General features: G+C 36.0%; 2 protein-coding genes, 1 long non-coding RNA gene and 1 pseudogene across 10 annotated transcripts; 1 reads left to right on the top strand and 3 right to left on the bottom strand.

The window, feature by feature from the left end:
* Positions 1-19,941: 19,941 nt before the first annotated feature.
* On the bottom strand, positions 19,942-20,076 carry LOC118609624 (annotated as a pseudogene).
* Positions 20,077-38,770: 18,694 nt separating this feature from the next.
* Positions 38,771-55,091, bottom strand: MTNR1A (melatonin receptor 1A). The gene is made up of 2 exons (XM_016143901.2): positions 54,863-55,091; positions 38,771-39,639 (listed from the first exon to the last, which is right to left on the bottom strand). Exons 1-2 carry the CDS (start codon positions 55,089-55,091, stop codon positions 38,771-38,773), a joined length of 1,098 nt encoding a protein of 365 aa, XP_015999387.2.
* Positions 55,092-75,360: 20,269 nt separating this feature from the next.
* On the bottom strand, positions 75,361-201,242 carry FAT1 (FAT atypical cadherin 1). Of its 8 annotated transcripts, none has more exons than XM_036228652.1 (28): positions 180,473-183,752; positions 143,722-144,036; positions 123,739-123,800; positions 120,573-120,902; positions 120,019-120,229; positions 117,028-117,167; positions 112,660-112,935; positions 112,323-112,533; positions 102,777-106,844; positions 102,057-102,253; positions 99,433-99,586; positions 98,385-98,618; positions 96,985-97,374; positions 95,540-95,754; positions 95,104-95,241; positions 92,714-92,857; positions 91,879-92,076; positions 90,667-91,468; positions 90,404-90,535; positions 88,857-89,014; positions 87,761-88,223; positions 86,052-86,205; positions 85,776-85,886; positions 83,697-84,328; positions 82,858-82,995; positions 80,269-80,328; positions 77,832-77,867; positions 75,361-76,799 (listed from the first exon to the last, which is right to left on the bottom strand). In XM_036228652.1, the coding sequence occupies exons 1-28, from the start codon at positions 183,732-183,734 to the stop codon at positions 76,171-76,173; spliced, it is 13,860 nt and encodes a 4,619-aa protein (XP_036084545.1). In that variant the 5' UTR covers positions 183,735-183,752; the 3' UTR covers positions 75,361-76,170. The 8 variants fall into 8 exon arrangements, with proteins under 8 accessions (XP_036084545.1, XP_036084543.1, XP_015999393.2 ...); XM_016143903.2 differs by lacking the exon at positions 80,269-80,328 and adding an exon at positions 200,904-201,242 and having other exon boundaries at positions 76,171-76,799; XM_016143904.2 differs by lacking the exon at positions 80,269-80,328 and adding an exon at positions 198,224-198,356 and having other exon boundaries at positions 76,171-76,799.
* Positions 201,243-201,373: 131 nt separating this feature from the next.
* On the top strand, positions 201,374-202,605 carry LOC118609356. The gene is made up of 2 exons (XR_004953333.1): positions 201,374-201,598; positions 202,121-202,605. It is a non-coding gene; the product is annotated as an uncharacterized LOC118609356 (long non-coding RNA).
* The last annotated feature ends 85,753 nt before the right edge of the window (positions 202,606-288,358 follow it).

Genomic DNA, 288,358 nt, shown 5'->3' with positions numbered 1-288,358 from the left:
AGATGTTGCAGAAGGAAGATGAGCCTTGGCAGTCCTGACCAGCAGCATCATCATTATCATCATCATCAACAGGAACAACAGCAGCATAAAAGTGACCCAGAACAATACAGCTGCAGTTGTTACTTGCGCAGTATCAAGAGCAGGTGGATCAGAGGCTTCAGAAGCTTCCCCATTGCAACTGTCATATTTAAAATCTCAATAGAGGAATTTACTCCGATCCTTAAGTTATACTATTGTAATCATGTTAATTTCCATTTAAGGTCATATTTCATTTGTACTTATTGTATTTATCTCCATTTAAGGCCATATTTCATTTGCGTAAGTGGAAAATAAAATCTAATAATGCTAAATGAATTTGGTAATCTTAAAGAAGTAATCAGTTCCTTTAAACATGTATTAAATTGGCAGCCTCACACTATCATATTGCTAATCAGATAAGACTTAGAAAAAAGTCGATTGCAAGAGACATTTTCAAAATATCTAATATTTATTGTGTTCCTAGAAGCGAGTTTTTAATTATAAAAAAATCAAACGATATCAGACCTTGACTTTATAAATTGCACTATTGACAAGGTGCTTTTTCCGCTTCATTATTGTGAAAAGAATGAGCGTGCTGAAGACTTTTTCAGATGCATTACTTCTCCTTCGTTTAGATTTATCACTTCCTAGATCACTTCTCTTGCCTTCTTCTTGTGTGCTTTCAAATCCTTGATTGACCACAATAAGCTTTTTCAAGTTAATTCTGTTTTAAAAGACAATTATGAGTGATAAGTTACAGATACAAGCTTCAATAGATGGTTTTAATCTAGAGAGTATTACTAATATGACTATAAGGGCATATAGCTGACATAATTTTAAAAAATTGAGAATCACAACCAAGTACGGCATTGCATGATTTCAATGGCACCCATTATATCCTACAAGGAAAAAAAATAGAATGTACTAATGCAGCTTAATTTTTTAAATTATATTATAACATGCATATAGGGAAGTATATGTATCTTAATTATACAGTAATAATAACTTATCATTCCTCCTTTCCTTCAGCCCCTGATAATCCACTTTCTACATTCTTTCACTATGAATGTGACTACTCTACACATCCCATGTAAGTGGAATGATAATATTTGTGCTTTTGTTTTTGGCTTATTTTACCTACCATGTTTTCACGATTTGTCCATACAGTAGCATGTAACAGAATTTTGCTCCATGTTACAGCCAAGTAATATTTCATTATTTTTTAAGCATGTGCTACATAGAGAATATTCTCTACGTGGATATTATGATGTGATTTGAATGTTAAAAGCTATAGTAATATCACCTATAGCAATATCTGTTCTCTTAAAAATTGAAAACATTATTTATAAGTTTGTTTTAAAAGTTTTCAAATAAAAATCGTTAAGTGGATTTTTAAAAATGTAAAATGCATGAGCTTCCTAATAGTCTGCAAGGACAATTGATAAACACCAAGGAAGATCGAAAGTTTCTAGATGTGGTTCAACTAAAATCTTTTTCCAATTATTGGATAGAATTAAAAAATGAATGTTAGGATTTTGTAAAGACAGCCAGTTTTGATTTCTTCTGGTTAGAGCTCTTCATAAAATATCTCTCTCTGCTCTGAAAGCCATTAAAAGTGAGTAATGGTTTCAGCAAATAAACTGAACTTTGGTTCAATTCTTTGAATTACTGTGCACAGAATATTAAGGCAAGATTTCTAAAAAATAATGAGGTGTTTTCTACCATATCATGCTTAAATTATGAATAATATTTCTTTGAAAGCAAAAAGTGCTACCTATCATTTAATGGTGACATTTTTAAATACTATTTCATCTTCATCTCACACTTTAAATTTTTTAATTTTTTCGCATGCTTTATATAATAAATAGTGCTTTCATAGAGTAATATTGCAAAAATGTTACAAGTAAACAAATGTGAATATATCAAAAGTATAGGCACAAATGTTCTTACTGATTGAAATGCTCTGTCGAAAAGCTTTGGGTAGTGGTATTGACAAGGCTTCCATCCCAGGAGGAATTTAGGGTTGCTTTTTTTAAAAACTGGTAATAAATTGAGATATCTGAACTGAATAGTGGGAAACAAGGTAAATGAGAAAAGACTTTACTAAAGTTAAAAAAAAAGCTTCTGACAAATTATTAAACCCCTGTCTTGCAGGTCTTGAAGCATCGGCCACTGGCCACACTTTTGACCAGCTCTTCTGAAAGGCCGCGCCGCCCCTCTGCCCGCTGTGCGCTCCTGTCTTCAGCTGCCCCCCACAATGTACTCTCCTCTCAGTCAATACATTAATCAGGGTTCTCCAGAGAAATAAAGTCAATATAGGCCTACATTGGGTGATCAATAAACATTTGAATGAATGACATCAGTTTCCTTTATGCATACACTCCTCATGCTGGTGTTTTGTACCATTCACTTCATTTTTTTTTCAATTTTTATTTCCCTGAGTCAAACTTCTTACAACTCTATCAAGATATTAATTATCTATACAAACTTTTCTCCTTTGACATTTATATAATGATTCAACACTGCACATGTCTAAACAGCACACATTACTGAAAAATGCAATTTCCTTAAGAGATGTTTTCTGTAGTTGATTTGATCTATATCTCTCAAGACTGTTTTTACTTACTTAGATTGAGTGGTTATCCCTGACAGATGGTCTTTCTCAATAACAGGAACCGAGTTATTATAAACAAGATCTAATTGCAAAGCCAACTTTTGCTCTTTTATCACATTTTCTTTTATATCTTTTTGTTATCCATTTTTCATAACTCTAGTGGAAAATAATATGGTCCAAGTATCTTATTTTATGTACCCAAGAGATTTAAGGTAAGGAAGAAAATACTTTATGATTCCCATTTTGAGTATGTAGTAGTTATTGGAAACATAGCTTCAGAATGTTTGGGTTTAAATTGCCAATTTAATAAGCTCCTTTCACTTTTTTATTTACATGGTACAGTATTATATTTCTCATACTCAAATCTGCTGTTTCTCTCCTGCTTAAATCCTTCCTGAATTGTCTTCAGAATGACATTCAAACTCCTTGGCATAGCCTCAATATCTTCCTAGTCAGGCCTCCATCTATTTCTATGAGTTTATTCCCCTGACCCTGGCCACACACAGACACCATTATTACCGCTTGTACCAATCACTTGCACTTTCCAACATATTTTTCATGCCTCTCCACCTTTGTGTGTTGTGACTCTACCCAGTGTGTGACACACACCCTGCCCCCCGATCCCCACTACCCTTGCCCCAATTTAAAGCCAAATAATTCTTCTAAAATCCCCTTATGGATAACCTTTTTTTCTGGAAGCTTTGTCTTTTTTTCATTGTCAGTGTAACTTAGAAAAAAGTATATGTGGTAATTACCGAAATTGATTACTATGTCTCTTATAAGTCAGCAACTGGAAATATGTATTTAGAAATATGCTTATTTGAATGATTTCCCTTGTCAATACACAAATCCTAAATTCAGCAGAATACGATAAACTTCATTATTCTCTGTATTCTGTTAGAACTTTATATTCACGGGCTGTAGACCCCAGTTAAAATTTACATTGGATCATTTTTCTAATAAAGGAATTAAAAGTAGTAGTGTTATTTTTACCTGTAGTTTAGTTGTTACTTCCTATTCCTGCCTAAATAGGTCTATATAAAGAGTTGCTTCTCTGAAAGCACTTATAACCCAATGCAAAATTGCACGTATATATAGAAAAAAGTATATAACATACATATATAGATGTATATTTATATATACATTCATATGTGTGTATAATCATGGCATGAATGAAAGAGTGAAGGTAGAGTGTTAAAGAATTATTCTTAGGAGAATATCCTTGTAGGAAATAAAAACTGAAATAGGGTGTTGATGCATTAAGTCAGCAATGTGCTATTAAATAGTTCAGGCAAAAATTTTTTTGTGCTGCATTTGTAATAATTCTGTAAATTTGTGATAGTTTAAAAAGACATGAGAACACTTTCTAATTTTCTTCAAGTATTAAAGTTTTCTTTTACCTGTCCTTAGTCCCAAATAGCAGATATAGAACCTTTAGATATGCAAATTACTAAACTGAGACTGTTTATTGCTTTAGAATACAGAATTCATCAGGCCTTCCATGAGTTTTCATCCAGTGGCAGAGGAATTTTTTCTCATTATGGTTAAAGTTTAACAGAACAGAAGAATAAAGAAATAATAATAAAGCTGAAATTTGAAAACACTATAATTTATGCTTTTTCAATATACTAGTGCAAAAATGCTCATGTATCCCTTCATTTAATATGCATTTAAGTATCGTTCTAGTCCAGAAAATATGCTAATTACTGAAGTTGCAAAGACGAATAATAACCTTGAGTAGGCTGTAGCATATAGAAATACCTACATGTAAAAGATGGTAACAATATTATATGTTGTTAGAGAAATATATTTATATATATTTATATTAAATACCATAAACTTCATTGTTCTCTGTATTCTGTTAGAACCTACTTTATATAATTACTTTATATAAATATATATATATTTAATAAATAAATAAATAAATATATATATACCAAAGTTAGAAGCTAAATGTAGGAGGGAATAATTAACTCTATAGGTAATCAAGAAAGGCTTCATCAAAAAAGGTGACACTTTGAGCTGGGTTTTGTAATTTGAGAAGTTTGCCAGCAAGGCATGATGATGGTGGAGGGAGCATCAATGATGAAAGAGATTTCTGAACTATTGTGCAAAGCCTTAGCTGCTTGAAGGGGCTTTGGATGGGTAGATGGAGAACAGTGATAAGTTAGTTTAGTTCAACTGGAGGGTAGTCTATAATGGACAGAATGAGGATGAGGAAGAAAAAATAGGTAGGGAAAGATTTGATTCTTAAAGATAACTCAATCCAGGTTCCACCCACTTCTTTCCAAGATATTTTATTCTTTTATTACAAAAACAATCCATGTTTTTTAATATAAGTCCCTTTTGTGTCTAGGTGTTTTGTGTTGTGGCAGATCGTTAAGAGTTATTGGTGGTTTATTGAGGATGGAGTTTATTCTTCTTGATTTCAGATAAGACTTCTGGCGTTATGGTTGGGTGTCTTGATGAATTGTCCTTTACTCTGTCAAATCACTTGTTTGAGTAAAAGTTCAGATTATTTATGAATTATTAGTTACTTTATTAAACTCAGATTATAGAATGTCGTATGAGTATTTCTTTTAAAATATATTTGCTCATGTTGTTTAGTTAAATATCCCAGAATAGAAATTTAATTTTCTCTTGAACTATAGCTAAATTGATATATTTTTATAGACATTCAGAATTTCTATCTGACTAAAATTAAAAAAAAAAAACTTTTGTTTTGTCCTTGTTTTGTCTGAGGAGGTTGAATTATCTAGCTGTTTTCATAGTCAAATGCCCACATGCAGACAGAGTATGATAGAAAATGAAAAGCAGGAGTTAATGCTGGACCACAAAAATATGCAGCAGAAAGATTTTTCAACCTAGATTTTTTTCCAATCTTTTTTCCATTCCACTTTCTTGTCATCATAAACATAGCAGCCTAGTGACATAGATAAGAGTTTTAAAATAAGCTGAACATTAGAAACATTATTTAAAATATTAAACATAGTAAAAATGTAGAACTAGAAGTTCGTAGGAGATAACCTTTTCAAATAATTACATAATCATTTTAATACAGGAATTTTAGAAAATTCTTTCTGATATGAAATATTTTAATAATACCAGTGTTTGCACAATAATAATCTTCTAGCACATTTAAATGCTGACATTAAATGAAGCATATTTTGAAAAAAGTTACAGTAACATTAATTAATTTATTTAAACATGTTTATTATTTATTATTGGTTTAATTTGTAGTGCTTTGCTTTTGAGGTAGGATGCTACCTTTGAATAAAGTTCTGCATGTAGATGTAATGGTTGATACATCTGGCAGAACTGCAATGTGATTTTCATGCTTGTGAGGGGCAGATAAAGGTGGTTGAGGGTACTGGACTGGGACCTTTTCAGCTTTTGAAGTACCTGCTATCTGAGTCTTTAGGAAGTCACTTTGTCCAATACAGTCGAGTGTTAGGCTAGAAATGGCTCTAGCCCTAGAGTCACACCTCTCTTTTCAAAACACTTGGCTTCACAGAACCAGGTATAAAAGTGAGTGCTAAAACAGGCCGTTCATTTTCTTCCTTCTCTTCTCTGCAGTTCATTCTCCTTTTCAATGAGACTATACACTGAAAAATTCTTAACTATCTGAAATGGCTCTGCTTAAAAAGACAGAAGAGAGTACCCCAAAAGTCTTTCTCAATGGGCAACAGGACAGATTGAGGAACAGATGTTAGACATTCAACTAATTTTACCAGGTGATAACTCATAATAGAAACTACAAGAAATTGAAAAAGAGAAAGCAATGGGTTTCAAAATTTCCCATGTAAAATGCAATGTTATAATTTGTTCAAAAGAGTGGATATAATTTGTTCAAAAGCCAACTGTCTGTGGGAGATGGGGAAGGGCCTTGGCTTCTAATTTTGTGGTCTCCCTGAAGAATTAATATTTCTTTTGTGTATGTTTTCACTTTGACATAAAAATAAGAGTACTCATATGTCATTGATATTTCAGCATAAACATTTTATAGGAAACATCTGCCCAAGCATCCCCAAACTCTGATGCCATTACAAGTCAGAGAGAAAATGACCAACCCAAGCAGGCAGAATTCAGCCTTCCTCCCATAGGCTGCATGTCTGCAGCCTACCACGTCGGTCCAGAGGGTCAGCTCTTTGGCAGCCAAGTCCTGCCACAGATGGAACTCATTGTCACTCCACCAGGACACATTTGTGAGAGCAGACCCTGAGGCACGATCTCCAAGAAAACTGAAAGGACGGCCAAAAAAGAAAAAAGAAAAGAAGGGAATGGGGAATTTTCTAAATAATATTATTATGATTTTCTCCCCTTGGGATAAGAAAAATTTTAATTTGTGTTACAGTTATATATTATATTATATATAGTATAAGAGATGTTTATCTTTTTCAAGAGATATGAATGGGCCTCCCAAAAAAGAAAATCAGATTTAGTGCTTTCTTTAGCACTAAATCAGCATCAACCAGACTTCCAATGGGTAAAGCTCTGGAGTAATAAACTAATTCAGAATTATCCATACATTGAATTAAGTAACTTTTACAGTTCTAGTCAACCATAGGCTGTTTGTTCTAAAGGGAAATATGGGAGCACAGAACTATGAAAACAGGGGCCTTTACTGTACTCTGGGCCATGGCACTTTGCAGTCTTCTATTTCTGCCTGGGGATCCAGCTTTGTCCCTCTCAATCTAACCATCCTTGACTCTATATGTGAGGATTAATCCAGGGCCCCACACAGAGAAGCTGTACCTCCACAACCACCTGGGATTGCGAATGGGAAAAGACATGGGTTTGTTTTTTCCTATGCCACTTCTTTTATGGAGTTTAATGTCTGGCTGTCATGCATGCTCAACTGGGTTGAGTAGCGTGAAGAGGGAAGGAACATGAGCATTCTCCAATATAGATACAGTATGGGCTTTCTCTGAATCTGGCAAGCAATGTACTAAGAAAGACAAGGCCACGGCTCCAGAGCCTGACTAATAGAAGGTGACAAGGGCAGAGAACTGTATTACCAGTGCTACCAAGCATAACTTGCTAGATGGGCACTAGATCCTGGTAAGACAGGCATACAGAAAATTTTCTGAGTGTGTCAAGGATGGCTCACACTGCTCAAAGATTGTGTAAAACTTACATTTTTGAAACAAGGGTAACCTTTTCATATCTCTAGTTAGGAAACTGAAGTTATAGCATTGGCACTCAGGGCCAATCCTAAATCCAAGACAAGAAGTTATTTTCAATACACATTTTACATCAGGATATGACATAGACCTCAGCAGTCAAGAATGAATCATATACATAATGACAAAGGATAATCCTCCTTCCCTGAATAATTTTATTTTTTCCAGTGGTCTACTGGTTGTTTTTTTCGGTATTGATGGCTGAATATTGTTATAGCATTCCCTGAGAGCAGAAAGATGCAGTTGGAAGCAATAGAAAACAAACAATTAATATTAACAATAATTAATGTTATATTTGTTTGGATGTTCATGTACATAAAATCTAGTTAAGAAACCCAATATGCCACTCTAAAGATGGTGTGAGGCACTTATAGAACATTCATAATTGCATACAATTGAGGAAGTTCTTCTATCATAATTTAGTAGAATAAATGAAAATATGTTTATAAGAGTCTAAATTTTTCTCAACATTTTCCCATGAATTTAGCTCAGTCATATCTTAATACAACCAAATATCAACTTTGTATAATAGTGTTTTCTGAAAGAGTAGAAAAGCATAATGATAAGTGATTGGCATTATAGTCAGTACTTCTCTAAATGCGGTCTAACAATTGCTTGCATGAGAATTGAGGTGCTTTAAAAATTCAGATTTCTGAATTTTTCCCATGCCTCCTGAACCAAAGTGCCTGAAAATAGGACACTGTCATCTGCATTACATAAGTTCTGTAGCTGATTTTTACATACAGTAAAGTTTGAGACCTACCGAGTGATATATTACTGTAGAAAAGGCAAATCAGGTAACTGAACTTAGGTATCATATCCTTTTATTTCCTTTTCCCCATTCTAAAGGAAGATGTTTTTCTTGAGTCTTTTGACCTGCTTGACCCCACACCCCCAATCAATCAGACAACCTGTTATAATCTCCTATTTCAATTCCAGACAATTTAATAGATGAAAATGGCCTTGAAATTAATAGAACAGTTGTCACATAATTTTCTCTAATTTTTTTCTTATGTTTTTATCCAGTTCTAATTACATTTAGTTACACTAAAAAGTCATCATAATAAAGCACACGTGATTCTCTGTCCTGCCGTGAACTCTTTAAACTCATATTCTGGATAAGCATGTCAGTAGTGTAATTAATCCAACATTACTTGTGAAATGCTGAAACAATTAGGTTAATAAGCAAAACAAACAAACAAACAAACAAACAAAACTAAACTTAGTGAAGAAGAAAATTGGATGAACTCTCTGGACATTTGCAGATAAAATCACAGGGGAACTTAATAGACCTTTTTATATATTTTAGAGAGACAAGTGCAGATTGGTCCCAAATTATCAGTCATATTCAAACCACTAAGGTGTCATTTATGATTTAGTATTATTATTTTGTAATTATTGGTCACTTAGGTTCAAAGCAAAGCTGCTGTTCTCTTTGGATTCTTCTGACAAAGAAATGTCAAGTAAATAGACGGTATAGCCAGAAGGACGACGTGTTTTCAAGTATGTTTAAACATTCCAAATGTAATTTACATGAAAACAAATGACACACAAATTATACACTAAATATTCTCTATCTTTAACTATGCAACAAAAGAGATTCTTCCAGGAGGTAAATCCAGTTCTAGTTGTTTTTTTTTTTTTTTTTTTGCATGAGAATTTGGTTTGGGGCTATGGTTGATATATAGTTAAAAGAATGTCCATTTTTACCCATTCCCCAATTTGTTAAACTAAAAAGAACCAGATTTTTGATAATTTACTGGATAATTTGATTGTCAAGAAGCTCAAAGCCAAGTATGATCCTCAATTAAAAACTTTTAACCCTCTTGGTCAGTATATTTCTTCCTCTTTTTTAAAAGCTTCCTTTTTAATGCATTTTATTAACCTTTTATATGTGGGTTTTTTTTGATATATACCTATTGGTCAAGAAAGATTGACCCAATAGCTAATATTGGCCCAAGATTATATGTTTAAAGGCCACAATATAAAATCAGAATAGCTAAAATTCATATAAACTCTAGACACCCTTGTATCATCCCTATATAACTTCTACCAACTCACCACTTATAAAAAGAAGGAAATAAAATATTTCAGCCTGAAAACTACTTCTGGACTACCAGAGATATGAAAAGATAAAATATAGATATCTTGACAATCAGTCATATATGTCAGTTTTGCCATCAGACAGCTGCTTGGAAGGATGGGGTGAAGGACTCTGCCCACAGAACCTCACAGTCTAAGGAGCTCCAGGGGCTTGAAGCAACATCCAAGATATCAGCTTTTGGGCCTCCTAAAGCTTTAGGACACTTTTTCATCGGGACAGTTTTAGAGGTATGAATTACATGTATTAAAAGTAAGAGGCTCCAGTGACTCATTACCTGGTTTTGGAGTTTGTTATAGATGGATTTAGCAGTCCAACATTTTCTAAAAAGGCCACAATTTCTCCAGTAGGAAGCATCAAAATCTCTAGGACAGGAGAACCTCCCGACAACTGACAACAAATTTGTTTTGGAGAGAAGTGCTTGTGATTATCTCACCTGCAGAAGGAGTTAAGACTATTAAATTTTCCATGAACAAGGAAATATTACGCAACATTAAAATGCATAAATATTTTCTATAAAATATCTTTGTCTGCTATTGGAAAAAAATCTCATACCGTTTGAGTTAATCTTAAGGGTTTTTTCCCCCCATTTTACAAAAGTACAAGATATCATTGGGCAAACTGGTCAGTATAACCTGCCAGATACATTTTTTTTTGAAATTTCCAAGATTAATCCAGCTCAGGAACTCTAAATAAAAAATTATAAATAACCAATATTATAGACTTTAAAACTTAGTCCCTCTAATTAGATTTTAGGGACAAATGAGTCAATAAATAATTAAACCTTCCAAGCCAGAATTGGAGCTTATTGAGTACTAAGCTAGAGAGCTTGAACAGAGAGAGATCCAGGTAATGAAAAGATTAAATAACCATGAGTAAAAAATGTAAGACTCACCTCAAGCATCACCTCTTCCAGGAGGATTGCCCTAATTACCACCAACATGCCCCTCAGTACTTAACCTGACACCTCTGACTACTAGACAGTCTTCCATTGTTGCACTTATGACATAGTATGATAATTTATTTTTTCATGTGTCCCTCTCATGCCAAGAGTATGAGCTCTGTGAAAACTTGGATCACATCTTACTTTGTTAAGCGCATTTCGATATGGTCTAATTGCATGTGAAAGAATTACAAAGTCTCAGAAGTATAATTTATATTAAAGTCTATCTCCTTCTACCTGTTCCCATCTAACAAAAAACAGTAAAACTTAAACTAGAACCCAGGATTTCATTGTCTGAGGTCACAGAGATAGCTAGCAGCAAAATTAAGAATAAAACACAGATTCCAATAATCCTAACTCAATAATTCAGTATTATTATTTTTAATTAAACAAGCTAATATTTCTGACATCACACTAATTATATCTATACTGCATGTATTATCTATATTTTTAACTGTGACTTATTCCACTAAGCCTTGCATTTAATAATGCTTTAAATTATGTCACACTATATTAAATATCTGTATACCACAAAAGATTCAATGAATATCTTCTGTACTAATATTATACTTAGAAGTAATGCAAAGTAGAATTGTGCAAGTTTAAATAATTAATGATATTAATACATGGTTCATGGTTTCTTTATGATGATGATATGCCTTCAGATTTTTCATTTTTAACCTTTAATAATTCTCTATAATATACATGTGAAGCAAACACTTCACCCTGTAATTACAAGGGAAAGTTAAGAGTTGATATAATTATTCTGATAACTGGAAACAACTTCAAAGCTAAAAAAAAAAATTTCCTGCTAAATTATTCTTACTTTTATCTCTAGTAGTGAAATTTTCTACATAATTGAAAAAATAAATCCTTTATACAATTGAAGATTTGATCCTTCCATTACTTGCCCATTATAGTTTCTAATAGCTGCCACCACCATTCCTTGGCTGTGGATCTTGTTTAGACCCTGATGCAAACAAACCAGCTGTAAAGCAAATATTATGAGAACTGAGGAAATTTGAACACTAATCAGATATTTGATTATATTAACATTATTATTTATTTTAGGTATGCTAATACTATTGTGTTTGTATTTAAAAAATAGTTCATGTTTTAGAAATGTAAGCTGACATATTTCTTAATGCGAGAATATAATATTTGGAATCTGCTTTATAATAATTTAGAGGGTAGGAGGACGAGCGAGCGGGGAAATAGATGAAAGAAGAGTAAGCAGATGATAACTGTTGAAGATGGATGTGTGGGAGTTTACAAGACAGTCTCTCTTCTGTACTGTTTGAAAATTCCACAATGGAAAGTTTTTGAAAATCTCTCTGTAATTGAAATTAAATTGAAAATTTTACAGTTACAGTGAATTAAATAATTGAAGGTCCACGTAAAAACACAATAGCGTTTTTAGAAACTATGCATTTGAACAAAATTTATAGAAATTTAGAAATTGAACATAAAGTTTAAATTATGATCTTTTCCAAGCTAAGATGCTATTTAGTACAAACCTAAATTATTACCATAAAGGAAATTATTTGAAAAAATTTAGTTCATCTTAATTATATATTGTAAAGAGAATGTAAAAGAAAGTAACAATGTAAATATGCCTGAAGCCAATATGAGCCACTTTAGACAAGCGTTCACATGAGGGGTTTTCAATCTACGTTGTGAGACTTGGTCAGAGTTGTGGAAGATAGTCTTACATTTTTATTCATTTTTGAGGTAAATTTGTTATATAGCATTATAGGTATTGTGAAAATGAAATCTATTCTAGATGCTAAAATGGGTTCTGAGTACTAAAGAAACTCTTCCAGTAATATCAATCCAGCAAAGTACCAGCAATAAGAGCTAACAATTATGGAACACTTTGCAAATATAAGACTAAGGGTTGCTAAGCACAAGACATTAGCAGAGTAGAGATATTAATATCCGTTTCCTCTCAGGCTGAGAAACCTGCAAGTCAAAGGAGTGAACTAATGCACCAGGTCCCAGAAGACCTGTGATGGATTTGAGCTCTGGACTCTGACTCCAGATCTTGTACTTTGATCATCACTCTAAGACTTTTCTTATGATAGAAAATGATTTGGCTTAATCAAACTCTGTATAAAGTCCAAAAATCTGAAATTGCATAGATCTCCAAAGTAATGCATTTGAATTACAGAATAAAATTTTCTTGTAGTATGCTTTTTATTATTGTTTTACTTTCATCCACCAGCAGAGGGAGTATAATTCTTCACTTATAACAATCTAAATCTCAAAAGGAAATTCAGAGAATGAAATAGGATTAAATAGGATTTTAAATTCTGTAATTTTATAAATTAAGAATCTGAGATTGCAGGTACAGGGCTGGCTAATGGTGGGATGAGGTGAACAATTTGAATCTCCTGGCTTCCAAGATGGAGCTAATTTTAATTATCACTAAAGCTGGTGTAATCTACTTACACAATGATCAGCAAAGACAGTGCTACAGAATTTGTTAAAAGTAGATAATGCTTTACCTTTCCTACATTTACAATATACTATTATGCCAATATTTGTGTTTCTGTTTACATGTGCAAATTGAAAGAAAATTATTGTAGAACAAATTCAGATCACCCAGATAATTATTAATGGTAAAACAAACAGGTAGACATTTATTGCAATCATGCACTTTGTTTTGTATTGAGACTTTTTTTTTAGAAATCATGTAAGACTATTTGAAAATGTTTCTCCATTTAAATATTAAATATTAAATTCACTTCATTAGCTTTGTAATGTAATTTGAAATCAGGGAGCATAATACCAGCTTTGTTCTGCTTTCTCAAGATTGCTTTGCCTCAATGCTGGGTATCTTAATCCAGACATTTATTATAGAGAGGTTTGGTAGTTATTAGGTATCGGCTCAGCTGTGAATAAATTATACTTAAATTCTCATTCTGCTAATCTTTCCATAGACATTGTTCTCTTGGTTAGAAAGACAAAGAGAAGCAAGGATAATGTTGAACTGTAAGCCTACAGTGAATCTGAGCTCATGGAACCCAACAGCCCCCACTGGCACCAACAATAGCCACATAATAGCCACATCTAGTTCTAAGAGTCAATAGAGTTGGACCAAATTGAGAATCTCCAAGGTTACCTTTATCCTTTAGTTTGAGACATCAGTTGGGCTCATTCCAGCACCCAGCCTTGTCTCTTTTTGCTTTTCAAGGCCAAAGACTCTTGTCTCCTTTGTCCCTTATTACACCATCCATATGTTATGAAGAGACAAGAAAAAAACTTATCTAGACAAATTCTGTAATTTCTTTGTTTCTACAACTACCACCTCCATTCTCAGGTCTTTTGGTCTTCAGCTATTTTATTTCTTAAGAATGGCACTGGAGAGGGCAGGATACGGGGAGGAGGAAGCAGACCTGAACACTTTTCAGAGAAGATGCTACAACACACACACTCATCTGCACCCATGGCAGACATCTCTCATAGATCGCAGTTCTTGTTCCTGCTATGTTTGGATGTAGCCTCGGGATCTTTCTCGACATAGTACTACAGGCAGCCACCACCAACAAATGAGATTTCACACTCAAGGTAAAACCCATTTACCATCCCTGCCTGTGAAAAAGAACCAGAGCTGGGTACTAGTTATAGTGATAAAGAAAGATTTTTATTTGGAAACTAGTGTAATAGGGGAAAAGAGACTTTAATGAACAACAGAGCTCAATTCTGAGTACAACAAGTAGGAATTTATAACTAAAGAGCAGAGTGAGCAGGTCGATGGATGCAAAGTTAGTAAGAGTAGGAAGATTCTTACTAAACCAACATAACAGGATTCTTCAGCAGGCCATGGTGATCAGATCAGATATCAAGGGCTGGAGATGAGGAATTTGATCAGATATCAAGGGTGATCAAATGTCAAGGGTTGGGGATTCTCTTTAAACCAACTTAACAGAATTCATACTAAAACTGGTCTCTGCAAGGATGGACGTGGATTCTCAAAGTCAAGGTCTAGTTGAGAAGAAGACTCAGGGGAGCCTAATTAAATTTTGGTCAGGGAGAGAGTCTTTGTCAAGCCCTGTTAAGAGTAATAATCCCTTCGCTAGCTGAGAAATTGTAAATAACTATAAAGTAATTCATCTATAGTTCCAAGAAGACAAAATCATATACACAAATAGTTCCTTTTAACACCAGACAATTCTGGGCCCAAGGCTCAACTGGGTATATATATTTTTAAAAATTGAATCACATAGTTCGATTTCAATTTTTCCTGAGACTATAAAGACAAAATTGAAAAAGCATTTTATAACTTGTTCGAGAAGGCAAAAATATCAGTTGCTGAAAACATAGTCATATTGAATGACTTTTATTTGCCAAACTTTAATTTAAACCCTGTAAGAGTCATATCAAAGCAAGCTTTTTCTATTGCTTTTTTTATTAGTTGAATACTATTTTGAAAGTAAACTGTCAGTTATAAGGCTGTAGGTATGGGTTACCAATAACCTATTTTGCTGCTTACATGAAGGATTATGGGTGTTGTATAATAAAGAATTGTTGTTCTCCTTTTCTATGAAATTGAGTCCACCAAAGTAAAGTTAATGGTTTGGTAGGGAGGCTTTTTGAATGTATACTTCTGCTAGCATTCTTCTTTCATTCAGATTTTAATAGAATAAGCCAAATTTTCATATTCAGCCATCAACTCAGGGTTTTAATACAATAGCTATGCTAATTAAGATTGTTTTTTATGGTAGTCCAGGAGAGTGCAGATTATGTATGCAGCTGCTTGACAATTTTCTAGGCCGGCTTCTCCCAGCTTTCCTTCTCAGAAATCTTTACTTCAGATTCTGACTCAGGAGGTCTGGGATGCAAGCTAGAGTATTGGTATTTACCCAGCACTCCAAGTGGCTTTTATAATCAGAGCTTTTGGGAAGCACCACCTTTTTACAGACTTGGCACGCTGGGCAGGAGTGGCTGTAGCTTGGCCTAAAAATGTATTTCCAAAAGGGGTTAAAAGAGTCTCAAAACAAAACCAAAGATTTCTGGCGAGCACACACGAAAGAGTCGCCCTTATGATGAGGGTAAAATACCGAACAGCTGCTTCTTCCTCTGCCATTCCCCAGCTTGTGCTACACTGTTCTTTCACTAGGATTGGCAAAGAAAGGCAAGGGCTTGGGATGGGGACAGGGAGAAGAGCAGAGACATCGTAAGCATCCCCACAGACTCCCTGAGCAGCTTTTCCTTCCCCAGCTGAAGTTGAGCTGAGATATGCTCTCAGGACCAGCTAGGAATACAGTCTGTGCACACTTCTCCTACATTTTGGAGAAAGAGAAGCAGTACCCTGTGTCATGAGATTATAATTATTCCTATTATCACCCTTCTGTCTCCCCACAGTACTATTACTAACACCAGGGATTCTATAAACAATCTTACTGATAACTGACAAAAGCATCCAGCCAGCAAGAACTTTCCCGAAGGGACTCAGGGCAGCAGAGCTGGGAAGAGAGAAATAATCCAATAGGAGAGAGTACCTTGGGAGGCAGTGGACTTTCTTTAAATTTTTTCTCTTTGCAAAATTGTCTCTTCCAGTTCCTGGAGGTACGCGAGCTGAGGAGGCACCTAAGGCAAGCTGACATCACTGTCACTGCCTCTACTTCCCATACTGGTTTTCATGACTTTCCTGCCAGCTCTAAGGCTACCTTAAAGCTCCAGAAAGCATCTAAGGAAGCAACTTGAATTTGGGATTAAAATATCAGTGTTAACCTGTCTGAAAAATCAGCCTTGTTAGAGAGGAGACTAAAGAAAAGAAGGTGACAGAATTGTGGCAACTTTGTCAAGCAGGAAGTCTTGAGGAATGCCAAAGTGGTTTATGGAGCCTATTAGCAAAGCTTTTCTGTGTTGCTCTGTAAGAAACCGCACGCTTCTCCATGTAGGTTGTTATTATTCCTCAAGGCTCCTGGTATCAGAGCTGCTTCTTTGAATGTGATACCATATAGAGACAAGTCACTAGGAGGCTGGCTTTACACAGGAACAAACAGTCACATTTTGAAACCCTCAGCCTTGAAGATCAATGGCTGCCTTTGCAGGTGGTGTGAGCGGCATGACCAGCAGGTGGCCCATTCACGGTGGCCCTTTTGTCCTCTGCACCCCACAGTGGGAAAAGCAAAACTCCAATCCCTGCTCTGGACCTGGGGTTTCTCTCAACCTGGTAAAATGTAGTGAGGGCACAGCATGAATCGAAGTAGCCTGGGACCTAAACACAAAATGGCAGTGGACAGGAGAGCTTTCCATCCTGATGTGGGACGTGAAGAAAGCAGAGGCTCACGTCCTTTTTAGGTAAAAAAGCAAGCAATCAGGAGTTCTTGATTTTCAACCAATTTCGTAAACAGGAGAAAAAAGTTCAGGATTACATTCATTTTGCACCCCCTCCCTGGTTTCAAATTTAAAAAATATATACCAGAAGTAAGAAAACTGTTAAGACATTTTAGCATTTGGGGGAGGTCGGGCCTGACTAGAAAGAAAGTGAATGATGAGCCATAGTGTGTTGTTTTTGCCAAAAGCATAAACAAACTTCCTGTAACTCAGACTAAAGAGAAGTACTATGCCCATCACTGCTTTCCTGCAAGAAAATTTGCTTAAGATAAATTGATTGAAAAGAGCATGGGGTCCGAAATTGATTGAATGTGAGCTTGGTGTCCAGAACAAAAAGAGCATCTTCAGGATTCACAGGTGATGTGTGCACAGGGTCCCCCGAGGAGTGCCAGGGTCTCACTTTTTATTTTCAGCATAAACAAAATTTAAAGAGAAAAAAAAAATTTTTTTAAAGGCCAAGCACAGCTATGCATGTCATTAACAGTGAAGAAAGCAAGAAAAGCTTTTATTAAAAAATGCCATAAAAACAGTGCAAGAAGTGTTAATGCCTCAGGTTTGGATGTCCCCTTCTTCAATGTTTCAGTTTATTGATGTAGAGAACTTGAAAAAATATCACTCCCACACTTACAACAGGAAAAAACCTGGCAAACTGCAAATGAATGACACAGGCTTTTCCTACACAGGGTTGTGGCGGCATGGGTCTGGCAAGCCACGGTGTGGAGGCAAGCTTCCCAATCTTCCCCAGACTGCAGTCCTCACGAGGAACTCAGCCATCGGCCAGGCTTGAGGACTGAGGTCTGGAAGTGCCCCTGCCACTGGGATTTTCAAAACTTCCCAGGAGATCCTGTGGTGCTGTGGGTTTAAGGCACTAGCAGGACTGGGCACTCACTGTCTGCAGTAAATATGTAAAAGCATTGTTGGAGGGAATATCATATACAAAATACAACTTAGAAATACATTCAAGAGGAAACACACAAAAAAGTAAAGAATGATATAGTTAACACATGTTTTGTACCCTGGAAAACAAACATGGAAACAAGTAAACAAAAATCAAAGATAAAATAGATCAAAAAGGAGATTGGAGAGTTCAGAAAACAAATTAATGGCAAAATACCATTAGAAAGCTAACAAATTAGAAACAGTGAAAAACAGAATTCTCACAGCTGCAAAGCAAATTGGTGACAGTGAGAAAGGACTTGAAATACTGCTACAGAGGGAAAAGGCGAAGATTAAAGCAATTGAAGGCAAAAAGTGTGGATGGCAGACATGGTGCCCAGCTCCTACAAGTAAAGTAAAACACGATCTTTTTCTCAAGTTTGAGACCCATGACAGAAAATTTTACAGCAGTACTAAGTACTCCTACAGATGAGAAGGAAGCAAAACTCAACAGAAAGTTGAAAGGCATAAAAATGGCTATCTAGTAGTATGAAGGATTCTGTATAAAGTTAGTGAAATGAGAGCCCGAAAAATGCCTTACTGATTTTCACAGATAATATTGATAAAAATTGAAAAACTTAATAAAATGTAGTATTGATAAGGTATAAAATAAGCATCTTACATGTAACATTGATTAAACTATAATTTTAAGATACAAATACCACTTTATTCTTATAAATCTTCATTATGAGGCATTTATCCTACACATACAGTCACATCTAGGGGAGATATATGTACAAATAAGATTATTACACCATTTTTAGTAATGTAAAAACCAGAAAAAAATCTAAATTTTTGCTTGTAAACTACTGTTTTACAAGTATGGAATATCTACATAAGAAAAAAGGTAGTTATTCTTTAAAAAATAAAATAGTTCTATATATGTTGATAGGGAAAGACCTTTAAGATGAATTAAGTGACAAGCAAGGCATTAAATGATAGTTATACTATGAATTCATATGCTTTTTAATAGGATAGAGCTTAGATGCATATAAAAATAAATTTAAAATCCACGATAAACTGCCAATCGTAATTACAGCTGACTGAGACTGAGCATTTGGGAGTAAAAGAGATATTTTATTTTATATTCTTCTGTTACTTTCCAAATTTTAAATCACATACCTATTATTGCTTCTTTTTTTTTAATGATATAAGTAAGAACTTAGGAGTTTTCCATTAAAAGTGTTGAATTGTTTTTTAAATTAGGGTTTTTTTGTTTTTTTGTTTTGTTTTGTTTTGTTTTGTTTGTTTGTTTGTTTGTTTTTATGGGGGAAAAATCTTACCTAGAAAAACAGACTATCCAGAGAGATTTATTTTCTTGTGGTTTAACATAGCTATGAGTTCATTCTCAAACATGGGCAATTACTCTTACTGGCACTAAGAAAATATACAATTATATTGGAACTAGTACAGATTTATTTTACTTTGTTTACATAAAAAGTATGACTAAAATATATAGTAACTATAATTTAAATCTGAAGTATTATTAAAATTACATGTATAACATTCTTTTTGCTACACTGCTGCAAACAGAATATTTCCTTTTTGTAGAACCTGCAGTCAAGGCCTATGGAGGAGTCCTTCTTTTTATCTTAGACATTAAAGGGACCTAGGATTTTAAATTAATACTAAGAACTGCCAAGTCTCAAATCTGAACTTTCATGGTCAACAAATGTCACTTCTTTTTTTTCTTTTCTTTTTCTTTTTATTTATTTCTTTTTTTTTAGGCAAGGCAACACTTGGTTGACCTTACAGATTGCAAGGAACTTGTCAGCTCACAATCCCTTAGTTTTAATTTTTATGCCTACAGCACCTGGTCTTCTTAGGTGGTCTCCCATCTAAGTACTAACCAGGCCCAACCCTAACCAGGCACAACCTTGCTTAGCTTCTGAGATCAGACAGGACCAGGCTTGTTTAGGGTAGCATGGCTGTAGACCAAATGTCACTTCTTAAAAGCAATACAAACACAGTTTTTTAGTATAGAAATATTGTTTTTCTTTAAGTTATATTTTGTTATGTGAGAGTCCAATTAGTGATTATTCTTAACACAGTATGACTCTCGTTAACATAATCATGAAACAATGTAACCTTAAAAATAAAGCTTTCGGCTGCTCCAAGAGTCTATGTATATTTCTACAGGGCATTGGAAAATTGATATCGATGACCCAGAAGCAAATGAACTATTTGCAATTTATTTACCTATCTTCTCTTCCAACATGGAGACTTAAATGTAAAGCAAATGGAAGTCAGTTGCCATTTACTGTTAGAAGTTTTCTACTTAAGATAAATTAGGAAAGACTAAGATGTCCCCAGATGTCTTTATTGTCAAGTGATGAAAATTGACTATGGTGTGTTTTAGATCCCATCCTACGAATTCTATGATTCACTCCCAAGAAAAGCAGAATGAAAAACCTATGACAGAAAATTCTGTTATGTGCAGGGGAAATTCACCTACTTGTAGCTAACTGCTGTGTTTTTGCAAATCAGATGTCAAGTTTACATAAGTAATTTAAATGCACACACATTACAGTTTACTTTGCAAATTGAAAATCTGGGAAAATCCACAGAACATGATCCCTTTCAGAAAGGAGTGTGTTTGTTCTACATGTTTCCTGTGAATAACCCTAATGGTTTGGGGCACCTCTAAGTGTCCTCTCCATTGTCCTAGGCCTGACCACCTGTGTGACTGACAATGGATGGCTCTCCCCGTATGGAATCTAATGAGGACTTTAAAGTCGCCAGCTTATGAGCTCTTATTTGAAAGAGCTGGTTACTGCCTGCTTTATCTAGTAAAATTAGATCCTCTCAGAGAAACACCAAAATGTTCAGTTGACAAATGAAAGCTGAATTGAACAAGCCATGATTTCTAACTTTCAGATGGTTGGATGTACTAAATGTGAAAACAGTCATCTGTTTTTCTAAGTTTTAGAGTAGTTGTTTTGTTTTGTTTTATAGAGAAATCTGTCATCCAGCCACTGAGATTGATGCAGCCAATTGAGCTAAACTCTGCCCACAAAATCTTGCTCAAGTTTTCTATTTGATAATAAGACTGGTAAACACCTCAGGATGGACAGTGTATCCAACTTATGTGATATGAAACTCCTAAAAGGAGTGTTATACTTAACAAACACTTATAATAAGTCATATTATATTCCAGACACTGTTTTAAGTACTCTACAATTATTAACTCATTTAATCCTCCCAACAAAACTCACTGATAAGTTCTGTTATTCTGATGACTTAAACATAAAGAAGCCTAGATGATCAGTAATTTAACCAACATCACACAGCTAGCCAATGGCAGAGATGGGATCCGAGCTCAGGCACTACGATTTTAGAACCAAGGTTCGTAATGACAGATATGCTGCTCCTATGATTAGGATAAAGCAGATTTCTCAACCTCAGCTCTACTGACATTTGGGGCCAGATAATTATTTGTTGCAGGGGACTGTTTTGTGCACTGCAGTACCCCTGATCTCTGTGTACTAGGTATCTATAGCGTCCTTCCCACTCCCAGTTGTAAAAACCAAAAATGACTTCAGACATTGCCAAATGTCCCCTGTGGGGCAAAATCGTCCCTTGTTCAAAAATCATCCCCTATTTCTATCATGGAAACAGAGTGACTGAAAAGAGAAAATGATAATAAAAAAATATATAAGATTACTAAAAATAATCTTACTATGTTTCCTTACCTTCTGAGATAGACTTACTAGGAAATAGCTCAATATTTTCCTTTATTTGGTTTTTACTAGCTTTTTTCTAAATTCCTGTTTGGCTTACACAGCTAGAAAAAGAGCTCTCTAGTTTTTACCTTAAGCCACTAGTATTCAAGAATATATAATGTGCTCAATATTATTAGATGCAATGGGAACACAGAAACATAACAAGTTACACACATTTCAGCCTAGTTGAAAAGAGCAGAAATAGAGAAATTAGAACTGACAAAGCTGTCAGCATAGGTCTGTGTATTAAATTATGCTGCACGAACCACTTTTACTGTAGGAATTAAGAACAAGAGGTTCAATGAGGGCAGTGGTAAGTTTCACTGAGAAGGGCAGTAGGTGGAATTGGGAGAGAAAGGTTAAAACAGAGACAAACAGATATCCAGGAAGCATGTGATATTCAGAACATAACGAAGGCCCTGGCCCAGCTGGAATGGAAGGAATAAGAAACACAAACAAAAGAAGACAACTGAAGTTTTGTGAACAAGAAAATGAAGGAACTCAGTGGTGTTTCAGGAATATTAACCAGTAGAGATGAATGCGGGATCTAAGGGGGTTCATGCAGAATTAAGAGAGTTGTTAAGTAATCTGTTTATGTGGTAATGAAGAAAGAAGCCAAGGTACTAGCTGTGAAATAGAAAGAGAGGGATTATTAAGGAAGAGATTTTAAATGGAAGAATTGACGGGAATCAATGGCTTATTAAACATTGAAAATAAAAACAAACGTGGTAGGCAGCTCCTAAGACGGCTTCCAAAGATCCTTTTCTCCTGGTAGTCACACTCTTGTGTCTTCTCTACTGCAGTGTGGGCTAGACCTAAGAATCCAATTCCAATGAATAGAGTAGGGCAAAAAGAATGGATGGCACTTTTGAGATGAGATTACAAATAGAGCGTGGCTTCCATCTTGGGCATCCCCTCTCACACGCATTCACAGAGCTCCCGCTCTGGGACAAGCCAGCCGCCCTGTTGTGTGTAGCCCTATTTTGAGACCCACAGAAGGAGGAAATGATGTCCCTGGAGACCAGCCAGTGATGGCCTGAGGCCTGTTAGCAGTTTCACTAGTGTACTTCGAAGCAGTCCTCCTTCTTCACCATCCCGGGCTTGGGATGACTGTAACCCTGTAGCCTCATGAGAGACCTGGGCCACAGCATGATGCTAAGCCACGCCCATGTTCCTGACCCATAGAGACTGTGAATTAATAAGTGTTCGTTGTTTTAAGACATTAAATCTAGGGCTAAACAGTTAAGTAGCAATGGGTAAATAACGCAATTATAATATGAAAAATAACTTTCATCTCTAATATAGGGCACCAATTTATTTATTTTACATATTTAGAAATATAGGTTTTCTCAAAATTTGTCAAAGGAGAGAAAAAAAAAGAAACATCGAACAAGGAAAGAAAGTAAGTTCTCATCTAATAGAGAAAATATATTCTTACACTCTTAAGTACAGAGAGCAAAGATACCTCTTAGGCACATCTTTTCTGTGAGTAATCCCTTTCTCTATGTTAGCCATGTACTTGCTGTCTCCGACATTTTGCAGGGACATGTCACTGAACTACATTCAGAAAAGTAATATATTCAGAGTAAATATCTAGAAACCTTTTCGGCCATTAGAAAGTAAAAGTAGCTTATCTTTTGTCCACAACCCACAGATTTTCCAATAAAACAATTCATTCCGATGACACGATCAGCTGGTCAACTAATAGTGGTTTTTTGGTTTTTGTTTTTGTTTTTGTTTTTTTGTATGCTGAGAACAACTTTTTCAAAGAGGCTAAAATACTAATAAATCATATCACATTTGAAAGAAAGAAAGAAAGAAAGAAAGAAAGAAAGAAAGAAAGAAAGAAAGAAAGAAAGAAAGAAAGAATAGACATCTGTTTTGATGTGTAAAATCACAACAGAAATAAGAATGTAAACTCCATGAAGGCGGGGGCTTGCTTTGTTTTCTGCTGCACTCCCAGTGCCTAACACATGTTAAATGGTCCGTAATTAGTTAAGGAAGTGATACGGTTAATGGTGCAGACAGAATTGGAGCCTACATGCCCAATGTCCTTATATATTGAAAGACAAAGAGAATATAATCTATTTCTGCCCTCAAAATATTATATTAATTAACCCTACTGTAAATTTATAAACTTATTAACCACATCTTGATGAATAATTTTGTTATTCAACCTTTCAAGCACAATGGCAGGAATCAAAGCTGTCAGTGTGTGAGCCGGGGGTCTACGGAGAACCCAGACCAATAAGATGTATGTGATGATTAGTTTTATTTCAACTTGACTGGACCAAGGTGAGCAGATAGCTGGTCTGGATGTTTTTGTGAGGATGTATTTGCAGAAAATTAACATTTATTTTATTTTTTAAATCATTTTTTCAATTACAGTTGGCATACAATATTATATTAGTTTCAGGTGTACAACGTAGTGATTAGACATTTATATAACTTACTAAGTGATTATCTCAATAAGTCTAATACCCATCTGACACTGTACATAGTTATTACAATATTATTGACTATATTTCCTATGCTGTACTTCATATCCCTATGACTATTTTTAAAACTGCTGATTTGTACTTCTTATTCCTTTTTACTTTTTTCAGCCATTCCCCCAACACCCCTCCCATCTGGCAACCATCAATTTATTCTCTATATTTATGAGTTTGTTTTGTTTGTTCATTTAAATCGGTGGACTTTAAATAAAGCTAATTACCCTCATAGTGTGGCTGGGACTCATTCAGTCAGATGAAGACCTTAAGAAGACTGAGGTTTCCTGAAGAAGGAATTCTTCAGCTTTACTGCAAATAGTTTTCACATTTGAACTGCAACATCAGCTCTTCCCTGGTTTCTGCCCTGCAGATTTGGGGTTTGCCAAGCCTCTATAATAACATGAGGCAATTCCTTAAAATAAATGTCTCTCACATATGTGTGTGTGTGTGCATACACACGAAAACAACTGAAAGTGGAGAGCAGTAAGATGTGTAGATACAAATATATAGATGTATAGATATATCTCCTATTGTCTGTTCCTTTGGTGAACTCTATTAATTACAATGAGAGAGAGAGGTGGGGGAGAAAGAGACAGAGAGATAGATTGACTTTAAAGAACTGACCCACGCAATTGTGGGGTCGGCAAGCACAAAATATGAAGGGTAAACTAGTAAACCGGAGACCCAGGGAAGAATTCTTCTGTAGTTCAAGTACAAAGACAGAGTTCTGCTGGCAGAATTCACTCTTCTAGGGGCGGTGGGGTTGGTCACTTTTCTATTAATGGCTTCAACTGATCAGATAAGGCCTACCCACATGATGGAGGGTATCAACTTAATTCAGTCTACTCATTTAAATGTTAGCCTCATTTTTAAAATAGAGAATAATGTTTGACCACATATCTGGGTATAATGATCGACACATAAAATTAAATATCACAGCATAAATTTTTAATCTTTTTGAGCGCAATTATGTCAAAGGCTTAAATCTGCTCCTCATAACATCTCATTCGCCAGCATCATGAAATCACATGGTAGGTCTTACCACTTAGATTCAATTTTTTTCAAAAGAACTCTATTACCACCCCAGTCAGGTACTTTGTCTTCCAAATTGAATAATTCAGTTTTTCAACACTTGCTCATTATTCTTATCTATCACTCTGGATTTTCCTACCCTGCGAATTCTTATCAAGACACTGGAACATCTATCTGTGTGCTCTAAAGATTTAGCACCCAAATACGATAACAATCTTTATTTTCACATTTTATCAATATATCTTCTCATCCTTTTAAATAATTTCAATAAAATCATCACAGATCAAAATCTATAATTGGAATCAGCTGCTTTCTTAATATAGTTCTGGTTCAGAATGGCATTCGGCTAGCAGAAATTATGTTTTTTAACTTTTAACTAAAATGTCAAGAAACTTGATGGGGAGAGGGGAGGTTAAAGGTCACAACACAAAACAGGCAATCTAATCTCAAATTGTCAATATGTTAACAATAATCATAAGAATGATGAGGCTGAATTAAGAAAATTCCAAGCCAGGTACATCATACCTCAGTTCACTCTGTCAGAAACAGACCACCTTGAAAAGCTACAAAATTTGTGTTTTCTGAAACGGAGGTATATATAGCAACTGGTCCAAGTTTCTGGGAAATAGAATTAATAGAAGGAATCAATTAGAAAATTTCTTTAAGAGTCTTACCATTGACTGAATATTTGTGTCCTCCTGGAAATCCCTGTGTTACAATCCTAACCACATGATGTGTTGGTGTTAGGAGGTGGGGCTTTTGGGAGGTAATTAGGTCATGGGTGGAGCCCTCACAGGTGGGATTAGTGATCTTATAAAAAGGGGCCTTTTCTCTCTGCTCTTTGCCATATCAGGGCAGCCATCTGCAAACAAGGAAGCAGGCCTCACCAGGAACTGCCTGCTCTTTGACCCTCAGCTTCCCAGCCTCTAGAACCGTGAGAAACAAATTACTTGTTTCAGCCCCCCGGTCTATGGTGGTTCATTATGGCAGCCCAAACTGAGACAAACTCCACAGTGCAAATATCAGCATCCAGTACCTTATCCAGAAATGAGCAAATTCTATCCAATCCTCAGGGCGTACACAGTTTTTTATTGAGGTAAGATTCACATAACATAAAATTCACTATGTGAACCCCAAAAGTGTACAATTCAGTATTTTTAAATGTATCCACAATGTTAGGCAACTATCACCACTATTTAATCCAGAATATTTTCATCACTTTAAAAGGAAACTCCATGAGCCTGAGCAGATTCTGCCCCTTTCCTTCCTCCAGCCCTTGGAAGCCACCCACGATGGGAAAGGGAAACAGAAACATTCTTGCCTCTCTGGATACTATAGGACAAGGCACAGTGGCTAACAGATAAGACATTAGGGGACTGACAGAAGTATGCTTTGAAGCAGAGGTGCTAACAGGAAAGTCATAGGTTGTATTTTTACACCATATAAATAGTCTTCAAAATTCATGGGCATTACATTTGGCAAGGTGTCCCGGCTGGCAGGGAAATGGCCTTCTTACTGCCTACTGCCTTGGAATTTTGTCTTATCATTATTTGGATTTTGAGAAGAAATGCCACCCCTGAAAACTGGATTACATGTACATGTAAAGAAAAAACAAATAAAACAATCTCCAAAGATTATTAGAACTAAATCAAATAATCTTTTAAAAAGACTTGGAGCATATAAGGAACACAAATGATTAGAAGTGTAGTCATTAATTTTAGTAGCCATTCTTACAATCTCTGAATTATAAAATTATAGAAGTTGTTTTTCTTTTTGCCTACTCTCTAATTCACATAAGGAACAAGTTAGAGTAGGAACATAATAAAAATGCATAAGAATAGGGAAGATAAGACATGGGGTAATTCAAAGGCATGGTGAAACTAGCTCAGATGCCAGAGCACCAGTAACTTCAACATTATTACCCTAAAGTACCTTACCTGTCTCCTCGGCTTCGTGTTTATAGCTCAACAAGAAAAATATATACATACCATTTAAGAAGGTTTCTTTCTTTTTTTTTTTTTAAGCTAACTTTCTTCTTTAAGTTAGATTATTTACAATCAGTATACTCTATTTCATAAAGGGCTCGATGAGTTTATATTTCATAAATGGTGCAGAGGACTGCTTCCTGAAATTTTAGCTATAGAAATAACTGCAGCTGGGTAGTATGATAAAATTATTCTGAAAGCATCTGGTAAGTAAACTTTGTTGATTATTTGTGAGAAATGTACTGTTTGATATATATCCCAGAGAAAGTCAGGCTGACATTGACGTATTGTGTTCTAGAGAATGGCATAAACTGACTTCCACATAAAGAAAGGAAGAATATTTGACTATGAGTTGATACACTTCTAACGTTCCCTTCTGAGAAATACGTGCAGGCCTCTATTAACTTTCAAACCATCCACCTAGTCTTTTTTCCCACCTCCCCTGTGTAAACGATGTCAGGCTTTCTGCTGACTCACTCACCCATCCACACGAAACCTAGATGGTTTTTCCCTCCTGAACTCTCTCCCACTCCAGCTTATTCTGTAAGGACTAGTCCAAGGCACACCTGCTGTGTGAGCTTTTCCTGACCACTCAGGCTTGCAATAATCTCTCTTCCAACATTAAGAATGTTTCTTAACTGGAGCACTCTTTCTTTCGATGCTATGTTCTTTTCCTAGGGCTGCTGTAACAACACAGACTGGATGGCTTACATTCAAGAAACTTATTTTCTCACAAGTCTGGAGGCTGGCATCTCAAGGTCAAAGTGTCAGCAGGGTTGATTTCGGTCTGAGGACTAGCCCCTTGGCTTGCAGATGGCTGCCTCCTCTCTGTGTGTTCATATGTTTTTCTCTGCCTGTGAGTCTCTTTTAATCTGCTCTTCTTAAGGACACTAATTATATTGGATTAGGGCCTCCCTAACAACCTCGTATTAACTTAATTACCTCATTAAAGTCCCTATCTTCGAACAAGCACATTCTGAGGTACTAGGAATTAGGGCTTCAACGAAATGGGACACGATTCAGCCTATAACACAAAACTACACTTTAACATTTCATTTTGCTGTTTCATATGGTTCCTAAGTGTTTATCATCTGTATAACCCTTAAAAAGGTAAAAATCTTAGTCTACAGCCATGCTACCCTGAACATGCCCAATCTCATTTGATCTCAGAAGCTAAGCACTTGGATGGGAGACCATTTAGGAAGACTAGGTGCTATAGGCATAAAAAAAAAAAAAATTAAAGTAAAAATCTTCGAGCATTGGGATCATATATGGTGTTTCTTTTTACTCTTGGAAACATGTAACAGTAAGAAATGGACATCAGTGTTTCTTTCGAATGAATGGTTAATCTCCACTAGCTCCAAATTACTCCTTTAAATCATTGTCCTCTCTGGTGATAACCTCTTCTATATTAATATTGCTCCCTGTCTGGGTTAGAAATCATAGAATGGTGAGTGGGGTGGCTGCTGGAACTTCATCTGGAGAAAGCAGGAATCAAAGAGGAGGATGTACTCATACAGTAATGATGTACACATCAGGATGGATTATTTTGCAATGCAGTAAGACTTACTAGTAATTATTTTCTGGATTTATTTTATGCAATCATGTTCCTAAAAATTTCTAAAGAATGTAACAAACAAAGAAAAAAAAAATCCAGCCATGTTGATCTCTTAAAATGGGATTGCAAGATCTACATGATGTATTTTTTAAGGTAAAGCTTCAAATTATTCTTTTTGTTATTGTCCTAAGAGTTGTATATTTCTATTGAAAATTAAGGCCAGGAGGCTCAAGTAAAGTATTAATAATGTGTTGTTATTTATATGGTAGGGTGTGGGTAATGGGAGGCCTGCTTAGATAGGTGAACGGCTAAGACAACTTTGATCGTAGGTTTTTCCTACCACTACCCTTGGCTCCATTTTTTTTTTATCTGTCAAATTCTTATCCATTCTTTAGTAATTCACAACCTTTAGTTCAAATCTCTATGAATTGTAGTTTATTTAAAATCCTGCACCCCCTAATAAGTGATGAGATTGTAAGGGTAAGAATGGAGTCTTTCTTATTCATGGTCAAATGAATGGAATGATGGGCCATCGAACGTGCTCAACGGGTCAGTAAAGTTATAAGTAATTGATTAAGCTTACTGCAGCGGAGTAACTCTACTTAATTCATTTAATCAGTTATTTAGTTATCATTTAAAATTTAGAAACTTTCCTTTGTTGGACATAGTATTTATAGAATCATCTTACTCAGATCGAAGCTCCGCTATATCCAATAATGCATCTCCCTTTTGACTTCATATTATATTTGCTACTTATACCACTAACTATTTGATCAATTGTCTAAAAGCTCAATGCCCTTATAAGCCACCTTGTCATGTAGGGGTCGTTTTCTCATCAGACATCATAGAATACCTTCCTGAGTATCCTGTGGATTTCAAGAAGAGTCCGAGGCTCTTCTTTCTCTGCAGAATAGAAGAATAAGGCAGGGACTTGGGAGTCTAACTGCTTGGTTTCAATTCCTGCTCCTATAGCATCCTAGTTATGTGACCCTGAGCAAATTGTGTGACCCTGAGCAAGTTACTTAACCTTTCTGGGTCTCAGTTTCCTTACATGTACAGGTTGCTGTGAGAATTAATCAACGGTAGATGTATAAAAGTTACTACTTTATTTATAAGGTGCTTATTAAAAATACCTGGCATTTGACAAGTTGTACTTGTTATTTTGATCAATTGTCTATTTTTGTCATTGACCTTTCACTTGGATGCTAATCTTTGTACATCCCAAAACTTTAGGCTTCAGGCATCAGTTGCTCCTTGTTCCATACCTAAGGAAATTCCTACCCACTTTCTTCCTCAGGATCAGCTTCTAAGACCACAAATGAGGTTAGACACTCACTCTACAAGTTCTTATCTCCTCACTCATCACCTTTGTTTCTAAACCTGCTTCCATTATTTCTTGTTTCCATGGTTGTCTTTTTATGAAGCTTGGGAAGGCTGCTAGGACATTCTAGGAAGAAAGAGGGATGAGGAATGGGCAACAGAGATAGAAGCATAGAAGTACGCCTCAGTGCCAAGGGATGGCCAGTGTCTCTTTAAAGTATTTCGTTTGCCTGTTTAATTAAAGTAATGATCTACTTTTTTAGGAGCAAAGTATCATACAGTGTAAATTCATTCAGATTAAAAAAGTTTTTTTAAGAAATAGTTTCTCTAAATAGAAAAAATTGATATAACATTTCTTAGGAGAAAAGAAAGTTTAAATATTTTTAGTTTGGCAGGGGAAAAAAGCATATTTTAAAAGTTAAAAACAATAATAATGCTCCTTTACATTTGAACCCTTTATAGCTTCAAATGCTTTTTCATACATTACCTGAATTAACACCAACAAGGCAGTCATTACTCTTGACAACTGGCAGATGAGACAACCCTAGTTAAAGTTCACATAGAATTATATCTCAGATCCTCTCACTCCTGATTCAGTATTTTTTCCAGTAAACCTTATTGCAAGTGAGAAGACAAAAATGGAGTAAGATAAATAAGAATCTCAATAAAGATATCACTCCCTTCAAAGGTGCGAATCTAAAATCTCAATATATAAGTACCCTAATGACTCACACAAGAATAGAAGCTCTTGAAAGAAGTGCCTCCAGTTGGAAATTTTCCTCCCAGCACCTTGATTATCCTCAGGCTTTCTTGTGAGAATCATATCAGAAGCATCTATCCTACTCCAAAAGTGTTGATGGAATTTAGAAGATCGTTAAAGAATGTTGTTGCCAGTATGATCAGTGGTTGTTAAAGTTACAAAGTAAGAATGCCTAATGGGCTGTCTGTGTTTCAGGAGAACTTTTTTCTATTGTTTTTATCTCAATTCAGCCTTGTCAGATTATAAAAGAATTTAAAAACCATGTGTGCTCATATTGATTGGATAAAAATAGATGAATAAGCTAACAATAATACAAGATAATAAATGCATTCCTTTCTAAGAATTATCGGCAATAAATATGTGTACGAGCATCTTCATTTTTATGTTAGGAAATGAAAAAAAAAGGCGTGATCTGGTTTAGAAAAAGAAAATTTTATTCTTTGTAAACTTCATTTTTGCAACTAATGGAGTCTATCTGAATATTTTCAGAGATGTATGTACTTGGAACTTTTATATCATTTAATGTTTTTAAGCTGACTTTTAAAAATAAACATAATAATCATATTGAGTTTAAAACCACAAATTAATAAAATCTTAAAATGTTAATTATTTCTAATGAAATTGAGCTAGATAATTCTGTATCTACAGAAGCAACTAAGACATTCTCTTTCTCTTCCTGAAGTTAACAGGAGTTTAGTAAGAGGACAGAAATAGAATAAAAAATTATAATTACAATTTCGTGAGCAACATGAAGCAGACAGGCTACTATGGAAATCAAAGACTCAGAAGGAGTAACGCCTATGCTGAGATCTGATGACCTTTTGGGGAATGATGGCTTTAGTGTGATTACTATTTATCGTAGCCTTTTATTTTCTTTCAGTTGCAACATTTATTGGAAAGAACACTGTGAGCAGAGAGACCAGTTTGGTGATGGCATGCAGATAGTGGAATTTTGTAAAATGAGGATTAAGGTCAAGTATTTTCTCTCCTTGAGAATATGCACTTAGCCTGATTTAAATTTAGAAATACTGAGTTCTTTTTAAATATTGACAGAGGTCCATTGCAGGGGTATTTTGTTGCTACTGTTGTTGTTTATTAGAATTATTCCTCTCTTCATGCATCTTCATAAATCCTTCATAAATACAATCTATAAACAGTTTTGATAACAGTGGGGCAGGGTGCTCAGATCTGGTCTAGTTTCCAAAATAAGACACTTTTCAAAGTTGTAGTGCTAAAAGAGCACTATTAAAACAACGGATTTTGTAACAATTTTATCACCGTGAGATGAGACATAAATAAGTGCAGCCATTAGTCATAAAATTACAATAATAAACAATTCACTAATACATCAGAAACATATTCAAGATTGCTAAATAAATAATTATATTTGGATCTAGAGTCACTTAATCATCTTATTTAATATGAACCCTTGAAAAATCTTGTTGTTTTGAGTTGGGTGGAATACATTAAAACTACTGGAAAATTTTCCTCACTTAACTACTTCTCAGGTAGTAGGGTTTCCGGATACAATTAACAAATCATTAAGTGAGGAATAGATGTAATATACACCCAGGTACTCATAACCACTTTACAAAATAAACAAGTCAGGGTTAATTTTGTTTCCTTTATAAGCCCACGCACCTCCTCACCTCTGCACTCTAAATATTCTAAAGCAAATCCTAGACGTCACACCATTTTGTGTGTAAAGTCTTCATCATGTATCTCTAAAAGATAGCGTTTTTTGCTTGAACATAATCAAAACTCTTATCACACCCTTAAAAAACTAATAATACTTTAATATTATCAATATCGTCAATATAAGTAGTTTTTGCATTTTAACTTTGTATTGTATAAATTTTTAAAATAAGTTTGTCTCAAACAAATCCATTTATTACAAGTGGTTGATATATCTCTTAAGTCTCTTTTAATCTTTAGGTCTACCCCCTCCCTCCCTGCACATCTGTTTTTCTTTCAAATATTTGTTAGAGAAAGCATTTTTTTGTCCTATAGATTTGGGTATAGTTGGAATTTTGTCAAGTGCCTCCAGTGATGTTAGTATGTGTACCTGTTTCCTGTATTCCCTGGTAATTTTTAGTCAAATCAGATTCAGTTTTGAGCTTTTGAAAAGAAAGACTACCTCATAGATGTGTTGTTTACTTTCTTCCAGTTGTCTCTTCTTGTGATGTTAGCAGGTGTGCTGAATTTTTATTATGTGCTAGCTTGCCCTTCCTACAACATGGCAAGCTCTCTGAAGAGCAAACACTGTATCCTCACTTTATCCCTAGTACCTGGCATAGTTTCTAGAAAATAACAGGTGCCCAATGTTTCCTAAATTTTTAGTGAATTCAGGAGCTCGTGGTTCAGTCTCAGCTTTCTCACTAACTCTTCGTTGATCATTGGTGAGACATCATCATCTGTAAAATGAGGAGTTTGACTAGAACATGGTCTCTAAAATTCCTTCAATGATTCTATGAAATGATCATGCAAAGATCCAGAATCTAAGCTGTCTTTCCTACCACTCCATGCCAAGCGGTTACAAGAAGAAATAAAGGGATCCATCCCATACATGTATTCTGACTAATAAATGTTTTTTCTTTTTTCTTTTTCTTTTCTTTTCTTTTTTTTTTTTTTTTACAGAAACATGTTTGTTAAATAGTACAACAAATTTGAATTTGGAATAGAATTTATATTGTTAGCTACATATATCAAATTGGAGCAAAAAATGTTCAATTAAATTCAGTTACCTTTCATGATAGATAAGAATATATAAGTATGTGGTATATGAACACATGAGTAACTGAGTCGTTTAAATTCTACTAAAAAAAAATGCCTAAAAAGGAAAGAGAAGCCTATTTTCCATTAACAGATACATATCTTAAGTAATCATCAAACCACTCTCCATCCTTAACCAATTTTTATTTTATTTAATTCCCTACAAACAACAGGAAAAACAAACTGACCACCTTGAAAGTAATTATAAGAAATATTTATTCTTACATATAGATATATACCTTCATATTTAATATATCATTTATTAGAACTAATATAAACAAAGATTTCATTGAAGTTTATCCTCAACAGTAGCAAGCTATAGACATGAAAAAACCAAAGTAAAAAACATGCAAATATATTACATCATGGGCTGTATTTACAAAAATATAAAAATAAACTGTCTTTTTAAAAAATTCTTCTCAGGTTTTTATTTAAATTTATACCCAAACTGAAGAAAATAGATACAAGTATAAAACAATGTCACAACTCAGGTTACTATCTCATATTTAATGATTTTAAATTGTCTAAACAAAGATTTATTCTCTAGCTTCATGGTTGCAGAGTCATTGAAGATATTATAGTTCTCTAGGCACCCATACTCAAGAGTTCATAGAGATTTATTGAACACATCATAGAAATAGAAGGTACAACTTATTTTTTATTCCAAAAAACCTTATTTTCTCCACTCTATATTGATAAATCAAATATGCTTGCGTCACTCACTGCAAAGTAACAGTACAACCAGAAATTAGATCACCACATTTTACCACAAGAAAAGACAGAGTCAGCATCTAATATCTAAAAGCAATGATAATCAATTGGTTTTGAAATGGACTTGTTAATAATAGACTTCTTGTAATCGGAACACAGAAATGTGTCTTTGTAATAAAGGTGCTGTTTCCTAGGGCAAAGCATTATTTCATTAATACTAATAGCACAGAAGAACATCTAAATACTCTTTTTACTCTTCAAAGCTGTTCCCTGTGATCATCAACAATAAAGATGAAAAAAAAAGGGGCCGACTGGCTAAAACTCTTTGATAGTAAAAAACATTTCTGCTTAATTGCTTTTATTGATTTAAAATGTTTCTGCTCGAGAGATGGTAAATACTACAAAATATGACGAAGGTTTATGATTCTAACATCATTATGTATGCCTTTATGATTGTTGTCCCACTGTTGAATTTGCATTTCCCTTTGCCGCTTTAAAGCAAAGTGATTGTACACTTGACTCCATTGTCCTTCTGGTCTTAGACAAGCGTAAACTGAACCCAACTAGGATAAATCCCAGCATATCAGGAAAGCGGCACAACAGCTTACATCACAGCCTTCTAAACATTACAAACGATCTCCTGGTACATGTTTGTTACTGAATTTTTACCCTGTTCATTATTGTTACATTATATGTACACTAAGATCTTGATTAACTATCTCTCCATTTTGGCTTTTTCCTATATTTTACAAATGACCTTTGCTAAATTCCTCACTTATCGGCAACATAAATATTGAACACAACTGAAATCACTTTCAGTTCTTCTCTATATTTCCACTAACACACAATTTTGGATTTACAAAAGTTGTAATCAATACATTAAAGCTGGTGTTACCATTGTAGAGAATATAGCATTTTTTGTACCATACAAAATAATTTTTTTTTAAATAGAGATTATCTTCAAGTATAAAAGTAGAGAAAAGTAAAAGGAAGGGTGAAAAAGAAATTGTGGGAATGATTTTTTAAAAAAGAAAAGCCTGCTTAAAGAAGATTGTGCTTAGGTAATTCTCAAATATAATAATTTAGTCATTTAAACTGATTTGAAATGTATCTATCATATTTCAACTGTTTTTGCTTATTCACTGTGGATATTTGATGATGCATCAGAAGAGGTCAAAAAAATGGTTAAAATTATTATTCATTTCATAACACTCAGGTTGAATGTGTCTACCCAATAAGTAATTAATTATAAATTTAATATCCAAGATTGGCTATCTCTCATATTAATTCCCATAATATTTAAAATCAAGTAGTTCTACTGCTTTGTCAGAAAAAAAAAATGGCATGTTTATGCATGTAAATGAGTTACACACAAATATATTGGTAATGAAACATGCAATAGATAAACTAAAATTATTAATTTTCCCCTCCCTAATCTATAGTATCTATTAATTCTTTAGTTTTAAACAAAATAATATTTTGTGTGATTTTGAAGCTTATATGAGGTATTAACAATATGTCCCAAATTAATCCATTGCAAAAGGTATAAGAAAAACAATGACATATTTATAAAAGTGGCATTCATTGAGGGCAAAAGAAGAATCCTATGTGATTTAAATTTTCCATAACAATTGAGACAAACCTTCCAGTAATAATATTCAAATGATTTATGAATATTAGAATGGTCAAATTCTTTGGTCTATCCACTCCAAGTGAATATTAGTTTAGGTACTTAAATTATGTAATGCTAACAATTGATTTCAGGAAAGGAAACGATAGATGTTTTACTATTCTTATTCCAGTTCAAATGATCTTATATAGACTTTGCTTGTCCAAAATCTCAGAGGCCAAGTGCTTTAGAAAAAAAGCATCCCCCCCGCCTTACACGAAAGATACTGTTTTCAGCCTCACAAATCTTCCAACCTAAGTAAGCAGTAAAACCTAAGCTATAGACAAGTACAAATATCCATTTAATATGTCAATGTGCCACTTAAAATGTTATTTCTTTTCATCGCCCATCCTCACATCACCATTAATACTTCAAAAGACAGAGGGAAGACTGGCAAAAATTACTATAATGATAAGTAAGTAATTCTGATAAATTGAAGAGGTTTATCTTATAGCTGATCAACATGACTTAGAGGATTCTATTAAAATGTTTGCTTTCTTGACCAGGGCAGCGCATGTCCCGTGATGCTACTCATGTACCAATTTGAACTGTGAAACAGTCATTTGGTGACCAGTAATCTTGAAAGAGTTAATCTTCCAAACAGCCTACAAAGTAATTTGTACCTTGGAAAATCAGGCACGACTGATTTTATATTTGAGTTTTTCAGGAGAATAAAAACATAATTAGCTAAGGACTTTTTCCTTATTAATATACTTACATTACATTACAGTGAAGAAACCAGTGATAATATCTTGAACGCTTGCTAGTCTTCTACAATGAGATCCCATTCGAGGAAATCTAGGTCTTTTACTTTGATCTTTAAGAGTTACTTTTTCACTGTCAATATTCTGATGATAGTGAAAGAAAACATCTCGACTTTAGTTACGTACCTGATTTTCAGGTAAGGTGCTTTATTGGGCAGACAATTTGTAAAGTTCACAGTTTCTATTCATTATTTTTGCTGTTGTATAAATTAAGAAATAAAATTATCTAAAGTACAATCATTCTATATAGTTAGCAACCCAGTAATTCAATCTTAGCATCAAGAAAAAAGTGAAATACATTTCAAAATGTGTTTAGTTAACACAGTTAACTTTGTTTTAAGGTTCAGTTACCTAAAATTTGTAATATTAGATTAAAAATTATCTCTATTGTTTAATGTTGGTTCTGACTAGTACTTTAACACAAAAACGACTTGATGGGGGAAAGTTTTAGAAATAATTTACACCCACACACACAAGCACACACATATCCCATCTCCATCACCACCACAAATCATAACTTAGTGTTTCCCAAATAGATGTTTAATGAAAAGAATTAAAATAATGAATCCCAGAACTTTCCAAGGAGATTCTGATTATTTTTATATATATAGATATTAGGAAATACATCCATATCACTTTTTGTCTTATGCGTAGACTTGCAAATCACCAACTCATTCTAGTATATGATAGTTTGGTTGCAGAACTTTAAAGTACAAGAAAATATGGCTCTAATTTCCTGCAAAGCACTCTATGCAATAAACCTCATAGCAGTTCCAAATAGTTATTTGGGATAAACTAGAGCCACAATTTATAAAACCACAGTTTACCCATGCATTTCTTTCTTCTCCTAGACTTTCAATATTATTAGGACAATCGAATACTAAAATGAATTATTAAAAATATTATACAGAGAGATCTATAATGGAAAAAAACTGTGAGATATTTACTTACCCAAATAAATTATCAATCTAGAACACATTCAACACTATATCTTAGAATCTATAGCCCTTTGTCATGTTTAACTGAACTGATTAGATGACTTAATAAATTAACAGAGATCAATTAAAAACAGCTGCTCGGTGACATAAATAATAATGATATCCAGTGACAAAATAATAAGAAGCCAAATGTCTAATAAAGTTGAACAGAGTTTTATTTATATGTAGCTATTGCTTTAAAATACTATGGTTATTGACAGCTGAAAAGGGGCTCTGTCACATAGTTAGCTTTTCATCTAGTTGAATGTGCAACTTTTAATAGAGTGACAAACATATACGATCATGACCAAAGCTACCCAAAGCTAACAGTGCCAATTGAAAACTTCGTAGTGGTTGTTGCTGCTGCCATTATTCAGTGATTTATTTTCAGCCTTTTACTATGTAATGAGTCACTCATCCTACTTAGCCCATTTGGTTTTATTTACTCATTATAAATAAAACACATCATTTGTTTTCTTACTAGAAATCATTAAGAAGTGGAGGGAAAAATGTAATTACTACATTTGTGATACCTATTTGCAATTTTTAAAAAAGTTTGCTTACTCTTGTTCTACTTGAATACATTCAGCATTTTTATTTAAAATTAGCCTCTTCTGTTCCTGACCCATATTCTTTAACTAACATATAATGTCTCTATGTGTTCTGTATTTCTCTTGATAAGAATAATTATAGACTTGTTCAAAAGGCTGATAGCATATTTGCTCAGAAAGTATAGAGGCAACCTTTTAAGAGCACATGTTTTGTTCCAACCACACTGTTTTTCTAGAAGTCTGTCTAGAGAGAAGCAAACATGAAAATCAGTAAGACTTTAAGCAGTGTGCATATCTTGCCAGCAATACTTTGCTTTTTAAACGGAGTCCACCTTTACTAGGTTATTATTGGTCATTAATTGAGAGGGTTTGCATTTAACCCTATCTGCTACATTATTAGAGCTGTCCACAAAGAACATCTTGGCTGTACACAGAGAGACTATAATTCTTCTGTATTCCTTCCTGAAATTTTGGTTCAGTAGTCCATATATAATTGCATTGAGACAGCTATTGAAATACGCCATATAGTAACTGGCCACAAACAGCCAGTCTGGGATCCTGGGTACCATGCTGGCAGGGTCTGAGGCCACGGCGAGACCAATAAAGTTTAGGGGAGCCCAGCAAATGGCAAAAAGTACAAAAACCACAAACATGGTGACAAAGTTCCTGAAATCCTGTGATTTCAGTTTGGGTTTGGTGTCTGGTTTCACCCTCCGCCTTACCTGAAGAACCAGGATCCATATTCTTAGGTAACAGAAGATGACTATGATCATTGGAACTATGAAATGGAAAACCACCACGGCTATCGTGTAAGCAGAACTGACAGACTGTGTGAATGTACAGGAATAGATCCGTGGGTCATACTGCAGGGTTCCGACACGCAAGTTGGGCATGAGTGCCACAAATGTCAACATCCATATGAGGAACACACAGCAGAGGGAATTCTTGTTACTATACAGCTTATCATACTTGAGACTGTGGCAGATGTAGCAGTAGCGGTTAATGGCAATTCCCGTGATATTGAATATTGAGCCAATGACACTCAGGCCCATCAGGAAACCACTAATTTGGCAGTGTAGATATCCTAGATTCCATCCATTGTTAAATATAGATGTCAGCACCAAGGGGTAGGGGTAAACAGCTACCACCAGGTCCGCGACTGCTAGGCTCACCACGAATATGTTTCCTAAAAGAGAAGGGTTTAGAAAATACAGGTTAGTACCAATTTTTCATAGATTGCCTTGGTTTTCTTTCACAGTTAGTTTTAAAAAAGCTGTTTCTGCAACTTGGATGACCTGACATCGCAACTATTATCATGTTATAAATGAAATAGAGGCTATTTTTACCAGGAAGGGAGCCCATTTGCTGTCCTTGTCAAATCAGTTCTAGTCTTTGCAAATTCCCAAATTGACAGAACAAGGCATTGACATCTTCAAATTGTCATCTTTCAAAATATTTGGTTTCTCTTGTGCTTTAAAAAATCTCAAGTTCAGTGTAATTCACAGCTTTTGTTCTGGAATCTTCTACATTACCTGAGAAACCTCATGTTATGTCATTTCTTAAGCCAGCCATGACTTATTTAGAAGTTTTAGGCCTTCTACTCTTCTCTAGTTCTTCAATTATTTTCAGATGGACCTCTAATTTTTATTTTGGGAAACAATGAATCTTTGTCCATCACATAATAGTTTAGAGAAAAAGGGTTCTGTCATTGTCTGTCTGCATTAGAATATTAGCTTTATCGCTTACTAGCTATTTAACAGGGGCAAGAGACATTATCCCACCAAATTTCAGTTTCCTCTCCTGTAGGATGGAAATAATGATAGTATCTTCTTTGCAGGGGTAAGATAAGGGCCGAATGAAGTAATCTATGTCAAGTACTGAGTAGTATCTCTTACATGATAAGTGCTCAATAAATGTGGCTAGAATTCTACAACTCTCACCTCACTTCAAAGGAAAAGATAGTTATTTATTCTGATTTATAAAGAACTTAGGGTCCAATAATTAAACACTAAATATTTAGATTAAGTGACAAATTTTTATATTAGTATAATAACTATATATTTTAAAGTAGAAAAAAAGGACTCTAGTCAAATTTTATGAGATGTCTGGCAAGTACATTCTTTACTTTAGTGTCTCATTTGCCTTTCTTCTTATTCCTTGTGCCTCGAATGACTCCTTTCCCTAACTTTTAAAATACTACCCATTTTCCCAAATCCACCTTAAATAGAAATTCCTTTTATTTATTTGCCCAACCACATGGAAGAGCTTCCTCATTTGAAGGCTCCTAAATCATTTTATTTATATCATTTTTAATTTGGATTAAATTATAATAAATTTCATTCAATAAAAACTTATGAAATACATATGATAGGTGCTGAGGAAACAGGAATGAATAGACAGGGATCCTATGATCCTTGATATAAAAAATCCAAACAACCAAATTAAAATAAAAAGAAGTACAACAAACGCATGGACAGAGGAGAGACAACAAGGAAGGAAGTGAACTAGACGTAGGTAGGGAGGGACATTCCAGGTGGAGTTACCATATGTTTTGTCTTTTACTATATTTATTTGTAAGATTGTCTTCCTCATGTTTGTATCCTGAATAGCAACTAGCTGAGACTTTTGCTCAAATGCCTGATGAAGTAAATTAAATGGTTATCTCTCAACATCTGAAATAAAATAACTTTTGTATTTGAAGTACCTATCTGATAACTTTTATTTCCTTCCCCACCAAAAGAAACATTGTAAAGCAGTGAAGTCAAATATAGCTGTGACTAAAAAAGCAAGATTTTTGCCATTTAGTTCAGAATTTTGAACAAATTGTCATAAAAACAACTTCTCTAAAAAGTGGTTATACTAGGCTAAATTAAAGCAATAAAAGAAAATTTATTTTTCCTACAGATAAATTTCCATTACCACTGAAATACTTAAATTCCAAAGTGGGTATATTTTAATAAATTTTTAACTCAATATGTTTAATACTTTAAAAATAAGTATATGAATTTCAGCTACAAATTAAGTAGACATCAAAACAGTACATTTTTACCCAGAATGTCATAACAAACTGCCTAATATAAAGTTATTTTTAAAAGAGCTTAAAATTAAGATCACAAATGATATAATAAGTTTCATGGATTTAATCCTCTACTTTACTTATTTTGTAGTAATTATGCTTTTCTGTTCAAGTAATTACATTAATTAAATCATTTGTTTAATTTTCTTTGAACTAATCTCATTTTATGAGTGTTTGGAGGAAAAAAATAGGCCATCGACTACGCAGATATGGCTATCAGGGAGCTTAATTAGAAGCTTTATCACATCTGCTGTGTGTGTGTGTGCGTGTGTGTGTGCGTGCGTGCATGTGTGTGTGTGTGTGTGTGTTGTGTAGGGAGCTTTTTTGTTTGTCTCTTTTCCTCTTCTATTTCCCCTGTCATCTAGGATGTATTAGTAGTCAACCTTACATCTCAGTATTTCAGTTACAGGATATCAAATAAGGAATATAATTCAACTGCAAGAATAATGAAAGTCATGCAAAGTCATGCATTAATTTGCTGCTATATGAATTACATAAAAATCTACCTCCCTACCTAACGTTGTGCAAATTCGGGGCCTTTAAGGTTTTCATCTATGATGTTTCTACATATGATTTGGTAAAAGTCAAATCTGCACAATGATTTAACTTGAGAAGAATTAATTTCCTTCTGTGTAATCTCTTCAAAATGTTGGCTATGGAAACACATTACTATGGCAAGTCTGGTCTCTAGGCTGCTTCTGTACATTCTCTCTGTTTCACAGGCCTTATAGTTGCTGCTGCTAATTCCCTTCCCGGGTCCCATTTGCCAGGTTGGAGCATTTATCTCTGAAATTTGAATAAGTGTTGGGTGAATCCAATTGGTTGCAGCTGCTCCTTCTCTAAAGAATTGCCTTTCTTTGAACAGATAAGAATGACTAACTGACACTGGAGTACAAAAATCATAGCCCTCCTGCCTCAAGTGGTGGCAACTTGTGGGCAGATTTATGCCCAGATGCCTCAGCTTCACAGGTCAGGCCAATTGACTCTCTTCGGCCCTAGGCTATTCCCCTTACTTCCTTCAGGTTCCTCCTGAGAGCTCTTCCTCAATAAAGATACCCAACCTCCAGCCTTGCTCTCAGGTTCCATTTCTAAGCAACCCAAGATAAACCTTCAGCTTTGTGATGAGCTTGGATGGTTTTCTAAAGAGGTCACCAGCTTCTTAGTATTAAAAGAGGAACTGCTTACCATGCTATCTCACAGAAACAAGCAAACAAACCTTACTGGGTAGAAGTTACAGCCTCTAACTATTTCTTCATGTTGCTCTTCAATCTTTTCCTCCTCACTATATGGAGACATGCTTTCAACATCAAACCAACATATGACGCCATACATGAGCCTAGAAGTCTGTCTCCCTCTAAGAGACTGTGAACTACCTGAGCCCCAGGACTGTGAATCTTTAAATTCTCACCGACAGGCACAGTGCCTGGCATATAATAAGTTCTCGGGAGTGGTTTGCTGAATGAACTAATTTACCCTTTGCCTCTAAACTATACCCATAAAAATGTAGAAATTAGTTGCTTTTTTGCTCTTATTTGCCAGAATGTTGGTGTTCTCAATAGGCCAAAATTCATTCCTTCTTTCATCTTAGCCTGGTCTTCAACTGTGTGGGAAGCAAGATTAGAGACCCACTAAATAATCCTTTATAAAGCTTAAAACATAAAACCCTGACTGTGCCTAAACTTTAACTAAAGTGGTAAAGGTCAGTTTAAATAGGAAAAAAGATGTACTTCAGCTACTATTGAAAACATTTTTCATTCGTTTTACACAGTGAATCTAAGCAGATCTAAGAAGCCTAGTTTAATAAAGAATTTATTATAAACCTGGTTACTATGAAAAATTGTACATGCATATTAAATGTTAATGGTATGACAAGGGAATACTGAGATGCTGTAGGTGGCTAAAGGAATATTCTCTGGCAGTATGAGAGAATGTGAGGGATTTTATTTTGTACATCAGAACACACGTCTTACATTCTTAAATTTCAAAGGACTTTCATCTTTAAGCCAAATACAAATTACTGATGTCTGCGCTATTATTTATTTTATAGAATGAAGGGTGAAACTTTAAAAACAAAAACCTAATACTTCAGCCACATCAAAAAACTATTTAGGAGAGTAGTCTTTATTTTCTTAGACACATTTCTCAGTCTTGAAGGACTCAATGAAAACCAGCTTAAATAAACAAATTAATGGCACTTAATAATATCTCTATTTAATTAGAGAAGCGCTCTAAATTGCTAAATTCCAGAAGAGAATTCCTGTCATTATTAAAAATGGTGCAATTATAGTAATGTTCTATTTGTATACTAAATTAAATAAATCAGAGGAGAAATTTAAAAAGGTTAACACAATAAAAAGTATAAAATAAAATTCTCATAAAGGTAATTTATAAAAATTCAAAATTTGACTGTTTTTGATATACTTAGAGAGTATTTAAAAACCTTGAAGTATTAAATATTATCTTCTGACTTAAAAATAAATATATATTCATCTGTCGTAATTGTATGCCAAGTGTACTAAATAATAAATAATTTATTCGGCTTCCCAGAATGTTATAGGTAAAGCACAATAAATTTTAAGTGCAATACAGTAATCCATATAATCCTTATGACTCTAGTATTCTCCTAAATTAACAAGTGAGAAAATTAAACAAGTTAAGTAACTTGCCAAGGTCACACCCATTGGATGGCAGAGCCAGAGCTTTACTCAGGGCATCCTGATTCAAGAGGTCACGTTCTTCAGAGGAAACACAACACACACAAACACACACACAAAGTCTATAATAGGACTCATTTTCCATAGATAAGGAATGTTTCATATATAGAATGACATATACAAAACAACTTTATACATCTAAATTTTCTCTGTATATGATTATATAAAACACGACCTTTAAAAAAAAAACGAATTTGGTAAAAGAATATCATACCTATCTACCTCCCCCAAAATAAGAATATCTGAAAGCGTTCCAAACTCAAATAGAAAAAAAGATATTAATAGTAAGCTAATAGTATAAGTAAAGTAACAAAAGGTACAAATAAATTAAAACCTTTTTTTAATGGAAAACTTTTAAAAGTAAAAATTAAAATTTAAAGCAAATCTTAAAATGAAAATGAATTAATTGAAAAAGTGTTTGTCTTGCCATAAAATTGTGTCCCAAGCTCCAACATTATCCTCTACTACACATAGGAGGCACCCGACAGGTATTTAAATAAAGAAAAAAGCGATGAATACATGAAAGATAAAAGCACATTATTCTCTTCAAGATCACAAAAGAAGAGAGAATTGTATTACTAAACATGTCAAGAAAATTATAAAAGAGCAAATACTAATTATGATTATAATGTTTTAGTATTTGACATTTAATAGCTATGTGACAATTTTTAAAGTTTTATTTAACAGGCTTATTCTCAGCGCTTGTCCAAAAAGTGCTTTTTCGGGCTGGATTACATTCTTCAAAAGACATGAGGCCAATGTTTTATTCTCAAATAGCCACATTTTATCTCTATTACTGACTAATTTCTTCCAAGTTTTTTCATTAATTGTGCTTCATTTGTACAGTAGCTTTCACATTTCCTATTTATTACCTATATTTCTTTCATCCTGAGGTAACATCTAAAAATTCTCATGACTACGTACTTTTGGCTCCAGCTAATATCTAAGAACTAACTTTCAAATTTTTTTGAAAAGTTTTTCAGCTATATAAACATGTTTCTAGTCTGCTATCTTTGTACTATGTGTTTTATTTTTATTTGAAAATTAAAGAATAAAAATTTTAGAAGTGCCATAATAGAAAACACTCTTTGAAAGTAGGAGCCCATCATGTTTTACACAAGCTTGACAGAGTGTCTTGCATTTTGATAGACTGACAAGAATTTGATGTCCTTTTATATTCTGTCTTACACTGTAGGTATGCAATAAACATTTATTTAAATGAATATTTGATTCAATAAGCACCAAAATGCTCAATATCAAAGCAGGTGAGCATCCTTTTAAGTCATAAGCGCAACAATTCAAAAAAAAAAAAAAAAACCCTCAATAGCCTGAATAATATTCAGCACCCAGATTTTTTTCTTTCTTGTCCCTTTTTCTAAGACTAATTTCTTAAATGTGATTGCCAAAAGTTCTGTAGAAAAATAACTCTTAGAGCACCTCAACCAGAAAATCCAGAAGCTTATTCCTCATTTGCAGCATTATGAAATTTCATTAAAATTTCTTGAGCTGTCACAGAGAGCCCTCAGATTTCAAGTCAACTTGATTAGCAAACCTATTTGAGAAGTGAGAACATCTTCATGAAGGGGAGTAGATGATACTGCTGAAATCACACAGAGTTCTGATCCACACAAATGCATCTTTGAAAACATCCCTTAATTGCCTCTTTGGTAACCTAGAATATCCTGACAGCTCGTATATGTCTTTTATAGGAGATAAGGCATTTCTGTCAGCTAGGCAACTTAAAAATACTTAGGGAAAAAAAGGAGGAAAGTCAAGGCACCTTGTAAAGATCTTAATATTCACCTCAATATTCTAGATATTATTCTTAAAAGGTGCTAATAAAGAATGAGAGATTCTATGAAGATTTAAAATGACTTCTAAGGCAGATATATTTTTCAAAGCAGGTATTTTTAAAAAACAGAACCATCGAATGTTAGTAAGAACTAAAAGCAGGAGGTTTAATTTAGGACTATTTTATCTTTGGTTAACTTTCAAAATTACCAAGAGAAAAATGATTCTGAAAGTTAGCAAAACTAAGTTCTATCTTATCCATGATTAATTTAATGCTGAAAATTGCTACTTTCTTAGGAGATGAATAGCTGGAGGTGCCAAAAATTAGACCCAAATTCAATCATGTATTTAGGACTCTGAAGCCACAGTCCTACCATTTCGAGGGTAATTTGGGATTAAATTTGCAAATTTGGAAAAAAAATTGAGCTGCATAATAACATGCTACACAAGCCAGGAAAAAAAAAATCACAAAACTTTAAATAATAGCTAAGCATGCAATTTTTCAAAATTCAATAAATTATCTTAAAAAGTAAAAAAAAAATACTTAGAATCAATAATTTCAAATATGGAGAGCTACAGGAGGAAAATGTAAATAGTGCCAACAAAATACTATCAGATTGGAGATTTTAAGCATTGGCTTTGTTAGCTTGAAATGATTGTCCGAGTCTGTACATACAAGTTAGGTCATAATTTTTTGAATGGTAAAATACTTGTCTGAGAAAGTTACTATTGCTTCCAGAGTCGATTCATTTTAAATTAGAGAACATCTTGGATGTTGAAATACTCTCTCATAGGCTGGATATTAAAACAATTAGAATCTCAGCCTTACTTGCAGTGAGGAGATAGTATTTATTACACAAGAGAAAATTGAGACATCAGAGAATTTGTGTAATTTATATAATATCACAAAACACTTAGATCCTAAATCTTCAATTTCTGACCAGTTTCACTTCTTACCATTCATATTGTCCACTTAGATCCTAAATGTTCGATTTCTGACCAGTTTCACTTCTTACCATTCATATTGTCCACTTACTTTAAAAAATACACTTGGAAAGAAATTAACATTTTTAAGAACAAAAACAACCTAAAAGAACTAATCAAAAAGTGCCTACTAATAATAGCATAATAACACCATTATTTGTATAGTGTTACTTCAAAGTGTTAAGTAGATGGATGGATGGATGGATGGATGGGAAGAATCTAAGTTATCTCCATAGCATCCCTGTGAGACAAGTACACCCATTGGACAGACGGAGAAACTGAAGCTCAGAGAGATTGAGTAACTGGACACAAAACATACAACAAATAAAGGTACTGCAGATGTGTGACTCAGCCTGGATCTTCTGATTCTAATCTCTGTGCTTCTTCCACTGTATCCTATTGGGTTTTGTGCTGGGATAGGAAATACTGATCACTTATTTGTGAATTTTGGATTTCAGTTTTCTTATCTACCTGAGGAGGTTGTTACAAGGACAAATAAAATATGAGAAACTGCTTTGAAACTCTTTATTACTCTGTGTGCAACAGTATAAAGCACTAGACATTCTAAACAAGAAAAGAAGTTATTTTCCTCTTTTGTCCACAGAAATTGATCAAATTAGCTGTGTATAAAAAATGCAATTCTACCAATTTTCTACTTTAATTTTCTCAAGATTGAAAAATGTTTCAAACAAATTAAGAAACACATTTAAAATAATAAAATTGTAAGACTAAAAAACTAGATCTCTTTAATCATTAGGATTGCTTCGATATGGGTGCTCCGATAAAATAAAATATTCATATTTTAAATGGAAATGTTCACCAAAAGATGGCCACCAGTTTTTGCAAAATCAATTATGGACTAGAACAGTAAAAGCAGGCTCAAGTTTTATCACAGTTTAGATTAACAATTAAGACACCAGAACAGATTGCCGAGGAATTCTATCTGTTCCAATCGCCCATATCACAGAAGTCAGATCTTTGTTACAACTCTGTTTACCTAATACCTGATGTCAGTGGATATTAAGTACATCACAGAAAAGTATAATTTATAGTGAGAAAAGAATAGATGATGCAAAATGAATCTATGAAAAAAGAATTCCTGAAAGGATGAAATGTCTCGAAAATATGGTCCAAAATGCATTGTTTTTCTTTTTCTTTTGGGATTTGGGTAATTGGTTCATATACGGATATTTTATTTTATGTTTTGGACTTCAAAGATTCCACAAAGCGGTGGTTTTTAAATCACCAGTAAACCATGTAACTAGCCACATTTATGACCTCAATACAGATATTGTGAGTTGACATTGCAGAAGAGATTGCCTGATTCTTTATTTTAGAAACACAACGTGGTGAAGTGTTTATCTTCCACCTGCCTTTGAACACTTAAGTGAGAGTGATGCTCTCACTCCTGTGAACCCTGCTACTCTTCAGATTTGTGTTGTTGCAGGTTGAATGGCCAGACTGGCCTCCTGTTTAGGTTGTTTCTCCTATGAGCTAAATGCGTGGTAACATTTATAAGGGTCTCTACAGGCCTAGAAGAGCCTATCTCTCCCATGGCCCATCCAGTGGCATAAAAGTTAGCCCACACAGGCTGATTGCTCACTCACATACACTGCTGGCCAGCTCATCATAAGCACACCCAGCTTATCCTACTCAAACTCACGAGAAGCTGCATAAGTCCCAGAGAACCAATTAATTGTTTCTCAACCAGATAGGGGCCCACCAAAAGAAGCTTGAATTATGCTGTGTAGTTGGTTATTTTACTTTCTCCCAAGGAAAGAAGATTATATGAGACATTTCTGAAACTTGTAAATGTTCCTTAGGAAATAAAACAGAAAAAACAGATGTCATTAAGAGATATTTTTTCCTAACAGATACCTGACAAGTAAACCGGACAGTTTAGGACAAGTGAGGCACACTGTAATAAGAACACACTTTTCTAGATCTATGATGTTTACTATCATTAAATACCTACATGTCATTATATCCACAATTCTATTTATTGCTGATTAATTTCATAGCATTATAACCTCCACATTCAGAATGAGTTTAATAATCATGTAATTAATTCAAAAGACACTAAAATTGGAAGGGACTCACAGATCTTTCCAACCCCATCATTTTGCTGATGTGAAAATAGTCCAGAGTAATGATGACTCATATAGAACCACAGATCCATTTAGTAAAGAAGCTCTGGAGTCCAAGTTGTGGATTTATTCTTTGTATAAGCTCCGTCCATACTTGCCCGCAGGATCTGATATGTTTGTCCGCAACACAGGAACACTCGACTAATGAGCCGCTGCATAGACTTGCATTAGTTTCCACCCCATCCCTGATGTTAAATTCACCCTCTATCATCATGTCTTATCCCTGAGTCCTCTCCTGACATTTCTGAATTAATAAGCAAAGCTTCCACTGCTCCCTCCTCCTCTTGCCCATTCTTCTAGGATCCCAAAAGACTCAGTACTCAGAGCAAGCTGGTTGCTTTCAGGGTCTCACTAGTCTCAGATGACCCAAATATTCTGAGTATTATTTCAGTCATGTTGTTGGTTTGAATGATTCTGTGAGATAATGTAGGAGCTAAAATATCATATAAAATATTCTTTTAAGAAATCCATAAGTGAACTTCTAGAATATAACATGCTTATAAGTTTGGGTCTGTCTTTTTTGTTGATGCGCAACAGGCACGATCAGAAAACAGAGCTACAAGTATGACCTCTACTGAGAGACTGAGTAGAAGAATTATGGTGATTGAAGAATATTAGAAGGCAAGGAGTAAGAAACAGACATGGGGGAGAAGAAAAGAGAAGGCAAGAGCAGAGAAGGGAAGAGAAAGAAGGGGAAAGAGAAAATAAAAATCAGGGTTCAGTAAACAGAATGGCGAAGGGCTCAATAAAGATAGTTATGAACACGTTCAATGGGACCTACATTGGAGTATTGATAAACTGATGGTCACTGTGGCCAAGAGTACTAGGAAAGGCAGTGAGCCTCAGCATGCATTACCTGAGCAATGGATACAAGCAAAGAGTCAAGTTCAACGAGGCAACAATCTGCTCGTGGATAGTAAAAGAGAAGAAATTCAGGTTGGTAGTTTTCAGTATTTGGATTTGGCATAAGTTCTCCTTCAAATCGTGATAATATTATGACTTTATAATAACAGCCTTATTTCAAATCATTTCTCAAAAGTGATGATCACGTAAGCATATACATATGTAAAATTACATGTCTGTACACTTATGTTTTATGCACTTTACTGTATGTACATTATGACTCAATTCAAAAATAATATTTTTTAAGTAGGCATGCCTAAGACCTATAAGCATATTAAAAACAAACTCGGTGCATCCAGAATTTAAATTCAGATCTCTGAAACCCAAATTCCATGTTCTCTTCATACTCTGCACAACCCTTCTGAGTGGTAACACAGGATGGATACAGATAATGTGCAATGCAGACCTGGAAGTGCAAGAGTCACGTGACGCAGTGTCAATGGCCCCATCTTAAAGTCATACTGGGGAACATTGTTTTAAAACAACACTGACGGTTTACTTCACTGTGCACCAAATTAAAAAATAATATTAATCCATTTTAGGTAAGTTTTGTTCTAAAATATGATGTCTCTGTCTTCTCTTCTTAAGCAGAACACACTGTGTGAGATTGGATCATTTCTTGGTGGCTCAGCATCATAATTAATAAACACATCATTGTACTGTGTGGTTTTCAGGAGCCATGAATGGTGAAGAGAGTTATTTGCTTCTTTACAACATGCCCACAAAACGTTGTGCTTGTTCAATTTTTCGGACCTGCTTTTAATGAGTCTATTTCAACCCATGCTGACTGGCACCTGTGCTATTTCTTTAACTGTGTCAATCTTCCGCCTAATTTACCACCTGTCATCTATGGGGACCCAGACACTAGCCTCACAGTTTTGTAGAACTCTAAAGCAGAACTAATCAGCTGTGCATGAGAGCCTGTTATTTTTGCTTACTTCCATTTATTGACTATATTCTAGATAAGTTAGGTTGTCAGGTAATTGAGCTTTGAATAGCGGTGGTATTATTGTTCTCTTGCTCTATTTTTTTCAGCAAAAGTTTTGAAGTATAATATATATATAGAAAAGAACACAAATCACAAGTCTACAGTTCAAGTATTTTTAACAATGGAATACACCTTTGTTAGGCGTACCTAGAACGAAAGAATACATAACATGACTTGCTTTATCCTTTTCAAAATATGCATCCATTTTCATAAGCAAACTATGCAAAGTATCCTTTTCCATATGCATCACCTTCATCACTAGGTAATTGCAACAATTGTGTGAGGCTAAAAGATTAGATGTTTTCTGTATTTAACAAATGTCGAAAATGAGCCATGGGTAACTTCACTGATTTCTGAGATCACGAGGTGGATAGCAAGGATATTAATTCTAGTGTTCGAGTGCAGGAGTCCCGCCATCATACTATAAAATTCACTCAGAAGATACAAATACGAATGTGTTGATTCTAGCATCAAATTTTAAACAGCAGAACAGACATCCTGCCAGCTCTTAAGACCCTGATTGTCTGGAGCTTATGCTGCTCTGACCAACCAGTGTCCCTGACTGCGGCTGTTAAACATTTAAATTTCTTCCCTGGGAAGTCAAATGTCAACAATGCTCCCTTGAGGAGAGAAGGGGACATAAATACCCCTGTAATTATACCAGATTTACAAAAGAAAGTACTAGTTCAAAGCTTAGGATGCTTTCGCATTCTTATTATTTAATTTCTTCCATTCTCTTCTTTCTCTTTTCCTCCTTAATAAAATGAATTTGACTGAAATGGAAGGGCTAAACAATCATAGAACTTTTAAAAAGCATCCCAAAACTCATACAGTATTTGAATTAGCTATCTACTGTTTCAAATTACCATCTCTTCAAGCCTCAAATAGTTTGAATTATAAGTGGTACATATGAATAAAAAGTCTCAAATACAAAAATATGGAAGTTCAAAAGTTTTACAAATTAAAGCTCACTACAGGTCTCCCAGTTAACTACAAGAATTAGTATTTTTTAGACTACCATGTCAAAAATTTTCTTAGCACATAAAATAAAAAGTAGTGCAGAAGGAATAATTTTCATTAAAAAAAAGTTTTTTCATAAAACAAGTAGAGTTGTTCAAGCATGTGAAATTTGTTGTTGTTGTTGTTGTTTTCCAAAAGAAGGTTGGCAGGACTTGAACTTCCCAAGTGCTTCAATTACTGATATCAACAAAGAAAGGTGAGCTCTAGGTCTAGGGCCATGCTCTGTAGATTGAACCCTGCTCCAGCACTTCCGGTCTGTCCAACCAATGTGTGTCCTCGGTCCTCCTCTGTAAAGAGAGTCACAGTGGTGGCCCACTCCAGGGCTGCTAGGAGAGAATGAAAGTCTTTTGGGGGCAGGGGTGGAGGTGGGGAAAAATGCACTGGACAGGTCAATGCAAAAGTCCTATTATTGAACCCTAATCCAAGGAAATTAAAATAATCAGTAATGCAATGAAGAGATTGCAAGGCAGATAAATATAGAATCAGATCCAGCACTTCCAGAACCCAGAGATACAGGGGGCAGTGGATATAGTCAGAAAATCAGCCATGGTGAGAAAACAGGCTTCTCCCATAGCTTCATTCCTGGGGATGAGATGGATAATTCTCATAATATGCTCATAGCACTGGGTCTTCTCATTCTCTCTCATTCTCAATTCAATTAATTTAAACTGGGAAAAAAACTCACAAAAATCAGTTCACATATTCCACGCCCCCCTACCCCGCCCCACACATCTGGCAACCACCAATCTGTTCTCTATATCTATGAGCCTGGTATTTATTTATTTGTAGTTTCCACATATAAAAGAGATTGTATGATATTTGTCTTTCCCTATCTGACTGCTTTCACTTTGTATAACATCCTTGAGTTTCATCCATGTAGTCACAAATGGCAAGATTTAGTTCTTTTTTATGGCTGAATAATATTCCATTGTATATATACCATCATTTCTTAATTCATTCATCCATCAATAAACATTTAGGTTACCTGTTTTCATATCTTGGCTCTTTTAAATAATGCTACAATGAACATGGAGGTGCAGATATTTTTTTCAAGTTAGTGTTTTCATTTCCTTTGGATAAGTACCCAGAAGTGAAATTGCTGGGCTGTATAATAGTTCCATATTTAATTTTCTAAGGAATCTTCATACTAGTCCGTAGTGGCTGCACCAATTTACATTACCACCAACAGGGCACAGGATACTCTTTTCTATACATTCTCACCAACACTTGTTATTTCTTGTCTTTTTGGTAATAACCATTCTTAACAGGTGTGAAGCGATATCTCATTGTGGTTTTGACTGATGATTAATGATATTGAACATCTTTTTATGTACCCATTGGCCATCTGTATGTCATCTTTTGGAAAATGTCTATTCAGATCTTCTGCCCATTTTTTAATTGCATTTTTTTTTTTTTGCCATTGAGTTGTATGAATTCTTTATATATATTTGGGTACTAGCCCATTATCAGGTATATAACTTGCAAATATTTTCTCCCATTCGGTTTCCTTTTCATTTGTCAATGATTTCCTTTGCTGTGCAGATGTTTAGTTTGATGTAGTTCCAGTTTATTTTTGCTCTTGTTGCTTTTGCTTTCGGTGTCTGACTTAAAAAAATCATCACCAAGACCTGTGTTAAGGAGCTTAACACCTGTGTTTTCCTATGGGAGCCTCTTCTTGTGGCAGAATTCCTCTCGTTTAAGTCAATCATCTAGGAAGTGAGGTTATTCAATGGACTGACTCAAATTCAATTCATATTTTCAGGTGCCTATTAAACTATGCACTGACACAAGCAATTTAGGAAAAAAGGGGGGGGGGCTTCCAGAAATTAGTGTTGATCAGCTACCTGGTTAGAACAAAAATATTGCTTTTGAGAAATATGTGGGTGCACGGTTGCTTCCTCTCCCCATCCCCACTTTTACAAAGTTTGTCTCAATGAAAGAACTAGGCCTCTAAGGATCATTTAAAGGTCTGAAATTACAGTGTCCTATGGACAAATAGTCCTCAGGCTCCCACTCAGGATAAACCAATTTCAGTCTATTGCCTGGAGGAAAAATCAAGTTTAACTGAAGCACAAAATTAGCTTTAATAGTATATTATATGTCAATACACTCTTTATTACAACAATTTCTATTTTTAAAATGTAAAATTGTTTAACCTAGAGGAATAATAGTCACTCTCCGAAGCATGTTTAGAAGCCTAAGGTCTTTTTTTTTTATTATTTAAATTGTATACTAAAAACTGAAAACTCCAAACTAAAATAAGTGCAGTATCATTTTGGAGCTTATTTATTTTCTCATATTTTAACAAAGTTGAGCAAGTAAATTATATGTAGAACCAAGCAACTGGTAACTTGGCTGATCTGATTTGAAAGGGCTTCTTGAGCAACTTTTTGCAACAAGCATCGTGTCTCTCAATTTAATAAACCTCAGAAATTGAAATCTATACAGTGGGATTTCCCCCTTACATAAAGAGAACCTGACTCTGCCCAAGTTTTCTACCCCTTAGGGACTGAAGAGATCTTATTTATTTATTTGTGGGGAAAAACAAACAAACAAACAAACAAAAATGTCTTTGACGTGCAGGTTGAACATAAGTAAATCGATGGGCTTCAATCTCTATTAGGAAAAATGACACGAAGACCCTGATTTTTAGGAAAAAGAATTGAACTTTTCTTAGGAAAAGCCAATTGACAGCTGAGGATGCTGCGTTCTGGAACGGTGGCCGGAAAGGGGAGAGACTGAGACTGGATGAAAGTTGGGGACTGCCCGGCCCCGGGAGCCCCTACCTGCATTCCTCAGCTTCTTGTTCCGATACACAGACAGGATGACCAGGACGTTGCCCAGGATGTCCACCACGATAGTGAAGATGAGGATGAAGGCGAGCGTGGAGGCCAGCCACGAGGGTCGTGGGCGCGCGTCCCCGCTGCCACCCGACGCCTGCTGAGAGGCGTTGAGCAGCGCGCTGCAGTTGCCTTTCAAGGTCCTGCCCGGCGCGCCCCACGGCCGCCCAGCCATGGCGCGACCCGGCAGGCGACTCCGGCCCGGCCGTCCCTGCGAGTAGCCACTTGTCTGGCTCCCCGCGACCCTCTCGCGTCTACTCCCCATCCCTTGTGCTCCTTCGCAGCCGCCCTGCTGGCTCCACTGCCACCCAGCGGCCGGACTCTGCATCTGCAGCCCCAACCTAGAGACACCTGGAATCCGCCTCCAGCCTCTTTGGATTGCGAGGCTCGAGGCCCAAACCCCGCAGCATGTGCCGACAGCGCCCCCGTGCGGTTATCTCGGCCCAGACCCTGCCCCCTAGGGGGGCAATGAGCCCAGAGAAACATTCGTAGAGAGGGTGACGCTCCGGTTCATCGTGTTTCTTTGGAACATCTCACCAATCAAGGTTGCATGGGTTCCAACCCTCGGACTGAGGCTCATCAGTTAGCCACCATGTGCCCCAGTGTCCTTATCTGCGAATCGGGAGGTCAAAGAGTATCTAATTTATTTACCTCATAAATAGTAAGAGGTGAAAAAAATAAAATAAAATCACGGCACCTTCTCATCGGGTATCACACCATTCATGAAACAGCTTTCCCCACCTCCACCCCACACATTGCAAAGATCTTCCATAATTTTGATCATCTTTCTCAACAGCTACTTTTATTTTGAGATTTCTTGACTGCTGTCTTTAAAATTCCAAGTTCTTGTCCATAACTTCTGTATAACCTTTGCTGGCTTCCCCAGGTAATCAGAACGAGAATGGAAGATGCCGTCTTGAAATGACAGAAGATTGCACTGGGACTGCCAACTCAGAGCGACTATAAACTTTTCATGTTCTTTTCAAATGCCAGGGACTGAATAGTTTCAAAGTTGCCACAGGCTTGCTTCTACAGCCACAATCAGGCAGTTTTTTCGCAGAGCAGTACACATCCTTAACACCTTCTGCCAGCGAATGTACCAGAATCTCCCTGCAGACACCCGAGCCAATGTTTGTCCCATATTCACCCTATAACTTTTAAAAATATTTTTACTTGATCTTTTAAAGTGTCCACGAATTCTGCTGGTAATGTGCAACTACCATCCACCAGGCTTTAGCAGTCATTTCAAAAGAGTTTGCTATGTAGCAAGGCTGGCCTGGAATTTTTCAACAAATCAGCCAAAGAATGGTATTTTTCAAGAAAAATAAATAAATCCACCTATGTCCCAGACGACTAGTTTCCACCTTCTTTTGTATAGCTTTCCTGTGTCCATTCCTTAAAGCTAAAGTCCTAGATTAAAATGAATTTTTATTGATGTAGTTCTTCAGTAAATATTTTACATATTTGGCACTATCCTCCAAACAGTCCTTACCTTGAGAAAGGGGCATATACTGTGGATGTATAGAAGAGATACAGAGGTCAAAAGGGACAGTCCACAAAGAATGGAAGCATTGAGGAAAGAAATCATAGATACATTAAATGAGTTGAATAATAGAGTTTTTTAGTTAATAAGTTTTTACAGCATTTTTAAGCTCACAGAAAAAGAAGGAAAGTACAGAGATTTCCCACATGCACAGCCTCCCCCACTACCTACATTTCACACCACAGTGGTACCTTTATTGAAATCTACAAACTTACATGGAGACATCATTATCATCCAAAGTCATAGTTTACATTAGGATTCACTCCTGGTGTTGTACTTTCAATGATTCGAACAATTATATAATGATATATATATATGTATCATTACACTATCATGCATAATATTTTCATAGCCTTAAAAATTCTTTGCATTCTGCTCATTAACCCCTCTTTCTCCTCAATCCTTGGCAACTACTGATCTTTTTAGTCTGCATAGTTTTGTCTTTTCCAGATTGTCATCGGTTGGAATCATATAGTGTGTAGCCTTCCAGATTGTCTTCTTTCATTTAGTAATTTGCTTCTAAGTTTTCTCTATGCCTTTTCATGGCTTGATAAAGCACTTTTTTTTTTTTTTTTTTTTTTTTTTTTAGCACTGAATAATGTTATTGTCTAGATGCACCACAGTTTAGTTATCCATTCACCTACTGAAGAGCATCTTTGTTGCTTCCAAGTTGGGGGGATTATGAATAAAGCTGCTGTAAACACTCATGTGCAGTTTTTTATGAGGACATAAGTTTTCAAATCCTTTGAGTAAATACCAGGGAGAATGATTGCTGGAGTGTGTGTAAGAGTTTATTTAGTTTTATAAGAAACCACCAAACTGTCTTTCGAAGTGGCTGCATAACTTTGCATCCCCAACATCAATGAATGAGAATTCCTGTTGCTCCACATCATTGGCAGCTAAAAGCCAAAGATAAAAAATGCTAAAATAAAAACAATATTTAACATACTAGGGGACAATTAATCCAACTAACAGCTGAATTCTCATCAGAAACTATACTAGCTTTGTATTGCTGTCATAACAAATTACTTTAGTTATATAGTTCAAAGTCCAGGTAAAGAGTGGCTCAGCTGGGCCCTCTGTTAGAACCTTACAAGGACAAAATCAAGTGGTCTGTAAGGCTGTATTCCTTTCTGAAGGTTCTGGTGATAAATCTGCTGCCAAGCTTACTCAAGCTATTGGCACAATCCAGTTCCTTGTGGTTGTAGGACTAAGGTTATCCTAAACTCCTAGAAGTTGGTTGCATTCCCTGACTCAGGGTCCCTTCTATTCATCTTCAAAGCCAGCAATGGTGGGTCAAGTCCCACTCATGTTGCATATCTCTTTAACTTTAACTTTTGCCTTATTTCCCATCTCCAGTTTGAAGAACCTCTTTTGCTATGTAATGTAATATTTTCACAGGTTTGAGGGATTAGAGCATTGCATATTTGGAGGGTCAATTATTCTAAATAATACTGAAATAATGATAGATAAAAGAAAGTTGGAACAACATCTTTAAAGTGCTAAATGACCTGTTAAACTGAAAGGTAAATGAGCTAAACTCTCTAGTTAAAAGACATTCAGATTAAATAAAAATTAAGAAGCTTTATGCAATTTAATGTGAGACTCACTAAAACATGAGGAACAGAATATTTGAGAATAAAAATGATGAAAGGTATGTATCAGATGAATATAAAGGAAAGCGAAGACTGATGTAGCCTATATTGACATCTGACAAAACAGACATTGCTATAGATGAAATGCTGGTGTCCCTGTCAGATTCATATGTTGAAACCTAATCCCCAATGTGATAATATTTGGAGGGATGAGGATGAGGGCCTTTGGGAGGTGATGAGATCACAAGGGTGGTACTCTCAAAAATGGGATTAGTATCCTTATAAAAGAGGTCCCACAGAATTCCTTCACCCTTTCTACTATGTGAGGACACAGCAAGAAAATGACCATCCATGAACCGGGAAGTAGGCCCTCACCAGAAACCAAATCTGCCAGAGCCTCAATGTTGGGCTTCTTGTCTCTAGAACTGTGAGAAATTCATATCTGTTGTTCATAAGCCATCAGTTTATGGCATTTTTGTTATAGCAGCCCAAATGACTAAGACAGACTTTAATACAAGAAGTCTTATTAAGAATAAAGAGGGATGCTACAAAATGATATGAGTTTAAAATTACCAGAAGACTTTTACCTCATAAAATGGTCTTAGGTTATGTAAAACACATCACCTTATTAGAACAAAAGACAGTCTTATTACCCAGGAAATTACAAGGTTTTTAGGAGCTCTGTGCCAGTAACCGGGATAGAGGCCAATATATACATTTTCTAATATCTCATACCCTTTGGTGTTCTTCTTCATCTTTTTCCTGTTTTTATTTTCTCCTTCCCAGTTTCAGAAGCTATTTTCATTGGTTTTCAGTTTGTTCTTCAAAATTTTAACAAGCATCTTTGAAATAACAATTCTTCCTCCTTCCAAACTATCTAAGGATCTGAGAATGTTTTGACAATAATTATCCTTCTCTCATCTTACTTGTTATTATTGTTCACAACATTCTCATTCCCTCAGTTAGTCATTACTATTTTTTATGTTAGGGCTTGCTTACTGATATCTTAATTTACTATTTCTCTGTATGTTTAATTTTTTCTTTCTACCTAAAGCATCAGCAGTGAAAGGACTAGTAAAACTATTTTAGTTTCTTTTGGAATGGATATATTTTTACTTCCTCACTTTTGAATGACAGTTTAGCTAAGTATAGAATTTTAGGACAACGGTAACCAATTTTTTCAGCATTTATTTCTTAGAAATTTTATTATTTATTTTTCAGATAGTATTCTAGTACTTTCTTCTGGTTTCTACTGTTATATGGAGAGCCAGCTGTCAATGTAATTGCCATGCCTTCAAAGATAATCTGATTTTCTCTCTTACTACTTGCAAGATTTTTTTTCTTAATCTTTAGTGTTGTATTGTTTGATGATACTCTGGGTATAGATTTTGTATTTTATTTACATATTTCTTGAATCAGCTTCTATTAAACATCTCACAGTATCACCTGATAGGGACCATTTTTTATTGACTTGGTGGTTCCCCAATGTGCAAATAATGGAAATGTCAAACTCAGATCACTCAGAAATTCAGAGAAGACATTTCTGAGTTTTTGTATTGACTCAATTCATGACTGAGACAAGTTTTCTTATAGTGTCTCTATGCCTTTAGCGAATACTTTTTTTTTAATTAATTAATTTATTTATTTTTAATTTTTTTTTTTTACTGTGTGCATGGTTATTTGAGAGTATTGGGTTTATATATGTGACAGAGAGAGAGGACTTAGTTCAAAATGCCTCTTTCACTGCAGACTAATATTCCATCTCATGGTATCACATAGGTACAACAACTCAAGTCCCTTGGTTTCTTTGACTGACAAAGCTTTTGGGTCTATCATAGTCTCAGCATATGGATTTCAATTTGGCCTGTATTTTAGACTTCTGGAAAATATTTTCACTTTCTTGTGTACTCAGGTACCCATTCCTTAAATTCTACTCAGTATTTCTAACAATGCTATAAGAAGAGGATTTGGGGTTTAGATGATCCAAAGATATTCTATAAATAGAACTGAAATGATTTTTAAATTTGTTTTGATAATTTATGGGAAGATTATAAAATCTAACTTTCAATTCTAAAGCTGTATAATCATAAACATTTTCTAATTTATTATAAACTCACTACTCCTTAAGTACCTATTTTTACATATAAAGTTTGAAGTTTTGATGATCATATTGTCTAATCTGCAATAATCTAAAAGTATAAATTTTTATTCAATAATACAACACTATTTTTTCAAATTCTTTTCTATCATTACATAGATTCCCTCTCTCTAAATTTTGTTAATGAGTCTATAACTATTAATACATTACCGATGTTTATTTAGAAAATGCATGCACCAAAGTAGAAAATTAACAATATATTATACTATTACATTAGCCTCCTGGCATTTCTTTAAAATATTTTATTTTCCTATTTATGATTTGAGGTGAAAGTAAAATGACACAAACATTATTTCTACCCTTGCTCTTCAATGATGGCATCATCCTAACCAGCATTTGCTAAAACTCTTTAGTTTATGTGACTAGGGTCTCCAATCTAAGTTCTAGTCAAGTATTTATCAATCGTTTAGGCTGTAGAATGTTAATTAATGGATACATTTATATAAATTACCATCATAGTGTCCTAATTAATCCCTCTGGTCCTATCTTATTCCCTTTCAATGTATTCAAAAGTCAAGAATTTTTTTTCTCAACTTAACTATAAAACTCCTTTGTATTAAAAGAAAATAAACAAATATATATACACATGCATACAACCCTTCCTTGAAATCAAGCCAAATTTATAAGTTTTTCAAGGCCTTCCATAACTTGGCCTTTCCAGCCTTGACCTTCCTAACCATTCTTTCCCTCACCCAAGGCACCTGCTCTATTGTCCAACCTCATGAACTTTCTCTAGTTCCTCTAACATCGTATTGTACCTTCCTCTAAGTTTTCAACATGTTCCTTCTGTGTGAAACATGCCTTCCCATCTGCTTCTCCGGAATTGCTCTGATCTCACCATGAGTTTATTCCAAAAATCATAGTTATGCTTTCCTTTCTCATGCTCCTCCAATTCACTGTATTCTTTATCCTAATACCTACCAATCTCATACTGTACCTCTTCATTTTCTTGTTGGAGTCCCACTACAAGACTGTGAAGCACTCCAGTATTGAGTATACAACAGACATCATTGTGTCTGGTATACAGTAGACCCCAACAATTATTTATTGAATAGAATGAGAGAATAAGGAAATCCATTATTGTCTGGTGGCTTTAAGATAACATAATTTCTGTGAAATTATGTCTTTTATCATCTTTAGAAACTTGTAATTCATCAGAAAAATGCTATTTGTCAGACTATTGAATTTTTAATGCATCTGCCATCCTTAAGACAATGAGACTTTTTTTTCTATATTTATTTCTCTAGTTAATAGCGAAAAAAGTAAATTTATTTTTCATTCATAGAATTTTTATATAGCATTATTAGGTTAGTTAATATGTATTTTATTTATTTGTATGCTGTTAGAAGACACTACATAACTCCAGAAGACGTAAAAAATGCAATTCAAAAATTTAAAGTTTATTTATAGTGTATGTATTTTTAATAAATATTTACAGATCCTTATTTCAAGAGCTAAATATACTATAAAATAAATAATATTTTACTATTCTTTAATGTTGTTCATGAGGTTTCAAGTAAAATATTGCTTCCAAAGAAAATAGTTCAAGGAATATAAAGAATAGTTAAAATTTCTTGTTGATATACATGAAAATACTTGTGAAAGCAGTTTTGTGGAGGTTATAAAATAAATGTATCCCATGATTCCACTGGAAATCAGGGGAATAGAGGGAAAGGTAGGCCCTTGTATAAAAACAGACTACCTGGATTGGATTTGGCAAGTGAGGAGCTGGTTTGACCAGGAAATCCTGAGTTTTGTCTTCTGAATCAGAGCGACCTCCCCAGCTGACCCCCAGAGGATAGCTACAGTTCAAGGCACCATGTTATATTTATGTCACTTGGGGGTCTTTGGGAGGCAAGTTGAAGACAGAAAAAAAAAATGCCAGTGAATTCATGATTAAGTTCTAAAGTATGAATTATAATATTTTTAATAGCAAGGATGAAGTGAAAAAGCTATATAAAACTGAAAAAAAACTGAGGAAACTTTCTTCAAATTGTAGGAATATATAAAGATTTGGATAAACAGAAAAGATAGATGTGGGGTCATTTTAAAAAAAGGGAAATGCCATTATCAAAAGTACAAGGAAAGGAAGGTTGACACAGAATGAAAGGGAGTTTGACTCTCTGTGCAGAGAGGTAGAGAGGGATTAGTTTTGCAAACAAAGGTGAGAAATTGCCTCATTTCTTTATAAATTAACTTGCTGCTCCTCAAAAAAAATTACCAAACACGAGAGCTAAATACATTAAAATACGTGTTATATATTTTTGTCATCTAGGAGATAAGATGCTACAATCAAGGAAATAAATTTGTGGATTCTTGTTCAAGATGGTGTAGTAGATAGATGCTATGTTCACCTCCTCTCATGACCACATCAAAATTACAACTAAATTACAGAACAACCATCATAGGGAACTGCCTGAGGTTGGGTTGAACAGAAGTCCTACAAGTGGGGACATACATAAGAGGCTACCTTGAGATTGTCAAGAAGGTCAGAGACATGAAATAGGCTGGTCTACAACCACATGCGGCAGTTGAGAATCAGGAGAAATGTCTCAGCTGCAGAGGCCCCTCCAGAGGAGCGAGGGTTCCGGCCTCACACTGGGCTCCCTAGCCCAGGGTACCAGTGCCATTAAGAGAAGTCCCACAACTTCTGGCTGTGAAAACCAGTGGAGATTGTGGCTAAGTGAGACAGACAACTGTAGGAATCGCAGACTTTTGTCTTAAAGGGCCTGTGTATGGACTTACTCACTGATGGATTCACTTACTCTGAGCTCCAGCACTGGGGCAGCTGTTTAAAAAGCATTAGGAACATATAAGGAGGAACTGAGTTCTCTTGCTTCAGGGCGGGAGCTGGAGGGTCAGCTTTCTCCCAGATATAAGTGCCAGCAGAATTCATTGTCTTTTTGTTGAGCTCTCCTCACTCCTAGCAAGGAGATACAGGAATTTCTGAGCTCCATCAGCCTGGCTAACACAGGTCGCTCAGTTCAGGTGATTCCCTGAGGTAAAGAAACATGTCCCTCATGAAAGAACAGAGCAAAGCTCCAGAAAAATCTAAACAGAATAGAGACAAGCAGTCTACCAGATGCAGAGTTCAGAACACCGATTATAAAGAAGCTCAATGAACTTACAGGAAGAGTAGGTGAACTCAGTGAGAACTTTAACAAAGAGATAAAAACAAAAGTAATAAAATGGCAAAAACCATATATCTATAAACAATTACTTCAAAATGTAAAAGGATTAAATGCTTCAATCAAAAGATAGGGTACCTGAATGGATAAGAAAACAAAACCTTTACATATTCTACCTTCAAGAGACTTGCTTCAGATCAAAAGACACACACAGACTAAAAGTAAAAGGATGATATTTCGTGAAAATTAAATTAAAAAAAAAATCTGGGGTAGCAATACCTATACCAGACAAAATAGACATAACAAAAGCTATAAGAAGAGAAAAGAAGGACCCAGTAATCCCAGTTCTGGGTATTTATTTAAAGAAATCCAGAATACTACTTTGAAGAGACATGTACATCCAGATGTCCACTGCAGCATTATTTACAATAGCTAAGATATGGAGGCAGCCTTGGTGTCCATCAGCGGATGAGTGGATAAAGAAGAGGTGATACATATATTCAATGGAATATTCAGCCATAAAAAATAATCTTTTTTAAAGGTAAAATCTTGTCATCTGCAACAACATAGATGGACCTAGAGGGTATTATGCTGATTAGAGTAAGTCGGACACAGACGAATGCCATACTGTTGGGTGAGGGGACTGACAAACGAAATGCATGCAGTCAGGCTCCCTCCCAGCAAGCCGTGCGGTTTTGGGCAGCCTTAGCTACAGCGTCCCAGGTGATCTTAGATACAGCATCCTATACACCCTGTAGATTGTGACTGATTATAGTATCTGGCCTTAAGCCACTGTTATGCACCTTGTTACAAGAATGGCCCCGCCTGTGCAGGCTGCGGGGAGCTGGAACTGTGCCCGTGCCTTGCTGTGCCCTGCTACGCCTGAATAAAGCTTTGCCGCATCTGCCCACGGCCCTCGCATAGTCTTCCAGCTGCCAGAACCGTGCAACCCAAGCTTCGGTACCCCGAGCCTGTAGAACACATGTGATTTCACTTACATGTAGAATCTGAAAACCAAAATAAACAAAGCAGAAACAAACTCATAGACAGAGGGAACATTTCGAGGGTTACTAGATGGCAGGGGGTTTAGGAGTGAGTGAAAAAGGGAAGAGATTAAGAAGTACAAATTGGTAGTTACAAAATAGTCATGAGGATGTAAAGTGTAGCTTAAGGAATACAGTCAATGATATTTTAATAACTATGTATGGTGTCAAAAGGGTACTAGACTTATTGGGGTGATCACTTCATAAGTTACATAAATTTCTAATCATTATGTTGTATACCTGAAACATTATAATATTATATGCCAACTGTAACTGAAAAATAAAAAAATATTTAAAAAATAAAATAAATTTTAATATTGCCTACTATACTCAAATAAAATGGTGATAATGTGGAGTGCAAACAAATACACACACGAGTAAAAATCCCCAGTCATTACAAATTTTTCTACTGTCAGGGATTTGATCAGCGTGGTTCTTCCTCAGTGTAAAACTGAATATGAGCCAGGAGTTCCTTTCTGACTGAGCTAAGCCTCATCATAAACCCTCAGTGAGGGACTTCAGTCCACTTGATCTAGACAGGAATCAGATCGTTCCTGGGGACCTCCAGCAGTTTGTATCAGGGCCCGGGCCTGCATTCCATGAGCGATTGCATAGCAAATATTCACTGAGCACTTCTGAGAAACTTCAGTAAGTCAGAACAGGGGTAACCCAGAAAGTATGATTGTGTAAATGAGAGGTCTTAACACACACAGGCATCAAAATGGCAGTGTGTGTGTGTGCGCATGCATGTCTGTGTGTATGCTCACTTGCACCTGAGCACACGAGCACTGGGAAGGACACTTGTTAAATGGAGCTCACCAAATGCCAATGATTTAATGGTTGCAGATGATTAACATGACACAGGCAGAGTTCCTGAAGTTAGTCATTTCCCTTTCCACCTCTTTGACTGCGTCAATGGAGGACACATCTACTGCCTCCATTCATTTTATGTGTTGACTGGGAGATAAGAGATTTCACTCTGTGTTCCTATTTTCTTTTGTGAAGGGATGAAAGTATCAGCAATCCACAAAGGGAGAGTTGTGTTTGTTATTACGTCTTTAACTGTAAATTACTTACAAATAATCCCCTTCCCCCCAATTATTGTCACTCTTGAGGTTCTACAGATACACAGGACTGAATCAGAATACACTGCTTTAGTTTTGAGTTAACTCATAAGTAATTAGAAGAACTTACTGATTTTGATTTATTCTCTGTTACTCCAAACATGTAACTGTTTTGTTGTTGTTGTTGTTGTTGTTGTTGTTTTGTTTTGTTTTGTTTTGTTTGCAGTAACACACACTAGAGCTTTTTAGGGGCTGGGAGAAAAGAATGCTAAATAAACATCATGGTTCAGTTTTTATCAAATGTATTCCTTCATAGTATATAACCCTTGATCATATTGATAAATCTTCTCTCAAAGGCCATGACTGCTCATAAGCAAGTTTTATTTACTTTTATGTGCACAGGGTGTAGCAAATAGTAGAAACGATACAAATATTTGTTAATGCAACCAACAATATAAATTGAACTGAATGACGAAAGAAAGAAAGAAAGAAAGAAAGAAAGAAAGAAAGAAAGAAAGAAAGAAAGAAAGAAAGAAAGAAAGAAAGAGAGGAAGGGTGGGGACGGAGGGAGAGAGAGGAAAAAAGGAAGGAAGGAAGGAAGGAAGGAAGGAAGGAAGGAAGGAAGGAAGGAAGGAAGGAAGGGAGGGAGGGAGGAAGGAAGGGAGGAAGAGAAAGAATGAATATATGAATGATCTGAGGGGCATCTGAGCCTAGGAGCACGTACTTGGAGCCAAGGTGAAATTGAGAATACTGTTTTTATTTTGTTAAATGAAGCAGGGTGGGAGAATGAGAGGGCATGAGCTGTGAACTTGACCTTGGGTGCTCTCATGTTATCCTTCCTGAAGAGTAGGGACTTGATCTTCATCCTTTACCTAATGGCAAACAAAATGCTTCTGGCATTTGCTGACTACAATAGATACTCAGAAATAATTTTTGGATAAGTGAACAGCAAAAGTAGCAACTTCAGACTTCATTGTGCCCACAGCACGTAAAATCTCCAGTGTTAAATGTACTGAATAGGTAGAAAACGAGAAGAATTAAACAATCAAAACCCCTCTGGATTAGAGTCAATTTGTTAAATGATCTAAACTAGTAGTATAGGAAACTTCCATGAATTATAGCATGTTCTATAGGGGCACTTAGAAAACTAAACGTTCTTAGGCTACATTTTTTAAATAATAGACTACTAAAATGCATACTTGAACATTGGGATGGGAAGAAGGAAGAAAACTGCAACTACCACAAAGCATCAGTTGAACTATTTTGTGCCCAAACTGTTGTTTTGATCTGTAGGGAGAAGCTCTGAGGGAGGAGCCAGGGCTTTGAATTTCAGTCTCAGCGTTGATCTTCGGTGTGACCTTCAGAAAGTTATGTTCTCCGTGCCTCAGTCTCCTGTTCTGGAAAATGGGGATAACAATGGGGGTGCTGGATAGATGCCGAACGCTTGGAGTGAATGAGCTCTCAGTAAGAGCCGCCCTCATTCAGGTTGTTTGCATTGATTCCTTGCAACTTCTGCAGGGGACAAGTTCACCTCCTTTCCAGCTGAGGAAACCAAGGCGAGGAGGAGACGTTAAAGAGTTGGCTCAATAGTATATAGCTAATAAGCGACACAATTTTGAACTCAGGCCTGTGACTCAAAAGCCACAGCCTTTACTTGCCAGTGAGGCCTGGCTTGGGAGTTTGAGAGTACACCCTGAGGGTCCCAGATTTTAAAAAGCAGCCCTCCTGCCGACAATTAGAATGGACTGACCTTCGATCCATGAAACCAGCTAACCCTGAAGGCTGCAGTTACCAAAGCAGGGGGTGGACTCCTGTCAGTCGAGGCACAGATTGTCCACGTGAGTGAAGCGGGGCTTCTTCCAGGTGCAGGAGAGGGTTGGGTGCAGAGAGTGGGCTCTGACGTCAGACCCTAAGGTGGAATGGGCCTTCACCACTTGCCAGCTTTGTCGTCACGGACACGTGTCTCAGTTTCCCTTATATAAAATGGGAATGGTGATGATAATAGATACTCCCCACAGGATGATTGTCAGGATCATGCAGTCGAAGCTCCTAGAATACAGCATCGTACACAGACTCAACAAGGTCGTTGTAGTTCCAATGAAGAACAAGCCTGGCTTTGCCACTCAGTGCAAGGACAGCTCCAGAAGCACGATACGATGCCAGACCATGGCACGGAAATGAAATGTAAGAACCACAGTTGTCAATGACCCAAAGATATATTTAAATTGTGTGAAATTTCCCCTTAGAAGTAAAAACTCAGCATTTTAGAGATTTTGTTATCATTTAAAACAATCCAATAAGAACTTTTAGTTGGAGAAACTTTTTGCATTTTGAACATTCAATTAATTAGAGGAATCTGTGTTTTCAATAAGGTTTATGCATAAAATTTCATTTTGTCCTTTCTATATTAATATATTTAAAGTATAATTGCTTTTAAAAGAAGAGAAAAAATATTCATTTAAGGTAAAAATTTAAAAACACGAACTACAGGAGCATCATTCAAAAATGTCTGTTTGTAATCCTAATTTGCAGGTGGGCTTACACTGCAAATCTGGCAAAATTGAACTATGTTTCAGTCTTTGAGACAAGTATGAGGGGCTTGACACACTCTCTGGATAGATTTTTCTTATTCTTTCCTTACCCTAAAACTGTTAGGTAGTGTCCATAAAGATTAAAATGAATTGAAGCAATAGTCATCAGGCATTTTGAGAATTTCATTCTATCCCTCGAGATGATTGTGTAACGGCTCTGATCTAGAATCACTGAGCTCATATTTATCATCCTTCCATGTAGACGTTGCATGAGTGCTCTTTACAAGATATATTTGGTCCAATGACATTTTCATTCAAATGCGTAACACATTTTCTTTCTCCTCTAGGTCTAATGTAATTTGAAAATGTAGCCGCTTATATGGCCACACTCTTTAACAGCCCAATGACAAGTGCATTAATTACCTAAGTATTCACACAAGCAGAGATTTTTCTTGGAAAAAGAAATACTTGTAATTCTTTTCAAGTGGCTCATTCTGTTTGCAGTAGAGGCAATAACTGCTAGCGAGGAAATTAAATTCTGACAAACAACTCTCTCTCTCTCAGCTGCCACACTAATTGAAACTGAACCTAACGCCTCGATGAAGAGCAATCAGAAAGTACACAGAAAGCCAGTCTGCAAAAGAGAAAAAGCAGCCGACACTGACCTTCAAAAGTTACTGGCCAGATTCAGTAGGCTGGGGAAAGAAAGTGGACTTGTGCTAAAAGGGAACCATCAACAAAAAAAGACTGGGGGCGATGGATGGAGGGATGGGATAGTTTTCTGGGTCTGATAGATTATCAACTTAACTGTTACATTTACATGAAGTCACTGAAAACTGAACCAAAATTAAACCTAATTTTACGAAGATGATCCAGGTCTTGTCTAGACTTTATTTTTCATAGAATAAATTCATAGGAAGAGAGTAGGCTATCCAGCAATCTCTATACCAGAGCTGCCCAGCACAGAAGTGTAGACTCTCCAGCTCTCTGGGCAGTTGGGAGGAGCCCGTGGCATCAAGCTGGACCTCTGGTTTAAAGCAGCTGTGTCCCTTCATGTCACTGTGCCATAAAAACATTATCGTTCTCTACATATGCTGTGACATGGGAAACGCAAGGGAAAAACATTGTCGTAGAAACATCACAGCAGTACACCAACCACATCGGTGTTAAGGAAGTATAAGCACAATTCCATCTTTTATGTTGTTGCAGTTTTAGAATTTTGTTAAATTATATGCAATATTCAAAAACAAATAATCCACATATCTAGAAATCTGTGCTGAAGAGGAATAAAAACAAATATCTGAAGATATGAATGCTGGGATTGCTGTGAAAAATTAAAAACATCTTAAAAGTAGCAAAATAGATCAATAATTGTTATTAATCCATACTATGAAATATTATGTAGCTCTTGAAAAAGGCATTTTCTAAGAAGGATCACTTATACTGTTAAGTGGAGAAAGCAGGGTACAAAATTGGATGTAAGATACCTAGTTTGTGAACCAAACTTAGTAGTAAAATCAGATTATACACACAAAATAATACTGTGTGTGTTTCAAGGTGATGTAATTATAATCTTAAACTTCCAAAAACTTCTACTTTTTTAAACCAAATAAAAAATGTAATTTATAAAATAGCAATTTTAAACTGTTGGCTTGATTGTGTTCCAGAAATCGTAAGAAAACGTGTCTGATTAGTTTCTACTCTGTATGCCTGTAAATTACATGTTTGAGAATGCAGTATAGATGTTTTTGTTTTACTTTTTTTAATTAAAATATGTAAAACATGTAAAAAGCCTTCTTCTTATGCAAACGAATGGCAAAATAAAGAGACTAACTGCGTTCCAACATCTTCTGGCGATGATTTGAGCAGAAATAAACCTTTAACAACTGGGAGCATCATCCCGAGAACTCTAAAAGGGCCCCATCCTGAATATATATGTTGTTTGGATGGAGTGCTCCTTGTGTTGGTTCTGCCTCACCCCCTCGAAGCAGAGAAACTCAAAGGCTGCCATGGAGGGAAGCAGGTGTTTTCCCTCTCTCTTGGAGTTTATTAATCATTAAGTGCAACAAGCACATTTCAAACCTCTTATGATGCTCATAGTCGGGTGTTTTAAATCATTAAAAATGTTTAGACTATTCTGCTTAATAAGGGAATTATCCTAGCACTATTAGAGAAAACCAAGAAGTAAAATATCGGAGAGTGTCTTTAGAGCCTGGCAGTGTTTGACACGTAGGAAATATGCCTTTTGGTGTATTTTTGTCTTAGTTTGCTGCCAATTTTAACAAGCAGCTCTGCATTCTAACAATAATGTTTCGGGCTTCAAGCTGCTCATGTTCAACACTTGAACTAGGGGCTCTCTGTGCTGTGGACAGAAAAAAAGGCCACACACTAAACCTGACGAGCTCAGGAGAGGCTAGTGTGGCGGACCCTACAAACTCAGAGACCGAAAGTATCCATATTTGAACATAAAAATTCCTAACCGAAAGTGTGTCATGGTGGGTAGTCATGTCCTGGGCCTGCAGCTTCCTTGACAAAGATCAATCTTATACCTTAAGTGAGCCTGTCTCTTGTCTTTTTGCATCTAAGATAATACACCTTTGGTACGTGAGAGAAATCCCCTTTTCCAGACCCCTCAGGACACGTCCGACCACTCCAGAGCATAAGACCACATAACCTCTCTTTGGTATCTTATTCCCCAAGTACCATCTCTTTGTGCTGTAAACATTATTAACCATCCTGTGCTCACCATTGTAAAAGTGTGTGTCCCTCGATTTCACTTTTCATCCAATCCCAGAGATTTCTCCTCTTTGTTTTCTCCCACCCCCTTAATCTACCACCAGTGGGTTCCACATAACCCTCCTTTGGTCTCCTCCCTTGATTCTAATATATAAAATAAGCTACGAAACTGCCATTCTCTGGAACATTTTCTCAACCCATTGAGATTTTGCTTCCTGGTAATTGTTGCCCGTTTGGCTCAAATAAACTCATTGAAATTCTGTACAGGTCTGGATGTTTATTGGGATGATGGTACCAGCAGACAGCCTCCGCTGGGTGCCCATCTCGGCCCCTGACCCTGTCATCCTCCTCCTCAGGGCCATGTTTCCATACGCTCTCAGCCGTCACCAGGAAAGGAACCTGGCTACCAAGTACCAGTAAATAAGAGTAGGCAAAATTCTATGACAGGTCATTTTAGCAATTTGAAGCACTGTTTTCCTACAACTTCACACATTTTTAGAATTCATCTATTTCCTAGGATAATGATTAGTTTCTTTGGGAAGGTACTTGAAAACGCGGCCAATTTCTTGCTTTCATAAATTAAAAGCCACTACAAAAAGATAACGCAGCTTCTTGAAAGGCACCTGCTGTCTTTGGACACTAGAAAAGCATCTCCCTCAGTTTTCAGCAGATGAGCATGATAGTTCTGCACATTCTGATAAGAATGAATAAATGTACTCTTTCCATCGCACATACATGCACACAAATCTAAATTTTAGAGCTAGAATTAAGAAAAATGAATTAAGCCAAAAATCGAAATTTAAAAGTTTATATATTTCTTTTTTTTTTTAAATACCCGACTATTTTTTTAAATTAAGTTTAGTGGGGTAACATTGGTCAATACAATTATATAATTTTCAGGTGTACATTATCATTTGACATCTGTATATTCTATCGTTTACCACCCGAAGTAGTTTCCTTCAGCTACCATATATTTGATCCCCTTTACCCACTTTGCCCTACCCCTAACCCCCTATATTTGACTCCCTTTACTCTGTCTACCTCCCCGCTCCTCCCCCACTCCCTCCCCTCTGGTAACCACTAGCCTATAGTTCATGTCCATGAGTCTGTTTGTCCTGTTCATTTGTCGCTTTTAGGTTTATATCCCACATATAAGTGATACCATGTGATTTTCAACTTTTTCTGTCTGGAGTATCTTGGGGTCCACCCATTTTGTCACAAATGGCAGTATTTCATCTCTTCTTATAGCTGAGTAATATAATATTCCATCATATATATGTACGACAGCTTCTTTATCTAATCATGTATCGTAGGACACTTTGGTTGCTTCCATGTCCTGGCCACTGTGAATAATGCTGCTATGAACATTGGTGTGCAAATATCTTTTCAAATATGGGTTTTCAAGTTAAAAGTTTATGTATTTCTTACGAGCATTTTTTCCCCTGAGGGATAATTAACCTGTAAATCTCTTTCCTTTTAAATGGAACCATAATATTCAAGAGTAGAAGATAGAAAATGTGACAAGTAACAAGTAGACTTTGAATCAAATATACTACCAAAAAAGTATAAAATACAGAAACCAGGTGAAAATGACATTTAGCAGTGTCCAAAAATACTGAAGAAGCACTGGAATTTTCTAAGGCTCCTGAGTTTCCTAAGAGAATTTTAACTGGGTGACAAACAGTCAAAATGAAATCCTAGTTAGGGGAAATGAACAGATCCTGACTTCTTCCTGTGAAGAAGAGATATGAAGATTAAAAGATTTTTTTTTTTTTTTTTTTAGGAGGTTGGGGGAGTGTTGGGAAACCTGACAAGCATACACTAGTCCTATGTGGTTGCTTGTGTTCAGCACTAATTCCTATGGCTTGGCTTATGTCAAAGGAATCATTTTCGTTGGAGACTTCAGGTAAACTGTTTGTTTACTCAGTTCTAAATTAGGTCATGATGATGGTATATTTCCAAAACATAAAATGCAAATAGTCTTCAGTTTAAAATGTGATCTGCATAATTTAGGTCAAATTATTATGAAAAGAGAGCACCTTATAGTACCAATGATGGTAGGTGGGCTTCTAAGATGCCCAAGAACCCACCCAGGGATACATGGTATAATACCTACCTTAGTGTGAACAGGACTCGTGAATATAATGGGAATTCCCATGATTAACTTCCTGAAGATTTAACTTTTAAACAAAAGAGTTTTTATCCCGGGTTGGCGTGGCCTAATCAGTGAGCCCTTAAATGAGAGACTGACTGGGTCCTTCTTGAGGTCAGAAATTGGAAGCAAAAAGGAAATTCTTCCTCTGGCTTTGAAGCTGTCAGCTACTGTGTTGTGAGAGGGTCATGCAGTTCGAATATGAGTCAGAAGCTGTCAAGAATGCAGGCACAGCCGGTGAGAAAGCAGGAACCTGTCATACGGCTTGCAAGAAAACAGGGACCTCAATTCGATAACCCCAAACAACTGACTCCTGCCAACAGTCACGTGAGCCTGGACGAAGTCCCCGAGTTTCAGATAAAACCACAGCACAGCTGACTTGATTTTGACCTAGTGAGACTGAGCACAGCTGCGCCATGCCTGGACTTCTGACCTACAGAACTGGAGCTAATGGAGGTTATTCTAAGCCACGACATTTATGGTAATTTGCTATGGAGCAATAGAAAACTAATATGCCAATGTTCTCCCAAGCCCTGAAAAATCGATGGTTAAGGGCATATTCCAGACTTCCAGTACAAGAGGACAGAGTATTATGTTTCTACCCAATTTCTTCTTTTGAAAATCCAGAACAGGGAAAGGGGGAGAATGTTAAAAAGCAACTCCATGTTCAGCACAAGAGGTATCGTTCACCCTAAAGCACCACACTACAAACGGCATCTGAGGATGGACGGCAGGTGGTCAATGATGTGGTAAAACACACAGCAGCAGAGAAGGAATCAGAGCTCAGGGCCTGGAGAGGGCAATAGCAGCAATTTGTGGTGCACTCTGGCAAGCGAGTGACAGATGGGGTGAACACCAGGCCTGCTGCCTGTTTCAGTTGTATGTAAGTTGTCAGCCCCCCCAGACTCAGCTCTGTCCGGGGCAGACTCAGTGAACAAGAGGCAAGGAAGGGGGAGCAGAAACATCCCCATAACCAAGAGCTAGAGGACCAAGTATACGATAAAATGGCTGGTCTTCTCATCTAGCCAACTTTAAAATAAGAGCAACAATATTCCCAAGTAAGAAGTGGGTCTGTCCTCTGGAGAAACCAAGATTCTTCAGAGGAAAGACAAAGATATCAGCAAAGATTTTCTATTGGTTTGACCATACGCTGAGAGGCATTTTACAAATCCATGAGAGGCCACACTTGTTTCCTCACTTTTTGACTTTCCAATCTTGGGGACTTTCTAGCAATTATTCTTCCCGTAAGGCTCATTTTGCACGTAGTCATACAGTAGTCTCTTTTATCAAAAATTCAACCTCCCATTCCCTGCCAATCACACACATTTCTTCCCAAATATCACATTTTCTCTTTAGCAGTCATCACTCCATACATCTTTTATTTATTAGACATCTGCTCCTACCATGTAAAATCCAAGGTAGGGAATTTGTCTGTACATGTACTGATTTATAGTACGTGAGAAAATTTTTTAAAAAATATATCAATGTAAGAGTCACAAGTTTCAAAAATAAGTAGAAAACTTAAGGCAATTGTTTAAGAAAAAAGGAAAGGGTGCAAAGTAAATTAAATAAACATCACATGCTACTTGGAGCTCACCAGTGAATATTTACATCATCAAAATGAGGAAAACATTAATCAAGAAGTTATGTTATAACTAATGGGAAGATAACAAGAGTAATGGAGGTCTGTGAGGTTATGGGGTCTTCCTCCAACATTGCATGAAGAGGCAATTCCTAAAATTAGTGGCTCAAGAAATAAACAATAGATATCCTTAAAAATATAAAAGGAAAAATGAAAAAAACTGAAGAGCTGTGATAATAGCAGTGCATGAATTTGCTGTTTTTCGTTACATGTATTTTATCTCTCTTTGATGTTTAAATTGTGTGTAAGTGTATTAAAATAAAGAAGGTATCTTTTTAAAGGGGAAAAGTATCTTTCCAAAGTTCTAAGGCTTGATTCGTTGTGATTTATATCACAGTGGCTGGCACACAGTAGATAATGAATAAATATTTGATAGATGAATGGATGGATTTGACTATATAAATACCCATGGAAAATAGCTTCTGGATTTCACATTAAGTCATATAAAAGCAGGATGTGTTCTTTGACAACAAAAAGATAAAATACTTTTTCATAAAGACTGTGTTTTTGATATAAATCATGGGTGAAAACCATAAAAGCATTTAAATTATGGCCAATAAGTGGTAATAAAATAAAAAATATATAAAAGAAAACTTCCTTGACTTTTTAGTTAGAAAATATTTATTATGTGTTTACCTTTATACCTGGAGTTCTGAGTGGTATCATGTGGCCATATACTGCCACCTAGTGGCTACATCTGTAAGTATCACCTGGCTTTGGTAACTAAAAAGAGACTTCACATTTAAACCACAATAAGCTGTTTCTATATTTACCCTTCCATTCATCCATCCACCCTTCTTCTCAATTAATTAACTGAATCCAGAATAGGAGTATAAATAGGAAAGAGAAATAGGCAGTAAACTTAAAATGTTTTATTAATAATTTATTGTCAGTAAGAAAAACTGGCTAATGGTAGTTTTCAGTAAAAACCTTTACAAGACCATTGCATCACAAATATACAGACACTATAAAAACTGTGTCATGATGGTTTTGGTTCTAAACAAGTATGCATAAGGTCCCCATTACACTTTCCAATAATGAAAAATGTTTATAATTCTAAAATACAGCAACCCATTTAAGACATGTCATGGATCAGATCTTTCTTCATCCTATGTACAGCTAGAAATGAATGACTACATTGAAATGTATTAATGAAATGTCAAACTTCAGTGAAAAAGGTCATATAATGAAACCCTGGTTATAGCAAAAGATCAGGGTGCTAGGTAATGACACTAACACCACCAAAATTCGGTCAAAAACAAATGCACAAAATATCTTGAAAATTGAGTTAAAACTATGAAAAATCAAATCTGTACATAAAATTTACAAAAAAAAAGGGACAAGAAATTTAAAATAATCAAATCTATATAAATACATGAATCATGCTAACAAGATGGTAGGACTGATTTTCGTTTCATTATTTTAGCACAGACAAATGTAAATACAAAAAAATGTTCAGAAATGGCACAGCCAATGTAAATCCTGTTCCAATTACAGTAGGACACTGGAAATGGCTAACATGTCAAGAGGTGAAGGATTCAGTGCGGCCATGCCCAGGAATCCAGAAAAAAGCGCTTAAGCACTGCTGCAAAGAACAATGCAGATCATTTATATAATCTCTAGGTTCATTAAGGTCCAGGCACTTTGGGGGGAGTTTGAGTGTCAGACTTCCGTGTGCTGTTGCGGATCTAGCGGAGGAATTGTCACCTCTTCAAAGTGGCTGTCGTCTCCACTCTCATAGTCACTCATCATGACCTCAGACTCCACTTCACAGCATGCTGACACATCAGAGCAGGAAGCTGCGGACGTGTACACAGACAGGGGCATGTTTTCTACAGAGGGGGTGTCAAAGTTTCTGGGATACCCTGGTGGGTAAGGAGCATAGGGTTCTCTACAAGTGATGTTCTCACCAGTGCCTGTTTTCTGAGGTTCAGACATATCGACAGGATAGAAATTGGGCAGATACTGATTCAAGTTGAACCTCTGCCGGTTTCTTGATGAAGAACCCAAACTACCTGCAGCAGGCATGTCTCTAGGAGGGTGTATGGATTCAAACTGATCACTGAATTCTGGAGGCAATGGTGGGAGCTCGTCAGGTGGCGGGAAGTCTTCTGGTGGTGGTGGAAAATCACTTTCGATGTCGTAACCTCCAGGATAGTAGTCTGTATCGATGGAATTTGGATCTGCTGAATACAGGGGTGTCTGCTCATCAATAACCTCATAATTGGGGAATTCCTGTATATCTGGCAGAGGAACACTTGGCATCCAATCTGATGTATCCCAGTGGTACCCTGGGCAGAAGAGAAGGCAACAGATTTTAATGTGTTTACTCCCAAGCATCTGTGACGTGGAGAGAGAAAGAGCTCAGTGCGTTAAACACACAAAGGTGCAAAGGATTCACGACATGTGTAGGTTCGCCGTTTAGAAACTCCTGGTCTTTGCTCTGAAGACATCCTCCAACTCAATTTTGAGAACCTCTATGAACTAGGCTCAATTTCTGAAATGTAGATTTCTTATATTTTTATGTAAGTACCGAACGTTCGAGGAAACGAAAGTTTTAACAGAAGCAGCAGCTAGCATTTAAATTACATGCACTTTTCTCTAAATTATTCCAATCATCCTTTCATCTTTCCTTCTGTCAATTAGAACCCATTGCTCCATATAAAGAAGAGTATCAGCTCAGTCTTAGGACGAGTTCTCTCCTTTCAGGAAGACGTCTCTATACAGTAAAATATCAAATATCACTTGATCTGCACTACTTGTCATAAAAAAGTACTAAATTAATGCAACTCTTTAAAACAGTAAAAGTAATCCTTAACATGTTAAAATTTAAACACTACCTTTCCTTCATAATAATGTTGCAAGCTTAATATTAAAACTTATACTATTTTTCATGAATCCTAAGAAAAACAATGAACTACGTTAATACAGGTGTGTATCAAAGCATGCCTCAAATCAAGCAAAATGCAATCAAACACTGAAAAACACAACACGCTTTTGATAGACTACATCAATCAATTTTTGTAACTTTTAAAAGGACTGCAGATCATTTTAGACAATATGAAAGTGTAATTATTTAAAAAAAAAAAAAAACCTCCCAATTTAGGGATAGTTTTTTTTTTTCTCCCTTAGGATTTCTGAAATCCTTTGACAGACAGAAAAAGGTGAGGCAATCCACGTTTAGAATGCAGTGCACAGACAGGGATACGCTTGGTTACTGAGGCATCCACTGAGCAAACAAGTGAAGCAAGTCAGCGCTGGGGTCAAATCTTTACCAAATATTTTTAGTGAATATCAATGAACAACTGGCATGCATAAGTCACCTCTTGATTTGCTGAGGTCAGGAGCAGCCAAAGACTCTTTTGGTGGCGAAGTAAAGAGAAAAGAAAACATTTATAATTAAAACAGAAAGATGGCTGAAAAGGCAATTAAGATAAGTACGTAATACAATGCAAACTGTTTATAAAGGCCTAATCAGCCATGTACCTTGCCTTTAAGCCATTAGCTATGAAAATTCCAAATGGCTGAGAAATTTATGTAGCACAAATACAATGGGACATTAAAGTGGAGGATAAAGGTGACTGATAATCAACTAGAGACTCAACTGGAAAACGCAGACATTATTTTACTTTCTTTTCCTTGTTTTCAGCAATTTAAACCTGAAAACACAGATTGTTGTTAGGAATAATTAAAACAAAATAAAAAAGCCCTAAAAAATGTAAGTTGATAAGAAATTTAAATTACACCTTCATGTTACTGAGAAACATTCTGCAATCATTTTTTTCTAAGACTCAGCAGCATTAGGTCACTTAGGTGATAATCCAAATACATCTAAAGCTACATCATACATACGCACTTTACAGCACATTATATGCCCTTCAGATGTATATTAAACTCATAGACATTCGTGAGTGAACTCAGATACTTTTAGTAAACAACTAAAAGAAAATCTCTCTTAAACATTGCCCATTTTGCATATGATTTGGTGTTTACACTGTTCACCTTTCTTCGGAGAGACTACTAGCTGCATTTATTCCTTGACCCATCCCAACTCTGTACCTATGCAGGTCTATTCAGAACTCTCATTTTACACACAGAACCCCAGCATGGAGTGAGAGAAAGGACATTTCAATGACACAGCCCTGGGCAGGTTGCTTCCTCTGGCTAAGCTTCTGGTTCTTACCTTTGAAATGGAGGCAGAAATCCCTTCAAGTTATTATGAGTATTAAGTCAGATAATGTAGGTTAAGCTCTGTTACCTATCATCATGACTCTTATTACTGCAAAAGTTATAATCATGCACATGTATGGCTACTTTAGTGGTTTTCCAAGATGCTTTCTATGTATTCTACAATGTTCCTGGAAACCCATGTAATAAGGTAATTTGGAACAAATCAGATTTGACTGATATCTTCTTCTGGGAATTTAAATTAAAAACTGAAAAGACTGTGGTGGCTCTAAAAAATGAATAAGCCAGGATTTAGGTAACATGTATATGTAGAATTCTTTTTTTAAAAAAGTCTACTGAAAATACAGTAATTCTTTTTTAAAAAGAGGACTGACAATTTCTGTTACCAAATAGGCACTCAATAATTCTTAGCTTTCAAAATGAATTCGAATTTTTTAATGTGCAAAAAAATATTTTTTCAATGAAGGAGATTGCAAAAAAAGAACCATTTGAATTCTGCTTCTTTAAACTCCATCAGTATTTAAATTATTAGAAACTAGAATTCACTGGACAAAATAAACATTACTTTCTGATTCAGCAAACAGAACATGGAACTTCTCAGGGAAATAGTGTCAGTCTCATCAGTAACTGTGATCAGTAACACTGAAACCTCACCCCTGTGCCACCCTATCAAATGTGGCAGGAAACCATCCTTCTCACCTCAATTCTAACGGACATGTATGTCCCAGTAAAGGGGTCCCCTAAGCTTTCTGTGTGCTTAATGGCCAATGCCCCTGGTTCTCAAAGTATGATCCCTAGACCAGTAACATCAGAATTAACTGGGACCTTGTTAGAAATGGAAATTCTCAGGGCCCAACCCAGACCTACTAAATCCGAGACTCTGGTGCTGGGACCTAGCTATTAGGCTGACTTTTAACAAGTCTTCCTGGCAATTAGATTGATGTAGTTTAAAAAACACCAGTCTGTGCAATTTGCAGGTGACTACTCAAACTCCAGTACACTAATAAAGGGCTAATTTAATTGAAAATAATTTAAGGAAGGTGGCCAAATGCCCTTATAATTTTGAACAGATACATAAAACTTCAAATGATTTCACTGAACCAAATATAAAAATCTACCCTCTGTCATGTTCTACCATTTTCCTTGATCATACATGGGAAAAATCTAAAAGTGAAGAGTCAGCTACAGGCAATTATAAAAGCTGTGTTATTTAGTCTTATTCATATTCATATGAAGAGGATTATTATATAAGACCTTTTTTTTTTTAGGTAATCAGAATTACTTCTAAACTTCCTAATACCATGCTACGCAAAGGCAAGTTGTCAGGATCCTATGGGTTACTTCCGATGTCTGCGTAAATTCCCTATGAATGGCGACAAGTAACAAAAAGACATAATAACATAAAAATATTTTTGCAATGGATCTGGATTACGAACGTACATACCTTCACAGAATAAAAGTACTCATGCCCTCGAAAACCACACACGACTGTTTATAACACTACAATGGGCAAAAGCACACTAGTGACAGTCACTGTAACACAAACACAAAGCGTACACATTGCGACTATACCTTCATTAGTCACCGTGTCAACTACAGCATTGACAAGGTGTATTACGGTCACTATGGAAGCTTGTAAAAAGGTACAAAAGGAGTAAATTAGGAAAATCTTCAGTTAGAACATAGTGCATTAAGTATGATTTTATATAATTTCTACCTCATAATTTAAAAATGTGAAGTGAATATTTACACAATAAAATAATGCATGACTCCTGCACTCTTTCAATTAGATTTTTCTAATTGAGTTATATATTTGTTATTGTTAGTTAAAGGAACAGAGTAACCATATTATATTGTAATTTAGGGGAAAAAATTTTAACTACAAATTTTGTCACAATTGCAATTATAGATCAAATTATGACAAAACAATCCTTATTTTAATGTCTCATGGGCAAAACACTTCACATTCAAAGAGTAAAAACTGCTAAGATAATTTTCTCGGTCCATTTAATAAACTCATACATTGTTCCAGGAAAAAGAAATTTAGGGAGCTACACAATAAGGTAAAATATGCAACATAAATCCAAAAAATTGGCTTTGTCTCTGCTCTATGTACTCCCAAATTTCTTGTCTTTTTGTAGATGAGTTAACAGCTGGTAAGCTAACATACGAAGCAGAAAAATGCAGACTGTCTGCCTGGCTGTTTCCTGTGTAAATTCCCTCATCATTTGTATATCAGATTGTTTAAAGCTTTTATGCCAAGATAAATAAGTATGCATGTGGTAGGCGGAAGAGTGGTTCTCAAAGACTTCCACATCCTGATCCTGGGAACCTGTGAATCCGTTACCATTCCTGGCAAAATAGACTCTGCTGAGGTGATCATATTAAAGACCTTGAGATAGGGAGATTTTCCTGAATTATCTGTGTGGGCCCAATGTAATCACCAGGGTCCTTAAGAGGGGAGAACCTTTCCCAGCTGTGGTTGGTGGGAGCTGTGAATGGCCAGTGAGATGTAATGTTGCTTTTTTTGAAAGAAGGAAGAAGCAGCCATGAGCCAAGAATTCGGGCAGCCTCAGGAAGCTCGAAATGGTAAGGAAACCAATTCTCCCCTAGAGTTTCCAGACAGGAAACTGCCCCACTGACACCTTAATTCCAGCCCACTGATACAAGTGTTGGATTTCCAAACCTCAGAACAATAAAATAATCAATTTATCTTGTTTTAAAGCCAGAGTGTTTGCGACAATCTGTTACAATGGCCTTAGAAAACTAAAAATCTAGTTTAAATACAGACTCTTAATACAGACTTTAATTTTACAATTGATAATGATAAATATTATGATAAAGATTAAAATACAAACTCCTGGATAAATGTTTTTTCTCATGTTGTATTATCAAGTGATTAATTTTCATAACTAATTTGGACATAATTTATTAAAAGTATTTAGGAACATTAAAAAGAATATTTCAAGGAAAAGAACTAGAAAAAAATTATGAACGAAATTCTGAAATGTATTTATAAAGAGTACTTAGAGACCAAAATATAAATTATTACATAAATGGACAATAACATTTTAGAATTAAACCTAAAGAAAAAAATAATTCTATTTTGTTAGCTTAATAAGCACAGTTATGTTCACATATTCCATCACTAAATAATACACACAGGTATACTCTGATGTCATACATAATAGCATGCGTGAAATCGGAAATTAATGGAACATACTTATGGCCATCCTTAGTCTGGAAAAGAACTCTGCAATATATTATGAGCTACATTACTCCAGATTTAGAAACAATTATTAGCAGGTTGTTTCTTGCCAATAAAATATTCAAAACATTTAAACAGTATGTCTTTATGTAAAAATAAAAAATTACCATCAACCTTACTAAGTCTGAGATTTGAAACTTTCCACCCAAAACTCACTCTATTGTGTTACTGAATATTGCCATTTTCTCTATGGGTATGCGTTATCATAGCTAAGCAAGTTATCAATGTAGTTTACCCTAGTAAATCAGATAAACATAACCAGCATCAAAGATTCCACTGTTAAACTTTCTTCGTTAGAAAGATAATCAAACTTACTGGGAATCTCTTAAACTGTGCTCTCAGTCAGTATGCTCTGATCCAAATGGGAGCTGAGGCCGCAGGGGAGTGGGAGAAGAAACAAATGAAACCTTGTAATACCACAGGCACTACTGAACTTGAACACTGCAGACAACTGTGTCTCCTCTCAGGAGTGTGTGAGAGTGAGAGAGAGAGTGTTGTGTTTTGCATGGTCAAGAAAGTTGTTATAAGGGTTTTTTTTTTTTTAAACCCATAGAACTTCTATAATGCTTTCTGTTGTGGAAAAAAAAGTCAATACAAGATTAGCCAATAAGGTAAAATTTACCTATCAATTAATTATATTTCCTTCCCTATTCCTGGTAAGTTGCTACGGTACAAGCATCTATCCATCAGAAACATTTTAAATATTTTCCCCAGCAGGTATTCATGCAAGTATGTACAGGGCATTGTACAACAGTGGGCCAAAATGAAATATGGAAACATTCTGAGATTTCACGGGGGCACTGGGCGCATCCATGCTATTATAAAACATCACATGACCAGTGTTATGCGCAATAAGCAAGTGACCACGGCATTTCACAATTCTGTTTACTCACCATTGTCATCACAGGACTCAGACTGAAAGGAGCTCAGGGACTGTACTTCAGACAGGCTTTCCCGGGCACTGTGAGGATGAGAGGTCTTTTCCTCCAGAGGTTTCTTGGACAGACAGGGATCGAGATCAACGACTTTAGCTAAAAGGAAGAGAGGACAAACAGTAAGCTCTGCACGGCCAAGGCCTCTGTTTTGTTCACTGCTGCTGTGTCCCAACACAAAGCAAGTATTGAAGACTGAGATTTAATAAAAAATTGAAAGAAAAAGAACAACATCTGAAAAACAAAACAAAAACCTCAACAAAAAACCTACAAAATATTCTTGCAGACTCACAGAATAGAAATTTTCAAAAAACCTGCCCATAGATATTAGACAATATGGGGAATAAAAATTTTGTTTCAAAATGGTACATAGCTTTTTAAAGCATCAAATATATGTTAGGCCACTAATATTAAACACTGTCACTTCTTCTGGCCATGTTTTTTTTTTAAATGCTATCATACAAATGCCGCCCCAGTTTTTTTCTTTTAATCATAAAAGCCCCCAAAATTATAGTTGAGAACCCACAAAAAAAAAACAAAAATAAAATGATTCTTCCAGATTAATTGGAACGTTGACCATACTCAATTCCTTAATTAAAATAACATATCATCCACAATGCTCGGCCAGGGCCAAGGCACTGGAAAAGTATTTTAAACCAGACCATGTCTTTGAAGTCTGAGCATGTTTATCCCTAACAGAGATTTCACATTTTGACTCGACACCAGAAGCTCTGGCAGAACTTGTAATCTCACTGTTCATCTCAATGACATTTAATTGAGGTGAAAAGAGTGGTTCTTACTATCATAGTCGAAGTCCCAGTTAGGCTTCTGGATTGAGTCGCTGTCAGAAGGGGAGTTGGAAGGAGGTGGGGGAGGCAAGTTTGGGGCTACGCTGCAGACAGCCACTGCTTTCCGGTGTCCGTGCACAGACTCAGGGTTAAAGGTGCTGAACTCAGGATGCTCTGGGATAGCAGATCCTTCAAAGGAATTTCGGTCCAGATTGTTTCTAGAGTCACTTGGAATGCTTGGAGTGTAGGAAATAGGACGGACAGGCACCTGGGGTGGTATGTCTGAGTAAATGTTCTTATTGAGTTTTGAGTCGAAATACGGTCTTTGCAAAAAAGCTGTGGTTGGTCCCAAATGCTTGTCCTCAGGCTGGGCCTGGTGTTTCTTTTTCCGATTAATCATCTTGCGGCAGAGGACGAACACCACCACTAGTAAGAATATCCCTATGATGAAAACGACAATTCCTATTCCTTCGGCCAACCCGATATTCCAAGGAGTTGACACGTATTGATTGGGAACGGCATCCTCACAGTGTCTTCCTCTGTACTCATGGCTGCAGTTACAGTGATAGGAGCCATGTGTGTTCTCACAAAGGGCCCCGTTCCGGCAGGGGTTTCCAGTACATTCGTCGATGTCGCTCTGACACCTGCCAACAAAGCCAAGAATGAGGAGATACCACTGCAGTACAAGTCAGCAGATGTCAGGCCTGTCATTCTTTGAGGTAAAAGACTAATGTCTCCTTAATAACATGTTCAAAACAAAACCAAATAGATAAAAACCAAAAACATACCATCAACAATGATAACTACAACAAAAAACCTTTTGTGGAGGAATTAATCATTTCATTCCATACTTTGGACATTTGGGAGATAAACATGATTGTCAAGCCAATATTTAACCATTTGTCTAGCATTCAACAGATTACTAAATTAAACTCATAGTTTAAACATCAGTTTGTTTCTAATTCTGATCTAGAAATACAATGTACATTTTGATAAATGGTATTATACTGTAAACTATTTTAATAGGCTAGAGTAAATTTCTAAGAAAATCTTCCTATTTGGGAATATGACAGCTCCATGAAACATGTGAAAGGCTAGAAAACTGTTTTCCATTTAAAAATGTTTCTCCCTGGTGAAAACCTCCCACAGGGGCTCATCCTCACAGAACAGTTCCCATACAAGTCCCCCCCCCCCCTCTGTCTTTCCAAATGGGCATATTATGCACCTGTGAAGATCGACCTGGCACTTTTCAAACCCTTCCTCCTTTAATAAAATGTATCTACTTACTATCCTCCATACTTACCTGGCATTTAAAATTCAATTACTGAGACATTTTTTTATTCATTAAGTATCAATTGACTAGAATTAGGAAAAAATCAATTTATGAACCAAGACCATGTGACTGATGGCAAAATTCAAGACTATAACCATTACTTGGGCAAAACCACCTGTAAGCAGGTCACGCTTAAGGCCTCCGAACAAGATGAATGGTGAAGGCTCATCCAAATGTATAGCACTAGGCACTCACGAATAATATGCATGGAATAATTTTTAAAACTGAATTGGTGAAGTCTAAGAACTAAACTCTACCCCTTTCGAAGTATACAACAGGTGCCTCTGTGCTTCTTTTACCTCCCCTGAAAAATAATGATCACCTTAGGATTATGGTAAGAATGATAAAAGATAATGAGAAAGCTGAAAGAGGTTTCTAGATGCTATTAAATGTTATTTACATATATTAAGAAAAAAACTATCATCGGTCTCAAAGATAGGTGACAACTCCATAGGTATTTACTTTAAAAAATATAATCTCATTCTACAAACATTTACTTCCTACAAGAACCCATACAGTCTTTGTTTATAAATAGTATCTCTAAAGTATGGAAGGTAAGGTTTTTCAAGCATTATTATATTCGTCAGCTCCTTAATTTTTTTTTAAGGGTGAAAAGATAAACTACATAGGGAGCTATTATGAGGATTATTGAATTCTGAAGCAAAGTAGTCTAAATTAATGAAGTTTTTTGTTGTATCTGTTAATCCACGTGACACTATAGAGAGGTGCAAATATGAATCTTGAAAGAAGCTGGTTACCTTTCTCCCCTAAAACCTGAATCACACTGACAGACAGCACCATCCAAACTGTCAAAACATGTTCCACCATTTTTACAGGGCTCATCTTTGCAGTATGGACTAAGCTGGCACCTGAAGAATAAGGAAAAAATATGCATAAACCTAAAACTTCTACTGCAGATAAATACAGCAGAGCAGAAAACATTTAGCAAATGAATGTAGCTGTTTTACATACATGACGACCTTTAAAAGTTTAATACTATAATTAATTGTGAAAATTAAGAAAAGCCTACATACCTCTGACCAGTATATAATCCTCTACACTGGCAAACGAAGTCTCCATTGTCCACAATGCATGTACCACCATACAGGCAGGGGTTGGAGGAACACGGATTGACGCTCACCTCACAGTATGTCCCTATGTATAAGGCATTGCATTTGCAGTAATAACCTAAATTAGCGAAAGGGAGAAAAAAAGTCCTACCATTCAATAACTCAAAAAATAAGTCTTAGTATATTGGTTTTTACATTTAAGTGAAGATGTAGTTCTCCAAAATCTGTAAAAGCCAGTGACCATTCCCATTTCCTCTGGGTAAAAAATCACCTGTATCAACGAGCTAATGCTGGTATAACTAAAACACAAGAACTGAAAATAGAACTCATAATTAGCTTTAGTTAATCATAATTTATGTAAGATTATTAGGCCGAGAATACAGAGCAGGGAAAAAGCAGTCCTTTATTTGAGTGACCATTATTAGACTGAGGACACTTATTACTTAAAATCTCAATGTTTGTAGCTCACAAGCTTTTGTTAAATGAGATAATAAATGGAAAAGCACTTTGAAAACGAAAAACTACCATTTTAAGAAAGGTGATCTTCAAATCTGTATAAAGGAACAAAAAGAACATCAGGTGCTTTATTTTGTGGAGACTGTGCCAGGTGCTGTGGAGACTATGACAGGTATTGCAGGTATTGTGGAGACTCTTTCTAACGATCTGTCTTTGGAGAAGATGGTAAGACTGCACTTCCCCACCTCTGAAGCTGGTCATGGCTGTGGAATGTGCTTTGGTCAACGTGGCACTTTGGGTTAGGAGCCTTAAGAGCCCGTGTGGAATCGCCAGGTTCCCTTCCTCCTGCTGCTATGGTGATCATGGCAGCACATGTCAAGAAAATGTCTCTCTTGGTGTCATCCATGACAACACAATGTGGACACCCTCCTTCCTGACCGATTTGGACATGGAATAGGAGCACCATAAAAGCTTTTGTTCAGAGTATTACTGTGGGGATAACCTTGCCTACTCTTTGCATATAGAATGCACAGACCCGTTTCAAAGAAAACAAAAGAAAACCAAGTCTTTTGAAATCCCACTTAATTAAAAGGTTATTTTGACTTTTGCTCTATTTATTACATAAAGTCTATTTGTCAGGCATGGTGCCATTTTCATAACTGTGATCTATTATTGATAAGTGTACAAATGGGCTGAGGCTACAGAAGCCATAGGGCATTCCATTGTGCTAGGGCATCAAGACAGGTATGGTAACACTCCAAGAGAGGTTGAAGGTCTTCTGAAAAATCAGTGTTCCCATCTAACAAGTAGCAATCCCTCTGTACTGGGTCATCGGATAGAAGGGGGCACTCAGGAAGAACTAAGTGGTACCAATTCTAAATCCCTCTGGGTCAACATCTATGTAATTGGAAGAAGAGTTCAGAATTAGCTGTGGTTTGCCTGTGGTGACTGGTGCAGAATGAGACGTGTCCAGAAATACAATCAAGGGGACGAAGGAGGCTCAGCAGGGAGAGAAACTGTTCCCTTCAGCCCAGCTGCTGGGGAAAATTCTAAGCCCTACTCTGCTCTCATGTAACACATACCACTCAGTTCCGACACCGACACGGTATCCGACAATATTATTTGAATAAAAAGAAGAAAAACAAAAATACATGGGCCACTTCCCCTCAGGTGCATTCATGTGTAACACTGAAATATGATAACATTATGAAGCTTACCTCCAGTAGGTGACAGATTGCAAATGCCTCCATTCTGGCAAGGGTTACTTGCGCAGTCTTCTGTAGCTGTTAGTAAGCACCCAGGAGACACATCTACGGATTCTTCGATGTGGGCATAGCTTCTTGGTTTGTTATTTAAAGGGAGTTCCTGGCCATTTAAATAAATGGAGTCCATACAACCCCTGAACCCATTGCCAACTTGGGGGCTTCTCCCATGCCTTGTGCCTTGTTGACGGATGTGGCCACCAAAAAATACGTGGTTATCCAGGTTAAGGGTTTTCAGAGTCCCTGGGGCTGTGCCTGATGCGGTGTGGACTTGGTCTAGAACCAATCTAGCGTAGTTGCCATTAACTTCAAGGGACACTGCATGCCACAGCCCGTCATTGACTTGAATGCTTTGAACAGAGACAATTCCAGGGCCACTTCCACAGTCAAATTTGTACTGTAGTCTTCCATTATGAATCTATAATAAAAACAGACACTGTTCTCATTACTCTCAGAGAATCTTCAATTAGTCTCTAATAAAATCTAAAGGATAGGTATGTTTGGTGATTGCTGTAATAAGGCCTTCCATTTAAGTACTATAGAACACATGCTCATTTATTCACTGTACAAGGAATAAAAATGGACCTCTTGTGATTATAAAGTTCTACTGCCAAATGCACATCCAAAAAGCATCACGGGAATGACTAATAATTAACCGTTAACTGAAAAACCACCAAAAATAGCATTGAGTAATATCAAAAATCAAAAGTTAGTCATACTTAAAAAAAAAAAAAAAAAGGATAGGCCAGAGATCCTTCAAGCATATGTAGGATCGCTCTAAAAATGTAATAAGACGTAATATCACTTAGAGTTTAAATGTTAAGTATCACAGGTACCTAAAAACATTCGTAAAAAACAGAAGTAAATCTCTAAGTTACTGCAGAGCAAAAAGAGCTTTTCACCTCACAGTCTAAAGCTTCTCTAAGTATCAATGAACTATTTAAAAGTGGAATTCAACCATTTTGCTTACTTTTTCAAAAATGGACAATCTGAACCTAAAATGGGATTAATATTTTTAAAGTCTTCCATAATCTAAGGTACAAACACGTACCTCCAAGATGCTATAGTCAGTTCCTCGAGCGTACATTACAACGGCATGAGCCGAATACGTTCTGAGCCTCATGGTCAGTTTCATCTCTAATTTGTTTTCATTTTCCTTCAGACGATATTTCACAAAGCTGTTTCCAGTAAATGTTACAGATGAACCCCCTGTGAATCACGAAGAGGAAAAAATAAATCAGAACCAAGTTAAGCATATTTTTAAAAGTGTAATTTTATTCCCCCAGAGACTGACCCAAGTTTTTATTTAAGATTCATTTCAACGGGAAATGTCTACTTGCTTAATAAACAGCACAGCATAACTGAATCTCTTTTTGGAAGAGAATAAACTAGACTACTGCATCACAAAAAAATGAATTCTAAAATAATGAAAAAAACTAAATATAAAAATGTTCGATATGAAATTATTAGATGATGATTTAGGAAAGTATTTAGATATCCTTGAGGTGGTTTGGGAAACCTTCTCAAATAAGCTGTAAAACAATCTCAATTCTCCAAAAATAATGAAAATAATATCAGTCTCCAGAGATGGAAATTGTTATGTAAAATATATGCAACTGCCAATATAAAAATTAAATTTCAAAATGACAAAAGATACTATTAAGCAAATAAAAAAATCAATAATGTACAGACAATGGAATGCAGAAAATATTAAAACTCATAATACATAAAGAGCTCTACACAAGAAAATAAGACAAATAACTCAGATAATCAAGCAGAGAATATAAACAAGCCAATCACAGAAGAAATGCTAATAGGCAACAAACAAGTTAAAAGACACCTTTCACAAGTAGCCAGAGAAGTGCAAAGTAAAATAATTAGATATTATTTCATGCCCATTAGATGGGAGGATTTATTGTTTTAATTTAAAACCTTCAATATTAGCAAGACAATGGGGAATGAGACCTTCACACATGACTGGAAGAAACAGAAACTGGTTTAACTTTTGGGGAAACTATCGTAATGGTATATTTAAAAGTTGAAAATGTAGTTATCTTTGCTAGTAAACCGTAGTTTTAGAAATGTAAGCACCAATACATAAGGACACATATATAAGGATTCTTCATCAGAAAGAAAGATTTTAACAACCTGAATCTCTATACACAGGGCAATGTTGAATAAATGGTACAGCTATGATAGAAAATACTATACAGCGATGAAAAAGCATTAGGTTCACATGTATTAACTGGGAAAGATGCCCATAACATACTGTTAAGAAGAGAAAAAAGCAAGCAGTAGAGGGTTGTGTGATATAACTTCTTAGTTTCTTTTCTAAAGCGAGAGAGGATGTGCTAGAAAAAGGACAATAAATCTGTACATATGGGGATATATGTTTAATGAGCACTGATGATAAAGAAGAAAGCAAATTAAACTATTAACTCAAGGGTGAGTTGTTATATGACCGGAAGGGAAAATTACTACTCTTATGCTTTACTCATCTCTGTGTTTGACTTGTTATAAAGAAGAAAATGATACAAACAAACAAACGAACAAACAAAACAACGAAAATAAAAATATGCTTATTCATTGAACTCTCACCTGGGCACTGACCAAAGTCACCACCTGGACAGACACAGGTATACTTCTCCTCTCTGGGATCAGTGATACATTCTGATCCTTCAGGGCATGCATTGTCTTCGCATCCATGATGAATAAGTGGGCATTTCCCCTCTTTGTTTAAAAAAAAAAGAGGGAAAGCTAATTAATAGGAATTACAAGAAAATGATCTTTAATGTGTAGGCTTCAAAGGCTATTACTGAAATCATCTGTATCCCCCGTTTTCATATACTTATGGATGTTACCTTTGCAGAGACACACGGCTGTTCTATGGTGGCGGGGAGTCACAAAACTCAGTCTGGCTGTGCTGTGTGTTGACATAACATTTTCGTCCACAGTCACCTTTTCATCACAGAATTTCCACGGGCAATCCAGTCCTGCACAGAGCTTCTGGAACACATCCAAAACCCTAACGCCAATGATTTCCTCCACATCAGTCACGGAAGAATTAATCTTCTGCAGAAGCTGTTTTGTTGACACCTGGGCACTACCTGATTTCTCTACAAAGAGTAAGACATCCAGATGGGGGTGCGGTTCCGAGGGCTGCAAGCTAACAATCTGTATGTCGTTTCTCCTCACACCCAAGATGTTCCGTAATGCTCGCTGGAAGTTGCGCCAGTAGTCGCCAACGAATTCTTCCGGCGTGAGATTGGCAAAGCGGAGAGTGATGGTGTGGTTCAACATCTCCTGAGTTACCTGTCTGATGTGCACTGTGATGTCGGCAACCGTTGTGAATTTTCCATCTGTTACGCTGACATTGAGAAGGTATTGCCCTATATCTAGCTTTTTGTGTGCTATCAGCTTACCCCCTGTGCTGGAAACAGAGAAGAGATTGTCCATTTGGGGATCAAGACTGTAGGTTAAAGTGTCATACACGTCTTGGTCTGTTGCATGAATCTTCCCAATGACACCACCTGAGTATTCCTCTCCAAAAGCAGTGATGAAAATCTCTAATGGCAAAATTGCAGGAGGATAGATGCTCTCTTCGATAACCCTGATGTCAATATAGGTCAAAGATGACAACTGAGGCTTTCCGTTATCGGCCACCTAGGAGAAAAAAAAAAAAAATTACCATTGTTTGTGTTGTTGTTCACAACTTCTTAATAAAAATACGTTTACATTATTCAAACTCTTAAAGATTACCAGTTATTAGATACCTATTTCTCTACATGAAAAGCGTTTCAAGGAAAATGATATATACTCCTCTACAGCCCTTTCACTAATTCATATTGAAGTTTAGCTCCATCATTGTCTGCGATAAAGTAACCAAAGGAATCAATGAGCCCCCTGAAAGTGCAGTGCAATGAAAATGAAGACATGGAGAAAAAAAAACCAAAAATACAATTCTATACAGTGTTTTGTTTTCTCATGAAACGCAAGCTGTTTAAATACAAGAAGATAACCACCAAAGTGGCTCAATGAATTCGCAATAAAATCACAAGGAAAGACTTTAATACCTTAACATGCAGTAAGTAGTGATCCTTCACTTTCCTCCTTACGGCAGCTGACGTCAGGAGGACTCCTTGCTGATTAACTTCAAACGCGTTGTCATCATTTCCATTTACAATAGCAAAGAAGAAGGGTGGACCATTATGAGAAGAATCCTTGTCTGTTACTACCAGCTGTAACACACTGAAACCCACAGGCTTATTTTCCTGCACAGAATAAAATAAAATAACAACTTTCAACAAAAGCAAATCTTTATGATAGATACATGCAAGTTTTCTTATAACACAAAGAATATGGAAAATAAAGCCTTGTTGCTGCTCTACTTGAAAGAAAGAGAGAGAAGAGAAGTGGGCAGGAGAAGGGTTTTGATGAGGAGGAGGTAAGGAAGAAGGGGACAGGGGAAAGGAGGAAGGAGGGGCCGGAGGGAAGGGGCATGAGTGAGAAGAAGGGAAGTGTGAGGAAAGGGGTGGGAGAAGGGAGGGATGAAGACGTGCAGCAGAGGAGGAGAGGGGACGGAAGTGGTGTTTGGAGGAGACGAGGGAGGGAGGAGAAAGGTCAGGATGGGGAAGGAGCGAGGCAAGGAGGAAAAGAAGACAAGATGAAGACTCAAGCTAGTGAGAGTATCTTAAAAACCAAAGCATGACATGAAGAGAGGTAAAAGCTTGGTTGCATCTGGAAAATGCCCACCTTTTGGTATTGATGGACACCCCTCTAATTTTACTCTTCTCATTTTTCTAAAACGTAGTCTTTGGAAAAAATATTTCAAATGGACAGCTGAGGCCAATGAAAGAGCTCACCCCAAAGGGACTGTGTTCAGTGAATCCATCCATATCCCAAGATTACCTGGATAATTACGCTGTAATTTCCTCTGGAGAAGACTGGAGCATTGTCGTTGACATCAGACACATCGATGTTTACCGTAGTTGTGTTGACTCTGGGTGGACTGCCGTTATCAGACGCCTGAACAGTGAGCGTGTAACCTGAAATCTTTTTGGGGACAAGACAAAGAGATGGCATGTCCACTTTCACAAGGCCAAAGGACAGGATCTAGTCAGGAGCATACTCCTGACAACTTGGAAGGGCGGATTTGAATACCTGTCATCATTTGCTGCGGCTTGTATGTGCGCAATTTCCCTAACCTATAACAAGTACATGGCCAATGATGTATCTACAATATGGACCGTATTCACTCAACAGAGAAAGTTATCCATAATCTAATCCAGAATCTAATTAGATTCTCTGATGCCTCTCAAACATGCATTCATTTCATTAAAGCATTCTGACTTTAAAAACTTACAGATTTATTAATGGAAAATGAGACAGGACAGTAATACCAATGATGAGAAAAAATGTTAACATATCACAAAGCCTGTTGCTTTAGCAATAACAGGAAAGGCAACCTAAAGCTCAAATGTTACTCTCAGCCAGGAACAGCTTTTAGGCCATTTCCCACCTTGAGTGCTTACTGATTTTCAGTACTTAAGGACATTCCAGAGCACCTTCTCCCATTAATTTTACACTTGGATTATAGTCGACTGTCTAAATCTCCCAAGGTTATCTCTTCATGACTTCCTACAAAAAAAATGGGGTGCTTCTTTTCCAGAACAGTTCCTTGCTAAGCCATCTCTTCCAGAATGAGTGGAAGCAGCAGCCGAAACACTAGTTAAATCTCAGAGTATGTTCTGTAGAGTATGAACCCAGCGATATATGCCAACAAAGATGGTTGTGATGACAAACTAATTTGGGAATCGCCACCAGCCATCTCCTCTGCTACCTCACAGTGGATATTAATATATTAAAGGACCTCAAAAGTTCTTCAGTGAAAAATACTAAATTTTGTTCTGCCCAGTAGTCTGTAATCCTAAACATAACAACGACGCTTCCTAAACTCTTAGAAAGTCCCTGCTCAAAAAAATCAGGTCAGAAAAGGACCTAAAGAATTGAGACTTTAATGAGATATCTCATCACTATTGCCCCCAATTTCTCTAATCTTAGATTTATCTGTATTTCTCCAAAATTACATTCTTTATTATCACCATTGTCTTTCTAACTCTCAAAACCATGGTTTCCTTCACTTCTCCTTCACTTCTTCACCTCTCTGAGGTAGCTTCTTACCTGTCAGCTTTCATTCCCGGGGATGAGAGGGACAAATGGACAGACAGATAAAGAGATAGATAAATAAATGTTCAGCCTAGCTTGCCTCTCCTCATTTGCTCACATTTATCTCAACACCTAAGATCACTTCTATAAATAATCTCCAGAGGCATCTGTATTTTCAGCTCTCAAGTCTCAAGTTTGACAAAAATCTCCAAACACTGTCTAATTTTACTTGACTATGCCATTTTCTTCTCAAAATTAGTGTATCACAAACTGCCTTCAACAACCTCTCCCTGTTCTTCTTTAATAGCAGTACCCAGTCATGGCAAGACACAAAAAAGTCATCTGACACCACTGCATTCTATGGAGCGCCATGTCTAAGGTCCACAGACTCTAATTCTCTCTTTACAAAGTTTCTGCATTTGTCTTTTCACTCAATTGTCAGTGCTACTTTCCAGTTCAGGCTCTTGTGGCCTTACCACTGTCACTGGTCTTCCTACCTCCTTGTCTCTAAATAACACTTGGACCTACTGTAGAACTCATCTGCACATTATGTCTCCTTGTAATATTATACTGGGGCTCACAAATATTCAGTTACTCCCTCATGCTCAAAGCATCGAGTCTGAACCTTTGATCTTGGTTTTGTATGTGGACCATAATCCGTTTCTAAAACAAACCTTTCTATTTTATCTACCTCATTTTCTTGTATTCTACTCCAAAACAAGTGAATAAAATGATCTAAATGTATCTCGCATCTTCCTTTCTCCATGCCTTTGTTCATGTAATTCCTTATGAGTAATTCCCTCAACACCTGTGTTTTTCCAAGTATCTGCTATTACTTAAAACCTAGCTTCCAGCTCCATGAAGTATCTCAAAGCACGAGTCAACAGTAATTTCTTCCTGATTAAAAACTGTTATCCAAACTTCCTATTACTATGAAACATATCCATTATATTCTTGAGAATTTCATACTGCAATTGCTTTTCAAGTATTTATACCATGCTTGTCAGTTCCTGAAAACAAGGCTGGTTCTACCCTTTGGTACTTCCATCATGTCCAGCCGATACGAATATAAGGTACTACTATTTGCTGATCCGGTGATCTGTAAATAATTTAAGCCAAACTTTTTTACTTACTGTTTCCCGGTCTAGAAGTTTGGTCACTCTCACTTCTCCCCTGGCCGGGTCGATTGTGAATGGACTCCCTTGATTGCCATCTATAATTGAATAGTGAATGTGGCTGTTTGAAGGTCCATCAGCATCATCGGCCATAACCTAGAAAACATCATGCTCTTGTTGAGGAGACAGCTAAGGAAGGAACAGATGTCTTCAAGCAAATTTCTGCTATTTATAGTAAACTGCTGTGAGGCAATTACTTATAATGGAGTCAGTAACTGACTGGAATAACTAAAGACATTTTCATATCGTCAAACTGTGTTCAAGTAAGTCCACTACAAAAACTGGATCAATCTTACACAAACAAACAAACAAACAAACAAACAAACCGACCAAAAACCCAAACTCTTACAGAGATCCAGAAAAAAAAAAAAAACCATAAGGGAAAAATACACACCGTAATGACAGACTGCTCGAGTACAGCATCCTCACTGACCACCGCCGTGTAGGTGTCCTGGCTGAACACCGGGGTGTTGTCGTTGATATCGGTTACATTGATGTTCACAGCTGCAACATCGCTTAATGAAGGTGTACCTCCATCAGTGGCTTCGACAGTCAGGTAATATTCATGAGAGCTTTCGTAATCCAAATTCTCAATGATAAATATGGCCCCTGCATGGAAAATCAAAATTACTTCCAGTACTTTAAAATGTCACCACTCTCTCCTACTATGACTGATACACTTCAAAGGTTTACTTACTATTTATGCATATTTTTAAATTTCTTAACAATTACAATGTCTGAATTTGCCCATACCTGGATTTTTATTTCTCTTATTTTCCTAATATTCTTTGTGATATTTAAATTGCTTTCCCAATCAGTACTACCTACATACACATTATGAAATGGTTGTATTTCTTATCTCTTCTAAACCAGTTTAATACAGACTTCACTTTCATTTAATAAAAAGAAAATATAAAACATGAATAATTCTCTTCTTTGGCTTTTAATTTCCTTTTCCTTCTCATACTTTATAGAAATGTGCATCTTTTAAAAAAAAATAAACTCTTGATTAACTCTTGATTTATATTCTATCATTAAAAAATATCTTAACAACTCTTTCAACATCTTTCTTTTCCACTTTCTATTGTCCATACTACTTAGAGCCCTAAAAATAAGTTTTGTGGTATGTGTTAAAAATACGTTTTAAAATTGCAACTTCATACACCTACTCTTCATCAGAAATAGTCAAACACAATTAAATACAGTTCGAATGAAGCAACTTCTCACAATGTCCTAAGACTTACAGCTATTTTCGTCCAAAGGTTAACAAGACTGCAAAAGTATTTATACAGCACAAACCTAAACTCCTCTGACTTTTGACCTTATTAACAGTCATTCAGTGTGATTCAAAGTACTGTGACCTTTGTATATAACTAGCATAATAAAGATGTCAACCTTACAAATTATCAGATGCCCCCACAGAAACTAAGATCAAAGAGGTCGAAACTGCCATTCCACCTGGGAAGCCACTTCACATGAAGGCCATACGGGGGATAAAAAGGAGCATTACGTAAGATCCTCTACTGTCTTCCACTCTTTATTAACTTACTGCATCTCATATCTCTACTAAATTACTAGTGTGATGCTTTAATTTCTATCTCAGTTAATTTGCTTACAGTTACAACGGATATATCAGAAACATATTATATAGAACTAGAAAGTCTTCAAGACCACTTTGAATCCCACTTAAAATAACAACACAAAGAAAACTTGAGTTTTTTCTTTTTAGAGTATCTACCAACGATTTGTGATCTGTCACGTTGTATCAGATCGAGTGCTGGGTAATCCAGCCTTTTCTGGCAGAAAAAAGGGCTTCTTCTCATTTGAATGGTAGGTTACCTGTTTTGGAATCTATGCTGAATTTTCCATGTTCATTTCCACTTATTATTGAGTAGGTGATTTCTGCATTTGCTTCTATGTCCCGACTTGCTGCATACACTTGAAGAATTTCTGTTCCAGTAAGAATGTCCTCAGACACTGTGGTACCATATTCCCGGTATTCGAACACAGGTGGGTTGTCATTTATATCCAAAACTGACACGATAACAGTGCCAGTAGCTGTCAATCTCCTTGGCAAACCATGATCCACGGCCTTCAGAGTAAGGGTGTATACTGCCTGTAGTTCTCTATCCAAAGGCTTTTCCAACTGAATGATTCCAGATAATTCATTAATGGAGAACTGCCCATCAGCAGAATTGATCAGTGAGTAGGATATCTTTCGATTCAATCCTGTCAAGACATGACATCATGTTAGAATGTTTTATTTCAAGAAGTTTAATCAAATTACTTTAAAACAAAATATAGCATACATATTAAAAAATAAAAATGCTAACAGGCAATTATTTAAAAATTCTATGACTATGACCTTAAAAAAGTAAACTTTTAGATTAGCAATTTACTGAGTTAAAGTAAAATTTCATAGTTATCTGGCTTTTTAAGATTACATTCTAAACAAACTCCTGCTATAAACACTCAGCAGATCTTTTAAAGTCTATTATTTAACTTTAGTGACAAAGATTTGAAAAGTAACATTGTTGCTATTCTTCTAATTCTTCAGTATTAGAATGACTGAAGTTATTTTTATTCTCTGCTAGCAAAATGCTATAAATGAATATCCTAGAGTTTTATTTTCTGCATAAAAAACTTTAAAAGTTTGTAAACCTTTAACATAGCATTTGCTTCTGTTACCTTCCTATAATACTAAAGACTCTTTATGTCACTAATGGCTTATTTATGAAACAACACATCACAAATTAATTCAATGGCATATGAAGATCAGCTAATCTAGTCACTAAACAGAATATTTAAGGGATACCACAGATACCTTACAACATTGAGTTCACTGGGCACAATTGTGAGACTTCAAATATTCATTAAAAATGAATTATCCTAAAAATTTCATTCCCTTCTGAATGCTAAAGAATTCCATAACAAAACGATGAACTAGTCAACATGCATGAGGTAAGGTAAGTTAAACAGACTGATTTTAGGGTGTGTTTTAAAACAGAAGTTCCTAGAATCTTAGTACACAGTGGTCCCAAACTTTTTGGCACCAGGGACCAGGGACTGAGGTGGAGCTGGGGCGGTGAAGCTAGCGCTGGGGAGCAGCTGCACATACAGATGAAGCTTTGCTGGCTCACCCACCGCTCACCTCCTGCTGTGTAGCCCAGGTCCTAAAGGACCACAGACTGGTACTGGTCCGCAGCCGGGAAGTTGGGGACCCCTGATCTAAACAATACCTGCATCTGCATCTGTGGCCTGCACTCTTGTCAACGGTGTTCCAGGCTCTGTGTTTTCAAACACAGTAATGGTGTAAGGATCAGCAGAGAATTCGGGGGCATTATCATTTACATCTTCTAATGTAAGCACAATGCTAGCTTGGCAGAATCTTCCCCCTCCGTCTGTGGCCTTGACTAGAAGGTTATAAATTGCTTGGTCCTCTCGATCAAGGGGGGCTAATGTTTTCAGTTCACCTAAAAACAAACAAACAAAAGTAAATGAACTCACTTGAAATTTAAGATGTGAACTGCAATAGCACATCTTATTTCTTCCCCTTTCCTTTTACAATTACAAAACCGGATTAACAGCCTTCCTTTGGAGAATAGCTCTATCAATAACAGAGTCAGCAGCTGTGCGAGTACTGTTGAGTTCCATGTTTCCAAACTGTGCCAGGTGCTAGCTCTTTAAGTCATAAATAACTTGAGGCTAGGGACCTCTTGCATTATGTCACAAAAGCAAAACAAGTCCCTGATTTGCCAAATTAAAAAATTTTTTCAACTGACTAACAATATTAGATTCATATGTACAGAATAGTTCTGGGGTGGGAAGTGGAGTGAGCATAACAGAATACTATTATTTGACCCCAACTTTAAGACAATACAAATTATAAGAGGAAAAAATCCTAGCAACTTAAAGATAAATAAAATACCAAAAATTACTTTAATGAATATGCTAAATCATAAATTTCTAGTCATGAATTCATGAAAATGAGCTATATATAAAATGGATAAAGCAGAAAGTTTGAAGTATACTTTAACTTCTTAGTTTTTTATAAAGGTGACATAAACAATTTTAAATCCTTGGTTTAAGCAGGTGGTATTATTGCTGTTCTTTTTTTTAAATCTCACCCCAAATTTTATACATTAAATTGCTGTTTAGATTTCTAAAAGATGCCAATTTTGTATCATCAGAGTACATTTTACAAGAATAAAATGTAATTTCAGATTTTGTGTGTGATCTAAAACCACCCACATATATGAGTAATTTTGCCCCAAACTCCATCATTACCTGTGTCTGGATTTAGTTTGAATTTTTCTGCACCTGGACCAGATAATGTATAAGTAATTTCAGCGTTGGAACGGATATCTGCATCTGTAGCAGAGATCTGCATGATCAATTTCCCAGGAAATGAATCTTCTGGAATTGTGTCTGAATATAAGGTCTATAAAGGTTTTAAACAATATTGTTAACATAAACATTGAAAGTCAACATGGCTGCCAAGGGAATAACGGAAAATAAATCATTTAACTTCCACAGAAAATTCAGAAAATAACTAGTTACAAATTCAAGGAGCTTTCAAAACTATTTTTCTTATAAAACAATATAAAAAGAGGAACTCTAACAGTTAACAACTTCATATTGCTAAAAAGGTCTGGCCTGACATTTTACCTACAGAGTTCTGATTACAGTGCTTTATGTCTTTGAGTAGGTTTCATATTTAGTTTAAAATTTTATGAGAAAACATAAGTGGTGCTCCTTCTTTACCTAAGATTGGAAAGAACAGATGTCTGTGGCATCCTATCTACTAATTTCCAATACACAAATACACTGTTTGCAATCGTTCTTAACACATAACCAAATAACTGCAGTTGAGAAAGAAGTGGTCCTCACGTCATGGGAGAAAACAAGATCCCCCAAGGCCACACTGCGGGCTAAGGGATGATCCGGCCCGGGCTCTTCATATCTGACTGAATTCTCCAATATAATGCATGGCTGTTTCTAGTTCCAACTATTTAAAAATCCATGCAATAAACCAAAACATAAGACAGATAAGATTTTGTTGGATTTATTTTCTTAAGCTCAATTTTCAGTGAACTACATTTTTATATGACTCATGAAACAGAGTATCTTGCAATACTGATGACTTCAAATGATCTAATGTCCTAATTTTATTATTACCAAAGATGACAAGGTATTGCATTGAAATAATATAAAAATGTCAAAAACAAAATACACATTTAGTTTCTATAAGATGTGTGTGTGTGTGTGTGTGTGTGTGTGTGTGTGTGTGTATGTAAAAATAAAATCCTCCTCCCCAGAAAATATTATCACCAAAAAGCACAAACGGACTAGAACGAATACCTCATCCCTCAGAAGTTCCACTTCCTCTCCAGACTGAATTACAGGGAAGTATCCATTCCCCTGAGAACAGTTCTCTGTTCCTTTCCACAACACATCTCATGCTTACTGCAGCATTCTCCAATTCACTTTCCCCTCCACCCAGGCTTCCCTCAACACGCCACACTTTTCTTCCTTTGACTTTCAACTTTCCAAATCTATTTCCTCATTAGTGCACACTCCTCTATCTCCATCAATCTGGCATCCATCTCAGAGCCAGTCATAGAATCTAAATGGTCTGTTTCAATCTCAATCACACCTTTGCTCGCCAACCCACCTCCTAAAAATGCTCTCTTATTTGGCTCTCAGTAATACTATCCTGATATCTGCATTTTCTTCCTTCCTTCTCCCTTAAGAAATACATTATCTCTGCTCTTTTTCCCTTTTTGTTATTATCCTCTCAAATGAATTCAATTACCAGTTATCCACAGAAACTGACGAATTTACATATCCTTGCCTAACATCCACCCTCAATCTCACCATCTCCAAATGTCTAAAAAGACACATTCAACTCAATGTCCCATTACCTACACAACATGCTTCCTCTAAAAGCAATTTCCACTCCAGGCTTATCTTTAGTCTTTCTCCCCATCACTCCCGTAGGAAATATTAAAGTCTATCTTGACTTGCCATGCTTCCATGCTGCCACAACCAGGCGGGACCAAGAGCTACCAGTTTTTCCTTTGGGGTATCTCTCTCTTGTCCTTTCATTCCTTCTGCCACCTCTACCTACTCTCTACTATTTCCTTGCTGTCAGCCTTCTTCATATGAATGAACACGACACTACTAAACGCATCCTCTTTAGGAAACTCTTGGTTCAAAGAACAAAGAATTCAAAGAGCCCTGTTTTCTCTAGGATCAAATCCCAATTCTGTGAAGGACCTTCACGGCCTCTATAATCTAATTCGTCCTTAACCCCACTGCCTTGCCACTTCCACTGTTACCTAATCACTAAAACCCGAAGGCTGAGCTCCCCTCACCCTCTGGCACCACTGATCACTCCTGTTCAGGCCCTCGCCCTGCACCTTCAGGGGCAGCTCTTCTTTGACATATTTGTTCTCACAAGAAACGGTGGCTCCACAGGTGCAGGAGCCACATCATTAACCTCGCAGTTTTTCTAGTGTGTCAAAACCAAGTGCTCCCAAAACAGTCTGTTAAAGCAAAACAGGGTTCTGTACAAAGCACTGCTGGCCAGGTACTTCCCCCAAATCGCCTCATCCCCAAATGAAGCGAATCCTTTCATGAAAATTTTACGGAGTGTTTTCAGAGTTAAACACAACTGTAATCCTGTCCATAATTTACAGTATTTTTAGACAAGGCTTTTAAGCTATTTAACATTCCCTAGAATAGTTCTGATGTGAATCCAATTCTTGCCCCATTAATGCTCACCTTTGCTTAAACAGCAAGAGATTGTAATATTAAACACAACTGAATGACACCACAGCACATGACGGTCTTACTGAAAAGTTTAATCTGAATTCATAATCTATAAATTAAAAAAAAGAGCAGCCTACCTTTTCACAGACTGGACTGTTGTCATTTGCATCAAGAACTTTCACTTCAACTATAGCTTTTGATGAGAAGGTCCCATCAGTTGCTGTGATAGTCAGAAGATAATTGTCTCTTTTTTCCCTATCTAGAGGTTTCTTCACATAGACCTTCCATTCATTCTGTATATTTTCAATAGCAAACTGCCCTAAGGGATCCCCTCCTGTTAAATCAATAAAGATGACAGTCAAATTATTGAAATAAGAAAAGTAATAACAGAATAAATTACACAATGGATATATAATGCTTTGTTTTGAAAGGATCACGATTTTTAAAGTAAAAAATCCCATGTAAACTTGATACATTAGCTTTCCCGTTTACCAAAAAAAAAAAAAAGCAGCATTAAAATGTGTATTTAAGCACAGCAATAAGCCAAATAAAATATAAAGACTAATAAGTAATATTTAGTCTGAAATCAGTTATTTCTTTTTTAATTACAATATATTTATTGTATGCTAAGTATCAAGTTCAACAGAATGAGTCATAAAAATCAAAAACGGTCTAATGAAACAACAATTAACTTTGCTCAGAGAACTTGAAATATAGCTTAAAAGATGCCATTTCTACTTATTTTAGATATAATTGACTAAAATCATTTCTTTACCTTCCAATTTCCATAAAATACATATCTCAGAGTTATATTTCCAATATATTTAATTTTACATTAAACCGTTTACTTTTTTTACCTGTTATGTAATATGTAACTTGTCTGTTAATTTCTTCAGAATCAGCATCTGTGGTACTTAGGATGGCAATTACACCACCGGGTGGATCATCTTCACTCACGGTCCCTTTATAGATCTCTGCTGTGAATCGTGGGGGACTATCATTGACATCGGTGACGGTAACAGCCACGATGGCCGTGGAGGACAGCTGAACCTTCTCGCCATGATCTGATGCAACCACTTTGATCTGGTAATTGTCTCTTCTTTCATGGTCAAGCTCCTTTAGAGTTGTAATCCAGCCTGTTTCCATGTTAATGGCAAAAGATTCGATGACTTCCACACTTTGCGACTGATCTAGACTATACATAACTTGGCCATTGGTTCCTGAATCTAGATCAGATGCCCTGATCTGGATGACTCTACTTCCCCCTGGCTGGTTTTCAACAATAAATGCTTCATAGGGGTTAGACTCCAAGACAGGGCTATTATCATTTGCATCTTTCACTTGGATACTAACATCTACAGAAGCCACCACCTCATAGTCATCGTGAGTGCACCTGGCAAGTATGGAAAACTGGTACCACTTAGTTGTCTCATGATCCAGGCTCTTCTCCAGTTTCAATCTCCCACTCTGTTTGTCAATCACAAAGAACTCATCCCTGTTACTTTCGGGAGTATTCCCTTTGACGAGGCTGTAAAGGACAGTCCCACTATGTTCTGCTCGGATGAGATCTATTTCTGTTCCAATAGGCATGTCTTCCGAAACGGTATAGGTATAAAATGGTTCTGAAAATTTTGGAAGCTGCATTTCTGATGGAAGTATTTTAACATAGACAGGAACAACAGACTCTTTTGATGGAGATCCGTTATCCACAGCTCTAACAAAGAAAGTGAAGAACTCATTTTCTAAGCCAATTAAGCTTTCCTTTGTAGTAATTATGCCAGACAGTTTGTTAATTTCCAAATTCTCTTTAACACTTTCAGAATCTGCTTCAATGGCATAGGTGACATCAGCATTGGATCCCTCATCAGCATCACTTGCAAGAACTTTAATGACGGATGTCCCTTTGGGAGCACTGGATCCGATGTTCACTTCATACTTGGTTGCTCGAAACTGTGGTGCATTATCATTGTCATCGGTAAGGATGACATTAATGGTGCAGAAAGCAACTTTTCCTCCAGCATCTTTGGCCATTAAACGAACTGCGATTACTTTTTCCGCTGGGGTTTCTCGATCAAGTTTTTCCAAAGTAAATATCTGTCCTTTCTCATTTGTGTAAAATCTGTCTTTGGCAAAGTCATTTACAATATGGTAAGTAATGTGGCCATAAATACCAGAATCCCCATCAGTGGCTTTAACCTCGATCACCAGGGTGTGCAAGGGAGCATTTTCAGCGAGCTCCGCTTCATATTCATTCTGAAGAAAAACAGGACTGTGCAAATTGCCTCCAATTACAGTTACATGAACCTGAGCTGAACTTCTGAAAACTCCATCAGAAACAGAAATGTTAAGACTGTACAATGGCTTCAAGGTGTGCCGGCGGAGGTTTGAGAGTGTGATAATCCCAGTTTCACTGTCAATGGCAAAATTCTTATGATCATTGCCAGACAGAATGGAATATTCCAACTTGTCTATGTCTGAACTGTCTGCATCATGGGCTTTTACACAGGTCACAAAATGCCCATGAGTGGCATGCTCGCTGATCTTAGCCTCATAGAGCTGTTGGTCAAATAGTGGTGGATTGTCATTGAGGTCAGTGACGTCCACGGTGACAATCACATCACTGCTCAGTGGCGGCATGCCACCATCAACGGCCCTCACGAAAATCCTGTGCTGCTGGAACTGCTCATAGTCCAAAGTTCTGACTAGTGAAATGACGCCCGTGCTGCCATCTATGTGGAAATGATCATGACTCTTGCTGTGATTCTCAAACATATGGTATGAAATTCCTCTATTTGGTTCTGAATCCGAATCTGTTGCTCTAACCTGAACAACAGACGTCCCGATCACAGATGCCTCAGACAGCGTTGCAACATAAGACTGCTGAACAAACACAGGAGGGTTATCATTGACGTCTTCTACTATTATGTCGACAAATACTTCAGCGTGAGCACCAGTCAAGGAGTCAGTTGCTCGTACGCTCAGTTTATATGCCGGGTGGGACTCAAAATCCAGAGGAGCTATGACACTTATAACTCCAGTGTTGAAGTTAATGGAAAACTGGCTAAAAGGATCTCCATCTGGGATGCTGTAGAGCACTTTCAACCCTTCTGGGCTGTTGGCCTGCACGTGGACAACTGGACTGTGCATCTGGATATTCTCTGGAATCTCTGCACTGTAGAAAGGTTTTTCAAACACAGGCATGGCTCTATTCATGACAGTCACTGGAACTATAACTTCAGCTGAAAAAGCTGGGTTTCCTCCATCTTTTGCAACCACTGTGACAAGATATTCTTTATTTAAGGTGTCAGGTTCAAATTGCTTTTTCAGTGAAAGTTCACCCGAGGGTCCGATTTGAAAGTGTTCATGATGTTCCTTAAGGTAGTAATGCACTTCCCCGTTTCTGCCACTATCTCTGTCCACAGCAGTAACGTAGCGAATAGTATGGCCCACGGCAGTATCCACCTTAACAACGGCATAGTAGGGAAGGTTGACAAACACTGGCGCGTTGTCATTTTGGTCTTCTATGGTGACCTTCACGACGACATGGGCCACTGCTGAAGGCTTATGTTCTTGTGTCACTTCCACTACCACATCAAACGCTTCTTGCTGTTCACGATCGAATGGTATACCAGTGGTTGATAGAACTCCCGAAGTGCGACTTATTTTAAACCTGTGATCTGGGTTGAGAATATGATAAAACAGAGGCTCATTGATTGGATTCCCAATAGCTGTGATGACAGCTAATGTTCTGGCTTCGGTAGAATTCTCTTTTACTACTGCAGAGTAGAAATCTTGGGTAAACTTTAGTTGACTTTCTTTGCTTTCTTTCACATTAATTTTCACAGAGGAAAAGCTTGCAAATCTGCCATCAGAAGCCCTAATGGTTAACTCATAGCGGCTTCTTAACTGAGTTGTGTTTTGCACAGTTATAGAACCAGTCTTGTAGTCCATAAAAAACTTTTCCCCAATGTTGCCTTCGGTAATGGAATACATTAACTGTGAGAATGCGCTTGAATCGGCATCTGTAGCATTTACTGTGATAACTTTTACTCCTTTGTATGTTGGCAATAGAAGGGACGTTTCATATAATGATTTGGAGAACACGGGAGGGCAGTCATTAATGTCAATTACATGTATAGTCACATTAGCTGCATATTCAGCAAATAAGCGTGGTGTTCCCATGTCATGCACTTGCACAGTAAAGTGAAAAGTACTTGTTTCTTCATAGTCCAAACTTAGTACTGTATGAATAGCACCAGTGCTAGAATCAATAGCAAAATATTTGTGTATAGATGGTTCGACAATGTGATAAACAAGCAAAGCATTTGATTCTTTATCAGCATCAGCTGCTCGAATCACTAATGGGACATTCTTGTCTGTTAGGACCACGCTGTTAATTGAAGCTGATTCGCTGATGAGTCCGGTATATTCTGCCTGCATAAAAATTGGCAAGTTGTCATTTTCATCCTGCAGATGCACTAGAACAGTTGTATTAGTAGACAAACCAGCCATGTTAGTTCCTTGTATTGTCAATGTATAAATGGGCAAAGTCTCAAAATCGAGGGCCTTCTGAGTGATGATACTTCCAGAATGTGGATTAATATCAAAAGCATCAGCTATATTTCCATCTTTTATTTCATATACCACTGATGATTGACTATAGGCTGTCACCATTCCAACAAAACTCCCAGGTCTGACAGTTTCACTAATTTCAAAAGAATATTCTTTAGATGTAAACTTAGGAGAGGCATTGTCAGCAATTGTGACAAAGATATGGACAGAAGTCATTTCACTCATTGGTGGATTGCCTTTATCTGTAGCTTTCACCATTAAATCATATTCCACTTGGTTACTTCGATCTAATTCTTTGGCAGTTTTTATAGAGCCCAAAATGGGGTCAATTGTAAAAGAATTTCCAATATTTCCTGGGAGGGGAAAAAAAAAGCATGTTAGAGAAAACATAGGGATCAACGGAAGTAGTAGTTGAAAATACAGAAATAAAGAGGTAGCTTTAAAAATTATATTATGAAATTAAGCAGAAACTTGGGGGTTATCAACATCTGAATAGAACTTGTTTCATTTTTACCCACCTAAAATAAAGCAGATTTTTCAGATTGTCCATAAGTTATAAAAAGCAAGAAAGAGAAGACAAATCACTGTACCAAACACCAAACGTTGCTCTGTTGGTTGAAATGGGAATGTGCTGCAGAAGGGTGTGGTTATCTTTCCAAAAGGTAATTAAGTTCATAATTTTCCAAGAGTCCCTCAAAAGCCTATTGGAATGTATTTTTATTTTTGGGATTTATCACTTGAAAATGCTCAAGATTCTTATTCCTTACAAAAGGGAAGACTTTGATTTACTAAGAAAATTGAATAAACTTCAAGAGAATAGTCCCTTATTTTAAATATTCAGGGAATTGTGAGCAAGCTTGTGGAGAACCTGCCCCACTTTACAGGTTTTGAAGATTTCAGTAATAGTCTCTTCCTAATTTTTTCAGGTTAATTTATTCCCTATGTCAGTGGTTCTCATCTGGGGGTTATTCTGCCCAGAAAGAGACATTCAACAATATCTGGAGACATTTTTGGCCGTCATTACATGTGGGGAGAGGGTACTACTGGCATCTAGTGGGTAGAGACCAGGGATGCTGCTAAACATTCTGCAATACACAGGACGGCCCCCACGACATAGGATCTTTTGGTTCAAGATAGCGGTAGTGTCGAGTCTGAGAAACTCCTGTAAGATAGACTGTTTTATTTGCTTTTCTTTGAACCCTTTTCAGCTATATTATATACACATACTTAGCTGCAAATGCAACTCCACAATATTCTATTGTTTCGTATCATCAGCTGAAATCTTTCTGAAGAGGCCAGCAGCTTGCTACAGTTTGATGGTGTACTATCTCTTCAGATAGATCAAGACACTGTGAGGGTACTTGGATTTGACCCATCCACGAACCCTTCATTACCTTTCCGTTTTATAAAGGAGAGACCAGATGCATTATCCTAGTCATAGAACTGAACTTATTTTCCCCAAATGAACTATTACACTTAACTAAAACAAAGCTGACTTGCCACACGTAACTGCTTTCTCAAATTCTGTTTTCCTCTAGGTTTGCAATGGAGTGTGGCACTTCAGAGAACAGAATTACTTAGCGTGATTTGCAAACCAGGGGGATTAATCAAGCACTTCTTTCTCCACATCATTACTAGTAAACACTTCCCCTATAGCCTTCATTTCCTTCTTTTAATACATTTTCCAAAAAACCATGATACCTATTTCTGAGGCCAGACTCAGTCTGGTTTTCATTAAGTTTGCCTGGCTCTGCATCCAGGCCCCACAGCTGTCCCTCAGTCAGCACCAGGGCAGAGACCCAGGCTTTCTCCAGGCCCTGCAGCTCTGAGCTACACCCTGGCCAATGAATGGGGTCATGCTGCCTCTGCAGGCCTTGTAGGCCTTACAGGCACTAACTTCCGGTCTGTCTGTACCTATAAGTCAAGGATTTCCAATGCTCTCTCACTGTGTTTTAGTCAGTCATCAGAATCTCAAGGTCCTTTCTCATCCTACCTGTGTATCACTCTACATTCCAAAGCTGTGACTGGCTGCCTGGACTCAGAGGAGACTGTGCAAACTTTTGGATGACTGTCTTCATCCCCACCCCTTGGACTTTCCTCTGTCCGTGCTAAAAAAAGCAGCTGAATTACCATATTTTATATACATTCATCAATACGCATTTCTCTCTTACCTTATATAGTGATATCTTACTGCTTTGAATATTTCGAAATACGCAAGGCCTCACATGAAGGAATGAATAGATTTTATCTATATTAAAGCAGTCTGGTGCTTCTGCACAACTTACTCCCTGCCCTCCAGCCACACTTGCCTCCTCTTTGCTCCTCAATCAGGCAAGGACATGCTCATCTCACTGCTTGCTTGCTTGCTTGCTTCCTTCCTTCCTTCCTTTCCTCCCTCCCTCCCTTCCTTCCTTCATGTTTTATGCAAATACCTATGCTTACAGAGTATAATGGCAAAGCCTTCCTTGACCTGTCCATTCAGGAGACTGTTCCTGTCCTCTTACCCTGTTTTTTATAGAACTTATTGCAACCATGTTCTTATCTGTTCTTCCACTAGAACAGTAAACTCCCGTTTAAGCCTGACTCGTTTTATTCATTATTTTATCACCTGTGCCTAGAAAATGCCTGACACATTAGAGACACTCAGTAAATATTTATTGAGTGAAACAACTTTTACACACATATGGAAAGACAACAAATTAAATACCAAGCAGCATGACCAGCAGCCTGAAAAAAATTAATACATTCATTAAAGTACTCTATTTGTACTCTTATTAGGTTTTGTTTTCCTGACTTTATACTTCTATCACTACCAACAACCATTTATTAGATTAAGTACTTCATTTTAAAGTATGAGGAAAAGAACATGTATTTATTAATTAGGAATTCTTGATAAAAATTTCCTATCAGCCATGAGAAATTCAGGAACATTCTTTATTACTTAGAGCATCCTGACTTTGATAAAGACAGCCTGGAGCCTGTCTCTGATAACAAGGAGATTAAACAGAAACCCAGCAAGTCAATGAATATGTGGATCTCACCAACCATACACTATGGCAGAAATCATCAGATTTACATATGGGAGAGTAACATCACGTTTATGTAGAAAAACACTGAAGGTTGCTGACTGGTGGGAACATGCCCCTGTCTGATCTGTAATAAGCACACTCACTAATATTGAAATACTCGTATGGCCTTTGTGAATAAATTCATCGGGCAGTGGCAGAAGTCTGTACAAGGTTGGGGGCTTGGTGATTCACTTTAGCTGGACATACTGGTGATTTCTCAATAGCTTTACATTGTTTTCTCTATTGGAACAATTATCTAGACAAACTTGCACGTCTGTGCTCATTAGCTACGACTGTATTACACATAGACCCCACAGGGCATATCAGAGAGCTGTGCCCAGGAGTCTGTGCTGTCTTACTGTGGACACGCTGTGGATGCTGACTTCCTCACAGCATGGCAATCTCAACGAAGCTTCAATTGCAATAATACTTAACCTAAGTTTAGGGAAGAAAACCAACTCTAGTCAATAAGTATATTTACTGAGTGCCTTCTATTTCCAGGTGTTGCAATAGTTTCGAAGTTACAATAATCTACTTTAAAAAATAAAGAGAAGAAAACAGCACACAGCCCAGAGTATGGTGCTGATGTATCTCAAAGCACATAACTAAATTGTTACTGAAAATATCCTTTAATTAATTCCTTTTCCCCTAAAGACTCCCTATCAGACCAAACCGTTTGCTCAATAAACACTACTAATTAAACATGCAGTGTTATAGCCCGAATTTATAACTAGTCTTTTGAACTTTATTAAATGTAATCTGACAGGAATTAGAAGTAGGTAATTATGAATAAACTGTTAAATGAAAGGCTGTATGACCATTTTATGGTTTTTGCTATTCCACCAGATTCTCACACACACACACACACACACACACACACACACATACAATTCTATAGCATTTAAAGGTAGTCATTTCCTATAAAGTAATTGTTTAGCACAATTTTTATATTACCAAATCTAAAAACATATCTTCTTAAAAGTCCAAATTCTATATCAGAATAGGCCCTTGGTATTATCTAGTGTCATTCTTGGAATACCAAATCACTAATTCCATCAGTCATTACAAGCATTTAAAGAATGCACATGCCCTTAGTCAGACACCAAGAATCATATTTTAACCACCCAGTTGTTGAAAATTATGTGAAAGCTAAGGGAAAGTTTAACATTTTCTCCTACACAAACCCAGCCAGTTTGTCCTTGAGAAAATTATTTTACTGCAGTGCTCAGGCATGCACAAATGGAATGTACTGTTTTTTTAATGGCTAAATTTCTGAACCAGTGGAAAAACTTCCATCGTTATGCAAGGCACTAACTGCACTATAATACATTTTAACACTGCAACCATGGTCAGTATATGAGGTCTTATTTGTGAGTAATGGACTAAATTTGGTCATTTTCAGGGAAATAAATGAAACTTCAAATATATTAAGGAATAAAAATAGTTCAACCACATAAAATACACCAACTAAGTGTTGTTTTTAAAATTACTCCCCATTTGCTCAACTTTTGATTATATGATCTACAGTTAATTTATACCTCTTCCAATTCTAATGCCCAATTAAGACAAAATTTCTAAATATTCAGAAGTACGGGCTTACCAAAAAAGTCAAGTTAAGTGGATGATCTCAATACTCTAAAATCATTATAAAGACAGAAGAATGAAAGAGACTTTGTACTAACAATGACGCTGAGAAAAATGGAAAAATGAAAGAAAGCTGCCTTCTTGACGTTTAATCACTTACTCAAATTATTTGGCATGAGTAGGAAAAGTCCCCAAGCCAGGTCATTTCTGACTGTCTAAGTCATATGCTCTAAAGCAGACTCTGTTTCAATCAGGGGCAGAATTCTTTTGCAAGAACATATATCTGTGGACCAGTGGTAAGCCCTCTATGTGCCAAGCACAAGTATGAATGAGCTTAATTAGTCCATAAGATGAATAAATGAATGACTGAATAGCAGCATAAAATAGAACAGACAACAAAAACATTTCTCTTTGCCCATTGCTTCTGGGGATCCTCCTTCTGTAATCACCAGTGAGTCTTTGACCTCTTGCCTTATCATTCCTAGAAGAACCGTCTGTACTTCCAGTTGGTCTTCCTTGCCCTTGATGCTTCTTGTCCAACTCTGGCCCCTTTGACTTTTAACATTTCCTTAAGCCCAAATCCCAGCCCTGGGGTCTACTGGAACAACCCATGAATGAAGTGCAACTGTTAGTGCTGCATGGGAATGAAAGTAGTAGCAAAACTAAAATGAGAAAGGGTAGCAGGGGCATAATACCGTCTTCGTAAGATCTGACTCAGTAAGAAGTGGATGAGTCAGCACTTATTCATGAAATTTCCTACTCTGCCCAAGAGAACACACTCTCTGACGAAAAGTAAAACATTTTAATAACAGATCAGAATTTTCCTCAGTGTTTCACAGTTTATGAAGGAAAATGACTGTGTGGTTAAAATAATTTTAGAAATATTGGATTGCTCAAATAAAGTTTTCTTTACTGCAGGATGTCTTTGCCCTGAATTACACTAATATCATGAATCTCCAAGAATTTACCCAAACTTAGGACTATCTTAGCTTTTTAGTTAAAAGCTAAAAAAAAATAATAATAATAATAATTTTTCCCTACATGTAAAATGGTAGCCAAAGATCAATTTTTACAGTGATACACAGAAATGTTTAACATCCAGAACTAATTTTAAAAGAGGAAAAATATACTTTGTAACAAGTGCAAAGCTATAAGCCTACTGAATGCTCCAAAAAATACCTGATTCGATGGAGTACACCACCTCAGCGTTTTTCCCTCTGTCCTTGTCCAGAGCTGTAACCTGCAGCACAACTGAGCCGACAGCTGCCGATTCATAAACCCGTCCTTCATAGGAGGAACTCGTGAACCAGGGGGCGTGGTCATTCGTGTCACTGACGTTGACAATGATCCTTGCAAAGTTGCGCTTTACAGGAACATCTTGATCTCGTACCTAAAAGAATCAACACATTATCAATTGTGTTGAGGTTTTTCTTATAACTGATTAAAAATCACTCTCAAACACGTAGAACCTTTTGGAGAACCAAATGGTGGCAGAAGAATGAACAGGAAGCCATACCATGACGGTAAGAACGTGCTGGTGAATGGCTTCATGATCGAGTGTTTCAGAAGTGTAGAGAGAGCCAGTTGCAGGGTCAAGACGAAATTTCTTGAGACTCAATGGATCGATACTACTCTGCAGAGTGTAGATTAGTTTGTTCTTCTCATCCTTATCCACGGCACTAATTTGCAAAATTTCTGTTTCTGGCACTGTGTCTTCAGGAATGATGACTTCATATTTTGATGTAGAAAATTGAGGTCGATGGTCATTTGTGTCTATTACTTTGATGAATACCTATAATAACAAAATGATTCACATAATATTCCTAATTATGATATTTTAATATTTAAAGAATCAGGGAAAAATCAGATGCACATTGAAAAAAACCTGATTTTTTCACAGCAAAATGAAATACAAATATGAGAAAAGCACCAAAATCTAGAATCAAAAAGTCTTTAAAAATTTTCGTTGAAATATTACCTTGTATAAATATGAGTAAGACAATGAATTCTTGAGACTAACTTTGGAGAGAAAATGTAATGCCTTTCACATATTTTTCTGAAATGCAGACTTCTCTTAAGTTTTCACAGAAGAAATATTTCTAGATTACTCATGTAGAAGTAACAAAGAATTTACTTTACTAGGATTTAAAGAAGACTAATTTCCTGTATCAGATTTGAATCTGTAACTATCAAGCTACTAGGGTGAGTAAATTTCTTGTTCTACTGAGACTTCAAATTCCTACCAATAGATTTTTTTATATACATATAAAGAGAAATTAGAAATGTACTTTAAAAATTCTTATATTTTTGTGATCATTAAACCTACATATAATTAGTAAACACGTTTATTTCCTAAAAGCAATATAAGTATTTGAAAAGATAAATGCTCTTAAATATGTCAATATAGATGAAAAACCTTAGAGAGGAAAAAAAACCAGATGTTTAAAAACTTAGTTCCAAGTAAACTTTTTTACTCGACAATAAGAGGATTAAGTCTCAGATTGAAAAGACGTATGTGGGTAAGGCATAGTGGAAATCACTACTGAGTATAAATGATGGTTTACAATTATGAACAAGAAATCTGAGCTCCATTGGTGCATATGGAACTTCGTTCGCTCGCTAGTTCAAATGGCACAGGAGGCCAAAGTCCCAGGAATGCATAGGTAAAGCTATTAACCACACTGGTGAAGGCAGATGAATTAAAAGCCCTTCCGTGAAGACTATACCAGTGTTCTCAGAGAACACCAAGATATCAGTGATGGAGTGTGACATTAAACTTTATATGAATATGAATGCACCAAACAACAGAAAGGTTTTATGTGAAAGTTATATAAGTACTTAAAACTAAAGATACCTCACTCTTAAATGTCAATGATGATCCAAAAGACACAGCTATAAAGGTAATTGCTATAAATTCAATCATTATATATTTATTTCCATTATAAATTTAAAATTTTTTTTCTCATTAAGTGTTGGACAGTTTAATCCTCTCCAAGTACAATTAATCACAAGTAAATAGGACCAGCTAAAGTAAAAACAGCCGTAATTCAACTGAAATGTATTTACTGGGCACTCACACACTCAGCACCTGACCCCGTTTACCAAGGGTGTAGAACAAGTGTGTGACAGCCCCTGCCCTCATGAAGCTTTTAAGCTCATGGGCGACACTCTGCACATGCAAAGACTAAGGAGGTTTCCTACACTGTCAAGTAAGTCTTTTAGGAGCCCCGAGATGGCCATGGGACATTCAGAAAGCTTTAAGGAAGTGGTACGGCTTTGCTTGTGTAGGTCTTGGGTTTGTAGATGAAGGTGTGTTGGGGTGGACGAGCTTGGTCACAGACATGAAGGCAAGAGGTGGAAGGGACCATGCTGTCTCTTAGAGACTAGAGAGAAAGACTCGAAACTGGGGCTAACACGGTGAAGGGGTAAGGAGAAGGTGGGATCGAAGATGCAGAGCCCGACTCCTGAGCAGAGGCTGGGGAATTACATATCCTGTGTGCTCTGAACGTTCTGATGAGACAAAATTTACCTTTGGTGTTCCTCCCAGTCAGGCAGACCATTCTGGTAGCAGGTAGTACAGGATGAATTGTAGGGACAGAGAATAGTGACAGAAGTTGATTCAAGTGTCAAGGGAGGGGACAAGAGCCCATACCAGCGTTATCTTGTGTTACCTCACTTAACCCTCTCAAACGTCCTATGAGGGTGAAATCACTATGCCCATTTTTCAGATAAGAAAATGAAGTAGAGAGATGGTTAAAGCCAACGGCCCAAGAGGTAGGGCCAAGATTCAAACCAAATGGCCTGCTCCAGAGTACACAATGCTGATGCTCGAGAGAAACTGAAAGAAAACATGAAAGCAAAGCCGTTTCAAAGAAAGAATAAAACAACGTTAACTGAATTTGATAAGTTACCTTGAGGTATCAGATAAAGCAAACTGACTTGAATTAAGTCAGCATCCTAAGCAGAAAACAGTAGGATAGAAAAGCAGGAAGAGCTGTTACAGCAGAGCACTGGTGGTTACACTCTGACCCGCCCACAACTCACTTCTGCTGACAGCACCTTGGCTTAAGCAAGACAGTGCTCTCCAAACCTCCAATCTGACATCTGCTGCTACTGACTTGATACAGCAAACCTACTCTATTGTTCTTGAGTTGTACCTACAAACCGGAATCTACATTGCTGCGTTCCAGTGCCTTATTAATCCATTCCCATCTCTGTGTCTCTTTTCAGATGGTATGTGCTACTCTGCTCTCTGATTTCTAACTCTCTGTTTTCAGCCCCAGACTGGACAGCCAAACCCATTTACTGACTGTTCCCACTGCTCTCTACACCTTAACGGTTCAGCCTGGGCTCTGTAACCATCCTCTAATATTCTGACCACCTCTCCCTGCCAGAAATTCATTAGAATAGAGCCGAGACCCTCTAAAAATCACTCAAAATCAGATACGGAAATATAAATGAAGCACTGAATTTAAGATATTCTCTATCCTTGAGTTATGGGTTTTATAGAAATTTTTGTCAATCTACACGATATTTCATACTGAACTTTTAACTGTACTAAAACTACAATTATTGGGAAAGGAGGCATTGCTTACATTACATTACACTTATGTAATAAATGATAAATGTTACAGGTAGATACACCATCTTTAGTAATAAGAATGGTTGGCACAGAGGGTCATTTCTACTGCTTATTTGGTTCCCTTTGCTGGATTTCTGATTATCAATTGTTGAATTAGTCAAGATATAGTTAAAGTCTTTAAACCTTTCAGAATTATCCTGTTAAATTTATTATAATTCTTGATGGTTTGTTCTCATTTTCATGCTCTAAAGTCTAACTTCTACGATTGGAACAATTACCAACAAAATTGAATTTTTAATACTGTACTAGAACTTTTACATGACAATTTCAAAATGACCCCAAAGCACGGTACATGTATCAATTTTAAATACACTAAAAATCACAAGGGTTTGGAAAAAGGAATAAAATCTTTTTACAACTGGCTTTAAGTTATCTATTATTTTTTAACTGAAAAAACATCATTGACCATAATTTTTATTCTTCAATGCAATTAAATGACTTAGCAGATGATGTAAGATTTAAAATAGTATATATAATCTAAGCTAGAAAGATGGAATTCAGAAGCATTTTATACTCTAACAATTGAACTTCCTCTGCTTTTCAGATACAGATTACATACAAGCCTTTAGTTTCTACTATCCTAATGCAAGCTCTAAGAAGACACAATTTTGTTTCCCACTATTCAGCTTCTAGAACACCACCGGGCACGCAGCAGGTGTTCAATAAATTCCCCCAAATAGCCCACACTGAAAATCAAAGAGAATTAAAAAGAAAGAAGATAATTTTAATTTAGCAGGTTTTAACATTTAAATTTGAAAATTCAGTATCTGGCCATCTCTTAATCATCAAGAAAAAAGAAAGAGGTTAAAAGAATTATTAGAACAATGTTATCAATCATTTTACACAGCCCTAGTCAGAGCAGCCAAGGCTTTAATCAGATTTAATGAAAATGACTTGGATAATTCATCCTTGACAGTGATATACTTTATACTGATATAGTTCGAAGGGAGTATAAAATGACAAGATTTGATGACATAACAACGGATGTGGATTTTTTTTTAAGTCTTTTTTCAAAATTTTCAAAACTGATTATGTGCAAAACCTTAATCAGGATTCGCAGTTAATTTCTTTCTCTAAATAAAAATCCCTGATGTGCATATGCATTAACTATATCAAAGTGGGTAACTTCTGATTTGAGAATCTGAGTGGGCAGAATCAACTGTTTATATTGCCTGTGGGCCCTGAAATCAGAATGTTGCTTCAGTCCTCCTCTGATGAACACATCAGCGGTGATTCACTCACCTGAGTAAGTATAGTGCTGGTTCCATCCGTAGCCTCCACTGTGAGGTTATAGTTTGATTTCTGTTCCGCATCAAGAGGTTTGGCAACAATGATGGTTCCGGTGCCCTTGTCCACATCAAAGTGACTGTCATAGTTGCCACCTAGTTTAAGTTGGGACAAACAGAAGAGTAAAAATAGGTCATAGGATGAAAATCCATCATTTATTTTGTGGCTTTCTAATTCTTAATGACAGTTTAAAAAAAAAACAAAACCTGATATATTGATCAAGGTGATTCTGAGAAGCTTTCATTTGAAAAGATAAGGGCCAATAAGAAAGACAAGTGCCCCCCTTTTTTCGTGGGGCGGGTTGTTGGTAATTTTGAAGGTTTAACATGGCCAGAAGCTATTGTGGCTGACACTTCTCATAATCGACAACAAAAAAGGATAGAAAATATCCCTACTGACATAATTACCTGTAATATACTTCTCTTGGGGCTTTTAAATATGAACCATTAAAATAGGATAATCTTTCAAGGACCAAAACTTGAATCACTGCAAAAGGAACCTAGATTGCTGTCACTTTCTTTTCTTTTGGGTGGTGGGGCTTGATGTAGATTTTTCTCTATGTACAGAATTTAATGTTGAATATATTAAAATAAATCTGGCATGGTTTGGGGAGGTTAGATTTCCTAGAAGTATATTCATACTGTGAATTATGCTCTGACAGGTTAACAAAATGACAAGACTGTCCAGCATTCGATATTAACTATGGGTGTAGAAAATCTTTTCAGATGGATAAAATGCATGTGGTATAAATGTAAAGTTTACTATGCAAAAAATTATGTACAACTCTTATACAATATCGATTCTCATCTGGCATATTCTAATCAGGTATAGGTCAATAAAGTTTTTGGATTATTTCATCAGTGCAATCCAAACCTGTGTAATCCATGGCAAAAAAAAAAAAAAAAAAGACTGCTTAGTAGCACAAAGTTGAGATTTAATTATCAAGGAAGCAACTAAGTGAAAGGAGGCAGGAAAGCGACTCCGAAAACAGAATAGCCTTGCTAACACTGCCAGTGAACTGCCTCAACTTGCTTCTTCGGGGTTCTCAATAGCTCTCTAATTTATATCTCAGTAGCTATATAAGAAATCATTTAGTAACCAAGGTTGGCAATTTAAAAGTTTAATTGATTAAAAAAAAAAAAAAACTGCGACATTTTGGGCATACTGCCCTAATACAATACCTATTAAAAACAAGTGTTAACTTGGAAAAAAACAGCGGCAGTTAACAACAGTTAGTCCTGACTCTTAAAAATTATTTGAAAATTTTTCCCATTGTTGTCAAGCACAAAGCTTATTCATGAAGCAAAAGTTTCTGTGCTACTTACATTATCCAAAGGCAGTTCCAATTATATTCTAGATAAAACTCTCTTTTCAAATCCACTGAGCATGATATACTTATACCAATGAAATGAAATAGAATGAAAACAAAGTCTTAATGTAATAATGAAGTTCTATTATTAAATTTTGCCAAAAAGCAAAACAACACACACACAAAATGAAGTCTTCAGTCAAACCTAAAACCTGAGGATGGATGAGAAATCATTACATTTGCCATTGGAATGGGTGACCATGTACACACTATGAAAAGAAAATGCAATGAAAGATAATCACCGGAAATAAACTTTAAAAATTGATGCTTTTATTTTAGATCTCATAATCTGAGGCAAATTATGTGATCTCAGCAGATACCTTCTGCTGTACAGTTCGGGTCACAAGTCATCTGAAAGATGTAAAACACTTCTCTAGCAAGTGTGTCTCCTGGCACAGCCAAAAAGAAGCAAGCAAGCATGGAAGGAAGCACAGAACAAGGAAGAGCCATCAATCAGACCAGTTCCAAAAGCAGCCGGTCATAAACAGTGAAGTTAGATGCCACACGGCAGCGGCCTGCTTGTGCCGAAATGTGACAGGAGTTAGCAGACAACAAACAATTCTGGTTATAGTTAATTATTAAAATAATCTTTTTTTTTCTTTAAAACTAATCTATTATGGTTTCACAGGTGTTGATGACATCCACAATTTTATACATTGACCAAAATTATGAAAATAGCCTGTCTAGTATGAAAGTTCAAGAGGAAAAGCCTGTTCTGCATAAACCGCCTGCACCCTATAGTCCCTGCAGCTGATGTCCTATCAGAGTCAACCTGCTGAGACAGCATTTGGGGGGAGGGAGGTTAAGGGGTGAACAATAGAAAAGGGATATGAAGTTCCAACTAGACGTGAATCGCAATACATAACATTTGATCTTCAATATCCTTACAAGTAATGTAAATAAATAGAATCGAAAAAAAAACCTAAAATGTCAAAGTCTAATGTGAATTTTTTAAAGTATATTGGAATATGGTATTACTTTTTATGTCTAAGCCAAATTAAATGATTTAAAAAACTGGCTTAGGCATGTAATTTTTATCACAGAGTGATTTAATCTAGTGAACCCTGCTTCTTACTGAAAATGAGGCAAATAAAACTTTAAAAGCCATGGCTGGCACTATCATTTTTAAGTTAGAAAATTAAAATTTATAAACTTATTTATTCCCTTTAAAATACTGATGTGTGACAATCACATAGGTATAGTTATTTTAAACATTCAATTCATACTCACTAACAATAGTAAGGTGCCATACGTTATGTAACAAAAAGGCAAAATTAAGAAGCTGTACTTTTGTACCAAAATGTTTAGAATTCTCTATAACTCCCTAGTGTACTTTTAAAACCATTACTTTTAAATTAATGAGAAGGTACATATAAAGTACCTATTTTAAACAAGTGTAATATATATTGGATAATGTGATAAATTTTGCAATCAAACTACTGCAATTTAAAACAAATTCTCCACTTATAGGTCTTACTCCCAATTTTAAATTCTGAGATGTGCACGAACATCATAACCACAAACAGGTCATCAGTGCGACATATACAAGGCCAATGAAAACTACGAGCCACACTTACCAATGATATCAAACCAAAGAAGTGTGCCAGGAGGCTCAACAGATATCACACCAATCATGTGAGCAACTGGATCACTTTCCATGACAGTAAAGGTAAAAAATGATTCTTCAAAGGCAATTGGCTCCAGGGATGGTTTGGGTTTGGAGATCCATTCAATATGGAGTCGAGTGGTTGATGACTTTTGGGGACGACCATTATCAACTGCCTTAATCTATAAAACATGGGCAGAGAGGAGAAGACGGAAAATTATAAGTTACATCCCATAACTGAAGCATGGACTGGTTTGGTCCTAAATTGAGGCAATTTAAAACATTTAACATCTATATTTGTATATTCCATGTGTTTAATGCTTGATAAAAAGAGCAACCGCCTCATGCTATACTCAGCGTAAATGACTGAAGTGACAGGTGAAAAGAGAAAAATAAACCTATACTCCCCCGCTGTTGGGTCACGAGGCCATTTACTGAAAAGAGATGAAGTTATAAGAGAAGAGAGATCAGAATACAATAATCATCAAAGTATATAAGAAATTCAAAGATTAGATCTTAACTCACTGAAAGAATATCATATTCTCCAGCTCCAGAAAACTTCTTGGATGAAACCAGTCCCGTTTTTGGCTCAATAAAAAATTTGCCATGCTCATTTCCATCTTCAATGCTGTAGGAGATTTCTGCGTTAGGACCTTCATCTTTGTCTGTAGCTATAACCCGATATATAGGTTCACGCTTGACATTTCTTTCTCGTTCTGGTTTTTCTCGCTCCGGAAGTCTGATTTTGTAGAACTTTTGCAGAAACTGAGGTTTGTTGTCATTTTCATCAAGGATGTTAACAATTATTCTCGCAACAGTTGATTTGGGAGGACTACCATTGTCTGTAACGGTAACCTGTTTTTAAAAGATAACAGATCAACAAATGTTTTTTAAATGTGAAATAGAAAAAGTGAATGCCTTCTTCCTAATCTCTTCAGTTCTCACGGCACCATGACACATACCATCTCTTCCCCCCTGAACAGCCCTGTGAAGAGGCAAGACAACCTCTCCGATTTTCAGACAGAAACTCAGGGAGAGGACAAGGGCTAAGACAGAACTGACTGTGAGCCCCTGATCACTCCTTACCAGGATCTCTCTTCCTCTCATTACTATTACTGTAATGGGAATGTCACCAAAGCATTAAGCTATAAAAAACTTAATGTTTTTAAGCCAAGAAAGAGATACATGAAAATTTAAATATCTGGAGTCCTCTTAAAAGTCATATACACTACACATACTTAAAAATAAAAACTCCACCTAATACACTAGAAAACTCAATTTTAAGCTTTATCAATAAAATAAACTAAATCATCAATTTAAAATATACATTAAGTAGCATGTCTTTTAATACTAGTAATCATTTTATTTTGTTTGGCTCTTACGCAGATGTAGACACTGACATTTAAGACTAATTTATGAAATAATATTTTCAGTAAAAGAAATGTAAAATAACTGTTATTCCAAGTAAATTATTCATGTAATCAGTTGAGAAATAAAAATCAGGGATATTTGAGGATGCGCTGGTGCACGATTCTATTCTAATGCATAGGAAACAGTTTTACCCTCCATTAAATCAAATGTTAATTTTACTTCAGTGTGTACATTAAAAGTAACGACCTTAGAAACTGTTATTCTCCCTCACCCACATCCTCTTAAATTAATTACTGAACCACTAAAAACTAAAGTAGATTGAAGTTTTCCATGAAACTATTTTCTTTTCGAAGCTTGCCAGCGTGAATGTATCCTGATGGCACCTGTACAGAGTATTTAAGTAAAGTAGCTGCTTTACTTAAAGCACATGATTTACCTTCCCAAACTCTCAAAATGAAACAAAATAAAAATTACTATTTTAATTCTAACCTCTCGAAGTTAAAATCTTTTGATCAGTTTTCATATATTTGGAAAAAAAGAAAAATTAAAGAGAAATACCACCAAGTTCTATATGCTTTATAGTGTTCACCTTCATGTTTAAGCTTGGATTCAATAAGCAGTAGCCAGTAACAGAGTTTTAATATGTGATTTAACAAAACTATTTTTTAAAGGTAGACAAATCAATGCTGGCGACTGGCCCTCAAAATACACCACATCACTAAAAGATTACAAAAAAAGTATATGATATATAAACAAACTTGTTATGATATCTTATGTCTCACCTCTTAATATTATCTTCAAGGTATCTCATACCTGCTCCCAACTAGCATTGGACATTTATTGAGAAAGGCGGGCTCTGAAGTGGCACACAATTAATTGGGTGTATGTGCAATTCTAACTAGAAAGAGGAGTCTGAAGCAAGACGCCAGTGTGCAATCTGTCGCTCTGGATACTTTGCCATCTGTTTATTTTTTTCAGGAACCATATTCTCCCTTCTGTCAATCACAGTAGTGATTGAAGGAAAATTGAAAACTCTGCTCCATGATAAAAAAATTAAATTCAAGGGAATTCTATCACCAATGACAAAACAGATGTAACACATGAAGAAATGACTAATTGTAATTGTGGCTATGAAACCCCCTTTCTAGACAGAGTATTTGTGTCTGTGCATGTATATAGCTATAAAAACAAAATACTGACAAAGTTAGAAAATTTTAACTAAGGTGAAATGAAATTAAGCAGGCACCATTATGAACAGCAAAAATATGAGAAGACTTTAACAAAAATCACGGTTTATTGAAAAACCCTTAAAAGAGCAGTGCAGAACGATTTAAATAAAAACCCCTGTCTTCCACTGGGGGGTTGAGGGGTGGGGGGTGGGAAATCGCAGTTTGAATTTTTTCAAATACCCATACTGAAGAGTTTGGAAGAATTATACGGATTAATTTGCAATTAAAGAAAAGTACCTGGTCTTTTCCAAGTCCAGCTAATACTCAACACTGGCTTTTAATGTGTGACAGAGAAACATCAGCTTTTCCTGCTTAGTTCCCTTCTCCTTCTCTTCCGGCTGCTTCCTCGTATGCAGGCAATGAATGGTACCAGCAATCTGTCAGGCCCGAAGCCCACGTTACACTCTGCCTTCCTCACCCAAGTTACTCCTATCCCTTTCCTTCCTTGAGGCAAGCAGTAAACAATGGCCGTGTTTCTTCTGTCAAGAGCTAGAAGGCACCTTACCTACATTGTGATTGTGAGACCCCTTATCAAAAGAGAAGAGTGCATCAGACTTCAATCTCCTTTTATTTTAGAAATTTTTATAAAGCACAAACTTTATTTAATTCAGTTTAAAATGCATACACAATACAACTGGTTTAAGAGCAAAAAAAACTAGAGACGAGCTAACTATAGTGTGAAAGCTGAATTAGATTTATTAACATAAATATATCTCAAAAATACAATACTGAGGAAAAATAGGTATAAGGCATAAAGAAAAACATTACTTCTGCAAATGAAAATGAAATTCAAATAACTGTTTTCAGTTTCGTTTGCTTATGTGTGTGTGTGCACGTATAAAGTACAAAAATCAAAATGGAACTTAAGGCAGGGGTCTTGTATTCTAGAGATAAAAAGGGGTGTAAAGAGACACAAAGTATACTCGGAATGTTTCCTTTATTTTCCTTTTTATTAATGACCAAAAGCTAATATAAGAAAATAGTAACAGCTATGAATACTGGTTAATGTGAACGAGATTGCTATTTCTCTCTAATTATAATATTTATAATTATATTATTTTTAAAATAATTAAAAATAAAGAAATGCTTACCTCTAATATGTGTTCGTCTTGTTGCTCTCGGTCAAGTTTCCTTGATGTAGTTGTGATAAGACCTATAAAATGATAACAATTTGTTAATTCTCACAACATAAACCATAACCTCACATTACCACACTGAGTATAAAAGTCTAAGCAAATCTCTAATTTATTCCCAAGGAAAAATAAATGATTAATATAAGGACAGTTAATTATTTTATTTACAAACAATATACTTTATACTTTCTTATTTTAATAATTCTTAAACACATTAGATAAATGACAGAAGTATTAAGAAAGTGAAAAACTCAAATCAGTTACAATTTTTGTTTAATAGTTTCTCCATTTTGTCAGAAAAAATATTTCGAAAGTGAAGTTATTCACAATTTCAATCTCATCCATATCTCCTTTAACTACTGCAGAGATGATTAAAAATTGATGTAAATAACTTCTATAACTATTAAAAAGGACTATTGGAAAATATAATGTTAACTATGCTTTATTACCTTTGAATCATCTACTCTTAAAAATTAAGAATTGTTACAAGTAATGTAATTTTCCAGGTACTGCTGATCAAATAACAATCATTTAATTTTCAATAAAAGAAAAAAATAAATGATCCTCAAAGAAGTCCCTTATTTCTTTGATTTTTCTATCAAACTAGAATATCTAGTTTCTATCTCTAGAACTTTAATAACTGTCTGCTAAAATATTAACATATGCTGGAACCTAGAAGACCATTAAAATATATTAAATATATGCTTGTACTTTACAAAAAATACACCAACCACTAAAATATATTCTACGACCTGTGTTAATAACAGACAGGTGCATGCTGAGTGGCTCAGGTAAAGCCTCACGTGGCAAGACCTTCCTCTTGCCTGGCTCTCTGTGGTTTTTCAACAGAGAAATGCTTCAGAAAATTTATATTTAGGAAAAGCTTTTATCAGTCAGTCTGATGGATTTTCTCTTATTCTCCTAACCAATTTCACACAACTACCAATTAAAGGCTATCCAAAATGTTTCTCTAAATTTGTAAATGAAAGGTTTGTTCTCATTTAATTTGAAGTGTTTTTCTTAGTCATTAAGAATTTAAATCAACATTATCTTCCCCACACTTTAATGCAACGATGCTCTCTTTAATAACAACAACAAAAGACTATTATTGTAAGCTGTAATCTACGGTTTTTACCAAACCATACTTATATATTAAAAGAGGTAAAAGGAAAATGCTTCACAATGTTTAATAGTGAGAAAATGTTGCTTTAGCACACGAGCTCAATTTTCATTACTTAAGAACCTTTTTAAAGTTAATTTATTTTTTTCCTATCAAAAGTTTACCATGCCCTTCTGATTATGGTTTTACGTAGTTCAAGAATGACAGAAAATCACTGTGTTTAGGCCCATCTAATTGTCCTAATGTGCCCATCGAAAAGTTGTTATCAACGGTAACTTCACAAGGGACAACAGCTTGCCATGTTCACAGCAAACTAGTATTCTGCTTCTGTAGAGCATAATCATTCACTGCAAAAACATCCATTAGCAAATAACTTTCCATAACAAATACACAAATATCCATGAGCAATGAAAGTTCCCCACTTCGCAATTTACTTACAGCACGCCAGACTTCCAATCCAGATGTACCCACATCCATGCTACCAATTCAATACGAAGACAGCAGTCCTGACCTCTCCTTGGAATTACTTGCATTTTCCATACGTTCCAAATTAATTCTCCTCTGTTAACTCAAATGGAAGCTTAATTCCATTCAAATGCAGTGAATTCTAATACTCCTTTCTTATTCATTCTAGCCTAGCTACTCCTGTCCACTCTTTCACCTCTCAATGCAAACATCACTACTAAAGTCTTCCCTGACAGGCCTGCCTGGGGTCCCACAGATGGGTTCTCCAAGCTCTTCTATTTCCTCCATCCTAACATCACCCAGTGGTACTACGGTCGGTCACTCGTTCACTCACTCACTTACTCATTTATATATATATTACGGTCACTCATTTAAAAGTCTTCTTTTGTATACTGCAAGGCCTATGAGGACAGAGACTTTGTCTTTCATGTATCTCTTAGATACACTGCTATGCCTCTCAAAAACCACTTGTATGAACACATGAATTTCTTAAAAATATAAAGAGCAAAATTTAAAATATGTATTCAATTAGAGACACGCATAAAGTACACTAAACTTAGAAATAACGAGAGAAATTTATAGCATTTGAGCTAGGTGATGGTGGTGTCCAGCAGATACACAGAGGCGCAGATGGGCAGTGCAGGGAAGTCGTCTGAGGCAGACAGATTTGAGTTATACCACAAGCATAGAAGAGAACAGGAAGAACAAAAAGAATGGTGGGCCAACAAAAAAATAAAGAAAATGGTGGGCCAATCTTATTAAAGTAAGGGACATGAATGTTTAGAAAGCCATGAAGCAGCTTATGAAAGCAACAGCTGGAAGAGAATCGTGTATCCCGGAAGCCAGGGGCAGAGATGTTAAAGAGGAAGTCCCTCCTCCAAGCACTGCAGAAAAGTGGGAGCCAGGGAGGCGGGAAGTAGACTAGGAAAGGTATATCTTTTGTGAAGAGGAGACTGGGTAGCATGCTAACATAACAAAGAGCAGATATAATGAGTGACCGTATACACAAGGGAAGACAAAGATCTAGACCTGAGCTCACCCATATAGCAGCCATCAGCCTCATGTAGCTACTGACAGTTAAATCACATGTAAGATACTTCATAAACATGTAAGATATTTCAGACTGACGAAGAGCCCTTTCTTTCTCTCGATTCACGGCACTCCTACTTAACGGAATCCTATCAGTGTCACAGTGCTTGCCTTTCCCTAAGGCCATCACCTGGGAGAGGCTGTGCGTGTGCGTCCTCTGGGGGGAGACAAACTAAAAGAAGGGAGAAGTTAGTGCTTCTGGTGGAATTTTTATACCAAATGAACCCTGCAAACAAAATTTCCGAATGAAGCAGGAAAATACTAGGCAAACTGTGGGTGTTCTTTGGGGGTACACTTTACTTTACAGCTATCAATCACAATGGAAGCTCAACATCATGGAAACGCTATTTGAATCTCCCACACTCTAGCCACACCAATTTAGCTGTAGAATTCATTATGCATTTCACATTTATTTTCAACTGTTATCCTACTAATCCTCCACTCTTATCTATGGTATAAAACACCTATTTCAAAATTGAATCCAGAGTATGCCTTTTCTATATATCTGATACATGTCATTAACTTTGTAGATATTAAATATCCATTTAAACACTGTGCCCATATGTAACGTTTATTAATGAATCTGAGAAGGATATACATTTAATAGGAACAGTACAATATTTCCAAACTGGGGAGGAAGATGCTCAGGTATCTGAGCCAAAGAAAAGTTCAATTGTTCCAAGGCTACCAGTCAGTCATCACCAGAGCCAGGATTAGAATTGAGTTTTCCTACAGCCCAAAAGAGAGCTTCTCTATTACTTATTTTCCCCTCCCTATCATACCATATTACATAATTTATTGCATTATGGCATTTAAATGCTCCATAAATTCTGAACTGTGACTTATATAAAATTCAAAGAAAAAAAATGAGCAATAGTTAATCATTATTCATTTAACAGGTCCAAAAAAGCAATTTAGAAAATTAGAGTGGGTGAAAGCAAGAAAATGCATACTAAGTACTGCCTTTTGTAACTGTGTGTTTTATCTTTCTGCAGCGCACCATTAAATTACAAATAGAAATAAAAGACAAAACTTTCTTTACTTGGCCTAGAAAATACCCTATTCTGTAGACCAATACTATTATAAATGTAAGTGCTCTGAGAGAGCAGATACCGTATCTTCTCACCAATGAGCAGTCCAAATTTACCACATAAATGTATATAAAACTAAGAAACAAAACTTTCCTGTGTTTTATATCATTAAAAAAAACTATTCAGCTTTTCTATGCCACTTTAGACATTTAGAGAAGAGTTCACTTAAGAGAGAATGGCAGATTAACTATAATGATTCAATAGAAAATTTTACTCTGACATTTTTCATAAGCAACACTAAAAACCAACTCCAAACTTCTCAAAATTCAAGGGATCAAACAGATTTCAAAGAGTAGAATGCACATAAAAGTGAGTATTAGAGTATTAGTAGGCAAAGATAATAGTAAGATAGTCCGCATAGGTAGAGCTACCTTTATGTATTTATTCAACTATTTTGTGCTGTCCACTCAATGTAGAGATGATTAAGACTGAGACTTGATTTTAGAGTCTTTAAAAGGGAAGGATGAAGGGTAGAAAGCAAAGACTACATTCAAGAAAGACAGAGTATAGGGTACATACAGAATACAGAGGGAAAGCAAGTGCTGTTGCTGAGGGCTTTACATTCCAAGCAAGTTAGAACTTGGTAGACACAAGTAGTCCAGTCAACCCTGTTATTCCAGCAGTCAGCCAACCAACCACCCAATATGCAAATGAAGCCGTCCAGGACCAGCCAGCCTCAAGCCCACCAGCCAAGGGACCACCACTGCATGAGAGATCAGGAAAGCCTGGACAAGACTAGAACTACTCAGCAAAATCCCTAAATAAGTTATGGTGGTTGTTTTAAACCACTGAGTTTTGGAATGGTTTGCTACAAAGCAAAAGCTAACTAATAAATCAAATAACTTCATCTCTAATGGTCACTGGCTTGCTAAATGCCAAGTTCTTATGCTATGAGCTTTGAATACATTATCTCACTTAATCCATATGTATATATAGGACAATATCTATACCATAAGAAATTAATTAATATTTTTTAAGGCTCAGAGAGATTAAGTTGCTTACTCAACATCATTTAGCAAGGTTGTGAGCTGAGAGTTCAATAAACCTAGAGCATCACAGTCTGAAGGCCACGTAATGAATAACAGAAGCTGGGAAGGACCGAAGGTTTGGGTCTGTAAAAATGGGTCTGAAACACCAGCATTGCAGACGCAACTAGATGACAGCTAGAGAAGGGGGGTGGGGAAAAAAGAATTTTTGAATTTGATGAAATTCCAACTACAGTCAGAGAAGTACCTGTGATCGATAGTAGGAGTTTTCTAAGAACCAAACTGAAAAGGAAAAAGTCCTGGTTCTAGAAGAAAAACACTGATGGTCATACATTCATTTTGCTTGGCAGGAAATTTACTTTGAACTATTTTCCAATTATCCTACTTGAGAATAAGTAGAGGAAGGTGCCAAAATCCTCTAACCTCTACAACTACTTTGGCTCTTTTATCCTTTTGCTTATTTGTGATAATGCGTGAACCACAGCAACATGTGTTCTAAACAAGCGCCATTCGGCAGACCTTTCTGTGATGATGGAAATGATCTACAGTCGCGCTGTCCAATATGACGGTCCCCAGCATGTGGTCACTAAGCACTTAAAATGTGGCATGTGTGACTAAAGACTGGATTTTTAAAATTCAAAACTTTAGTCACAAATCATCTGTGCTCCTTTGTGGTCTCCACTTTCAAATGACTCATATCAAAGAACTTGAACATTTACAATATTCAAAATCTTTTTCTGTGGTTAAAATTTGAAGAGGTAATGTCAAATTTATTTATCAAAATCCAATATCTGTACATGTCTTAAATCTAAATAGTGAAAAAAGAAAAAAGTTCTTGGATCTTGACCGTGCTGACACTGCTCCATTAGGTTCCCTCTTTCTTGCCTCTGCCTCACCAGGCTCACCTGGCGATAAAGAAATTTGGTTTGTTGTTAGCTTACAGCTTCATCTGAACACCTAGAAATCAAAGTCTTTGTGTTTATGACTTTTGAAAAATATTATCTACCAATTTATATTTTTTGCCTCTGATGATCTCTTGCTAATGCCGAAAAATTAACTGATGAAATGTATAGTTCGTAAGGAGTAATGATGTGATAAGCTTACTATCTCAAAGTTGCCCACTTTGTTCAGTCTGTATTATTCAACTTATCTTCAGATTATCTCCCCCAAATAGTTCAATCCGAGCCACACATATAAAAGCCTAAGTAAGACAAGGCCCTTGTCCTCAAAGATATACAATTTATTTAAGGAAACAGCCCTTATACCAAAAAGCAAGAGATGAGTATTAAACTACTCTCTCATAGTTCACTTTTTAGGCAACACTAATTGTGTGCTTCCAAAGACCTGGCTCTGGGCTAAGCATTTTATGTCCACCATTCTCAATGAATAACCACAGCAACGTCAAATTGCAGCTACTAATATACTAACTTCATTTTAAATATATTTGAGGCTTTGAGAGGTCACAATTCCAGGAAATGGCAAAGTTGAGATCTGACCCTAAGTCTGTCTGATCCCAGAGAACTCACATAAATAACTATAAATGTATAGATCATAGTTATATATTTAATATGTACAATTACGCAACAGAATTGTTTGGTGAGTTATGAACTTCTCACATTACTTTGGGACTAGAATGTTCTCTCCATCAATCATGATTTCTTTTGCAGGTGTCGCCTCAGGACTCTCCATCTTTTTCATGATGTTTTATTAATCACAGCACTATTCTGCCTAACCCTTGACTACAGGTATGTACTCTTGCTATACTATTTTCTATTTTCAACTGTTTTCCCCACTGATTTTTTGGGAACACTTTAATATATTCTGCTCTTTGTTGAGTAGAAGAACATTAATTTTAGCCCATTTAGTGACAAGAAATATTTATAATCTCAGACATCTTCAGAGTGGACAGGGAAATTTCTTCAGTGTTATTACTACCATGATCTGGAAATTTGATTTCTACTTTTCTACTGTCAACTCCTACTTTAGCAGGTGGTGCTACTAGGACATTTAATATGCTTTAAGAACCAGCAACAATTACAATAAAACAACTGTAATATCCCAGTAAGGAGATTGTAAAATTTAACACTGCTCAAGTGACTTTTACACAAAGAGTTATTATAAAAACCAAAATGGCAACATATATGTAGAATGTGCTCACACTTTCATAAATGGCTAAACCCCAAATTATTAGCCATGTCTACTCTTGGAAAATGGGGCAAAGGATGAAGGTAAGAGAGAAGAGGGCACTTTTACGTTTTACTTTATACATACCTTTATTGTAGTAATGTTTTACTTTTGACAAGTATATTATTTAAAGAAATTTCAACATTAAAATATTTTAAAGGTCAGAGTAAAAGGATATAGGAACATTTATTGGTTGGAAACTAATCTCAGGTTGGAAAGTCTCAAACGAATGATTCTTTAAACCCTCAAATATTTGGCCACGTATATGAATAGTTAAAATTTCTTAAAAATATTACAGTGGCATATCTTTTACATTTTTTTCTGCTTCTGAAGCAAAATTTGAATGAAATGTATCATACCTTCTAAAATGTCCTCTTACTATAAAAACTAAGTTTGCTAGAGCCAGAGAGTCTTTTAAAATCTTCTTGCCCAAATCCTGCACTTTAAGAACAAGTAAATGAGATTCAGGAATATTAAATTAATTCCTCAATGTCAGAGTTAGCAGTAAAGTTAGAATGATAGTTGTGTTCTTCCCAAAGAAAATGTTTATAAGTCTCGTTTTTGCTCTAGCCCATTGCAACCAAAAGTATACATAGAAGCATAAGAAATGATGGGCCGATCCCACTTCTTTTCCTCCCCTAAATCAGAATTTCCATTCGTGAGGTCCCACCTTATACAGTCTCATAGAGTTGGTGATCCATGCTAACCACCTTGGGCCAATAAATTTGGAAGAAAAAAAAAAAATCCATGCCCTCTTATTCAAATAGTTTCCTAAACACAGAATTCTTTTTAGTCACTGTAATTATCATTACTGGTCATATTTAGGAGCAAAGTATCTCCAAATAACATAATATAATAGGACTATGGACTTAAGAGATAAGCAGTGTTTAAGGAACATAACTAACTCTGCAGAAATTACTTTAAAGAAATGGCCAGATAGCCTACGTCAAAATTCCAACTGCTCTTATGTTACTTATTAAAGCCTAAAACGGCTTCTAGAATCTTCCTGACAAATCTGCAACTACTGACCCAAGTGATTAGATCCTGTTAAAATATAAGTTAAATGAAACATAGTCTTTTCAACATAAAAAGAAATAACCATTTAAATGGCCGTATTGATTTATAACTTAACAGCATATTTTCCTTTTGGGAAATATCTTTTGTACTATGCTTAATGTGGTCTCACCCCAAAAGATTGGTCCAACCTAAAACCTGTTGACTATGATATTATTTAGAAAAAACTGTCTTAAAAGATGTAATTAACTATTGCAGGTTGAATTTACAGTGAGTCCTAAATTCAGTGAGTGTCCGATTATGAGAATAGCAGGAAAAGATTTGAAATACACAGATACAGGAAAGAGGGCCAAGTGAAGATGGGGAAAGAGACAGGAGTGATGCTGCCACAGTCAGAAAATGCCACGAGCGACCAGGAGCTGGAAGAGGCCAGGGAGGATCCTCCCCTGGAGACTTCAGAGGGAACCTGGCCCTGCCAACACCTTGATTTCAGATTTCTGGACTCTAGAAGTATGAAAGAATAAATTTCTGTTGTTTTAAGCCACCTGGTTTATGGCAGTTTGTTACTGTAGCCTTAGAAATTTAATATACCTTTTTATTTGAATATCAAACAAAAGTACTAAAAGACTACAAAAAAAAATTAGGTAAGAATGGCAAACAATTCCATAATCCAAAGATAATCACTTATATTGTTTTCTATATTTTATTACTGTCTTCATTTGAAATGTTTTATGACTTTAAAGGGTATCATTCTATACAGAATTAGAAGGCAGAAGATTTTTAAAAAAGCCTCAGGCACAAAGATAATTTTAGGTAAGAAAGTACCAAATGCTCCAAATAATTCAAATTAATTGTATAATTTAACTCAAAAGGAAGGTGAAGCAGGCTGCCTCAGTTTTGGGGGGACTACCTGAACACCCCTGATGAGAATCACAAATGAGCTGTCTTATTCTTTTTTTTTAATTAATATATAAATTATGCCACAAATTGTACATCAATTATATCATTGAATATGTTATGTCATACAGTCTTTAATCCTCCATAATAATGAAATAAGAATTGCCTAAATATTTTTCAGTAACCTCGTTAACAATAATTATAAATACTAGCTTAATACCCATAAAATACAAAGCCCCCATTACAAAGTGGTTTAATTAAGGACCAAGCTAGAAAAGGCCCTTTTATTCTGAATAAACCAAAACCATTTCTGTTTTTTAAAGAGTTCATTTAACAAGCAACACAGGCCTCAGGATACGATGAGATTAAAAAAAAAAAAAAAAAAAAAAAGTTTAAGAAAATACTTTACCCCCCAAAAAAAAATTTTTAGCCAAAAAAACTTTACCTGTGCTTGCCTTACATTTGCTAAACTAAACTATCCTTTCTATTTGGTCATAATGCCCCCTCATTCCTCTTATAGATAGGCTAAGAAAGAAAAGTAAAATACGCCTACTATCAGAAAAAATTACCATAAACTCTACAAAATAAGTGTAAAAGATATGAGGGGTTAAAAGTTAAGTGTTTTAGAATTTATGAGATATGTATTTTAAACCTTTAGTGCCTGAATTTTTTTTTTTCATTTCCATGGTACATAACTGAAATATAGCACGCTTTTAGTTAAGCTAACAAAAACTACAGAGATTAAACAAATCTGTGGAAAATAAAGGAAACAATACAATTGGTAATCATTCTATGTTTTAAAATAAAATATTAAAGCATGCAAAGCACAGCGAGATGGGGAAGCAGGAGACAGTAACTGTAGAATTCCACGCAGCACAGGATTGTCACTCTGTCAACACGTTTCCATGGGATGCTCTGGTCTACAGGATCTGTACGCAACCAGCTTTAATAACAAGTGAAAATGTTCTCAGAACAAGGCTGTTTGCTGCAATTTACAGAGATCACAGCTAAAGTCCTGAGGGCTATACAATGGGTGGATAGAGGACATGGCAGGTAGGAAGAGGGACAGAAACTAAACCAGGGATGGCTTTTTCCTGTTCCAACTTTCTAAATCTTCTGTTACAAACAGGTGAAATGGAAATTGTATCAATTTCACTTATTTTTAAAATGTGTATCAGTTAACCAGAAAGTGAGTACTGAGCAGCAACTACATACTCAGGATGGTGCTTGGTTGTATGGTGGCTACAATAAATGAATGTGGGGTGGTCCCGGCCCTCAAGAACCTGAGCCAGGGCTGGATCCCCACCCCAACATAGGCAAGACCAGCACCCACCCACACTGAAACAGCAAAGCAGACTTGCAAAGATAGGTAGGGAAGCTGGGCACTGCTACCTCCAGGGCCTCGTTCTAAAAACACAGGCTGCTTTATAAACCAAGTGCAAACGTTCAATTTTTCCTACAGTTATCACTCGACATCCACTCCCTTGGAGCTTTAGGTCATGAGCTCAGAGATACTCGGCAACATGGCAATATTGCGCTGCCTTTATTTAGGTGCAGTTCTAAGACTGCATTTAACTACAGCCTGTCTAGAGCTCTTCTGGCAGCTGTGGCCATCTGAGCAGCTATTGTTTGTCACTGAAATGCTGGTGCCGGCAGGATTAGGCTTGGAGCCAAAAATGGAATTCTATTCATAGAGTGTCTAGGCTGGAAAAGAGCTCAGAGCTCATTTAGTTCATACTTTCAGAGTCCCACAGAAAACCCTAATAAAATGGATCAAATGACGAGTCTAAAGTCACACAAGTAGTGGCTGAGCAGGGACTTGCGCCCTGAAATCTCTAGTCTTCGCTTCTGGTTTTAATTCTACCTTACGGTTTCTTGTTGAAAACTGATGGTATTAAAACTGAAGATAAACACAAGATCAAAAGCCAAATGCAATCTATCGGGAATTGCCTTTATCATTCCTATAAATGTCAGATACGGCAGAGACAGAGATGGGAAGAGACTCAACCTGTTTTGTAAGATTAACATCATGCTGACAAAAAAAGGCTAATCGCACTTAGGCACTCAGATGCAAAATCTTTAAATACTGGCCCTTAAAATAACTTTAGCAAATTATATTCAACAACATGTTAATAAAATAGAATACCTCTAAAAAATTATCAAAAGGACTCAGGGAAGATTTTAGGAAGAAAGCATATCATCATTTTGACATTCATAGAAAAGGCACTGAACAAAATCTGACTTCTTTCAGACTTTTAGGATAACATACTTCACTATAAAGTGAAAAATAAGCAGGAGAAACAGGTAAGAAAAATATATACATTCTTCCTAATAATGGATTTGCATATCTTTGGGAAAAAAAAGACTACAAATAGGTAAACTTATTTTTTTTTTTTAAATGAATTCCTGCCATTGTAAAGTGACTGGCCCTTCATTTCCTTCCTCTGCAGCTATCAAATGTTACCGGAAACCCTTGGAAGTTGTTTGCAGCTGTAGCTATTTCCTATTGCACTTTGTTCAGCCTCCGTTCCAGCCACAATAAAATGGCATTTACTTTGATTGAGAAAGAAATAATTGTAATGTGATACTGGACAAGAGCATGGGTGAGTATCCAGTATACTTATTAGCTATAGCATTTTATAGCTTTACTATGCTTTAGGAATTACTACATATAAACATTACTACATATAGACATAGATATCATCAACTCTATCTGTAATCAAATAACATTTCCTACATTGAACATAAAATAATTCTGTATTAAATATTCTGCCCTACATATAAACAAATGAAAAACAGGCCACTGTATAAAGTTGTCCTCTACAAAGCCTAAGAAGCTAAAACTTAGTAATTTCAGCATTACTATCTCAACTCAGAATGAGAATGAAAAACATGAGAAAATGGTGAAGATTTGATAAGTACACATATAGCCAACTGTAAGAGATGGAATTTCAAGCTCCGAAATATTTTCAATCGCATACATGAGCACGAAGAAGTGTGAAAATCTCAAAACTTGGAAATAGTTTAACTTCTTACAAGAAATAATTATTTCTCAAAGTTGAAGAGATCTAATAGTTTATCATCAACTTGCTAAATCTTCTGAGATTTTAACCTTGATAACTAATATTCTAACTACACTTTTTTTAAGGAATAATTTTAATAACCTGAAGAAGCAAAATCCAGATCATTTTTTCTAAGTATTCACTGCTAAGAACAATGAAAAAAATTTCAATGTTTGCTTCAGGAATATCAAATAGGCTATCCCCTCAGAAATCAATCAACGATTTAGTCCAAATAGTAACTATATGAGCTTATCAGGGATCAGGAAACTACTCCCAACCTGTTTTGTATGGCTTGCAAGCTAAGAATGGCTTTTACATTCTTAAATGATTGGAAAAAAACAAAAGAAAAATAAAATATTGTGACACATGAAAAGGACGTGAAATTTAAATTTAAATGTTCATAAATAAAGTTTTATTGGAACATAGCTATGCTCATTCATTTCCATATTGTCAACGACTGCTATAGGAACAGAGCAGAGTGGCTATGACAAAGGCTGTATGACCTGCGAAACCTAAAATATTTATTATCTGGCCTTTTACAGAAAGAGTTCAATGATCTTTGCAGTACATGGTTAATAAAACTAAAACATCTAGTGTGATTTAGATGTTTCGTGCTTTTTGGTCTGAAAATATCATAAAAATAAGATTAGCTTAAAAAGCAACTATTATATAATTCAGGAATTCCTTAATACAAAGAACAGAAGAATGGCTCCCAAACCACATTTACATCCCAAACCCAGAGGCACAGAGAGTGAATGAGGGACAAGGCCCCCAGAAGCAGCAGCTAGGAAATTCATGTCTTTCCGGCACCATCTCCAGGTGGTCTTGACCTCTCTGAAGTCATGTTATTATTTGTAAAACGGAAAATACACAAATGGGAAGATAGCACACTCTTGCTATTTGTAACCTCTACGCATCTCACAGAGTTTCTTGTAACGATTAAGTATGTGAGGTTGCTTGTCACGTAAAACACAATAGATAGCTATACCTGTCGCTGCCCTTCTGACTCCTAATGAAAGTTTTGCTCCAACCTGATCTAAAAGTTAGGTCAAGAGATGGTAGAAGGGTGCTAGAGTGGTATAGGAAAGATCAGAGAATAAGACAGAAGGGTAGCAAACGAAGGAAAGCCAAGGTCTGCTGGTTTCTCCTTGGCACTTTCCTTCAAACTAACTCTGAAAGGTAACTGGCAAGAGACAGCTGGATGGAAATCAGCCCACAAGAAAGCTGGGAGGACTTGCGAGATTTGAAATGCCACGTGCTGCAGATACAATAATGATCTGTAGCACAGCATCTAATACTGTTAAGGAAAAAACCCGGGATGCGCATCATTGTTTATATTATGCTACCACCTATGTAAAAATGATGAGGAAAAAAATACAGTTTTACTTACTTATACATGAGTGGAAGAAACTGTAAATACTAGTTGCTTCAAAGTGTTTTAAAATGTAGGTTTTATTATTATTCAGCTATGGAGAGGCCAACATATCAGGAGACAAGTGTCACTGAAAAGACAGTTTGTTACTCACGGTTCCTGAGGAGAGGCATGCCATGTCATACCACACAGGGCCATGTGAGGCTGCACCAGGGTCAGTCAGGAGGCAGAGAAGGCAAAGAGAAAGCGTGGGCAAGAGCCTTTGCTGTGGTGTCTACAGAAGGCCAAGGCGAAGCAGCACAGCAGGCTTAGCACCAGCCAGAAATATTTCCGTGGGCTCTGGTACACAGGGGCTGGGCTGTCTCTAGTTTTCCTACACCTGGCCCTGAGATGGTTAGGGCAGGGGGCAGTGGCCTAATTAAGGGCATGGTTCCAAGTATGAGGTCTAGACCGGCCAGTGTTCATACAAAAGGTGAGTCATTTGTTATCTCTAAGAATCACCTAGCTCTGAGTGGGGTAATCTCTGCTCAGTTAGGGAGGCCCCAGCCCCAGAGCAGCAAGAAAACAGAAAATAAAATATAGTTAATACATTAAGGAAGAAAGCTGAATGTCTAGGGAACTAACTGAACAGGATCAAAATTTTCACCGGCTATCTTCTTGTAACCGTTGAATTGTGTACTGTTAATGCATTACCATACACGTGCACATGCGCACATGCACGTGCGCACGCGCACACACACACACACACACACACAGGCTCACATGCACACATCTACTTTCCAGTCTTGATAATGGTGTTCTGAGGAAGGAGGACCAGCCAGAACTTGATCCTCATTCTGGGCTTTATGTACAATAAAGTGACACAATTTTGCAGATAAAAGAATATGATGGTCTATATACTCTAGAAACATACCCAGGTCGGTGCTAAACTTCTGTTTAAAATATCTAGAAATTAATTTTTACTCCTTAAAAAACACAAAAAAAGAAGATTCATGCTATATATTAAATGAGGTCTTAATAGTATATATATATATATATTTATGGAAGTTCTAAAGTTACATAAGCATTTTTTTTTTTCAGCTTAAAAAGCAATAATTTAACTTCTATTTCTAGTGAGGGGGTCAGATTCACCCTCCAACATGAAATGAACAAAAAACCCAGACAAAATAAATAATAAATAAAATAATGGTTTATGGGACACTAGATACCAAGCAAGGGAAGATGGTGATCACTGAGAGGAGAGAAACAAAGCAGGTAAGACCTACTGCCTTGAGATAGTTTCCAGTTACTCATTCCTAGGTAAAATCCAAGAGAAATGGAAGTTTATGTCTACAGAAACTTATTCTCAAATGTTCATACATTCTCAAATGGAAGTTTATGTCTACAGAAACTTATTCTCAATGAAACAGCCAAAAGTGGCCAGAACACAAATGTCCATCAACAGGTATTTGGATAAACACATTGTAGTGTATCTGTACAAGGGATATACAACAAGGAAAAGAAAAAGAAAAAGGAATGCACTAGTATTACCACTCACTACAACATGCACGAATCTCAGAAGTAAATAAGCTAAGTGTAAGGAGCTTTACCAAAAGAAGAGTACACACCCTGTGTGTCCATTTATCTAAGATTTCAGAAAATGCAAACTAATGGATGCGGACTGACAGATGAATGGCCGCCTGGGGATGGGGGCAGAGAGGAACGAGAGGGATGGCATACAGAGAAGGAAGGGGAAATTTTGAGAATATTAGGTATGTTCACTGCTTCCTTGTGGTGATGGTTTCACAGTTGTGTAGCTATGCTGAAACTTATGAAACGGTAGAATTTAAATGTGCAATTTACTGTATGCAATTATATTTCAATAAAACTTTAAAAATAAGCAATACTTGCTTTGTGCCCCAAACATGGAAAGTACCAAGCATACAGATAAGGAAATAAAACTGTGGTCTTTTCTAAAGCATGCACATACCTAAAAAGTAACACTTCAAAATTATTTGCCTATTATAAGTTGCATATCACCCCTCAAAAGCTCAAACTGATAACCTTAACTAAAAAAAACCACTTCGCTAAGGTTTCAGTTTCCTGAGGTTACTCGTGGATAATGAAATCTGTGAAGCACACACTGGTCCCCATTGTTTGTGACTCCTCTTCTTCTCTGTCCTTGACATACCACAAACCAAGATGTGACGCATTTGACTGCAGGGGCTGGAGCTGTCAAGGTTCAGACAATCTAACATTCTATACTCTTATCTGTCTCCCACCTTGAACAACTGCATCGTTTATGTTAAAAGAAGCAGATTTATCCTAACCGATATTGGACATAAACAAAAAATATTTTATAAAAAATTCTTGTGTCCACAAAAGTGTACCAGAAAAGAAAAAGAGATCAAGTCTCTTTTTGCCCATATACTCTGAAAAAGGAAAACACTCCATCACTCTACTTATAAACTTAAGAACCATTTAAGATGCAAAAGACAGTTCCTGGCACCTTAATCAAGCACAAAAACTTTGACTAGAAGATAAAAAAAACATTCAAAAATGTTCATATAAACTTGTCATTTGATACCCAAAATTCAGATCATCAAACTCAGTCCTAGGAAGGTTTTGTTTTATTTTTTAACTATTTTGGCATACTATGATAAAAGAAGAAAGAACTACTGTGAAGATGTTTTCCTACTCTCCAAAATGGCTTAGTGAGGTCATCTGATTTATGTGTACACAAAATGGTCCAAGGGATTGCATGGAGACTTGAAAATAGATCATTATTTATAAAAATTGCATAAATATTATCCTTTAACCCTTATTCTGGTATTTAACGTTTTCCATCAAGTGTGGCCATTCTCCCATACACTCATCTAACTTTATCTCTCGGCCACTAACTCACCATTCCTTCAAAATGTCCTCCAAAATCTCTGACCTCTTCTCCATCCCTTCCCTTTTACTACCTTCAAAATCAGCCCAGTCGCTTTTCTAAGACCTCATCCTCCTCATTACACCCATCACACATCAGTCTGTTGCTCACTTCCTCTGGGGTTGTGTATTACAGCCTGTCCTATACTATCGCGTACCCACCCGTTTCTCTTTCCTCTTTCACTCATGTAGACTACAAACTTCCGAAGCACCTCTTAACGTACTGTATACAGTACAGAAGTTCAGTAAATACTTGATGCATAAACAAATGATCTGAATGGCAATGAATTCAGGTTTTCTCCAGCCTGTTGGACATTTTGATAATCATCAGGGTCCTTAGTTTTTCTCCACCACTAAGGAGCAAGTTAGCCTCACTTTACTTCATCTAATTTGTTTATCCAAGAGAGATGCACACATCAATTAATCTCCTAAAACCCTAAATATCTTCTGTATAGTTTATAGAACAAATGTCACATATACAATTGGAAAAGGCTGTGACATCTTTCCCATAAATGACTTTCCCTTAATAGGAGTGCAAAAACATCACTAATAACAAAAACGTAAGGACCTAGAAGTCCGTTTTCTCCAAGATCACAGAGATAAAGCCTCAGTATTGCCCAGATATCTTCATTTCCAGCACAGTGATTTTCTCACTCAGCCATTAATTACCAAGTAACATGATTTAGGGTCTCCAGGTAGTATTATGGGTCAGCAAATCACGGGAACTTTCTTTTACCAGACTGCCTTTCATCAGCTTTCACAATCTGGCCTCCAATAATACTGACCTACCTATTAAAAATAAGTCTGCTTTAAAGGTTTTGAGGAAGATGTAAACTTTGAAGTGTTATACTCTGGACACTGAGGATCATGCCCAAATTTTGAAATTTTGTGCTGAGTTGGGGGAAAGGAATTGTCTAGAGATAGACCTTGTAAAGATGTATTTACTATATTCTTTAATACTGCCCATGCTAAAATATGGTTATTTCTTGATCGTAACCAAGAAATATGGTTATTTCTTGACTCATAGCGTGATCAGACTTCTTTACTAATCATAATCTATAATATACTTCGCAATACATATGCCTGTGTATTAATTGTAGCTATTCTCCACTGTTATCTGTCTTCTACTCATAAGAAAATAAAACTTCTTTATACATCCTTATGCATTTTCTTCTGCTGTTCTGTCAGCAGGATGCATGTGCTTCCCACGCTAGGGTTTGGGAGCTGGCTGTGGACTACTGGGGGGAATTTATTCTCTCAGATGATAAGGAAGTCTCTGCAGATGTTGCTTCCTAAGAGTTGTCAGAATAGGGAGATGTAAAGGGAGTGGCAATGCCACATTAATCATGTTCCCACAAAATATAACAACATGGCAGGAATATGATTTCAGAGGCCCCAGAGACAGTGTAGGTTCCAAGGCTCCCCACAATAGCTCTAACGTACATAATTTTCTAAGTCTCTTTCTCCTCCTCTTTGACTTTATGTCTAGTAGTATTTGTTCAGATATTCGAAAGGCCATTTATTGCTTGCTTACCTGTCTCTTTACAGAGGACTTAACATAATTTAAAAGAGAGTCGACATAAGAAAAATGAAAATATTTTAAAGTCTAATTGATCAAACAATTTTTAAAAGGGGGGTTAGTTATGTTCTTGAATTACCACCTCAAGGCTTTAATTTCTAGGTGTTTCTCAAGGTCTGTGACACTGGTCCCCTGCCCCACTTTCATGCAAATAGTTACCTGACTCTGAAATCTTCCTTTGAAATTTTAATAAACTTCTAATCTTTCTTCTTTTATATTTGATGGTGTCTAACTTTTTAGCTCTTGCTTTTCTCTTCATTTTATTTCACAATAAAGAAGGCTGAATTTCATTAATATTTGTGCAATAAAGAGTACACTACTATACTGCTTGAATAAGGGTTTTCTTAATCATTTATAGATGCTGCTTCAAGTCTTCAAGTTCTTGTATAATTTCTTAATTCCAGCCCTTTTTCATAGGCCAGGGTCCTATATCCTGCCCCCAGTGCTTCCAAAAGAAAAAAAAAAAAAAAACGCACAGATACTGTTTCTCTCCTATATAATTAAACTGTTATTGGCTCAATCATTCTTAATAATCAATTGCTGGTTTTCTAAGACTTCAAAGGAGCATATCAGTTTTGGCCAAAGAGCTAGAGCATAATTATCTCAAAGCAAAAGAAAATCCTAATACATTCAAAATCAATCTTGAACTTACATTTACTTTTAAATATCAAGACAGATAGACTCTCTGTGAATGTCAGGTTGAAATATACTGACAAGAAGTTTAAAACTAACATTTTAACATGCTTTCTAAGAGACAAAGTATTATACCCACCCATGATCTCTATCAGGTATCTTTCTACAGGCGTTATGGTACACAAATACTGAACTCAAGCCTCTTCCCACCTTAAGAATTGCTGCATTTTAAGTTTAACAAAGGAAATTAGGAAATAAACATAGTATAAAAAAGGGTTAACAAAGAATGATAGGGAAGTGGAGAATGCCACCTTAATTTTGATTTTTGTATATTATTTCCTTGACATATATCAAATAGACAACCCAGTAACTAAACAGGCAAGCTCCCCTAGACCAAGGAAAGACATAATAAGCAAAGACATGATAGGGGTATGTAAACTATAGTAAATCTCCCTCTTCAGAATTCATAATTAGATTCTACAGAAAAGTATTGAATCATGGAAATGCCTGGATTCAAAGACCAATGATCTATTTGATGAGAAGTTTTATCTTCATATAAATAAACTGTCTTCTCAATGTTATAAGGTGATTCTTTGTTTTAACTCCAATCAAGAAACTGAAGAGCAAAACAATTCACATAGGAAGTTTTCAGTGCATAAATGATAGCTAACTTTTCACTACTGATAGTGAATAGCTCAACTGAACCTCTTTTTTTTTGTGAAATAATTAGAAAACAAACCAAGGATTAAGAAAAAGTAATAAAAAATAAAAAACAAAAACAAAACCAAAACAAAAACAGTAAAAATAAGGAAAGAAAGAAAAAAAAAAGAAAAAAGAAAAAAAAGCAAAAGGAAAAAAAAGCAAAAGAAGAAAGTAGATGCATCATCCAATGTAAAGGAACAAAGATTAGGAGAGGTTTATAAGGATTCCAGAGGAGGACTTTGGAGCCAAGAAGCTAACTGCTTAGAAACAGGGGATCAGAGATGGAGAGGTGAAAACAGTTAAAAGGGAAACTTAAGTTATCAGTTCAAGAAAATAACTGCTCTGAATCTGAAAACTGTTTACTCTTGATCCCCTACTGCCTGCAGACACAGCATTGCTCTATGGAAAAATTCTAAACAACATTAAAAAAATAATAATAAACTACTATGAATTGTAAAATAAATTCTTTTGCTATTCTTCATAAAAAGTAGCTAAGAAAATTGGAGTACTTAGCAGCAGTAGAATCTGCAGCAAGTTTAAGATATATCACTAATTTAGTAGCTATTACTGAAACAACGATTTGCTTTTTAACCTGCAAGTGGAATTCTACTAATGAGCAAAATCATAAAATAGCTTTATAAAAGCAAATTCAAAGAGAAAAAAACGTTTGGTTTAAATTTTCATCTGGTAATAAAGGCTTATTTTGAATAACTCAAAAAGAAACAATTTATTAAAAACTAAAGAAAAGCAGCAAATGATGAAAATTAATTCTTAAATTTCTCTGTATCTGGAGAGTATATAAACAACAACATTTCTGAGAGCAGTACAAATACATACCGGTTTTAGGATGTATTGAAAAGAATCCTTGCGGATTTCCACTTGTGATTTTGTATGTAAGCTTGTCATTCGAGCTAGAGTCTGGATCAAATGCCTCAATCTGGACCACAGATACATCCTTGGGAGAATTTTCCATTACTTCCGGATAATAAACGGGCTCTGATGTCTGTGGTGCGTTGTCATTGACATCCTCAACCTCAATGTAGATCTCTGTAAATGAGGACAGAGGGACAACACCCTGGTCGGTGGCATAGACTGTTAGCCAGTAATGGGAGGTTGACTCGCGGTCCAGTCGATCTGAAGTCTCTATGACACCTAGAGAGAAAGAAGAAAAACATGAAGTAGCATGGTGACAGCAGCAACAACAACAAAATGCCACTTTGAGACGGTGTTAACCTAAATAACTGATTGAGGGCTTATGTGTCACTTAGAGCTACATGATCTTGAGAAAGTTATCTAATCTGTCTCAGTTTTCTTTCCTATAAAATGAAGAGAACGACCGTATGTTCCTCATAGGTTGATTAAATGAACTACACACGCAATGATTAGAACAGGTCTAGGTACATGATATTGGCTATTAAAGTATCTATGATGATTAGTGTTAGGAGCCAGGTACTATGTGAAGCCCTTTGCAAATATTATCTCATTTAAATCTCAAAGTAACTCAATGAGATATATAGGAACTAAGAGATTATCTAATGGCCCCATGCTGTGTTTCTCCAAAGATGAAATTTATGGTAGGTTGAGATTTGTTGACTTCCCTAGATGTCAATCAGGGAACCAGGGACGAATAGGAGCTACGGTCCAGCTCTGAGTCCCCCCAGTCTAGCACCCCCTGCCTCCCACAATGCATTCATCTGACCCCTGCTATGGTTCAGACAAAGGGGTCTGGACGACATTCCTCTGACATCTTAGTTTCGCATACACACCCCTTACAGTGGCTATGAAACACAGAGTACAGCCTTTCAAAGTCCACAATAAAAGACTGCTTGGGTCTCTTGTGTACTGAACTTTCAGTTTCTTTCAACCACCTTAAGGAAACAGCAATACAACCAGTGTGCTAAAAATACGAATTCTCTCTTATACTACAAGTTCCATAAGGGCATATCCTTCTTGAATATCAGTGTGCCCAGCACTTTACCCAAAGCCTAATAATTAATAAGTGAATAAACAAAAATGAATAGATATCTTAACTAGGGGTTGGTACAGAAGAGTCCTCAATTGGGACTCAAAGTAGGACACATTTCTTCTTATGTCAACTAATAAAAGATGGAGTTATATAATTACGAAAAAGAGGGTTAGAGTGTAACATTTTGACCCTACCATTGAAATCGGTCGAACTTTACTTACTCCCAGGATTAGCCTCTTCCCAGGATGAACAGTGGAAATGGCTGTTTCTTTTAGGCAAACCCCACCATTTTATTCAGAGGTTTAATCTTGTTCTTTGGCTTTCCCAAAATATAAATTATAAATTAATCATTCCAAACAAGTGCTATTTTTAGGGTTCAACATCATGGTCCAGGTTGAATTCTGGAAATCCTACAACTCTTGAATCACCGAAGTTTCCCATTTAATACAATTCTATTTTGAAGAATTGCTAAGAATTAATGAAGCAACAGTAAATAATTACAATGCTTCTGAATAGCCACATTCATTTTATAATAATCTATTTCACATTTTAATATTTAGTTAAGTTTCCTGTTTATAAGTCGTAAACCTTTTTGGGAGTCTTAGATAATTATCTAACATTCCAAACAAATGAGATTTTCTCATATTAACTACCTTAAGTACGCAAAGATTTAAAATCATAAATGGGTTCATAATACTACTCATAGAAATACAGAATATAGCCTTAGACCTCATAAATAAAAAGGAGCTAACTGATCTTTCTATGCAGCAGAGACAACTCAGATAAACTCAAACATGTTTTCCTTTTTTTCCCCAGTCCAAACACAGGCTATGCCCTCAATCTATCCACTAAATTAGTAAAATAATACATTTTTAGCCTGAAAGAAGAGACTTTACTAACCAAGGGAAAATAACCTTTCCAGTTTCTCTTTTTCATCAATCGCATTAACTAATAGATACAAAGGCAGTGAGGAAATACGGAATGTTCTCTCTCCTAGGATTACATATTAACAAATGAATGTACATATTCTCCTCTTGTGTTCTGCCATTTCATTAAAATGTAACATAATTCAACTGACAGGTAAAGTATTATTAGAAAATGTCAAGAAGACAGGTACATGGTACTTGTCTTCACCTCTTTTGAGTTCTAATCCTCAAACACTTCATGCTGCTATTCACTTTTTAAAATTATGTCCCCCTCACTGTGATTTGTAGGCATTTAATGACAACAGTAATTACGAAAAACAAATTTGTTCAGTTTACTGCATGCCAGGCACTATAAGAACTGTCTGTCTTACATTCATTACCTAATTTAATCTTTTTATCCAACCTGTCTACATCTGATTATTATACCTATATCACGGATACAAAACTCAGATTAAGAGACAAGAAACTTCCCCAGGTTCACAGTAAGGGGCAGAGTTGGAGTTCAGACATCAAGAATCCTGTGACTTCAGTGTCAGCAAAGTCCTGTCAGTCTTATTGTTAGTATGACAAAAGTGAAGCATACAAAATTTAATGTGGAAACTCAAAAGCCAAGTAAAACCTCGTATTATGTCCATATTTTTACCTTAGTATTCGGGAGTGTATTAAATGTTCATTCATACATAATAGCTTTTTCTAGTGTCACGGTAGAAGGGAAAAATATAAAATACAAATATATTACAAGGTTTAAGTCATAGACAAAACAGCTATTTATTTCCCATCGAGCTCCACTTCGAGCCTGGTATGTAGGTGTCTGGAATGCAGTGTACGGGATGCCTTCTGCTGGAAACTGCCTGTTTCTCCCTGTCAACCTGGCGGCTGGGGAACAGCCACAGCCTTCTTTGCATGACCCTCCCCGCCCCCTGCCCCCTGAGGCATGTTCGGAGGAGAAGTTCCTGAATCTCAGGTAATCTCCGGATATTAATAAAGGTTAAAAGTGAAACAGCAAAGTGGCTCTACTCAAATATAGAAGAAAATGAAGACTGTATTAATTATCAATTTAAATATTAAATATTTATAAGTGAGATGCTCAGATGTTCATATTTCATTTCACTCATGGACTATATATTTATATCACATAGTGATTGCTAAGGTGTTTGTTTTGATGTATTTTAATTGTTATACCCTTGTAAAAAAAACAAACAAAATTATTTAATATAGCTTTTATAAAATAAAGTGAATTTATAAGGAGAGCCAAAGGGGAAGGAGGGCATACTGAATAACCTCTTCTAACTCGAATGCTCAAATTTATATTAATACAAGTAAATTTACAATATTTATATCATATTTACTAATACAAGTATTTACTGTATGGCAAGGGCTTCACTTAGTGCTTTATAAGCATTAAACCATTTAAAGAACACGGAACTGTTTGATTTTCATCCATCTTCACAAATGAGGAAGCAGAAACTCAGAGAAAGTAATCAACTTGCCCAAGCTTTAGTGATTAAGAAACAAAGCCACAGGGTCCACAGTTACTTGATGGAATTGGGATCTGAGTCAAACAGTCTGATTCCAGAACTCAGGCTCTTCACCATCAGGCTAAACTGTCATCATTAGCCACAGCATCACTGTCACATCGAGGATGCTGGGGACATGGGGGGGGGGCGGGCAGAGGGCTTACTGCCCTGATGAGAGGCTACAAGGAGTTTTCAACTGCTGAAATAGGGATACTCTCCACACTTAAAGGACAATAAAGGAGAGAAGATCTAAGGTTTCTGCTTGGTAACAGAGGTTCAGGGGCTGGTGACTGAGCACTATTCTGACTGCAATTCTAATTCTAAGCACCATTCTAAAAGCATAAAGTAGGTAAGGAGAGAACATACATATGAAGGTTGTTTTTTAATCTGTCTGCTTTATCACAGGATACATCCTCCCATGGTTCCCAGGCATAAAGCACTACACTGAGCTTCCATCTGGAACCTAGGAAGAGCAGAAAAGTCCGGGAAAGGATAGAAATCATCTAAATAATCTGTGAAGAAAGACCCGTAGACCTAGCCTTAGCATCTCAATCAAGCATTGCAGACTGGCAATCCCTTAGACGTCCTCAACTGCAACTCTCTCGTTCTTAAAGAAAGTTGAAATGATTCACCTAACTCAGGAAGTGAAAGCAGCAGAGTTTAGACTCCAGCGTGAGGCACCTCTTTAACCCAAACTCATCAGAATCCCAATCATGCTTTACAGGGATTCTGGTTTCTGAGACGACCAATATACCAACTATCTACACGTCTGACCAGAATCTGTCACGACAAGTCCTCATTCCCACACTTGGTTGGCCTTCTGTTCCTAATCCTTCATAAAGCCACAACTAGTGTTTATAGATAGATTTCTTCTGTAACTTCAGCAGTGACCGTAATTCATAGAAGAAAAAAGTCTTCAAAATTTCATTATGAAGACTTCTAATCAGTATCTTTAAATACAGGAAAACAATAACTAAGCTCCAAGCCATTACTGAAAGTAAATCAACCTACTGTGTTCATTCTCAGAACTCTACCTCATCCTATTTTCTCAATCCATGATCATCTACCAATCAACTTTCAGTAACTACTTTTTTGTACATCAGGTTATTAATTCACTTTTCCTAAAACAATTCTCAAAGAACTCAAACTATAAATATTTAAGCTTTAAAGATATTTCTCTTTAATAAACACCCATACCACCACATCTTTTTCAGCACGCATACACACACACACACACACACACACACACACACACCCAACAAACTCTCTGTGGTCTCTCTCCTGTCTTCAAATATCTTCCCTTCTCTCAGTTCCCTTCTTTCTTTGTCACCTAATTTTTTTATTTCCACTTTCACTTTCTGAAACAATAGGATGCAACCAGATGGCATGTAAGCTCAGGCTATGAAAGAAAGAGAAGTGGCAGCCCAGGCCGTCCAGAGAGTGCTCTCAAGTCAAACGAGAAGAGCACCAATGCTCTAAAAGGAAAAGCCAGCGAGAAGGAGAACGTGGACACGACACCTTTCTTATCACAAGTTTGCTATGCACAAGCAGTAGACAAGATAGGGAGGCTGCTGCGTGAACTGTAGATTATATATTTTGAGCACAGAAGTGTACACGAGCTTGTTATGTGCACTCCTCAGCAATGTTATAAGAAATCATGTCTTTGCTTTGAGGAAACATTACAGAAGAAAATGTCTAGCCTACTAATCTCAAGAATACAATGAAGACATTCTCAGGAAAAGTTAATAAGACGAAAAATTTGAAAGAAGCTGGAAATTCGAAGCTATTAAGTAAAAAATATTTATCATTCCAAACATACTCTCCAGGATTCCAAAACCACCACCAGATGTCACTATGGAAACTGATTTTAAATGTGAATACAGTGGAAAAACTAAAGGGAAAAAAAAAAGAACAAAAAAAAAACAATGTAATTGTTAAAAGAGCTTGGCCAATGTAGCTGAAAATACAGCTCACAATAAAATTTCTTTCTAGAAGGATTCATTAATGTTCATATATTTAAACAGGTATTGATGTTGTCTTCTTGTAGCTGGATTATTCCAACATTACAGGGTACAGCACTCGGTGCTCAAGTAAATGGTCCAAAAGTAAATAAAGGTTTCAACGAATAATTTCTACTTCCCATCACTGATGGCTGACGGTGCTGTTAACTCTAACTGTCCTTGAATAGGAAGAGTCAGCATTATCTCCACTGACACTTGGTGGAGCAAGATGCTTTCAACATACTAATTTTTAGGACAAAAATAAAGTTGTACATAGCCATTTCACTGCCAAAAATAATTTAACCGACTCGAATTTCCATGGCCACAGAACACCTTTCTTCCTGGAATTTTCCTATTTTCTTTGTTTAAAAGGCCTTGGCCCCATATCAACTCCTAGTGCCAAAGAGTTCAACACAATGTTGCTATTTCAGAGCTGCTCTAATTCAAAAATACTATGTCAGCAACGACCTAGCAACATAAATTTGCCATAAACCTTACCCTCCTTTTAATATACCATCTTATGTACAATTTTTGTTTTTCATTTTTTTGGAACCAAGCTTATGTCAGCAATTATATCAAAAGCTTCTTTGGTCTATCACAACATAAACTTAACCATGAAATATAATTTTCAATACTTTCTCTGCAGGCAACGAGGGACTGATTACTCTTTTCTCCAATTTCATACCATCATCATAAACAGAGTAACTCTTTTGGAAATAAGTGTTTTCCCAAATATAAAAAGAATGAGTATTCTTTTTAGTTATCTCCTATATACTAGAGATATATCTACGTTTCTGCAATTAACCCATAAATGGTTACTCAATTTTTTTGATAATTATGAGTCCCACAACTGTTATGTTAAATATTAATCTACCACAAGATATTCTTTCTTCCTTAAAATTAAATTTAAAAAATAGACTATAAGCTCCCTACTAAAATGCAAACCCTGTGAGGGAATGGATTTGCTGTGTTTTGACCAGGGCCTGGTAAATAACAGGTGCTTATTACGTATGTGCTGAAAAAAGGATGTCCATCAAAAAATAAGGTAAGTATAAGAAGCATGACAACTAAGTGGAACACAGAATCGTGGATGGGATCCTGGACCAGAAAAAGTACATTATGTAAAATCTAAGGAATATGAGTTCACTAAGGGCCTTAGTTAATAAGAATGTATCAATATTGGTTCATTAATTTTAACACAGACATTAATGCAAGATGTTAATAAAAGGAGAAACCGTATGTGGGAGTGGGAGTTATATAGGAATGCTGTACTAGCTGCACAATTTTTCTGTAAATCTACTTAAATTTTTGTTTCAAAAAAGATGTCCTCCAGAGCTCATATGCAGATTAATCTGTGTCCATCTTTAAGTGATTAAACTTCTTCAAATTTTTTATCTCGTTTTCATTAAATGTTAGATTTGACAGTGCTGTTAATATTTCAACATCTTGAATATACCCTGAGAGATCCTAATATGTACACAGAAAATTTTAAATGTTAGGATGAAAGATTTAAATTGTAATTGTATATATGTTTATATTTAAACTTCTAAATTTACTGTAAATTTAAAAAAGGTTCTTATTTGTTTTGCCTTGATAATGTGTGGAAAGTAGTAAAAACAAGTTTCTTGGTTTAAGTTCCTTGATATAAAAAGTGAGATTTCTGAAATTTAACCACTCTTTAAAATGACTATACCAATTTGACATGTAATATCTAATAAAGCAAAACCCTTCAATAATAGAGCAAGTATAAATATATACTTAATATTCTTGCCTGTTTCTGCCATTAGTTGGAAAAATAATGTTATATTGACTAAAATAGAGGAACAAATAGATAATAAGAGTCTGTTAAGCTGAAGGCATTTAAGATTCTAAAATGGCTATTCAGTCTACTTAGGAAAATGACACAAAAACAACACTTTTGGTACTCAAATAAAATTTTATACTTCCTTTCACCTCAAATATACAAGGCTGTATTATTTCCATTACTGGTGTTGGTAACCATAAAACGTAAAGAAAATGTAAAGAGTCATGTTTAATGGTTTATCCTGCAGAGAAAATGTTTCTGCAAAAAAAATTCTAGTACTTTCAAAAACAGAATGCTATATTCAATTAATTTTTAAATGCCTGATATATACTTTTTACATGTTTGAGACCATGAATGAGGTAAATAAATATCCTATGCTTTTGATAATTTTTAAAAAGGTCAAAATAAGTAAAATTAAGTCAACTAAGACGCATCCTTCATGAGCCTAACACTGCACAGTTCAACAGGCACCTCCCTATCCTCTTATAGCTAAAAACTGAATACATTGTATTATAAAATCATCTCTCCAGTTTACCAAAGACATAGTACCGATTATTACCAAGAGCCAATCTTTCAAAACCAGTGACTTGCCATGAGTGTCATTTTGTGAGAAGAATTTGTGATCAGGAACACAGCGTATTTAGCAAAATGATGGTGATGGTGATGCTAATATAAAACAGCACATACATATATGGAGTTCATGACCTGGCTGACATTATTTTAAGTACCTGACACATATTAATTAACTCATTAATCTTGACAGAAACTCTAAGTGAGCAATATGATCATCCCTGTTTCACAGGTGGGAAACAGTGTCAGCAACTTGCCCACAATCACATAGTTCATTCGTGGTGGAACTGGGATTCAATCCAAAGAGACGGCTCCAGATAAACATGCTGTAGCACCTCTCAGTCTCCGGCTGTGTCCTGTAACTGGAGTGAAGCATGAGAGCAAATGAACACAACATGCAGTTTCTGAGAAAAAAAATCCCGGCTTCAGTGGAATGTAAAAATGTAGGTGACCACACAGAAAAAACTAGTTTTGCTGTGTCCCCAATATTTGAGTATCTGGGTAAAGTATGCAATGCTGCAAACACCTTGTTGTTCAGTGCCATTAAGACACTAAGCACATCCCATAGTATAGGGACAAAAAGGAACTAGCTTAACGTATATGGTATATATGACACAGCTTTTAAAAAAAGATATGTATATTAATTACATGGAAGAATGTCAGTGATATACAAATTGAATGAAAAATATAAATCTTTATAAAAGTGCATAAAGTATGACCTTGGTTCTGTTTAGTTCTGTTTCAAAAATAAAAACCACTCTCTCTCTCTCACACACACACACACACACACACACACAATTATACTTGCTGGAAAAAAAAGTCTAAAATAATCAAGGTGATGAAGGGACAATAAAAAAAAAAATCAACCCAAGGAACTAAAAACTTTTTTAATCTGTATATTTCTATAACTATGACGTTTAAACCATATTTAAAATGTATACAATAAAAAGCCAAATACAACATAAGTATTAGCAGTCCTTCAAAAGTTTTGTTAGCATAACCTTCCTGTTTTATTTTCCCTTTACGCCTCAGATACACTTTCATTTCCAAGTATTTGTTTCATTTAATCTGAGTAGATGTATAACAATAGATATTCTGACAGCTTTGACAATTTAATATTCCACAAATATTTATATACAAAACTACTTATAAAGTTTTAGGTCTAGGAGGAAATGCTATAATCGCGCTGCCCAGTTAGGTCATAAATTAATGATTAAAAGGAGAACTTTTTATATAGCAACTGTCAATCTGTTTTTTTCATTTAGACTGCCCATTTAAATCATTTTAATTAAAATGTAGACCTGTCAATTCTTTCAATTAGAATTGTTGCAATAACTTGAAAATTAGCTGAGGAAGTTTTCTGACTTACAAACTTGCTAGAACTTATTAAGTTCATAATCAGATTTTAAGCATCATATTTCAAGTCCAGGGATTTCTTTAGTTTTGCAAAGAGTCATTCCCATGGCAAACTCTGCTAAACCATGTTTTTCATGCTTTGTTGAGAAATGATTTTAAGTTCTGATTTCCATGTCAGAATCATTAATATTGTTAATGAGGGCTTTCACAGATAAGCTCTTTTAAAGAGGATCATCATTGGGTATCAAAAGTATCATTTGAACACTTATTAACTGGATAAAACTGCAAAAACAAGACAGCCTTTAGAGACATTAAAATTCAAAGGACACATTTAACATGCCAATGGCTATGCCTCTAGCAGTTTGTTTCATATTTTAGAAACTATAAAATTTCAACGCTAATTACTTTTCCTACCTTCTATTTACTGGATGTACACTCAGCAAATGCTTTATAGATGCCATATTGTTTAATCCTCCCTCATGATTATCCTGTAAGCTTGGTGGTCTTTCCCCATTTTCCATATAAGAATACTGAGGTTTAGAGCTGAAAAGTCACTGTCTAAAGTCATTAACTCTTAATTATAATAACAATAAGTTAATCAGTGAATTAATGAATTCTATTACTATTTAGCCATCTAAGTGTTTTACATTTAACAATTCATTTAAGACTCAAGAATTACACAAGTTCCCTTAAGATACTCAACCAGTTACCGAGAAGAAAGAATCCAAAATCTATCTGACTAGCTCCACAGACCAAACTCATAACGACCAGCCCAGCGTGCTCTCTTCTGCTTTTCCTGTTCTATGGGGTGGCAGGGCTATAATTCAACAAGTCCTGTCTGTCTATCAAGCCCTGGCTCTTTCCTTGTAAGCCGAAGTAGGCGATCTTCAAAAATCCACCACTGTTAATGGAAAAAACACACCAACACAAATTTACCAATACTTTCCCATGGTGGGAGGAATAACATGACTTAAAAGTATAAACCCGACTTTATGTATGCCAAAAGGACCCCTGAAAAAAAGGTCCAAGAATCTAGGTGATTAATCCATTTTAAGATAAAAAAGGGAAAAGGATATCGAGTCAAAAAAGAATCCAGCACTGTTCTATATTTAGGAAGTTAGTGTATTTATCATACCATATCATTATGTGAAAATGCAGACTAAATTTACGTTCAATGAAACATAATAGGTTTGCAGCATGAGAAAATACTGAAATCACTGTGAGATTATCATAACTGGGTAGTGATACAAGTATTGTTAATAATTTTCAAATACTGAGTGTGTGTGTCAGGTCCAGAGTTCTAAATCTTAAGCCGGTTGTAAAAGTTTTGTGTCATATAAAAACTGATGTTTTAAGGAATACCCATCTTTGGAAAAGAAATCTTGGTGATTTTTTTAATCTAGTTCCCAATACTTAAAAGATTTTTCAAAACTGTACACTATAAGACCCTTTTCATCAAAAGGGATTTAATGTTGTATATAATGGCCCAGATCTTGCTAAAAATTAATCTGGAACCTGGCATTATTGACTTGTACCTTTCTGTAATTCATTCAACACATACATGGTTTCACTACCTGCCAGGCATGGTACAAGGTGCTAAAGAATCCAAGCAAAGTGAAAAAGGTCTTATGAGAAAAACTGTTAAAGTACACATGATTGAGAAGGGCAACAGAGTAATTTTACACCCAGTTACTTTAATACTTATTTTTCATTATTTTATGAATGTCTTGCACACAAAAGTCAAATAAATCCTTTCTTAGGTTATCGATCCCTGCCTGAATTGTATAATGCCAACAATTTTGTGATTTGAAAAATAAATTATAATTCTATTTTGTAAGAAAAGACAGTGAGATGTTTATGTACACTAAAAAATGGTTAGTTATAGAGATGCATGAGTGTTTTCTTCCTTGTATCAATATTTTCTATTTTTCTAAAAGAAATATATATGCATTGCATTAAATATTTTTAAAACCATGTGTATAAGGATTAATCCAAAGTGTATCAACAGAACTTGAGAAATTTCAGAAATGCAAAAGCCATCTTTGAAGGTTAAGGGTGACTTACAGGTTTCCATAAGCTGGGTAACAACTGCCTGAAACATTTGTATTGCAAAGTATATTCTAGCATGAAGACAAGGCACTATTCAATGATTAAAATGTCAGTTGAAATGACTAAGCCTCATGCCAAACTCCTTAAAACACTCCCTTGCTAAAGAAGGAATGGAATGAGATTCCTCCTGCTACAGTCAAGTATTACACTGGTTACTGTATAAACACAGCTTTTTCCATAAGAGACAGTCGTCTCCAGAGTCCTAGAACGCACAAGCCTGGTAGAAAAGCAAGTTTTCCTTTTTCTACGGCTTGTTTAGGCTTCTATGAAACAGATTCTAAATACAGAAGACTGCAACTAGTAGTTATTTTTCTTAAAATAACACCTAAGGCTCACATGCAGTTCAGTTATGCAAAAGGGGGGATTTTACATGAACTGAATACCAGTTGAAGCAAATAAAAATCCCATTTACTTTTTTGGCTTCTGTGGTAATGAAACTGTATAAATCCCCCTTTTCCTTTCCTATCCACTCCCCAGTGGCATTTTTCTTTACTTCTGATCAAAAGAAAAAACAAACAAACAAACCTGTTTCTCTATTAAATTCTATTTTAACCATAAAGCAGTTTTTAAATTTTAAAAATCCAAATTATCTCACAAATTAAAAAGGTATAATTTAGAGGCAATATTCAGTTACTTTAAAAGCCAATTTGCTGCCAAACCTGCTGAGAACTCAGAAACTTAAGTTAGGTGAAGCTAACATAATTATAAATTGATTCACTAACACTGATAAACTAGGAGAAAATTCCGGTATACCATGTTTTATGCTAACAAACATTTCAAGTATATAATGATCTAAATATATAATGATCTAAATGCATCGCAAGGTTTGATTATGCAAACTTTACTAGGAATCTTTGTTAAAGCGAAATACCGATTTGTAAATACATATAATCCCTTAATTTACCTGTTTTCTAAATTCAAATTTTTTTTAATGAAGAAATAAGTGTGAGTGACAAATTTTAATGTATCAGAAGTTTTCTAATTTGATATATTTTTTAAATCACAAAAAATAGGCACACCTCTATTTATCAGTGGATTCTAAAAATTGAGGGAAACCATCGAGACAACAAATTTAGAATATACAGTACACACTCACATACAGAACAATTATAACCAAGATTTCTCAGTGTAACAGTGATGCGCACATAGGAATTATATAATCTGCATTATTTTAACCAAACAAGAAGCACAGTTCATGGAGCCCACACTTTGAAACACTGAGTTAAGGCACATGAAGAAAGGTTCTTGGCTAATTCATCATCTTAGAGATTATGGAGACATAATTCTTACTTGAGAAAATAGGACGCTATGTAAGAACAAATTAGTGGATCTAAACTGTCATGTGTCTACGTTAAAAAGATAAAAAAAGAACTTAATTTGGAAAAAAATTTAAGATACAGAATAACTACAGTAATTCTTATATAAATTATTCCCTCTATTGAGACCAAAGTTGTTCTTTATTGATAAAATTGTTCTTTAACAATAAATATTTCATTAAAAAGTGAAATATTTTCTTCTCTAATACTAACCAATAGTAGAATGTGGTGATAATAGAAGATATACAATATGAAAATAAACACAGGGACATCATATACCCTAACCTATTAGAAAAATGTATATAATCAAGTTATCCATTAGAAGAAATATATTCAAAAGTATGCAACAGTTAATTACAGCATATTAGTTGTAATTAACTAGTAAAAGTTACTAAAATGTATCAGAAATAATATAAAAATATAAATAAAACCTTTTTGATTAAAGGTATAATTGGTTGAGTATAAAACACTAAAAACATATCTCCTTTATTAATAGTTTATATCTCCTTTATTAATAGTAAATGGCAATTTAATAAAATGGAAGTACCTCACAATTTGTATAGAAAATCATCTGCATTTTCCAAATTCTTTTTCCAAAAACCCAAAATGCAAAAAAACAGAACAAAACAAAATATGGTATTTAATATTTAACATTACTGGCATTTCAAAAATGTTCAAATATTTCTAGCTCATGAAAGGATATTAGATATATAGGTTCAAAGGAAAGCCAGATGTTCTGTTATCAAGTTTGACTGTCATTTTTAAAATGACTTTTAAAAAAAATGATTCGATCCTGAACTCCTTGATAGATCTGCCTCTCCATCCAACCATTTAATGAAAGGTGTAGTAAAGCAAACATATTTTTTTCTAGTTATTTTACTACTTTGGTTTGCTGTAACAGGCTATTTGTCAAGATCTAAAACAAACAAAAAGTGTCATTCAAATGATCACTTTATAATTTAGTAAATTCTCAATCAACCATGACTCAACAGATCCAGTATACTTATCCATCTGGTGCTAATTTCACCCATTAACAGAAAAAAACACATAAATATTTCCCAAATGATCTCAGGACATAATTTTTTTTAATTATATTTATAAATTTAGTCTGAATTTAGTCAAATATTGAAGAAACTTTAAAAGTGTTCACTTTATCAGCATATTTTGAAATAATTTTGGTATATCCATGGCTTTAATTACTGTCTTTAAAAATAAATACAACAGAGTAATCTAATCCAAAGTACAGAGCTACTTTTATAAAACACTATCAAGAAACTTGCAGGTGATCAGTAGTAATAACAGGCAAAGTAAGAACGGAAGTTAATTTATAATTTATACTCCTAATGTTCTTTTCTTTACTCGCCCCTCTGGAAGAAAATGGAACTGGATTCATACTCCCAAATACCTTTACAAAGGCTTATGCAGGCAGCTGACCTCCTATGGAAACAGCATTTTATTAAGTAACAAAAGCAAGAAAAATTCTAAAGTATCTAGTTGTCTTAAAAAAATCAAATCTTAAAGCAGATAAAATTAATAATTAAGAGAGAGCAATAACAATTATCCGTTCCTACCCTCTAATTTTACAGATGAGGAAGCAAAGGTCTAGACAGTAAACGACTTGTCATTAAGCTTCAGAGCATGAATCAAAGCCAGAACTGGAACCCCAGTCTCCTGAAACTCCAACCTACCTTCAAGATTCAAGAGTGGCACCTAGTAGAGAAGTGAGATGCTGCCTTAATCCAAATTCCAGTAGGAGTGAAATACGGTTTCCAATTTGTGAGAGAAATGGCTGACAGCAGGAAGAGCGAGCTTCAGTGATGCAATCTCAGAGTGACGTGCAACAAAATTCTAAGAAAGCTTAAAAAGTACTCCTGGCCCTACCTCCCTGTGGTATTGATGACTTTGACTTAATCACACATACTAATCACACAACCCAAGAGTATTTCAGAAATGGAGAGGGAAACAGAATTCTCAGGGAATGTAGGTTTTGTTCTCCAAGTATGTTACTTAAAAGTACTAGTCTTTGAGCAATATAATCAATTATTCCTACAGCATTCTTGTTAATTGTGCCAACTCTGCATTTTAATAAATGTGTGACCTTTAGCAATTTATTACTGTCTGTATCTCAGTTTCCTCACATACAAAACGGGTGGGGAGAAATTGATGTTAGTATAAGGATTAAATTATTAGTATAAAAATAAAGGTACTTACTACTACTAAGTCTATTTTGATGCTTGAGACATTAAAACAAAGCCAAGATTTAGAAAATCAATTTAAAGAGGTATGATATCTTAATCCCCAAACTCTGTACTTAAAAAGATGTTACTATTGCTTCAGAGAGAAAACTGGCTAACAGAATACACATTATTATAAAAGTGTTTGAAACAGAACTATTGGAATTGCTTAAAGATCAGGTGACTAAAATACTCCTAGTGCTCTGAATTGAATATTGCAAAGCAAAAGGAATGTATATTGCTGTGGTAACATTTTCAATGGAGACATACAAATAAGTTATTTCAATTGACAGTATAAAATGTTAAAATGTGCACAGCATGCATCAATACTGTTAAAGTGGCCTCTGAGGTATGTCATAAACTCTCCCCTAAGCCCTAGTAAAGTACAGAGCTACTTTTATAAAACACTATCAAGTCTCATGCCAAATATAACACGATAATCAAAACTAGGAAGAATCAAATTAAGGATTCAAAGATTATATCCATCTTTGCCCCAATTGCTATCTCTGTCACCTGTTATTTTCATCAAATCTCCAGAAGTTGTCAGTTTTACAAGTTAAAACTAACCAAGTTCAATAGAAGGCATTCCTAGAATAAACCATTACCAAAATAATTTAAAGCATAAACTTTATACCTGTGTAATCGTTAATCCTTAGTCACCAAATGTGCAGAATTATTATATAGAGGTAAGAAGCATTCAAGGACCTCCTTATCTAAGACCTAGGAAGAAAACCTAGGACCTCCATCAAGGTGCAAAAATATGAATTATACATCTCCTGTGATTCTTCTCAACATTAACTTACCTTCTTTTAAACTGCTAAAAACTATACATGCCTCTAACTCGAGATTTTTCATGACATATATGCATAAAGACTTTTGAAATTAAAAAAGAAATGCTTCTGAGAGAACTTGCTTTTAATGATTTTTTAAAAAACTAGTTAAAACAGTCATCTTATGCTTATGGCCATGCCACTCTGAACACGCTCAATCTCTTCTGATCTCAGAAGCTAAGAAGGGTCAGGCCTGATTAGTACTTGAATGAGAGACCACGTAGGAAGCCTAGGTGCTGTAGGCCTTAAAAAGGAAAACAAAACAAAACAAAACAAAAACAAAAAAACAAAAAACAAAAAACAACCATCTTATTTCAAGGGGTTTTATTCAAAAGAAAATCTATTACCAAAGAGAAACACTGCTTTGGCAGACCATCAAAATTGAAAGGAGTAGGCAGATGAATAGAGGAGCATTTTCCTTCTCTTCTCCTTGTCACCAGTGATTACCAGCTATCGCAGAGGTCCCCAAGGAACCAGACGTAAAGCTTAGACTGGATAAAAATCACAAGAGGACTTCCAGGACAATAAGACAGTAGCTGGAAAAAAGAAGCACCTGTCACAAAACTGGGAGGGCAGACAAGCTGCTAGTCCTCTCTGGGTAAGGACAGGGCTGCTCCCTTCTCCGGGGCTGAGTGCCCTATATTCTCACCACCCACCTTCAGTCACAGACTACAAGTCTCCATACGACCTGGCCCCCGCCTTTCTCACTCCCTCATTGCTGACTTCCAGCCATGACAGCTTGCTTGTATTTTGGGGCTCTGATTCCCTTTGATCAAAAATTGTCTTCAAATGGCTGCCTCTCTATTCTTGTCATTCAAGTTCCAGTTCACATTTCCTCCCTAAAAGTCACTCAATCTAAAGAAGGCCCTGCAGACAACCACTACCACAGTGCCCTGTTTATCTTCTCCACAGCACTTGTAAGCTGAAAGCAGGGTTTTCATCTTCTTGTGGATTTGCATTAGCTGTCTCCTCTCTCCAGAAAGAGAGCTCCATGAAGATGACAGCATTGTATACCTTATACGATGCAGAATCCTTGGCATCTAGAACAGGTTCTGACATGTAGGAGGCAGTCAATAAACAGTAATTAGTGAATGAGTGAATGAATGAATGAACTCTTCGAGGCCTTTTTTCGTCCCCTCAAATCTTGCCTCAGTGAAATCCTCCTCAAGCTTCACTTTCAAAGGTGATTTCTCCAAAGTCCTCTTCTTTCAGGGACCCAAGCAGTTGGTTCAGATTCTGGCCACCTAAACTTTCCCACATTCTCATTCCCCCACAACCTCCTCCCAGGGTTCTAAGACGGTCTAATAAACTGGTTCTTCTCCCTAAAGTCAGATCCATCAAGGATCATGAGGGCTTATTGTATGGTTCTTCATACTTTCTATAGTCATCTTCTGGAGTCATTAATCCTTTCAGGGATCAGAGATCCCACAGTAACCCCCAAAATCTTCACAGAAAATTAAAAACAAAAATCACAAGACATTTCACATAAAATTTAATAAAACTGAATTTTCCAGTTGTTTTCAAGAGTTAATGGTACAGTAAGATAGCTATTTAATTCCAATAAGCCAACACAGATAGGGATTATATAATTCACTTACACAAATATTTGAATAAGCAAATTAATACTTTAGATAGAAGTGCAGATATATGCTTATCTATTTAAGAAAATAAGCTAGAATTTATCCTGTTTGTTCTATTTAAGAATGAATTAAGTTTATTAAAAATTGTTTACTTCATAGGAGCCTTATCCACCCACCCGATTAGGTCATTCGAAACTATGCATTTTTGACAATAATAAACCACATTATCTTCCTTTTTTTTTTTAAAAAAAAACAAGTTTTTAAAGATCTATTTTCAATAGTCTAGTGGTTATCAGAGGGTGGGGAGGAGTGGAGAGGAGGGAGGTATATGGGGCAAAAGGGGTCAAATACGTGGTGACATTAAAGAATTAGAAATAAATTTTTAAAAATAAATAAATTACACAGTTATTTTTAAGTGCGTGATCTAGACTGACCCTCCCCTCCAATTACACGGCACCCAATCCCAGACCAGCGGTTCTGCTGCACTTACGTGCTTCGACACTATGGAATGATTGCTTTAGAAAGGCCAGGCCTATAGCTATTTAGAGGGAGAAAGTGCTTTCGTAAATTCCCTGCTGGCTCTCACACAAGACTCACTCGCTACTGTTAACCATGCTTCCAGCCGAGAATGTGCCCGCCTTGCACACCTGAACATTCCAATGCACTGAAAAGGAAACTGACATTTGGCCCATTTTCAACACCACAAAATAACTAGCAAACTTCTTCAGGAAACTTTAAATAATTACCATGTATTTTCCAAAGCAATCAACATTCCTTTCACAAGTGAATAACCACATGTTGATCATTAACTTTGGGGGCAAAAGAAAAAAAAAATCACACATCACTTTACCCCACCAGTATTAAAGGCAGCACAGTGAAACATTTTTAGACAAATAACTTGAACAGGGTAACACAACTAAATAAAAATTTAAGAAATCCAAACAAAAAGAGTAACCTTTGAATAGGGTAACATATTAAACAAAAGAAGTATAGTTTTCATCTACTATTCTGTGTTCAGTTTCAACTAACAAAAAATGTCAAACTCTTATTATTTTTGGCAACTTCTTTTATGTCCCAAATCAAGTCATGAATTTCAGGAATTCAGCAGGCAAGTCCCATTTGTACATGAAACACTGTATCTAAAAGGAAGTCAACCAATGCCCTATACCCTTAGGCAAAAAAAAAAAAAAAAAAAAAAAAAAAAGAAAGAAAAAGGTAAAATATATAGAGAGAGCCATAGTCTCAAAGCCAAAAATGATAGAGAAGTAACCAAGACGTGCATTCCTGTCTTATCTGGCATGACTGATTCACCTCACCTTTCTTTTGTTACAGGAAGGGGACTCCAAGGGCATTACCCTTAGATCAAACAAAGCATTCCAAAAAGGCAGAGGCATTCACATGAATTTCTTCTCACAGTGAGAAAGAGAACAAGCCTTACATTTCATGAATGGATAAGCTGTAATGAAGCATTTCTGTCTATGTCTTTAAATAAAATTTCAAATAGTTGATAGTATATGAGACTGCACTCAGAGCATTAAATGACTACAATGAGAAAGTTAATAGGGTTACAGACTTCTTTAGTTTTTGCTAAGAACATAAATTACACGAAGGCTTAAATATTCCGACTTCAAATGAAAAATCTTAAGATTTTCTTAAAATCACAGCAGATTTTACAACCAATAGTAGCCTGGGATTGCTTTAGTGCTTCTAGTTATTCCTCATATAAGGATGTATTCAACTTTTTTTTTTTTACTCCAAGTTAACTTTTCCTTTGAATACATCTCAGAGGTTCCTTTCTTTAACTTTCTGAAGCATTTAGCCAGTAATTTTCTACCTGTATAATACTTTCTATATATGGAAGGCTGCAATTAAAACAGAGCTCTGCTTTCTATAAAGCCAGCATACATTTGGTTACTGTAAAAAGCAGTAAAGATTTTTTGTTAACTTCTACAACAGACTATTTTATTTCCTTCGACATAGGTAAGAAGCATAATTCTACTAAAAAGAAAACACTGGCAGACCCTGCATTCTCTGCTCTATTTGGTAGGCTGCACCTTAACACATCAAAGTTTTGCTTGTGTATTTTGTAGTCAATTTCTAAGCACCCACGAGGTGGGAACCTGCTATAGGAAATCTACTTCCTTAATTAGTTAAACAGTCTGACTGCAATGCCACAAAAACTACTAAAATAATCAAGCTCAGATCGCTACTCTAAATTCTTTGACTCTCTGACTCACTTCTAACAATCTCTAAAGCTAGAATTCAAAAACAGACAGGAAGTAAGCACTGGAAAAAATAAAGCCCCGAAGAACTGTAATCAACCAACTGTTCCAATGAAACAGACAACTACTGTCTGGTTTAGAAAAATAATGGATTTCTTACTTCCACATGATTAAAGATACATCCATTCAGTACTGTGCACTTAGAATTAGTCCCCATGGCATGTAAGGCAAAAGTTTGCTTTTCCATAATTACTTGTGAATTTTCTTCACCCAAATTTATTGGTGAATCAGACTCTAAAATGCAGTTTTTGAGTTACCATGATTAAAGGCATGCAATATGAAGTTAATAAAGATGACAATATTCATCAATTTCTTTATTCCAAGGGTTCAATCAAATCAACTTAGCATATTTAAATCAATGTACTAATCTCCAATGTCTGGGCCTATTCTGCTTAAATGCAGAACTCTGGGTCAATATAAATCTAATTTTAATATTTAATTCTTAGATCTACTGCCTAAGTCATTAACTTAAAACTTTATCATTCTTTTTTTTAAAAAACTGTTCTTTGTTCAATTGTTTTGAACAGAAACCTATGTCTTTTATTTGCTTCAGTCTTTACCAAGTATATAACTAGAGTTAATAGTTGCTAAGGAACTGCTTATTGCCTGATAACAGATCTCTGATAATTTCTTATCAAATTATCCCATGAATAAGATAATTTGTTTTAATTCATTCATACTCTGCTGCTGAGTATATGGACATGGTGAATTAATTTACAAGGACCACTTAGGGAAGAAAGAGAGAAGAACTTGTAGTCTTGGCTTTAACAGTAAAAACATATTCTTTATTTGAAAACCCTCGGAGCATCTAAAATTAGAATTTCAAACCAAACATATGCTTTTATAAAGTAAGCAGTAGCTAATTAAATGAAATAAAAAATAACCCCCCATTTATTTTTTTTTTCCCACGGGCCTTTTATCTGGCACATGACACACTCATTTTTTAAAAAAAAAAATAAAGAAGCAAGCCTTAAGATGCTATTTTTTAAGCTCTAAAAAAGCTGTTAAATCAACGAGTAATATCTCAAAAAAAGTTGGTTTATAAAAATAAGAATTTTTCTAAACACAGAACCAGAACTACAGGCACAAAATTAACAATCACCATTTTGATTATGACAGTTCCCTGAATGGTGTAATTTTTTTTTACTAACAATACTGAAACGTTTTTGTTTTTAAATTTGAATATTCAGTTGCAGCAAAGAATACAAAGGTGGGTACTCTCGAACTGCTGGTGAGCCTCTTTCTGGGTAAAAATGTGGCAATTTGTTTTGTACTAAAAAGCTTTTTAAAGTTTTATTTCCTTTTATCCAGTTATTCCACCTCCTGAAATGTATGCTATGGTGACAGAGGAATACACCAACAAGGAAACAATTTAAATGTTCAAAAATAGAGTTTATTATACTTAACTACAGTTTATCTCTGTTATGGCAGACCATATTACCAACAATCATGTTCTCTGAAAAAAACTTAAGAATCATAAAAGGTTCTGGATATATTATAAGACAGTCGACAAAATATGTGCAATATGTTTATTTATTTTTTTTAACACAGCAACCTAGAGCTGTAGAGGTTGGGTGTGTGCAAGTATGTGGGTGTGTTTGTACACAAATTGGGAAAAAATTTCAATGGTGCTCTAGGTAAGAGAATTTTAAGAAGCTTTTTTCCTTCCTTGTAAGTCTCCATTTACTCAGACTCCTATTATGGTTATATGTTGCTTTTTTCATTGGAAAATAAAGCTCATTTTTAAAACAAGGGTACTTGTTTGCTAATTTTGCCCAAATACAATGAAAAGTCAACTCTTCAAAGAAAAGAATCAACATTATGCAATCATTTTCAAACTCCCCTTCAGGGCCTTAAAGGCCACTTCTAAAGCTAACAGATGCCCCAGCAGGAAATAAATTTGCAACTGAACGGATGCACCCACAGAGATGGGGCAAGATTCATCTTCAGTGGCTTTAGCAACAATTTCCTCTTATTATTCCTTCACTCCTCAGTGCTTTTCAATTCAACCACAAGCCTGAAGAAGTTAATAGGCCCTAAATATGTACTCTGCTACCTGAACCGATTGCCCTTCATAAGGTAATAGTGAGACCCCATGTGGCCCATTCACAGCGCTTTTCCAAAATCCCCTACAGTGAGGTAGCCCCAGGGCAGCTGTTTTCAGCAGACCAGGCTGTGACCTAATCAACTGTGTTCCAAGCAAGACAATCCCTACATTCTACAGTCCCAAGAAATGAAGGGGATGGAGGGGGAGAGTGCAAGCTTTACTGAGGAATGCTATTTACCTGTCACAGTGATGATTTGTCCCGCAGAGGCTTAAAAAAAGTCTCCAGCTGCTTCAGCAGATTCCCAGCCAGCAGCCAGCACAGAACAAACATGTTTTACTAAGGCTTCATTCACAACTTTTGATGTGAAACTGTTGAAGCCCAAATGGAAACAGGTAGATTTGTCTAACAGTGGCAGTACATACACCACGGTAGAATTTAATGGACTGTGTTCATTTAAATGTCATGAAAAGTAGCATGACTAGACTAAACATGACAGAAAAAAAAATCATCCCAGTACAAAAAAAATCCCAATATCTGAAATGTGACCTTTACGTTAACTCTGAAATTAATAAGTAGAACACTGAAACAACACAAAGGACAAGTTTACAGAAAAGAGACTACTTTAAAAAGGGACTACTTTTCAATATCGCCCTTAATTCCAAAGAGATGTATGAAAAATATGGGTTTGAACGAATTACACAGATTAACAACTTTGCAAGCCCCACAGGAACTTGTTTGTTAATTACTGCAAGTTTTGCTTCACTTGGATATGGTGGGCCTAAACAAATCTAATCTTTTCTAAAATTACTCTGTAAAATATTGTCTTAAGACATCACCTACTTTCACATAAAAAAAAAGATTTATGTCTCATAGGTCAAGTTGACTTCTAATCTCTGGATTAGGATTATGCCACCAACCCCAAATATGCCCCCAAAAGCAATGTGAATGGGACAAGTGTAATAATAGATGCTCACCTTGAAAAAAAAAAAAAAAAAAAGACACTTGATTCAATCAGAATTTTATAAAAGCCATCAGTGGACAATATTTAATTGAAAACAAAGTTCTAATTTGAAATTAACTGGCAGGTTCTTTTTGTATATCCATTAATAAAAAGCAAGAGAGCGCCCAAGTTAAATGACTGCAAAATGAGTTTCCATCCAGCTTTGACGCTAGTTAAACATCACCAGAAAACATCACAAGAATAGCTTCAGTGTTGTACTTTAAAAGCCATGCCAGGATCTATGTCATCAGCATCCTTGACATTTGAAATGTTCTGCAACACCAGCCTAATGGGTTTTTATCTTCCTCACTGAATGCCATTACAAGAAGGTATCTGTCTTCCACACAATGCTAAACCCAACATGCACAACTTAACTCTTTCCACTTCCCCTTCCCACAGAGTGGCCAACCAATCATAGAACACTAGACCGTGGGGCGGTCGCCTGAGCCCCGCTTTAAAGAAGTTGAACTTTACACAGATCTCTAAAGCTGCACGGTCATGATGGGCATGTGTGAATAGGGCTAGTCCAATGGCACTAATAATACATTGATTTACATAAATATATATTGATTTAAAGACTTTGAATGAACATAAGGAAGTAAAAGATCTCATTAATACTATTTATATTGATTACATGCTGAAAAAATTTTTTGATATGTTGGATTATATTATTAAAATTAATTTTTAATGTTTACTTTTTTTTACTGTGGCAACTAGAACATTGAAAACTATATTAAGCAGACAGTACTATAGAGCAGTGCTTCCTTAAACTGTTAAGCTAACTCCACCGAAGTTTTGAAAAACAAAAGTAAATACTGGCAGAGTTTACACAATTGTGCTAATATTAACTGTGAAAGCAGCTCACTTTACTCATATGGATATGTGTACCTAAATAATAGAATCTAAACAGAATATTTCTAATAAATTGTTTCACAGTGTATTCTGAGATGTGGATCGTTTTGTTGTGTTTTAGTTTATACAGTGGTGCTGATGGGGTGCCCACGTGCAGGGTCACCTCTAATCCCAAAACAGAGAATTTAAGACTGTTATTCTCTTAGATAAAATAATTTTCTATATACCAAATCGAGACTCACTATATATTAAAATATCAAATTTTAAGTTAGCATCTCTGGGTTAAATTTCTAATGAAACCTAAACTTCAGTTATAGAACCTTAATTTCATCCAGCAAAAGAACTTTATTAGAAACAAGACCATTCATTTTGGTATTTAATGAGCGCTGAACTCTTCTCAAGCAATAAGCGGTGTACATTTATGCTTTACTGAGGTCATTTATTTCATCTCTAATAATGATTATTTTACTTTTTTGTTTTTCCAACCTCTTTGAGGGAAAGAATACTAACTGGATTTTATTTTTCTCATCTCTAAAAATCCCTTTAAAGATTGCCCCAAGTTCCCTTTCCATGTGTATATCAAAGAGTTCAAAGACACTAACTCCCACATTTTCCAGACAGAAACATCAAGATACTACTTAGTGAATGAGCGCAGTTATGAATTTGTTCCAAATCCTGAGATTTCTGTTTCAACTCATCATAGGGCATTTTCCTAATTATTCTGTTGCATATATAGTCCCACAACTCTAATACAAGCTAAATTTAGTGTAATACCAAGTGGTATTAAAATACATCTTTAAGTCATTTTTAATACCTTTGCATCTAGACTGAAACCCAAGCAGAGATCTCAGGGATGTGTATGAACCTAAAGCTATCAAAGCAACACTTCTATATCCGATTTTGGTTTCTATCTTTATGTTCTCCAAATCTTTCACCTACTTCCTATTCCATTTCCCCGAAGTCTTTCATTCTCTAAGGGAAAGCAATATATGAATGAAGAAATTTGTAACACATTTCTTAGCAAGAAAAGTGGTGCTAATGAGCAAAAATAATATCTGTAAGCTAAACTACAGTAAAGAACTCCTTGATGCCTTTTACCACTCAATATCTCTTTCCTTTGGCATTAAAACGCTGTTCAAAAATTTGTATTCTCAAATTCCCTTGAGGGCAGGAAAACAGAAATCTTCATGATAGAAATTGAAATAGAGAAGGAACTATTACTTTGGTATCGTTAGACTTCATGCATACTCCTGGTATCTCTGGTTAAATTCCACCTTAAATAGAAATACATCAAAAATAAAGAAGTACTTTAATACCATGAAATGTTTTAACGGTATTAAAAACCTTAACGTACAGCTGACTACTTAAGATAAAATGTTTTAAAATACCATAGATAGATGTTTTCACAAATGATTTTCGAAAGTCTTTAAATTCTTATGCACATTTAATATCCAAAAGAAATTTTCTCAAAGGGAAAAATCAGATTAAGTATCTCTGTGGTACACTGAAAAATGAACACAAACTTTACAACTCCTCCCATCAAGAGGTGAAACATACTTGTTGAATCACCTTACTCAGCCAAACAGAATGTGGGAAAAGTAACGATGTTATGAGCCTGAGGGCAGGCCTCAAGAGATCTTGCTGCTGCTTTTCTCCAGCTCTGGGGGGGGGGGGGGGGGGGGGGGGAACCTTGGAACTTTGAGACTATCATGAAAGGCCAGCCAAGGCTGCTGGATGATGATGAAAGACATAGGGCCTAGTAGCCCCTGCCCCCAGCCAACTCCCAGAAGCAGAGCCACCAAGCAAATCAGCAACTGACCCCATGACACATGAGTGAAACTAGCAAAGGAAATACCCAGCTGAGTCCAGCCCAAATTGCTAACCCATTGAATTATGACTTAAATCAATGGTGGTTGGTTGAAGCCACTAAGTTGGGGGAAGGGAGGGTTAGTGTCCAACCAAAGGCTAAATAACACAAGTGTCTGTTAATCCCTTCACAGTATTTAATATCAGCCCAAAGATAATAAAAATGTCAATTCAGCTTTGGATGTGTCTGCACTTACTCCGGTGAGACTCCTAATCTCCTTCATGGAACCTAATTTAACCTGGCCATCATCTCATTTCTTACAACTCTTTTAACTGTTCTCAGGCACTAAATGTGCCTCTTGTGAACAGATCTCTACCCAAACCAGAGATAAAAAAAAAAAAAACTTCCATAAAGGTTTTTGCCCTTCTTTTAATCATCCTAAGAAGTTACTTATAATTTAGAAAGATAAAGTTAACTGAACTGCTAACCCATGATTTGGATGTTTGAAAAGTATAGAATCAGATGCCCTAGGGAGCAGGAAAAGTAGACAAAGCATAAGTTTAATATCTTTAATTTAGATGCATATTTTCCTAACTGAGGAAAATATTTTTAAAATAGTCTAGTCATTGAATTTCCCTTAATTCAACTATGCTTTAAAAGAAGGGTTTATTCATAAGTAAAGAGCATCCCATCAAGAGAAATAACCAAGAGACCTACAACACACAACAAATGGTTTTTTAAGAGCACAACTACATGCGCTCAATTTAATCCAGGAAACTGACAATTTAAAAAAAAAATACTCAGTTAAACTCTAGAATTGATTCTTTAAGAAATTCATCAATAATGATACTAGCAAATAGAAATAAACCCTACTAACCTGAAAGTCTTTCAAGAGTTCAAGTTTTTGCCAAAAATGAACAATCTAAATGTATATTCATCTATTATACTTAAAATAGAAGAAATAATTTTTCATCCAGAAGATGATACAGGCAATATCGCCTTTCCCCAGCCCAAGAAAACAACAGCACCTAATCCAGTATATTCACCTGGAATGCCACAAAATTTAGGGTTTCTAATTCTAGACTTTGTTATTCAATATGACAAATGAAGTAGCTTCTATGAAGGCAAAATATAAACAAAAGGAATCTGCACTGCTACTGAAGTTTTTGTTGTGGCCTTTGTTCTACTTTGTTTCTGCCCGTTTCAGAGGCACAGGAAAGAAAGGTTTTAAGTGAAAGAGCAGCTTTACTTGCATTAAAAGAACAGGCAGACCTATGACACACTTGACAGTCTTCTACCCCCAATGAGAGTTTCCTGTGTTCCCAAAAAAACAAATTTAAAAGGTTTTTCCCAATAAGTTACTTGATGTTTCCTTTTATAACTTTGCAATAATCTATTTCAATTTCAAAATGCACTCATCTATCAAGTGCTGGCTGGGCACCTACAGTGTGCCAGGCACAGTTCTAGGCACCAGCAATAGACAGCCATACAAAGCAAAGTCTTCAACTTCATAAAGATTTTATTGTGGTGAAAGTAAAATGAGAAAAGCATATTTTTTAAACTATGTTAGGATAATTCTTAATATGTACTATATATAAAACTCACTTTTGAAATCAGAGGCCTTAAATTATAAAACTGTATATTCATATGGATATGATACTTTGACTTCTTTCTAAAACCAGTATCGAGCTAATTAAAACCAAACATGACTATTCTTCATGTTCATGCTTTCCTAATCAGCTTTCCTCTTCTACATGAGGTTATCACTCTATTTAAAAAAAATATATTTCTTTAAATTTTTTTTTTAGATCTATCTTTTAAAAGTACTGATTTCCATTCTGATGCCTTAACCAAGGGAAAGGTTTGGTGTTTAGATGACAAACTCATTTTTTATTCATTTAAAAATGTAAAAACCTTCAGCTGAGTAACAAATCAAAAGTGATCACGTGACAAACATTACTGGGTTTATCAAAAGATGACTATCACTGAACAAGTACTTGCTAAATACCAACTGTGAACCAAACCCTGGGATAAGAGATATAAAGATGTTTAAGACAACCTGATATTGAGCGGGTTTAAGAGTAAATAGGCAAATAAAAAACTTTAATAAAGAACTGAAAGCAAATAGAGTTTAGACTATCTTTTAAGTAAAAATTTATGGTGGAACGGCTTTAAGGTAATTTTCCGAAAAGCTGTTTTCAACTAATGAAATGTCTTCAACTTGTGAAGAAAACATATCACTGTATAGAAGATTCCAAAATCACTGTATACAAAAAATGACCTCTACAGAGGTCAAAAAAACATATTAAATAGAAGTAATAAGAAATCAATGCTTGGAAATCACAGGTCAGAAAATTCTGCCACACAGTCCATCTTTCACTATAAAGTTTAATGCTCCTTTTACAATGAACAGTAACCTAGAAAAATAGGCATTATTTTACCAACTTTTTCTTTTGTACCAAGTAAGGAGATTATTTAGAATGCTAAAATGTATTAATAAATCCCAAGTGCTCTAATTTTTAAGTCCATTTAAATAAAAATCCGGTCAGTCAAGAAAGTTAACTTCGTTATCAGAAGTCTGAGTTTTTTGACCTATTGCTTTAACTTTACTAGTAGTTGAGCAAAGTAGAGTTTCCATGGTAAGTTGGCAACACTAAAGATCAAATCCTGGCCCAGAGGGCTGCTTAAAAAAAGATATATTGTTTATTATAACTGTTTGTCTTATACACCTAAATGGAAAGATAGGGCTGTCCAATGATATAGGTCTGTAAAGAACTATAGGTTATCTTACTTGAAAACCCTGAATGAGTTTATCTTGAATCATTTTAAACACATGTACAAATATATAGAAAAGTGATTTCTACTTGTTATTTGTATTATCTATCTCACCCATAAAACAGAAATAAAACCCTCTTTATAATAAGCACATATTAGACTAAGTGTCAGATAGTATATGTAGAAAAACTGGCAGGCTATGGAGCATTATACAAACGCTTGTCATTATCACTGTCACCACTGCCATCATTGTCATCACAACCATTCTTCTCACCTCCTGTCCTCCTTTATGAGAACTTGTGAGGACTGGCAGCCCTGGAACCCCCAGAATGGAGGAACTTAAAACTAAGGTCCATGAACAGGTTCGGCATTTCATGAGCCCCTGGTATTGTAATCAAATTACTTTATCACTGAAGACAAAATACACAATTTTCAACAGATTCTCAAAAGTTTATTTGATGCCATAAACATTAAGAATCACTGTTTCAGAGGTCCGGAAATAGGCATCCAGGCTATAGAAGAAAGGCTTTATTCAACCTTCATAATTACCATTAGTATATGTTATAATCGGTTCGTTTCTTGAATAAATGGTGAAGTACTATTGTGTCAGCCACTGTGCTAAGGAGAGGGCAGGAAAATGAGTACGACTGTGCTCTACCCTTGAGTTCTAGGAGACAGATCAATAACCCTGAGTCATACAATAAAGAAAAACATATGGAAAGTACTACTGAAACAAAGAGATGCAAAGACTAAGTACCTGTGTCTCAGGAAAGGCTTCTCAGGAGAGGCAACAAAATACTTACCAAATATTAGGCCAACCTACCAAATATTTATTGAGTGCCTGTTACATGAATCCAGCAGTAAAAGATTTAGGATCTATCTACATAAGGAGCTGACAATTTAGAGAAAATAAACATGTAAATAAACAATTACACTAGTGATGCTTAAAATAAAATAAAATAAAATACATAAAAAGAAGAATTAGGTCCATATGAAACAGAAGAAAGATTTATTAAGTCGAGTTAGAGACAATAAAGGCTGATCAAGGGTCATCAACTTATTCCTCAAAGGCAAGGAGATAAGAAACAATGGGGCCCAGAGTGTCTGAGGCTGTGTGGGGAAGGGAATGCCTCCGTTTGGCTAAGGTGAAGCACAAAGTAAACTAGGAGAGAGAAGTGAGTTTATCGGGGTATCATCAGCTGTGCCAGAGAGCCTGGACACTATGCAGTGGGAAACACTGAAAGGTTTAAGGATTCCATGAGAGAGAGACCAGTGCTGCTCAGGAATCATCTCTGTATTACCGGAATGGCTTCACATGTGTCACAACTTTAAACTACATCAATTTCTATTACATAATTTAAATTTTTTTTCAAAATCAAACAAGGTCATTGTGTATCTTCATGCCCATTGATTGTCATGTCTTTATAATTTAATATAGGTGCTATATGAACAGCTTTAAATAATGCTGGTACACAGTAAGCATTCAATAAATGTTAGCTATAATTATACACTGACCACAAAAAAGATGAAAAGGTTCACAAATGATAAGAAGATAACATGGTTACATTAGCAAAAACTAGAAAGAAGTCTTAAGAAATTACAGAAATAGCTGGGTAACTTATTTTTTTTAAAAAAGTCGATTAGGCTAAAACTAAAAAGATTACATTTGATAGACTTTCCTAGGCATAAAATAAATAGACAAATCTAATGAATCTCTTTCAACAGGTCAGTTCACTCAGCCACTTGAAGACCTAGCAATGAAAGAAATTCAATACAGTGGCAGATATTCTCAGGGGAAACGACATAGTTTAACTGGCAAGGCAAGTTAATTGATAAGACTGGCTCTTAAAGTGTGTATGTGAATAGTTTCCTAGACTAACTTACTATCACTGCTGTTAAACTGGATAAATGCCAATTAGTAAGATTATGTGCCCTTGAATGGCAGTCTTTCTAAGTCCACTTATTCCTGGCAACGAAGACATGAAGGATTGTTCCTCATGGCATTGTCTTGTACGGTGAGCTGCACTATTTATAACCAACATGGTTTGATTTTTTAAAGAAGTGCCATAAATCCAGCTGCAAAGTAACACAAAATGCAAAATACAAACTAATAGATAATAAAAACTTGACAAGTCCAGCCTTATGAACTAAAGTAATCCACAAAGTCAAAAAACAACAGAACTAAATGGTTAAGGGAAAAAAAAAAACCAATATGAACAAACACCTAAGTTTTAAAATCTATTCCACTTTCATATTGTGCAAGGTAGATAATATGTAAAATATATACCAGATATTGAGCATTGTATCTCAGAAATCTACACACAGGCCATATTCATCAATTTATGAACACTCAACTCTCAAAACACTCTTAGAACATAAAAATGGTCCCCTGCCAAGAGGACTGAGGAGAACACTGTTCACTCACTTTCGTGCCACATACCAGATGGCTGAGGAGCAGCACACTGACAAAGCCAAGACATCAAGGAAGACAATGCAAGAGAACAATGACTCCAAGTAACTTGCTTCAAAGAGGAAGTGCAGATTAAGTTAACTTCAGCTCCTCTGTGGGTTAAATTTGTTTTAAAGGTTAGCCAGGACCCTAACAACCATCTAAAAATGTGTATCGATGAAGAAAAGGCTCCAATTAACATCTATACAATTCAGACTCATATTTTAATTTATGAGATCATGCTTTTACAACTGCAAACACAGGTAAGACACCCATTCATTTCATCTAGACAGTGAAGCTCACTACCTATACACTGCGTGATTCACCCCTCACTAAACACTTCTTTGGTGGCAATTGTTTAAATGCCACCACTTCTTAACTCTATAATCCTATTTTCCTAAATGTGCAAAAGAGCAATATGTCATCCAGAGAAAAATGTGATGGCGGAGCGTTCTTAGACTTAATACTCCTTCAAGACCAAATCTCAAATCTAGGATGCAAGTCTCCAGCCCAGCCCAACCCAGTTCAGCCCAGTCCCACACAAATAGTAGCTTTCAAATGGCTTCCTTATTCTTTAAAGAGTGAAAGGCAGTACCAGGTAGTGCTTGCATGCAAGGCTCACTTGTTCTGCCACTTAGTACCCAAGTGTCTTAGGAAAGTTATTTAACCTCTCTGTAAATGTTTCCTTACTAGTAACAGGGATAACAGTATCTCTCTGGTCAGTGTGAGAATTAAATAAGTGGTTAGAACAGCACCTGGTTGTAACACTCAGTGTCTGTGGTTTATTATTACTGATGTCCATTATCATTACTTTCATTAGCATTGAAACCAAGAAGCCAAAGAGCCCAGACTGGAAGCTGTGTTTATTTCTAAGTTCTGGCCTTTATGTATCATTCAGGATTTATATATATAAGGACATTGCACAGCCTCACGACATTCTGCTTCACAACATATTACCACCCCCAATCAGAGTTCACAGAGCTTCATAACCCAACTTCCCCCCAACCCGTATTCTATCAGTACTTAAAGCATCACTTGTTAAATGCAATGCAAAGAACTGAAGAAAAGCTGATCCTCTGTTGTCTCTGAAAACAAAATGGAATTTCCGAAGGATTTCTGATTAGATCCTATTTTCTCACCTTAAAATCCTCCTGCTTCAAAGGAGGATCCTTTCCCTAGAAGAAATTACTACCATGCCCTGCCTCAACTCAGAATCACTCACACACACACAAGAGCAGATTTTTACTCCCAAACACAGCAACAGCATATTATCATAACATAATTTCGGCCAAAGACTAATTTTAAGTCTCAGTGTGGCTAGGAATTTTGTTTCTTTTCTCTCCAACCTTTCTAGAAGAACAAAACTTAAGAACAGGACAGCAGCTGCTGCCACTTAAGGGAGGAGACAGCAATACAAAAGCCCTTTCACCAGCAAATTTCTTCACTCCCTAACCAGGCCTCCCACCAGTATCTATTTAAGCTCCTGCTGCCAGGAATTCTAGACCCAGCTCCAAAAGAGGTAATTGGTCTCACCACAGTAGACGACACTTCTAACGGCCACTCTTAACAAACTTTTCAGTCATGGCACTTGAGCTCATTAATATCCACTATATTCTATTTCCTGTCATGAGAGAACAGGCCCTACAAAAAAAAAACATAAGTCGCTGGTTGTATGCAGAATACCCTACTCTCTGCTGGGAAGGCCTGAGTGAATAATAATTTAGAGTTCTGCAACCAGGCAGAAGTCCCGGAAAAACATTCTCCTCTCATTGAGGTCAACAATACATTAGACTGGATTAGAATTCCCTTTTGTTCCCATTTTACGAATACACTCATTCTATGTCTCTACCTAAGGAAGGCCAGGGGCTGGTCTCCAAATGGGTAAACACCCCCATAATGAGAATGTAGCCAGAGTCTCTTAAGAAAAATGAAGTTCTAATTTCCCCTCCCATAGCTCATGAATGGTTATTTATCTTGTTGCAACAGCTGTACTTCCATATTAATTCATTCCGAGTCTTTTCATCAAAATGTCAATTTTAACCCTGAAAACAGGCTTGGGATTCTAAAAATAGCACAGCACTAATAAGTTTAGAATTTGCTCTTATCTTAATGAAAAACGTGGTCTCCCCAAATAAGTAGTCAGAGGGAGAAACCCTCTTTTTGGGATGCATTATACTAACAGCCAAAAACTGAACCAAAATACTCAGACTAAAGGGAAAACATACTTATGGGCATCCCATTACCATACATACATCAGCGAAACAGACCTCAACTAAGCACTGCCTCAACACAAGTTTCTCCTAACAATTTAAAAATCTTTGGCCAATCATTTTTCTAGACATATCCATAGTTTTAAAAATTAGCAAATAGCTGTTAACTTTTTATTGGTGCCCAACTAATAATTAACTTGGATGGGTACCATCGGCCAAGAACACAAAGTTGAATGGATTCCACAAATCTACAGAGGGATGCTCGGGATTCTATTCTGTGCTCAACTTTGAAGCTTACAACAAAGCAAGATGGAGAATGATGAGAAGTACAGAGTCAGACCAATCAAAACCTAAATGTGAAATTTCTGTTAAATCTACTTTATAATTAATAATAAAAAAAAAAGGAGGTAAATCTTAATGATAGCACTAGAGATGGGCCCTCTAACAAGACTGACTTTCCAAATAATTTTTCACATAACACTACCCCTTTCAAACCTCGCATGGACGAGCAATCATGTGGGCATGATTTGTCAGAACAATTCGCTAACACCCAGAGACCTCTCCAGGAAAAGCATATGATACGGTGAGAGATTATCAAATGAGTCAACTGACTGTCACCCCCACACTGCAATTACAAGTTCCCTCCCTGAAAAGCCAATTAGCAAAATATGTACAAAATTCGGAGCTGACAGGACTGTACATACTTTACATGGTCCATAGAATTTCTACTTCTAAAAAAAAATAAAGTATTTTTTAGGGGACGTTTCAAATGTAAGCAGATTTTTTTTGAAAGAAAAAGAATTTTAAAAATGGTTAAGAACTAAATTCAGATTTCTGAATACATTCTATGGTCTATAAAAAGCATACAAATGATATACATATTTGACGATACTGAAATAGGTATAACACCATAAAAATTTTGTTATATCACTCAACCAACACTATAATTAAGTCAAAGATAAAACGCAGTTTATTGGGCAGGTTTTCGGTCTCCAGGGTCAGATCAGTTAGCCCAGTATTCGATGCATGACTAGAAGAGAAGGCAGGAGCACAGCAATAATGGGCAAGGAGCAGCAACGTTCTAGGAAAGTGCTAATGTCCCGTGGGGGTCCTCACTGGTGTTCGAACTGCCCCTACTTTTCTTCCTCTGACAGGCACCTCTCTACACTTCCAACCTGCCCTAGAAATTAGTCAAACCCCAAATGAAAAATTAGCAGATCTAATTTAGGTATTTCCAGTGCTCCAAACACACTGACTTTTCCTGAAGGAATTCTACATTATGACACCAATTGTCTTGCCAGGAATCTCTAAAATAACTTCGGCTGACAATTCTACTGCCAAAAATATATCTTGTAATATATACCATGCCTGTGTGTAAGTACTATGATATCATTTTCAATTTCAAAAAGCATATAAACAGAAATATGTACATTAGATATTTTCCTCTGTAAAGCAAGTGCTACAGAATAAATGATCTAGAAATTGTAGACTTTGCTCTCACCTTTAAATCTCAATATTTATACAAATGCAGAACAGTTTCATATATACTTACCAACCTCACTGCCCTCCACTAATGGCCTGGCCTCCCACTAAGTACCACTAAGTACCACTAGGAAAGTCTGGCACTGCCATTCAGCTTAAAAACTACTATAGATCTATTTCAGGATGCTGCCTTGTTGGGCAGCGTGCTCCCTTTTTTTCTTTTCTTGGTAGTAAAAATTTCCCAATCTCTTAAGTTTATAGGTAAAAAATACTAGTTTCTAAACGAGTCTTTAAAAAGCAACAAACATGCTCTTCACTTGAAAGAAAAAAAAAACAGAAAGTAGTGCTCATACAATTTAAGTGATCAACAAAATGTAAATTAAGATTTTGGTTCTATTTTCTGTCTGAACTTTAACTTAGAACAGTTCTTTACAGGCTTTCAAAATCCACTTTGGAAAACAAAAATGTAGAAATTCACAAAACACTTCATAGTTTCAGCTTCAGTCTTGGGTATTTTTCTATGTTGACACTGTATGTGAAAATTCTAATTCATGTTGAAGAGTATGACACCCCCACCCCACCCCCTTCCTGCCAAAAAAAAGATCTACTCTACTCCTCTTTAGATGAGTAATTATTAACTTCTGTTGGGTATGCTATTTTCTCTTGAATGGGTATTTTAGATGAGTGGTAAAAATCTACATATGTGTGTAATATACATATACACATGTGTATATATACATACACATATAAAACACATGCTGTTTAACTCATTAGAAAAAGAATCCCTTGAATAAATAAGAGTACATTATAAACATTACAGCATCTAAAATAACTTATTTATAGGACAATAATTATATTTTTCATGTGCTATATGCCTATTAGATGTGGGAGCAAATAAATGGCATAGGTGTTGCCTTAAGAATTTATTTGTGGTATTACTGAATATAAACAAAATTTTAATGTAATAAAAAAATCTGAGAAAGAAGAAACATCGGTGAAATTAATAAACAAATTGAACTCCATCTATTGCTGATTAGTGTTGCAATTATCCAGTTTCCATCTTTTCCCTTTACCATTCTCAGAAGGTAGAATATTTAAAGTCAAAATAATCAATAATTTACTCTTCCATTCTTTGAACATTCAATGAACAGCTTCTACATGCCAGACACTTTTGCTAGATACTGAGGATAAAACATGCATAAGCTAAAAGCCTGCCCTTAAAGGTAGTTTGGCGGTAAATTCATGTGTTGGAAGTCTTAATCCCCAGTACCTCAGAACATGACTGAACTTGGAGACAGGGTCTTAAAAGAGATAAGTAAGTTAAAATGAGATCATTAGGGTGGTCCCTAATCCAATATGACTGGTGCCATAAGACAAGACAGACATACAGAGGGAAAGTCATGTGAAGACACAGGGAGAAGACATCCATCTACAAGCCAAGGAGAGAGGTCTGAGAGGAAATCTACCACGTCAATACCTTGATTTTTAACTTCTGGCCTCCAGAACTGTGAGAAAATAAATTTCTGTTGTTTAAGCCATCCAGTCTTCGTTATGGCACTTTCTTATGGCAGCCCTAGCAAACCAATACAAAGGCTCGCACTCATCACAGGAGAATGACAAATAACTATAGTATCTAGGAAAAGCAGCTAAATTAGATCTACGCACAAAGTGCAAAACAATACATACTCTAGCATAAATGGCTGTCTTGGAAGTTCTGGTTTGGGGACTTTATTCTAGGTAAAAGAATATCATTAACAAAGCATTGCTACCATTTCCAAAAGATATTAATAGCCTCTAATACATGCTAGGAAGCTTCCCCATGTTATTTCAAATCTTACAGTAATTTTGAGTGGCCCTATCTTAGTTGAAGAAAGTCAGTTTTAAGAAGATAAGTAACTTATCCAAAGATCACGCAACTGAAAACTGAAAGAGCCGAGATTCCATGCTAGGTCTTCTCGATTCAACATTCAACTACCCTACATCTGCCTCTCAAACAAAACCTGGAGGAGGTACTAAGAAAAGTAGATCATACAATGGATGTGTCAGTACAGTTTTCTCTGTGTGCACTGCATAATTTTGCGGGCGTGCGATCACCTCTAAATGGCACGCTAGGTGGTGGTAGTAACTATTTGAAGTCTGCACATGTACCATCTTGAAAAGTTTTGGAAGGGCTTCTCAAAGTTACAGCAAAACCACAAGATGCTTCTGATAGAGTACAAACTTAGATTTCAGTTATCAGTGATCATGATTTCAATTTTTCCCTGTTTTTCACTCATTGTATGCCAGTTCACTCAGGTTCCTTTGGTCCCATCTTCAAGGCTTACTACACATGACACCTGCAGCAGGATAAAAAAGCATGCACATGCACTTCAATACTGAGCCTAAACAGAGGCCAGTGGGGAATTGTGAAGGAGATATTTACTTTAGAAAAAAAAATGAGAGGGGAGATCAAAAGAGAAATAAGAACATATTTACCTGTTTCTTCATCTATTTTGAAAACACCAACACCAGAACCATCTCTAATGGAATAGCGGATCTCCCCATCTCTTCCTGTGTCCTCATCATGAGCGGATACTGTCATTACTGATGAACCGATAGGGACATCTTCTTTCACTATACCCTTTTCCACAAAGCTGGAAAACACTGGTGAGTTTAAGTTCTCATTTACATCAATCACCTCAACTTCAACATAGCAAGTGGATGACAGAGAAACCGGCTTCCCTTTGTCTTTGGCCCTCACTGTGAGATTGTATACTTGCTTCTTCTCGAAGTCCAACTGCTGTACAATCCTAACTGCTCCGCTGAGTTTGTCCACATCAAAGCTTCCTTCTCCATGGTCCATGAGACTGTATCTCACTTGACCAGACTGACCAAGGTCGGGATCATAGGCCTCTAACCACATGATTATGGTTCCTTCTGGAAGGTCTTCTCGAACTTTCACACGGTAATTAGGTGGAATGAAGTGAGGGGGGTTGTCATTAACATCCTCTAATGAGACCTTCAAAAGTACAGTGGAAAACAACTGAGGTTCTTCTGTGGCTTGATCCCGGGCTTCGATCTTCAAGTAATGGATGGGCTGCGCTTCAAGATCCAAAGGGTACACAACCCTGACAACACCAGTCTTGCTGTCAATTGCAAATTTATCTGTGTCTGTGAGAATAGAATAAGTCACGTGTCCATTTGATCCGAGATCTTTATCTGTGGCTTCAACCTGGATGATTTCACTATTCACCTCCTTGTCTTCACTCACTTCAACAAAATAGCTCTCCTGTAAAAACTCGGGTGGATTATCATTGGCATCCAGAACTCTGATATCTAGAAGCTGCCAAGTGGCCTTCTGCGGTATTCCAAGGTCAGATACTGTAATATTCAGGGTATATTTGTCTGTTCTTTCACGATCAAGTGGAGATAAAATTTTTAGCATTCCAGTTTCCATGTCAATAATGAAGCAACTATCCTCATTTCCTCTAGAAATCGCGTAGACCAATTTTCCATTGAAGCCAGTATCAAGGTCGGTAGCATTCATGAAAATTATGTTGGAACCCACGGGCCAGTTTTCCTTCAACTCAATACCAGTTGGGAGAGAACTTCTAAACTGTGGTGTGTGAGCATTGACAGAGTGAGAATCAAAGAAAACGTCCTCGACCTCTCCCTGACTGTGCAATCTATTCGCCTGCAGGAGTTTCTCTGCCAGCATTTTGGCAACACCAGTCTCTTCACACTGCAAGTTTACTGGCTTGCGACTGACAGCCACAGTTATGTTGATATACAATGGTGTGGCAAAATTGTCTCCATCTGTAGCTGTAATTCTCAGACTATGAAATGACACCTTTGCACCTAAACCATCCATCAGCGACTGCTTTAATGACAGTACCCCAGAGTTGGGATTTAAGCTAAACAAATCTAGTTCATTTCCAGCTTCAATCTGATAGCGGACCAACTGAAGTTCATCAGCATCAATTGCAGAAACAGTAGTTATTTGCTCTCCCACGCCTAGATCCCTGGGAATTGTTCCTTCACAATTTATTTTCTCAAACAAGGGTGTATTATCATTCAAGTTATTGAGAGTGATTGTAGCAAGGACTTCAACTTCCCGGCGGTATGGCAAGCCCCAGTCTGATGCTCGAATCCTTAGGGTATAAACCCGAGGCATCAGCTCATAGTCCAAGTTTTCTGAAGTACTCACAGCACCAGTGAAATGATTAATCACAAATGGCACAGGATTTAAATTTGCAATACTGTAAGTCACATACCCATTCTCACCCTCATCGGGGTCTACAGCACTCACACTCATGACAGTGGTGCCAATGGGCACATTCTCATCAAAAGATGCTTTGTATGCTGTCTGGGTAAATTCAGGGGGATTGCTATTAGCGCTTACGACTTTAACCACGACCCAGGTTGAGGCTCTTTTGTCACTTGTTGTTACTTCAAGTTCAAAATAGGATGTCTGATGTGTTTTAATTGGTTCTGCAATGGAAATGAGACCAGTGTTGTGATTTAAACTGAATTTAGCTTTTCCAGGTGCACTTTTGAAAACATATCTCAAATGAGAATAACTAGGCATGGCTTTTACAATGACCAGAGGTGTGTTGGCAGGAGCAAATGCACTTATTTCTGCTCTGTAAACATCTTTTTCAAACCTGACTGGCCCAGCTTTAAACTGTGGAGAAGTCACATGAATTACTTTCACAGAAGAGAACTGGGGAGGAGTTCCTTTATCTTTAGCCTGAAGTGTCAGATTGTAGCCAAAAGGAGAACTGACCCAATCGATGTCACCAATTGCTTTGACTTTATATTCTTTACTCCCTGGAGAGGACCTCACTGTTCTAAACTGTTGAAGGAGGTCGCCTGCCACAATGTTTAAAGAAGCTATTTCCCCATTGGCACCCTGATCACAGTCATCTACTGTTATGACTGCATACGTCGGGTCCTTCTCCAGTTCTGACGGTGATAACGTCACTGCTGTTATCACAGGAGCACATTCATTGGCCTGTTCTACATGCACTGTTAGCTTGGCCATGCTGCTGATACCACTGCTACCATACAATTTCATTCCACGGTCCACAGCAAGAATTTCCATCTCATAGATCTGGGTCTCCGCATAATCAAGTCTACCAGTCAAAACTACTGCACCACTGGTTGGGTGAATAGCAAACATGTCTGTTCGGTCCTTAAAACTGTAGTAAAATTCTCCATTGGTTCCTATGTCTGCATCTGTGGCACTGACTCTTGCAATACTGGTCCTTATGGCTGTGTTTTCAGGTAAAGAAACACTGTATGAGGTGGGTGAGAATAACGGTCTCAAGTCATTTGTATCCAGCACTTGTACTCTGACCACTGTCCGCGCTTCAGCATTAGTATTTTTTTCAACTGCTTTGACCACCAACATGTAATGATCTTTCACTTCTCTATTAAGAATAGCTGTATTTCCTCCTTTGGTCCTTATTCTTAGAAAGCAAAAGTCTCCAAGAATGTACTCTTCAGCTTTGAATAGATTTTCATTGTCTCCCGAGACAATTTTGTACCTTAATTCCCACGATGGATCTGTAATGTAAATGCCCATCTTTACAGGATGCCCGACATAGGTTTTAGCTGCAGAGTTTTCATGCACAGTGACATTGTACTGGAACTGTGTAAACTGCACAGGAGTCTGTTCACGTGACTGGCTCCCACCACTGTCTCCAAAATGTTGGAGGAGGAGCAGAAGCAGAAGCACCGCCAAAGGTCTCCCCATCGCTTAACTCTCAGGAACCTAAAATAGGAGAAATAAAAATCATTATTTTGGGGAAATAAAAAAAAAATGCAAATTTATTTCTTACAGCTTGTTTTAGATCTTACATTTTAATAAAGTATTTAAAGTATTTTCTACCAATGTGGACTATGAATAAAAGCAATGGTTGTAGTTTTTTTCTTTTTCCGATATAAGTTTCAATGCTGTTATTTCTCTAGTTATTAAGTTTAAGAACCTTTTTTTCATATTTTAGTGACTCAAAGAATCCTAATGAGCATCAGATGAAAGACTGCCAACTGTAGTGACTAAATTGAATCCTTATATTTAAATCTTCAAGGCAAATATTTAAAAAAAGTTAAAAAGGCAGATAAATACCCTGTTCGTGTTCACTTATATACAATAAATACTCAAAAGCTCACAACAATGCCACCACAGTATCCTGAGCATGAGAAGCTTGGAAAACGACTAATTTAAACAACACAAAACTCTCAACAGTGGTTTTATATGACATTCTGTAATGACAGCTTGTAATCTCAGTTCAAAATTTATCCTGAAATTATTTCTTTATATGAATGATTAAGTTCACTCCCTACATAATGTAAGGGTTTACTGGCTCACTTAGCATGGTATAACTATTTAAGTGTATTAAAATAATTATATCACTCAAGGGTGATGCTGAGGTCATTTCTGAACTATCCCAAGCCTCCTCCCTCCCCCGCCAAAAATGTCCATTTACAAAAGGAAAACCAGGAGCTTGAGGACGAACAGAACTTCTCTCCAAGTCAGCAAAGCACACCTCACCAACCTCATCAATGTTTTATCACCACTGCCATCAACCAGTGCCTACTGTCTCGGGGTAACTGAATAACCTGTCACCCGAGCACAAGGCACACACACACACAAGAGCCAAATCATCTAACCTAACACACGTCAAGGGCCTAATCAATGCAGCAAGGTGGCAGGCACTGTGGGAGAAGCAGAGGGAGAAGAGGAAGGAAAGGACATATGCGAAAGGTTTGCCTTTAACAAGCATGAAGGGAAGCAGTCCACGGGGTTGAGGTCTGGCACAGGAGCAGGACAGTGATGTTCAGACCAACTGTTCCCCTAAATGCCAACAGAATCACCTCATAAATCAATGTATCTTCACAAAATATCGCAGCACCAAGAGTAGAGGACAGCACTGTACCCTTGGCAAAGTGACTCTCAAACGAATATCCGCAAAGTGTGAACGCTACCAAAAGTGAACGAAACAGCAGACTGGAGGGCTGGTTGAACAGCCAGGCTGAAATTAGTACGGCGACATTAATGTAAAGTATCTCGCCTCAACTAGCTACTGCCAACTTTGCCCCATTACTTGTTTCATTAGGGGGAAAAAAAAATGACCTGATATGCTGAAAGCAATTAGAAGGTTAACTGATATTAAATCATGTTCAAGCTGGGCATCCTACTTGTTCTTTAGCTCTCTTGTTTTTTTTTTCAGATCAGCAGAGAAAGTCAAGAAATTAGATAGATTTTTGGCCTCCAGAAGAACAATTAAGAACATAGGAAAATAACATTAAACAAAATAAACAATTTGCCCCAAAAACTATTTCTTGATTTGGTCAATAGTCCTAATATCCAGGGAAATTTGAATATTATGTAATGAGCCAGTAATTTTTAGTAAAACAAGTGAAAACTTCAATTCAATTCCTCCTACAGATATTGAGAAACTGCTATGAAACAAACCATGAAAGGTACATAGAATTAAAAACTATTTTAAAAGACAGAGATCCCCATCTCAAGGCATTTACCAACTAGGAACACACATACAAAGAAATGCTTTAAAGAACACTTAAAAAGATGATGTTAAACAACCATTATCTTTTGTTTTAGGAAACATTATTACTATCATCCAGTTTACAACAAAGTATTATACCAGGATACTACTGCAAGCAACTAAAATATTTTTTGCTTAATTTTACATAAAAAACATTATGCATTAAAAAGAATAAACACTCTATATGTTGATACGTAAAGATGTCCAACATACTAACTGGAAAAACTAAACTGATCCCATTTATGTTTGTAAAAAGCGGGGGAGGGGAGATAAATTGTGCGTAGTGTATATAAAGGTGCTGTAAAAAAAAAAATACAGAAAAATTCTCAAAAGATTAAAAAGAAAATGTTAATAGTGGTAACTTGTGGAGAATAAGTAGCTGGAAGACTGTTTACATTTTCATTTTTCTATGTGAATTTTTTGGCATATGTTAGTTATTCTTATCATTCACTCACTCACTTCATCAATTATCTGATTTGTTTAATGAATATTTAATGAGCACCTACTATGTGTAAGGAACAGTTATAGATGCTGGGGATTCAAAAGTGAACCAAGCAAACTACCAACAAATCCTCATGGTAGATACATTTCCTTGTGACAAACAAGTAAACAAAAAGACACTGATGATTTGGTGCTAAGGAGAAACATAAACAGAGCAGAGAGAATGTGGTCAAGAACCTGAAAGGGAAGAGAGAAACCTCACTTCGAAAAGACCAGGGTTTCTCAGCCTCAGCACTACTGATATTTTGGAATTCTTTTTTTGAGGGTGGGGGTAGAGTAAGAGTTGTCCCAGGCACTGTAAGATGTTTCATATTATTCTTGGTCTCCACCCACTAGAAGCCTGCAGCTACTGATCCAACCCTGCTCCAGCCTCACCCAACTAAAAATCTCTCCAGACATTGCCATATGTCCCCTGAGGCTCAAAATCACCTCCAGGAGAGAAGTCTAATTAGAAAAACAACAAAGGAACCATTGTGGCTGGAGCACACGGGTAAGGGGAGGGCAGTAATGGGTATTTTTTAAAATAAAGTTTTAATTTTAGAATAGTTTCAGATTTACAGAAAAGTTTGGGAGATAGTTTCCTCTATTGTTAACATCTCACATTATTATGGTACATTTGTCACAACTAATGAAGTAATATTGATACACTGTTATTAACTATTTAAGTCCAATACCCTTTTTCTGTTCCTGGATCCCAAACAAGACCACCATATTACACTGAATCATCATTATCTCTGATTCTTCTGGAATGTAAGAGTTTCTCTAATTTTCTTGGTTTTTAATGACCTTGACAGCTTTGAGAAGTACTAGTCAGGTATTTTGTAAAACATCCCTCAATTGGAATCTGCCTGATGTTTTCCTTGTGATTATGTTGGGGCTATGTGTTGGGGGTGGGGCGGGGGAAGGAGGGGAGATCACAGAGGTGAAGTGCCATTTTTATGGCATCACATCACCATGACTTACTGATACTGATGTTGACCTTGTTCACTTAAAGTAGTGCTCAGTTAGGTTTTTCCACAGTAAACTTACGTTTTCCTTCCTTCCTGTACTGTACTCTTTAGAAGGAAGTCACTAGGTGCAGCCCATACTTAAGGGATGGAGAATTATGCTACATGAATTATTTAGAATTCTTCTACAAGAGAGATTTGTCTATTCTCTTCCATTTATGTATTTATATCCAATCATTCCTTTAGATCAATACGGACCCATTGAGGAAGGGTGATTTTTAAGACTGAATTTTACTACAAATAAAATGAGAAACTACTTGGGGATGTCGAACAGGGAGTGGCATGCTCTAACTTAAAGTGAAGAGTGGCTCTGGGATCTGTGTTGAGAAGGAAATGCAGAATGACCAAGGCAAAAGCTGCCACTGCAACAGTAGAGGTGAGAGACTACAGTGGCTTGACCCAAAAATGATTATGGTGAAGGTAGGAAGAGGTGGTCAAATTCTGGATCTATTTCAGGATTTGCTGATGAATTGGATTGAGGGGCTGAGGCAGGATGAGAAAAGAAGAGGTATCAAAGAAGATTCCAAGGATTGTGTGCTGAGCAAGAACTAAGCTGTCAGATACTGAAGAGGGAAGACAGAGAGGAACAGGTTTTCAGGAGTAAGATGAGTTCAGTTTTGGACAAGTTGTAACGATTGAGTGGGCAGTTAGACATGTGGAAGAGGTCCGGCCTGGTGATATAAATTTGAGAGTGGTGAGAATATATAAGATGGCATTTACAACCACAAAACTGAGATTACCAATGGACAGAGCACCAATAGAAGAAAAGACACCAAGGACAGAGCCCTGTTGCTCCCCTAGATTTAGAGGACAGCAGAGAAGAGGAACCAGTGAAGGAGCTACAGCAGCCTTTGAAGAAGGAGAAGCAAGAATAGTTAATGGTGTGATAAAGACATGATAAGCAAATCTTTTTGAACGTTTGAAGCCTAACATTAGAACTTGTAAATAAATGACCCATAAATAACTGGCTGGTGTCACCCTGTCCCTACCAGCACCACTGAAAGGCCCTGGACACCCCCATCACTCCCAGGAAAACATCCAACATGTCAAGTGACTGCAGCTGTTCCTCGGCCATTGCATCTCACTCATGCAGTCCAACCACAGCCTCTGCCACCACCCACTTCCTTCTCACAACTGGAATCCCAAACACGCACCTCCATCACCTTTCACAACTCACCTGCCACGGTGCTCATGGGACACACTGCAGCTGGAATAAACTTTCTGCACCACATACATAACCAAGAACTTTAAAAACCTTAAATGTACTTGTGCAAAGTTGGCTAACAGAATGCCATTATGATTCAAATAAATTATTAAATACAGTTCTTTTGATCAGAAAAAGGGTCTACTTTTTAGGATATTGTTAACCTTATAGTAATGTAACCAAGAACTGTAAACTCAGGTTTCACTACAAAATGCCATGATCAAAAAATAAACATAAATAAACATAAAACTATGGCTGTTATTCTGTACAAAACAAATGATAAAGCTGAAGGGGAAAAAAACAAAAAAAAAATGGTACTAATACCATTTCACCTAAAAAGTATGTTATTACCTAAAGTTCATGCTTATGAAAATTAAGCTCCAAAAACCATTTTAGCCAGAGGCTACACTTTAATATTTAGAAGGTAATCACACTACTTGAACTCACAATAATTTAGTATTTCTTCCACACATTCTCCAAAGTGAAAACAAAGAATATTTACTTAGTTCGGCCTTTAGGGAAAAGGGCCTCAGGTCCAAAGCTTAAATTTCTTTAGTATAGATCTCTAAAAATCCATAAATAAGAGAGAAAAATAATTTTCCTAGTAGGGCTCAGATATTAATATGCTCATATTTCTTCATCAGGGAGGCCTTCATGTAAAGTGTTACAGTCAATTACTATGACTGCATATTCTTCACAAAGCAGAACACAGCCCCTGTGCCGAGAACATGACTGCATAAATTCAAATATTTAGGTCTAAAGTGAAAGACTTGCAAGGGTTTCACATGCTTGGAAACAGGGCATTAGGTGGGCTACAGCATCACACAAAGCATAAATTCTATTCAGTGTTGCATATTAATTATTTAGAGGTCACGATTCCTACACATGTCATTAGTCATTCTAGCCCTCTGTGAAACTGGTAAACAGTATTAAACTTCTCATTCCATATACAATAATAAAATTACACAAAAATATCCAAGAACTTTGCATTCTCCCTCACCATGTTCTTTCATATACTTCCGTTTTACATGGATATCTATGAAAGCATCACTAGAATTTAACTTACTACTGAAATTTAGAACAATGTTCAGTTTGAATAGTGTCACATTTTTAGAGTATTTTTAAAGAAGTCTAGTTTGCAAAGAAAATAATATTGTCAAAGAAAAATGTTATGAAGTTGTCAAAAACAAAATATGAAAATGGTTCATTTTTTAAAAACATTGTATATTTAATAAATGTTTAATGATCTCTAAAATCACTTAATAGGAGTCAAATACAAGCATTGTGTCTTACTAAGAAAGCCTGTACTTAGTTATAACCAATTCACAGCTTCCAGATAACAGTAAAACAAAAAAAAATACATAATTTTCTATTTACATTTTAACAGTCATTGACAATACTTCTAAAAGCTTTTGTTCTTACACTGATAAATTAATGGGTACATCTTCTTTATATTCTGGGTACATACTAAATCTTTTTAAGCCATCTTAATACGTTTTTCAGTAAAACTGGGTGGGCGCCCAGCTATGACTCTAGAATTGAAATAGCAGCCTTAGGCTTAATATGTATCATTTATTACTTCTGGTAACTCTTCTTGTTAGTTTTGATTGGAGCTGCAGTAAGTCTGATTACTCTGGCAATAATTTATTTCAAATGTTGCTTTCAATGATCAACAATTGATTCCAATTTAACTGAAAACAGTCTTCAAACTACTGATACTGACAGTGAGGAATTACAAAATCTCTCTCAACACATTATAACTTTTTCAGAACTTAAAAATGTCCACATTTACATGATTTAGTGAATCCAAAATAATTTTTAAAAAGTTTTCTCGCCCTTAAGAAAGTTAAACAGACTTCCTAATTTTTAAATAGCCTCCATTCAAAATCTACTATGTAATTTACCTACTACATGAACCTATTAAACAGGCCTGGGAGCATTACGAAGATGACTGTTTCTAGCTGTTCTGTGCTTTTGTGACATAAAACATGAGACAGGCAAACAAGAGCTATGTGTACATTTCTGGCTGGGCCAGGCATCCTTTTCTCTCCTTACACACAGAAACATCCACTATTACTCAGCCTCCAACGACTTTCTCCTCATCCACATTCCAGGGCAAACTTTATCCATGGAGAAGCTCAATAAACAAACTGTTTATCTCTTGTGATTTAAGACCATCTCATCTAATGTATTTTTCTCTGCAAAGAGAAATCATTCAAACGATGTTTTGGTAGGGTAGCTGGTGAATAATACTGGCCACTTCTTCCACCCCCGAATTAATAAGACTTTATTACAGGTCAAATTATGATGCTCCTGTGTATTTAGGTACACATATAGGCATTTTGGTAAATAACAGATAAGAAATGTGAATGTCTCATGTACAGTAAGAAAACAAAAGTCATCAGGTAGGAAGTCTGTTCCTCTTCCTTCCCTTCAAAAGTTCCCTTCCTCTCTTCTTCCCACATCTCAAAGGAGATGGGACCCACCCTACCTTCTAATAAAGACACTCCTGATACCATAAAATCCTGCCTCTTCTGCGGCCCTTTCCTAAATTTTCTCTCCCACTCAAATATCACACTCAAAGACCCCTTCTCTACCGCCATCTTTTGCAGTCTACAAATATACATAGGTTCATCCCTACTTAAAAATAAACTTCCTTCAAACCAAACCTTTCTTTCAAACTAACACCCTGTTTCTTTCTAATGCTGCAAAGAGTTCCAAAAAAAGTAGTTTCATAGTGGTACCCTGACTTCCTTAGAAATCCCTCACCTCTAAAAGCATGGTTTCTGCCCTCAACTGCTCTACAAAACCTCAGATCCACTCTGACACTGCAAGCTAGTATCGAATCAAATGTCCTTTTTCTCACTATTCATCCTCCTAAAATTAGTGTCACATATGACACTACTCATCTCTCTTCTCAATACCCTTGTGTCCCTTATATTGCCACAGACTTGCCTAAAATAAAGAGGCAATCCATAACATATAAATAAGAAATAACACAATTTTCCTGATTATCTTCAATACTCTTTTATATTCTATACTGACTCTTTCACCTTGAAGTCTGGCACTGCAAGCTTCTGTCTTCCAACTCTTTGTATAAATGTACATGTTATCACCCTTTAAGATCTTTTCCACTATGCTTTCAAAAGGACCACCGCAGAATCCCACATTCCAACCCTAAACTCCCTCAAGTTCCACACAACACACACTCCTCCTACGATACCATCAGATCTGTTATACAGCCTTTTCACCCACTCTCCATTGCAAAATACAGGCGTAATGAGAAGATATTGTGGGTATGGTTCCAGGACACCTCAATAAAGAGAATGCTTTAATAGAGCAAGTCGCACAAATTTTTTGCTTTCCCCGTGCACATAAAAGTTATATTTACACTATATTGTAGTCCTTTAAACGTATAATAACATTACAGCTAAATAAGCAATGTGTATACCTTAAGTAAAAAATACTTTATTGCTAAAAAATGCTAACCATCATCTGATCCTTCAGCAAATCATAATTTTTGCTGATGGACGGTCTTGTGCCTCAAGACGGTCTTGTCTATAGTTGTTGACTGATGAGGGTGGTGGCTGCAAAAGGTTGGGTGGCTGTGGCTATGACAATTTCTTAAAACAAGACAACGATCAAGTTTGCCACACCGATTGATTCTTCCTTTCACAAACGATTTCTCTGCAGTATGCAATGCTGTTTGATAGCACTTTACCCACAGTAGAATTGCTTTCCAAATTGGTGTCAATCCTCTCAAAACCCTGCCACTGCTTTATGAAATAAGTTTACATAATATTCTAAACCCTCTGTTGTCATTTCAACAATCTTCACAGAATGTCCACCAGGAGTAGATTCCACCTCAAGAAACCACTTTGTGGTCACCCGTAACAAGCAACTCCTCATTTGTTCAAGTTTTATCACAAGATTGAAACGATTCAGTCACATCTTCAGGCTCCACTTCTAATTCTAGTTCTCTTGCTATTTCCACCATATCTACAATTACTTCATCCACTCAATTCTTAAACTACTCACAGTCATCCATGAGCACTGGAATCAACTCCAAACTCTTGTTGATGTTGATATTTTGACCTCTTTTATGAATTATGAATGCACCTGCAATGATGAATTCTTTCCAAAAAATTTTCAACTTACTTTGCCCAGATCTATGGCAGCTATTGCCTTACAAAATGCATTTCTTAAATAATAAGACTTGAAAGTCAAAATACTCCTTGATCCAGGCATAAAAACAACATTAATCTCATTTGTACATCGCCATCAGAGCTCTTGGATGACCAGGTGCACAGTAAGTGAGCAGTAATATCTGGGAAAAAAATCTTTTTTTTCTGAGCTCTAGGTCTCAACAATGGGCTCAAAATACTCAGTAAACCATGTTGTAAATACATGTGGTGTCATCCAGGCTTTGTTGTTTCATTTACAGTGCACAGGCAGAATAGATTTAGCATAATTATTCAAGGGCCCAGAATTTTCAGAATGGTAAATAAGCACTGGCTTCAACTTAAAGCCACCAGCTGTATTAGCCCCTAACAAGAGAGTCAGCCTGTCTTTTGAAGCCAAGCATTTACTTCTCTAGCTGTGAAAGTCTAGATGGCAGCTTCTTCCAACCTAAGGCTGATTTGTCTACATTAAAAATCAGCTGTTTACTGTAGCCACCTTCAATAATTAGCTTGATCTTCTGGATAACTTGCCACAGTTTCTATATCAGCACTTTCATGTTATGGAGACAGCATCTCTTTAAACCCCAAGAACCAATCTCTCTCTGCTAACTTTAAACTTTTCTTCTTCAGCCTTCATAGAACTGAAGAGAGTAGGGGCCTTGTTCTGGATTAAGCTCTGGCTTAAGGGAATGTTGGGGCTGATCTGATCTTCTATTCAGACCATCAAAACTTTCTCCCTATTAGCAATAAGGCTTTCATATCATTCATGTGTTCACTGGAGTAGCATTTTTAATTTCCTTCAAGAACTTTGCCTTTGCATTCATAACTCAGTTAACCTGGCACAAGAGGCCTAGCTTTTGGCTTCTGTTGGCTATTGACATGTCTTCCTCACTAAGCTTAATCATTTCTAGCTTTTGATTTAAAGTGAGAGGCATGCAACCTGTTCTTTCACTCAAACACTTAGAGGTCTTTGTAGGGTTATTAATTGGCCTAATTTCAATATTGTTGTATCTCAAGGAATAAGGAGGCCCGAGGAAGGGAGAAATAGGGGAATGGCTGGTCGATGGAGTAGTCAGAACATACACAATATTTATTTATTTATTAAGTTCACTGTCTTATATGGGCATAGTAACAGCACCCCCAAACAATTACAACAGTAACATCAGAGACCACTGACCACGAATCATCATAACAAATATAATAATGTAAAAGTATAAAATACTATGAGAGTTACCAAAATGTGACAGGGAGAAGTGAACAAATGTCACTGATAGACTTGCTCGATGCAGGGTTGCTGCGACCCTTCAATTTGTAAAAAATGCAGCATCTGCGAAGCGCAATAAAATGAGATATGCCTATAACAGGGATTCCACTGTATTTTCCCATTCCAGTGAAGTTTACCTTCCATATTTGCAATCTAAGAAGTTAAATTTAAAAAGGTGGTGGGGGCAGAGGGGAAGGTTGGGAGACATAAAACTTGTGATCTAGCCTCGAATTTGTCACTGATCAACGGTGTGAATTCAAGAAAGTTGCTTAACCTTTGGATTCCATTTCCTTATTTGAAAAACGAGAGACTGGACTAAAATCTTGAGAGCCTCCTTCCCTCCAGAGATAACGCATTCATATTCTCATTCTCTCCCTTCTGCCCTTCCTCCTGTCTCTGTCTCTCTCCCCCCCCCCCTAAATTCTTACTCCTTCCCTACCTCCATCTCTCAAAATTCAGAATTTCTATGATCTTTTAGTCTTAACTGCCAAATCTTCATATCTACCAAGTTAGGCAGAGTTGACATTTTTTTTTCTCTCTCAATTTCTCAAAATTGTTCCCTTTCCATTCCTCCTGCTGCCACCTAGCTCACATTTGTCTTTGTTCAGGCACAGCATCTGAATAACCTTTCGGTATTCCTGCTTTCTGGTCCTCATACTATTTAACCTATACACTGCAATCGAGTTAACCTCGTTATAACTTCTTTGTAACATCGTTCCCCAGTTTGCAAATATTCGATTTTCTCCTTAGCTTGCTGATTAAAGTATGTTCTTCTTAGCCTTGTATTAAAGACCTTTGATATTCCGACTTCTACCTACTTTCCTAATTCAATCTCCCAATCTTACTTCCTATTTTAAAACAAAAAAAGTATATTTTCCACAGGGTTGAAACGACCCCACTGTCCTGAGCTGATGAAACCTAGTGGTTCGGGCTCTAAACTAACATCTTCCCTCGTTCCCTTTTAAAAGTTAATGCAAACATTACTATTTTATTTTTTCCTGTCCTCCATTCCTCACATACACTTTAGTTATTTTCACCATTTTCTTGGACATTTATTTCCTTCTCTTCTTAACTCTTGTCCCATAAAATTATCCTCCCTGTCTCTGTAAACCAATGTAAGCCTTAGTCATAGTTTATCTATGTTCTCCCCACACAAAGGAAAAAGACAATTCATAATCAAATGAAAACAGAATTAAAGCAATATTGATGATAAACCAACCAATCCTTTTCCTAAAGACAACAGAGCATGCTTAGTTAGATCTCAGGTCTCTTTTCTCACCATCCATCACACCACAATCAAGTCACAACTAAAGCTTAATCCTTAAGACGTGACAAGTAATTAAGGTCTCTACAACTGGCTTTACGCATGTCATTTCCTCTCCTTGAATTAGTCCCTCCTGTTTCACCCTTCCCTCAGCTCTCACCCTATCCTAATATCTACCTACCCCAGATCCCCTGCTCACTAAGGTGCCGTGATGAACTACTCTGACCCTGATGGATCTCTCATCGCACTGGATATAGCTGAATGTTTATTTGTTCTTCTCTTCTACTGCTCTGTGAGCTCCTTGAGGGCAGGAAACGTGATTTGTTCACAGTCAACTGTGTCTGGCCCAGTCAATGTTTGGCGCAGGGGAGATCCGCCATCGCTGGGTTCATAATGAACAGATGGACGAGGATTAAGAATGGTAGGCAGGACTGAAGGAGGGGAGAGAAGAAAAGAAGGGATAATGTGGGATAATAATACATCCATTCCTCCAAAATTAACAGAAAATCCAGGTGCAACCACCAGGCCAGTAACAACACTGCAGATGGCTGCTCTAGAGATGGTTCTAATTTCCAGCAGCTCAGAAAGAGGTCACCACCCATCTCAAAATGCTTCCAAACTGGCTAGAGGCAATGCCAGATCAGTGTCTGTACTGTAGGGCTTATTATGAAACTCTCTGCTTGAATATTCCATCAAGGATGAGGATTAAATAATGACTGATTTTCCTAAGTGGTTTATAAAAGACATTTAATTAAAGATTTATCTCCACGTATATAATAAAGTTTGGAATTAAACAAAAATGTTGGTGATACACTTAAATCTGGGACTTAAAAGATAATTTTAAAATACTTAAAATGTGAAATATACTGTTTATCTGATTAAATATATTTTTGAAATAAAAAGTTCCTCTTAGATATAAGAGAAAATGGCAATTTTCTCATCTTAGTTAAATGAGTTACAAGCATCACTCATTTCAAACACTCCTTTCCAGTGCCTAAGGATAAACTAATACTTGCAAATTCAACAAGTAGGGCAAAAAGATGCAGTTTGGCTTCATCATCTATATAAGTTGGTCAAAAGAGAACTAACCTACTGCAATTTCCCACTCATAAAGATTAAACACACACCTAAGCTTTATGGTTTCCAGCTATTGTATTAGGTCCTTAAGGCCACAAATTAGGCCCCCCAAGACATTTAATGCACAACAATGCACTAATTTGATTCAGTTTCTGACTTTATGAGAAATCAGTCAAACCTGGGTGGAAAAAAAAGTGGCAGTGAACTTGATAAGGGAGATAAAACAGATACTCCGCAAGATCCCTTTTCACCTAGAACATTCAAAGACACAACTGCTCAAAGGTGGCTCAAGAGCAAAGTCTAAACACATACACTAAAAAGGTAGGGATCAAAGGAATGAAAAGTGTTAGTTTGCACAGAATTTTTAGATTCCTCTTTTGGCACCTGCCCATAACATGGATTTAAATGATCTATTAACATGAGGACCCACAGGGGGTACTTTTAATGATTAATTAAAAGATTCAAATGAAAATACAATTGGCCTGCATGATTTTATTTAGTTCTCTAACAATCTCACTTCCTTTCAGAGTGACAAAAAATTTGGCTCATTTAAGATGTTCAGTTTTTCAAGAAATGGGTACACAAATGCACACTTTATTCAAATCAAACTTCAAACTTGTCAAATGTCACATCTGGCATAACAGTTATATCAACTGTTTTTAAAATTATGTTACCTTTTAAGTATTTTCACATCCATTTTAAAGCTTAAATATATAACAAGAAAAAGTGAATAAGAATTATAATTGTGGAACCAGAGCTGTCCTTCTAAGACACAAAGACAAACTCAAATATCGGAATTAACCTATCTAATTGAAGAAACAAATTTTCATGAGTAACTAATAACTGGATGAGCTGAAAAACAATCACAACTCTATGAGTAAGATAGAAAAACATCACCATTACCTAGTTTTAACACGTGCATATATCTAAAACTACTGAAACCTGTCTCTGAATATATGAAGACTTAAGAATCTGATTTTATAAAAATATATAAATAAGATAATTTGCTTTTTAAAACTTCTCCAATTATAACAGTCATTGTAAATATCCATTAAAAAAAAAAATCTACCAAGCACCAGGGAGTTGCTTAACAAAAGCCACTTAATGAAATCATAGCTCAGCCACATGAAAAAAAAAAAAAAACTTTGTATAGAAAATATTTATGAGTTTACTTTCCTAATGCATACAATTGCGTCCTTGTTTTCAAAGCCCTGCAATTCACATCACTGGGAACAAAAAATCTTAGAGACGACGGAGAGTTAGCTTCCTAGAAGAAAGCACTTAGAGTAAGAGCACTGAAGAACTAGAATCTCTTTAAAAACATCTCACGAGTTTCTTTCAGGAAACATAAAAACAAACTGATAAACAGCACATCGTGCAAATATGTAGCCCTGCAATTTATCAATCGCACCTATTCTATCTGCATTCAACCAGTTAGTAATTAAACCTCAGAGCAGCACTCCTTCGGGGCGCAAAACATCTGGGAGAACTCTGCGACTCCATTTCAAAGATGCCATCTCTTGACTACTGGCCTCTTTTCACCTCACCTCCGCTGTGGATACTATTTCATAAATTGGAAGAATTAACCTAGCAGCGAGATCGATTAAAAATCAGTTAAGTCCTTAGCAGGCTCGAGTGTTACCAGAGAGAAGAGCGTGAAGCGAGTTGGGGACGTTTCCCAGGTCCAGCGCGCAGCGGAAGTCCTCGCCCCGGGGCCGCCCGGTAGCCCCGCGCGGCGGCGCCGCTTTGATTTCCAGCAATGGCTCCAAGACCAGACCGGTGCGGCTGGGGCCGCCGCCGTCGCCGCCGCCGCCTGCAGCCTGCAGCCAGCTCGCAGCAGCGCCCAGCTCGCTGATTCCCATTCTGTTCACGTCGCGAATCATCCCCCCTCCCGCCCCTCCGTTCCGCCCCCGCCTCCACGCCAAGCCACCGAATCCAGGGCCAGCACTGAACTTTCCAGTGGGCAGGCGCCACCGCACTGCCACCCTCTAGCCGGGCTCTTTCTTTCAACCCCTTTTCCAGAGCTCTGGAAAGAGCAGGCTATGCAGTTTGGCAGTCTGGGTAAAGCACCCTTGCAGCCCAAAGGCCGCCACCCCGATGCACAAGTTGCATGCCCCCAGGCGCTAGCAACTTCGCCCACCCACCCTCAAGCCCCAACTTCATTTCTATCAAACTTACAGCAAAGTTGGCCTCAAGTGGCGGTGGAGGCACTGCTCTCGAGAGGCGCACACCTTGTCGCCTCAGCGTGCCCCCGAGCAGGGATCGGGTTTGCTGGGGGTCTCACCCGGCTGGCAAGTCCGCATGGTACGGCCAGCACGCTCTGGCCGCCGGCGCGCCCCTCTCCCCGGCAGCAGCTCGCCACCCACGCGCCCGCTCCCAGGCCGGCCGGCGCGGGGTAGATCCCTCCGCCCGCAGCCACGCCCGCGAGCGCCGGCGCTCGTTTCTCCAGTGCGGAAACTCGAGCTGACTTTCCCTGGCGGCGGGACTCTGAGCCCGCGGGTCCGGAGCAGGGACGCCCAGCCACGGGGCAGAGATCCCCTGCTGCGTAAGCAGCCAACTCCCGGCGAAGAGATGAGCAAGTGAATGCCCAGGGTGATCTAGCGACACTCCGAAGACCAGAGTGGGGCTTGCTCGAGTGCCGATATCAGGTTACGGCCAGCACAGATTTGTGCAGAGTATGGAATGTTTCTTGCTAGGAAAAGCGAAACATTAGTTTCGCTCAAAAAAAAAAAAAAAAAAAAAAAAAAAGTCAGCTAAGGCAAATGAAAAGCTTCCCACGCCTACCTTTAGAATCTCTAGAACCTTCAGAGAATTCCTAAATCTGCATTCGAGTGCCTCGCTTCCTGGGCTGTAATAGCTGGTGTGGGGGGAGGGGGGCGCGTTGAGTTTAAAGCTTTCAAAAGGTCTGAAAAGGAATGCAGTTAGAACGGAATCGACTACCTTCTTAAATCTACATTAATATCTTGGGGAAAATGAAAGCGCTCCCTCCGCGACCTCTTTTGCAGAGTTAGTAAGACCCTATAACCTCGCCGACCCTGGTTAGGAACCCCAACGTCGGCCTCCCCCAGCGGACATCCCCGACTGCTACATCTGCGGGACAAAAGGCAGCTGTGCCGCCTCGTGCGCTTTCCCGGCCGGTAAGTCACACCCCGCAAGCTGTGAACTCAGTCTAACCTGAAACTACAAGTTCCCTAGGGAGAGAGGGAAGCCCCAGTGTCCAGATGCCCCCTCCGTGAACTCTCCCAACGCCAGAGCGCGCAGTCCTGCGTTCCCGACTGTGAGCCCATCCTCAGCGCCAGCAAAGCTCCAATAGCGGACTCTGCGCACCCTAGATGCAACCGAAACCTGGAATGCTCCCGGGCTTTGGAAAACAGCCAGGAGAAGAGGGCGGACATGATCTCTGAAAGTTTATGGGGCTCAAACATTTTAACATTGTGAGGACAAAGGGATCTGATTTCCCTGGAACTGGTAGAGGGGGCTGCAGGGAGAACTACCAGGCAGATAGGGGCGAGAATATTTCCTTGGTTCAAAGTTATTGCAGTCTCCTCTTAAAGAAGGTGATGGAAAAAATAAAAGTGTCTAGCAGGTATGGCTGGGAAAGAAAAATAATGCCTGCAGAATGAATGTGCTGATTCCTAGCCCTAAGAGTACGTAGTGTATTCCCTGCGCATTATTGAGAATACACACAAACTCGCACACCCAATAAACACTATCATCCAAACACTTGGCCACAGCCATACTGCGCCAAGTGCTCCTGGAAGCATAGGTCAATTTCATACTTGGAACACCTCGAAAACAGGTGACCCGATCTCCAAGATCAACCAGTTTACACCCCTTGCCGAATTCTGTTAACAAAACACAATCTCACAAGACACAGCAACCGGGAAGGGAGGGAGGGAGTAAAGACACCATCCCGCAACATAAAATCACATGATTTTTTAAACGGCACAAAAGAATTCTTGGAGAAAATTACCATTCATTAACATGTAATGCTTACTCGAGTTAAAACATGTGTTTGGGAATCCCGATTTTCTAGTCTCACTGAGAAACCTAAATTGCTTGGAAGAAGTTGCACTTATTCGCCATAGGAACAGCCGAGAGCCAGAGATGGAGATTTCCTACTATGGTGCTGCCACGTTTTTTACTGATCCTTAAGCCCCAACGAAACGAAATAGAAGTGTATTTTTGCTACCATCGAATTCCTTAACGTGACAGAGAAATGTAGTTCAAGCTCCACGTTTGTCCTTTTAATAGTCAACTCTCCCTAACCGTGTCCCCAAAGGCTCTTGGAAATTAGAGGACTAGGGGACGGTTCCCGAAAACGGCGCTTTCCTTCGGCACCGCCTCTGCATCCAGTCCACTCCAGCGAGTATTTGTAAATTACATACGGAAAGACCCCCTGAGTGTATGGTAAGTGAGGACTGGGGTAGCGGCGACGGAGCTCACGCCCACGTCCCAGGAGCAGGTCCAAGTTCGTGGTCTGCGAGGAACCCGGCAGGGAGCGCGCGCCTTGCCAGGTGTCCTGACTAGAGGGCGCTGTGCCACTGCGAATCACGCGGCCCGGGATGAGCCCTCCCTGGGCACCGTTTCTATAATAAGTTACGTTCAAAATAATGCACAAACAGCATAGCTTTTCAAGTTCTTTTGAACCGTGCTATGTATTTTATGAATTCAAAAACCTGTGCATACCGATCTTTCATTTCTGAGCCATGCACAGCCACATGGGTGTGCAGCTCGCAGAGCGGAGAGCCTGTAGGATGCACACGCTTCACTGCACTAGCTTAGAGCCAAATACCCCACGTAATTTCATTTACTTCAAAACTTAAATACATAAGCTTATACTAAACAAAGAACTCACCAGTCCACCCGAGTCCTCGGTGCTCCGCTTTAAAGTCCTTGGCAGCTCCGTAATCCTCACGCGATTTGGATATTTGTTAAAAGCCGTGCCTGAAGTACCAACTTTGCCTTCCTCCGATCTTCAGCATGTCCCCAACGAGAGTACGATCCGCCTGTGCTGCCCAGACCCAGGTGGCCACATCTCCGAAGGCTTCCGTCCTGGGTGAAACTTGAGCCCCAAAAGAGAGCGAGATTAGAGTGCGCAGGGCTAGAGAGCTAGCCAAAGAGAAGCCAAGTTTGTCAGGACATGCCCAAGCAGCACGCCGCGGAGTTTGGGAGTTGCGGCTGGGAGCGCGGCGGATCACTGCCTCTTTCCCCCCTCCCTCCCTCTTGGAGAAGCTGGGGGAGGGGAGGTGACGTCAGCGCCCCGCCTCGCCCCTCGCCCCGCGGCGCGGAAGGGATTCTCTCGTGGGGTGCGCCTCCGGGACAGTAGCGGCAGCCAGCTGGGAGGCTATAGCAGGCTCTCCTGCATCAGTTGCTGTCCCTCCGGTGCAGCGTCTGCCGTTCTCTGTTCTGCCGCGTCTCCTCCGCACTTCCGAGCGCTGGCGTCCCTCGCACTCTGCACCTGAGCGGCCCCCAAGCCCTGCTGTGCTTCCCTCTCAGGCTTTCTTTCTTTCAAGCCCCCTCCCGCAGCGATTCCCACGCCTCGAACTGCAGGTGATGCTCTTCCTCTTCTGCAGCTGAAATTCGTCGCGACGTGTCGCCTGCCGGGTTTTTGCAGGGCGGAGGCACAGTCTCTGCAGACGGGCCTGGAAGACTTGTACTTTGTAGCCCTCCAACTTCTGGAGATGATATATTTTAAATACTTCTTGTACTCTAGCGCTGTTTGTGGTCTTTGTGTTGAAAATCACAAAACCATATTTTCATTTTCAAATCCTTTCCAAAAGCGCGTACATTTTTAGACCTTACACTGAAGCATAGAAGGTTCCATGGGGTGGGGGAAGAGGTGGAGGAGGAGCCAATTTCCAATGTGCCTTACAAGTCACCCATAGTGATAGGGCCAATACACAAATCAATTGTCTTTTCCTCGTAATGTAAACTAAGATAAATGTAAACACTGTTGAAGTTTAATTTATAAATGAATGTGTTGTTTTTATATAAGCGTCTAGACTCCAGGAAAATATCTGCTGTAGAATTTTTTTAATACTCAAATACCAAAATTAAATCTCTCCTGCACAGCATGAAATTCCCAGGGAGCCATCTGTGAGTTGATTGACACTGTCCCCAGAAAGTCGGCATTAAAATTCGAAGATCTGTGGAAAAGGACGAGGGGACTCTAAGCGGCTTCTATCACCGCATTTGCAGCCGTCAATGTAAGTCTAGTGGTCATTTTAGCCGATCCCTGTCTTCGGAAGGTAAAGGGCAAAACCTGGAGGACACAGGAAACAAGTCAAGGAGTTAAATGGTTACGAAAAAAATAAATAAATATTGGAGTATTTTATGTGCTTAGCCTTCAGGAGGTGTATAACTTCTCTAAATTTCGGTTTCCTCATCTGTGATAAGGGAATAATAATAATGTTCCCCATGGTAAAATGTATTCTTGTATTTATTCATTAAAATATTTATTGAATGCCATTTATTTGTTAGGGAGATAACGTTCATTCACGCAGGCAGCGCTTTTACTGGGTATCATATAAACTGTCTAGCAAGCACATCACAGTTAATACTAGTTTTCTTACCCACCCTCCTTCATTGCAATGTCTCTATTTTCTCATCTCTAAAATTAGGAAGAGTTAAGCAGAGGTAGGTCATCACAAATAATTCAAGTTAGGGAGGGGACAGGCGGAGCGGCTAGAAAAATAGAAAACTATGGGAAAGGACCTTAGAGGCCCCCGCCGACCCAGGGGCAGCTGGAAGGTGCCAGATTCCTGAGGAAGGAGGAGACTATATCAAAAGAAAGACTGTCCTGTAAGGCTAGCCTGTTAGTGCAGAGGACAGACTCCTCATGCTTCACTATTTCAACTACACAGACTCACTCCTTTTATGTCAATAGCTGAAATTAGAAATTGACAATGTATTACAAGGTCCTATAAATGACACACATTAATCCCCCACCCCTCCCCCCCAGACACTGCTGTGCAAGTCAATTTGGTTTGCTATACTAATCTGTGGAGTCATCATAGGTAAATCTAATTATATTTATTAAAAAAAAGAAAGCTACAAGCTGGAGGAACTTATACATAATAATTGATTCATTTAATCAAAATAGCTACTTTTAAAAACAATGAGTGGGTAGAAAACATTTAATAAAACCTCTAGATCTACCCAGACCAATACCATACATAGCCACTAACCACACATGGCTATTTAAATTAAATCAAAATTCAGGTTTTTAGTTTCACTAGCTACATTTCAAGTACTCAATATCCACTTGTGGCCAGTGCCCATATTGTTCTGGGCTGATTAAAGAACATTTTCATCATAATGGAGAGTTCTATTGAACAGCAAGCACTGTTAAAGACTTTGCTATGGATTTTGGAAGGCTGCATCAAGTATAATTTTGATGCATCCAATATTGAGTCACTTCCAAAGTAAAAAAGCAGAAACGAAATAGATACACAGAAGGATTCACTCATTCCACAAATATTTATCAAGTACCAACAATATGTTAAGTGAAATTTGAAAGGACTGAAAATGTAATGAGTCAGGTGTGTTTAGTGATTAAGAAATATTAACGTGGCTTAGCATGGCCTTTTAGTTGTTTTCAATCATTACTGAGTATGAAAGCCAGGAAACACTAAATTTAAAGCAAGAAAGGATTCTAAGGCACTTCTAGGAGAGGTCCTAGGACTAAATAATTATAAATTGGCTGATTGACTTCCTGTGTCCTACCCTTTTTGTTTCTTTTCACAACTTTCTCATCTGCCATCACCCCCTTTCTTCCTACACTTCCTGAAAGTGACATACAATTCAGCCCTCTCCACCTCCCCAGGTTTTGGAATTATTTTACCCTTTTCATTCAAATACAGCTCCCCTCTGGGATCTGTTTGTACTCTTCAAGGGGGACCATCAGAAGAGGCAACTAGTTAATCTCAGAGGAATAGTGGTGGTATGAATATGTTAATATTTCTGGTCCCTTCCAAGTCTGTTAGAACGAAGACTTTCTTAACGCTACACCTTAATGATAAAATTTTATTTTAATAGTGAAATTTCAGATGCCATAGCCAGTCGAGAAAATATTTGGAGGCATTACAATTATGCTACTGGATAGCTAACAAAGTATATCTTCATTTTAGGGATAAATACATAGTGGAAAAGGCTGGTTGTGGACTTACTGTCTCTACAAATGTAAAATCAACATCCCCAAGTGGTTTGAGAACTATTCTTGCTGGATAAATGTAATGCTTATATTGCTTTTCCAGTTCAGTAATTGAAGAATTCCAAATCTACCTTTTTGAACAGTAAATAATGAATCAGGCAGAAACTGTTAAAATTCTTTCTCAATAGAGGTAGTAGAAAGAACATTACCAGTTCGAGTCTTGTTTTTACCATGTAAAATCTAATGTAGTTGGTATTTACTGAGTTTTGGAAGTCTCACTTTCCTCTAAAAGGTGTATCTCTAAAATGATCTTTAAAAATCCTCCTCACTGGTTACAAGAGATACCAGTAAAGATTAAAGATAACAACTACAATGTCATTATTCTCCCCCAGATTTACCCACTATTTCTCACCCTACCACTCCCATCTCAGCTATGAGGCTTTGTAGAACCAATAGCAATAAATAAAATTGATTTAATGCAAATTACGCTTCAGTCTCTGTTCCAACTTCTTTATATGCATTATCTCATGTAATCCTTATAAATCCGGTGAGATATTAGCAATTCATACTCAATTGCCAGGTAACAGAGAAACTGAGGTTAGGTAGATTAGATAACTCATGCTGAGTCACCTTTTGGACCGAAATCCAAGGCTGGCTGTCTCCATGGCCAACACTCTTGTCAATGCAATACACTAGCTGCTTGTACTCCAAACCTCATTTATATCCTTTATGAAGCAAGGCTGTTGTTGTCCACAATGTTGTGGTTTAAGAAGCAACCTAAGAGGATAACAAAAAACTATCAAATGGTAGGTGGAGGAAAGTTCTCCTTTCTAACAACTACACTGAGTATGAATAATAACAATAGTAAATATGTTGAAAAGTGGGTCCTTTAAATCACATAGTGAGATCATCATTCATTGTATTTAGGAATATACAGGTAATACATCCATTATTTGTTTGGCCTATTTGTTTGGCCTAGGTAGATATACATGCTCTTAAACATATTTCTTTTCAATTTAAAATTGTTGTCTGGCTTTTACCTTGTTTAGCAAACAGCAGAAAAATACACACCAATGATTCTCAATGAATTCTGACAAAGATTATCTCATAGGATTTCATGATCAGCATTTCAATCTCTTCTTTCCTTTTTCCTTTCTTGATCTGGAATGACTACTGTTTCTTGATCTCACCAGTTTACTTTTCTCTCTTTCATTTATGCTTTCCCATATGATAATACAGAACATTCCCTTTATCTATACTTTTGGTAGAAATTTTTGTCCCTAAGAGCTAATCTGATATAGAAATTAAGAGGATCCCATTTGGGAAATGAGAATTGTGATAGTGAGAAATTTGCTGGAAGCTTCTGGAAAAAAAATTATCTCCCTCTTAAGGGAGATCCATGAAAGACGTCATGTCTCTCTATGCACATTGTCAAGTTGGGATGCCATGCCTGGGACGATTACAGCCATGTTACTTGCTGAGGATCAGGCCTGAACTTGGGAAGGCAGATAAGAGTTCTCAAAGACTTTGAACCAACTCTCTCTGAAGGCAATCTTAAGACTTCTTCTTCTTCTTCTTTTTTTTTTTTCCTGTGGGAGAGCATAAGTTTTCATCTTATTTAAGCTGGATTGTGTCAGGATTTGAGTTACTTTTACCTGTCATCATCTCCCACATCTAGATAATTTTTTAAAAATTGTACTAGGAATTATTTGAAATAAAAAAAATAAATAGAAGTACCACCTCAACTCATTGGTCAATAGGAATTGAGACTGACTCTACTGACAATGCAGAAGCACCCTTGGAGCTTTCTCTTACCGGCAAGAAGGAAGTTTTTAGATACAAAATGATTCAGTCTTGCACATGGCCCATGTTTCTACCATAATGAAGATAGAAATAAGAAAATGACATTTTATTTGTTCAACTAAGAGATTTTTTTTCATTTCTAGTGTTCTTTTTTCTTGTGTCCAAGCCTTTCTAGTATACTTCCCATTATCTTTGTAAAGACATCCCAGAAATAATTTCTTAGAATCCATAGTGAATATTAACCAACACTGATTTCAAATAATTGCCACAGGGTAAAACAGTCAGCTGGAGTGCTCACTGTCAGTAAATCCATTACATTTTGAGTTTAAATCTATTTGTATCTCTGATTGCCAATATCAAATGACAAGCCAAAAAGTGAAAGCATTTTATATTCATATGGCTCACTTTGTCCACACTTTGCCCTTTATTTGAAATAAAGCATTTAAAGAATGAAAAATTAATATGTGTTATAGTTGAAGATAAGTTAACTTTGTTGTTTTGTATGTTTAGGAAAGAAGATGTTTTGTCCCTGCCCCTTTTCTAGGCAACAATTTATAAAAAGTCACTTCTGTCTGGGTAGGTATATGAGACAAAGAACAAAGTAATCTTCATTTTATCTCTTTCATTCCATTTGATGTTTGTTCTGTAGTGGTGTTAAAAAATCATTTATGACTCTTGTTAACACAATAAGGCAGACTTTATTTGAGACTATCACGATAGATGTAGAGGCTACTGCAGTGGCTTTTGCAGCAGGAAAGAGAGATTTGGCTCAATTCTAAAACAAAGAAAATAAGGATTTAGACCCAAGGAGCAGAGTAAGTGTTGGTGGATAAAAAATTACTAGGAAGAAAACATCAGGGGTTAAGAGGGGATTCTGATATGACCGGATTCTTGCTGATGACAAGCCAGGGTGATCAGGTATTATCTGGGGGATGGCTGGAGAGGAGAAAATATGATTAGCTATCTGGGGTGGGTGACTCTTGCTAAACTGACTTGCTGTGATTGGGTGATACAGGCCCAACAAGGATGAACACCTGTCTAGAGTTTGATCAAGGAGAGTGTTTCCAGTAACACACTCCTTTTCTTTCTATTCTCCTATAATTGCCCCCCCCCCCAGAAAAGCCCAGAAAAGGAGAGCAACTATTGTTATTAATTGTCTGAGATCCTTTGAATCTCAGCTACAATATATCCATGTTAACGTTATTAATTTGCATCATCGTTATACAAAAAAAAAGCCAAATTGTTTAAGGAGATTGAGGGAGCACCTAGGTGAGTGACAGCAAAATGCTGTGGAATAAAGGAGCTGAGAGTCAGAGGGTTTAGGTGACTTCTGCCTCACACATTTACTCTTTGTGTGGGCTTGGCAGGTCACTAAGCTTCTTAAATAACAATGTTATTGGCTGAACTCTAAGATGGGCCCCAATGATTCCCAATTCCTGATAGTTATACCCTTGTGTAATCTCCTCTCATACCTTAACAACCAGGATCCGTATAACAGTAGAATAAGCCAGAAATTTTGGCATATCACGTCTGAGATTAGGTTATAAAAAACAATAATATCTCTTTCTTCCTCTCTCTCTCTCTTTCTCCTTATTTCTGTCATCATTTGCTCTGAGGCAAGTCCAATGCTTACATGGTAAAGTGGATCTTTCAGTCCCAGTCAAGCCTTCAGATGACTATAGCCCAGCAGGTACCTTAATTGCAGCTTTGTGAGGGATCCTCAACCAGATCACCCAGCTAAGCTGCTCCCAGATTCCTGACTCTCAGAAACTACATGAGATAATAAATGTTCATTATTTTCAGCTGCTAAGTTTTAGGAGAATTTGTTACTCAGCAATAAATAAAGAAATTTGGGCTGACGGCTTTCTTCCAATAATATAGTAAGAGCTCAGTAAAAACATGGATGAGAAAACTCTTGGCAAACCATAAAGGATTACATGAATAGAAGCATATGAATAGAGTGAAAGAAAAAGTCTGGAATAGCACTATCCGAAAGAACTTTATATGAAGATGGAAATGTTCTATCTGTGCTGTCCTGTATGGTACAATTAAGTACTTGACATGTGGCTAGTATAAAATGAGAAACGAAATTTTTTTATTTTACTTAACTTTAATTCAGTTAAACTTAAATAGTTGTAGGTAGCTAATGGCTACCATTTTGGACAGGACAAATTTAGAGGTTTCTAAACCAACAAATGACTATTCCAAAACAGAGTCAAAAAAGAACACAGTACTTAAAAAATCGTGAGCATGTTTTCTTCTCTAACTGTGACTTTTTAAAAGGAAGACATGTTATTTATGAAGTTCGGAAGTTATGGATTGAGTTAAGCAATTATTTCCTTCCTTGTATAAAAAAAAAGGCAGTACATTTTGTAAAACTAGGTTTTCTGAGACCTCCAATAGATTTTCTTTGGTGTGTGTGTGTGAAATTTATTGGACATGAAATTATGGATTCAATTGACTGTCAAACAAATGGCTAATTTACATCATTGATTCAAGAGGCACATAATGAACCAACTGTTATCCTAACTACATAGGGCACTGCTGATTCATCTATCTGGTGGGTGAGAAAGAGTTAATAACCTGAATGTTTCTTGGCACAACTTTAGTCAGTGATGTCACTTGGAAAAATGCAACTCCAAATGCAAAAACAACTATTTAAGTTACTTGTGACAATAGTTAAACCTGACTAGAAGTAGACTTCAGTGTATACAAAATTATATCAGTTAAGGCTTGTAGGATGTCATGTCTGTCATGCCCTTAGTAGAGTAGGGACGTCCTCCTGGATTTTCTTATTCTTTCTGAATGAAATATGTTTAACTGTGCTCTGTAATAAAGCTGATTGTCTTAAATGTTGACTGTGTCCCTAAAATAAGTCCCTTTGTCTTAAATGTTGATTGTGTCCCTAAAATAAGTCCCTTCATCATGTCAGATCACACCTTTTATCCTCAAGTTGTGGTCACATTTATTGTGAAATAACTATTGCTGTTTCAGACATTGATCAAGGCAGAAGGGGGTGGTTATCCCCATGTGTGGGGAAAAAAAATGGGTCCTTACCTTATACTATAACAAAATTTTCTATTTATGAATTAAACATATAAAGCTATAAGGCCATTGGTCAAGATTTTTAGGAGAAAATAATTTATTTGGGGCTATGGAAGGATTTACTGTTTAAGACATAAAATGTTCTAACCATGAAAGAAAGATTGACAAATTTAATTACATAAAAATTAAGAACATCTGTTTATTGAAAGACACCATTATGAAAAGTGAAAATGCAAGTCCCAGATTCATAAAATACTCATTTAACTAATATAATTGAGAAATTTAATATCTTTAATAGGAAAAACTCTACCAATCAATAAAAAAAAGATTTAATAGAAAAATAGGAAAGATTCAATAGAAAAATGAGGTAAATCATAAACCTGTATTTTGAAAGAGGAAATATGAAAGATAATTATACACGTAGTGGGCTAAAATTGTGGCCCCCAAAATTATATGTCCATGTTCTAATCCCCAGAACTATGAATATGAGCTTTTGGGGAAAAGGGTCTTTGCAGGTGTAATTAAATTAAGATTATTAACATGAGATCATCCTGGATTATCTGTGTGGGGCCTAAATCCAATGACAAATGTTCTTATGAGAGTCATTCATATGAGAGACACACAGAGCTAAAAGGACCAAAGGAAGGCAAAGGCAGAGATTAGAGTTACGCAGCCACAAGCCAAGGAATGCCTGGCATTGCCGGAAATTGGGAGGTGCAAAGAAAGATGCTGGGAGCTTTTGGAAAGATCATAGCTCTGCCAACACTTTGCATTTGGACTTCTGGTTTCCAGAACCATGAGAGAATACATTTTTGTTGTTTCATGCCACCTAGTGAGTGGTAATTTGTTGCGGCAGCCCTAAGAAATGAATACAATGCATAAGAAGAGATTACTTGTTAATTATTAGAGAAACAGATGTTAAATCCTCAATGTATTACCCTTGAACACATACTGTATTGGCAAAATTAAAATGTTTGGTCATATGAGAGATGGTAAAAAGATGATTCAACAGGAACTCTTACATTGTAGTGGCAAGATTATAAATTGGTGTGACTACTGTGGAGAACAGTTGGGTACTACCTTGTGAAGATGAATTTGCACGTATCCTATAATCTAGCAATTCTGCCACTAGGTTTAGTATACCCAAGAGGAACTCTAAAACATGTGCACCAGAAGATATCCAGAAGAAAATGTATAGCAGCTTTGTTCATAACAAAACACTGGAAAACACACAAATGCCAAGCAACAGGAGAATGAACAAATTGTAGCATCTTTATGCTATGAAATTTACACAAGGAAATGAATGTACTATTGTTACATGTAATAATATGGGTGATTTTTAAAAATACAATGTGAAATGAGAAATAGACATTATAGAAATTTACTCAAAACCCAGCAAAATTAAACAATATGTTGCTTAGGGAAATACATAGAATATTTAGCATATTCATTTTTAAAAAGGATAGCAGTTACTTGAGAGAAGGGTGGTGGATGAGACAGGGAGATAAATTCAGGTACAGGAATATTCTGGTTCTGAGATAGGGAATGGTTTCCTAGTTGATTGCACTTGCGCTTATTAATTTAAAAATATTTTATATAAGTTCTTTTATTTATATATTAGTATTAAAAATATTTAATACTAAGGCAAAAGAACTGTAATAATTAAGGCCATATAGCGATCACCTGTAACCTAAAGTTAATCACTGTGTCCGTTGAATACCCTTTTGACAGGTATTTGAAGAAATGGAGGGTAGCAAGAATGGATATAACCTCAAATATAGAAATGAAAGGGAATAATAACCCTCTGCACATGTGTTGAGGTGAGAATAGCTGTTACAGTAGGTAGTAGAAAAATGAGCCATAGATCAGAAAAAGGGCAATAGAAGTGCCTAGATAAAAGTCTGATCCATCACAAAAAGTTCTCCTAGATACTCAAAATATGAGTCATGATTTGAGTAAAGATGAATTAGTGGGATGAAGTGGGCAAGGAAACTAGGTGCCCTTAGGAAAAAAAAACTTAAAAGTTTCAGAATGTACAGCAAGGATACCTACTTGGGCCTTTTAGCTAGTATACAGATGGATATAACCTGGGAACTTGAGCTTGTGTCAGCTGTTTTAAAGGAGTGCATGTAGAGATGAGCAGAGTTCAATTTTCTACCTGTGTGCTTAGGTCTTGAGCACAAAACTCCAAGGCCTAACAAGATTCGTATATTCACTTGTTGGCTGCAGGGAATTAATCCTATTTGAAGAATGCCATCTGTTTCCAGTTGGGACCCCAACTGGTACAAGCAGGCCTATTAATTACCTCTCAAACCAGCTGTTGCAATCTTGGGCGTGGTTTCTTGACAGCTATTAGCATACTATTTGCCGATAGCCTTGTAAACAAAGGTGTCAGCATAGAGCAGTGATTCTCAAAATGTGGTCTCATACCAGCAGCACCAGCATTTCCTGGGAACTTGTCAGAAATGCAAAGTTTGGGTTTCACCCAAGACCTCCTGAATCCAAAACTCTGTGGATGAGCTGAGCAATCTGCTCTAATAAACCCTCCAGAATATTCTGATATGTGTTAAAGCATGAGAATCATTAGCATAGCAGAATCACAATGGATAGTCCAGCATCTTGAAGCTAATAGCAGCTAAACTTTTTATTTATTTATTTACTTTTTAAAAAACTTTCTCTTTAAGGCATACAACATGATGCTTTGTTATACATATGCACAGTAAAATGATTACTATAGCCAAGCTAATTAATATATCCATCTCCTTACATAATTATGAATATGTGTGCGTGTGTGTGTGTGTGTGTGTGTGTGGTGAGAGCACCTCCTGAGAACTATTCTCTTAGCAAATTTCTAGTATGCAGTACAGTACTAGTAACTGTAGTCAGAGTGGACATCAAATCTTTAGAATGTATTCATCATGCGTAACTGAAACTTTGCACCCTTTGTTAAATACCACTATCTCTCCACCCCTGGTAACTGCTGTTCTATTTTCCGCTTCTATGATTTTGACTTTCCTAGATTCCACATGTAAGTCAGATCATGCAGTACTTTTCTTTCTGTGCCTGGCTTATTTCACTTAAAATAATGTCCTCCAGACTCATCCATGTTGTTACAAATGATAGGCTCTCCTTCTTTTTAAAGGGCAAATAATAGTCCATCAATAAATATACATATATATATATATTCATGTATTTGTGTTGCATATATATGTAAAATATATTTCTAAGGCACAGAGCAAAGTGCAGAAGGGTAGAAGGTAGGGGGCAAGTAAAGGTATTAGGTACCTGCCAATTTATGTCTTTTATTTAGTAGCCTGACTACAAATAAAAGTTGAAGGTGAGGCGATGGTACCAGACAAGTAACACAAATTCTGAGTTCTTGTTCCATTTTCTAAAATCATGTTAGGAAATAGCACAATCTGAGTCTGCATGACTGAGATACATGAAATTCTCTTGTACTGTACAAGTGGATGATAGGGCAGCTTAAAAACTAGGGGGGGGATAGTTTTGTCTAGATGAATTTAATGTGGGGCGAGTCTCAGGGGATCATTATTACCACCATGTTAAGTAAGTGACTCAAGGCTATTTCGACAATGTCCTACATAGATGACTTTGTTGGAGATTAATGAACTGAGGGAGTTTATTAAATAGATTTGTATTAATGGGATTATCATCTAATTCTACAGCCCATACCCTCCCTAAATTTGGTAGTGAGAGAAAAAAATTTCAGCATGTGAATTATTCTAGTTACAGTAACAGGGCAAATGTAAACCAAAGGTCTAGTAGTTCAAGTTCAAGAAAGAACTTGGTAGCTTATTGGGGAGATAAAGTTACTTTGTGGAATGCTGTGACAGTGGAGAGAGATGCTTTTTATCTTCCAGCAGAATATACCATTTGAGGGGATCTTGGGGGTATCTCAGCTACTCCCACCACCTTTCTGTGCTTTGTTGAGAAGTGATGTCAACATTGTAAGTGGATGATATCATTGTGTTTGGAAGAATGTTATAAGAACTCAAGGGACCATTCTCTAAAGTCCTATACGTCTCAAATAATGGCTAAAAACGATCTTTTGAAAAGCTACAGTTTTGTTGCGACCTCAAATTATTTATAGCATAATATTCCAAGATTGCTATCACCATTATCACCTAATCAGCTCCTAAGAATTAAGGTCTTCTTGGGTTTCATATTTAATGTTTACTGTACAGGGCACAGTATCTATGCCAAGAACCCATCAAAACCTCATTGTTTAATCTTTCGTTTAGTGCAAGTTACTATTTCTTCACTTTTACTATTTCTTGTGTTTTTTTTGTTTGTTTTCGTTTTTTGTTTTTTTGTTTTGAAAGCCTCCTTAATCATTTCTTTACCTCTTTGAGGTAAAGTGCGTTCTGATTATATAGTCATCCATACAATGCATTCCCATGTACTTCATTTGGCATTGACTCCCTGATATTATATTGCTTGGATATAAAATGAAAGCGTCTGGAAATGAGCTGAGTACTTTGACTATAGATAACTGGCTTACCTCTGTTTGTTTTTTGGTTTTTCTTTTTTGAACGTGTACATTTGTCATTCTTGGTCTGTTTATTTTCACTGTGAAAAGGCAATGAAGAGATAAGGCTCTCAAGTTTGTCTGAAATTAAGGGGGAATATATAAATATATATATATATATATATATATATATATATATATATATATATATCCATTTTCCCAGAAATGTTCTAGTTCTGAGATGTCCTATTTATGTATAAATATGTATAATTTGCCTTTAGACTGGCATGTGTGTATTTTGAACAGGTTTAGCAATGGGAATATGTTCTAGATTCTCTTTCTGTCCAAATACTTCCTGTTGAATAGTTATTTTGGAATGGCAGTTTTATTTTTGTGCATGTTTTAAATATAGTAAATGATTCTGCTAAGAAGGCTAACATTTTGGTAGACTTTAGTCTAGCAATTCAAGTAAACCCACTTCTGAAAATCTTTAGGAAGCACTAAATTCTTTCTTTGTTAAGTTTAATGTTCTGAAATAGATAAAGAATTAGTTTCTGAACTCTACCTTGTAGGCAACTTCTATTTGGTATTGCATTTTATTTTAAAACTTTATTCTGTAAAACTTGAGCATTTTCACAACTAGTTATGTGGGAAAGTTTCAAAGAGAAGCAAGGGTCTCATTATTAACATCAAGCATTTAGACCAATGAGCATTATTTTTACTTGTGTTGCCTCACGCGGGCTGTGTACATGGGACATGGTGACTCTGATCCTGATGCTTCTTGAGAATGAATAAGGCAGACACAGCATCTGGGAGTGTGGCCACAGAAACTTGATATATTCATTAAGCAGCTTTTTCATAACTAATTGTGACACTGGTTGTTATTATGGCATACTGCACGAACTCATTTTTTTGGACAGGATCATATAGCTGCATGTAGAAAGCTACTTTGAAATATCCACTTTAAAACATGGTGAATGTTCTTATGCCTTCTATAAAATTACCTAAGTATTAACTTTATTTCAGGCTTAGATCTGACCCTTGCTTGGCTAAGTTTATACTGCACTTTCCTGTGCAAAGACTTTTTTTTTTTTTTCTGATGCATTTACCCAGTAACTATTTGTAGAAACTTAATATAGAAAGTCTATTTTGCCTAAGTACACAAATGATACGTGGAAAGCATATGGGGTTTGCAGTCAGACAGACCTACATTAGGGTGGTACTTATGATGTGGGAGAATTTACTTGCCAGCTGTGAGCCTTAATTTTCTTATCTAAAAATGTACATAATATTTACTCAATAAATTATTGAAATAATGTATGTGAGTACCTAACAAAATCTGAAACATAGCAAGTCTTTGAATATAGGTTTCAACTTTCTCCTTTTTAAAAATATATTTGTTATCTAATAACTATTATGAAATCTATACAAATTCTATTTATTCAAGCAATAACCTAAAAGACTTTTATATCTTTAAAAGGCATAGATTAGAAAATTGTTATATAGGAAATTTGATCTCCTAGCATAATACAACTCTTCAAGCTGAACTCTAATAAGCTTTCTTCCAAAGGTTTGGGTCTTTAAACTATCTTTATCCCTGTTATCAGTGTTTCAGATAGGGCCATTTGCATGTAAATTAGCCAGAAAATGAACTTCAGTAGTATTCATTTAGAGACCAATATTGTATGACTATGATCCAAAAAACTGACTCACAAAATGGGATCACACAAAGGTCAGTAGTAATAAAACAAAAACATAAATCAAGTAGAATCTTCCTATAAATCAACAGCAATACGTTCAGTTATTACATCAATCAAGATTATTTACAAATATGTCAGTAGTGTAGCATCTCTTGGTTTCTCTCCGTGTCTTATAGTTTATGCAATTTGCAGATGCTTTATTACCTTTTTCAATATAAAAAGAATTCCATTGTGTAGTAAATACCACTCACCTAAGCACATTAAAGAGCACATGTGTCTTCACTTTCCTTATCTTAAGATATTAAGCACTGTTAATCGTTTATTCTTCTGTGCTGAGGGTTCTCAGACTTATCAGGCATCAGAACCACTAAGAGCTTGCTGGACTCCACCCTCATAGTTTCTGATTCACTAGGTCGGGGTTGTGGCCTGAGAATTTGTATTTCTAAGGAGTTTACCTCCCACCCCATGAAGAGCAGGAAAGGGAATGGATAACGTTCAGAGGGAATATAGAGATCCCCGCCATTGTTTTTCTCTTCCTTTTCTCGGCTCTCCTATACTTCAGTCTTAGAGCTTTACCAAAACCACTGTCCCACTAAAATAAAAAATTAATGTTTTGTGTTGTAAACCTCTGAGATTTGGGGGTTATTTGTTATTCCAACAAAAACTCACTAATGCTTGCTGGTTCATCTTAATGTTGTTTAGTGACATTTGGAAACGATCTAAATATGCCTTAAAAAGAACGAATAAATAAATAAATTGTGGAATATTTATTCACACAGAGTAGAATAAAATATAGTTAAAGTGAGTAAACAAAGGCTATATCTTAAAACCAATGAAGATGTAAATAAAACAAAACCTTACTGCAGAAGGCTACATACAGTATCATACAATTTATATAACACGATTATGTAATATAAGTTTAGAAAATGCCAAATACTATTCTATATTGCTTATGGATATATACATGGTGAAACTATTAATGTGAATAGTATAATAAATTCTAATCTCAAAAGTGGTTAAATCTCAGAGACGAGTGAAAAGAATGAGATCGTTCATGAGTGAAGAACAGAGAGCTCCAGTGCACCTATAACGTTTTGTTTCTTAAACAAATGAATACATGTTGAGATTTGACAAAGCTAGATGATGGGAACATGGATATACTATTCTGTATATTTTGTAGTTATGGTTGTTCATAGCACAATAAAACAAATCTTTTAAAGAAAAGACTTTCTATTAGTAATGTTTTAGTGATAATAGGTCCAGCAGCTTTAGGTGTGTGGCCGATGAGAGAGGCTGAGATTTTTAGATTCTCATACATTAAATAAACAAAACAATAGAAATAAGTGATTGAAATAATTGCAGATTTACCTTCTTTGTGAACCATGGACACAGATATCAAGCCATGTAGTATCGATAATCATGTTGTCCCAGTTATTTTCTTTTTCTTAAATGCCAATTCGCTTACTTGGTTGGAAAATTTGGTTTGATTTGAATTCAAGAGAAATGTTTGCATAGGCTTTAAGAGCTTACACTTGAAGCCAAATTGCCTCTCATTTTTTAAAATTTTAAATGAAGACATAAAAAGAGAATTATGAGGGTGGGTGTGATTATTTCCAAGGTTTACCTACTTCCTTTCCTTACCTTCAAGAGTAAGGCAAGGGTATAACTCACTTTCAAAGCCCTACAGTACATCAGAATAATCTGTGTGTTTTAAAGAAGCGGTATTTATCACTGGTTAGGCTTTCTCTGAGGGTCTTCAACAGCGCTGAGCAAAAAACTGTGGCGAGGCAAATCTAGAGAGGTATATAAACTGAGTCTGCTACACCTAATTGACAGGGCAGGCAACAGAGGACAGGATTCTAGAGCATCTTTGCCAGAAAGGAAGGAGGCTGCCAAACTTGGGTCTTGTCAAAAAGACACAGGTGCCAACTTGGGAACACATCTTGGCCAAAAATATGATAATTTCAGGAACAAAAAAGAGAAGAATGAGTACAAGGGATTGCAACACATTGAATACATTTTTAAAAATTCACGTACTAGTAATGCTACTCCCAAACTTATTGTGGTTTGCAGAGGCAGAGTGGATGGTGGTGGTCGGGGCAGCAGGGGAGGGGGGGCATTAAACGATTGGGTGAAGGTGGTCAAATGGTAAAACTTTCAATAAGTACTGGGGATGTAATATATGATAACTATACTTAACAGTACTGTATGGTATATTTGAAAGTGGATTAGAGAGTAGATCCTAAAAGTTCTTATCATAGGAAAAAGAAATATATATTTTTGTTACTATATGAGGTAATGAATGTTAACTAAACTTATGTGGTAATCATTTTGCAATATACATATGTCATTATTATATTGTATGTTTTAAACTTATACAGTGTTGGATGTCAATTGCATCTCAAAAAAATGCAGAAGGAATGCTAGAATATGAGACTGTTTATGTTGCAAGTTTTAATAAAATAATGAATCTAGACGGTAATAAACAAAAGTTCTTGAAACCATTAGGTGAAAGGTTAAGAGGAAACTTTGTAAGGGAAGAACAGCCTGGTAACACCTGAACCACTGATCCATCTTATCAGTAAAAGTAGAACAAACAACCAGACATTAAGTCTGTCCTATGCAATATTCGTGCCTTGAAAATTGAATCTGAATCAAAGCATCTTGTTTGCCCAGTTTATAAAAGATATGAGGGAAAGAAGAACATATCGATTGATATGTTCAGGATGCAATCTGCCAAATTCAGAATAAGGGAAGTCCTAAAAGACAAAATAACCCATTTTTCAACAACAACAAAAAATTGGCATAGAAAAAATGAGAGTGGGCAGAGGAAAACAGTAAATATTTAATGAAACTTAGAAAACATGTCAACCAAATATATTTTAGGATCTTGTTTGGATTTTGATTCAAATAAACCAACTTCAAAATACATTTTAAAGAAAATCAAACTCAGTCTGGGTGTTAGATGATGTTAAAGGTTTGTTGCTAATTTCGTCAGGTGTGATAACATTGAGATGATTTTTTTAAACGCTCTTATCTATTAGATAGAAATACTGAAGTATCTATGGACGAAGTGATATGATGACTAAAATTTGCTTTTTAAAAGCCAGAAGAAGGTAATAAAAAAAGAGGGGGAGAGGAGTAGATCAGAAAATATGAAGAAAATGTTGCTAGCTCGTCGAAGCTGGTTGGGAACATATGTCATGCATTATGCCATTTTCTCTACTTTTGTGTATGTTTGAAAATGTCTATACTAAAAGTTTATAATTTTAAATTATTTATTTAAAAATAAATAAAATATTTAAAAAATAAAATTTATTTAAAATAAATAAATAAAATTATGCATCACAAAATAAAAGGTTAAAATACATGAACAGGTTCTTCTTAAACAAACATGCAAGCTTCCCTGTTGGTTCTGATAGAGCTTTGGGAATCATGTAGGTAGCAAGAACTTTGGAATAAAGATGAAACAAGTGAAGAGAAGCTGAAACAAACTCTCTATCCTCCCCTTCCTCCCATCTCTCCCTACACTGTTCCCAGTTACTTTTTCACTCTCCATGGTAGCGCTCTCAGGGTTGGTCATTGGATTATTCTCAAGGGCTCACAATCTCAGCAATGCACAGAAGATGCAGAAAAATCAGGGTATAGATGAAACTGCTTGATGTAGCTAGTAGTTTTATTAAAATCCCTTCTTAGATACAGGAAAAAAATTAATGAATGTTAATATTTAGCTTCTATTTCCATGAGAAACCCTATGGAAAACAGTTTGAAAAGCATCTATGTTAACTAATCCAGAAAATAAATCAAATTAGTCACTGTTGAGAGACTGCATTACAATCTAAAATAAGATATTTTTTCGATGAATGATTAGCTGGAGGGTAGAAACTTATGGTGTGGGTTATGACACAAAATTTACTATTAATTATTTCAAAGTTAGTTTGGCTCATACTCCAGTGACATGCTGTGGAAATAGCACCATGCTAGATGTCCTGTGACCCAGGTTTTGATTTGGATCTTCCATGGACAAGCTGTGTGACTTTGTTCAAGTTACCCACTCTGAAGCTTCATTTTGTCATTTCTAAACAGAAGAAAGCTGGGTTCTTCCAACTGTAAAATTCGATTTGTCCACACATAAAAATGTACTTATTCCTTTTTATGCCCTTTCATTTACTCCTAATGACAAACTTATGATGTAGGTATTATTCATACTTGACATATATAGAAATTGAGAATTAGAATAAATAATCTGATGAAATAGATTCTCAATAGATGTTGAACAATGAAAGTTTAGTGTGCCCCAATTTTTATTTTCATAGAAATATTTGGTCAATGATTTTTCATGTATGTGTTATTGTTAGTAGTTGAGGCTCAAAGAATTTAGACATTTGAAGTCTTTTAAAGTTCTGAAACATTAGAAAAGTTTGATTTCTCTAACCATTGTGAAAATTTTGCGTCTCAATACATAGTATCATTTATAAAATATAATAAGACCATTTCTACAAAATAGATTCCTTTCTAACTAAATTTGTGTGTGCATATGTGCATGTAAAATTAAGCTTCCTAAAATGTCAAGGGAATTAAATGAATGAATAATATATATTATGTCTAAGATGTCTTGTAAAATAAATGAAAGATCTCTAAATTTAAAAAGTTCAAATTCATTCATTTAGCAAGTATTTAGTGAGCATTTACTATGGCCCCTTTTGTTCCAAGTGAATGTGAAGTTTTAGTGTAGTTCAAGAACTACCTAGATGGCATTAGGGCAAACTCCAGTCTAAGTGCTCTAAGATAGACCCTATTACCTACCTGGTTTTCAGGGTCATTGCCCTGTTAAACCACACAAAATGCATTTTGGCCCTGTCATCAACACCCTGACACCCAGGAGAAAGTTCAAAATGCCAAACCATTTGTGGATCATAACAGAACACTGCATATAATACAAGTACTCTGCAAGTAGACATTGAATTAAAGCTAATGTGAACATGTGCTCCTTTAGGAAAAAGTTGCCAAGTTTAAGGCCATTTCAGCCAGTGGTATTTCAGATGGCAATAAAATCATGCTAACTTTACAAGGGCAGTATATATCTGGTTCTTGTGGTGTTTCTTGTGCTAAAATAAATCTGTGTTCTAAAGACTTGATTTTTCCTGAGTGACAATGAAAATAAAGATTCTTCTTTTTCACTTTATTACTATTATTTTTTGGTTTGTGTTAACATTGACAGGTGAGCCTCAAAGTTACCATTTTAAAAAGTTCTAATTGACCAATCAAATGAATTGAGTTAATCCAAAGCAATCAAAGATGACCCAAGATGATTATTTTTGAGGCGGCTTTCAAGTATTCACTGAGCACCTATGACCAGGTGCTGTTCTCAGTGGCGTGAGGAATAAAAGAAACATAAGGTAGAGTCTCTGTGAGGAAGTCACCATGTAGCTGGCATCAAGTGTCATGTGGATGAAAAACAATAAGGACTGTTATTACTTAATAACAATAAGAAAACACTTTTTATTTTTTATTTTATACTTTTTAAAACACTCTAATTATGCTATTGCATTAGATTTTTAATGTTGATTCTTGAATAACTTTTTCCTGTAAATATTGGCTTAAATTGTATGTAAAAGATGGATAAACCTCATTTTTTAGTGTAGTGCCTTTCTGCTAAAAATAATGTAGTAACAAAAGAAATGGAAGTGTATTTCAAAGGCATCACTCATCAACACATTATTTGAGTGATCCATAGTTATAATGCGGAACTCGATGGCTAAAATATCCTTTGGGGACAACTTCTTTCTGATGCCGCTTAATTAGGTCTGAATGCTCTGGTAAAATGGAGGGGCACTTTGAGGGCTGTTAAATTAAAAGGAATGTTCCCCTGTTTTAAGTCGTATGACCATGAAAATTACGTCTTTACAAAATTGTTTTTAATTTACAGTGCATTTTAATAAGCATAATACAGTTGTTTAATTCTCAGTAGCATAGAACAGAAAGCAACACTGTAGGTGGTTGATTAATATTTTATGTTTATCTTTAGTAACTAACCATGTCAATATGTAAAGATGTTCTGAAAGAAACGACATATTCAAAACAGATTTCCTTTGCTATGTAATTTCCTTAAGATATTTTGTTTTTTAAAGTGTTTGTATTAAAACCTATAAAAAGTTGTACTGCTTATACAGATATTATTTGTACCTCACATTTAATGCAATTTATGTAAGAGTTTAAGAGTGGAAAATTATTGGCTCAACAACTGTTAAAGAAAAAATTTTTTTCCTATTATCACCTGCTCTATTAAAAATATCTTTTTAAACATTTTTAAAATTTTTATACCTTAATATACTTTGGAAAAAAACTATTTAAATCCAAGTCATTTCATTTTAAGCTTCTTAGATTTATTCTAGATTTCTTTGCATGTAAACAATAATCGTATTGTTGTTTTTGTTTTGTACCATCATGTACCGCTAATTTATATTTTCCAAACTCCTCACAAAGAGCTTGGTGTACCAAATCTTAATTTTTCTGGTGATACATATTATTTAGTAAAAGGTATTATCTTTCTTAAAGGAAGGAATTTCAATTAATATCATCATTGAGATGATTCAGTTGAACTTACTGAGGAGAGACCATATTTTATAAATGTTTATAAAATATTCCAAATACTCAACAACTAATAAGTCTGGAGCACTGACCAATGGGAAGAGAAATGAGCCATAAAGCTGAACAAAGTTCTGCAGGCCCCTTTCAGGGTAGAAATGAGGAAGCTCCCAGGGGCTCTTAACAGTGACTTTCTACCAGAGTTCCTCAACCTTGGCACTGCAGACATTTTGGGACCAATAATCCTTTGTTGTTGGTAGCTGCCCTATAAACTTTAGGAGGCTTAGCTGTTTTCTGCCTTCTACCCATTAGTTTCCATGATCACTTCTCCCTCAGTTGTGACAACCAGATAAGTTTCCAGATATTGTCAAATGTTTCCTGGGAAGCAAAATCACCCTAACTAAGAGCCACAGTTATGGGCTATCTGGTACAGAAATATTTACATATTTTAACAATCATTATATTTCTACCATTGCTCACCATGTCTTGAACTGTTACCTGCCTTGTAGTGCTTAATAAAGATTTGTTGAATAAATAAATGATTTATTTCATTCACTGGGAATAACCTTTTACAAAAAGTTGATTCATAAGTTATGTATTACGCTTTGAATGTGAGTACATCTTGATTTATGACTAAACAGATGTTTAGTGAGATCCTTCACCATGTTGACCACAATATTTGACACTGTGGGGGCTGCTGAAGCCTGAGGCCTAGGGGTCATTCACTGTCTGCAACTTTTCTCACTTTGTATACTTTCTTAGGATCATTTCCTCCATTCTAATGGTTTTCATTTATATGCAGATAAATTCTATATTTGTATCTTCATCCTTAAACTGCCTCCAGAACTCAAGCTTCGTTTCTTCTGGCCGTGTATATTTTATACCTTAAATACGAACTGAACTCAGCTTTTGCCTCACCTCATTGCATCAAGACAAACTCCATGTCCTATTCTGTCTAAATTAATTAGATCATGATCACCTTATTCACGGTGGTAATCTATAGAAATAACACGTTCTCTTGCAATGTTACCCTAACCACCAAGCGGTTTGAATTTCACTCTTTTCTCTTTGTCTGCTGCTCTACTGAAATAATTCCAATCTTCTTACTGGTCCTTTGGACTCTGGTGTGTTCTCTTTCAAATCCAGACTTCACACTGCTTCTGGTATCATCTATCTAAATGGTAATGTACTGCTAGGTTAAAATGCTTCAGTTTTCTGAAGGATAAAATCTAAGCTCTTTAGCACAGCTTTTTTGGCCCTTTCTAAGCCAGCCTCTCTCAGTCTTGGAGCCTCTGACATGACATTTTCTGCTCTAGCAATTCTGAACACTTGTCAGTTCACTGTTACCCAATGATCAATTTTTTATGTCCCCCCAAAATACCCTCTTGACTCTGTTACCTAACCAACTCCTTATCCTTCAGGTCAGGTGACAGCTCTTCTAGGAAATCTTCCCTGAATTGCTTATCCTTGGCTCAGTAGCTCTTTTATTTATGGTGCTTTCATTATGGGACTTTTTAATTGTAGCATTGTCACCCTAGGTTGAAATGATCTGATTAAATATTAAACAATTTATCGTTAGGGCTGCAACTGTTTTATTTATCTTTATATCCTTAGTCCCTGGTATAGGGGTTTAATAAATGTTTCTGGTCTGGTCTTAATTCTGAAAAAAAAATAAACTAAATATACATCTGAAAAAAGAAAGAAAGAAAGAAAGAAAGAAAGAAAGAAAGAAAGAAAGAAAGAAAGAAAGAAAGAAAGAAAGAAAAAGAAACCTCTAAGATACCCAAGTAACATCTCTAGATTCCATACATTTGACATTTTATCGACATCTCCCGCTTTGACCATAAGAGGTATTGGTGTGAAGCTGATCCACGTTACTATGAAAAATAAAGTTACTTTGAAAATGTTGAGAAAGCTGGAAAGTGAGGAGAAAGGAAAGGTAAAGCGGAGGAGAAAAGAAAGAAGGGGACGACAAAGACATAAGCTTTGCTAATTGTATAGCCTTAAATCAGTGCTCTCCAAACCTATAACTTTACTTGTAGTGGGAAATTTTTAGAAAGCAGAAAGAAGTCCAAATATAATAGTTTCACTTTCTTCTTTTGTAAATTGTGAACAATGGCCATACCCGCTTCCTAAGCAACCCACCACCCTCAAAACAACAACAACAACAACAACAAAACTTATGGAAATGAAAATTAAGTTTTGTATTTCTTTTTCCTACTGCTTTCAGGACTCAAGCTCAGTTGAGGACATAAGGCTAGCAGATGGGCATAGTTTTAAAGAAGTTGTAATATTTGAGTTGAAATTCCCTACTCTGTTAATTATGGCCCTGAAGACCTCTTGTCACAAAAGCAAAATTTCACAACCCCTTGACATTCAGAATGTTGATACTCGGGCCCTAGCACAGCTGTCTGTACATGAGGCCAACAGATGGGCATAGTGTTTTTTTATTTTTTATTTTTAAAAGCTGCATCGCTAAAGATTTAAATTCTCTAATCTAACCACCGAGTTTCTCTGAAAGCTCACCGCAGGGAAACAAGGCTGGCTGCTTTCTCAATTGAAGAACCTGTTGGTACTTTGGTGCCCTTTCCCATCCCAGCCCAGCTCTGTACTTGGAGCCACAGAGAGAAGAGTGTTAAGAAGCCACAGCCAACTTAATTAATGTGTCACAGAAGATATTCCTATGGTTGGCTTGTTCTCATGACCCTAACCTACACTTGATGCTATTCCAGAAGAACACTTAGGAATAAAGATAAAGACAACACAGAGGAAAAAGATAATAAAGATCTTATTTTCATAGTGTTTCTAGAACAAGGCATTAAATTTGTGAATCAATGAGGATTTATCTATAGTCTGTCAACAAACAAGGTAAGTACTATAGACTCTTTTATTTACAACAGCTTTTTAAAAGAAACAGTTCCTTGCAATCCAGGTGCAAGTTTGCAAAGCTTGATGAATATCATAAAATACAGGATGGTGAATATATGAATGGAATGTCAGAGACTTAAAGGAAATGGAATGTAATCACCAGAGGAGCCCAGTCTTATCTTCAGTAACTTGGTATGTTGGAAAAAGCATAACTTTTCATCCAGTTAGGCCTAAGCTCAGATCTTGTTTCCAGGACTTCCCAGACATAGGACTTCAAGTAAATCACTCCATCTCCTGATTCCAGTGTATTCAAATGTAAAACAAGAAATAATAGCCACCTGACAGATTTTGAGCTTAGAAATTCAAGTTTAAGGTATTATTGCTCGTTAACTGGTACCTTTCCCTAATGTAGATTTAATTGTTCATCAAAGGTTCACGCCTTATCTCGCAGTCTTACCCACTGCCCTCAGGCCATACCAAGCCTCTTGAATCACATCTCTCTTTTGCAGGACTGGACCTGAAGTAGCAGTCATTTTCCAGTTCTGCTTCATCTCCGATTCTGTAGGTTGGGATATGCTCTTCTCCACTATATGGGTGTTTTAAATGTGTACCATTTGTTTTCACTTTCTGCTTCTGAGTTACAAATAACTCAGGTTTGAACTTCAATTATTTATATGTAGGTAAATTTCCTTACCCAATACACTGACATTCAATTTTTATAGGGATGAAAAAACTAGCTTTGAAGAAAGTCTGAAGATACAAGAAAGCAAAGATATTTTTGGCATTTGTATCAAAATATTAATTGATGAGTTTATGGATGTTAATTGGGACTCTAAAACATATTGACAAAAGAACTTACTCATGACATTCATAGTAATGCTGGACTATCTGCCAAGTCATTTGTTCCAACATTCGTGAGGGGCTAAATGCAGTTTGCTTTAGCGATGAAGAATTGAGTACAATGAAGGGGGAAAAGACATTTAGGTAAATTCTTTGTTTTTACTAATTCTAAAAGAACAAGCTATAGCAAACCCTACCTGTCCTTTCCAAGCCTGGGTTTATACTTTACTAGAGCAGAAAGAGAATTGCATCCTCAATTTCTATTAGTCATATACCCAGAGGAAGTTGTGGGATAAGCCTGCAGAGCTTTAAGAAAAGGGTTCAAAAGACCTCATTTCTTTATTTTCCCCTCGTTTATTGAACTATAATTGACACATATCACTATATAAGTGTAAGATATACAGCATAATGGTTAGACTTACATGTATTGTAAAATGATTATTGCAATAAGTTTAGTTGCATCCATAATCTCATATGGATACAATAAGAAGAAAAGTAAAAAAAAAAAGAAAAGAAAAGAAAAGAAAAGTTTTCCTTGTGATGAGAATTCTTCGGATTTACTGTCTTAACTTTCACACACACCCATATGTATGTATATGTACACACACATATATGTATACACACAAACACACATAAATATTATATATATAAAATATAACTGTATTACCTATAGTCATCCTGTTGTATGTTATATCCTTAGTACTTGTTTATCTTATAACTGGCAGTTTGTAGTTCTTGGCCACCTTTTCCTAATTGAGTTGTATGAGAAGCCCTCATTTCCATTCACTTTTGTGGACTGATTACCAGCAAGATCTGCTCTCTGAACACCATTGCTCTCTCCCTGTGGAGTTAGTGGAATTAATCCCTCTTCTATCCATTTGTTCCTAGAGAAAAGATGACTGAACAAAACTGTATATCACATGAAAATCTAATCATGGTTTTATATGTCAACACCTTCTCACTTCTATTCAACCAACACTCCTGTCCAGGTCTAATGTTTGAACACTCTTGGAGACTGCAAACTTGTCTTTGGGCCCTTAGCCTTGCTTATTATTTTTTATTTGCCCATAATGTTCTCTGTAGTGCATCACCCCACCCTCTTACCTCTTAACCCCAGTGTGTCTTGTCTTCTCTCAGTTGCTATTAACTCTTGGTTTTTGGAAACACTCTGAACTCAACAGTGTATAATTTAATTTGAATTTTAAAAGGGGATCAGAAGTACTTAAGGATCATGTATGAGGCCTAATTGTGAGATGGGATGTTAGGCACTGACAAGCTGGTATAAAAAATATGCTGGAGTGGTGGGAAGAATTGGGTGGAGAAATAGGGTCGCTCAACGAATGAAGTGACTGAACATAGATTTAGTAAACATTGGAATGCATGGTTTGATGAACTGAATTATTTCGAGAGGACACTGGAATAGGATTTAGAATTTATGAATGATTTTCATGGAAAATTTAGAATGAATGGTGAGTGAATGGAATATGATATGCCTAGCTTTGTCCTATCGAAAAGATACCACCACAAATTATGTAAATTCCTCTTTCTCTAAATTTATATCTCTTTTTTCTCTCTCCATCTTTCCTTCTCTACAACCTTGCATTTCAGCCCTAGCTACACACTCATCCAGAACTCAACACCAGAACTGAAATAATTTTTCTTGGTTGTAAAAAATAAGTTTGTTTTGAATTTGACTTAGTGACCTCTATATGTGCTACCTTTATTTGGTCATAGATTGTATGTTATAGAAAGCCTTTCTTCGTGATCTCTACATGAAACCTTTTGTAAGGATGTCAAGGGTTCTATTTAAATGCATTTCCCATGGGTGCACCCATGCCATACAGAATCTCATCAGTTTCAGCAAGTACCAAAGATAATAAAGATTTGCTTACCTACTTGTCCTTTCATGGTTTGAGACAATAACAGCAGCAACAATGGTAACCAAATATAACTCTCATTTGCAGAATACTTCCCAGGTGCCAAGCACTGTTCTAAGCATTTTCTATGACCTGACTCATTTAATCGGCATGACATTTAATCTGCATGACTATCCTATAGGGAAGATACTAATCCTCTCCTCCTAAGGATATGTGCACTGAGGCCTGTGCCAATCTTAAACTTGCCTAAGAAGGTGTCAGATAATGTGTTGTGCCTTTGGCCTAGTCCAGGAACAGTTCACTGGCAAACAAGTGCCTGTGGGGATCCCTACCAAAGTGTGATTCAGGGGCCCGCGGCCAACTTGGATTTGCAGAAAAGTTAACTTAATCCTATTCCTGGGCTCTGAACACATCTTTTCTCTTAAGAACAGTGGATTAAAACAACTAAACAAGTGAAATTAAATCAGATCCAAAAGTCTCATAAGATAATTACTGAACATGATGTACTGAAGGCCAAATACATTATAACTGATATTAATGAAATGTCTGTAGCACATTTCTGAAGTATGCTTTGTTTTAGCATCCACCATATCGGATTCAATTCAGTACTTTGCTTTCTTTTTAAAGAAGAGAATTAATGTGCTGAGGAACTGATGTGTGTTCTAATGATTGTTTTTGCTTAGCTTTTTGCTCTTAAAAACCAAGTCATTAAATAAAATATTTAGTCAAGAGTGTGAACTACAGATTTTATCATAAACTGGACTCGATTTCCTTATCCACTTGTCTGCTTTACAACTGCTATAAAAATTGTGTGTTTTGACCTTGGAAAATCTGGTCTCTACTTGCATGAAGTCGCTCAGCAGGAGGATTAAGCCTTGGTTAGTGAGGGTTTAAGTAACTGCGCACAGACTGACTCAGATGAGTGAGCAGGTACAGGTGGAATTCAGAATTACGAGTTGAAGTGAGCAAGGATTTGTTAAAAACTCTAAGGCTTTGAAGATGAAGATTTGGCTTTTTCTAATCATGGCAAAGGATGAAATTTTCTGTAGCAAAAACATATATTGAGTGATAAGATAATTTAAGTTGATCTTTACCACCAGCCTTGCCTTCTACTAGACAAAAGAAATTTGAAGTCTGCAAATTAAAAAAGAGAAGAAAAACTGGCCAATTGTGAATCATTACTTAATTATTCATGAGGTCTATGGTGTATGTCAAAGAAAGGGGTTAAAAATGTTTGATTTATTCTGCCTGAGAGACAAATTTTATTCTGAGGTATATTTTTCATCAGATAGAGAATATAAAACATGCAGCAGTCTTATGTTCCAGGCCCTGAAAAGCAAAGGATGTCATTGTTGTCTCTTATGAACTGAACGATGCTTTGAGACAGGCATTTGCATGTCTCTATCAAACACTGAACTACCAAATGGTGCTTGAAACCTAGAAATCAGAGTAGATTACTAACATTTGCCTTTTCTGATTATTCCCTTACATTTGGGACATTTGCCAAGGTGCAGCTTCTACTTGAACTTGAAATTCCCACCGTTTAAATTTAGTGCATTAGATAGAACAGTGCCTACTTAAAAAAAAAAAAAAAAAAGGAAAAGAAAAAATAAAAAGAAATATGGTGCAAAGTACTAATCCTGATAGCATCAGTTGATAGTCAGCCTTTATCAGTCAGGATCTCTACCCAATGCCTCAGGGGAGAGGCCTTCAGAGAGAGGTAGGAGCAGGCCCTGTGGAGCACAGAGGGTGGGGCACCTCACCCTAAGCCACCTCAGTGTCACTGTGGGGGTGATGCTACCACCTTAGTGGTCCTAGAGGGCACAGCATTGAATCAGAGAAGACTGTCCTTGACCCTTAATATCTAATAGAATTTGCCCTGGTAAATTTTACATTTGCTTGGGATCCATTACTCCTTTTTCTCCCATTTCTATCTTTAAAATAGAAATATCTACCCTGGGCCTGCTCCACCATTGTATTTTAGAAGCACATAATTCGTCTGGTTTCACAGGTTGTCAGCTGGAGAGGAATTTTGCCTAAGAATAAATCATATCTCAAGTCTTGCTCATATATGATTCAGATAATATTTAAATGGGCCTGCAGACCCTAGACTTGGAATGAGTTAAAGCTTTGGGGGCTGTTAGGATGGAATGAATATATTTTGCATGTGAGTTGGACATCAATTTGTGGGGGTTGGAATCAAATGCTGTGGATTGAATTGTGTCCCCCCCACCAAATTCATATATTGAAACCCTATCTCTCAATGTGATGGTATTTGATGATGGGGCCTTTGGAAAGTAATCAGGTTTAGATTAGATCCTGAGGGTGAAACCATAATAAATAGAGACACAAGAGAGCTTGTTTCCTCTAGCTTTCTCTCCTCACCATGTGAGGACAGAGGAAGAAGGCCCTCATAAGAAACAAAGTCTGTTAGCACTTTGATCTTTATCTTCCCAGTCCTCCAGATCTGTGAGAAATAAACATCTGTTTTTCAAGCCACCAAGTATATAGCATTTTGTTATAGCAGTCCAAGCTGACTAAGATAACCAGCTTTGGGCCTTAAAAAAATGGGATAGTGTTCATATTTTAATCCTAACAGTTATAATTATAATAGCAATAGAAAACACTAATTGGGTGCTTACTATATTGCAAATGAGGATGAAGCAGCAGGAATGTCTATGGATCTGGACTTGGGGGAGCCTTTCTACAAGGAGTTTGGGAGACACGGAAATAGTATGAACTCCTAGGGGTGTCTACAGAAAGTGAGATATCTGATTGTGATTTCAACTGCTCCACAAATTTTTATAGGGTGCTTACAAGATTGTAGTGTGTTTCTAAAGAAAAGGAAAAAGTTTTGAAGTCCAAAATAATTGCATGTTGACTTAATCACTAATCTTGATGAAAATTTCATTTAAATTGCATGATTTTCATTTCAGGTATAGTAAAAATGAAGTACTCTCTCTACATGACTTGTAAATAATAAGCTTCTGAGTACCAATAATTTGACAGCAATGGGCTGAATAAAATAAGCATTTTGATCTCTAATCAGAAAAATGAACACCTGTGAGAAGGAGCATGAAAGAAATTGTAGGATACACATTTCCAGAGAATATAACCGTTTAGGAAAAAAAAAACAAAAAAACAAAGATAATTCCTACAAATCACTGTCTGTTAGGTTCAGAATTGTTTTATGATCTTACTCGTTAGTTTTCTACTTGAATGAATATTTTTTTTAAAGCAAACAGTGAAAAAAGGTTTTAAAAATTTCAACCCAGGTGGAGGAGAAGTGTCTTTCATTTCGTTGCAATGTTTTATAACAGACTAGATGTATTCTCTAAATAAAGTAGAGAAAGGGTGATATTAGAAAAAGATAAATCAACCTTGAGATCTCTAATTATTACAAAATATGACTCTCTTAAAACTTTGCAGAAAAATACGAGAAGTAGTACACACTTCTAAATTATTTAGGCTTTCCTAAGATGTTCTGACTTCCGATTTCTGCATTTATAAACCTTGATTTTATAATCTGTTTATTTTTATTTACTGACTTATAGAATAATGAATAAATCATTATTTGCCCAAGTGACCTGGACTATCATAAGCTATCCTTTGGTTATAGTGGCACATTTCAGCATTTTTTAGAAAGCCTCAGTGGATAAAGTTTTAGGTGCTAAATGTCCTGTTATGAGCTAGTACTTCAAGAATCTTGAGTATGCCCAGCTGCCAGCACATGTGGATTCCCGAGAGATTCTTAGCAGTGGTTGGTAGGAGTTGCGTCTGCAAACTCTGTGACTACGTGTGTGGTTGGACTGGCCACAGCTCTGCCTCAAACCTCTAATCATGCAAGAAAAGTGGGGTGAGGGCCTCCAGAAAGGGACACTGCAAAGAAGAGCTGTGGTCATTGCTGTTTACGAGTAGTCTGTGTCCGTTCCATGTCATCACACGAAAGTCGAGAGGGATGGCCATTTTTCACTTTCTTGTAAGTTTGTTTTTTTTCCTCTTAAAAGAGAAAATATTTTTGAGTGTCTTTGTAGCTGGTGCAGTCTTTTTTTTTTTTTTTTTTTTAACGTAGCACAGTAGATGCAGCCATTTTATTCTGTTAGTAATGATTAGCGTGAATCACTACATGATTGAAAGAATTCCATGGCCTTTTTATTCATCTCGAAGACTGTCGGGGGTAACATGGATTAATCATGTTTGTTTTCTGCAGAATCATGGTCTGGTTAGGCCTTTGTTTCCCTCTAGTCCCATCTACCTTTTCGTGTGCTAAGGCATGATCGTAGCAGGCTGTGGGGCTCCACCGTTGCTACCTCTCTTCCCTGCCTTCTGCATCCCTGAGCCCAGCAGAATGAGCGGCCTTCGTCTGTGCCCTCTGCGTGCCTTTGCACTCTGCCCCTGCCAGGAGCGCTCTTGGGAAATAGCCTCAAATCTCCACATCCAAGTTCATTAAAAGTCCTGTTTCTCTTACCTAATCAAAGCATTCAGTCTCTCATTGATCAATTCACAAACTAATCAAGCGGTTGAGAAGAAACTCATCTTTGTCCCAAAAGGTTCTCTGTGTTTCAGAATTGCTGAACAGGCAGTAGATATTTTCCCTGTTTACACTAATGAAAGGCAGAGTGCCTGCAAGGAGTTGATAAGGATCTGTGAACTAAGGCCACCCCAACCATCTCTCTAGCTGCAGAGAAGCAGAAAAGCACACAGCTCCCTGACAAATAAATGAGGAGGAACACTGGCATTTACCTTCTCGAAGAAGCCAGATTGCGTTAGGGAGCACTTGGCGATCTTATCTGTTCTTAAACGGCCACTGTCTTGATTTTCACCCCTACTCTCACTCCTGTGGGGAGAGATTGCTGAGTGGGTTAACTGATGAATCTGTTAACCTAAATGGAAAGAGGCTATTGAAACAAGTCTACGAAAGCACTGGATTCAGACAAATTGGGATGTAGTCTACCCAGTGGTAGAGAAAACTTTAATTTTGGAAAGTCTCTTATTTTTCATTGAATTATTTCGAGATGTTTGAGAGGTTGACTCCTATTGTGCATTTACATTAATCATCGAATGATAGTGACAAAACTAGAAACCTAGAAATAATTCAATACTTTTTTTAGCTTTAGCTACTAACAGGGAAAATTACTTATTTGCCTAGTGATTTGCATCATAGTTTTGTTGTGTTAGTTAAGTAGCCTGTGGTAAGTGTATCACACAGGTGATCTCATTTAATCTATCACAATACTATTGCAGAACCCGAGAAAAGGACTTAGACTGTCTCTTATGCAAAAGCCCATGCTTCTTTCATTACTGTGAAGGCTTCTATCGTGAATGAGGGGAACGACAAGAAACAAATTATTTTTTCTTTAAAATTATTTCAGCATTTATTTCAGCAGTGTGCTCCACAACTCCCATTATCTTTTCCGCATCCCGGAACCATTGCTCAGAGCTAGTCCCAGCTCTAAGAACATCTCAGTTGTATTAATACTATTTTAAACCTTATATTTCCACCATTTTAATGGATCTTGGTCAGTAGAACTCTACTTCTAAAATGAATTACATGGAAAACTTATAGTCCCTTTAAAGATATACATGTGCTAGAATAAACAGGCAGGAAGCTAATTACATGGCAACTTCAACAATGTTATTTGATGGGATTCATGTGGCAGAAAGCTCCTTGTTCCCTAAAAATTGTTCTCCTTAACAGTAACTCAATTTTTGATAAGCACAGTGTTACTTAGCTGGAGGCCACATTTCCCATCATTCTCAGCATCTCGCTTTGGTCATATGACTAAGTTATCTCTAATGGAAGGTGAATGGAAGTAATGTCCATAACTGCTCTATCACTTCTTTAAAAATAAATCACTTGCTTTCCACTTCTGCTCTTTCTTCTTGAAAGCTGGATTGTGCGTATAGCACTGATTCAAAGAGGGTAGGGAAAGACAAGCCCTAAGGCAGTTGTTCTCAATTTGTTGTCCCCATGTCCCTAGGGACCCCAGAGACACTTACAGTGGGTCTGCATTGTCAAAACTATTTCAATAATAATACTAATGTTTTCTGATATTCTCTCTGACAAAGCTAAAGCAATGGTGGGTAGAACTGTTAGTGCCTTAGTGTGAATTAAAGTAGTGGTAAAACAAGCAGTCACTGTGTATCCTTCACTGCCACGCACTCACAGAGGGAAAATGTCAGTTTCACTTAAAAATATAAAAATACTCTGAGGAATACATTGAAGCAGTAGCATGGTCAATATTGTTCAATTTGGATCTACCTGAAACGTTACGTACACAGTTTTTTAATAGTTTATGTAAAGAAATAAGAAATATGCATAAAACACATATGCATGCTGGAGTACGATGGTCTTGAAGGGAATCACTTGTGTAAATGTTTGAGTTGAGAATGGAACTCAGTTATTATTATTATTTTTTAACGTCAATTTATTTTTATTTGAGAAAACAACTGACAGACAAACCATAGTTATTCAGACATTAGTACTTGACAAACATATTCTTGAAAATTAAAAAAAGAAACTTGTTGCTTCCAGGAAAACAATTGACAGTGTTTGTTACCAGAGTTAAAATTCAAGATTTAAAGAGATAAATTAGAATTAAGAAACTTGTATCTGTCCCTGTGAGCTTACCAGTTTACCAGTGTTTAAAGGCTTTTTCTGATAAGGTTGGTTGTGATATTAATAATTTTTTTAAAATGTCATTTAATAAAAAGTTGTAATTTTCAAAAGATATGCAGAATTTAGTGAATCGATATTTTCCAAATGATGAATCTATGATATCACAAAATCATTTAAAGTGCAAACTAGACCAGTGGATTTTCATGTGAGTGAATATAAAAATTTCATTAATATTGTTTCAGATTCCACATTGCAACCAACCTTTAAATGCTACCACTTGTCAAGTTGTGGTGTAGCATTAAATAAGCACATGCACAATTATCTGAGAAATCTTTTCATAAATATCGGACTGTATGAAGATGGATTTTTTCCATATACTTAATCAAAATGCGTCACAACAGACTGAGTATAGAAGCAAATGTGAGAATCCAGCTGTCTTCTATTTATCAAGTCGATGAAGAGATTTGCAAAATGTGAAACAATGTCACTCTTCTCACTAAACTTAAGTTTGAGTTGTGGAAATACAGTTATTTTTCATGAAAATCTATTTTTATTGTTTGTAGTAGGCTGAATCATATGTCCCCCACCATCTTCCAAGATACCTACATCTAAATCTCTAGAACCTGTAAATGTGTTACTTTAAATGGTCAAAGGGACTTTGCAGATTAAGTTAAGAATCTTGAGACTCAGAGATATTGTAGGTTGTATGGGCAGGCACAATACCACACTGGACTGTCTGTCCTTCTTTGGACTGTTATTTATGTGAGAAATGATCTTACTTAAACTGCTGCATTTGGGGTCTTTTTGTTACAGCAATCCAGCCTGTACCTAACTAATGGAAATAACAAATGTTATCCATGTATTCTCTTCTAAGTGTAGAATCCCATTTTAAAATCAGTTTTAATTGATTTGATGAAGATTTTAAAGTCTCATCTGATATTTAATGAAAAAAAGGTCAAGTAAGATTAGAGACCATTTTAGAAAAATTTACCTTTTTCCTATTAAATTCTGTTTTCTAATTCCTAGGTTGAAATGAGAATTTTTACTACCGATTATTGGTGTGATCTCTTGCTACTCTTTGGATCTATCAGCAAATTGAAATTTTGAGGAATTAAAATAATGATGCTTATTACTTTGTCTTTGAAAGTACTCTGATTTTTTTAAAAATATAATTTCTAACCAACTGACAAGGCAGGTCGGGAAGGCGTTATTTCTGTTTGACCAGTGTGGCTATACAAGAAATTCAGAAAAACTAAGAGACTTGGCTCAAAAGATAGAACTATCTCATGCCAGGGTCAACCCAAAAACCACAGATGAGGTTTTTATGCAGATGTGCTACAAGAACATAGTTTTTTTGACAACACTCACTTGGTTACTTTCAGAACATTTGGTAGATTATTTACTGGTAAGTGTTTGAATTAGAAATAACTGGTTTCCAAACATCCAATAATATGTCTAGATAGCTTTTTAAATGTGTAACCTCATCCTATCAAACTTCCAAGACATGATATAGGGAGAGAATATAGGTAATAATCATTAGGATTACAATTTAAGTACAGTAACACATATTACTACCATAACTGTGCTATTTACTGAAGAAAAGACTCAAGATTCAGGAGCCTAAAGTGAACAATGTGAAGTTCAGAAAAGTTACGTCAATAAAGTAAAAATAATCCAGAAGACTTAAATAGTTAGAAAGACCACCAAGAGTGTATATAAAAAGAAGCAGTAAGAATAGACAAGATGTCACATCACAGGACATATCCTTCGTGAGAAAAAGCTAAGAAATTCAAAATAACAATGTCGGAAAGAACTTGCATATATTCACATGACACATGATATTATGATTATTTTCTTCTGACAGAAATAAATTATATAAATAGGACATCAAAAGGAGTATGTAGCTTTGATCTCATTTCTAATTAATTGCATCCAGAGAATTATCAGATTACATAAGTGAGGGATAGTAAGTGTTACTTATGTAAATAATTAATAAGCATCTATGATGTATTGGACTTTTATCTGTTCTTCCAAAGAAGGGGAAGCTAAACCAGTAAGAAATAAGCTTATTTAAGTCTCTTTTCTAAGCTTATTTCTATATAACGTGGAGAGCTTTCCTCAAGAGCAAAACTATTTTTATAACTTTATTTAGAAGAGTGTGTTCTAGAGCACAAGCCACAAGTAAGAGTTTCTTTTTTGAGATACTTGTGGCAAAAATTTTTGGTTTGCCACCAACATCTGTTCTCCTCTTTTTCCTTAGAAATAGCATTGTAGCTGGGATGTAACTGCCCAACAAGGGATTACATTGTCCAAGCCCCTAGCAAGAAGTGTGTCTACAGGACACATCAAAGGAATGTGAATGGAACGAAGTCATTACTACTACCTAACTTTCTTAAGAGGTGATTTTGCACCTGGACGACTGGTGGTGCCCACAGCACCTTGAAAAGCATGTGTCAATGATAGCAGAGCTGTTGTCACCTTGGGCTCCTGAAAGACCGTGTTGAATAGACCCTCCCTCTGACAATGAACTCTTACCTCAGACTAAAACAAAAGAGAAATAAACTTCTTTGTCCCTTAAGTCACATAATATTCAGGGGTTCTGCTACAACAGTTTGGCTTGCTAGTTACATCGCTGAAGAAATCAAATTGTATCAAACGGGGGGTTCAAATTCTTTCTGATCCTTAGTATTACTTCATAAAACCTAATCAATCTAATTCTGCTTCTGTGAATTAGATGAGATCTACCTAGAGAATTGGATTTGGGTGAGTTACCACTCTGTTCAGTGTAGATTGTGTTGGGGGTGAGATCAATACAAATTGGAGCCATTCTTTCTGAACATACTCATATTCACTGCACCTCGAAATTTCTCTCTTAATATATCTCCTCTTAAGCAACCAAAATGTCCTACAACAGATGATTGGATAAAGAAGCAGTACATATATATAATGAAATGTTACTCAGCCATAAGAAGAGATGAAATACTGTCATTTGCTACAACATGGATGGACCTTGAGATAATCATGCTAAGTGAAGTAAGCCAGACAGAATAAGTTGAGAACCATATGATATCACTTATATGGGGGATATAAACCTAAAAGCAACAAAGGAACAGGACAAACAAGCAGAGACTCATGGACATGGACAATAGACTAGTGGTTACCAGAGGGTAACAGGGAGGTAGGAGCGGGGAGGTAGACAGGGTAGAAGGGGTCAAATGTGTGGTGGCAGAAAGAAATCTATGGGCGGTGAACGTACAATGCAATATATATATATGTCTTACTATTAAATTGTACACCTGAAATTTACTAGATTTTGTTAACCAATGTCCCCATAATATATATCACTTCTTTCCAAAATATTTTTTTCACTTAAGTTCTTTACTTTATACCCTTTAGCCACTGGATCCTTTGGTTTTCTTCCCTCTCTCAGGGATATCATATTCTCTTCTTCAGGCTTTTCCTATTTGTGTTGAAGTATACTTGCATCTTCCTTATACTATAAAGCATTTTCTTTTAGTCGTACCTCGATTTCAAGCTACCACCTTATCTTTTTCTTTTATTTTCTTTTTACTCCTTTAATCCTACTTTATCTTTCTCAAAATTCTTGAAAGAGTATTCAACCTTTCCTGCTCTAGTTTTATACAATTTGTTTTCCTCATATAAAACTTTCTTTACTTACTATAATTCCAATTATATTTGTGAATGTCATCCTTTCTAAAGAATTGTACAATACTGATGGTTATTATCTTTTCATTTGACCATTCTTTCCAAAATCTCTACTCTGTCTCGTTACTCCCTGGCTCAACAAATTTATGTCACCCCTAAATTCTGTCATTAACTTCGTTTCTCTCTCTATTCTCTCCCTTGACTGTTCTACCACCATGGAGTCTCTTATGGGGGTGCATCGTCATCGATGACATATTTACTCCCTGTTCACATGAATGCCTTGACAGCAGCTCAAGCTCAATATTCCCAAGATGGAAATTACTTTTCTTTACCCAAATTACCTCTTACTCCTGATTTCTATATTTTGGTTCATGATAACATTGTTTTTCCCACACTCAGACTTGAAATTGCAAAATAAATTTTTAACAAGTCGCTCACTTTTTCTTCTCAACATTTAGCTTTTTTCTATGTCTTTTTGTTTCTACTTTTGAAATAATCATCCTGTCCATTTCTATGTTTACATCCCCCCACTACTACGCTAATGTAGGTCCAAATTTTGCAATATTCTTCTCACCTGCTAATCCTCCCTTTGATTCCATTCATCTACCAGCATAATAGTAATTTTCCTATTGTGCAAAGAAATCTCAGCATGCCATTCACTACACCCCCCCAAAAAAGAAATCTTTAGTAGTTTCCCAATGCTTACTAAATAAAGTGAAGACTTACAAGGCTCTTTGTATTCTGATCTCAAGATGCCTTCTGAATGTATTTTGCACAAGACATAAATTGTAATCCAGCCAAATTTGATCCCTTGATCTCTTTCCAATATGTCCTGCCCTTTCTCACCTCTGTGCCTTTCCTTATATGATTTTTATTTCCTGGAATGCTATTGTATAAATTCTTACTCCATCTTTAGGCTTAGCTGTACTGCCAGCTCTTTAATCAGAAGGGATGGCACTCCTGTCTAAATACTGCAGCAAATTATCTGAGTCACTCTTATGTCATTCTCCATCACTTCCTGAGTTGTTGTTATTTGCTGCAGTGGAAATAAGACAATATTTGAAATCTAGCACTTGTTTTAGTCTTGGCTCTACCACTAAGTGAGCAGATTATTTCACCTACAAGCCTTCATTTTTTAATCTACAAAATGGAGATAATAATATCTATTTTAACTCAGGATTTCTCAGAGGAGCATATTATTAGTCTATATGTGATAGAGTTTGGTAAATTATTAAACACTTTACCTACATTATTTGTTATTATTATTATGATTTACTATTGGAATTTTATTTTTCCAAGTATATTGAAAGCTTTTAGAATCATAAGTAATGTGTTAGGCTTTTTTCTTCTCTCCTGAAATAAGAGCTAGAGTGAATTTGTGCATAGAACTTGCTTAATAAGTATTTGTTAAACAACACCACCAACGAAAACAAATCTAGAATTAAAGTGATATCTGGAAATTCAGGTAAAACATTAAAATGGTCTGCCTATATAACACTAAACACCCGATTGTAATGAAGCAGAATTGTAAAAAAGTTTATTTTTTATTTCATAGTCCATGTTATTTATATTGCTTAAGATTCAAAATGACTATACATTAGTCTGCAGGATAAGGGGGAAAGTGAACAAAACTGTGCTCTCTCTCAAATATTAGAGTACTAAAATACTTTGTAGATAGACACATAGAAAATGAAGTGATTTTCCTCATCTTTAAAAAAGAACAAAGATCAAATGCAAGTGTAATGCCAAAGCAGAACATGTCGATTCCTTTGGAACATTAGGTGAATGATATTCATTATCTCCAGGAAAATTTGTGCAAGTGAAATCATCAGCTAGCATTTGTTGATATTGCACAGTGATTTGTATAAATCAAAACAAGAACACCTCTGTTCAGACAATAAATTTCTGTAGAAGTTGATTAGAATAAGAGAATTTTTTGAAAGAGGATTAGAAGACAATTTCCAGAAAGAAGCAAATAACATATAAAAATACAGCCATCAGCATTCTCTAGAGATGAATAAGAGTTAGACAAACTAGAAGAAACAAAGCATTCTGATTTCTGCTAAGGAGTTTAAAAATTAAATGCCAGAATCATCTTATTGAAGACTGAGTGCTTTACTATGGCTTTACTAGTAGGTTTATTTCAAACAAAACAAGTTATAAATTCATATATTCCCCAATGAGGAAAAAAAAATGCATTTTTGTCCCCATGAGCATATATTATTATAAAAAACTTAGAATTTTAACTATTTTACTTTTCTAACAAAATAAACTATATTTAACACTTGAACTCAGGCTAGATAAGTGACTATTCATCTATAGTTAAACCTCTCAAATGGCAATAGGAACAGGATTCTCCCACACTCCTTGCTTGTTCCCACCACCTTATATAGACATAAAGGCAGGTGAAGGAGATGCCCATAGACTCTCCTTCATGCACTCATCAAGACTGTCACTTGTGAAAAAACCCCATGTGCTCCTTGGGCCTGACTGATGTTGCCCCATGTTCTGGCCCACCTCTACTACATAAACATTCTTCTAGTTTCCTGTACGGGGCTTGGAATTTTCTGGAACCTCTCTCTGTGAATTGCTCTGAGGTAGACTCTTCCACGATTCCCCTCTGCTGGTCTCTAATTTACCATTCAGATTAGCAGCACCAAAAACAGCCAGGAAGGAGCAGGTGATGATGGTTCCTTGCCTTCCCCAGTGGTTTCAAAGGAGATGCCTTTACAACAGATTTTTTTAAGGTAAAATTGTGGACATATGTTGACATACAGTTGTTAAATTAAATTGAAGGGAGCTTGGAGGAAGTAAAGTGAGCACAAGAGTCAGAAATCCACCCAGAAGGGAGTTTTTGGGTGTTGTCTGTTTCTATGTTAACTTTCCCATAGACTGTTAGTATGGGTGCGTCACACCCACTGCTCCCTGGGCACGCGGAACTCAGCTCTCCTCAGGCTCCCCAGCCTAGCCCAGCCCAGGCTCACCTCTCTGAGCAACACCATCTTTCTATCACATTTCTCAAAGCCCCAGGGCCCCTGATGTGTGGCTGATCTTATTTTTGGAAGGGCTGAGGTGAGGAGCAGCCTTTTCCTTAAGCACTGCTGAGAGGAACCCTCCCATATTCCCAGCAAAATGAAAGACCAAAACACCCAGGCACTCACTTTCCTCTCTTTTCTTGGCCCTTCTTCTTTCCCTTTTTAGATTTGTTTGAGGATCCTGTGGCGCTTACTGTATTCTGGATCTCAGATCCAGCACTTGCTCTTGATTTGGACCTCCCGTTACATACACATTTTGCACTATATTGATCTGTTCAAATAGTCATTGGAAACTATTTCACAAGCAGAAATATAGTATTTCATTTTGATCAGAAGGATGCTATTGGCATGCTTAGACTCAAAATAACTTTATATTGGGAGGAAGTACATGCATATGTACACACATGTCCTTGAAATATTCCATATATTTTTAATACAAGTTCTTTTATTTTCTGACTTTGAAGTTAATATATTCCAATGCTTGGGGACAAAAATGTGACACGGTAATTTTGATGTTCTATTTGGAAACTTCCCTCCGTTGAATGTATTGGCTCAGAGCTGCAAGTCATTCATTTATTTGTTCACCAAGCGAATGCTTTTCTACAGCCTAGTAAGTGCTAGGCATTTGCAAATTCAGGGATAAGGGGGATGGGCTGGGAAAGAAAAGACACATTATATATAAGACATTAGCTGTGCTGTGGAGGACTCATAATTACAGTCCGCAAGAGGACAAAGAGATGGACATATAAATAAATAATTTTACTTCAACTCAAGTGTTGCAATAAAAGTAGATATGAAGTCCTGAGTCAGTAATTACCAGGGAATGACCAATAGTGGCTCAAGGAAGCTGAAAATGCCTCACAGACTAGCCTAATAATGATGATGCTTCTGCTGTACTTGCACCACTGTTTAAGTTTTATGCCCGGTCTAAAACCGTATGACCTAAGCTTTTTATTTGCTCATGGCTCTCCTTGGAGAAGACGATGAGGAAAAGGAAGTAGAAGTTACTTTAGCCATGCTTCTGCCCCTGGACTGCTACACCACCTTACTTTTGTTAACTTCCGACCACATTTACAGCAGAAGAGAAAGTTTATGCCTGAGGTGGCAAATGGAGATGAGGCCTAGTTCCCAGCAAGGGGACCCTGGTCCCTCCCTTTGTGCCAGCTATAGACCTGGGGAAAATTTGAGGAAGTAGAGAAGGCAGTATGTTTCCTTGAAGGCAGAGAGCACTCATCTAGTCAACCCTTTTTACTCCCCTGGTGCCTGGATGTGTGTCCGATGCCCATCTGAGGTGACTGACCCAGAGTGACAACAGGTTCTGTACTCTCTTGCTGGAATTAGAAACGTGCAATACATACATCATCAATCTTTTACTGGAGTTTCTGTTAAAAAAAAAAAAAAAAAAAGCATTTCTTAGGTTATGATGTTCCCTGAATTAGGCCTTTCAAAATATTGCGCCCATCCAGATAAGTCTTATACTGGGTCCAAGATATGACAATGCATATGAAGGCAATTTGTCAATTGCTAAATAGTGGATGACTCAATCAATCAGTATTACCTTTAGCTGTAGTGATCACCCTTTGAAGTCATTATAAACCATACATATTTAGGGTAGTAAGATAGAAATATTGTTTTGTGAACAATTTTTAGAAAGACTCTTTCTTTTCTTGTCTTTCTTGTGATGAGAATGTGGTCACACATCTGCTAGCCAGGCCTCAGAGCTTTTTCCTCACTCTCTTCAAGTGTTTTCAGGAGCAAAGCACAGGAAAGCCTTCTAGAGTTTGCTTCTCAGCAATCTTTAACACCTATTTCAGCTCCCTGGGTCTGGACTGTGAGTGGCATTTTCCCTATGGAAGATATAAGGTTTGTAATCTCAAACAAAGGACAAGTGTTTATCGCATTCTTATTTGGTCTTACATTTGTCTTTCAATAAGTTTTCAATCTCTTTTCTCAATCAATCCAAATTGTTTATTTTCCTACAAAAAAACAGGGAAATGCCATACCTAGCTTTTCTTGTCTAAGCCTGTTGCTTTTCCCACTAACAGTACTTCCATTGTTAAGAGAGGTCTGTGTTTTTACATGACTTTTTTGAGTCACAGACCATAGTGTTTAACATGAGAAGATAACTGCTGTAGCTATTCAGGAAATGAAGAGCATTAGTGAAATTCCTTTTATGAAAAAGAGCAAATAAAAAGAATATATTATTTTAATTTAATTATCACAATAGAGATTCTTCATTTATTAAAATAAGCCAAACAGGAATATTTTCAAAAACCGTAATCCCGATTAACCTATATTTTATTTACTTTGGCTCACATATTAAACCTAAAGTGATAATGTGTCAACTGTCAACTTTTGGATTGTGTTTCATTATGTTGTACTTTATACCCCTTAGATCAAAATATTCTTTACTCTTTGTGTATTTTAAATTAAAAAAAAAAATTGGCTGAGCATCCAAGGACTAGTAAACTTTATACTTTTTTTTTTCTCTCTGAATTCTGTTACTCATCTATCTTTTCAGTGACATGTTTGAAAAGAAGTACAATAAGTATTTAATTATTTTCTAAGATGCTAAGAATTAAATTTGTGATAATTTCAGTCTTTTCTTTTCTTAATTAAAGTCACATACTAAGAAATATTCCTCAGAAGATACTATTTTTACCTTTCCCCCCATACTTAATATTATACATATTAAAAATGGTAAAATGTGAAGCTGCTATATGGGATTCAGTCTTTACTATTTCTGAGAATGGTATGCTAGGTTAACAATTGCAACAAAAATAGTATTTTCATTTCCACCAACATTTCCAGCCACTACTCTGAATCACTGTCCTATAGCAGTTTTTAATGTAGTTATAAAGCTATATTTCAGTTAGTAAAAATGATATCACTCCTCTGGTGGCTGTGCCAATAGAGCAAATGTTTCAAATGTAAAAGAGATTTAAAAAAGTATACCCAAAGATCCTTGAAGAGTTGTCCTATGTGCAATAAGGAATCATATCTATTTATGGCCAACACAGAGATTGGTACAGGAGCACTTCCTAAATTTCAGGCTGTATTTTGATACCCTCTTCTCATTATCTTTCACTTGCTTCCTTTTCCTCATAACAAACTGATCTGAGCATTAACATTAATGACTCAATTTGTTTCCTTACCTATAGAATGTCTGCATTTTAACCATGGTTTAGAGTTTCAAATCAAATGAATATCAGTGAGGAAATATTAGATTCTCATATCTAGATATTTATACTTAAATATCTATAGAACCTTTATAATTATCAACCTTTAAAAGGAATAAAGAAATTTAGCCTTGGAGGAAGCTCATGTCCACTGCTCTTAGGGACTGCCACATTTTCTTTCCCTTCCATTTACTTATTCATTCCATAATCAATGTTTCTTTCTTGCGTCTAGCACCATATGAGACATGTAGTAATAAACAAGACTGAAAGCGTTAAAAACTAAGAAATTTTCCACCTCAGTGCATGAGAGTACAGAGACTAATTATCAAAAATTCAAGTACCTTTACTTTTCTGTTCCACAATCATAATTTGAGTTTTTTCTTCATAGTCATGAGATGTTGGTTTTACCCTATATCCAGACATCCATCACAAGTCCAAGAAGAAAGGAGAGGGAAAGACAAAGACAAAGTGCAAAAGGAAAAGACACATGCCAATTTAATCTTTCTCTTTAAAAAATCTTTTTTTGTAAGTCCCACAGGAGACTTCTGATTAACTCTTTTTGGCTAGAACTGAGTCACATGACCACTAGAAGGTAAGTATTTTAGTTGGTCATGTTTCTGCACAGAACACAATCTACGTTTTGTTATTATGAAAGATGGGTAGAATGAATTTGGCATAGGTAACTAGCCATGTCTGCCATGAAGATTTAACTAGTTTGAAAGCTGGGGATGGTCAATCTTAAGAAGCAATATTACACATAGTATAATACTCTCAAGATCCACCCATATTGTTGCAAAAGGCAATATTTCACCTTTTGTGTGCATGTGTGTGTGTTTACTGGAAGGGAAGGGGGAGGGGAAGGATAAAGATGGTAAAGGGGGTCAAATGTATGGTGATAGAAGAAGACTGGAATTTGAGTGGTAAGCACACAATGGAATATACAGAAGATGCATTACACATTTGTACACTTGAAACTAACAATGTCATTAAGCAATGTTACCTCATTAAATTTACATAAAATTTTTTTTTAAGTCATATTTATCACTAATACTAAGAAGAAGTGGCCCGGCTAAAGCAAGGGTTGGGGTAAAGTTGAGTACAAGATGAAAAAAAAAAAAACATGGTATAAAGATAAGCACTGAGATGAGTTGAGCTTGGTACCTTAAAGAGTATAAGGAGAATAAGCTGAAATTAATGCTGGTGGAAATAGAGGAGCCTAACTCTCTGTTAAGATTAGGAGGATCAACAAAGATTCTCATGCAGCCTTAAGATGTGCAGATTTGAATCCATGAGCATTGTCAGATATGGTATTCTTTTATGGAGAATTGGCTTATGAAAGGGCATCTGTATTCTGGATTTTTCCAATTGGGGCTAAAGAGAACAGAAGGGCATACAAAAATATCATTTTTCCTTAACAGAAGAAAGAAGTGATGTTAGCCTGGAGTATTTTAAAAACAAGGAATGGAGAGATAGAATTCTTCAGGATGAAAGACTAAGCAATTGGTTTGATGGGGTATTTGGGAGAGAGGGCTACTTGTGAGAATGAGAATGAAAATCTCAGCATGGTGACTGAGTTTGTGACCCAGAGAAATAATGATGGTGTCATTGCTGAGATGAAGGACACAGCCTTTGAAGGAGGGTAAACGATGATAAGTTACATCTTAGATACTGGTGTTTGAGGTGTCTGCTGGGTATTCAAGAGGATCTACCTTGTGTACAGTCTAATATTAGGATCTAGGCCTCAAGGATGAGCTTCAAGAAGACTCAGTTTAGATTTTCATGTGTATGAATATAAAGATCATAACTATAGCCATGGGAATAGATGAGAATGTCCCGCAAGTGTAGGTAGAGTGAGAAGTCCAAGACGGAATTCCTGTTTTTGGACTAAGGAAATGTTAAAGTACTTGGCTGAAAGAACAGAGATAAGATGAGAAGGCAACTCTAAAAGGAGGACAGAGATGTGAGGGTTTCCAAATGAATAACATAATAGTGTCTTGTTCTATGTGAAGAAAGGTTAAGTGTTAATTGCAGAAGATTTCATGAATTAGTAGGCTGTACTGACCTAGCAGGGTAGAGAAATCAGCCACGCCTAGGCAAAGTCAGGCAGAATTCAGGCCAACACACTTCGTTCCCAGCCATGTAGAATATTAAGTACCGAAAGTGCATCTGCATATCTTCAGTTCCATCAATAAGGAGATAGGCAGGTCCTCTGAAAACTATGAAGCAGTTGAGTGAAGATTGTATCAGATGCCTTTGGTCTACCTTCTTTACTTCCTCACCTCCAGCAGCTTCCTTGTTCCTATTTCAGCTCCTATTTTTATATTTAGCTTCAGAATCTCTCAATTAAAATAAGACAGGCTCTTAAGCCATTGTCATCTTTAAATACCTGCTTTCCATGACACCATTTATGGAAGACACCGAAGCAAAAGCCCACTTCCTGTGGATAGGACCATAGGTCCATAATCATAGAGTTTGAGTTACTAGGACATTGCTCTCACTTTTTTTGAAAATGAATTGTTTGAAAAAGTGGTATAATATTTAAAAATAAATTTTTCAATTCTTATTGAGATCTTTGCTTAAATAAGAAACAATTTGCTTAAATAAGAAAGAATGCAGAGGGAATTCCTTGTGTTCTACAGAATGGTTGCCATCGAGGGGCCCATATTTGCCTTTTGAAAGCCAATCTTTCAACCACATTCATCTGTGACAATAAATTTAAGGCTTATATCGGCAAAGCGAGTAGAAAGAGAAAAATAAAACCCCTTGCCAGAGCTCGGCTGGACAGCTGTTATTTTTTGCTAGGGATATGAGACTTTATAGGAAAGTGCCCCTCAAAGAATGGAATGCTTACATGTACATTCTTTGCAGATAAAACGTGAAGAAAAATCCACCGATAGAATCTTATAAATACACATATACAGAAACAGAGGCAGGCGTAAAGGGCAATATTTAAAATAATCTAATATGTTCTTGCAAGTCAGAAAAATGCAATATGTATTCTTCCATTTTCCTTTAAAAAGTCATTTATTTATATGTTTGTCTTCTTAAAAATGTTTTGAAAGGCCATGACTTTGAATCTTCCCACCTGAGAATTATGAATGTTTCCCCAGATGGACCGCTGCTCCCGGTCTCCAAGGAGAGTGGAATGAAAGCCAATTTAACCTCTGGGTGCCTTTAAGACATGCAGCTTTCCAATCTCCTGTCCAGGATTCTGACTTAGCAGGCCTGGGATGAACACGAGAATATATTTGTTTAACAAACAAATCAGTGGATTTTAAATCAGGGATTTAGGAAATCATGCTAAGTAAACACTGCCAGAGGACTAATCTTATTATTAATTAGTTATTGTCACCTCAAAGCATTTCTTAAAAATAAAACAAAACAAAACAAAAAAAAACAAACTTAAAGCTTCAGGGAAACTTTCACACTGAAGATTATTTTCCAAATGTTTTTTCTCCCCTAAATTTTAACACTGCTATTCCAGGTAGTAACATTCTCATACAATAATCAAAATTTTAAATTCTGTATTTCACTTTGAAAGAATCACAGAATGCTTAATTAGCAGCAGGAAAACCTGGAGTCACTCTATACTTCGTTTGCACCTTCTCACTTCATCTCCAAGACTCAATATATACAAGTGATGTTCAACAAACACTGACTCTGGAATTCTTCAGCGTCCTGGCAGCTAAAGCATTGTGGGTGTCTTTAATTATTTCCTTAGGCTAAATTCCTAAAACTGGAATTTCTGGATCAGAAGCTAATGTTTAACGTAAAGGCTTTGTACGCATTGCCAAATCACAATTTTAAGAATAATCATAATAAAATTAAACATGTGAATGTTTACAGTGTGCTAGACACCGTATCTCAATCATCACTATGACTTTTCGAAGTTAATTTTATCATTACACCCATTCTAAAGGTGGTAAAAAAATGAGGCTTAAAGACAAAAAATTGGCCAAGATCACACAACCAGTACGTAGGAAAAGCAGAACCGGGTCTTAGGTCTTTCTGACTCTGGGTATTAGACCCTGGTTGCTAATTACTCTACTATGCTGCTTTTCGAAAGGCTGTACTAATTGAAACCCTCACCAGATGTATATGAGAATTTCTGTTTCCCAGAACCCAGTCAACCCTGGATATTACTTTCCATTTAAGGTTTCTTTTTATCATTTTAGTGGAAACAATTATTGGTTTAAGGCATGAACTAGTTCTTGAATTCAAGTTATACCCATACACCATAGAGACCAATTCTTTGCCTAAAGGTTTTCTACCGTGTAGTTGCACAGAGAGATTAGATTACAGTCTTTGTATACTTTGTGGTAAAATGGCTCTCAGACACTATCTACTGCCATGTTTAGTTGAACTAGGTGCCGAGGCAGTACAGAGAGTGATGTTGAAATTACCTGTCACTGATTATGTGATTTGGGGTAAGAATTTTAATTGGCTGTACTATCCTCTATTATGTATGACTTCCAAGCTCAATTTCATTCAACATGGATTTGATACTGCTTTGAATATTTAAAGGCATAATAAGCACAGCGATTAAAAAGAAAACAAACAAAAAACCCCCATGAATTTTAGCTAAATAGAAGAAATAGATACATAAGCTGTAGAGTTTGTATATTATTGCAGCTAAGTCCTAAATTTAGCTCTGAGTTTTTGACAAAGGAAACACAAAGAGTTCTATAGCTTCCATTGTCCTACCCAAATGGAAGCACACAAGTTCTTCTTGAGAGTAAATTTTCTGGCTCTAAAATTATGTATACAGATAAAATAATGGATGATGCCTTCAGGTTACAATTTTGCAAATTGAATAGTTTTCAAATGAGTATTTTTCATATTTGATACTAAATAGATATACTTTTTTAAAAAACTATATTTTTATAAAAGTTTAAGAAAACGAGGCGATAACATACTCTGAGTAGAAAATAATTGCCCTAATAGATCTTTCTAGATAATTTAATACTATCAATTTCTGGATCCATAAATGTATGGTATTCCACAATCTAAGGTGTTGGTGGTTATTGAGTAAGACACTAAAAATTATCTTACTATGGGCCATTCTTGCTTCAAAACATTTTTGGAAGTTCTTAATTACATCGGAATGGTGAAAATTCATAGATTTTTCTCTAATCACAAGTTCCTAACTTTTGTGTAAAATCTACCTTCCAGAAAAGATTTCTCCATGCAGAACTAGTCTTTGGATATAATATAACCAAATTATACTATCTTAACATAGGTCTAAGATTATTTATATTTTTCCAAAGCTTAAATTTATTATTAATATAGTAGCACTCATTGCTTTATTCAATTTTTAACCATGTTTTCACTAACCTTTATTTAACTGCGTCTTGAGACACATGTATATATATTTATGTTTTATAGATGCTCATTAAATTATCTTGAAAAACCATGCATATATTCCTTAAAATATAAGAAAAAATTTAACCTAATATTTTGAATTTTATATATTCATTCTAGGAAAGTATTCAAAATTTGGGCAAAAATGTTGATCTATGTAACATGAGAAACTGAATGCTGAATGTCTGATATTATAAAAATATTTATTTATGATGGTACCCTGGAGTATTTAGCTTTTGATTATGGTTTAGAGAGCACTTAAAATCCAAGTTCGTTGAGGAAGGTAATGTGTATTTTGTTCTTTCCATATTCCCAGTATCAGAAGTGCTTGTTATGTTCAGATGTTCACTCAATAAACATATGTGGAATGAATATTTAGTCATTTATTAACTAATTTTTACTAAGCTAAGCTTAGGCAGGCACCCAGAATTGTTTTAAGTATTTTAAACATATTAACCATTTAATCTTCACAACACCACCATGAAGTAGTTACAATTATTATCTTTATTTTACAAACAAGGACAGAGCAACATAGGAAGTTAGAGAATTTGTTCAAGGTTACACAGCTGTGTTTTCCCTGACATTTGAGTTCATGCATTTTATTTCCAGTGTCCATGTTTTAATAACTACTGCTTAGTTTAATAACATATACAAAAATGGCAGTATGAAAGAATGGAGAAAGGTGTTCTAATCTTTTAACTTGGTGTGTTCATTGAACTGTAAAATATTCGTCTTTGACAGAACAAATAAGATTCCTTCTCTATATCCAAAATATGTTTTTATTTTTCATTTTTTTTATGAGGAAAGACTATTTTTTAAAAGCTGAGTTTAATCGATGAAATTATTTGGAATAATATGTTAATATAATCCATATTTACCTGTTTGACAACAACCTGGAGATTAAAACAAGGTTACTACAGCAGAAACAAAACAGTTTCACTGACTCCCTAGGCTTCCTCTTTGGAAATCCCAAACAGCTTAAATTCTATTTGCAGAGAGTTTTGAGAGTCCTCTGGGAATGTTCTATAGGGAAATATCATGGGCCGTTGTAATTTTTTTTCTGGATGGTTATTCCTTTGTTGTGATTAATTCTGTCTGGGCCCCGCCTGAGGGGTCCTTGTCTAAAAGGCCTCTCCTGGACTTCTGGCAGTTGCCTTCCTCAGTGCACCAAGTTCATAATTCTGACATTCTAAATTGAGCTATACTTTTGCAGAAGTGATAAAGTAGTAGTATCTAATAGTGCTTTTGTTCCTAATGGAATTGTAATAAATGGCTTTTGAGTTTTATTCACTGCTATGTTACAGCTTCTTTTCCTGGAATTTTAGCATGGGAGGACTTGTACTGAGGGACAGGTAAGGGACAGCAACTATCTTGTGTTCAGAATCACCTCTACAACCCATTCTGCTATCTTTATACTAAACATATGTATTTTGATGAGTGTATTTCAACAAACCTTCCCACCTGTCATTTAAATAAAGCCATGCTATGTTGACTTGACTAGTCTTCCAGATATGCGCAGACAGGCTGAATCCTAGGTTTAACATGATTTAGGTTCAAACTGAGATTCATATTACACGAATATGAAACAATGAAAAGTAAAAATTATTGTATTTTGCAGATATTCTTGTTTTACAATTCTTGGTGATGCCCCCTTCAATTTGAAATGGAGAAAAACATTGCCTTCTATAAAGTTAAACTTTCAAGTCAATTCCTAGATTGATCATCTCATAACACAGAGGAAAAGGAGAATGATTTTTGGGTCTATGAGACTATAGCAGCTTTGAAGGTGTTAATATATCTAAAGGACAAATAGCAAGGATATTGATCAAAAAAGAAGTTGGGCAATATTGGAAGAAAAATGGAAGTCAAAGAAGGCAATGATAGCAGAACCAGCCAATAACTCTCAGAAAAAGAAAAGGCTTTGGTCAACAGACTTTACCTATTCCTGTCCTATTTGTAAGGACATCTCTAATGAGAATGAGTTGCAGAATGTCTTTCTGTATAGATTATTTGAGTACTATCAGCAAAACTATTCTATCTGTGAGAATGATGAGTCAGAATTTCATGCCTAATGTCATGAAATATTATTCAGTTGCTTCCCCTTGTTCTGATTCATGTTCTTTGTTATTTCAACTTTTTCTACTGCTGCTACCACTATAGATTCTTTTAAATGCTTACTATGTAATAGCACTCAAATACACTATATCTCATTTAATCTACCTGTATGAGGTGTAGACCATTGTTCTAATTATGTGGGGGAAAAAAACCTGACTTTCAAAGACGTGAGTCCATATTTGCCTGATTAAATTCAGCCTTCAGCTTGTGACTTGACTTCAACATGTGTCTATCCACAGAAAAATAAGGGAGAATCAGTGAAACTTTAATTTCTTTTATAAAACAACTAAATTTTTCTTTGTGAATTAAGTGAATTAGAAGTTTTAAGCATCAAACACTGTATGTTCTTTGGGGCCAAATACTTGTGTGAATTTCCAAAATAATAAAATTTTATTTCCTTTTAATAAAATTGGAATATTTTAGGCACAAATTTTGCTTCTTTTCTTGGATGTTATTTATTGCATTAATAACGGTAGACAAGTTTATAGAGTATAAAATAGTCAAAAGCTGGTTTACTATAGAAGTTGGACCAATGTATCTAGGATTTATTGTTTTTACCCTCTAAATCTAAATTTTCTAATCTTTGGCTTATGGTTCTTTTCTGTCTTGACGCATTTCATGATTATTTTGCTTTTAGTTCTTGTTCAAGTTTAAAATAGATTTTTCAGAACATCCGATAACAATTTATGAAAGATATACCTCCAATGATGGCATTTCTAACTGAAATGCTTAGCCTATATTTGTTAACTTAATATCACAAATTCATTTCTTTAGCACAATAATTTATTTTTTTAACAGAGGATGTGTGAAGGACAAAAAAGTGTGCTGTATCAAATGGTACTATTTCTGCCAGAGTATTCTTGAGACATTCACACTATATATGGAATGTAATAGCTACTATCATTAACTCGGAAGTGCTTTGATGTGAAGGAGACATCTCACTAACACATATTTAACATAGTTCTCCAAAATTTAAGAATTATTTATTGAATTAACTAACATCAATTTACTAATAAAGTAAATAAGATTTGCCCTTTCTTAAGCAATATATAACTATGTGTATATAGCCTATAAATTTTTAGTGTTACTTTAGTTGTGTTATTCTTTGATTACATTTGGCTGTGTTCACTGTCCTTATTCTGACATCTTGAAAGGCGCCATGCAGACCGTACTATACCTCTGACCCTGTACATTACTAAATACTGGTCTAATGAGAGAGGAAAACTTTCAAAACTTAGAAAAACACAATGCAAGGAGAATCTTGTTTATATGTTTGAAATGTTTTTAAATCATGCTATACTATCATTTTTTCTTTTGGCATATTGTTTTTTATATAGAATAACATTTTTTATTATTCTTATTATCAACTAATATGTTAGCTTAGGGACATTACAGTGAAAACCAACATTAAAGTAGTTTTTGAACTTAAATTCTAAGGGTAAGTTTCTGAAGTTTTATAGTATTGTTAAGGAATATTCATAGTCATGTTTTTTTTCTTCTCGTTTCTAAAAATTGATTCTGAATTTCTGTTACTTCAGTGTGCATAACTGGCTTTGAGTCACCTGTAACTCAGAACTTATCTTGGTATCAACAGAACCTAGAACCTGGCACTTGCCTCTCATGTGACATTGTGGGTGCTGAAAGAATATCAACTGCATAGACCTATGTTCACCTAAGGACAAGATTACTGATGCTCAGGAGTCAAGTAATACGTAGAGCCAACAATTTTCTTCTTGAATATATTTTAGGATGGTCATTTTAAAATTTGTTCTGAAGTCTTTCAAAGAAAGCTACAACATTATTAAGCCCCAAGTATCTTAGGCCTTGTTTTATTATTTGCCCAGAAAATGAGCAACAGTTTAGAATAAATAATACAATATGCTCAGAAATTTTTGAAGTTCCTTTAAAACTTTAAGCTAACCAGAAGGATTTCATTAGACCAATGAGTTGGTTGTGCTAGTTTTCTAGCTCTTTACCAAGAGGGAGACATGTAAATAAGAAACTAAATCTTAATGCTACTGAATAAGCTTTTTCAAAAATGAGATAGTCTTTGTTCACTTTTTTTTTTTTTGCGCACATTCATACTATATGAAAATTTCCTTGAGTCCTTTTGTTCATCCCTCTCTTCCTCCAGTGGTTCCTAATTAAATAATGAGTTGAAGACTTCATTGGTCTGTGTTGAAGTGACAAATGCTAGTATAATATGGTGGATTTTAAGTAAAGTTATTATTTTTTGATCTTGAAAGATTGTTCTTTATTATGATATTATGCCTTTCCTACAACTTTGCTTAGAACTTTCTACTTTTGAAATATTATCATTATAATTATTTTGAAATATTATCATTATAATTATTTTTTAAAATAATTACTAAAAAAAAAACCATTTTGAACTGACAAAAGCTTTTAAGGTAACTCTACATTAATCCCCAAATGTATATTTGAAACTTTATTGATCTCTGAAATTCAAAGCTTGGCAACAATGACTACAGACAAAACCTATAATTGAGTTGTAATATTTACTTCTAGATTTCTCCAAAAGGGAATATATTTGGCAACAGAGATTAGAAATACTTTCAAGGATATGACAGATGATTTTTCACATCAAGTAGGTGACAAGTCACCACCTGTCAAGTTTCTACTTGACTATTTATTATCTTTTATCTAACATTTACTCTCTATGTTCTCGGTAATAATATATTATGCCTTTAGTACTTTCATATTTATGCTGAAGATGGTGACCACTGGGTCAAACTCCAGGAAATAAGGCTACTATCAGATGTGTTTTATCTTGTGGTTCTCATGTCATCTCACCTTAAGGTGTGATGTACAAATGATGTTGCTTGAGCCTGGATGTAACTCAAGCCACCAACTTCAGACATGTTTTTAACACCTTCCCCCCTTCCAATTTCTAAATAATCATCTAAATGAGAATAAAGCAAGAGTTGGAGGATTGCATCACAAAGTTTAATTTTGAGTTGTGGTTTATGATGAGTGGGTAATATATTTTTCTCTACAGTTTTCATCAGAAGAAGATCACTTGGAAAATCTAACCATCTGCAGAAAGATAAATGGGGATTTTTATTCCCAAAAGTTCCATTAAAGTGATATCAGATCTTTTCTCCACCTAGCTGTTTAATGTAATGTGCAATGAAACAGATAAAATGCACAGTTTTGCCAAATGCTAGTTTTGGAAGAAGACTTTGATATGAAGAAAGTAGAATCAATTTATAAAGTCTGGGTAAATAGCGTTATTTTAAAATATAAAATATAGCTCCTAAATATAACAGGCAGAAGGTGTTATCTAATCTCAGTGCTTACATAGGCATTAAAAATATAAGAAGACTATTTTGTTTACATGCCAATATATTTTATACATGGAAGGTACTAAGTAATATCTTTGAATGATCAAATGAATTCTGTTTATATCCATTTTATTTGCCAATACTAACTATACAAAATTGTATTCTATAAAATCATACATTATCTTTTGTCAGCTGGAATCTATAATTTGTCAAATGCTTAAAAATCCATAGAGAAACAAATGAAATATTACATATTATCATTCAAATAACTTTAAAGTTATTTTATTATCAGTGTTAAGTCATATATAATTTGATATTTATCTTAATTTTCACCCATGAATAGTACTTAAAAGATACCAATACAGAGAAACAAACTTTAAAATGTGTTTACAATAATTTTATGTAGTCCTAGATACAGGCAAAATTTTGTCTTTCAACTTTTTTCTATCTATATTTTAGTGTCTGTGTCTAGAGTTACCAAATTAAATAGAAATATATAGAATTAATTTTCTAAATGTGAGACAGTTTTTCATTATGGAAAGAGTTATAGACTGGTAGACCGAAGCTCTGAGATCTAGTTCTGTTTTTTTCTTTCTGAAATAATGCAGTTGACTACAAGATCTTTAGTTTTTCTTCAGATTTATATTCCTAAGCTATAAAAAAAAGTCATTTTTGAACATTAGCTGACAGAGTAGTAAAAAGTAAAAGGTTCATTCAAAAATACCAATCTTATTTCATAGCTTTTGAACAATTTGTTTGATTAAATCTTTTCCATCCCACTAAAAAGTCTGGTACCTCCTCCCTATTTCTTCTCTAATTTGTACAAAAATTTGCTTACATGTTTTTATGAGAACTATAGGGTTTTGTGCTTTGTATTATTACCACAGTGGCATGTGTATCTTCATTATCTTCTCTCTCAAAGCATTGCTACTTTACCACACTTTGTTCAGTTTTGTAACCCACATCAGTGTCTGGAGCAGTCTTACACAAAATGCTAAATAAACATTTATTAAATAATTGATTGAGCTATTTCAGAAGGCATTAGCCAAGGGTTTACCAGATACACAACAGCATTGAGATTATTCGTTTATTCATTCAACAAATACTTGCTACAGTTTACTGTGTACCACATGCTGGACTGGAGACTAGAAATATAAAGATAAGTACAGTTGCTGAAATTAAAGAGACACAAGAATCAGCAGGCTGACATTTAACAAATAAATTACCATGTAATGTGATATATCAACAGCATAGGAAGTGATGGTATGTGGATGATAGTAAAGATATCTAAGATACCTGGACTAGAAAATGTTACTTCTGTTCTGGGTATTAAAGTATTACTATGTATTTGTGAAGCAGACCCTGTGTGCTGGCTGCCTGTGTGTGTGTGTGTGTGTGTGTGTGTGTGTGTGTGTGTGTGTGTGAGTGTGTGTCTTTCCATCCGAAATGAGTCTCTCGTAAGCAGTCTATGTAAGGGTTTTTGTTTTCTTATCCATTCGGCCACCCTATATTTTGATTGGAGCATTTACTACATTGACATTTATAGTAATTGTTGATAGATATGTAGTTACTGCCATTTTATTATTCATATTTTTTATCTTTTTTTTCTCCTTCTTAAAGAAGTCCGACATTTCTTGTAATACTGGTTTGGTGTTGATGAACTCTTTTAGCTTTTTCTTGTCTGGGAAGCTCTTTTATCTGTCCTTAGATTCTGAATAATAGCTTTGCAGGGTAGAGTAATCTTGATTCTAGGTCCTTGCTTTTTGTCAATTTGAATATTTCCTGCCAATCCCTTTTGGTCTGCAGTTTCTGTTAAGAAATCGGCTAACAGTCTTATGTGAGCTCCTTTATAGGTATTAACTGCTTTTCTCTTGCTGCTTTTAAGAGGATCTCTTTTTCTTTAAGTTTTGGCATTTTAATTATGTGTACTGGTGTGGGCTTCTTTGAGATTATCTTATTTGGGACTCTCTGCACTTTCTTGACTTATATGTCTATTTCCTTCATAAGTTAGGAAAGTTTTTTGTCATTATTTCTTCAAATAGGTTTTCAATTCCTTGCTCTCTCCCTCCTCCTTCTGGTACCTCCATGATGCAAATGTTGGTATGCTTGATGTTGTCCCAGAGGCCCTTAAACTATCCTCATTTTTAAAATTTTTTTCTTTTTCTTTTTTTTCTTTTTATTTTTCTTTTTGCTGTTTTGATTGGGTGTTTTCTGCTACCTTATCTTCTAAATTATTGATTTGATCCTCTGCTTCATCTAATCTATGGTTGATTCCCTCTAATGTGTTCTTCATTTCAATTATTGTATTCTTTGTTTCTGACTGGTTCTTTTTTATGTTTTCTATCTTCATTTTTATGTTTTCTATCTCTTTGTTAAAGTTTTCTGAGTTCATCTACTCTTCTCCTAAGTTCATTGAGCATCCTTATAACCAGTGTTTTGCATCTGCACCTGGTAGATTGCTTGTCTTCATTTTGTTTAGCTCTTTTTCTGGGACTTTGTTTTATTCTATCTTTGGGACATATTCCTTTGTCTCCCCATTTTGGTTGCCTTTTGTGTTTGTTTCTATGTATTAAGTAGGGTTGTTGTATCTCACGGTCTTAATAGAGTGGCCTTACGTAGAGGGTGTCCTGTGGCATAATCTTCCTGGTCATTTAGGCCAGGTGCTCCAGGTGTGTCCCTTGAATGGGTTGTGTGTGACCTCCTATTTTAGTTGCGCCTCGGTCATTTTCGTGTCAATGGGAGAGATTGAGCATTAGGCTGGTGGGATGTGAAGACTGGCTGGCGGCTACAGTGGAGGAGCTGTTGTGCAGGGGCTGATCCTACAGAGAGAATTTACTTTAGCAGGGCTCAGGTGCCTGCACGGTCTGCCCTTTGGGTGTGTCATCCTTGCATTTGGCCCTGTGTGGTGCTCCAGTTTGGTCCAAGACTGGCCAGCAGGCATGCTGGCCCTGGGGAATTCTGGGAGGGGCCCTGCCAAAGGCCAAGTTCAGCCTCACCCTGTGCCCTGCTAGGGCCATCTGGTATAAGCCACCAAGCAATCCACAGATGGTTGTCATCCACACTGGGCTCAGAGGTGCCTCAGGAACCAAATAGTGAACTATGGCTGGCTGCTGCTTGCTTGAGTTGTGTGAACCTCTGAGAGATTTAGGGAATGTCGCAGCATAAGCCAAGGCAGGCTGTTTGTGTGGAAAAGCCACTGGGAGTGGCTCGAATGGGCCTACAAGTTGGGTGAGGCATGCTCTCGGAATCGGCAGGGCAGGGCAACCTGTGTTAGTCAGGATGATGGAGACTCAGATATAGCTGATGCCTATGTCTGCATGCTGGGGGAGGGGAGGGCTCAAGAAAGAAACAACGCATTCTACCAGCACTTCTGTCATGAAGGAAGCTGCCCCTCCAGCCCTCACACGGAAGCCAGACAATTCAGTTCCTCCCTGTCTGTTCCTGGCACTTTTTGAGCTGGTGCCCTAGAACTGGAGCTCAGAATAACTGAGTCTATCAGTGAGTAAGTCCATGCATGGACCCTTTAAGTGGAATACTTGGGACTTCAGTGGCCTGTCATCTCAGTCAGCCAGAATTGACGCTGGTTTTCACAGCCAGAAGTTGTGGGGACTTCTCTTCCCAGCACTAGAACTCTGGGCTGAAGAGCCTGGTATGGAGCTGGGACCCCTTGTTACTCAGGGAGGATCTCTTCAGCCTTGCTATCCATCCTGATTTTTTTTCTTTTTTTAAAAAATATCCATTAATAAAAAAAATTTCAAGTGTACAATTCAATAATACATTATATATAATATATTGTATATATAATGTATTATAGATATATATAATGTATTATATATATATATTGCAAAGTTAAATTTCCTTTCGTCACCCCTTTTACCCCTATCTACCTCCCCCATTCCCTTCGGTAACTACTGTTTCTGCTCATGAATCTCTGTTTGTTTGTCATGCTTATTTGTTACTTTTAGTTTTATATATCCCACATATGAGTGAAATCATATTTTTCAACTTTTTCTGTCAGACTTATTTTGCTTAGCATGATTATTTCAAGATCCATCCATGTTGTTGAAAATGGCAGCATTTTGTCTTTTGTTATGGCTGAGTAATATTTCATTGTATATCTGTACCATATCTTTATCCAATTATCTATCTTAGAACACTTTGTTTGCCTCCATGTCCTGGCCACCATGAATAATGCTGCTAGGAACATCAGGGTGCATATATCTTTTTAGATAAATGTTTTCACTTTTTGAGGGGGAATAAATACCCAAAATATCCAGAAGAGGGGATTGGTGGGTCATACAGTAATCTATTTTTAGTTTTTTGAGGAACCGCCATCCTGTTTTCCATAATGATTGCACAAATTTACATTTTCATTAGCAGTGCATGAGGATTCCTTTTTCCCCACAACATCTCCAACGCTTGTTAGTACTTGTCCTGTTGATGATAGCCATTCCAACAGGTGTGAGGTAGTATCTCATTGTGGTTTTGATGTGCATTTCTCTAATAGCTAGTGAAGTTGAACATCTTTTCCTATGTTTGTTGGCCATTTGTATGACTTCTCGGGGGAGGTGTCTGTTCAAGTCTTCTGATCATTTTTTAATTGTGTGTGTGTGTTTTTTTCTTGTTGAGTTGTATGAGTTATTTACATATTTTGAATATTAGGCTCTTGTCAGACAGAGGCTGTTCACAAATGTCTTTTCCCATTCAAATGGTTGCCTCTGTCTCGTTAATGGTCCCTCCTGATTTTCAACTATTACCCGTGAGTGTGAGACCAGCTTCTGTATTTCCTTAATTGTAGGACTTCTGTTCAGTTAGATTTCAGTGATTCTCAATAATGTTTATTCAACTGTGTAGTTTTAATTTTGATGTGGTTGTGAGAGGAGGCAAGCACATTGTTTACCTTCTCTACTGTCTTGACCAGGCTCAAGGATTTTGAGTTTTAAGAACAAAATATAAACCATATTGGAAACGAGGAGATAACACAAATTCTATATTTCTTAAACTTCATTAAACTTACTGAGGTTGTTTGTTTTTTTAAATCTCTGTTGATTACTGCTAAGCAGATAGTAAATCATTTTTTCTTGAAGCTAAAAACAGAATTAATCCTGTACCTAAATAAATTATTTACAACTATTTGTTTTATTAGTCACTAGTAATCAGTAAAATTAGTCATAAGAGGCATGTTATTTTATATTGTATTCCACATATGTTTTTAACTTTTTATTATTAAAAATTCAAATGTGTACAAAAGCAGAGACAAAATAATAAATTTCAATATACCCATTATTCAATGTTAATATTTATGTTCTTATCACAATTTTGTTTTCTCCTTCTTTTAGTGTTTTTCTTTTATTTTTAAATTAATTTTTCTCTTTATTATTTTGAAGCAAATCCTAAACATATTATTTCATCCACAAAATTGCAAAATGTGTCTCTGAAGATGAGAATTCTATTTTTAAAAACCATAATACTTTCATAGTTCTTAAAAATTAACAATAATCCTTTTGTTATATATCTAGCCAGGCTTAAATTTCTCTTTATCTCTTAAGTGTCATAAATATAGGAAGTTCCTGACTTATGATGGTTCAACATGATTTTTCTACTTTATGATGTGTAAAAGCAATATGCATAATAAATTACATAAAATATTCAACACTTATAAGGCTTATAAAATAGGCTCTGTGTTAGATGATTTTACTCAAGGCTAATAGTAAGTGAGCACATTTAAGGTAGGCTCGGGTAAGATGTTCTGTAAGTTAGGTATATTAAATGAATTTTTGACCTATGATATTTTCAACTTATGATGAGTTTATTGGGACATAACCCCATCATAAATCAAGGAGAATCTGTAGATTCTTAACTATTTGTTTGAGTCTGGGACCAAATAAAGCAAACATATTGCAATTGCCTACTACTGTCTATCATTCTGTAGGTTCCACTTCACCTCACTATTTGTCCTTAAAATTTATTTGGTTAGGATGCTGGGTCATTATCTTATAGAGTTTTTCTCAGTCTGGGTTTTGGGAGTTGAAGCCCCATAGTGTAATTTAATATGTTCCTTTGTTCTTTGTATTTCTGTAAATTGGTAATTGAATCTAGATGGTAGATCAGATTCAGATTAAATTTTTTTTTTAGGGGTGCGAGACTTCTGCGTAGATGAGATTGTGTTTTTTTAATTAGGAGACTTGTAACTTATGCTGTGTTGTCTTATTATACTGTTAACAGCTGTTGGCGCACAATGTCTAGATCTTCACATGCATATTTTAATTTTAAAAGTTTTGATGTAAAAACTCTTGAAATAGATTTTGTGAACAACCAAAATTTGTTGAGAGGGAATAAATAAGTGCCATCTGAGATACATAATGACAAAAAATAAAAATAAAAAAACACTTTTTAAAAAACTGTGAATACAGATAATTGCTAATGACTCTATCAAAGGTTTGTATTGTTTATCCAAATTATATGCCATAGATCAGCAAGCACCTTGACAAGGAAACTTCTTTATGTGTGATATAAATCACCAAACCCTTTCTTATTTAAAAACCGGATGATGATCATAGCTCTGTGACTACATAAATTTGAGTTTCTAATATCATGCAGAAGAACATAAAACCTGTTTATGCATTATAATGCAGCAATAATGTATCTTTTTGCTATCATTGGCATAACTAAATCTAACTTGCCTATAGCATTCATAATGACAAGTCTGCAAAATGATCAGAATTTTAAATTTTAATTCACCTGCAATTTATACCCTTGCAGCAATTAAAGAAAAAACCATACATATCAGCCAACAAATGACTTTAACTGAATAAAATGCAATTTACAGGGAGAGTGTTTTCATATGCCCTTTAAGGCTATCACAAAATGAGTCAAATGGATTTACCTGAACATTAAAATATGTTCTGATTGAAATAATTTGCTTCTGTATCTTCTTTAAAATAAAGATTCATAGAAATTCAACAAAAAGATATAATGCTAGTTTGGGCTGCCAAAACAGTCATTGTTCCATGTTTTTGGCTACTTCTATGGCGGCAAGAATGAAGTAAAAATTTGAGGTATTTATTTGGACCATAAGTTGGCAAATGTTTTCTGTAAAAGTCCAGATAGTATTATTTTAGGCTTTGATGGTCATGTGGTTGCTGTTACAACTACTCGACTATGCTATTATAGCATGAAAGCAGCCTTAGACAGTATGTAAATGAATAAACATGCCTGTGTTCCAATAAAACTTTATTTATCAAATCAGGCAGTGGAGTAGGGCTTATTTGGTGAGTTCTAGTTTATTGACCCTGGTCTGGATAATTCAAGCCAATGGTTTTTGTTTTGTTTTGTTTTGTTTTGTTTAATTCTAATTTTAATTTTATTTTTTAAAGCCATCTCTTATTGCCTACTGAAGAAAATATTTTTTTCTTCCCCTAAATAGTTGAGGTTGGCCCCCACCCCTCACTAATTGAGTTCAACAAAAGAAAGCTTATTATACCACTTCATTTGATATGTGTAGAAACAGGTTTTGTTATATTTTAAAACCAAATCCTTTAAGAAGGCCAGCCACCTGTCTGAGTTTATTAGAATTAATGAGAAATAAGAATGGATTGTCCTATGTAGAACAAAAGAAATCTGCCAGAAGGAAGTTCAATACTTCAAGGAGGCCTTGTACATTTTTACTTGGTTTTATAAAGCAACCACTTCATAGCTAAAGACCAAAGAAAACTTGGATACCAGAGAGAAGAGAAAGAGAAGGATTTTATTTGTCAGGGTAAGAAATCAATCATTAACTGTAACATTAAACATGAACTTTGTATTCCTGTTACTTCAAACAACAACAATTTCAGCAAAAGCCTCACAATTCATTTAAAGCTGGCAATTCACTTTAAAGAAGCTGGATAAATTATTCTATTGTCTGAAATTAAAAATAAATATGTTTGATATAGCTTACATTTGTTTGCAATTACCTTGTGTTACAACACAAGATCATTCAATTGTGTAAAATAATCATTCTTTGCAAAGATGGCCCTTCGTTCTTAAGAATTTTAAAATACTACATTTTAATGTAACTTGTAAGTCCAAATGAATATGTTCCAAGAAGAAAAAGTTACCTTATTTCAGTCTGAAATTTTAAATAATATGTTATCTATAATTTATCTTATATTTCTCTGAGATTAATTTTTTGTCATCAGATGAATCAGGCAGAATCTAAATCAAGATTGTTTTTTCTTGCATTTTAATGCAAACTGAATGGCGGACATGCAAGAAAAATGCATATTAAATTGTGATTAGTTGTAATGAATTGAGACCTAGAGAGCTGCATGAAACTCTTTCCTTTTAGGATAAAGGAAATTTTCTGAAAGGTTCTCTAACTTGTTTTTCTAATATTGAAAAATAAGTCATAAACATTCGACAAATTATCTAACCCTTACAATTTGCACTTTCCCCAGTTTTATGAAGTGTCATGTATTGAAGCCTTCTCTATAGTCCATAGATGTTGCATTCCAGCTTAAGGAACAATTAAACTTGAAATACAAGGAAAGATTTTACAAATCTTTTCTTTAAAATGAGGCTTGACTTTTAGGCTTGACATTTGAAAACTTTAAAATTTGAGGACATAGAGAAATGATTCTTTTATTTACAAAGGAAAACAAGGAATAGGTAAACAAGTTTACAACTGCTGTTTATAAAATCTGCCAATGAGCCTGCTGGTGAGAGACAGATTAAGAAATGGATTTCCCATGGATTTATCCCTGTATGGGCTACAGTGAAGAACTAGGAATTTGGCATTCAGTTCCTAAGCTACAGTTTTTGTAATGGGGGGAAAAAAGCAACAGGTTGCACAGTGATGGACAGCAGCGTGTTTGTTCATTATATTTACATATTCGTAGAGATGGCCTTTAAATTATTTCAGCAAAAAAGTATTTTTATGTTATGATAAAACTATAAATATGGAACACGTCCTCAGAACTCATTCTTGCTTGTGTGCTTCTGACTTCATCGTGACAATGCTTTTTTTGAGGGGATTTTTGGCTGCTCTCTGCTTATTTGTGCAGTCTTAGAGTTGATGACCTTTAAATGTATGACCCAGTAAATAATCTTCCTCAGCTTTGGAAGAAAAAGAGATGGGTCAATAGAATTTTAATTACAAAAATCCTGGCAATGACCCTGCTAATAGAATACAGATTCCACAGTACATGATGCAGTCTAGTCATCCTTACACTTATTTATATTTTGTTCTACCCTAGCATGTTACCAACTGAAGCAGCAAGGCTTTAGGAGCAGTGTAACGAAAAATGGCTCATATACTCATTAAGTTTGAGGATATTCCTGTGTATCTGTTTTTGTGGAAGCACAGATATATTTTTAATTAAAGATACAGTGCATTTTTTGAAATGTATGACATTTTTTTTTTCCTGAAAAAACAAGTACATGGACATAGGACAGCTATCACTCTACTATGCTTTTTTTTGTGTGTGTGAAATTTTTTTTAGCTACAGCCATCTATATCTAACATATAATTAAGTTGCTGTAGTTTGCAAGCAATTCAGGTTTAACTATCATGTTATATACAAATGAATAAGTGAATTTTGACCCTGTAAAGGGATATCTATCCCTGATATGAAGAATTTTTGACATGATGTCAACAAATTCTTACAGATCCAGAGCAAGCCAACTACAAGGAGGATAACAAAAGCCTTTCATAATGTTACGAATGGATGATTCTCAGTTAGAGACTTTTAGTTGAGGATTACAGTGCCAGGCAAAATGACTGAGTTAAAATACTTTGGAGAAAAATTCATCTTTATGTTGCCATTTACCTTCTAGGTATCGATCACGTGCTTGAAGCAGTCCTCTCCCCTGGCATGTATGTCTTCTAAGCCTTGTGAAATTGCAGGAAATATCATTTCTCCTTCTAGATGCTTAAGCCTAGCTTTACAACCTTCTGCAAAACCTCAGAACTCAACAAATAGCCCATCAGGTAAAAAAAAAATAAAAGAAAGTGTATTTGTGGCTCCTCAAGTTTCCAATTTGTCCTCTGGCACTATACAACTGCTAAGTGCTTTTCCAGTTTCTTTTTTCCATGATAATTATCTCCGATTGGGCCCTATTCTATACTGAGGCTGAGCCTAGAACTGGCACATGCTAGACTATCATCAGATACCCTTATATATTTCTACCTCCCTGGAATTTTAATTAGTGTATTCTGTTTACATAGCTTTCTGATGTCTGTATGAATGTAATATTTTTAAACGTATCTCTCTCTTTCTGCTTTTACAATAGGAGCAGTGGCCTTTCACAATCTATTACATCTCAGAAACAGAGGTCAAGTAAGTTAATTTTAATTGTATGTTGCTTTGCATAATTCTTTATATTATACAAAATAAGTACAGTATCTTAATTTGTATTCTTACAGCAGTTCTATGAATTAAGCAAGATGTACATCAACCTTTCTATTTTATAGATTAGAAAACTAAGGCCCAATAAATTAAATCTCTTGCAAAAGATCAATCTGCTAAGGAACAGAGAAGGACCTTGTATTTTTTAATTCCCTAAATCCAGTGTTATTTGCTGTATACCACAACTATTTTTAACAAATAAAAACAAACATAGTTACAAACATTTAATTTACATATCGTTGACAGGCTTGAGATCAACAGGGCAATTTTATGTCTTGTTTTTCAATTTCATATTAATAAAAAACAAAACAAAATCTAGAAAGTCACATACATGATAGGGTTTACAAGACACCAAAAACTACAACCCTTCCCCACAATATTCATCCTACTCTACTGTCATGGGTCGTGCCTGGTTTGTCATCGTTTTGACTTTGTACCTTTGGGTTACGTGGAGTCTTTCTGAAGCTCCTTGTCAAAACACAGATATTCCTGAAAAAAACAGAAGCTGCTTTTTAATTTCATCATAGAAATAAAATTTCTGAGTGTAGGAACCGCATGCCATAAGAAGTGAGCCAGAGTGGTGAAGTGCACAAAAACAAAAAGAATAGATAACATACAAATTTTACCATGTTTCAGAAAGCTAACACAAGTGCAAGTAGACTGCAAATAGTAGGATGCTCAGAGAAGACCAATGCTGTGAGGGATCAGTTAACTCTAAAACTGTAGTTTTTATAGGTGGAAGCAACCTGACAGATAGGTGGAAGTTATCTAGTTCAAGGGAAGAAACTAGCAGCCTGAGAGCTAGATGGTATGGATGTGTCTATTTGAGCTCTCAGGAGGATGATTTTTAAATTGAATATGAATGTTATTAGAAGTGTAGTAGTTTTCATTTCAACTCAGTCTCCAGTTTACCCTATTATCTTTCATTCACTGACGTTTCCTCTCTGCCTCTTGAAAGCATCTTAGCCTATAACCCTTGAACTGTTTAAGTCATTTTATTTTGTAGATGAGGTGCTGAGCTCAGAAAGTGGCTCATGCACCTTAATGTCATTATTCTCAGAAAGCACCTCCTCAAATTAGTTCATAACCTATTAATCCAATGGTTATCCAAAGGTTATTTCATTGCACAACATGTTTTTTTTTTTTTTTTAAATGCTTTTCTTCCACTAGACTGTCACTTCCTTCCCCCACTCATAAAAGAATGGACATTTTAGCTACAGATGATTGATCTAAGGCCAATGGGTAGAAAATATGAAGCAGATTTCAACCTCACTATAATGATTAACTTTTTATAAATTTCAGTTGTCATAGAAAAGAACAGTGGTTTTGAAATAATACTTGTTCTGTCTTTGAAAGTGTTCAAGCCAAAGTTGGCGATACTGAAAAAGGAATTCTTACATTCGATGAAAGGCTGACTTTGAGATCTCTAAATTTCCTTCTTGAAGATCCTATTAGACATCTTTGATTTAATCTGTGAGTTAATGAGACATTCTCATGGAATCTTTTCTAGGATTTAGATCTCTAGCCAAAGTAATCAGTGGCCTTGTATTCCAGGAGGTTGTGACAATGTAAACAAATATTGCTAGGTCTAAACAGCGATTATAACCATAGAATTGAATGAGGAAAAAAGCTTTCTTTCAAGAGATTTTATGTCTACTTAAGTAAAGAACACTAAAGAGTGGCAATTAAATATTTTGTTTTTATTCTCTCTCTCTTTTTCCTTGTGAAGTAGAAAAACAAAACAATTTTTGTTCTCTCGTAAAATTCTCAACTAAGGAAATGTTTGGAGTTTTATTAGGCTAGATGATGTGACAATACTGAGTTTCTAGAAAATTTTATTTTTTAAATAAAATGAACAAACACATGGGTGTTTTGCAAATTTCCTATAATTCGGAAGATAATACTTACTTGGCTGAAAATTTCAATTGTTTATTTTCCTACAACTGATACGGCAGATTGGAGCAGAGAAAGAAAAAGTAGAAAGAGATGGTGCTAATTCTCTAGTTTGAAACCTTTAGAACTCAGAGGTCATGGAATATAATACAAAATTTTCAATAATTTTACTAATTTTTAATAGGGAAAGCAAATAACCTTCTTGCCTCACAAGGCAGCCTATTCCTTTTCCAAATAGCTATAAATATCATCACAGTTTTTCCTAGCATCTTGCTACACATAGGACCTTCGATTGTGATAAATATTTCTATGACGTAAGCTCGAGTTGGTGTTGTATCTAAGGATCCAATGCCAACTCTAAGGTCATGAATATTTACCCCATGTTTTCTTTGAAGAGTTTTATAGTTTTGTTTGTTCTTACATTTAGGTTTGACTCAGTTTGAGTTAATTTTTGCATATGGTGTGAAGTAGGGGTCCAACTTCATTTTTTGCATATGAATATTTTGTTGCATTATGCTAAAGTCTTCCAGAACAAAAAAAAAAAAACTAATTTGTTGCCCTTTAAGACAGCCATTTCTTTTTTAAATAGTCATACTTATTAGCAAATTTCTTTCCAGCACCCTGATACATGGAAGACTTCTATATCATGATAAATTTCTAAGAGGTTTGCTTGAATTATAAATGTTGAAATTTGAACTTACTTTCTATCATTTGAGACATTAGCACATTTCAGGATGTATTAATATTACTTAATAATTGTTTATTAAAGGAGAATTATTTGTGAGGCAAAGTATATTGAGAGAATATATTTGGCTTTTGAGTTCACAATCAAATTGCTACCACACAGTTGCATGACAATAAGGAATTTAACCATCCTGAGCCTCGTTTTCTTATCAGACGAGGACAACAGTACCTATCTCATATGCTGTGTTACAATGATTAAATATAATGATGTTTGTAAACTTCCCAGAAAAAAGTAAGAGCTCAATGAATATTAATTTATTAGGATTGACATGGCTCCAAAACAAATTTATTTTGTGATGTAGATCTTTACATATTCTCTTTTAGGGAAGCTTTAATGAGGTACAATTGCTATTATAAGTGCACATATTGACATTAAATTGGACATATTTAAAGTGTACAATGATACATTATGACGTATGTATATATCCACAGAAGCACCATCACAATCAAGATCTGTACATATGCATTATACACAAAAAAAGTCTTCCATTTCTTTGTAGTCACTCTTTCCTGCACTTCTTGGTTCTTTCTTCCCCAGGCAAGCATTGATCTTGGATCTGTCACAAAAGATTAGTTTGTGTTTTCTAGCGTTTTATATAATGTAATTGCAAGGTATGTACTCTTATTTATGTGGACTCTTTCACTAAATATACAGATGTTAAGTTAGTACTTATTGTTGAGTATATCGGCACACTAATTTTTGTTGCTATTTGTATTCTATTGTATAGATATACCACAGTTTGTTTATCCATTGACCTATTGATGGATACTTGGTTTGTTTGCATTTTATGAGTATTAAAAATTAAAATGCAGAAAGGAGGGATAATAGGTGAAGCATAGAGGGATTTTAGGGCAATGAAACTACTCTGTATGATTCTATAATCTTGGATACCTGTCATTACAAACACATAGAATGTATAATACTAAGAATGAACCCTAATTCTGACAATGAACTTTGGGTGATAATCATATGTCAATGAAAGGTCATCAAATTGTAACAAATATATCACTCTTGATGAGAAAGTTGATAATGGGGGTGGCTATGCATGTGTGGGGGCACAAGGTATATGGGAAATCTCGGTACCTTCTCTTCGATACTGCTCTGAACCTAAAATTGCTTTAAAAATATTGAGTCTGTTAAAAAAAGTTGCTATGAACATCTATGCACAAGTTTTTGTATGATTGTATGTTTTCATTTCTCTGGGGTAAATACCAAGGAATGAAATGACTGGATCATATAGTGTATATATGTTTAACTTCTTTTAAAAAACTGCGAAAATGTTATCCAAAGTAGTTGTACCACTTGTTTTATACTTCCACTAGTCACGAATAATTTCCAGTTCCTCCGCATCCTCACCATCATTCGGTATGGTCTTTAAAATTTTATCCATTCTAATTGGTGTGATTTAGTATCTCATTGTGGTTTTAATGTGCACTTCCCTAATGACTAATGATGTTGGGGTTTTATTCATATACTTATTTGTCATTTGTAGACCTTCTTTAGTGAATTGGCTATTAAAACTTTTGCCCATTTTTTAATTTAGTTGTTTTTCTGCTGAGTTTTGAGAAATAATAATATAATTAAATACATGTACTTTATTAGATATAGGCTTCACAAAATATTTTTTCTAGTTTGTGGCTTGTTTTTTAATTCTCTAATTGATACCATGCAAAGAGCAGTTTTTAATTTTGATGTGGCCAAATTTGTCAATTTTGTTTTGTTTTTTCTTTTTGTGGTGTTGTGTCTAAAAAATTTTTACCTTATCTAAGGTCTCAAAGATCTTCTCTTATGTTTCTTCTAGGAGTTTGTAATTTTAGGTTTACATGTAGGCTTATGATCCATTTTGAGTTTACATACACACACACACACACACACACACATATATGTATATATGTATATATATAATATATCAATTTTTTTGGCACCATTTATTGAAAGGACTATCTTTTACCACTGTATTGTCTTTGCGCTTTTTCTAAAATTTATTGTCTATGTTGAAGTCTATTTCTAAATTTTATTTTGTTCCATTGATATATTTATCTATTTTGATGCCTGAAAATAGCTTTAAGGATGCCTTGAAATTAGTGTAAATCATTCAGTTTTGTTCTTTTTCAAAGTTATTTTGATTATTCTAGGTACTTTGAATTTCAATATCAACTTTTGCATCAGCTTATAAATTTCTACAAAAAAAGCCTACCGGAATTTTTTTCAGATATATTGAATATATAGCTCTATTTGGAGATAATTTAAATCTAGTTATTGATTCTTTTGACCCATAAAACAATACAATTTTTCCCATTATTTAGGTTTCTAAAAAAAATTTCTCAGAAGTGTTTTGTAGTTTTCAGTGTACAGGTGTTTATAACTAGGTATTTCATATTTCTGGTGCTAGTGTTAATGGCATTGCTTGTTAAATTTCAGTTTCATTGTTCGTTGCTAGTCAATAGAAATAAAGTTGATTTTTCTATATTGATCTTGTATCCTGCAACATTGCTAAGATAATTTATTAATTCTAGTAGCTTTTTTGTGGTTTTCATTGAATTTTCCACATAGACAATTTTGTCATTTGTGAATAAAGGGTTTTACTTCTTCCTTTCCAATTCGAATGCATTTTATTTCTGTTTCTTGCACTGGCTAGAACCTCCAGTACAATGCTGAATAGAAATGGTGAGAATAGATAACCTTGGAATAGTTTTCTTTGTGTTTCTTGAGCCTGGTTTTATTGAACTTCTAAAATCTGTGGTTTTATAGTTTTAATTGAATTTCGAAATATTTGGCCATTGTTTCTTAAAATACTTCTCTACTTTTCACTCTTTTCCTTTAAGGCTCCAGTAAAACATACATTAGGCTTTTTGATATTGTTCCACAGTTTGCCCATAGTTTTTCACTTAATTTTGTTTTTCATTTGGGGTTTAATTTTTAACAATTTCTGCTTATTTGTCTTCAAGTTCACTAATATTATCTTTTGCAAAAAGAACTTAAAAATATCCCCTCGACTTCTCTAAGGCGATGCCTTTCTAAATATTCTAATAGATGCCTTAGATAGAATTATTATGCTTTCCAATATGGCTGGCAGGAACAGAAACTATTCCTCACTCCGTGTGAGAGCCTGACACTCTTCTTTCTAATCTTGCTAATGTTTTTTTTTCCCCCTCATTTTGGGTGGTTTGGTCACTAATCAGTACTCTGCCAAATACTCGAGGGCTTCTCCACAGGTCTTCATACTCCTCTCTGTGCAATACTTGGGCATCTGCACAAAGGATGCTCCTTGTAGAATTATACACCTCATATAAAACAGGGGTCAGCAACTTTTTTCTGTAAAGGTCCAGATGGTAAATATTTTAGTCTTATGGTCTCTGTTGCAACTATTCAACTTTGCCATTATAGCCTGAAAGCATTTACAGCGTATAGATAAATAGGTGTGGCTATGTTCCAATAAAACATACACAAAAGCAGGTGGCAGGCCAGATTTGGCTTAAGGGCCTTAGTTTACTGACTCCTGTGACTGTCTTTTGAATTTTGTTTTGTTTCTTTTTGTAGTTACTATCTCCTGGATAGGAGTTAAGACAGAAAGCTTTATTCCAAATTTAAAGCAGAAAGAAGAGTATATTGTTATGTACTTTTCAGATTGGGTACACTGACATTTGGTTTCATTATTTTTGCTTTTGTTTCTGAAATGCTAAGTAGTGAATCGTTTAATGCTGACATTTAAGCTAATTGCTCTTTAATGTACATTTGACATATGAGGCAACATATTGCAATCTAAAAATAATTAAGACAAATTATTTTCTTATATTGCTGTGGAAAAGACAAACCATTTTTCATCTTCCTCTCTTATAGTGTCTAAGCCAGGGGTGCTGCAGTCAAGATGGAGAATTGGTACTTGCCGTTCACGCTGTATTTCCACATCTCTCGGGAGCACTGAATGGAGCAGCAGTGGCAGCTTCCATGATTCATTTCTCTCTCCCTCTCTCTCTCTCTTTCTCTCTCTCTCTCTCTCTCTCTCAATCTCTCTCTCTCTCTCTCTCTCTCTCTCTCTCTCTCTCTCTCTCTCTCTCTTTTCTCTCTCTCTCTCCCTCGTCAGACAATCTCTCCAGATGGAGCTGCGTTCCGGGCTCTGGGCTCCTGAATTCCTCTGGAGTACTTTGGCAAGCAGCCAGTGTGCTGTGAAGGATTAGATTCTGTCTCCCTCTCTCCTCAGAGGATTTTCCTCTTTAAGTCTGAAAAGAGTGGCTTCAACCAGGAGGTCCAACAAGTGGGCACATTTGTGGGTTGAATATCTTGAGAATTATGCTATACAAATAGGTCACAGTTGAATAACTAGTATGTGCAAATTAACTTTTTTCTTTGTTGGGGGAGGGTGGGAAATCCTCACAGTTTTCTCTAGGGGGATTAAACTACGATATAACAACTGTCACAAGTGTACAATACATTTTTGAGTAGAATGGGTCATTTGTTTTTCTGGGTACTTCATTTTTAGTTATAAACTTAACTGATCATATTTCAAAAGCCTGTTGTAGAGTGAGTGTGTTCTTTAAAGGAAGCCTTTTCCCCATTCGTGGTAAGCAAGTAAAGGTTTCCAGCTTTATTCTATGTAATTATATACTATGAAATCAAAAGACTATCTGTTATATCTCTACAAAAGCAATTTGTTAGCTTTTTGTAAAAACAGATTTCGAGCAAGCTTTAATAAAATACATGTACCATTTTTCTATATTGTAATTTTTCTTGAAATGAAGTCAATTTTATGAACAGATTTATTACATTTATGTAATTGAATAAATATTTAACACATATTATGTATAATGTGTCTTTGCTGCAAAGCAAGCTCTAACTAGGAATATGTGTGTCTTTTTCATTACTGTATCCTTAATGGCTAGTGGTACCAACACATAATTTATATCATTCAATATCTGTGCAATAAATGAATATAATTGGCCCCTTGGGTTAAGGTGACTGAATAACTGCTGAGATGAAAAAACATGAACGTGTTTACAGAAAATAATTTTTTTTATTGTGTTTACAGGTGGGGGGTTTCTCTGTTGAGCAGAGCTTTCAAGGTCTATACGGTGGTAAGACAATTTATAGAGAACATCAGAGAAACTTCTATGAATAACTGGCAGAAATTACTTAGGAGGTTGATGGAAGAGAAAGTGTATTTGAGTAAATAAGCCAGAATAAGTGTATTTGAGTAAATAAGACTTTATTTAATTCTACATACTTTTCTTCTTGCTCTCTCTCTTTTCTAAAAATATCAAGACTCCTAGCTCAAAATATTAATTCTCTTTTTTTTCGAAAAATATTTATAGTATTGAACAAATGAGTCCCCAAATAAAGAATCATAAGGACATTCAGAAGTGCAAGCAGAGCCAGCAGAGCCAGTAAATTCATAACAGATTTACAGCCTAATCAGTGCATATAAATTTTAGGTGTGGAATTTAGCAAGTTTCGTTCTCATGAAGATTGGAGCAGTCACTCAGAAGAAACTATATCAAGTCTCGAATTCCAAATGCTTGTTGAATTTCAATAATTTTTATGTTATTGTTACTATTTTCTATCTTTATTAAATTATGGTTAGAAAATGTAGTTTGTATTATGGTTCTTCCCAATTTGTTTTATAGATTGATTTTTGCTGCCTCAGCATAGTGGCTTTCTGTCCGCCCCTTCTTTTATCCTATCATTAATTCTACTGGATCCTGCTTTTAGGGAGGGATCTCAGACCCTTTGTAGAAATGCAACCAAAGTTTCAGGCCACCAGAAGATAGTAGATATGCCCAGGTCAACTTTGGCTTAGTTACTTGTTTACCTCCTAGGAATCTTTCTCTAACTTCATTTCTGCTCTTACAGGAATTTTCTTATTTTTTTCTAAGCTTGACCATTTGTTGAGGGTGGTATAACTGTTTCATCTAACACTCTTATGTGTTTCATAATGGAGTGTTTGAATCTCTTTGTGCTATGTTTTGAGATATAGAAATCTCCCGATGTTCTTTTTTCCTATGTCTTTAGGGCAAAGAGGGAACTGACAGGGCCTGATGGTCGGGTGGGAGTGAAAAAGTCTAAGCACTCAGTTTTGGTCAATACTATCTATTCAATCAGTACAAGCGGTAGGGGTTGATAATGCAAGAAGCTAGAAGACAGGAATTTAGTTCAGAAAAGATGGTAAATTTTGAAACTGGTAAAACGTCTTGACTTGTGTTCTACTGGTCAGTTATTTCCTCTGCAAAATAGGAATGAGGACAGACAAGCTAGTTTCTAAGTTTGTTTTTAATGTGTAAAATTTAAAAAAAAAACATTAAAATGATCTTAGAATTCCATTGAATTTTATCTCCTTCATTTGTTGTTTGAATGAATAACTTAAATTATTTATTTTAAAAGTTATAATGCCTCCTTTTTATTCATGTGAAATGATATAGTTTATTACTATGAGTTAACATTTTATTTAAAGCGATTACCTTGCAGTGTCTATAAAAATATATTGTTCTTGTCTTTCTGAAATGGTGGTGATATGACTTGAATTGAAATTGAATATCACTTTGGCATGGGTTGTATTGGCGGTATACTTTGTTTATACTAACATATTTATACTCCTCATGTACAAATTTTTATACACTTTTTCAGTGTGTGTGTTCGTGTGTGTACCTGTTTTTTTCAAGTTAATACATGAATAATAAACAAGTACTACAGTAACATAATCATAGAGCAATTAGGAATTTAAGTAAAATAACTTTTTTGTTGTTTTTTGCTACTTTTTACTACTAAGTGTGTAAATGGCATTTGCTGGAAGATCCAGATTAAAGGAGTTTATTAACTCAATTTTTCGCAACTCATCAACTACCTCTGTTATAAACACAGATATTCTACTCATAATTCTAGCGGCTTGTATTCTATTATTTAGTTGTTAAAGTATTTGTTATTCCTATGAGAGTTCTTCCGTGCATCCAACTTCATTATTTCTATAAAATGTTCCTTATTTTTATGACATTATACCTATCCCCTAGATAGGATTTCTTCCTCTCCTTTTCCTTACCTATTCATTCAGTCATCAAAGTTTGCAATATCTCTTTCTATTTTGATCCTCTCTTTTCAATTTCTACTGTTCTCAGGCTTAATAACCACTGGACTGACTACTCTCTCTTTAAATTCTTGGATGAACATCAACTAAATCCTTTATTTTGCCTGGAAGTGATACTACATCTAGTCCATTCGCTTCCCCCACTTATTTCATACTTTCTCTGTTCTCCAAACTCTAGCAGCTCCACCCCAAGCTTTACACTTACCTGATAACCTTGCTTCTCACATAACTGAGAAAACAGGAGCAGTCACCAACTTACAGCTTCCAGTCTATATACCTCCACCTACCATCTGTACAGTATACCTGCATATTTTACTAGAGCAGAAAACAGTCGCACCCCATCCTCAAAAGATATTTATTCCCTAGTCCCTGGAACCGGCGACTATTTTGTTATGTGGCAAGAAATGATTTTACAGATATAATTAAGGTTATAGACCTTAAAATAGGGAGCTTATCTTGGACCACCCAGGTGGGCTCAATCTAGATACATGAGATCTTACAAGCAGAGAACTTTCTCTACTGGAAAGCAGGAGAGATTTGGTGGAGGAAAAGTCAGTGATACTGGATGCCTGAGAAGGAGTCTGTGTGTGGTTGTTAATTAACCTGGAGGGTGCAACTTGACAAGGAAAGCAGGTGACCTTATGGAGCTTAGAGTCTCCTGGCAGTCAGCCAGTAATGAAATGGGGACCTCGGCCTTACAACCACAAAGAACTTAGTTCTGCCAACTTCCCGAATGAGCTGGAAAGTGGATTCTCCCCCACAGCCTCCATACAAAAGTCCAGGCTGGCCGATGCCTTAATTTTGGCTTTGCGATACCCTGAGTAGAGGAATCAGCCAAATCCTCAAACACTGACCTACACAAACCTTGAGATAACTAATTTGTGTTGTTTCAAGCTGCAAGCTCATGGCAATTTGTTATTACAGAATGTTAATACAGATGTCATTTCTGTTTACTTACTCTGTGATGTCGAATCTCAGTAATTCTCCCCTCCCTCTTTGGCATTGTCGGCTTTTCCTCTTTGCTGGATCATTCTCCTCAGCATATAAAATGACATTATTTGTTCCATCTTAAAACAAATGAATCTCTTTCGACTCTACTTTCTCCTCCAGCTACTGCTTTATTCCCCTGTACTCTCTATTCTTATTTATATTCCCTACCTCCCCTTCAGTTACAACTCTTAAGAGTTTTTAGTACTTATGTCTTCACTTTCCCTTTTTCTATTTTTCTCTTCCCATTATAATCAAGCATTTGCCCTTCACCACCGCACAGTGGTAAACTTAAAATTTACTCCAAAGAGTCACCAATGACCTCCATATTGCTAAATCTAAATGTTAAATTCTCAATTCTTGTCTTACTTGACGCATATCCAGCATTTGACATAATTGATTTCTCCCTCTTCTTTGAAACACCTTTACATTCATCTTCTAGAAACACACAATTTGACTTTCTTCTTAACTCATCACTTCTCAATTTCCTTATTTGATCTTTTTTCATTTTCTTGGGTTCTTAACATTATATTGTCACCAGACTTAGTTCTTAGATCTCTTCCTTATCTACACTCATTCCTTTGATGTTCTTATCTAGTCTTTAAATACCATCTATATGGCCAACTCCCAAATTTAATTTGCCAATCTTGACCTCCACTCTGAAGTTCAGGCTTGTCTGTCGAAACGTTTCTTTTCCATCTCAGTAAATTGTAACTCAGTCTTTATGAAGGACAACATAACTTTGGAATTGTCTGCATAGGAAATCTCTTGTGCTTGGTGTCCTAGCCTTTTAATCCACCTTTTGCTTTAGCCAGTGTTCATGCAACCAGCTTTGCGTGAATTTTCTGCTTGTATGTGGCCTCACCGCACTGTGTATATCTCACTTTCTTCTCTGGTGCTCTTCTGATACCAGACCCTGGGCTGTTTGCAATCATGTACGCCCAACAAGGAAGTAGAAGGTAGCTAGCACCCCACGGGGTCAACCCACAACCTGTGGGATATGGGAGTCAGTGGTTACAGGTCAGCTTTCTGTCTCACAGGTGCAGGATTCACGGCTTTCTTCAAAAAATCTCAGCTGTTGAGGCCCAACTGTCATGAGTTGTAACCAGCTGGATATTGTAACCCTAGATTAGCTTTTTTCCTTTTTCTTGATTTACTTTCTCTAGTCCTCTTCGCCTGTTTTCTAGGATCAATTCCTAAAATGGGCCACCTGTATATAAGCTTTTTGGTTGGTCTGAGAAATGGCCTTAGAATTCAGGCAGATGCTTAGGAACTGGATCATTCATAGGTCAGATGGTGGTAAGAGCATTGCTATTGGCAGTAAGCGAGGGGTGAACACTGGCGTGCAGGAGCAGCACAATTACTCTTAACGATGGTAGAATAAGGTAAGGTACAGTTGATGGAGGGACATTAATTTATGTGTTAGTTTGAAAGGTAGAGAAGCAATAGTAACTATAATGCTTGAGAAGTAAGCTGGATTTTATTCATTGCTTCAGAAGCCTTGAAAAATATGACAGGCTCCAGCTGGCAAACTGTCAAATCAGAGAATGTTGTAAAAGTCAAAAGTCTCCAGGGCAGAGTTTATAGAGATTTCACATTCAGTGATGTTAGAGAAATCTGTGATGAATCCCTAGAGTAATGTCACGATACAGACTCCTAAGGCTCTGGAGCAAGATCATGTATTCTACAAAATAAAAACACTAGCTGTTAGAAACGTGGCTATTACAGTGTTACTGGACCCTAGGAGAGCCCAAGCACTTGATTGTGGGACATCATGTCTCTGATGATGTCCATCGTGTTTTGAATATTACCAGGTTAAGAGGGTACAGCAGTGATTTCTCTTATGATGAAAACGGTACATTCGCAATGAGCCTCAAGCAGGCCCAGAAACCACATTTAAATTACATTTAATACTTGACTCAGAATCCATTGTTATCTACCTCTATGTGGTGCCTCAGTTCATAGCTATGGTCTCATGGAGGTTTCCTATGACCAACAGGAAAAGGAAGAAAAACTTAGGCTTGGTTTCCAGATAGGTTGGCTTCATATCTTGGTCCTTGTCATAAATGGAGTGCTGCCATACACCAGCATTACTTAGGGATGGACTTAAAGACGGTGATAGAGGGAGATCTAACAAGATGACAGAACCGCAGGCAGTGCACTGGATTGTTCGTATTTTATGGAGATATAAAATATATATGGACTCTTGGGTAGTAGTGAATAGCTAGTTGGTTAGGAACCTGAAAGTAGCAGAACTGGAAAACTGGAGACAAGGAAATTGGTGAAGAGGTACATTAATGAATAAGTGGGAGCAGGCACAAAATTTGTAGATTTTTTGTGTAGATTTTTTGTGTCTTAAGGTGATGTTCACAAGAGGGCACAAACAAAAGGCTCTTGAACAACCAGTTGATTAGCATGACTCATCCAGTATAGGTAACATAGCCTCTGTCCTTGGCTATCCTATAAATGACACGGCAATAGTGGCAGAAATAGAGGGTACACGTGGGCTCCTGCTGGCATCAATGCTGCCACCATTCAATGCCCGACCTGCCTGCAGCAGAGACCAAGGCTTAGACTACTATCGTGAGGAGTCCGGCCAGCCACTTGGTTGTAGTTTGATTACATTGAACTCTCTACTTTGGCTGGGGAAATAGTTCTTTACCAGAATTGAAGTAAACTCTAGATCTGGGTTTGCTTTCTTTGCCTGAAATGCCTCTTTCAGAATCACCATCTGAGGGCTTTCAGAATGCCAGATTTATCGGCATTGTTTTTTTTTACTACAGTGCCTCAGATCAAATGACCCATTTTGGGGGCAAGGAAATGCAACAACATGTATATGACCTTGAGATTCTCCTGGATCACGTGCAAACCTAATCCAGGGGCAGCTGGACTAGAGGGAAGAAATAACTTTAATTAAAGAGCTATCTAAGGCACCAGTACGAGAACACGCTCTATAGGTCTTGGGCGCTGTCTTTGGAATGATATCTCATTTGAAGCAATGACCAATATGTGGTATTTTGTCTCTAATGGAATATACAGGTGAAGGAAACGGGATGAGAGACTGGCTCTGTCACTATCACTCCCAGTGACCCATTTGCAGAATTAGTCTCCTGTCATTGTCAATTTATAGCTTTATTGGGTTATAGATCCTGGTTCCCAAGAGTGGGGATGGGGTCGCTCTTGTGCAGGGTGATACAATAAGAATGTCACAGAACTTCACACTGTGATGGTTGCCTGGTCACTTTGGATATTTCATGATAGTGGATCATCAGGCAAAGAAATGAGTTATGTATTTGTTACCATGAGGAGTTATTGTTGCTGCTACACAACAGAAGTACAAAGCAGTATGTCCAGAACCCAGGAAATTCAGTGGGATGTCTTGATGTTTCCTTGTCCAGCAATAACTATAAATGTCCAACAAGAGTGAGGCCACTAAGGACTCGGCTCCCATAAGGACAAAGATCTGGGTCACAACGCCAGGCAAGCATTTGAGAACTGTTGAACTGATGACCAAAAGTGATGGAAATTTACAATGGATGCTGGAGGAAGCAGCTAGAGTAGTGGCCACTGAAGCTTGTTTTACTACCCCTCCTGTATTCTTACTGTATTAGGTCTGCAGGAGTGATGGTGATCAGCTCAGACTTTAAAAAGTCTGTGATGGATTAATTTTCATGGAAAGCCTCAGTGGATCTGAACGACATATGAGGTGAGTTGTATTTGATTCTTTTGTGCCCCACCTCACATTCTCTTGGACCATATTTAACTCCAGTCATTTCTGCAGCATCCAGCTTTATGTAAGGAAAGATTCTGATAACTCTTTGTCTCAGCCATGTTCTGGATCCTGGAGTAGTTCCTGATGAAACATTAGGGGTGTGTGTGTGTGTGTGTGTGCGCGCGCGCGCACGCGCACACACACGCATGCACGCACGCACGTTAAGAATATGATCAATAAGTGGCTGGAGAGATAGAATGAAGACATGAATAGCCATCATTAAGAATGAAATTTTCTCACCTGAAAATTATATAATTGTATTAACCAATAGTACCCCAATGAACTAAAAAAATTAATTAATTAATTAATTAATTAAAATTTTTTTTAAAAAGAACAAAGTTTTCTTATCTATGTAAAAAATTCAGGATGATAAGCCAGGTCATAGAACAATCTTTGCTTTAAAATATATTAAATTAAAAAAAAAAAAGTTGCCGAAACAGTTTTTGGTTTTTGTCAACTCTAAAATATTAGCAAGAACAAACAGACAGAAATGGTTTTCCAAAGATATAATGCTCTTAGTAATTATTTTATTTGTTTTGTTAGGTGTTAAATTTGTTTGACAGAGAACTTGTATGTTTAGAACAGCTCCTGTTGTATTTTTTGATATTATTTGACAATATTTGATGCTCAAAACAAAAAACTTTTAGTGTTCAATTTTGCCCTTTTCTAAAGACTCAGTAATCAATTTTTTAAAGGATGAGATATTCTTGAAAGAAATGGTGACACTGAAGTATGCTAAAGACATTTTGCCCTTCAAATCTAGATACGATTTATTTAAACTCTTTTTTTTCTAGAGAAAATGGAAAAGGCAAGGCTGTACTTAAGATTTCTTAAGATTCTTTTTGATTTATACTCTTGTTCCTCTCTGGCTCATATCTCCACTGAGTAACTTTATTCAGGATTATTTCGCCATTATACCTTTTGGTCTTGGGTCTCCTATTGGCCAAAACATTAAGCTGAGCATTTAAAAAAATTTTACAACAAAAATCTTTTTTACAATGTTTGTGTGCAGAAGATCTTACTGAAGTTTGGAAATACTATTACAGTTATAAAAAGTAAAAATCCTATGGTAGACATTTGCTTAGAAGTCCCTTGTTAGTCTTTATATGCCAGGTCTGTGTTCTTCCGATAATGTGTGGCCTTCCTCTCCTCCCACTTATTCTTCTGATTTCTAATTCTTTATTTTAGTGTAGAGTAGTTTGATTACCTACATGTAAAGTATTAGAAAGAGAATGGACTGTTTCACCTAACTTACAAGAAGTGATTACAAATTAACATAGATAAGCGCAAAAGAAAATTGAGAGAGGGAGAGATGTGAGGGGAGGGGAGAGAGTGTGAGAGATTTTAATGACCGGTAAAGATGAAAATAGGGAAGACACCTAATATTAGTATGGGTGCAGGGAAACATAAACAAAGACAAACACAAAAAATAAAAAAAAAATTTTAATGCATACACTCTATACCAATAAGAAAGAAATACTCAAAAATGTTATTCGAATAAACTAATTTTATTGTAATTATTAATATAATTGTTTTATTTTAATTAACTATTCCTCACTACTATGAACTATTGTAGAAATAAAATGTACTGGGGAAATATGTGTCTAGATAAAAATTAGTATGGAGGATTGAAAAGAACTGGTTGAGACATTAGGAAAGCCTAGTTTCTCATTCTAACTGGGTAATCTGGGGCAGATAATCTTCCTTGTTTGGTCTCTAGCTTCATTACCTGTAAAGTTTGGAGGTAGGAATTCACAATCTCTAAGAATATTTCCAGCTGGAGAGGTGTCACATACAGTCAAACAAACTATTGAAAGGAGGACATGTCACTTTGATATCTGAAACCTAATATAACTCAGTGTACTGTTTTTTTTCCTCCTCTGTTTACAACCCCATGAGAACCTCTAACGAATCAAAATACCTCAATAAATTCTACCTCATAATCTCATTCTTTGAGCTTCTTATCTTCATATATTAATAAACAGGTACAAGTCTAAAGGAAGAAAGCATGAAATAAAAAAATAGTAGTAGATGGTTAATCTATAAACTGAATAATCCTCTGTTAAACAAATAGGAATGGACCATCCATTGTAGCTAATTGTATTCTAATTAGATAGAGTTAGAAGAACCCTTTTATTTTTTAAATTTTACTAATTGGATTTATAAGAATTGTATATCAGGATATGGGAGGATTATTATGTATCTTACATAATTTTTGCACTAAAATCCATAGTAAGTAACAATTATTTGGGGGTTATTTTTCCTCCTCTTTGTTTTATGCTTATTAATTCAATTTGGATTAAATCTTCTCAGAGAATACACGAGACCTTTTATATATTTCAGAAAATTCAGTTTTGTGTGTAGCTAAACATAAATAAATTATAAATTTGTAACACAGAACAAAGTTGGAAGTGAATCAAGTACAGGAATCGTGTTTTCAGAGTATACACTTAGAAATCTAAGAGCATATTTTATATTTAATGAGTATAAAAATATATATATTATAAATACAATGTGGTTTCAAAATAACACTATATTTGAATCTGTTAAAATAATGCTTGGCATGCAGTTGGTGAATTAATGATTGGGGAAAAGTGAATAATGGGAAGTTCACATTATATCAGAGTTATCCTAGTGACTAAATTAATGATCGAACATAAAATGTCAAATTTCCCATTACAGAGCAATGATTGCCAACCATTTTACCACGATGGATCTTGAAGTTTGAAGAATTTTGTCTATTAAGCATGATAAAATTATTTGGTAAGCAATTTCTTTTTCTCATTTTTAATAACAATGCCAAAACGGTATTGACATCAGTGATCACACGTTAGGTTCACATTACATATTAAGGCAATAGAGCAATTAAGAGCATGGACTTGTAATGAAGAGCCATTTGATTAAAATCCCACTTCATTGGCTGTGAGGCCTGAGATATGTTTTTGAAAACTATTTTATTTTTGTCTCCATTTCCTTATCTTAAAAGGGGGGATAATAATTTTGTCAACTTCATCATGTTGTTTTGAATGAGTTCATGAAAAGCACCTAGAACAGTGTCTAGGACATCGTAAGCACTCAAGAAATGTTGGTGATTCCACATTGTGCAACCTGAATGCTTACACAGATTATTCCCAGTGCTCATTGGGGCACGACACTGCATGATGCTCAGGTTACAGGTGAGAGCTTGAGGCGTGTTGAGATAGAAAATAAATCACCCAATTTAACAAAGACCTGTTCAAGTCTAGAGCTAAATCATGTTTTCCTCTGTCTCTCTCCCTCCCCCCTTTCTCCCTCCTTTCTGCTCTTTCTCCTTCCCTCCCTTCTTTATCGCTTCCCTTTCTGACCTGCAAGACATAACCAGCGCTGCCACTTAACAGTAATATAATTCCCTGCGGAATTAAAGGTGCTTGATATTTCAGTTAGCCTTCTGAATTTATTGAAAGTGAAATTATGATTTCCTTTAATGCTTAGAAATATTGAACATGGCTTAAGAAACCCTATTTCTTTCAGGTTAAGAACCACTGATATAAACAGTTTATGTAAAGGGAGCTTCCAGTTTGGTATTTCATAATTCTTAACACTTAAATTGTAGGTAAATCATTTAAGTATTGTCATAAATAAGATTATGAGGGAGGGAAAAAAAGTCTGATTTATTCTTTAATGGAGAATTCTTGATTTTATGATTTTCTAAATGGTAAGAACACTGATGTTTTCAAAAGTCGACAGCACAACCGCCTTGAGATAGAACAAAGAAAATATTTTGCAGAGATGACTCATTTCATAGACAGCCTAGGACATTTATTCATTGTTTCTGTTTCAGAAAAAAAGAGTGGCAGCACCATGGCCACTGCCTGTCCTAACATTAACATTGAGGTTTATAATCCATTTTCTGCCTTTTCTGGCTGCTGCTGTTATTAAGGCTCAGGCTGGAGGGGCTCGAGGGCCACACACAGACAATGTTCATATGTGACAGTATCTTTTATGGAGCAGAGCAAAGGGAGCACACACCCTCAAGAAGGGAGGGAGCCGGAAATGAAGCAAAGCCATAGAATACCCCTCATTATCCTAACCACCCACAGAACCAGGAAATGGCAGTTCAAGTCTCAGCAGACTGATGAAAGTAAAAGCTGAATGATGGATAAACACAATGAAGTTAAAATAGGGCTACTTGAAGAGACTAATACAATTTTTTTTTTTTTTTTAAAGTAGAACCTATTTATTCGTGTCTCTGACTTTCAGGAATGCCACTCCATCGACCCTGTCAAAAGTCACCACTGGTTCTGTGCTTTAAGCAAACACCCTTGGCCTCTGAGCGCTGTTCCTGTTGATCCAGACCCAAGATTACTTTCCAAACTTTCCACTCTTCGCTCCACTACCAGGCAGGCACTTTACTTCCACTCCTTATTTTCCTGGGACTCTTTCTCTTCACATTGCTCTCCTCAGCATTGTTGTCATCCCTCCCCCGTCCCTGCTCTTTCCTTTACCCATCATACCCTTACTCAATCTGTTGCTTGCTTTCCTCTCAGTTTGGCCAAACACTTGGACTTTTCTCTTTCATGAGATTTTAGGTTCCATGTCTTCCGTTGGAATTTCTCTTTAGTGAGTAAAACAACATGGCTGTCCTCTCCTCTCATGGATTTCACTTATCCTTTTTTAAGGAGCAGCCTGGCCCTGTCCCTGAACTCATCAGGCAGCTGCCTTTGTGGTATAATTTGGCAGGGGGCCCTGTTTTCCTCGTAGCTCCTGGCTGGAGACATTGGTTTGTAAATTGCCCCATGAGAACTTTCCTGGCTCTGAGTAGTGTGTTAAAGTGCATAGGTCACTGATAAGGATAAAACCATAAATTAATTTATACCAAAGCTGTTGATGCTTCTCAAATCCCAAAGAATTCAGTGTCTAATATAGTTCTTCTGCATATTTGAGTAAATAAATGAAGATGATCAAGGCCAGGGGCATGAGAGTATGAAAGGATATTGAAGACAGTTTTCACATTCCTCGAAGTCTTGCTGAGAGTTGGCTTTCCTAGGCAGAAATAAATTCTTAACCCTGGATACCAATGCCAAATACATTTGTTAAGTAGCTTGATTTTGGCTGCCAATTTCTCTACTGTTTTTGCTGCTGTCATACTTTGGCTATAAAATTTTCAGAATGTTTTTGTTTGTTTGTTTGTTTGTTTGTTTATTTTTTACAAAGCCTTAAGCTCTTTGGAGTAAATGTACTATGCGAAGCTACCAAATCACTTAAAATGGCAACACAACTTTATGTAGTATTTTTATTAGTTATATAACCTTTATTAGTTTTTTTTTCACAGCTTATATATGAATTCTGAGGTGAATTTGGAAACTTTATTCCTTTTTTTAAAAAAATAATAACTAGCTTTTTTCTTATAAAAGTAATACATGTTCATGGTAAACTCAAACAAAGAAACAAAAATAAATGGTTCGGAGAAAGAGCGATGAAAAGTAAAATCTCCCCATCTGGCCTCACTCCCCAGAGCGGTGGTCCTATCCTGGGGACAATTTTGACTCTCAGGGGACATTGCCAATGTCTGAAGACATTTTGGATGTCACAGCTGGGGGAAGGAGGCTGTTGCTGCAAGTATTTAGCAGAAAGTTCCAGAGTTGCTGCAAAACATTGTGCAATGCACAGGATGGCCCCCATGACAAGGAATTATTCAGCCCAAAGTGTCCTTTGTGCCTCTGTTGAGAGACCCTGGCCTGGAGTGACAACTACTAGCTATGCTTTGCATATTCTTCCAGAAAATTTAAAATATATTTTTTTCACAAATTTTTTTTTACACAACTGAACTGTATTTCTACTAATTTGCAACTTGCTTTTTTCCCACTTAACAACATCTTGGTTATTTTTCTATATCGATACATATAACCTACCTCATTGTTTTTAACTTTTGAATAGTCTTTGATTGGCTTAATAGATCATATTTAACCAGCTCTTCAAGGTGGATAATTTTATTGTCTTTAATTTTTTCCTTAGTTATAAATAATCCTGCTAGGAGAGGGTTTCTGAAAGAGAAACTACACAAAGGGCCGGACTCTGCTGTGCACTATTAGTTTTGCTTGCCTCACTTTTGCTCAAATTTCTGACTTGGAAGTTAAATTTACAGTGGGAGTTTTAATCATTTTCTTGCACATCCCAGTTCTCTCTCCACTGTAGCACCCAGGAGTGTGGAAGGGGAAGAGAAGAGTGACCATTTTGTGCACCACGCCATCATGGACTTCAGACAGTAGACACTTTTAATTTCTAGCTTGCCAGCCAGCAAATCATGTCAGCTGTGGAAATGCTGGCTTAGGGGGCTTGCCATATCTGAAATGCTTCCAAAACTTTTTTAAGAACCTGGATTAGTTAAAATATGCTAGAGATTCCTTTCGGTTAATAAAAACAACAACCACTTCAAAGCTAACCCCTCATTCTCTAAGGTGAGTTCAGTTCAGGATTTCAGTCAGCTGACGTATTTTGCTATTCTCTATGTCTATTTTCTTTTTGGATTAGAACAGTGAGGTGGTACATAATACCCTTCGGTTATAAGGAGAACATGTGATTCACAAGCACACACAGTGTTGCTATTGACCGTGTAGGGATGCTCACACTGTTCATTTAAGGTCAGTGTTATTTTCATGACCCCAAAGAGTAGGCTATCACAAGGAAAATACTATGTAATGATTTCCACTTTGCAAGAACATGACTAACCCCAAGTCTAGCACTTTTCAATTCTTAAACTATGTGGATTTATCTCTTCCATCTCACTTCAAGCAGCACGGAATGTAATTTTCTTTCCAATCAGTCTCTGCTACCTGCGTAAAAATGGATCAAAGTTCATAACTAAGGGAACTGCTTTGAAAGAAAAAATGACTGTTTTAAAAACCTTTGCTTTCCACCTATAGGAGTTGCAACATTTTTTTAGAACGTATATTTGTCGTTACGCCTCAACCCATTTACATCATTTCTTGCTACATTTTGCCCATGGCAACAAGCAGCAATCTTCACATAAACAGCTTCTAGCTTTTTCCGTAGAGATAAAAAATAAAAGAGCAAAAATGACCAGCTCTCTTGTAAGGCCTCAAATATAAACAGGATTATTTTTCAGGGCTCCTGTAGAAACTTCTTTAAGTAGCTTAGGCTGTGAGGATCTGGTGCTGGGATCATCGGCTCCCTGGTTAATGATTTTGCTGTGCATTCCATGCAGGTTCTCTCATGAATGTGACATGAAAGGCCACACAGGAAGGGTAAGCAGAGTCCAAGAGTCAATTATTGCTTTCTCTGCCAATGATTCGCTTAGTGACTGATTAATTCACTCATTTCTTCCATCTGATAAAGCGATTTGACATGAAGAATTGGCCAAGTTTTCTTATCTTCTCAGGAGCCATAAGCTATAAAGACAGGGGAGTCAGAAGCTATAAAGACAGGGCTGCGGCCAAATCTACTTTCAACTGTTTCTCTATAAACTCTTTGTGAGGGAACATTTATGAGGATTCAGCTGTTAAAGATGACCCAAAGAGAAAGTGCATAATTATGTAGACAGCAAAGTGGATGGGGCAAAGGGAGTTAACACAAGAAGACCTGGTTAGAAAAGAACGGGAATGTGCTAGAAGTTTTCTTCATTTGGTCATGAGCGTCCCTTACCCTTGAACAACTTCATGTTTTAGAACTCATGGTGGAAGTTTTTTATAAAAGAGTAGGAAGAAAAAATAAATAAAAATAAATAAGTAAGTAAGTAAATAAATAAATAAATGGTTAGGAAGATTGTCCATTATGTCTAAGAAAGAACTATTTTTTTATATCCCTTTTTCTGGGGATTAAAAGTCTGGGAGATTCTCAGCTTGAGACATACACAAAGTTCAGTCAACTATATCCCACTCCAGCTCCTCCACTAATCTTTTTTAGATGACTTTTCTCACAGGGTCATTTGTTAATTATTGTAATATTATATGGCGACATCACCCCAAAATTATTTGGATGTTATATTTCAAAGTCCTTAAGTGGTATTAAATAGCTCAAGAGATAGGATGTCCTCTTAAAATCCTACACCGTAGTTTCGAATGGTGCTTTGCAGATGAGTTAGCCTCATTAAAATTAATGTTTTTAAGTTTTGGAGAATGATAAAGATGAAGAACAAAAATGAGTAACTCTTTGTCCTACTTCTTACCAGCACATCATCATCTTAAAAAAAAAAAAAATCTCTTCATTTTTTGCTTAAGTGCCAAATTAACTGAGTCTTAACAAAACAAATGACTTCTTTGGGCAATCCAGGTCTTTAAGTTTACATGCCTAGAGGGTTGCATAAAAATAGTATGTGCTGAAGCTTCCAGTGAAGTTATTTTTTCTAACAGAACAATTTGTGAAGATTGGGACTGAAATTACAGCTTGCACATTGTAATGCAATGAAATTCCCTTCTACTTCACTCTAAATAGCATTGTACTATATCCAATTGCGAGGCTGGAATAAAATTGCCACAGGAGATTTCTGAGTATCATTCTTATGCTGAAATGCTGCCTGTTACACATGGAAACTTCATGATGGGAAAAGGTAGCAAACCAAGGTGACATTAGCTGAGTTAATGCTTTGTGAATTATCACTCTTATTAACAGAAAGGAACAAATTTTCTATTTTTTGTATATTACAGCATGCGTATTTATACTATTACACATATACATATTAATCTATATATTGTTTTGATAAGTTTGCTCACACATATTTTTGTTACTAAAAGCTGTGTCATCTATGTCATAAAGACATATTTCTATAACCCTTTAAAATTAAAAGCTTTGAGTCAAAAGGAACTTTAAAAACTTACT

Source organism: Rousettus aegyptiacus, unplaced genomic scaffold (genome assembly GCF_014176215.1).
Source record: "Rousettus aegyptiacus isolate mRouAeg1 unplaced genomic scaffold, mRouAeg1.p scaffold_m13_p_11, whole genome shotgun sequence".
Lineage (NCBI taxonomy): Eukaryota > Metazoa > Chordata > Mammalia > Chiroptera > Pteropodidae > Rousettus > Rousettus aegyptiacus.
Note: the sequence above shows the minus strand (reverse complement) of the source record. Positions and strands in the feature narration are given on the sequence as shown.

What these genes read in the sequence shown, in the direction of transcription:
- MTNR1A (XM_016143901.2), bottom strand. Translation starts at nt 55,091, where the DNA reads ATGGCTGGGCGGCCGTGGGGCGCGCCGGGCAGGACCTTGAAAGGCAAC. An exon ending in CAAGAAGCTGAGGAATGCAG is followed by an intron (nt 39,640 to 54,862) that starts GTAGGGGCTCCC and finishes CTTCTCTTTTAG; the next exon opens with GAAACATATTCGTGGTGAGC.
- FAT1 (XM_036228652.1), bottom strand. Translation starts at nt 183,734, where the DNA reads ATGGGGAGACCTTTGGCGGTGCTTCTGCTTCTGCTCCTCCTCCAACAT. An exon ending in TCAGGTTTTAGGGGAGAAAG is followed by an intron (nt 84,329 to 85,775) that starts GTAACCAGCTTC and finishes CTTTGTTGGCAG; the next exon opens with GTGTCAGAGCGACATCGACG. An exon ending in TGACCTCAGCAAATCAAGAG is followed by an intron (nt 76,800 to 77,831) that starts GTGACTTATGCA and finishes TCTTCTGCCCAG; the next exon opens with GGTACCACTGGGATACATCA.